The sequence below is a fragment of the Phyllobates terribilis genome, unplaced genomic scaffold (assembly GCF_046119375.1).
Source record: "Phyllobates terribilis strain yellow unplaced genomic scaffold, ASM4611937v1 Scaffold_1__5_contigs__length_1240528914, whole genome shotgun sequence".
Taxonomy (NCBI): Eukaryota; Metazoa; Chordata; class Amphibia; order Anura; family Dendrobatidae; genus Phyllobates; species Phyllobates terribilis.
The window spans coordinates 512701650-512990007 of record NW_027362761.1 but is presented as its reverse complement, the minus strand read 5'-3'; the positions used below and the strand labels follow the sequence as shown (position 1 = coordinate 512990007).

The following is a 288358-nucleotide window of genomic DNA, read 5'->3' as shown; positions in this document are numbered from 1 at the left end:
CTTTTATAACAAGGAACGCAGTACATTATAATACTGTATATGATAATGTGTACAGTATCTTGGTCACCTTATCATGCGAACACGGACCTTAAGGATAACTAAATGCGAATAGATCCATAGCTACACTGGATAAGAGGAAATAGATTTTCTGCATAAAATCAAGTATTATGTTGGATTACGTATTTCTTTACATTAATATTTATGTCTATTTGTCCAGTAAGACCTTGGGAGACTGTTTATATCCTCCCTCTGTCTGTCTGTGCTCCACTGTGAAACGCATGATATACATGTGTGCCATTGCCTCCATGTGCGGCTTTGCTACCGCACCATTGCGCCCCGGACTGGAGCGCACATATTGTCAAACCGGCGGAAGGATCCCCTCCTCCGGCTTACCACATTCTTTATCATCTGCGCAGCCTCACTGGCGTGCTCTTCACACTGGAACGCACGCTATATGGGAGGGCGGTAGCCTCCTGCGCTCCAGCGTGGAGCGCATTCATCACTTCCGGCAAGGCACGCCGGCTTCCACGCAGTGAAAGCAGAACCTCTAGTGCTCACACACAGGACATGCGCACTTCACCTCCTGGGGACAGGGGAGCCCATTGATATATAGATAGGCTCTCCCTGAGGGGTGTAGGGAAATGCTTAACCTATTATCAAGGGGGATATTTAAACCTGGCCTTTGACATAGCTCTTAGAGCCAGCCATCCTGCAGCAGCTTTCATCATGCAGCTCCATTTTTTATAAATCTATAACAACTACAGTACAGACCAAAAGTTTGGACACACCTTCTCATTTAAAGATTTTTCTGTATTTTCATGACTATGAAAATTGTACATTCACACTGAAGGCATCAAAACTATGAATTAACACATGTGGAATCATATACTTAACAAAAAAGTGTGAAACAACTGAAAACATGTCTTATATTCTAGGTTCTTCATAGTAGACACCTTTTGCTTTGATGACTGCTTTGCACACTCTTGGCATTCTCTTGATGAGCTTCAAGAGGTAGTCACCGGAAATGGTCTTCCAACAATCTTGAAGGAGTTCCCAGAGATGCTTAGCACTTGTTGGCCCTTTTGCCGTCACTCTGCGGTCCAGCTCACCCCAAGCCATCTCGATTGGGTTCAGGTCTGATGACTGTGGAGGCCAGGTCATCTGGCGTAGCACCCCATCACTCTCCTTCTTGGTCAAATAGCCCTTACACAGCCTGGAGGTGTGTTTGGGGTCATTGTCCTGATGAAAAATAAATGATGGTCCAACTAAACGCAAACCGGATGGAATAGCATGCCGCTGCGAGATGCTGTGGTAGCCATGCTGGTTCAGTATGCCTTCAATTTTGAATAAATCCCCAACAGTGTCACCAGCAAAGCACCCCCACACCATCACACCTCCTCCTCCATGCTTCACGGTGGGAACCAGGCATGTAGAGTCCATCCGTTCACCTTTTCTGTGTTGCACAAAGACATGGTGGTTGGAACCAAAGATCTCAAATTTGGACTCATCAGACCAAAGCACAGATTTCCACTGGTCTAATGTCCATTTCTTGTGTTCTTTAGCCCAAACAAGTCTCTTCTGCTAGTTGCCTGTCCTTAGCATAGGTTTCCTAGCAGCTATTTTACCATGAAGGCCTGCTGCACAAAGTCTCCTCTTAACAGTTGTTGAAGAGATGTGTCTGCTGCTAGAACTCTGTGTGGCATTGACCTGGTCTCTAATCTGAGCTGCTGTTAACCTGCGATTTCTGAGGCTGGTGACTCGGATAAACTTATCCTCAGAAGCAGAGGTGACTCTTGGTCATCCTTTCCTCATGTGAGTCAGTTTCTTTGTAGCACTTGATGGTTTTTGCAACTGCACTTGGGGACACTTTCAAAGTTTGCCCGATTTTTCGGACTGACTGACCTTCATTTCTTAAAGTAATGATGGCCACTCGTTTTTCTTTACTTAGCTGCTTTTTTCTTGCCATAATACAAATTCTAACAGTCTATTCAGTAGGACTATCAGCTGTGTATCCACCTGACTTCTGCACAACACAACTGATGGTCCCAACCCCATTTATAAGGCAAGAAATCCCACTTATTAAACCTGACAGGGCACACCTGTGAAGTGAAAACCATTTCCGGTGAGTACCTCTTGAAGCTCATCAAGAGAATGCCAAGAGTGTGCAAAGCAGTCATCAAAGCAAAAGGTGGCTACTTTGAAGAACCTAGACTATAAGACTTATTTTCAGTTGTTTCACACTTTTTTGTTAAGTATATAATTCCATATGTGTTAATTCATAGTTTTGATGCCTTCAGTGTGAATGTACAATTTTCAAAGTCATGAAAATACAGAAAAATCTTTAAATGAGAAGGTGTGTCCAAACTTTTGGTCTGTACTGTACATCTGCCTCCTGATGAACCAGATACAGTTGGGGAAACGCGTTGAGGTGCAAATATGATATAAGATAAGTCTATCAACTTTCTTTTTGTAAAAATGTTTATCAGTATCTCCTGTATACTTTGATTAGAGATAGGAGCTATTTGTATTAGATTAGGCAGTCACCTTTATACCTTGTTTAGATCACCTGATAGGGACTAACAGGGAGAGATAGGGACAGCCGCTGCTGAGTGGGGGCGCCAAATACGCAATATTAGGGTGCCAACCTCCACGCTAGGCAGGATTTAATTAGTGGCATATTAGGGCTTGTTAATGCCATCATATCCTTTTTTTGGGAGCTTTTCTGTCGTCTGATAAGACAACACTGTACTTTAATACACGGGATTTTTGGTGTGTTTTTTAATCAACTAAATAAAATCTATTGTTTTAGAGGGAATATATGTTCACGAATTAGCAATCTCCTCATATACATTGAATACTTTTCTTCAGCCCTATCATCACTTCCAAGAATCCTTGTTCTTCTTTATGCTGAAGATAATTCTTAATGACATTGGCTGGAGCCTGTATGTTTGGGTCATTGTCCTGCTGCGGAATAAATTTGGAGCTAATCAGATGCCCTTTGATGGTATTACATGATAGATAAGTATCTGCCCGTATTGAATGTTGAGGACACCAATAAATTGACAACATTGAGGTCCATAGCTGCAGTGGTTGGCCAAGGGATATTGGTGCAGCAGATGAAAGACACATTATGCTTACTTGCTTTTGAAATCGGAAGATGCCCAGCAGTGCCATCAGCTCAGAACTGAGAACATCAGTGGGACCCAGCTACACCCATCTACTGTTTAGAGAAATCTGGGCAAAAATGGTCTTCATGGAAGAATTACAGGCAAAAATATAACTTCAATATAAAAAACATCCAAAGTAGCCTGTAGGAAAATAGACTGCTACCAGACCTACCTCTCCCCGCAAAAATCCTATCTAGGGGTTCAGTAAACATATGAGTGGTAGTAATAAAGCTGAGATATTTGGGGTCGTTTGTTGATGCTCAATCCACTGTACAGATTGCCAGGTGTGGACATAACTTTAACCATAAATAAGGTTCAGTTTGCACTTGTAGGTTAGTTTAGTGAATTGAGCCCCGACCAACAATTCGCTACCCTCATGGAAGCAATGATTTGGCCCCCACTGAGCCCTGATCTCAACATCATCAAGTCTGTGTGGGATACCTTGAAGAGACAGGAAGACAGGAGTTTAAAAAACCAACATCCACAGAAGATCTGTGGTTAGTTCTCCAAGATGTTTAGAATAACCTTCCTGCTGAGTTTCTTCAAAGACTGTGTGCAAGTGTACCTAGAAGAAGTGATGCTGTTTTGAAGGCGAAGGGCGGTCACATAAAATATTGATTTTGTACTTTCACTTTGCATTTTGGTAAATGCTTTCAAAAATAGAAACATTAGTAGTTTATTTTTATCATTCTTACTTTGCAGCATTTTTTCCACTCCTGTCTAAAACCTTTGCACAGTACTGTGTATACTACATACACATATTAGATATTAGAGATGAGCAAAAAAGATTTGCAGGACCTTAGTCCAGTGGCCAGGAATTACTGTTAGTAGCCCTGCAAACCTCATAATAACAACAGCATCCCTGATGCCTCCCCTGATAAGTAGGCTCCCACGACATCATTAAATTGTGGCACAAACTCACTTGGTTGGAGGTTACTTTTGCAGCTCAGACGTAAGACTGTTTCCTGCTCCAGGTAAAAAATCTGCCTGGAGCTGGAAACCTTCTTATGTCTGATTTGCCTCTTTTGCAAATTTTGTGGGGACAGCTATTGTTCCTGTCCTGTCAAATTATATAAAACTTGACCGGAGCTGAATACACTCCGCTACAAGTCACTGGTGGTCTATAGACATAGCTTGTGCCCGGTGTATGACAGATCTGTCAGCTTTACTACTGTTTCTGTAACTCCCATAGAAGTAAATGTAGAGAGTTAGGAGCCATGCACACACACAGCCACCTCTCCATTCATTGTCTATGGATCTGGTGGTTGCCTCACAGATCAGGTCATGGACAACAGCCTTTAAAGGGCAGAACAACTACTGTTTTGGTTCACCTGATGTTGATTCACTAATCAGTAGGTCAGGGTGAGTAGCACGGACTGGAGGCATTGATGCAGAGAAATATGGTGAGGTTGGATGACACATTGAACATCATAGCTGAATATACTGTGAAGTGACCGCGGGCAAGGCCGCGCATTGGTATCTATGATCTGGCCCAGCAAGATCCCCACACACAGACTCTATCTTGATAACCGTATCTTTACTCGTATACATTTTTAACACAGCAAAGAAAAACAATAAATGACAACCGTAAATATGCACAGTAATAACGTGTACTGATAAGCTGACCCTCACTGTCCCTACTCACACGTTACCAGTCCTTTACTCCAGAAGGATGTGTCCCCCGTCGCAGGCCTGTCTGTCTTTGCAGGAGGGCATCCCAGCCGGAAAAAAAAACAGGAACAGCAGAATTCGCGGAAAGAAAGGAAGGGATACTTCGGCCTCTCGCCAGAGGTCCCGCTTACAGTCTCTCTGATCCGGATAGAAGCTCTGGTGGGTCCCCTTATGTAGTCCACACTCCAGTAGCAGGGAGTGTAATAGCTGTATCCTTCAGCAGTGCAGAAGCTGGGGAAGGCTCCGAGGATATGGTGTTAGATAGAAGAAATCACGTTGAGAGTCTCTCCTGCGCCACACACGAGGGCCTGCACACCGTCCTGGCTCTTTTCACAGACCACAGCAGACTCTTCGCGCGCTTTTTCCTGCTTCCCACTTTGGTCACGTGACTCTCTAGGGCGGGACACAGGAGGCTCAGTCTTTTTCTCTGTCATCACACCCTGCGCAGGTGCAACCTCTGGCCACAAGGTGGCAACATCATCCTGTGTAATCACTTCTGTAACAGGCTCTATATCAATTATCACAGAACAGCCAGAGCCGGCCAGCTCACTACATACTGGATGAGCCATGGGTCACTGAAGCAGAAGATGTGGACAGGTACCTTGGTATACCAAAGCTGAGTGTGGGGACAGCACCTTGGGATAGGATGGCAATGTATGTGTAGCACCCCGAGGGTTCGGTTGCTACAGAGGTATTGCACCTCACCCAGAGGTGTGATATCCCACTTCCAGGTAAGGATGGAGTGTGGATCAGGACCCCGATACCTGCATGCATTACACCACATTTCCGGGGGGCAGGGCGACCGATATGCTTCAGGTAGAGCACGACAGTCCCTGTCCCTGGCTGGAATGGGGGGAGGGAACACCTAGGAAGGGGGAACCCTGTAGTGCATGGTAGGGAGAGAGTAGTTCCTGGGTGCACAGTTAGGAAGTATAAAAGGGAGGAGCCATCTTGGGTTCAAGGCTCAGTCTGAGGAGAAGTGACAGGGAGCAGAGGCTCTGCACGAGCTCTGCTCCAGAGGCGGGCCTAGTCTAGAGGCCAGAGCCTGGAGAGGAGAGGGAAGGAAGAGGAGCAGAGGAGGCTCCAGGAACAGGAAAGAAGGGACCCCTGGGGTGCAGACCGGCCAGTCGCCACTAAACGTTCGAATCTACCGGAGTGGAGGGGTCAGGCCAAGAGAGGGTACCAGATCCATTACTAGTGGAGGCGCGAAACTACCCTCAGCTAGGAACCGGAGGCTGCGACATTTTAAGTGGTGCAGCCCCTTGCTACACCCGCTAGAAAGGCACCACATAGGGTCGGGGAAACGGAGGCCAACGTTTGCCCGCCAAGGCCCGAGGCAGCTGGACAGAAGCGTGGTCACTGGTGGGGTATGAAAGGCCAGAGAAAGGACACACAAAGGGGGTCCTGTGAAGCGCTCCAAAGAGACCTGGGAGTTGGCCGAGCCCCTCACCTGGAGAGCACGGCACGACGTGGGCAGCCATTACCTTTACAGAAGTGGCTTGGAGTATACGAACTGTGAGTAAAGAACCTGGACTGCAACACTTTGTCTCCGTGTTTCTTACCGCGCCAGCACTAACGGTACTGGGACATCCTGCACCACAACCCCCATCACCCCCCATCCTATCTACACACTGACCTGAGGCCACACTCCTCCCGTGGGGAGTTATACTATTCTCTGCTGCACCCACAACACCTGCCTCAGCGGTCTGTCCTGCAGTGGCGGTTCACTCTGACCGCGATCCACGGGTGGCGTAGTCGGACATTTAACTGCCACTGGTTTGAATGCCCTGAGCCACGGACCGGGTCACCGCCACGCGGAGACTACTACCCCCCTCGGCACCGTACACCAGAAGACCCGGTTTTGAGTACCCCACGGCCCAGGGGGCGAGTCATATGTAGTTATGCACCATGGAACAGCAGAGCTGAGTGTGTAGACAGCACCTAAGAACAGTAGAGTTGTGTAGACAGTCTGGTACCTTGAGTCAGCAGAGCTAAGTGTGCTGACAAGTGTAATTGGAACAGTGCAGCAGAGATGGTATACCGGCACCTTGATGTAGCAGAGCTAAATGTATGGATAGTGACGCGCCCCTGGGCCTGTGTCGCGCTGTGTTGCGCACACGGGAGCTTACCCGGAGCCGGATCTCTTGAGGGTTGTAGTCTCGTGGCGGCGACCCGGTCCGTGCCCAGGGAGTCAAACTGAGCGGCGATGTACTAGCAGTAGATGGTTGGTGACTACGCCACCCGTTGAATGCAGCTCTGGAGCTGCCGCTGCAGGGCAGACCGCTGAGGCCGGTGGAAGGATGGTGCAGCGTGGATGGTATAACCCCCAACGGGAGGGGTATGGCCTCAGGGCAGCCGACGTGGATGATGGGGGTAGCAGGAACCACTCAGAGACGGTGCGGTGTAGTTCAGGGTCTTTACTGGTGACAAAGATAGACCCTCCCGGAGTACTTGCTAGTGATAGGGGCCTGGTCAGTCCTTGAGCAGATGGGATCTCCCCTGGCCAGGCGGAGTTGTAGGCCTTCCCAACTAACTGTACTCTTCTGGCTACCTTGCTAGAGGCGGGAATAAGTAGCCCACGTCCCTGAGTGTACCGTGTGGTGCTCACCCGTATGGCCGGTGACTCGGGGCCTTCTAATGGCTTCCGCTCCACGATGGCGGTGCTGGTCCCACGCGTGTGACCGTGCCTTCGGGCTTCTGGGCCAGAGGACCTGAAATCCTCTGCCGGACGGTTTCTGCTGCTGGGTAGGAGTTAGTCCCCACAGCCTCGGACTCCGGGTCCGGTAAGAAATCCTCTCAGTCAGGGCGAGCTCTGCAGCTGCCAGCCCCTGACTCGTTGTAACACTGCTCCCCACAGAGCTCCTGATGTTTCTTGCTATGCTGCTTCTCTTCTCTACTCTTGTTCTGTCTTCTTTCTCACTCACCCTGCCTCAGCCCCGGGTTTATATAGGGGAAGTCCTTCCCCTCCCAAGACTGGGCAGGAGGTGTGGCATGCACAGGATCCCTGACCAAAGGACCTCCCACCTGCTCTCAGACGTAATATCTCTATCACTGTGGCAACCAGACCCCTGGGGTGTCACAATAGCACCTTAGAACTGCAGAACTGAGACGGCCTACAGGCAACTTGATGAAATAGAGCCAAGAGTATGGATGGCAATGGATTTATGAGCCAGACAATAGTAGAGCTAGGTTATGCAAGTGGTTCTGCTCCAAGAATCCACGTAGAATCAGCATGTACCACTACCTTAATAGTAGCTGCCTGATTGGACCTTAAAAGGTCCAGGGAGATGACATCAGATGTGCGCTTCGGATTACCATGGTAACCTGACGCACAAGAGCAGAGAGAGACGGCCATCAGAGAGAGGAGATGCGCGGACCGGTGCTGGAGTCATACAGGCATGTAGCAGTATAGCATAGACCTATAGATTTCTGTAGTGCTGTATTATAAGATTTATTAAAGTGAATTCCCCTTATGGATAAGCCGTGTATATGTGCCCTATTGCAGCATAATGATGTCACCAAAGTGAAGTCCTTGGGACACCCTCCATGAGCCCAGGTGGAGAGATGCTGCTTGTCCTGCTCCTGTGCACCAGAACATGAGCAGCAATCAGGTGATCGTAGAAGGGGCTTTAAGAATAAAGGGGTTGTCTGAAAGGAGACAAGCCATTTAGGAAAAGATTAAAAAGACGGAGTATCAGATAGTTTAACTCGTTCAATTACATGAAAAGAATATATCTGATAACAGATCTACTGGGTGTTTTCCTGAATCTCTCTCCTTGGATGAATTTTCCTTGTAAAACACACTAGCCGTTCTTAGATGGGTCCATCTATCTAAATATTTGCATAGTTTTGACAGAGACAGATAATATTTTATCGTCGCATTGCCAAGTTCTCCTCCCCTTGCCGGCTTCTTTGTCTTAGAAACCATGGAGATATTTCTAGTTAAAGGCTCTTATTTGTGACTAAATTATTCATACCCACATAGCTGTGGAAGGAACGAGGACGTACCCAGCATTGAGTCCTCCAGTTTGGAAATATTCTTGCTATTTTAGACACAGATGTAGAATGTGACTCATGGCAGCCATGTCCTCAAAAGACTTGGCCTCTGGCCCTATTTCTTCGCAATGCACTCACTATAGAACGACCCCTCCTTCTGTCCTAATCCTTAATTATACCTATATATCTTCTTCCCGTTTACATATGCACTCAGGGTATAATTACTAAATGACAAACCCTACCAAAGGTGAGCTACAAAGAATAATTAACTGGTATCTTACAAACACTGGGCACAGGATGATTGCTGTCCCCCAGCAAGCTTGCCATTTTCTTGGATATTTAACGTGGATTACTTAAAGGTCATACTTTATTACTTAGTCATGTTTTCATTTGGAAGAAAAGAACTTTTAATTATATCTACTGGGTAGATAGTACAGTGCATTTATAAAGATAGATATTATATAATAAGTCATGCCTATGCCTGTTACTTGGATTTACCAGTATAACTGATTTTACTTTGGATAAGTGGTTGGAATAGCCTCTCCGAGGAGCGTCAATCTTCACCCTTGCATGGAGAATCGGGAACAGCTTTGCAATATCCCCTTCTGACCGGGTTAGGACGTAGATGAAGGAACATCTGGTTCTAAATGTCAGAATTTTATGAAGAACCTACAGAGACCTCTCTTAGATATTTGTGCTGAGGTTTATTCCATACTTTTCCCCAACTATTTTTTTTATATTTTATATTTTTTATATTTCTTTATGAAATATATGTTTTAGAATGCAAATAAAATCCCACTTATATAACCTGAAGATTGTGCTACATGACTGGCTTTTATCATACTGCATATGTGTGTAAGAGAACTATCTGAAAATAGTGGACTACTTGGGCTGCAACAGACAAGACTTTGAGTAAATTGAGTTTTGGGGTACCCTGGAATCCGTGGTATTCAATATTTAACCCCTGTACAGAGATCTGGTATTTTCTGCAGGGTTTCACAGGAGACTACATTAGGGTATGTGCACATTGGGAGGTGGGGGGCGATTCATCAAAGCTTTTTCGTCAGATGTCTATCTGGCTAAAAAAGCTTTAAAAAAAATGCTACTTCTGGCATTTTCATACTATTCTTGCCCCAGCTCCGACAAAGTGGGGAGTGCTGGGATGGGGCGTGGTGACCCCCGCTCATCAAATTCTTGACGAGCGGCGACTATCACTATGCCACAAATCTTATTCCAGAGGCTGGAGTAAGATTTGTGGTGAGGGGCCTTATTCATTAAGAGGCACGAGCATCTTAATGAATCAGGGGTGTCCACTGCAAAAATCACCGGTCTTGATGAATCGCACCCCTGAGTCAATTTGCTGAGTTTTTAGAGAGTAAAATTAGTAGAAACTAAGTTTTTGAAGGTGTTTTGAGTTTCTGAGAAGGATTTGGAGAGTTTACGCTCAGTTTCTCCTCTAAAAGAACGTAAATAAACTGGGCATATACATACTTTTTGAAAGTTTCCGCTAGCAATATCTGAGAGGTAGTTAAATCTAAAATATAAGGCCAAGACGAGTTCCATCAAGCATATTCAGACAAGCCAAGGTCAGGGCAGGCGGAATTCTAAAAATATGGTGGTCAAGGAGAAGGTCGGGAAGTTCACTCAGTAGAGAAGACTAGCTGATGGTCGGGACAGGCAGAATAGATTCGACATTGAAGGAAGGGACATGCGCGGACAAGAGTCTGTACAATCCAGATCAGTAACTAGAAGACAACACTGAAGAACATCTTTTGCACAGACATAAACTACTGAACCTTATTGCCCAGGCAAGTAACGTAGATGGAAATTCCCTTGAGTATCCCAGGTCACCTGGGAATTGATTGGGGAAGATAGACCAGGGTGCAGACTGGCAATAATTAGGAAACAGCAAAGATCTAAGCCAGAGAAAGATGTCAGTGGCCTTGTGACCACAACAGAAACGCAGGAGGAGAGTGGGAAGCAGGAGTCCACCGGCTGACTGGGTACAAGTGGCAGTAAGCCAGCATGACAATGGGAAACTTTAGAGCCTTTCAAATTGTTGAATGCTGCACCCAATACAGCCCAGCTCTTGTGTTTGTGGCTATGGGAAGTGCAGAGTTTTACCCACGCCAATCAGATGCTGAAAAGCTATTACGCTGCATCCAATTAAACACCCTTTGAATAATCTGTGTTATGTATAATGGAGTCAGACCAAGTCATCAAAGATGCAGAGGATAGAAATTTAAGCATGAAATAAAGCAAGGAATAGACATTAACCACTATAACCAGCAGCAGAAAGGTTTCAGGATTTGATTTAAATATTATTTTCTGAGGTTTGATTGTCCTATTGTATCCCTACTCTTTGAACTTGGAGGCCAGAGACGACAGCCAGTCCTATAAAATAGCACTGGTAAGTTACGTGATGAGGAGCATGCAGGAATAGGATGCCGCATATTCATTAAGAGGTGCGAGCCATTTAATGAATTTGGGGCATCTCATCTCATCAGTGGTGTGCACCTCGCTGGAAATGTTACTCCAGTCAATGTCAGGATTTCTGTTGCTCTTCTACAGTTTGTCCACTTGTGGCCGTTATTGTTCACTTTAATATTGTGTTGCAGTTAGCCTAGTTTCAGTCTCCAGCTCTTGAACATTCTTACCCAGACTGTTCTATTCATCTACGGATTATTTCCTACAAGTCCTTGCTATCTCCAAGAACTTTTACTACCGCTTGCTGTTCCTGCTTGTGCTCCTTCGGCCACTGGTTTACAACAGTACTGCGCCAGTATCGTAACAGGTACTCAAGCCTTCATCATGGACACTGCCGAGGGAGGAAAATTGGAGGTGCCTGTAACTAAGATGAACTGTTTGCTTACCAACATCTATGCAGATATGCAAACGTTCAAATTTTTGGACAAGCTATACAGAATCTACAGAATATTGTGTGAGATCAAAGCAATAAGATTACACTGCAGACTGAACAGATACTTCAGTTACAAAATCAACATATTGCTACGGCCCCTCCACCCACCCTTCCACTGCCACCTTTCCGGTTTGGTGGAGACCGTGACAAATTTAGTGAATTCATCAATCAGTGCACATTGTACTTTGGTGCTCACCATGCTCACTTCCATACTCACAAATCAAAAGTACTGTGTATAATTATGCTACTGACACATAAAACTTTGGCTTGGGCCAGCCCCCTCATTGAAACTCATGATGATCGACTTAATGATCTGGAGGTTTTCCTAGCAGCCATGAGCCAGGTGTTTGATGACCCTAACCGTTGTGCAACAGCTTCAGCTACACTGATGGCGCTATGTCTGGGTAAATGCTCTATGGCAAAGTACGCCACAGAATTCTGATGGTGGGTTATTGATACCAAATGGAATAATGCTGCAAAACTATATTTTTTTTTAAGAATGGACAGATGAACTAGCCCAGGAAGATGCTCCCACAAATTTTGATGACTTCATTCACCATTGTAGTTAATAGACAACCGATTGTCAGAGAGAAGATTGGAAAAGTGGAATTTAAACTGGTCCCGCAACAATAATCGTTATCCACCTGCTTCAACCACCAGTCCCAGAGACTTTGAAATAAAGAGTCCTCACATATCTGAGTCTGAATCCATGTACGTTGACAGCCTGTAAAAACATGAAAGTGCTGAGAGAAAAGAAAGGAGACTTCGGGAAAATCAGTGTTTTTATTGTGGCAAGACTGACCACTTTCTCATTAATTGTCCTTCTCGACTACATAAAACAGTGGCAGTAGTAGCGGATCCCAACTTTTCCAATGAAGAATCAGTCTAGTCTGAAACAGTGCCTCCAGTGAATGCTGTCATCCATTCAATTTCTTCTATTGCACCCAACATTAAAAAAGAAAACAAGGACTCTCATTATTTCCTTTCTATCAAGTTTCAAGTTGATTCTCAATGGATTTCCACATCTGCCATGGTTGATTCAGGAGCAAACAGAAATTTTATGGACATCTCTTTCGCAAAGGAACATGGGGTAAAAATTCAAAACAGACTTTCATCTATTATCATGGAAACTGTTGACGGATCGCCACTAAATTCGGGACCAGTGAATCAAGAGACTGATCCCTTAGAGATAGTTATGGAACCTAATCACCATGAGGTTTTATCCTTCCTACTAATCTCATGTCCACATTTTCCAATAATCCCGGGGTTGCCATGGCTATAGGCTCAAAATCCCACAATCAATTGGGGAACCAAAGAAGTGTCTTTTCCATTTACTGTACACTTCCCACAGGCTTCACCAAATGAAGAGGTTGTAGAGGATTCTAAACAATCTTCTAAACTATCATCTATGTATAAGGAATTTGCTGATGTATGTGACAAGAAAAATGCCGACAATCTCCCTCCTCATTGGCCGTATGATTGTCCAATTGATCTATTGCCTGGAGCAGCAATACCCTTTGGAAGCATTTGCCAACTGGCAGAGCAGGAATTAAAAACACTCAAGGAATACATCGATGAAAATGCAGCTAAAGGGTTTATTTGTCTATCTTCATCACCAGCAGGTGTACCTATATTTTTTGTCAAAAAGAAAGATGGTCCTTAAGACCCTGCGTTGATTACAGAAAATTGAATAAAATTACTGTAAAGAATCGTTACCCTCTGCCTTTGATCCCTGAATTGCTGGACAGTGTTTGTGATGTAAAGTTGTTCATAAAACTGGATCTTCTTGGGGCATACAACTTTGTTCGTGTTAGACCAGGTGATGAATGGAAAACGGCATTCAGTTCACGTTATGGACACTATACACTATGAGTACTTAGTCATGTCGTTTGGATTGTGCAATGCTCCTGTCACGTTTCAGTATTTCGTTAATGACATTTTCAGAGACTTGCTTGATCAATTTGTAGTCATTTATCTGGATGATATACTAATCTTTTCTAATTCTGCAGAAGAGCATCAGAATTATGTGAAAACTGTGCTAGAGCGTATAAGAACCCAAAATCTTTATATTAAGCTGGAAAAATGTGAGTTTCATCAAACAGATCCAGTTCTTGGCCTATAAAATCTCTACTCAAGGATTGAAAATGGACTCTAGCAAGATTCAAGCTATCACTGAGTGGCCAACGCCAAAAAACGTGAAAGAAGTCCAACAATTTGTGGGCTTTGCCAATTTTTACAGACGTTTCATTAAGAATTTTTCAGGTATAATTGTACCAATCACCGAATTAACAAAGAAAGGCATATCGTTTGTTTGGTGTCCTCAAGCACAAAATGCTTTTTCTTGCCTGAAGACGAAGTTCACCACAGCTCCTATACTAATTCATCCCAATCCTGAACATGCCTTTATTGTAGAAGTGGATACTTTAGACGGTGCAATAGGGGCTATTCTATTACAAAGAACAGGAACAAAAGATTTGCTACATCCTGGTGCTTATTTCTCCACAAGTTTGACCATGTCAGAAAAGAAATATGATGCGGGGAACAAAGAGCTCTTAGCTATCATTGCTCTTTTCAAGAAATGGAGACATCATCTAGAAGGAGCAGCTCAACAAATTGTTGTTCTAACTGAGCATCGTAATCTTGAATTTATCAGTACTGCCAAATGTTCCTGGGGGTGATCCATAACTTCCTGGGGGTGATCCATAACAAAGTCTTGCTGGAAGATATACGGGAAGCATACGAGACAGACCCAATTCTTTTGCATCCACCAGATGATCTATCTCTTACCTTTCAAAATAAAGTATGGACTCATAATCATCTCATCTATGTTCCAAAACTGTGAGACTTAAAGTATTAAAACTAAACCATGACTCCAAGTTAGCAGGACACAAAGGAATTAAAAAAACACAAACATTTCTGTATCATTTCTTTTGGTGGTCCAATTGCCAAAAGTATGTCAATGTCAAACAATATGTATCTTCCTGTAGCACCTGTGCCATGTATAAAACTCCCCGCACATCACCAATGGGATTACTGCAGCCTCTGAAAATTCCATCTCGTCCTTGGGACTCTATATCTACGGACTTTCTTGTGGAACTGCCAGTTTCAAAGGGAAAGAGTTCAATCCTAGTAGTGGTGGACCGACTCACCAAAGCAGCACATTTTGTCCCTTGCACTGGTTTACCATCTGCTAAAGAGACTGCAAATCTTATAATTCAAAATGTGTTTAGTCTTCATGGGGTTCCAGATGAAGTTGTCTCTGATTGTGGAACACAATTTACATCTAGATTCTGGAAAAAAAATTGTGCAGCATTGGACATTGATGTCAGATTATCTTCTGAATTCCATCCCTAATCTAATGGTCAGACTGAAAGCACAAACCAAACCTTAGAGCAATATCTCAGATGCTCCTTTTGTCATCTCCAGGATGACTGGGTTGATTTGCTTCCTATGGCAGTATTTGCATACAACAATTTTCAAAATGCTTCGACCAAACAAACACCATTCTTCGCAAATTCTGGGTACCATCCAAGTATCTTTCCCAATTTTCCAAGAGAAACGCCTATCCCTGCTGTCACCAACAGAATACAATCCTGCAACAGAATCTGGAAATACTAAAAGACACTTTAAGAATTTTCCAGGATAAATATAAGGAAGCAGCAGATAAATCTCGCAGACCTTCTCCAAGCTTCCAAGAGGGTGATGAAGTATGGCTTTCCACCAACAATTTGAAACTCTATATACCCTCGCCAAAACTGGGCCAAAAATGTATTGGTCCATTTAAAACAATTGGACAATTTAGCTCAGTAGCTTTTCGCGCTCAACTTCCCAGAACAATGAAGATACATCCAGTGTTCCATGTCTACTTACTAAAGCCATTTATTCCAAGTCCTTTTCCAGGGCGTCGTCTACCTCCTCCTGATCCTATTAAAGTGGATGGGCAAGAACATTACACAGTTGAAAAGGTCCTGAATTCCAGAATATTCAGAAACAAGTTGCAGTACTTAATAAAGTGGCAAGGGTACGGCCCTGAAGATAACTCCTGGGAATCTGTAAAAAATCTCAGTGCTCCTCAAGTGCTTAAAAAGTGTCACCAAAAGTACCCACATAAACTAAGCTAAGCATCGTCCGGAGGCCGCTGTTGAAATGGGGAGTAACGCCAGGATTTCTGTTGCCGTTCTACAGTTTTACCACTAGTGGCTGCTATTGTTCTCTTTAATATTGTGCTGCAATTTCTCTTTACCAAGATGGCGGATTCTGAATTTATGGAATCCATCTTGTTTCCTGTTTGGGCCTACTTAAAGCCGCATAGATCTGTCACTTATTGCTTGAATATTGTGTCTAGCTGTTAGCCTAGTTTCAGTCTCCAGCTCTTGAACATTCATAGCCAGCCTGTTCTATTCATCTATGGATTGTTTCCTACAAGTACTTGCTATCTCCAAGAACTTTTACTACCGCTGCTGTTCCTGCTTGCGCTCCTTCAGCCACTGGCTTCCAGCAGTACTACGCCAGTATCGTAACAGTCAATGAGTGGAGTAACATTTCTGGCATAAGAAACGTCGCCATTTTCTATGAATTTGTCGGGTGAGCATAACCAAGCCCCGTCCCACTCTGGATCCTCCCCAGAACCACCCCTTTTGGTGGCTCTGCTTAAAAAATATAGTGAAATCGCCAAAAGTTGCTAAATTTTTCTGCAACTCTGAATTAAGTAAAAAATATCCACAATTCAAAGTGTTACACCAGTTTTCTGATGCAAACACTTTGATATATCGGCCCCAGAGTTTTTATCTTGTCTTTTGACTAATTAACATTGTGAGGACCTGGCCACTTACTAAATACTTTTCCAGCAATGAGCACCCATTTTCATCGATCTTATTTTTGTATTTTGTTAGAAATTTGCTTGCTGTGTTTTGTTAGTGATTTGTTTGCTCATCAGTTCAATCTCAGGTATCCATTCCATTCACTGACCATATCTCCGAGACCTTGGGCCATTGTTCTCCCCGTCACCACAGGTAGTCTCACATGCAAACCCAGGGGATGGGTTCCACCTGAGAAAATATCCCCACTAAGGCACAATTAGCTGGGGGAGGGAGGGGTGAGCTCTTCTGCCGATTCAGGGGGCTGAACCCTGTGCAGGAGAAAGAGAAGATTCATTGCTAGTCGGACGGAGAGCTGGGTGAAATCACGGGCTGCGGTCGTGATATCCATCATCCGAAGGAGCATATGCTGTGACTGCCAAAATACTGGCGGGAGATACAAAAAGCTGTGGGCCAACCAAAAGTTGGGGGACAGTGGGTATCACCTGGTACGGGACAGTGGGTATCACCTGGTATGGGGCAGTGGAACTACTGATCCCAGGTTGGAAACTCAAGGACTAAGAGAATTACCTGTTGGACATTTACCTGGAATTGCTGTTCACCGTGGTCGGAAGGAATAAAAATAAATTGCATCGATAACCTACCTAGGTGATTATTAAAATCCACAACCGCACATCTTTACAAGTGGTGGCAGCGGAGGGATCACCTATCTCTGGACAGCATACCAGGGAAGGTTACTGAGCGGTGACTTGGCAGAAGAGATGACAGACTCCATCTACAAAAGGCTCAAAAAGGAGGAGCTGAGAACTCTTTGCTCTGGGAGAGAGCTAGAGTGGTTGCCAGAGGATAACCGTGTGACCCTAATACAACGCTTGGATGATTGGGACCGTGAACAGCCACAGGAAGAGGTCAGTTCAGACGTGGAGGAGGGCATCTCCCTGGAGGGACCACAGCCCAGGACTGTCATCCAGATGGCAGTGGATCAACCAACTGAGTTGAGGTGGCTGCTAGGAGAGCAGTCCACGGAGACAGAGCGGGCGGCAGTGCTAAGCAAATATCTGGGTGTGCATGTAGCGATACCCCCACCTGCCCCAGTGCAGAGGACAATGGATAACAGGAGAGAGGGGTCTACATATTTAAGGTACCAAGATATACCACAGTTTAATGATGACACCTCAGATATTGATGAACATCTCCGGTTATTTGAGAACCTCTGCCTGCTGCATGAGGTGTCAGTCCGTGACTGGCCCAGATTTTTAACCTGACAGGAAAAGCAAGAGAAGCTTTTAATAACTTGTCTTCGGTGGATCAGAGATGTTACTCTACCATTCGCAGTGCATTGCTAGAGAGGTATGCCGTCACGCCGGAAACCTACCGGAGGAAGTTTCGGGAGACTGACAAGCCCACTGCACACACACATCGGGAGTTTGCCAACACGCTACGGACGGCATGCACTCGGTGGATGGAAGGACTGAGGGCTCGGGAAACAGAACATGTAATGGACAAAATCATGCTGGAACAATTTATGTCAAAGCTCCCAGGTAATTTAAAAGAATGGGTGGCAGATAGAAAACCACTCAGCCTGGATGAGGCTGCCAGATTGGCTGATGATTGGTCTGCCAATCGACCCAGGCAACGTGGAAGTACAGCCCCAGTGAGTCGAGAACCAGGGCTTACACGGAGGCCAGTGAGACCCATGGACCACCGAGAGGAGGCACTGCGGGGATTTTGTACTTCACAAAGAGGGGGAGGTTTCCCAAGCCCCCAAGTACTGCCCACGTCAGGGCGACGAGGGTTAAGTTGCCATAACTGTGGACGCATGGGACACTTTGCCAGGGAATGCCGGGAACGTTCTAGCTCACATCATCCACGTCCCCAACAAGTGAACACTGTGCTGCAATAGGGCTGGAATGCTGAGAGAGAGAGGATCCCACTACCCCGACCGGAAGAAGAAGAGGCATATGTGGTACAAGGAGAAGTGTCCCGGACTAGATGGGACACCTCAGAGTCTATTAACCAGCATCTGCAGCCGGTCTGGATAGAGGGCGTGGAGGCTGTGGGACTCTGTGACTCCGGAGCCTCTGTCACATTGATAAAAGACCATTTAGTACCGGACCAATGTATTGTCCCCAGCAGCCGTATGTTAGTCAATATAGCTGGAGGAGAAACTTTGAACATTCGGAGGGCCCGACTACATTTAGACTGGGGTCACAGTCATGGAATGGTGGCTGTAGGAGTAGTGCGGCACCTACCAGTTGATATGTTGCTGGGAACCAATCTGGGAGCAGGATTGGTGTGCCACTGAGCCAATGTCGTAACCGGAAGCCAAGGACCGGTTCACACTGCATCAGTCAATAGGGAAAGGAGCAATATCAACATGTCAGCGGTGAGTGATACACAAAATGCAATGACTGTCACAATGAAGGAACGTATTCTGGGGGAGGTAAATTACATCAGGGAGGAGGCCCAGGGACTTCGGGACACTGGATCTACCATCACCCTCTTCAGCCCAGATACTGTCCTCCCAGAGCTCCCTTTACCAGGCCGCCAAGTGACCATCCTCCTAACTGGGTGTCAGCACTCTGGGGTTGGTCGCAATGGATCCAAGTTTGGTTCTCAGTGGGCACGTGGGGAGTTTCCCAGGACAAACCGGGGATCAGGGGGGGGATATGGAGGATCCCCAGAAGGGCCAGACCCCTGAACCAGCTAACTAAATACAGAGTTCTCGTCTCAGGGCTTCCCCCATCGGGAAGTTGGCAGGATCTGAAAGACCATATGAGAAAAGCTGGAGATGTCTATTATACTGATGTATACCAGAGTGGAATGGGGACTGTGGAGTATATTCACAAGGGCGACATGGAATATGCTTTGGGGAAACTGGATGATACAAAATTTTGTTCTCATAAAGGCGAGACCTCTTACATTCGTGTCTGTGCTGAAAAAGTGGGGGAGGAGTGTGAGGACCTGGCCACTTACTAAACACTTTTCCAGCACTGAGCACCCATTTTCATCGATCTTATTTTTGTATTTTGTTAGAAATTTGCTTGCTGTGTTTTGTTAGTGATTTGTTTGCTCATCAGTTCAACCTCTGGTATCTATTCCATTCGCTGACCATATCTCCGAGACCTTGGGCTATTGTTCTCTCCGTCACTACAGGTAGTCTCCCATGCAAACCCAGTGGATGGGTTCAAATATCTCCACTAAGGCACAATTAGCTGGGGGAGGGAGGGGTGAGCTCTTCTGCCGATTCAGGGGGCTGAACCCTGTGCAGGAGAAAGAGAAGATTCATTGCTAGTCGGACGGAGAGCTGGGTGAAATCACGGGCTGCGGTCGTGATATCCATCATCCGAAGGACATATGCTGTGACTGCCAATATACTGGCGGGAGATACAAAAAGCGGTGGGCCAACCAAAAGTTGGGGGACAGTGGGTATCACCTGGTACGGGACAGTGGGTATCACCTGGTACGGGGCAGTGGGTATCACCTGGTACGGGGCACTACTGATCCCAGGTTGGAAACTCAAGGACTAAGAGAATTGCCTGTTGGACATTTACCTGGTATTGCTGTTCACCGTGGTCGGAAGGAATAAATATAAATTGCATCGATAACCTGCCTAGGTGATTATTAAAATCCACAACTGCACATCTTTACAAACATATTTAGAGAAAGCATTCTTCAGGCGAAAACACAGCTTATGAAAAATAAAAATCATTGTTGCCTGTCCGGCCCAGTGGCAGAGTGTGAAGGAGGAGCGAGGAGGCAGTTACCCTGGGTGCCAAGTCATAGATGTGCAACATTTCAGGCCCCCCTCCCATGGTCATTATCATCTGGGATGGCAGGATATCACTAGGGAAACTTCACTGAGTGGCCAGCAAGCACCACATCTACTAGCAGCGCACGGCGGCCGTGAGTGCCCGGAACCAGCAAGCACTAGCTTTAATCAGAATAAGGCAGTCTGCCCCCTACACAGGGCAGGACCTATTCAGAGCACAGCAATACGGATGACAAAGCAATCAGTATAATAATAATGTATATACTAGCATAAGGCTAATTTCACATTTCCATGCATTCTGTTTCTCTGCTCCATTTAAAAGAACAGACAAATATATTTTATGTGCAAAAGGATGCATTGCATTAATAATGCAAATAGAAGCAGAGGGGCCTCACTTAATTATTATGGGGTTCATCTAGGTTCTGTTTTCTGTCAGTTCTTAGAACAGAAAAGTCTTTCAAATAGAACTTCCGGTTGCATAAATGATGGAAATGGAGACTTTTGCGCATAAATTTCATTGGTTGCTTTAAACAGAGCAGACAAACGAAATATACAGAAATGTGTACGTAGCCTTATTATAATTACAGGAGTATTTTTTTTAAATGTGATATATATGTTTGGGGAATAAAGGGCTCAATACTGGACTAGTGGGAGAGAATCAGGGAGTGTTGATGGTCTACGAGTTAGGGGACACAAAAGTCATGCTTTGCTCAAGCTGCTGGCAACTTACACTATGCCACTAGTCCTGCTCCATATATCACGCTGGTGGTTGTGGAACCACTGCGCTACGGACCCGGGAGAGCCTGGAGGGGCATATCTAAGTGACCGCCTGGTTCTTCACTAGAGCCCCTGATGGTGTGGTTAGACTTGGCCGCAGGTGGATGCCATGTACCACTCCAGGACAGACCCCGGAGCCACAGCCGCTGACCCCCAAAGGGCCAGGAAAGCAGCCATGGCCTCGGAGAGTCGGACCGGCCAGGAACTGGTTAGCAGGAGGAATGGATGCTGTACGGCTGGTTACTAGAGCAGGTTCAGAATAGGACTTCCCTGCTGGTAGACAGAATGGATACTGGATCAGACACGGACAGGATTGGTTCAGGAACACAGAGCGGACTCAGGTGCAGGATCACAGGTGCTGGTTCAGACTGGCCAGGGGATGGTACCGGTAAGGGTGTGGACTTGGCGAATCAGGAGTAGGTATAGGCAGAATGGGTACAGGAATAGGTTCAGCAGGATGGACAGGACCAAGTTTAGACAGGATGGACAGGATCAGATTTAGGGAGCACAGATACAGGGACCTTACAACGAAGTAGCAATGTTTCTCAGGCACCTCCCAAAAGGGAAGGGTGCCCTAAATACCTGATGTCTCCCAGCAATTGGCTGGGGACATTTTCAGAAATGTGTGCGTTGCCCCTTTAAGAAGCGGGGAGCGCGCATGCCCTAAGTACACTCCCAGAAGACCTGCTTGCTGTGCGCAGGTCCTGAGAGGAAACAGAATCAGCGGGGACCGGAGTAGCACGGGTGCGTGGGTGAGCGTGTCGGTGTCCCTGCCGGGAGGAGGCGGTGGGATCGTGCAGGGACGCTGGTGCTGTTATACACTATTCTTTTTTCGTAAGTCTCTGTTAATATTGGCATCATCATTTCCATTGCCTCTGGCGGGCAGAATATAACTTCTGTTCTGCTGATAGACTTATTATAAGTCAATATAGTTCCTTTACAATACAGATCCATTGTATTCATAATGGATCCATTAAAAAGAGAACCTATGAAATCAAAAAGAACAAAGTATAGTAACCCAGCCAGCCCAACTCATATGTTTTCTATTATTTTTAGTACTATATCCCAAGGTATCTAGCACATTTCCTTTTTTTTGACACTATCTACTGTATCTGATTTGGTGATACTGTATAGGCAAAAGTTTGTATCAGGATTCAGAATATTAAAGGGGTTGTCCACTACTATTTAAAATATGCCAAAGCGTTTTTATGATGAAAAGCAGCTTCTTTGTAATTACCTCCCTCTGCCTTTTCTGCCTGTGAGCGGCGCTATCACTGGCCGCTCACAGGCATCACATGACCCCCGGCTGCAACCAGCTCTGACATCTGCTGATGTCACGAAAAGTCCAGGCTGCAGCCGGGGGTCTCTCTCTTCCGCGTTCCACGGTGGCTTCTGGGTTGTGGGCGGTGTTATCCCCGCGCGTCATACCCAGCATCCACCCCGCGCTCTGCCTCTCCCCATTCATTGGGAAAGCGTGCCGTGGATGCTGGGTGTGACGTGGTGGGATAACCCCGCCCACAACCCAGCAGCCACCGCAGGGACCCCAGCACTGTGTTACGCCTCAATAAACGGGACGTTAGCGGCGTGTCACGTGCTGCCTGTGAGCGGCCCGCAATAGCGCCGCTCACAGGCAGAAAAGGCAGAGGGAGGTAATTATAAAGAAGTTGCTTTTCATCATAAGAACGCTTTGGCATATTTTAAATAGTAGTGTACAACCCCTTTAAGCTAATTATTAGGAGGCTGATAGTTTGAAGCCTTGACCCCATAATCAGAAGGGGTGACAGGGATTTCTTTGTTTCTCCATTCCAGTTCTGTAATCATAAGAACTGTTATGATGCTCCTGATAAAGTGGATGTTCAAAGCCCTTAGACCTGGTGAGATATGTTAAATACCATTGTAGGGTGTTTGCCAGTCAATCTTGGGGAATGAGCTGTGGATGTTCGAACCCTGCACCTTTACTTCTTACCTGTGCCTGATGACCTCACACAGATGTAAATATAAACAGGGATGTCTGTAGTGCTAGAGATAGAGTCAGACTTGGGACAGAGATTCAGAAGGACTTTGGAAGGAGAATGAAGGAGAATGAGAGACATCCTTCATGGATTGCATGGCATTATCCAAAGAGACAACGGATTTGTATTCTACATTCTAGCCTAAGGGTACCTGGCCCTGACTGGAAAGATTCGGATCTGCTCCATCCATTGACCATCAGAGAGACATGGATACATTTTGGGGAGTCCAGGAGAGGACGAAGAAGTCACTTGGCCCCATGGATATGTTGTTTTGGGGTTGCTAGGAGGAACCCACCGGTCGCCTAGAACCCATGGAGGCATTTGGAGTTGCCAGGAGGGACCCACCTGGCCCCATGGAAACTGGCGGTCGTCTGGCCCCATGGAAACTCTCGGAGAGGCCAGATTTGGACCCTCGAGTCTCCTGGTCTTGTACCTCAATGGAAAGCTAGCTTCCTAAGCTTGCCACTACCTCCTCTCTGTGGGGGCTTGCCAGAAGCGCGGGGCCACTGGTTGAGATAGTTGGCCCTGGAAGTCTCCAAAGTCGCAGCTGTTCTATCCCAGGCGGGCCAACGGAAGGGTGAGACTGTGCAATGTTGTACCATCTTGGGTATTTGCTGGGACTGTTCTACGTGTTTATTGTCCACTTTGTGGTTCAATTAAGTATTGCCACACTGTTTTACCCTCACCCTGTGTCATCTGAGTAGCGTTACGCCCACGGAAGACCCCGGGTCTTCACACTCCCCTATCCTCTTTATGAGCACATGCATGATCGACTGAACCAAGCATGCATGTGTATGGTGTGGTCAAGAGGAGTAGCTGTCCAGCATTTGTCCTACTGCTTGTTAATGTGTATTGGCAGTTATAGGATGCTCAATAAGTGTGACATCTGCATAGAAATACATGAAGATGTCACTCTCAGGTCGGGAGAGCCGCCATCCAGTCCAAGCATTGCAGTCCGATCTCCGTCCAATTTATACAGTCATCTGACTGCGCCCTAAGGCAGGGCCATATTTGGAGTTCCTGCTGCCCTAGACACTGTCAGCGGTGGCGCCCCCCCCCGTCGCAGCCCTCCCCCGTCGCGGCCCCGTTGCGTACAATCCCCTCCCCCTCTGAACCCCCCAATCGCAGACAATCTTCCCCCCTGTCGCGGCCCAAGTTTCATGTAGCTTCTCCCCCATCCTTGCAGCTTCTCCCCCCACATTCCAGGTAGCACATATAAAAGGTTTGTAGGGGTAAAATCCTGCAGACAGGCTACCTTGAGATAAATAGAAAAAATAATAATCTTTTAATGATTTTAATTGGTTTATGTGCAAGTTTATTCTCCAAGTGTTTGCATGGGTTTCCAACCACACTACAGAGACATACTGATAGGATGTTTACATTGTGAACCCCAATGGGAACAGTGTTGATTATGTCGGTAAAGTGCTGTAGAGTTCATAGGGTAATATAAATGCAAAAAATATTATTCCTAATATTATGTCACAATACCAGGGAACACTGTAAAATGTTCCTGTAAATGATTATACAGTAATAGCTGCTGACAAAAAAACAGATTGAACACGGACAGCACTCGGATGTGATCTGAGAAAAATGTCGGACACTTGCATAGCAGTTGCATGCCAAACAGACCAAAAAACCGATGACACTCATCCGACTCTCCTGGATGAGAAACGGACCGATTTTAAGGCGGCGGGAGACTGTGTACCACCATGTCCTCAGCTCTATGCTGTGCACAGTGTACCGCCATGTACCACCATGACCAGGAGCGTACATAGGAATCATGGGGCCCCATAGCAGAAGTTCTAATTGGGCCCCCCCACCCAAAAGAAAAATGTAAATAATTGTTGGGGGCACAGAAGAGCAGATCTCACAACTTTCCAGCCTTTGCACAGCAATTAATAAATTGGGTACAGTAGTTCAATGCAGTTTGTGGGGAATATTTTTTTCATAAGAATTTGGGAAAGTTATGAAATGTCCTATAAATGTCTGTCCTATTCCTGATCTAAGAGTCTAGACTTTTAGCGGAGATGAATCTGTGCTACAGTAAATTTATCACTTAAACATGAGCCATGTATGAGGGAGTCGCACTTGGAGTCTGTGTCATGGAAATTGTGGAGTCGGAGGTTTGGCTTACTGACTCCACAGCCCTGCCTACTGTACCCCACCTCAACTCCCAGGGCAAAGTATGGTGACCCCAACACAGTATAATCCCCCAACTGTGACCCCCTTCCATGCAGTATAGTGGGCCTACATACAGTATAGTGGGCCTACATACAGTATAATGGCCCCCACACCTCTCCACACTCCACTGAGTATAATGCACTCGCCATGTTCATCCACGCAGTATAATGCACTCGCCATGGTCCTCCACGCAGTATAATGCACTCGCCATGGTCCTCCACGCAGTATAATGCACTCGCCATGGTCCTCCACGCAGTATAATGCACTCGCCATGGTCCTCCACGCAGTATAATGCACTCGCCATGGTCCTCCACGCAGTATAATACACTCGCCATGGTCCTCCACGCAGTATAACGCACTCGCCATGGTCCTCCACGCAGTATAACGCACTCGCCATGGTCCTCCACGCAGTATAACGCACTTGCCATGGTCCTCCATGCAGTATAATGCACTCGCCATGGTCCTCAACGCAGTATAACGCACTCGCCATGGTCCTCCACGCAGTATAACGCACTCGCCATGGTCCTCCACGCAGTATAACGCACTTGCCATGGTCCTCCATGCAGTATAATGCACTCGCCATGGTCCTCCACGCAGTATAACGCACTCGCCATGGTCCTCCACGCAGTATAATGCACTCGCCATGGTCCTGCACACAGTATAATACACTCCCCATGGTCCTACACACAGTATAATGAACTCCTCATGGTCCTCCACACAGTATAATGCAGTCCCTATGGTCCTCCACACAGTATAATGCAATCCCTATGGTCCTGCACACAGTATAATGCAGTCCCTATGGTCCTGCACACAGTATAATGCACTCCCCATGGTCCTCCACGTAGTATAATGCATTCCCCATGGTCCTCCACACAGTATAATGCACTCCCCATGGTCCTGCACACAGTATAATGCACTCCATGGGCCTCCACACAGTATAATGCACTCCCCATGGTCCTGCACACAGTATAATGCACTCCCCATGGTCTTCCACACAGTATAATGAACTCCACATGGTCCTCCACACAGTATAATGAACTCCCCATGGTTCTGCATGCAGTATAATGCAGCCCCCCATAGGGAAAAAGGCAGCCCCCACCATAGGGTAAAATGCAGCCCCAGTCCTGAAGTATTATCAGTACTCACTGATTTACAAAAATAAATAAATAAATACATACTTACCGCTCCTCGTTCCCGGCTGCTTCAGTCTCTGCAGCGCGTCTCTGTCATCACCTCAGCAGCTGCCAGCTCCACTGTCTGACAGAGCGTGGAGCATCATCACCCCACTGCGTCAGAAGCAGAGGAGGAATGATGGGAGCTGGAGTGTCACATGACGTTCCCTCCTCCATCATTGCTTTCAACCAGGGCCGGGTCCAGGTTTTCGTGGGCCCCGGGCGAAAGAATCTCAGTGGCCCCTTTAATACATACAGCATTCATGATGCACAAATACAGCGGAGAAATGTAGGTATACAACACAGGGCAAAGGCTGCCCCCTCACCCTTCACATATGCAAACATGGACGTACACAGCACGCAGACATGCAGATGGTACACAGATATGCACACATACGTACATATTAGAACACATTCTTAAAAACACATAAAACAGACATAAATATAAATATATATATATATGTATATATATATATATATACATATACAGTACAGACCAAAAGTTTGGACACACCTTCTCATTTAAACATTTTTCTGTATTTTCATGACTATGAAAATGGTACATTCACACTGAAGGCATCAAAACTTTGAATTAACACATGTGGAATTATATACTTAACAAAAAAGTGTGAAACAACTGAAAATATGTCTTATATTCTAGGTTCTTCAAAGTAGCCACCTTTTGCTTTGATGACTGCTTTGCACACTCTTGGCATTCTCTTGATGAGCTTCAAGAGGTAGTCACCGAAAATGGTCTTCCAACAATCTTGAAGGAGTTCCCAGAGATGCTTAGCACTTGTTGGCCCTTTTGCCTTCACTCTGCGGTCCAGCTCACCCCAAACCATCTCGATTGGGTTCAGGTCTGGTGACTGTGGAGGCCAGGTCATCTGGCGTAGCACCCCATCACTCTTCTTCTTGGTCAAATACCCCTTACACAGCCTGGAGGTGTGTTTGGGGTCATTGTCCTGTTGAAAAATAAATGATGGTCCAACTAAACGCAAACCGGATGGAATAACATACCGCTTCAAGATGCTGTGGTAGCCATGCTGGTTCAGTATGCCTTCAATTTTGAATAAATGCCCAACAGTGTCACCAGCAAAGCACCCCCACACCATCACACCTCCTCCTCCATGCTTCACGGTGGGAACCAGGCATGTAGAGTCCATCCGTTCACCTTTTCTGCGTCGCACAAAGACACGGTGGTTGGAACCAAAGATCTCAAATTTGGACTCATCAGACCAAAGCACAGATTTCCACTGGTCTAATGTCCATTCCTTGTGTTCTTTAGCCCAAACAAGTCTCTTCTGCTTGTTGCCTGTCCTTAGCAGTGGTTTCCTAGCAGCTATTTTACCATGAAGGCCTGCTGCACAAAGTCTCTTCTTAACAGTTGTTGTAGAGATGTGTCTGCTGCTAGAACTCTGTGTGGCATTGACCTGGTCTCTAATCTGAGCTGCTGTTAACCTGCAATTTCTGAGGCTGGTGACTCGGATAAACTTATCCTCAGAAGCAGAGGTGACTCTTGGTCTTCCTTTCCTGGTGCGGTCCTCATGTGAGCCAGTTTCTTTGTAGCGCTTGATGGTTTTTGCAACTGCACTTGGGGACACTTTCAAAGTTTTCCCAATTTTTTGGACTGACTGACCTTCATTTCTTAAAGTAATGATGGCCACTCCTTTTTCTTTACTTAGCTGTTTTTTTCTTTCCATAATACAAATTCTAACAGTCTATTCAGTAGGACTATCAGCTGTGTATCCACCAGACTTCTGCACAACACAACTGATGGTCCCAACCCCATTTATAAGGCAAGAAATCCCACTTATTAAACCTGACAGGGCACACCTGTGAAGTGAAAACCATTTCTGGTGACTACCTCTTGAAGCTCATCAAGAGAATGCCAAGAGTGTGCAAAGCAGTCATCAAAGCAAAAGGTGGCTACTTTGAAGAACCTAGAATATAAGACATATTTTCAGTTGTTTCACACTTTTTTGTTAAGTGTATAATTCCACATATGTTAATTCATAGTTTTGATGCCTTCAGTGTGAATGTACAATTTTCATAGTCATGAAAATACAGAAAAATGTTTAAATGAGAAGGTGTGTCCAAACTTTTGCTCTGTACTGTATATATATACATACACAGTCATACACACTGACATACACACAATACACATTAGAAATATATTTAATATGGGGACTGGGGAATCTGGTGGCAAGCCTCACTTACCTGCCCCTTGTCCTGTGTCCGGTCCAGCTGTGCAGGGCCGCCGGCATGTCTGATGGCCATCACAGGCAGGCTCTGGACCATCAGAGGGGCCCACTCGCCGTCGGGGCCCACACCGCTCCCCCAGCATGTCCACAGGGATGACCTCCGGTGGTGTTTGATTGCCGGCTCTTAATCGGGGCCCCCCTCCTGCACCCTCTGCTCTGCCGGTGCTGCTTAATTGCCAACACTTCATCAGGGCCCCCCCCTCGAGGCCTCCTTTCATCAAGGCCCCCCACGGGATCTTCCTTGAACAGGGACCCCATGGGGCCTCCCTTCATCAAGGGCCCCCCGGGGCCCCCCTTCATCAAGGACCCCCGCCCCCCGGGCCTCCCTTCATCAAGGACCCCCGCCCCCCGGGCTTCCCTTCATCAAGGAACCCCCCCAGGCCTTTCATCAAGGACCCCCACGGGGTCTCCTTTCATCAAGGACCCTACACAGGGTCTCCCTTCAACAGGGACCCCACAGGGTCTCTCTTCAACAGGGACCCCCCCTCCATCGGTGCCTCCCTTCAACAGGGCCCCCCCTCCATCGGGGCCTCCCTTCAACAGGGCCCCCCCTCCATCGGGGCCTCCCTTCAACAGGGCCCCCCCTCCATCAGGGCCTCCCTTCAACAGGGCCCCCCTTAAACAGGGCCCCCCCTCCATCGGGGCCTCCCTTAAACAGGGCCTCCCCTCCATCGGGGCCTCCCTTAAACAGGGCCCCCCCTCCATCTGGGTCCCCCTCCTGCACCCCCCGCTCCGCTGTTTGATTGACGCCGCCCGCCGACACTGTTTTCAGACATGGCCGCGTGCTGTGCGGCTGTGTCTGGTAGTAATGACGCGGCAGGGGCGACACAAGCGCAATTAAAGGCGCTGTCTCCCCTGCCGTCATTACTACCAGACACAGCCGCACAGAGCATGGCCATGTCTGAGCACAGTGGCGGTGGCAATCAAACAGCGGAGCAGGGGTTGCAGAAGGGGGGCGACTGCTATCGGGCCCCCCCGGCTTACGGGCCCCATAGCAGTCGCGTGGCCTGCGGTACGCCACTGACCATGACAGCTCGCACACCAGGGCGAGCGGCGGCAGCTCGGTGCCGGGCAGGCAGGAGAAGATCTCCACCAGGATCTCCGGCGGCAGCTGCAGCAGAGTGCGGGGGCGCCGGTTGCACCTCCACCCACTGCACCTCCGCCAGCTCCCTGTCCTCCGGATCCGTCTCACCGCCGCCACCACCGCAGCAGCAGCACTTGGGAGCCACCGCGGGACAGGAAGGAACAGGGCTGTACGGAACCCGGAAGTGCGGGTTCCGTACAGCTCCCAGCAGCTTCCTGTCTGACCCGGCGACAGGAGCGCTCTCAGCGTCGAGGCACATGCGGGCGGCAATGCAATGCCTGCACCGCGCTCTGCTCCGGCGACACTCCCCCTACCCCACAAAGACTCCGGTTTTCATATGGAGTCTGGGGGAGGGAAGTAAAAAAAATAATAATAATAAAAAATAAAAAAAAACTCTCCCCTGGCGCCGCCCCCTGCGATCTGCCGCCCTAGGCAACGGACCACGAGTGCCTAAATGTAAATACGGCCCTGCCCTAAGGAGGATGGTGTCGTTGGAACCAGATTGCCCCTTTAGATACTTCTTGTTGATCCAACGCTATGGATAAAAATGCAGAAGGAAATATGTTTTGCTGCATCATGCTACATTACATTCCCAAATGTGCATACATATGGCTGCATCGGGGGATTTTCATTAGTCCGGCTATTTTACCTGATTTAATAGATGCTACATTGTTACATTCCCTGTAGAAATAATGTAATTTTAGTTCTGCACACACAAAGTTGCATTTGTGGGGTTCTGGGCCACAGTAATGGCTCCTGCGGTGATAATCAAGTTTGGTAAAGAACAGTCCACTCTTTCTTGTTGATTTAACGTTATTTTCAAGCAGTTGTGTTATTAGGCTAGAAAATCAATGCTGGAAAGAGCGAGGCCTTTCCTCAAGTTAATTGCAAATGTGAAGGCTTATTTTGAGGACTTAACAAAACCTTGTGAAGTGTATTCCTCACGCTGGGTTTCAGGAATGAATGTATTGTATTTAACGCTAATTGATATTGACAGCAGGATATGCTTGTAAAAAACATAACATTTAACCTCACCGTGTTTACATTGCAAGAAGGAATAAAAAAACGCTCGGCAATTAGCAAGCGCTAGAGTGTATAGATTAGTGTATTACTGCGGTAGGAGGGAAAGGAGACGGTGTGACTGTAGGGGGTGTCAGAAGGCAAAGGTTAAAGAATCATTACCGGGTAATCTATTTGTGAATTATCAACACTGAAAAACGTGATTATAGCTGAGCTTGTGGAAATGCAACAAAACTAATAAGTGCCAAGTGGCTGCAAACTATTGGGTATAGTATATGAGTGATATTTCATATGTATATCATTGTGAAAGGGGTATTCCTGCTTTCTAATGTTATGCCATGCAGCTATCATAATGATTGCTGGGGGTCCTGATGTCTGCAACCCCCTCTTTTTTTTTAAAAATGAAGGTTCCTTGATATTTTCCTGCAAATCTGTGCACTTAGCCGTCCGCCATGCAGGAAATGGCAGCATAGCTCTATTCCTATCAAAGGGAATTTGTCACTAGGATCAACCCTTGCAAGTCGTCTATATGGACATGTAAGTTATTGGAAGCTGAATAAAATTACACCTTGATATCTGCAATCCATTGCTTTATTCCACAGAAATCCAGGTTTTTCTTGTTTGTAAATGAGCTGTTAAGATCCATGGACCGGACACATATCTCGCCGAGAATCTGCCTCCAGAGCTTATTATAAATAAAAGGGGCCATTACCAGTGTTAGAGATGTAATTACTGGCAGTCTGCTCTCCTGGTCTCACTGCAGAGCTGTGTGTGGTTATAGCTAACATAGTACAGCAGAGTTGAACTTTGTCTCATTACAAACACATTTTCAGCTGCAGTTGTCCTCTCATAATGCTTCAGCTTCCATCTCACAGGCAGCCAGTGTGGGGGAAGGACAGTACAGCGGGGCTGACAGCACTGTGAGAGAAGAGCTGCAGCTGCAAATGTGTTTGTAATAAGACAAAGCTCAGCTCTACTGTACTATGTTAGTTATAATCACACACAGCTCTGCAGTGAGATCAGATTTATATTCAGCTGCCATAAAAGCTGCAAACAGCTGATCGTTGAGGGTGCTGGGTGTGCACAACGATCTGATATTGATAACCTCGATATTGATAATCAATATCATAAGGCTGGAATACACCTCTAATTATGAGAAAGAACTCTATTGCTTTTGTTGAGATCCTCTCTCTCGTGAAAATAAAGCATAGATTGCCACAACCTCACCTCACTTATTGATTTTACAAGATGATCTTGTTTAAAGTTTTGAATGATGTTTGTATACATTGTAGGGAATCGGAGATTTCACAGTCAGCAGCATTCACACAGACACGCTGTTTCTTGTGCAAACAGGAAGGTTTATTGAGTCCATAAACTTCCAACACAAAGTAAAAGTCTTTTCTCCAGCAAAAAGGTATAAAATAGCAATAAACAGTCCCATAGAAGCTACGGGCTTGGGTCTTTTCACCTTCACTCTCAGACACAAGTATCAAAGGTGTTTCCACCTCTGCTCCCGGGCAGTTATGAGGAGCTTTGCTGCCCTTTTTATATGGGTGGGAATGACTAGTCCCGCCCATCTTATCTAGTCATTCCCATACTGGCCCTATTATCCGTCTCAGCACCTATTAGTCGTGGAGCCTGCTTACCAGGTCTCATATAGTCAAAGTATTGTCTGATCTCATCAGACAGTACTCACAAAGGTGAACACCACCAAATTACAAGTAAGCAATTAGGAAAGCAATTTTCCCTTTCCTAATTGCTTACCAGGTCTCATATCCTTGAGGCTTGCCACCATGGTGATACACCCCTCCAATCCAGGATTCTGCCAGCTGCTTGCCTACAACATATATAGACTATAGGGGTTAAGGTATTGGGACACAAGTCTTAATCATTGGATTCAGGTTTTTCTTTCAGTCCCATTGCCCCTAGTGTATAATGCCCACCCTTCGCTGTGCCGTCTGCCTTTACTAACATTAGTAAAAGAATGAAGAATGGCTCGTTCTAGAAAGCTTACTGATACCAGTGCGGTTTTCTTATAGGTTCCCAATGTTATAACACATCAGTTTTTGAAATTTCTTCACTCCGAAATATACTGCAATCAACTCTGAGTGGGATTATTGAAAAGTGGAAGGAACTGCAACAACTCAGCCACAAAGTGGAGACCACGTAATGATACAGAGCAGGGTCACCGAGTGCTTAGAGGCAGAGGGCAGAAAAGTCAGTAACGCTCTTCTAACTCCATAACTCCAAACTCCTCTGGTATTAATGTGGCACCCCAGAGGGTCTGGTTGCCACAGTGGTAGTAATACCATGTCTGGGAGCAAAACAGGAGTTTCCTGGTCAGGAACACATTACATGCAACACCTCCTGCCCCACACCAGAAAGGGGAGGATCCTGCCCTATATAACTGGATCTGCAGGCGGGGTTAGTTGGTCTGAGTCACAGTCTGAGTCTAGAGTACAGTGTGTGGAGTCAAGTAGGACACGAAGGAGAAAAGAGCCAGGGACTGGAGCTGGAGTTAGCTCGTCCTGGATAGTATCCACAGAGGACCGGACACCGGAGTCCGAGGCTGTGGGGATTGCATACCCAGCAGCAGATACCGCAGGGCAGGAGATTGCAGGTCTCCTGGCCCAACAGAAGCCTGGAGGCTCAGCCACACGAAAGGACCAGAACCGCCACAGAGGAGCGAGGAATACACAAGGTCCGAGTCGCCAGCCATATGGGTGAGTTCAGCACGTTACACTCAGGGACGTGGGCTACAACACGACTATAAGCGGGATAGCCAAAGAGTCTAGTCAGAATGGCAGGCCTACAACTTCACCTGGCCAGGAGGACTCTAGGATTGTTCCCAGACTGATCAGGCCCTCATCACTAGCCTGTACTCCCGTTGGGGCCCATATAATTGCCAACAGTAAAGACCCTGGGACTGCACTGCAAAGACTCCGTGTTGTCATTTCTGATATCTTGCACTACCACCACCATCATCCATACACGCTGCCCTGAAGCTCCACTCTTCCTGTGGGGAGTTACATCACCTTGCTGCACATACCACCAGCTTCAGCGGACTGCTCCACAGCGGCGGTTCCCAATAACCGCATTCCACAGGTGGCGTAGTCGGACTATACATAACAGATATACATAAACTATCCTTAGATTGACCACCTGGGTCACGGACCGGGTCACCGCCACGGTGACTACAACCCCCAGCATCTACAGGTCCGGCTCCGGGTACCCCACGGCCCAGGGGGTGCGTCATTAACATCAGCACAAAACTGTGCCCAATGAGCTTCACTTCATGTCAAGGGTTTCTATGGCCCAGCAGCTGCATGCAAGCCTTACATCATCAAAAATTGAATGGGGTAGGGTCTGGGTCAGTGGAAAAGATATTTTGGACAATTGCAACTTTCAACTTTGTGGGAGCAGTTTGGGGAGTTTCTTTTCTGTTTCCCATGAGGCTATGTGCCCACGATGCAAAAATGCTCCGGATTTTTTCCTGAGCGTTTCTGCATCTCCCTGACAGAAAAAACGCATGCGGATTGTACATGCGGATTGTACATGCGGATTTTACATGCGTTTTTCCTGCCAGGGACATGCGGAAATGAAGCGTTCTTCACATGCATTTCCACATGCGGGTTTTCAAGCGCTTTCCAAGCGATTTTAGCATCACTTGGAAAGTGCTTGACAACTTGGTCACACTATATAAATCCATGCAACTGGCATGGATTTATATAGTGTGACCGAAAGAATGGTAAAAAATAAAAAAATAAATATATACTTACCTTCTGATGGCACCCGATGTCTTTATCCGATGCGTCCTGGCTTGCCGGCAGCTCGCGGTAGACTAAAGGACCTGCCGACGTCAGCGGTCGCGTGACCCATCACATGATTAAATGACATCATGGCAGGTCCTTATCAGACCATCACGAGCTGCCGGCAAGCTGAGATGCATTGCTAAGGACACCGGGGGCCATCAGAAGGTAAGTGTAATGTATATTTTTTATTTTATTCTTTTTTTTACAGGTACTATGATACCCGGGTCCGGAGGAGAGTCTCCTCTTCTCCAAACCTGGGTACCATCCGCACATTGAAACGCATGGATTCCGCATGTGCACATGTAGTCATGCGGATATTATGCGTTCTAATGCTAGTCAATGGCGGTGAAAACGCCGCACTTCCGCAAAATAATTGGTAGTGCTGCGGATTTTTCAGCAATGATAATCCGCAGCGGAAATTTCCGCAGCATGTGCACAGCACATGCGGATTATCATTGGGGAACATGGCAGGCCTTCTACCAAGCGTTTTTTAAGTGTTTCTGCAGCAGAATTGCTGCTGCGGAAACGCTTAAAAACCCGCATAGTGGGCACACAGCCTGACTGTACCCAGTGCTCAAAGCAAGGTCCATAAAGGCATGGTTGGGGAAGACTGGTGTGAAAGAACATAACCTGCCACACAGTGCTCTGACCTCAACCTTATTGAACACCTTTGGGATGAACTAGAACGGAGATTGTGAGCCCGGTCTTCTCCTCCCACATCAATGTCTGACCTCACAAATGTTCGGAATAAATGGGCTGGAATTCACACAGACACTTCCAAAATCTTGGAAAAACCTTTAGAGAATAGTTGGAGCTCCTCTAGTGGGAATGTTGACGTGTCCCAATACTTATGTACAGGTATAACTATACACAAACTATTTTTTTATTCTTATTATTTTTTTGTAGATATTGCAAACAACAAAGCATAATAATTAATCACCCGGCTTACGGGGCCTATGTGTCTCCTGGCTCTGTTACGTATCAGCACTTTAGCGATCCTGGGACTTGTAGTTCTCCAGGGATTCCAGTTATGCCTTACTGGGTCATAGAGATCCCGGTAAGCTTCGGACCCGGTGTTCGGTAAATTCTTCGGGGTGAGCTGGTTGAGCTCCTCTGCCCCCTATGTACTAACTCTCCACTCGCCTTCGGTCTACTCGGACCCTCACTAGGCTATACACACCAACGGCAGCTTGCCGCGCTTCACCGATCTTATGGCGCCGGCACACCTAAAGCTCACTATTCTGAGCTACAACTGAGTCTGGACTCTACTCCACTGCAGACTGACCTCTCTCAGGCTTCTCTACTGCAGGAACTCTCTCAACAGACTTGGCTCTCTTTCGACTCCAGACTGCACTGCCTGGCTCCACCTTTCCTCTTTATATCCCTAACGGGCTCCCTCTGGTGGTCAGAGGTGGAAGGTGGAGATGTGTGAATGTTTATGGGGGCCTCTTGTGGAGGAATCCATCAATGCACTCTTCCAAGATCTGTGATACCAAGCTCAGCTGGGCGTCACATTCCCCCCTAGCAAAGCTCAGCACACCTGGGCTGAAGTACATTTTAAAACAACAACAATAGGAAACAGGAACAATCTTCCCTTTATGGGAGGCACCAAGCTTAAACGTTGCATAACAGTATAAACAAATACATAGCGTCCTCAGAATTAAAGTCTCTTATGGTGAGGTTCCCAGACAGGATGTCCATCTCACAGGGTAGAGTACTTGGTGGTTTGAGGGACCTGCACCAAACCCTCAACGTAGGCCCTGGGGTGGCTGCAGGGCATGAAGATCCCGAGTTGGACCTCCAAGAGAGCCACTCCAGACAGGTTTTTCTTCTGAGGTCACCTAAAGGGGCACTCCAGGGAGCGCAAATATATACAAAAAGCAGTTTTTGGGCTGCACATAGTCCTCAGCCACGAAGTTCTTAGGTAAATAATAAAGGAATTAATAAGGTAAAGCACAATTTAATATACATATGCATGAAAATACACAATTAATACTGTACATTACAATCTTAATACCCCAGGGGTAACTATCTACACTTGTCAGAAGTTTAGCTATTTTACTGCTTATATCTGGCAGGGGGTTGGCCTCGCGTGCTACGTGTTGATCTGTGTAGTGCGGTGGTTTGTGTGGTAACAGAGTCTGTATTGTCAGTTACCCTACCAGTTCTACGTGTGACCAAGTTGTAAAACTGCCTTAGCCTCTCTCTTGGACTGGCAAGTTCACCATTGGCTGGGCCTTCTTGCTCTGCTCCTACCGGGGATCCTTCGTCCGGGGATACTTCTTGAGCTGGCTCTTCTGCAGCACTTACAGGTTCAACTTGCTGTGGTGGGTTTTCTGGCTGTTCATAGAATTGGAGTGCTGGAATGATTACTGCACCTCCTATTTGAGGCCAATCTGCCGGGAAATCTCCTAGGTCAGTGTGTATCACTGCTTCTTCAGGTTCTTCCGGGATTGTGAGAGGCACTTCTTCTTGTGGTTTTAGTAGGTCTGGGCACAACTTTAGGTGGTCCCTAGACACTGTTGTAGACGTTCTTCCTCCATCTCGACTAATTATGCAGGTCTTCTTATTATCAAATCTTGACGGTAACACAGTGTAGTGTTCTTTTTCCCACTGGTCATCAAGTTTGTGGTTTCGTCTTTTCCTTTTCAATACTGTTTCACCAGGCATGAAGGGTTCTGCAGGCGCGTTTTTGTTGTAGTGCGCCTCCTGCTTTTCTTTCACCCGAGTGAGACTGTCCTCGACACAGGCTTGTACTCTTCTGTACTGCTCTTGTCTGGTCGTGTCCCAGTCCTCAGTGGTCATATCAGCTTCAGGCTCAACAACACCAAGCTCCAGATCCATGGGCAGCTTTCCTGGCTTTGCCCGCTTGAGATATGCCGGAGTGCAATTGGTGGAACTTACTGGTATATGATTATACAGATCTACTAGATCAGGCAGTAGGTCTGGCCACTGGTTTCTCTCCTCAAGTGGTATGGTCTTTAGCAGGTCGATGATGATGTTATTTATCTTTTTGCAGAGACCGTTGGTTTAAGGGTGGTAAGGTGTAGTTCTTATCTTCTTACACCTGTAGAGATGGCAGAACTAATTGAACAACTCAGCCTCAAAGGCCGGGCCTTGGTCCGTCAGCACCTGCTCAGGATAACCATGGGGTCTACAGAAATACGCTTGGAACGTCTTTGCTGCTGCCTCTGCCGTCAGATCTTTGACGGGGGCGACCACCAGGAAACGCGAGTAGTGATCCACCATGGTCAGAGCATAAGAGCATCCTGACCTGCTGGGGGACAGCTTGACATGGTCCAGGGCCACGATCTCCAGGGGTCGAGTCATCTTGATGGGTTGCAGGGGTGCCTTCTGGCTGCTGTAGTCTTTTCTTCTTAGGCCACAGGGTCCACAGTCCCGGCACCACCTCTCAATGGAGCTGCGCATTCCTACCCAGTAGAATCGACACTTCAGCAGGGTCTCTAGCTTTTTCCAGCCAAAGTGCCCCGTCTGATCGTGGTACGCTTCTAATACCATTTGGATGTCTGTCTTAGGGACCACTATCTGCCATACCATCTCATGGGTTTTTGGATTGACGTTCCTCCGGCACAGCTTCTCACCGTAAATAAACAGCCGGCTTCTCTCGTTCCTCAGCTGCTTTGCTTGGAGAGATGCTTCCTTCTCCAGGGAGGCACCTTCTTGGGTTATCAGCTCCTTGATGCGACTGACAACCGGGTCACTGTCCTGGGTCTCTTTCCAGCTGTGGTGAGGCAGGGGGTTTAACGTCTTTCCACGCTGCCTCCTGGAGGCTCGTTGATTGTGGATCATCCCATTCCGGTGAAAGGCTGGTAGCTCAATCTCTTCCAGGTCATCCACTTCTTCTTCTGTGTCTGACTGGTGAGGCATCCTAGACAGGGCATCGGCGTTAGCATTCTTGTGGCCCGCCCGGTATTTAATTGTGAATTGGTAATTCGACAGCCGCGCCATCCATCGTTGTTCCAGTGCTCCTAGCTTAGCTGTTTCAAGATGGGTCAAGGGGTTGTTATCAGTGAAGGCTGTGAACTTACTGAAGGCTAGATAGTGCTTGAACCTTTCAGTGATGTCCCAGACCAGGGCCAGGAACTCCAACTTAAAGCTGCTATAGTTCTCTGGGTTCCTCTCAGTCGGGCGGAGCTTCCTGCTTGCATATGCGATCACTTTCTCTTGGCCATTCTGCTTCTGACTTAAGACAGCTCCCAGTCCCTCGTTGCTGGCATCAGTATACAGCAGGAACGGTTGGCTGTAGTCAGGGTAGGCTAGGATCTCATCACCTGTCCGGATCTCCTTCATCTCCTGAAACGACTCGGCTTGCTCCTTACCCCAGTGGAATGCGGGATTTCTGCCTTTGGGGGACTGTCCTACCAGGAGGTCTTGCAGAGGAGCTGCTTTCTTGGTGTAGTCTTTTACAAACCTCCGGTAGTATCCTACTAGTCCCAAGAACTGACGCACCTCCTTCTTCGGCTCCGGCCACTTCTGGATGTCAGTGACCTTCTCCGGATCTGGTGCTACCCGTTCCGGACTGACAATGTGCCCCAGGTACTGTACCTTTCTCTTGAGCAGGTGGCACTTTGAGGGCTTCAACTTCATCCCGTACCGGGACAGTGACTCAAATACCTCTGCTAGGTGTTTCAAGTGGTCCTTGTACGTTCTGGAGTACACTATTACATCGTCCAGGTAAAGTAACACAGTCTCAAAGTTGCGGTGTCCCAGGCAGCACTCCATCAATCTCTGGAACGTTCCGGGGCCATTGCAGAGTCCAAGCGGCATACTGTTGAACTCGCAGAGTCCCATCAGGGTAGTAAAGGCCGTCTTCTCCCGATTCTCCTCAGCCACAGCTACTTGCCAGTACCCACTAGTGAGGTCGAGGGTGGAAAAGTAATTTGCAGACTTTAAGGCAGCTAGGGACTCCTCTATGCATGGTAAAGGGTATGCATCCTTATGTGTAATGCGATTTACTTGTCGGTAATCTACACACATTCTCATGCTCCCGTCCTTTTTCCTAACTAGCACTAGGGGAGCTGCCCAGGGACTACAACTATCCCTTATTACCCCTGCCTTTCTCATGTCGTGCAACATTTCCTTAGCCTTCTGGTAGTGTGCTGGTGGTATAGGCCTGTAACGTTCTTTGATTGGGGGATGGTCACCTGTGGCGATATGATGTTGAACCCCCTTAACCCTCCCGAAGTCAAGTGGATGTTTACTTAACACCTGCGAGTATTCTTCAACCACCCGGTGTGCTCCCTGTTTCTGATGGGTAGGAGTGGTGTCTGTCCCAACATGGAGCTGTTGACACCAATCCTCCACCTGGGTTGCAGGGTCATTATCCTCCACTTCGTCTGGTGAAGTTAAGGACTCCGCCTTGTGAATGCAGTTGTTATTTACAGCATGCAATTTGGCAACAGTGGCATAACGTGGCAATCTGACCTCATCTTCCCCACAGTCGAGAAGACGGACGGGCACCCTCCCATTGCATACATCTACCACTCCTCTGGCGGATAAGAGCGTGGGTCTGTGCTCGGAGCAAAGGGGTTCTACTACCGCCTGGTAGCTCTGTCCTCTAATACCTATGGCGGCTCTACACCAGATAAGCATTTCACTCATTGGGGGGATGACAATGGGTATGGGGTCTGTCACCCGCACGTTACCGATTTCACCGTCTGTTAACCTTACTTGCTGTTGGTACATCAGGACCCGGATGTCCTTCTGCAGTGTCCTCCTTTGTCTTGGTCTGGCAGTGTCAGCTATCTGTTGGAGCAAGAACACAACTTCTCCCAAACAGTTACCAACAATGTTAGTGCCTAGTACCATATACGGATTGGTGTCATCAGGATTAGTCTCTACTACAATTAGCCCCTGGTCCTTCAGCTTCACTCTCCCCACCTTTACAGTCACATTCTTAACCCCGATTAGGCTAAGGGGGAGTCCATTTGAGGCATAAACAGAAAGATTTGGAGCTGGCGGACGTAGATCGTCCATGGACCAGAACCTCTTGTAGAGGACATCAGGCATGATGGTTACCTGAGATCCTGTGTCCAGCAGAGTGTGCGTCGGGATCCAGCACAATGGACAGGAAAGGTGTTCCTCCGACGAACCTGTTGTACCAGTCTGATGGGCCTGGGGAGGTTACTCCTGGGTGTCGGCCCTCAGACCCAGGGTTTTCTCGTTTAAAGGACAATTCTGGGCGGTGTGTCCGGTCTTGCGGCAGCGGTAGCAGGTAGGGTCCTTCTGTGGACGGCGCTGGTCACTGGTCCTCGTAGAGGATGGTGTTGGCCTCCTCCTCCTTCGCATCCAGGGGACATCCTCAGGGCTATCAGCTAACAGGATCTTCCCTCCTTCCTCGGGCTCCGTCCGCAGCTGCAGAGCACTCAGCACAGTGGTCAGGGTTTTGCTTAACTGGCGCACCTCTGAGCGCAGACTGTTCAGCTCTCTAGGGGACGTTGCTGGAACCTTAGCTTCAGCAGCCACTGGGGAAAAGGTGGGTGTAGCAGGCACTGGGGTAGACCCACCCTGGTAACATTGGATGGCATTTGTCTCCAGTGGCTGCAGTCCTTTTATAGCCATGTCCTTAAGATTGTCAAAGGTGGTATCTGGATGATCCAGGGACCACCAACGCACAGTCCTGCTCTCCTTTGGAGACCTCAGTCCCCGGACAAACTGGTCCTTCAGCATTTTATTCTCATTTTCTATGCTGGTTGGACTAACCTGTTTCAGAGCCCGCAGGGCCCCCTGTAGACGCCAGGCATAGTCCCGAACATTGTCCTCCGGCTGTTGAGAACAGTTGTAGAACCTCATTCGGAGGTCCGCCTCAGTAAGATCCTCAAAGACAGTCTGTAGCTTTTGAAATATTTTGGACACTGACTCCTGGTCTGCGGCCGACCATGTTTCCACTTCCCGTTCCGCAGCACCAGTCAGTTGCCCTAATACAACGGCGGCTCTTTGTTTGTCTGTCATAGAGTACATGTCTAAGATACCGCATATCTTCCGTTTGAATCCAGACAGGGTATCTGGTTTGCCGTTGTACTGGGAGAGCCACTTTGCTCCAGGAATATACGGTAGAGTTATGGGAATGACAGGGGTTACAGGCGCTGTTTGTGGAGCGGCCCCTTCGGCCTGCTCATCGTCGGGTGCGGGTTGAACTTCAGGGACGTTGGCCGGTATTCCGGCGTTGTGCTGTTCATCGGACATTCTGGCGCCCCCCTAGCTAACCGTGGCCTACCTTCTAGTTTTTCTTCTAGTAGGCCGCAACTCTGCAGGTGACGGTCATCTTCAGGACCTTGCGTTGCTTGAATCCTACGTCAAAGTGCTCAGCGACGCTGCTTACAGGACCTGGCGCTTCCCGGTTTGACGTCGAGGCGTGGGGCGTGTCCGGGGCTTTGCGCTCTTTTACAGGTACGCCCCTCAGTTTCCCGCGATTATGCCCTTCTTCTCGCTCGGCGGCCCAGCAATGGCGGCAATCTTCACCACATTCAAATATACAGTTCACTTCAATAAAGGCGCACAGTACCCGGTGGCAACGGGCATAACACTCCGTCGTTGCAGCGGGCACGCTATCCTGTTCGTGACGCCAGGAGAGATGACTAGCCCAGGGGATGGGGGATGACTCGGTACCTGGGCCTTTGCCTGGCCTTTGCCTGGCCTTGGGGATGTCGCGGTGGTCGGCTCCCGGGCCCGTACCCTGGGGTCACTCTTTAAAAGGGTGGATATTTGTTAATTTTATAAAAATTCGTGATGCCACCTGTGGCTTCTGGTGAGAATTACCAGCGCTGCGCAGTCCACTGAGGCCAGTGATAAGGCAGCTTGATGGTATAGCTCCCCACAGGTGGTGCTGGGCCTCAGGGCAGCGTACGGAAAGGGGATGCAGGACAGGCGAGACCCAGCCGGGTCAGAGCAAGAACGGGGACGGACACGATAGTCACTTCAATACCTTTTACTGATGGAACGTCCCGGAGCACTGTAGGGTGAAGGGTGCATATCAGGATCCTCCCCAATGAGCGGCTGTAGGGCCTCCTGTTACTTGCCTCTGCGTAGTAAGTTTCTGACCTGCCTGGAGCTAGGCCAACTTTGTCTCTGTCCTGCGCTGGCTGACGTTGTGGTTGGGCCTTCACTTGGAGTGCACGCTCCAGGCTTACGGGGCCTATGTGTCTCCTGGCTCTGTTACGTATCAGCACTTTAGCGATCCTGGGACTTGTAGTTCTCCAGGGATTCCGGTTATGCCTTACTGGGTCATAGAGATCCCGGTAAGCTTCGGACCCGGTGTCCGGTAAATTCTTTGGGGTGAGCTGGTTGAGCTCCTCTGCCCCCTATGTACTAACTCTCCACTCGCCTTCGGCCTACTCGGGCCCTCACTAGGCTATACACACTAACGGCAGACTTGGCTCTCTGTTGACTCCAGACTGCACTGCCTGGCTCCACCTTCCCTCTTTATATCCCTAACGGGCTCCCTCTGGTGGTTTGAGGTGGAAGTTTGGAGATGTGTGAATGTTTATGGAGGCCTCTTGTGGAGGAATCCATCAATGCACTCTTCCAGGATCTGTGATACCAAGCTCAGCTGGGCGTCACACTTTCCTGGCTCCAGACCAGCAAGGGGAGCTCCTCCCCTTAGCAGCTGGAATCTGGAGGCGGGGTTAGTAAGAGTTAATGAGAGGAGTTGAATACAGGACAGCGACGAGGAAAGACCTGGGGACTGGAGCTGCACGGCAGCTCACCCCAGAAACGAGCGCAGAAGAACCGGACATCGGAGTCTGAGGTTGTGGGGCACTGAAGGCCCAGCAGCAGAAACCGGAGGGCAGAAGACTGCAGGTCTCCTGGCCCCATCAGACGCCTGGAGGCTCAGCAGCACATAGGGCCCAGCACCGCCACGTGGGAGCAACACTCCAGGAAGGCCCGAGCTGCTTTCCATATGGGTGAGCACAAAGACGTTTTACTCAGGGACGGGGGCCACAGCACAGCTATAAGCAGGAGGGCCAAAGAGATTAGCACAAGGGAAGGCCTCCAACTTCACCTGGCGAGGTGGATTCCCAACTTGCTTCCAGGCCGCCCGGACCTCTACAACCAGCTAGTACCCGTGCCCCGGTCCGCCTAACCACCGCAAGTAAAGATAAGAGGAAACCGACATTAAGTTGTGGACTGGTCATTATCTGCACTACACTGCACAGCAACATCTATCACATCACCACTTCCTGCCCTGGAGCTAAGCTCTGCCTGTGGAGCGCTGAACCAACTCTGCTGCGTTATCATCAGCTCCAGAGGATCTGCACCGCAGCGGCGGCTCCATATAGCCGCATAGCACAGATGGCGTCATGAATATTATATATATAAAAACTATATTCCTTTTTCTTTATTCCCCTTTTATTGACCACCCTGGGTCACGGACAGGGTCACCGCCACTGTGACATCCCCCAGAATCGACCGGCCCGGCTACCTCGTACCCCACGGCCCAGGGGGCGCGTCAACTTGGCATCACGAACAGGATTCACGAAGCCCGGTATAACCGGGTCCTGTGTGCCGTAGACTTTGCTGAACTGTGTCATCACGTCATTTGCCATCAGCCGAGGGGAAGCAGGAGGCCCCGATCCGAAACTGCCGGGTAAGCGATCCCTCCCGCCTGCAGAGCAGCATACTGGTACATCAGCAGAAACCCAGGACCTGGCTGAGGTTCACTAGGGGGGGCGGAAGATGCCCAATCTGCCATATTTACCCGGGGCGGCGCGGTTGCCGCAGTACTTAGGGGAGTCGCACACCCTGAGCGACTTTGAGGAGAGACTGTGCAGTTTGTTTAAAGTATACCCCCTGTCTGAGGAGCAAAAAGTCAGCATCCTCATAGGTCAGCTAGTCGGTGCAGCCCAGAGAGAGGTGACGTCCTGGCCGGGCAGGGACAAAGGCACTGTTAAGGAAATACTGGCCTGATTAAAGGATACCTTTGACACCCGCACAGCAGCAGAGATTAAAATGAAGTTGCACAGGTGCAAACAAGGGGTGCAGGACAGTGTACGGGACTATGCTCTAAACCTGCAGGAGGCGCCATTAAACAGGTAGACCCCGACAGTGTGCGAGACGAGGACAGATTGCTAACTGAGCAGTTTATTGAGGGGCTCCTGTCTAACGCTCACCGGACACAGCTGCGCATTATGGCTCTGCAAAACCCTGATCTGTACTTTGCGCAATTTAAAGACCGACCCATCCGGGTGCTACGAGAACCAACCTCAGGTGGCACTGCATCCCTCCGGCGTCCAGCTATCACATACCACCAGGAGGTGGCGTCCTATTTCCCAGCACCTGTGGAGGCTGATGTGCAGACCTGTCTGCAGATCTACACCTTCAGGTCCAGGAGCTGACCAAAACTATGGCTACACTAACCAAAACCGTGCAGGCCATGCAAGTGTCTCCAAAGGAAAGGATCCAGCTGGCTTCCAGTCCAGATGACGTCCCGTGGTGGCTACAGAGAAGAATTCCACCGACCAGAGGGAGGAACAGCGATCGCTACGACCAGGACGGACAACCCATCTGCCGCCGCTGTCAAAAGGCGGGGCACTTCGCAAGATTCTGTAATTTAAACAAGCAACCCCTGGAGTAAGACGACCAGGCCCACAAAGCTGGCGAGATAAGTACGTGGGAGGACGACCGGTCCTACCTGTCGTGCTTGATGGCATCTTGATGAACGCACTGCTGGACACTGGGTCCCAGGTGACAGCGATGCCATATATCCTTTATAAACAATACTGGACTGATTCAGACATTACCCGCCATACAGATGAACATCTTAGCATCTATGCCAGCAATGGTCAGCTCTTGCCTCAGGTGGGGTATAAAGAGGTGACCATAAAAGTTGGCCGAGTAGAATTGCCATCACAAGGAATGATTATTGTTGGTATTGATCGCCGAGAAAGGCATCCTATGATAACTATAGGCACCAATGTGATAGAGAATTGTCTTGGGAAAATTATTATTTTGTTGCAACAGGTCGCAGAGACTGCCAGTTCCAGTCAGCAGCGAGTTCTGCAGAAGGAAATCAGAGCCCTGATGAAAAGACAACAGGTAGAGCTGTCTGGAGGAGAAGTTGGCAGTGTCAGAATGAGTGATCCATTCCACATTGCAATACCCCCTAGGAGTGAAATGTTAATATGGTGTCGGGCAGCAATCGGTCTCAGAGGTCAAGATTATCAGGCCCTAGTAGAACCCATGTACTCTGATAGTAGGCCCACCATCTTGACAGCCAGAGAGGTAGTCTATGTCCGCAAAGGGAGAATACCAATACGCATCCTGAATTGTGGGGAGAAAGAGGTCCATTTACCCCTGTATTCTACCCTTGCTAAGCTATTCACTGTCAGTAACAACTCAATAAAGATAGTGGAACCCTTGCCTCCATCCAAACCGGCAGAGGCTAATGGCTCCAAGGGGCAGATGGAGGATTGGTGTCAGAAGCTACAAGTAGGCACTGACTCCACCCCATTGCACCAAAAGCATGGAGTATACTGGGTGGTCCAAGAATATGAGCGAGTCTTCAGTAAACACCCACTAGGCTTTGGGCAGGTAAAAGGGGTCCAACATCATATCCCCATGGGAGATAATCACTACCAATGTGCCAAAGGAATGTTACGGGAGATGAAGGAGGCTAGGGTGATCAGAGATAGTTGTAGCCTCTGGGCAGCTCCATTAGTTCTCGTTAGAAAGAAGGATGGTACAATAAGGATGTGTGTTGATTACAGGCAGATTAACCACATTACACATAAGGACTCCTGCCCATTACCCAGAATTGAGGAATCATTAGCAGCATTGAGATCAGCTAACTATTTCTCCACTTTGGATCTCACCAGTGGGTACTGGCAGGTTCCTGTGGCAAAGGCTGACAGAGAAAAGACCGCGTTTACAACACCAATGGGCCTCTACGAGTTCAACTGCATGCCATTCGGGCTCTGCAACGCCCCAGGAACCTTCCAGCGATTAATGGAGTGTTGCCTAGGTCAGAAAAACTTCGAAATCGTCCTGCTGTACCTAGACGGCGTAATTATCTACTCAAAGACATATGAAGACCACCTGGAGCACCTGGCCGAGGTGTTCGAAGCCCTATCTGGTTTTGGCCTGAAGGTAAAGCCGTCCAAGTGCCACCTGTTGAAGCCCAAGGTGCAGTACCTAGGTCATGTGGTAAGCGCCGAAGGTGTAGCACCAGACCCAGAAAAAGTCACTGTGATTAAGGACTGGCCAAGACCCTCCACTATCAAGGAAGTGCGGCAGTTCCTCGGGCTAGTAGGCTAATACAGGAGATCCATCAAGGGTTTCACCAAGATAGCGGCACCCATGCAGGACCTCTTAGTGGGCCAGTCCAAGAAGGCCAAGAACCCGAAACCTCCGTTCAAATGGGGTAAACCAGAAGACGAATCTTTCACTCGACTGAAAATGGCTCTTAGTGGAGACGAAGTCCTGGCCTACCCCGACTATGGCCAACCCTTTATATTCATACGGATGTTAGCAATGTGGGATTGGGAGCTTTACAGCAGGGCAGAGAGAGAGTGATTGCCTATGCCAGCAGGAAGCTCCGGCCCACGGAAAGGAACCCGGACAAGTATAGTTCCTTCAAGTTGGAGTTTTTAGCCATAGTCTGGGCTGTAACAGAGCGCTTAAAACTCTACCTCGCCTCCTCCAGATTTACAGTCTTCACGGACAACAACCCGCTGACGCAACTGGAGACTGCGAAGCTTGGTGCCCTAGAACAACGATGGATGGCCCGACTATCTAACTACGAGTTTACCATCAAGTATCAGGTGGGGCATAAAAACACAAATGCTGATGCGCTGTCCAGGATTCCCAACTTGCCAGATGGGGGAGAAGACCCGGAAGAGCAGGAGGAGATAGAGCTACCTGCTTTACATCGTCACGGGGTGACCCACTGCTCCCACTGTGTGAGGGACAAGCGCTCCGCCAACAGAGAGGCCACATTCAACCCATTGTTCCACCATGGATGGGAAGAGACGCAGGATAGTGACCCGGCTGTCCGCCTGTAAACGAGTTGCTGACACAAGCTGACTCACACCCTGATCCTGATGCTTCACTGGAGACCCAACAGTTGTGGAAGGAGAAGGGCAAACTGTTCATCTACGAGGGAAAGCTGTGTCGAAGAAGTATCAACTCCCGGACACACGAACTGGTCTGGCAGGTGGTAGTCCCGAGGCAGGATGCGCCAATGGTCTTAGAAGGGTACCGCTATAGAGCAGGACACTTCGGGTGGAAGAAGTTGGAAGCCCTGCTACGTGAGCGATTCTACTGGGCTGGCATGAGGAAAGCAATGGAGAGATGGTGTTGAGAATGTGGTCCATGTGTGGCGCCCCTGAGGGTTCGGTCGCCACAGAGGTACTGCATCTCACCCAGAGGTGTGGTATCTCACTCTCAGGTAAGGAAGGAGTACAGCTCGGGATCTTAACACCTGCATCCAACACTTTCCACTTCAGTGGGGGCAGGGCGAGATTGCTCCTAAGGGATAGGACAGTCCCTGGTCCCTAGCTGAAGGGTGGAACCATATAGTGGGTGTGGGTGGAGGATGTAGTTTAGGGGAGCACTTCAGTAGGTGTATAAAAAGGGGAGCCATCTTGATAGAGAGGGTCCAGTCAGAGAGATCAGTCAGAGGAGAAGTGGTGGGAGCAGGAGCTCTGAAGGAGCTCTGTCCAGGAGGAGCGCCTAGCAGAGAGGCCCTAGACTGAGAAGGAGAGGAGCAGAAGAAAGGCTCCAGGAACTAGGAAGGGTCCCCAGGGGTATGGGCAGTGCTGGAGGCCACCCGTATGCCCGAATCTACCAGGAGGTGGAGGGGTCATGCCGCACAAAGGGGACCAGTCCCTCAACTAGCAGAGTACTTTATGTCTCAACTAGAAACCCGAGGCTGCAGTAAGTCCTGCAGCCAACAGTCCATATCAGTCTCACCAAGAAGGTAGCCATAGAGGACCCAGGGGGCGGAACAGATGTCGCCCGACAAGGCCCGCGGTTACTGGATTGAGACACTAGGTGTGAGTTACAGGGAGACTGCCAGAGAGAAAACACACAGAAGGGGGTCCCGCTAAGTACTACGGATATACCTGAGGGTTGGCTGAACCCCTCCCTGAGTAAGCGCAGCACGACGAGGGAAGTTACACTGGTACCTGTAACTTGGATTGCAACAACCGTGAGTTAAAAAAACCTGAAGACTGCACCCCACTGCCTCTGTCCGTTATTGCTGCTGCGCCATCACCCCTGCACTACAATGCCCAGCATCACCATTCCCTGCCCTGGAGCTAAGCTCTGCCTGTGGAGAGCTGAACCAACTGTGCTGCGTCATCATCAGCTCCAGAGGATCTGCACCGCAGCGGCGGCTCCATATAGCCGCATAACACAGGTGGCGTCACGAACTATAAATATAAAACTTTAATTCCCCTGTAAAATATATCCCCCTTGGATTGACCGCCCTGGGTCACGGACCGGGTCACCGCCACTGTGACATCTCCCCTAGCAACGATCGGCCCGGCACCGAGTACCCCACGGCCCATGGGGCGCGTCACATGCAACCTGAGACGGAAAGACCGTGATAGCTAGAGGGCTCCCCTGCAGCCCATAATCACCAAACAACCACTTGAACTGGTAGCCTTGGACCACGTGAAGCTAGCTTCAAGCCGGTTAGGCTATGTCTACGCTCTCACCATAGTAGACCACTACTCCTGATTCCTGGTAGTTGTGCCAGTGAAAGATCAGACGGCAGCCAAAGCGTTTCAACAACACTTTTGTCGCCCCCACGGTTACCCTGAACGAGTGCTCACCGACCAAGGTCCAGCCTTTGAAGCAGAAGTGTTTCAAGAATTCTGTAACTTGTAAGGCTGCAAGAAAATAAGGACGACGCCGTATCATCCCCAGACCAACGGGTTGTGTGAGAAGATGAACCAGGTGGTAATAGACCTGTTGAAGACGTTGCCCCTTGAAGAACGTAGCCTGTAGCCAGAGAAGTTACCAGATTTGGTGGACCTATATAACCACATCCCGGTGAACTCCACCAACTGTACACCCGCTTACCTGATAAGAGCAAGACCTGGTAAGCTACCCATCAACTTAGACATGGGAGTTTTAACACTAGAGACTACATCACCAGATGCGGATTGGGATACCGAGAGGCAGCAACAATACCGCAAGGTGCAAGAATGTGTTGAGAGAAGTTTGTCCCAGGCGAGACAAAAGCAGGAGAAAACTTACAATCAGCACGCACCTGCAGTTCCCTTATCACCTGGAGAACAGATACTTAAGAGGAAGAGACGAGTCCATAAATTAGATGACCAGTGGGAAGTTGAGCCATACACTGTCTTACCTTCAAATTTCGATAACACCAAGGTGTGCCTCATCAGTAAAGATGGAGGAGAAACTTCAGCGGCAGTCTCAAGAGACCACCTGAAGATATGCCCTAAGCAGTTGAAACACAAAGAAGAAGACCAAGACAGCCCTCAGCAAAAGTGGAGGAAACGGTCCAGACAGTCCTTGGAGCATTTCCCCGGTCTTGGACGCAGGTGAACAGAGCAATTGTGGTACCGGTCCTGACCTTTCTCCAAGCGGCCTCACCAGAAGCTGCAGAGGCTCCAGAACAGCAGAGAGACCAATCGGCCCCAGAGACAGATGCTTCATCAGCAGCAGATCAGGAGACTCTACCCTAGCAGTGAACCTGTCGTACCCAGGGTGAGTCAAAGAATTCGTAGGAGATTACCCAGCCTACCGGTGTTACCTCAGACTAACCATAGTGTAGTTCACACTGAACACACCACACCAGGGGTAGACACTAGGGACCAGGGTAGGTCAGTGACAACAAATGTACTACGTAGATCGACCAGGAGTACTAAAGGTCAGCTCCCTGCTCGCTGGAGGAACTAAAGTGTATATTATATATAGTTGTAGCCGTTAAATAATCTTGGATATGAATAGTTGTTACATTTATGGACAATCGGACCACAGGACTAGGTGTGGTTAGGACAACGATGAAAATAGTTAATAATTGGCCTTGAAAATAGACCGCAAGTGTGGCCGAAGACCAAGCCCAACGACAGAGTGCCCTGAAGCCACGCCCAGGGATGATACACAAAGTGGGTTGATGCGGTTCCCACCAGCCAAATTTCAATTATCCGGATTGTGGCGTAAAGACTAAGCGCCGCAGTAACTACTATACATTTTTGGCTGGGTTTTTTATAATTTTTGACTTTGTAAACTATTTGTAATGTGAATTGTTATTGTTAATTGTTAATTCAAAAAGGTATCCTCAGTCCGGGAGTACTGAATTTAACTAGGGGGGAATGTGGCACCCCAGGGGTCCGGTTGCCACAGTGGCATTGCCTCCCTGACAAGAGGTGATGCCATGCCTGGAAGCAAGCAGGGGTCCCCTAGTCAGGTATACTATCATGCAACACTTTCCTGGCTCCAGACCAGCAAAGGGAGCTCCTCCCCTTAGCAACTGGAATCTGGAGGCGGGGTTAGTTAGAGTTGGTGAGAGGAGTTGAATACAGGACTGTGAAGAGGAAAGACTTGGGGAGTGGAGCTGCACGGCAGCTCACCCCAGATATCAGCGTAGAAGAACCGGACAGCGCAAAGGGAAGGCCTCCAACTTCACCTGGCAAGTTGGATTCCCAACTTGCTTCCAAGCCGCCCGGACCTCTACAACCAGCTAGTACCCGTGCCCCGATCTGCCTAACCACCACAAGTAAAGATAAGAGGAAACCGCCATTAAGTTGTGGACTGGTCATTATCTGCGTCATCCCCTGCACTACACTGCACAGCAACATCTACTGTATTACATAACCACTTCCTGCCCTGGAGCTAAGCTCTGCCTGTGGAGAGCTGAACCAACTCTGCTGCGTCATCATTAGCTCCAGAGGATCTGCACTGCAGCGGCGGCCCCATATAGCAGCATACCACAGGTGGCTTCACGAATATTATATATATAAAAACCATATTCCCTTTTATTTATTTATTTATTCCCCTTTTATTGACCGCCCTGGGTCACGGACCGGGTCATCGCCACTGTGACATCCCCCAGCATCGACCGGCTCAGCTACCTCGTACCCCACGGCCCAGGGGGCGCGTCAGATATATATGATACATCACATAAAATCCATTTCATTGCTTCTATCCCTATTCAAATTATGATAGAAATGGATTGTTGGCGATTCTTTTATCTCCCCCTCTGTCTCCTCCCTTCTGACCTCAGAGCATCATAATAACATTTTGGAGAATGGCCAGGCTATTTTATTTCTTTGTGGGAGGTAGAGGATACTTATCCCTTCTGCTCACACAGCGACTGAAACCAAGAAAAACTAACCCTTAACTTTTTAATAAAACTCTGCCCCTTTCCAACACGGCAGCCAAACGTGGAGAAAACCAAGATGTGGAAGATATTTAGCATTCGTGCACATTCCTAACCCATAATAACGCTCTTTAAAGCCTTAAGCAAAAGCTATTTTCACTCTTAATTACTGCAATTATAATCTATCTGACCAAAGGGGAAAAACTGAGCAGACACCTGACCAGGAACATTAGTACCGGACGACAACAGCAATCGGACAGTTTGCATGTGGCTGTTACTTGTGCTGTCTATGGCACCATAGCCTATAGGAGTCCCTCTATGACGCAGAACCTTCACTCCAACATGACCAGATAGGATGCAATGTTTTCAAGATCATCACCTTAATGTAATAACCCAGTACTACATGTGCAATATAGTTATTTTATTTTACACTGCAATATAATTTTAATGTGGAGCCTATAAGTAGCAGAATCTAAATTATATTATGCCTGGGCAAATAAGGATTTGAACTAACGCTTCAAAGAGGACCTGTTACCAGGTCAAAATTAGGTAATTTTTACTGTTATTTTATTCTCACCGCTCCCCTGAGGTTTCCAGGTTTTGCTGTTTTTAAATTTGCTGTATGGTTCCAGAGATATGGACATTTCTATTTAATTATTACTACTTTTTATGGTTTTTCCAAAGAAGGCTTATTTCACAAGGTAATTTTACAGAGCAGCATAAAGACTATCCCCTGAGGATCCTTTGAGCCACCTACACCCCATTTATAAAGATCATAAAAATTAGCACTAAATAAAAAGGCCCATGTCCCTGAAACCGTATGGCGGATTTAAAAAAAAATAAAAAAAACGTAATACTCAAAGGAGCAGCCGGAATAGAAGTAGAGCAAAAACCGGTCACTTTTGACTTGGTTACAAGTCGACTTTTAAAGTGTAAGTCAAGGTTTGTAAAACCTTCAAGAGACTTTGAAAAGGTTTTTATTGGTGGTGAGTTGGGGCTGAGATGAGAAGGGGAACTATGAGCTGGAGGCCAAGAATAGTAAAATGAGAGGAGGTGCTTTCTTGAGCAAAACGGACAGTCTATTTCTGAAGATCTTCAAACCAAAAAGTTGAACAGTTTACCTATACAACAACCTGATATACAAAAAGATATAGGTTTAGTACGACATGAAAGAGCAAAACAAGGAGTAAGATGTAGGCCCTACATGGGGTGAGTATGTGTAAGGGCTCATCGTATTAAGTTGTGCTAAATAGGCCCAACTCTATGTTGTAGCAAAAATCAAAGGAAGAATGGTGCCGGTACTCTGATCCCTCTCAACTACTGGTGTTACCTTCACCTAGGACGTAGAGATTACAGTAGTAGCCAAGTAATGGTCACCAATAGAAACAGCTGGTACCATGTGTGGTTGGTGCCGAACTTCCAATGCAGAAGTGTTACTACATTCAGTTTATTGGTATCGTCTTAAAAGTAACGCGTTTCAGGGATCTGGGTCCCCTTTGTCAAGTGTTCTGTAAATAGCTCCCCAAAACGCGTTGTTTTTAAGAAGATACCAATAGATAGAATCTATTAATACTACTATATTGGAAGTTCTGTGTTGACCACAGATGACACCCACTGTTTCTATTGGTGATGATTGCTTGGCTACCACTGCAATCGGTACAAATAGATATGGCCAACTGCCACCAATGGGTAACAATGAATATATCATTATTTATAGAAATCAGAGTTGATCATCACAAATAAAAACACATACACAAACATGACATAATTAAAAAGCACATAGCAGCGCAAAGGAGCAGTGACTAAGTAACCAAAGTAAGTGTAATAGCGCAATATGTTCATCAGAGTATTACAAGTATCATGAACCAGCACTCCGCTGCCCCCAATCGTCACGACAATCACACAACTGACTGACGAGTGACGATTGATGAACAAGGCAACATCTGCTTTTGCTACTAGGCAGGTTATTCTGCATTTCCCAGTGGAAGTATAGTATATACACATCTGATTCCAACTTACGTAATATATATATATATATATATATATATATATATATATATATATATATACAGTACTTTGGCACAGTCACCTCCGGGTTCCACATTAACCCAAGAAAAATTAACTGCCATTACCAATCGTTGATACAGGCTGATTGGACACCAGTTTCTGGTAACGTATGGCCACACAAGGCTTCAGGGGTGCAGTTTATAGAGCAAGAGGAACGAAGCTATTAAATTTTATATATTTAATCCAAAAATTAGGCAGTGTTTCTAAAAAATATACATAAGATATTACAAAAGGGAAAAAAACAATACAGTATATACAATCACACAGAATAAAGGGGAATAACAAAAGAAAGTTACTAGACCTGATATCACAGAAATGGCGCTGGATCTTTATGCAGGGGAGCGCTGTGCTTGGAATATGGTACAGTCCTACAGTAAGCTGTATCTCCCAGCACTGAACAATGACAATAATTCAGAATCTGCTTTTATCAGATAAGAGTCACTCCCACATACAGTACCTCCCCTTGGTGACCTCAGCTTAAGGCAGTTAAATGGGATGCGACTAGGTCACAAAAAATTAGGAGATACCCAACCTTCAGGATATCTGCCCCCCTGGATATCCAAAGAGGGAGATACTGATGCCATTTTTCCTATCATTATTTTAAACTTTGATACATAGGAAACATGGCATATATAACGCTATCCATGTGGCCTATATTAATTTGGGCTGATTCATAGACATGATGTAAGTAAATGTCTTACGTTGTTACGTTCACCACTTTGTCACAACGCCGAAAATATGTCTCCAATAACTATAGGATCTATGCCGGTCACAAAAAAAATAATATTAATAACAGGACACCAGTGCCAGAGCGTCTGCCTGTATTCTTTTGAAGACAGGAAGAGTTATCTCTGCAGGCGAGAAATTTGTCACCTTACATCCTGTTGTACACACCATGTCGGAACTTCATGTCTGCTCTCCATCAGATAACCTACTTCACTTACCTGTTCACAGCAGGACAACCAGGGTCATGTGCATTGTGTAGATTGCTAGCTCTTTTTCCCTTCAATTTATGATGAAGCCCTGCTTCAATGTGAGGGTGACACGTCCCCTCTCATTGATGGCTTTATAGATTGGTCCTGTTTTACCATTACATTATGACAGCAAGTGGTACAGACCTGTGTTCTTGCTGCCAGAAATTTCACTACCACGCTGCCTCACACTTCAATGTGCGTTTCGCGTATGCTTCTGATGATCAACTGTGATTTCTATACATAAAGATATATTTTTGTATTACCAATTTGTGGTAATATCTATTTGCATATCAGGATATTTTCGCTACACTGTCATATCTGGTATCTTGACTTGTTTTTTTGTGGTTTTGTGTCAAAAAGTTGAACTGGCCTACAGAAGTGCGAGTTCTGACACAGTAAGACTGGGGCTATGTAGTAACTTTGGACACACAACATTATAGGGGTATTACAGCCTCAGCAAGCTATAGCCTATCCGTTGTCGGTCCCAGAAGAATAGGGAATGTTCCCTATTCTCTCCTGATTCTCCCTTGGCAGCAAAACTGTGGGCAGAAAGAGAGAAATAGTGTATCAGGTCCATGCACCCTTTTCCCCACTCCATTCAAGCCTATGACCCTGAAGATACCTAAAAAAAAGGCCAAGTCATACATGCAGTCATACTGCATTCGACTATCTGTGTCAGTGTCATAGATTTCAATGAAGTGGCAGAAACTTTCGTCCAGGGGTAAACCAGGAAAGAAGGTGGTATACAAGTCGCCTGTTCTGGGCAGTGGGACCCACATGGATCTAAGAATCACCAGCTATCCCACGGGTGCCTGAAAACTTATTTAGGATCCTAATATTCGGCTTCTAAAATCGTAACTAATGATAGTGAATGTGAATTACTAACGGGGTGTGTAACTTTTGAAGTTATTCCCCTATACAAACTTATTCTGTGTAAAATGACAATGGGGCCCTCTGACTAATTTAATCTGATGGGTTCAGCTTACTTTAGTCCACACTAAGAGCCTGATTCCTTATTGTGACTTATTACATTTGTGACTGTTTTTTGTCAAGTTTTTTTGTTTGCGCTAATTTCATCCTTCCATTTGCGCCTTTTTGAAGTCTACAATACATATGTTCAACTGTTGTTGTTTTTTTTTCAGTTCTTTACGGTGGTCGAGGTTTAGAGTATATTTTTGCCTGATTCATTACTTGTGAATTTTCAAAAAGTCACTAAATTTGTCTCAAACGTCCTCCAGTCCCACCCCCCCCTGTAGTGATTTTCTGCACACCAAAATTATTTTTAGCAATTTTTTGCGACATTTTGTAAAATGCGCTTTTTTTGCTCTAAAAAGTCGCAACAATGGTTAAATACAGAATATAAGACCATTTTTCACCTTGCAGAAAATTCATGAACCGCGTTCGCCACTTTGATGAATTTGGAGCAAAAAAGGTCAGCCAATACCAAAAAAGAAAAGTGACTTTAAAAAAAAAAAGAAGATGAATGGGGACCTAAATGTTGACGGTTTCACGTTGCATTGATGACGAACCTGGTTCATCTTTTTAGATACAATTTTCCTCCTTTCTTTTTTATAATTATGGAGAGTCCTCCATCCACAACACATTATTATTTATTTCTTTAGATGTCGCCCACAGGATGACTTTTATTAGGATTTGTTCAGTCCTATGAAATGATTACACGCGATCGTTTCTTCATTTAATCGGATATGTCATGTTGTTTACCAAGCAGTGTGATTTCTCCTGTAAAAGAACAGGTGCAGGATGTATTTTGCACAGCCTGATCTGAAAAGATTCGGTTTTAATGTAGCATATCTTTGAACATAAGAGCTAGTGTTCCTGGTATTTAGAGAAGCTAATCCCGGCAAATGTTTATTCCAGCAAACAGCGGGACGACAGCATTCATCTGTGCAGGAAAACACACCAGTGAATTTCAACCTATTTGCCTATAAATACTTTTTGTCTCTTTGAATGCCCCTTTCCTTCCTTGCTGTGAGCTGATTCTGAACGTAATAACATTTATATTAAATCTACCTTGTTTATTCCTTAATTATACAGTACATTGAGTATTGCGGATAGAAAATTAGCCTCGGCTTGTCTGTGTCACGGTGTCTCTTTACCCACAATGATCAAATAATATCACTGGACATCGCTCGAAATTCATACTTAACGCGTGCCAGGGACTCAGTAAGACGTTCCCTTATTGTTTAGATATCATCGGGGCTGCTCAGGGTTTGCAATGTACTAGAATCTGCATGTTGGTTGCAGGCCACAGACAGACTTCAATGAAAATAAGGCTTGAAATGACTTTTTTCTTGCATATTCTTATTTTAGTACTTAATTAAAAGGGGATTTCTGCAACTTTCTAATATGGTGTTGGCTAGTGAGAGTACAGTGAAGTAGAATACAGCAAAATGAAAAACAGCCAAAAATTGAGGTCTCAATAGAGAATATCCTGCATTGTTTTATTCCAAAATTACCCCCTTCCATATGTAGGATTGGCCTAAATTCTCTACCCTTCTTCGTTCAGCAAAACCTGTAAAACATGCATAATGTGTGAAGATGGACCCAAACAGCCTTCAAAGACCAAGATTCTAAATTTGGCACTTGGGTAAGTATATACAGTACAGACCAAAAGTTTGGACACACCTTCTCATTTAAAGATTTTTCTGTATTTTCTAGACTATGAAAATTGTACATTCACACTGAAGGCATCAAAACTATGAATTAACACATATGGAATTATATACTTAACAAAAAAGTGTGAAACAACTGAAAATATGTCTTATATTTTAGGTTCTTCAAAGAAGCCACCTTTTGCTTTGATGACTGCTTTGCACACTCTTGGCATTCTCTTGATGAGCCTCAACAGAGAAAGCTGGCATCGCCTGGACAGCAACACGCACCTTAAAAAACCCATTGGCGAGCCTCATGAGGCTTGCAGAACTGTACCCAATCTAAACTTAATTCTCGCGTTTTGATTTTTTTCTCGTTACGCTGTTTACCGATTGCATTGATTCTTTTTATATTTTGATAGATCGGGCGTTTCTGAAAGTGGTAATGCCAAATATGAGTATTTTTATTTTATTATTGTTCTATTTTGACTGGGCGGCCCTCATAGCAGTTCGGCAATGACAACCACAGGGGTCTCCTGCAGACTCCGGGTTGTCATGCCAACCCATCGGCGTCCTACGATCATGTGATAGGGGCACCGATGGGCGGAGCTAATTACGCATGTTACGGGTCTGGGGGGGGTGGAACCTCTGTGCTACGGTGCAAGGAGGGACCCAGAGGGGCGTAACTAAGTATCAACCCGGACCGACCCTGGTCGTACGGCGGCTAACGACTCCGTGACCAGGGAGGGACCGAGCCGAGGGACCAGGTGCTACTCTGGGGACGACCTTGTAAGGGAGCAGGTGACCCCCACGGTACAGATGGCAGGGACTGACCGGAATAGCAGGTAGGCACAGCAGGCAGGCTGGCAAGCAGAAGCCTCCAGGTAGGCTAACAGGTAGACACGGCAAGTGATGGCAGGAGTCTCTAGGTGGGCTGGCAGGTGGTCACGGCAAGTGACGGCAGGAGTCTCTAGGTGGGCTGGCAGGTGGTCATGGCAAGTGACAGGCAGGTAACAGGCAGGTCACAGGCAAGTGCTCCCAGGTGAGCGGGATGGCTGGCATGGCAGGTAACAGGCAGGCAACAGGCAAGTGCTCCCAGGTGAGCGGACTGGCAGGCACGGCAGGTAACAGGCAGGCAACAGGCAAGTGCTCCCAGGTGAGCGGACTGGCAGGCACGGCAGGTAACAGGCAGGCAACAGGCAAGTGCTCCCAGGTGAGCGGGCTGGCAGGCACGGCAGGTAACAGGCAGGTAACAGGCTGGCGGGCAAGACTGGAAGTCAAGCTAGCAGCGGGACCTGAGGGCTGAAGCAGAGGTAAGAAACACTGTGCAACAACTATTGCTCGGGCACCTCCATTTTGGAGGAGGTGCCTTATATATGGGAGGATCCTCGGCTATTGGCCGGGGACTCCTTAGGACGGCGCGCGCGGCCCCTTTAAGAGGGAGGGAGCGCGCGCCTGCAGCAGGAAGAGGAGCACTGGAGAACGCAGAGCGGGGAGCGCGGGGAGCGAGGAGGTGAGTGGGACGGCGTCTCTGCCTGGCAGGGGGCAGAGACGCCGATGCTACAGTACCCCATCCTTTACACCCCCTCTTTTTTAGGCCAGAAAGAAATTTTTCAAGGAGAAGCGTGGCATGAATGTTCTCCCTGGGTTCCCAAGTTCTCTCCTCTGGGCCAAACCCCTTCCAATCCACTAGAAAAAGGGTCTTTCCTCTTACCCTCTTAGTGGCCAGAATGTTCTCTACCTCAAAAACGTCGTCAGCAGAAACCGGAGCAGGGGGAGTACCTGGATTGTTGGAAAATGAGTTAAACACAACTGGTTTGAGGAGAGATACATGGAAGGAGTTGGGAATCCGTAAGGTGGCCGGGAGTTTTAACTTGTAGGCCACTGGGTTGATTTGTTTGAGAACTTCAAATGGACCAATGAACCGAGGACCCAACTTGTAGGAGGGTATTTTGAGTCGGACATGCTTGGAAGAGAGCCAGACTTTATCTCCCGGGCGGAATTGAGGCGGATCCAGACGTCTCTTGTCAGCATGTTTCTTCATCCGCTCGGAGGACTGAAGAAGTGCGGACCTAGTATTTTCCCAAATGGTGGAGAATTCGCTGACAAAAGCCTCCGCAGCAGGGTTGTCCACCGAGGCGGAGATGGGAAACGGAATCCGAGGAAGTTGACCATAGACCACGAAGAACTGGGATTTAGAAGTAGATTCCCTCTCATGGTTGTTGTAGGAGAATTCGGCCCATGGTAGGAGCTCCACCCAATAGGTATCGTGAGCGTTAACAAAGTGCCGGAGGTAGCTGGTGAGGATTTGGTTGATACGCTCCACTTGGCCATTGGACTGTGGATGGTAGGAGGAGGAGAAATCCAGGGTGACATCCAGTAGCTTACAGGTAGCTCTCCAGAAACGTGAGGTGAACTGAACCCCTCGATCCGACACAATGTGGAGGGGTAGGCCATGGAGAACATATGACGGAAGAAATCCTTGGCCAGCTCCGATGCAGACGGGAGACCAAGCAGAGGGATGAAGTGGGCCATCTTAGAGAAGCAGTCGGCGACCACCCAAATGACTGTACAACTGGCAGAAACGGTGAGATCAGTAATAAAGTCCATGGCAATGTGCTGCCATGGGGCAGCAGGTACGGGAAGAGGCAGGAGGCTGGAAGATGTCTAGGAACTTTGTTGCTGGCACAGGACGAACAGGCCGAGACGAAGTCTACCACATCCTTGTGCAGGGTAGGCCACCAGTAATGCCGGGTAAGGAGTAGGAAGGTCTTCTTTTGGCCAGCATGACCGGCTAGTTTAGATGAATGACCCCAATGAAGAACCCTCTCACGATCTGGTACCGCTACAAACGTCTTACCGGGTAGAAGACGAGTCAGATCCAAGGGGGCCACATTCATCACCTTGGAGGGGTCGATGATGTGCATAGGCTCCTCCTCTTGATCGGAGGACAGGAAGGATCGGGACAAGGCGTCGGCTTTGACATTCTTGTCCACCGGACGGAAATGTAGGACGAAGTCGAAGCGGGCGAAGAACAAAGACCACCGAGCCTGACGCGGATTGAGTCTTTGGGCATTCTGGAGATATGCCAGGTTTTTGTGATCCGTATAGATGATCACCGGGTATAGAGCCCCTTCAAGCAAGGTAACGCCACTCCTCCAGCGCCAATTTAACGGCTAACAGTTCTCGGTCTCCTATGGAGTAGTTGCGCTCAGACGAGGAGAAGAGTTTGGAGAAGAAGCCGCAGGTTACCATTCTCCCGGATGAAGACTTTTGGGTGAGCACCGCTCCGGCTCCGGAGGAGGAAGCATCAACCTCCAGGTAGAACTGTTTGTTGCAGTCCGGACGGTGCAGCACTGGGGCAGAGGATAAGGCTTGCTTTAAGGAAAGGAAGGCCTCCTCAGCTTCGGGCGACCATTTCTTGGGATTTGCTCCCTTACGGGTGAGCACAGATATGGGAGCAGTCCGGGAAGAGAAGTGCGGGATGAAGAGACGATAGTAGTTGGCGAAGCCCAGGAATCGCTGAATCACCTTCAACCTCTCTGTACGGGGCCACTTTAGGACAGCAGAGAGCTTCTCGGGATCCATCCGTAGGCCTGTCTGGGAGATAGCATAGCCCAGGAATGGAAGAGAGGTCTGCTCAAAGAGGCACTTCTCAAATTTTGCATAGAGGTGATTCTGCCTGAGCCTAAGCAGGACCTGACGAACATCCCTCCTTGTGTTGGAAGATCCGGAGAGAAGACCAAGATATCGTCCAGGTACACCACCACGCAAGAGTAAAGAAGATCACGGAAGATGTCGTTGACCAATTCTTGGAAGACGGCAGGAGCATTGCAGAGACCGAAGGGCATCACACGGTATTCATAGTGACCATCCCGGGTATTGAATGCCGTCTTCCACTCGTCTCCTTGACGGATTCGGACCAGATTTTACGCCCCACGTAGATCTAGCTTGGTAAAGATCCTAGCTCCCTTAAGACGGTCAAACAACTCAGAGATGAGCGGCAGGGGGTATTTGTTTTTTACCGTGATTTCGTTGAGACCTCTATAGTCAATACAGGGGCGTAATGAACCATATTTCTTCTTAACGAAGAAGAATCCGGCTCCAGTCGGGGAGGTAGATTTCCAGATGAATCCCCTGGCCAGATTCTCCTCGATGTACTCCGACATGGCCCGGGTTTCGGCCGACGACAATGGGTAAATACGCCCTCGGGGTGGAGTGGCGCCGGGTACCAGGTCGATCGGACAGTCATAAGGCCTATGAAGTGGCAGTGTCTCTGCTTCCTTTTTACCGAAGACATCTGCATAGGACCAGTAAGGTGCCGGTAGACCGGGTAAATTAGCCAGGGTAGGTGGAGGACGAGCCGGGCGAACTGGAACTAGGCAGGTCCTATGGCAATCCTGCCCCCACCGGAGTACTTCACCAGATTGCCTGTTCAGCACGGGTTCATGTGTCTGGAGCCAGGGTAGACCTAGCAATAGGGAGTGAGAGAGTCCGGACAGCACATGGAAGGAGATCTTCTCAGAGTGCAGCATTCCCACCTGCAGGGTTATGGGTTCGGTGACGAGCAGGATGGTCACCGGAAGGAGTCTTCCATCCATGGAGGCTACTGACATTGGTTCAGCCAGAGGTTTGGTGGGAATCTGATATCTCTCTACCAGGGACTGGGAAATGAGGTTTCCAGCAGCACCAGAATCCAGATGAGCAATTTCAAAGTGACGGTCCTCTCCCCAGGAGATAGAGACAGACAAAGTCAGGGACGGAGAGGGCTTACTTTTGCCTAGGACGACCTCTCCGAGCGGTCCTAGACACTGGAGTTTCCCGGCTTCTCCGGGCAGGAACGGATGAAGTGCTCCTTACTGCCACAATAGAAACAGCTCCCCTCTCCTCGGCGTGACTCTTGGCGAGATTTGACCATCTTGGTCTGGTCGATCTGCATAGGTTCGGGCGAGTGCGCCCGAGGAGTGACTGGTTGAGGGGCAGGTCTCTGGAAAGTAGGAGCAAGGCGAGGAAACTTTCTCTCCCGGGTAGTCTCTTTGGTACGTTCGTGGAAACGGATGTCAATCCGGGTAGCTAGTGACACCAGGTCATCCAGGGAGGTAGGAATGTCCCGACCGGCTAACTCGTCCTTAATCCGACCGGAAAGACCCTCCCAGAAGACGGACACCAGAGCCTCGTTGTCCCAGGCAAGCTCAGAAGCGAGGGTACGGAACCGTATGGCATATTGGCCCACAGTGAGACTCTCTTGGCGGAGACGTAGCAGAGAGGAGGCTGAAGAGGATTTTTGTCCTGGTTCATTGAAGACTCTCCGGAAAGCAGCGAGGAAAGATGATAGGTCGGACACCAGGGGATCCCCTCTCTCTCACAGGGGATTTAGCCATGCCAGTGCTTCCCCAGTGAGATGGGACATGACGAATGCCACCTTGGCCCGGACGGAGATGAACTGATGTGCCAAGAGTTCAAAGTGCAGCATACACTGGTTCAGAAAGCCGCGACATGAGACGTGGTCACCTCCAAAACGAGGAGGCGCAGAAAGCCGGGGACCTGGGCTGGATGCCGTGCTATTGGTGGGCAGCGGTGCTGCTGGAGCGGAAGTCACACGACTCGAGGTGGATACAGGTGGGACAGGCAGCGTTTCCAGATGGGAGTTGACATTCCGCAGGTAGTTCAGAATGGTTTCCTGTTGGGATCTCTGACGAGAAACCTCCTGGTACAGGTCCGTAAGCGAGGGGGCTTGGGGGCCACCGGGTTCCATGGCCTGAGCAAACTGTTACGGGTCCTGAGGGGTGGAACCTCTGTGCTACGGTGCAAGGAGGGACCCAGAGGGGCGTAACTAAGTATCAACCCGGACTGACCCTGGTCGTGCGGCGGCTAACGACTCCGTGACCAGGGAGGGACCGAGCCGCGGGACCAGGTGCTACTCTGGGGACGACCTTGTAAGGGAGCAGGTGACCCCCACGGTACAGATGGCAGGGACTGACCGGAATAGCAGGTAGGCACAGCAGGCAGGCTGGCGAGCAGAAGCCTCCAGGTAGGCTAACAGGTAGACACGGCAAGTGACGGCAGGAGTCTCTAGGTGGGCTGGCAGGTGGTCACGGCAAGTGACGGCAGGAGTCTCTAGGTGGGCTGGCAGGTGGTCACGGCAAGTGACAGGCAGGTAACAGGCAGGTCACAGGCAAGTGCTCCCAGGTGAGCGGGCTGGCTGGCATGGCAGGTAACAGGCAGGCAACAGGCAAGTGCTCTCAGGTGAGCGGACTGGCAGGCACGGCAGGTAACAGGCAGGCAACAGGCAAGTGCTCCCAGGTGAGTGGACTGGCAGGCACGGCAGGTAACAGGCAGGCAACAGGCAAGTGCTCCCAGGTGAGCGGGCTGGCAGGCACGGCAGGTAAAAGGCAGGTAACAGGCTGGCGGGCAAGACTGGAAGTCAAGCTAGCAGCGGGACCTGAGGGCTGAAGCAGAGGTAAGAAACACTGTGCAACAACTATTGCTCGGGCACCTCCATTTTGGAGGAGGTGCCTTATATGGGAGGATCCTCGGCTATTGGCCGGGGACTCCTTAGGACGGACCGCGCGGCCCCTTTAAGAGGGAAGGAGCGCGCACGCGCCCTAAGCACAGTGCCCGGGGAGCTGCGCGCGCCGGCAGCAGGAAGCGGAGCGCTGGAGAACGCAGAGCGGGGAGTGCGGGGAGCGAGGAGGTGAGTGGGACGCCGCCTCTGCCTGGCAGGGGGCAGAGATGCCGATGCTACAACGTGCTTCCGGCGCAATTATGTTATATGCCGCTGTCAGAGATTGGCAGTGGCATTGAACATGTTAACAGCCGCGGATGGATCGCAATTCCCCATGCAGCTGTTAGGGGCACATTTCACCTGATGAAATTAACTGTCATGTGCCTGAAAAGGTGCGGGTGTAACATCCCTGGCGGCGTGCTGGCATGGCTTACCACCTCCCACCATGCAAGACCGCCATCTTGCCTATCAGTCCAGGCTGCACACTTTGCTTCAGTTCCTGCTGTGTGCATGTCTCTTGTCTGATTGCTTAGGGCGGCGGCGCGGTTACTGCCTGATTCTTATAGTTACTGTGTTCGCACACCTAATGCGTCCCCAGCCTATTGTTGTGAGTCACTGGATACTTAAACCCCTCCACCCAGTAGGAGGGGCCTGAGCAACACTTTCTTTCAGTGTGTTCTGTGCAACTGAGTTGCCAGGTCCTGTCCTGTATCTTGTCTGTTTCCGCCACCTTGGGGGCTGAGTACCCAGGCTTGTTACCTGGATCTGTGACTTCTAGTCTGTTCCGCCACCCTGGGGGCTGTATACCCAGGCCCGTTACCTGTATCTGTGACTTCTAGTCTGTTTCCGCCACCCTGGGGGCTGAGGACCCAGGCTCGTTCCTGTATCTTGTTCCTGGTTCAATTCCTGTCTGAACAGTGTCCTAGCCCGCTACTTGTTTGTCTCTATGTTCGTATCTTCCCTTTTCCTGCAGTGTTTGAACCTGCACCTAACTCCAACTCGTTGTCTCTGTACTTCTGTTTGTGAGTTTAGTGTCCACTTCATTGTAAGTACCTTGTGTGTATCTGCTCTGCTTGTCTACTGCACCTGCGGTTTTGCTCTGCTCTGCTTGTCTACCGCACCTGCGGGTTTTTCTCTGCTCTGCTTGTCTACCGCACCTGCGGGTTTTGCTCTGCTCTGCTTGTCTACCGCACCTGCGGGTTTTGCTCTGCTCTGCTTGTCTACCGCACCTGCGGGTTTTGCTCTGCTCTGCTTGTCTTCCGCACCTGCTGGTTTTGCTCTGCTCTGCTTGTCTACCGCACCTGCGGGTTTTGCTCTGCTCTGCTTGTCTACCGCACCTGCGGGTTTTGCTCTGCTCTGCTTGTCTACTGCACCTGCGGGTTTTGCTCTGCTCTGCTTGTCTACAGCACCTGCGGGTTTTGCTCTGCTCTGCTTGTCTATCGCACCTGCGGGTTTTGCTCTGCTCTGCTTGTCTACCGCATCTGCGGGTTTTGCTCTGCTTGTCTACCGCACCTGCGGGTTTTGCTCTGCTCTGCTTGTCTGCCACACCTGCGGCTTTGTTCCTGTATTCCAGGCTGTACTGGTCCCTATCCTGCCTGCGTTTCTACCTGCTAGTATCCACCTGTCTGTATACCAGCCTTGACTGCCAGTACCCACCTGTTTGCATACCAGCCGTGCCTGCCAGTACCCACCTGTCTGTATACCAGCTGTGCCTGCCAGTACCCACCTGTCAGTATGCCAGCCTAACCTGCCTGTTCCTGCATTCCCCGGTGTGGGTCAACAGCTGTGACCGGGGTCTGACCTGGAGCAGCACCTGGTTCCTCTGCTCGGTTCCTCCCTGGTTTACGGAGTCGACTGAGCCGCCGTGCGACCTTGGTCGGACCGAGTTTATACTTAGTCACGCCCCTCCAGGCACTCCTCGGTTCATGGTCCAGTGGGATCACTAACCACGCTCACGCCAGTCAGTCCGGGCGTGTGCGTAACAGCGGGCACATTGCCGGAGCCCGCACCAAAAAGGGGAAGGCGACCTATGATGTACAGTACAGACCAAAAGTTTGGACACACCTTCTCATTTAAAGATTTTTCTGTATTATGACTATGAAAATTGTACATTCACACTGAAGGCATCAAAACTATGAATTGACACATGTAGAATTATATACTTAAAAAAAAAGTGTGAAACAATTGAAAATATGTCTTATATTCTAGGTTCTTCAAAGTAGCCACCTTTTGCTTTGATGACTGCTTTGCACACTCTTGGCATTCTCTTGATGAGCTTCAAGAGGTAGTCACCGGAAATGGTTTTCACTTCACATGTATGCTCTGTCAGGTTTAATAAGTGGGATTCCTTGCCTTATAAATGGGGTTGGGACCATCAGTTGTGTTGTGCAGAAGTCTGGTGGATACACAGCTGATAGTCCTTAAGTATATAATTCCACATGTGTTAATTCATAGTTTTGATGCCTTCAGTGTGAATGTACAATTTTCATAGTCATGAAAATACAGAAAAATCTTTAAATGAGAAGGTGTGTCCAAACTTTTGGTCTGTACTGTATATATATCATAGGTCGTAAAGGAGTTAAGCACACATTCATTTATGATAAGCGCGTCTGACCTGCAATATGGATCAAAGTAGTGTATGTGTGACACCCCAGGGGTCTGGTTGCCACAGTGATAGAGATATTACGTCTGAGAGCAGGTGGGAGGTCTCTTGGTCAGGGATCCTATGCATGCCACACCTCCTGCCCAGTCCTGGGAGGGGAAGAACTTCCCCTATATAAACCTAGGGCTGAGGCAGGGTTAGTGAGTAGAGAAGAAGTAGAGACAGAGAAAAGAAGCAAATATAGGAACAGAACATCAGGAGCTCTGTGGGAGCAGTGTTACAAGGAGTCAGGGGCTGGCAGCTGCAGAGCTCGCCCTGACTGAGAAGTATCACTGGACCCGGAGTCCGAGGCTGTGGGGACTAATCTCTACCCAGCAGCAGAAACCGACCGGCAGGGGATTGCAGGTCCTCTGGCCCAGAAACCCGAAGGCACGGTCACTAGCGTGGGACCAGCACCGCCATCGTGGAGCGGAAGCCATTAGAAGGCCCCGAGTCACCGGCCATACGGGTGAGCACCACACGGTACACTCAGGGACGTGGGCTACTTTTACCTGCCTCTAGCAAGGTAGCCAGAAGAGTACAGTTAGTTGGGAAGGCCTACAACTCCGCCTGGCCAGGGGAGATCCCATCTGCTCAAGGACTGACCAGGCCCCGATTGCTAGCAAGTACTCCGGGAGGGTCTATCTTTGTCACCAGTAAAGACCCTGAACTACACCGCATCGTCTCTGAGTGGTCCCTGCTATCCCCATCATCCACGTCGGCTGCCCTGAGGCCATACCCCTCCCGTTGGGGGTTATACCATCCACCATCTACTGCTAATAGACTGCCACTTAGTCTGACTCCCTGGGCACGGACCGGGTCACCGCCACGAGACTACTACCCCCATCTGATCCGGCTCCGGGTAGGCTCCCGCGTGCGCAACGCTGCGCGACTCAGGCCCAGGGGCGCGTCAACTTTTGGCGTAGTCGGCAGGATTTCGTGCCCGCAACCACCGGGTACTGCGTGCCTGAAAAAGAGACTTTTAAAACTTACCATCCGTGAAGTTTTCCCGCCATCCGGCGCCATCTTCAGCCTTCTTCCCGCCATCCGTGAAGATTCCCGCCATCCGGCGCCATCTTCAGCCTTCTTCCCGCCATCCGTGAGGTTTTCCCGCCATCCGGCGCCATCTTCAGCCTTCTTCCCGCCATCCGTGGAGTTTTCCCGCCGTTGGCCGCCATCTTGAAGACGCCGCGCGGGAAGAAGAGGGGCGTGGACTCCGAAAGCGCGTGAGAACTGAAGCCCCGCCTCACGTCCGGACGTTGCGTAAGGTCCTGGAAGGAGCCCAGCAGACGCCGACGTCACAGGAGCGCGACGGAAGGTCCTCAACCCTGACGATCCACTGCGGAGCCGCGGCCTACGGAAGAGGATCATCGCAAGGTAGGCCACGGTCCACTAGGGGGGAGAAGGATGTCGGATACGAAGGAGAGCTTCACCGCTCCAACCCCCGCCAGCGCCACCGCTGTGGCGGTCATGCCTTTCACCATGCCCTATATCCCGGGGGCAGCCTGGCTACCCCAGTACTCAGGGGAGTCACATACCCTGCAGGACTTTAGAGAAAAACTGGATAGCCTCTTCCAGGTGTACCCCCTCACAGAAGAGCAAAAAGTGAGCATCCTGGTGGCCCAATTAACCGGGGCAGCCCAAAGGGAGGTAAAGTCCTGGCCACCTGGGGGGAGGACTGTCGCAGGGATACTAACCCGGCTGAGGGACACCTTTGATACCCGCACCTCAGCCGAGATCAAGCTTAGATTCTACGGGTGCAAACAGCGGGCACATGAGAGTATTAGGGACTATGCCCTGAACCTACAAGAGGCCCTGAGGGCCATTAAGCAGACCGACCCTGACGGCGTGGGAGACGAGGACAGGCTGTTAACTGAACAATTTATAGAGGGTTTATATTGCAATGCCCACCGAACCCAGTTGCGGGCAATGGCCTTACAGGACCCTCATCTGGGATTTGCACAGTTCAAGGACAGAGCCATCCGGGTGCTCCGAGAACCGGCACCAGGTGGCGTTGTGACCCACAGACGCCCCACTACCACTTACCACCAGGAGGCGGCGCCCTTGTCGGTAGGGCCTGTGGGAGCTGATGCGCAGGCTTTGAACAATGACTCGGCTCCAGACCTGCACCATCAGGTCCAAGAGCTAGCTAAAAGCGTTGCTGCGCTAACCCGAACTGTGCAGTCTTTACAGGTTTCCACTCCAGGGAAGATCCAGCTGGCATCCGGACCGGAGGACATCCCGTGGCGTCGACCAAGGAGGACCCCACCGGCCAGAGGAAGACCCAGCGACCGATACAACGAGGACGGACAACCCATCTGCCGCCGCTGCAATCAACCCGGACATATGGCAAGGTACTGTCCTTTAAACGGGCACAACCTAGGGTAGAGGGCCAACCCCTAGGAAAAAGATCATCAGGCCCATCGAACTGGCGCGACAAATATGTGGGCGGACGTCCAGTCTTGCCTGTGGTACTGGATGGCATTCCTATGAGTGCCCTACTGGACACCGGATCACAGGTCACCGCCATCCCGTACGTGCTCTTCAAGCAGTATTGGAATGACTCGGATATTACCCGCTACCCTGACGACGATTTGAGTATCATCGCCAGCAATGGTCAGCCCGTGCCACAGATCGGATTTAAGGAGGTGACCATTAAAATTGGTAGAGTTGAACTGGCAGCACAGGGACTGATCATTGTAGACATTGACAAACACGAGAGTCACCCAAAGATAACTCTAGGAACTAATGTAATTGAAAATTGTCTTGCAGAGGTGATTTTCCTTTTACAGCAGGTTGCCAAGAACGCCAGCTCCGGCGAGCAGCGAGTGCTCCAAAAAGAGATCCGGGCACTGATGCGACGGCAACAGGTGGAACTCTCCGGCGGTGAGATTGGTAGCGTGAGAATGTGTGACCCTTTCCCTATTGCCATGCCCCCAAAAAGTGAAATGATGATTTGGTGCCGGGCAGCTATTGGTCTGAGAGGTAGAGATTACCAGGCAATGGTAGAGCCAGTTTACTCAGACAGTAGGCCCACCATCTTGACAGCACGGGGGGTGGTTAATGTACGCCATGGGAGGGTGCCCGTTCGCATAATCAATATCGGGAAGAGGGAAGTGTACCTGCCCCGGTATGCCACGCTAGCCAAATTATATACCATCAACCAAAATGCTATACAATCTGTGGAACCCTTGCCTCCATCTCACCCGGAGGAAGGTAACGGCTCTAAGAAAACAATGGAGGACTGGTGTCAGCAACTACATTTGGGTACTGACTCCACTCCCTCACACCAGAAACAGGGAGTCTATCGGGTGGTTCAAGAGTACGAGAGAGTGTTTAGTAAACACCCGTTAGACTTCGGGCGAGTCAAGGGGGTAGAACACCGCATCCCCATGGGAGACCATCCTCCCATAAAAGAGAGGTATCGACCCGTACCCCCTGCACACTACCAACACGCCAAGGGGATGCTTAGAGACATGAAGGAGGCTGGGGTGATCAGGGATAGCTGTAGCCCCTGGGCAGCTCCACTAGTCTTAGTCAAAAAGAAAGACAACACCATGAGGATGTGTGTAGATTACCGGAAAATCAACCGTATCACACACAAGGATGCGTACCCCTTACCAAGGATAGAGGAGTCTTTGGCTGCTTTAAGATCTGCTAACTTCTTCTCTACCTTGGATCTCACTAGTGGGTACTGGCAGGTTCCTGTAGCAGAGGCGGACCGGGAGAAGACCGCATTCACCACCCCGATGGGACTTAGCGAGTTTACCTGTATGCCGTTCGGACTCTGCAACGCACCAGGAACCTTCCAACGATTAATGGAGTGCTGTCTGGGCCACAGAAACTTCGAGACGGTCCTGTTGTACCTGGACGATGTCATCGTATATTCTAAGACTTATGAGGACCACCTGAAACACCTGGCGGAAGTGTTCGAAGCTCTGGCAAGCTACAGCCTAAAGGTGAAACCCTCCAAGTGTCACCTCCTGAAACCAAAGGTGCAGTACCTGGGACACGTGGTGAGCGCTGACGGAGTGGCTCCCGACCCTGATAAGATCACCGCAATTAAGGAATGGCCAAGTCCCTCCAGTGTAAAGGAAGTGCGGCAGTTCCTCGGGTTGGTAGGCTACTACCGCAGGTTCATCCCCGGTTTCACCAAAAAGGCAGCGCCTATGCAAGACCTCCTGATAGGCCAGTCCCGGAAGGCCAAGAACCAGAAGCCGCCCTTCAGATGGGAGAAGTTGGAAGAAGAGTCCTTCCGCCAGCTGAAGATGGCCCTCACGGGGGATGAAATCCTGGCGTACCCGGATTACAGCCAGCCCTTTATCCTCTACACCGACGCAAGTAACATCGGGCTAGGAGCCGTGCTGTCCCAGATCCAGCAGGGGAAAGAGCGAGTAATCGCTTACGCCAGCCGAAAACTGCGACCCACCGAAAGAAACCCTGAGAATTACAGCTCATTTAAGCTAGAGTTCCTGGCAGTGGTGTGGGCAGTCACCGAACGCTTTAAGCACTACCTTGCTTCTTCCCGGTTCGTCGTGTACACGGATAACAACCCGTTGACACACCTGGACACGGCAAGACTCGGTGCCCTAGAGCAGAGATGGATGGCCCGCCTGTCCAACTACGAGTTCACCATCAAATACCGGGCAGGACGCTCCAATACCAACGCGGACGCCCTGTCCAGGATGCCAAACCTACCGGACGTAGGAGAAGATCCAGAGGGACTGGAAGAAGTCGAACTCCCCGCGTTTCACCGTCATGGGACTATCCAGTATTCCCATCGGGTAAGGAGTAAGCAAGGCGCTACGCTTAACCCCTTACCTCACTACAACTGGGCGGAAACGCAGGACAGTGACCCTGCCGTCCGGCTGGTGAAGGAGATGCTGACTCGGCCAGAGGCTCGCCTTGACCTAGACGCTCCGGAGGAAGCCAAGCAACTGTGGGCAGAAAAGAGTAGACTGTTCCTTTACAAGGGGAAGTTGTGCCGCAGAATGGTTAACTCCCGGACGCATGAACTAATCTGGCAAGTAGTGGTGCCACGAAGAGACGCAGCCATGGTGATGGAGGCATACCACGACGGGGCTGGACACTTCGGATGGAAGAAGCTGGAGTTCCTGCTGCGCGAGCGGTTCCACTGGGTAGGCATGAGGGGAACCATCGAGAGGTGGTGCAGAGACTGTGGCCCGTGCAACCTAAGAAGGAAGGACCGTGCCAGCCAGAAGACTCCCCTGCAGTCCATCGTCACCCGGCAGCCGTTGGAACTGGTAGCCTTGGATCATGTAAAACTGACCCCAAGCAGAAGTGGCTACGTCTACGCACTAACCATCGTGGATCACTACTCCCGGTTCTTGGTTGTCGTCCCCGTCAAGGACTTAACAGCTCGAACAGCAGCTAGAGCCTTCCAGCAGCATTTCTGCCGTCCACACGGGTACCCAGACCAAGTGTTGACAGACCAGGGACCTGCCTTTGAAGCGGAGGTCTTCCAAGAATTCTGCACTCTGTATGGCTGCCGGAAGATAAGGACGACACCCTATCATCCGCAAACTAATGGACTTTGTGAGAAAATGAACCAGGTGGTAATGGATCTTCTGAAAACGTTGCCCCTGGAAGAACGCGGTCTGTGGCCTGAGAAGCTGCCCGATCTGGTGGACCTATACAACCACATCCCGGTAGGTTCCACCAACTGTACCCCGGCTTACCTAATGAGGGCGAGACCTGGTAAGTTACCTGTTGACCTGGAAATGGGAGTCCTGACACCCGAGGACACTTCACCAGAAGCAGACTGGGACACAGAGAGGCAGCAGCAGTACCGGAGAGTACAGGAGAGCGTGGAGCGAAGTCTCTGTCAGGCTAGGGAAAGACAAGAGAAAACTTACAACCAGTATGCTCCCGCTGTTCCCCTGGTACCCGGAGAGCAGGTCTTGAAGAGAAAAAGACGGCTCCACAAGTTGGACGACCAGTGGGAGAAGGACCCGTACATCGTACTGCCCTCAAGCCACGACAACCCAAAGGTCTGTACCATCAGTAAAGACGGAGGGGAAACCACAACCATTGTATCCCGGGATCACCTGAAGAAGTGTCCCGAACAGCTACGGAACCCTGAAGAGGAACAAGAAGACCCTCGACCCGTAGAGGAAAGGGAAGACATGGTTAGTACTGTGCTCGGAGACTTCCCTCGGTCTTGGACTCAAGTCAATGGCGCAGTTGTGGTACCCGTACTCACCTTCCTCCAACCAGCATCCCAAGCACCTACGGAGCGACAGGTAGAGCTGGAAGAGCAGCTGGTCCAGGAGGCAGAAGACTCCACACAAGCAGAAAAGGAGGATCAACCCTCTGCTTATAGTGAGCCTGCCGTACCCCTAGTGAGCCAAGGAGCCGGTAGACAGCTGCCCAGTTTACCCTTGACAGCTCCTACACCCTGTAGTTCAGGGCTAGACAGTCAGCTCCGTAGGTCCACTAGGGCCACTAGAGGCCAGTTACCCGCACGTTGGAGGATTTGAAATGTATAAATTGTTTTATTTGTGGTTACCTGTTTTTCTTGTTGCTTGTGTATAATTATGTGTTTCTAGTTGTTTATAGGAGTCTTTGGTGGATTTACCGGGAATCCTGTGTACATAGTTGGAGCGTAACCCAGGACGGACTAAAGACTGTTAAGGACTCGGGGCAGGACAGACCCCTACCTGGTTACGTCTCCCTGTTTTGGTGAAATGGACACCTTGCTTTCTTCAAAGACTGCACCCGGTTACGGACATGCCGTGACCACCTTTATGTGTTTCTTTATTGTATTGTTATTGTTATATCTTGTTATGTTTTTCTAAAATATGTTTAGTCCCGGAGTACTAAATTTCACTAGGGGGGAATGTGACACCCCAGGGGTCTGGTTGCCACAGTGATAGAGATATTACATCTGAGAGCAGGTGGGAGGTCTATTGGTCAGGGATCCTATGCATGCCACACCTCCTGCCCAGTCCTGCGAGGGGAAGAACTTCCCCTATATAAACCTAGGGCTGAGGCAGGGTTAGTGAGTAGAGAAGAAGTAGAGACAGAGAAAAGAAGCAAATATAGGAACAGAACATCAGGAGCTCTGTGGGAGCAGTGTTACAAGGAGTCAGGGGCTGGCAGCTGCAGAGCTCGCCCTGACTGAGAAGTATCACCGGACCCGGAGTCCGAGGCTGTGGGGACTAATCTCTACCCAGCAGCAGAAACCGACCGGCAGGGGATTGCAGGTCCTCTGGCCCAGAAACCCGAAGGCACGGTCACACGCGTGGGACCAGCACCGCCATCGTGGAGCGGAAGCCATTAGAAGGCCTCGAGTCACCGGCCATACGGGTGAGCACCACACGGTACACTCAGGGACGTGGGCTACTTTTACCTGCCTCTAGCAAGGTAGCCAGAAGAGTACAGTTAGTTGGGAAGGCCTACAACTCCGCCTGGCCAGGGGAGATCCCATCTGCTCAAGGACTGACCAGGCCCCGATTGCTAGCAAGTACTCCGGGAGGGTCTATCTTTGTCACCAGTAAAGACCCTGAACTACACCGCATCGTCTCTGAGTGGTCCCTGCTATCCCCATCATCCACGTCGGCTGCCCTGAGGCCATACCCCTCCCGTTGGGGGTTATACCATCCACCATCTACTGCTAATAGACTGCCACTTAGTCTGACTCCCTGGGCACGGACCGGGTCACCGCCACGAGACTACTACCCCCATCTGATCCGGCTCCGGGTAGGCTCCCGCGTGCGCAACGCTGCGCGACTCAGGCCCAGGGGCGCGTCATATGCTGGGATTTTTTTTTTACACACAGACTATCTGTCCGTGTGTAAAAACATTCATGTGGTCTAGCACATTGACTTGCATCGATCAGTGTGCTGCCAATATGCTATCAGTTTTGCATACGGACATTTAATACTTTCGTCTGAACCCTTATACTGATATAGCAATCATTGAAAATAAATGCTTGGTAGTTTGCTTAGACGTGCTACAATAATAATTGAATTCATGCAACCTCTTTTTTTGCCCTCCCATAATGTTGCTGGTTGATGACCATTGCTAAATATATGTACAGTGGTGTTCAAAATTGTTTGCTCCCTTCCTGATTTCTTATTCTTTTGCATTTTTGTCACACTTGCGTTTCAGATCACAAAACAAATTTAAATATTAGACAAAGATAACACAAGTAAACACCAGGAATTCTGCTGTCTACCAGAAAATCCTGAAGGGGAAAGTTCAGCCATCTGTTCGTGACCTCAACCTGAAGCGCACTTGGGTTATGCAGCAGGAGAATGATCCAAAACACACCAGCAAGTCCACCTCTGAATTGCTTAAGAAAAACAAAATTAAGACTTTGGGGTGGCCTGGTCAAAATCCTGACCTTAATCCGATTGGAATGCTGTTGCATGACTTTAAAAAGACAGTTCTTGCTCGGAAACCCTCTAATGTGGCTGAATTACAACAATTCTGCAAAGGTGAGTGGGCCAAAATTCCTCCTGAGCATTGTAAAAGACTCATTGCCTGTTATCGCTAACGCTTGATTGAGGTTGTTGCTGCTAAGGGCGGCCCAACCAGCTATTAGATTTAGGGAGCAATCACTTTTTTCACACAGGGCCCTGTAGGTTTGGATTTCTTTTTCCTTTAATAATAAAGACCTTCATTTAAAAACTGCATTTTCTGTTTACTTGTGTTATCTTTGTCTAATATTTACATTTGTTTTGTGATCTGAAACATTTAAGTGTGACAAACATGCAAAAGAATAAGAAATCAGGAAGGGGGCAAGCACTTTTTTCACACCACTGTATATAGATATTTATATTTAGCTTTTTAGAAATGTTTCCACGTCTAGATTTGAGTGTATGAACAGTACTGTTTCCACATGTATGGCAAGAAAGCAGAAACATATAACTTTTACATTAATTTAAACACAATAATATCATTAACCAAGGTTCTCCAAGTGCAATAGGTTATATTAAGAGGATTGAAAGCTGACTCCTGGTGCCCCGGGCACATATACAATGTAATCTCTATTAGGGAGCTGAATACACACGGACACTATAAATTGGCCCAAAAATAACCAAACATCTAGAAAGCAGAGACTATTCCACAATGTCAATGTGTAATTTCAAACTCTGACCTGCAAGTTCATTGCGATTATTACCTTCACAGTTACATGCGGCTCCTGTCATTTATCCACAAATACATAGTTGACTGAAAACATATTGGACTCCATTCATTCTCAGCGACTGCCCTTCAAATCGTATTTTATTTCTGCTGCAAAGAGAGAGCAAGAGGACATGAACTTGAAGCAGGTAAAACATTTTAGGGACAAATCTAACTAAATTGGGATTCGTAATAGTCAATAGCGATGTAAGCAAAATTAATGTAAAATTTTTAACAAAATAAAAAAAGAAAAAAAAAGGAACAAATATTGCTGGTGGATGACTCTGATGAAATGATATGAAAACTAAAGATAATATAGTAAACCACAGAATGTTATAGTGTCTGGTGTCATCGCTAAGGCAGAAGGTTATGATTGTCCTTATTCCGTCGTCTCCTATTCTTCACACCCTTGCTGTAAACTATGCCTATCGAAACGAAGCAGCTAATTAATCATGGATTACAAATATTGTCAAAGAAGGTGGCAAATGACAGTGAACTTTTTCTTCCTGGTACAATGTGCCAAACCCTAAGGCAGAGCCAGTAACAGTGGATGTCTAGCATTGTAAGGGAGTGGATGGTTTATTTTAAATGGATTATCTGGGACTTTTATTATTTTTACTATGGGGCTAAAAGTGAAGAGTTCTGCCCGACCCCAATCTCTGCCAGTTCAGAGTGGTCAGGGACCGCTCCTGCAGGCGATTCTGCGGGTTCCGGTGACTTCACGTTGACAGAGCCGCGTCTTCTCTTCCGCTCTGCTATGTTGACAAGGCATCAATGCTGGTTGACAGCCTGCTCACCTTTGACTAAATGCTGGGAGCTAGCTGTCAAAAAACATGACAACTGTAGTGATGCCCCAGAGCAGACCGGAAGAGGAAGAGCTGCTCTGGGACGAGAGGTGAAATGAAGCAAGGGACTCACTGGCTGAGCCGGTAGAGAATTTCCCCTGCACAGAACATTAGTTAGTTCTTAGCCCCATACACAAAAATATTAAAAGTCCTGGATAACCCCTTTAAAGGGCATTTTTACACAAGACTAAATAAAAAAAATTCTGTAAAAATAAGCCATTGCTATTGGTCACAAAACGCCACTGAATTCCCGAATGACCATCTTATCACCTATACCCTTTTAATGAAGAATAGGTTAAATTGACACACTTTGCCACTTTTCCTATATGGACAGAGACTCGTCATATTCATTCTCTGGTTGGACCCACAATAGTTGAACCTGAAACATTTACACTATTTTTTTGTTTTCTTTTTCACAAGTTTCAATGAAATGAATGCTGTTTTTATAGGTTATTCATTATATATAAATTGTAGACTGTGCCTGATCAATACTACCCATCTTTTTGAAATTGCATCAGGATACCAGATCAGAATTTAGTTATCATACAGATGTATATTTATTTGCAATTAATGTTATTATTATTTAATTTATACACTGTAGTTCCAACATATTCCACATATAAAGATTTTCATCATTCACAGTCACTGTTCCTGTCCTATAGGATGCTCACAATCCAATAAAGGTTAGGATAAAATTTGCCTATAATATACAGTGCTGTGCAAAAGTTTTAGGCATATGTGGAAAAACATGCTACATAGTAAGAATGCTTCAAAAATAGAAGTCTTTTTTTCCTCATTTTTATGAACAAAGGAAAAATTTAAATCAAATCAATATTAGGTGTGTCCAGCCTTTGCCTTATGAACAGCATCAAAGCAAAAATTCTTCTAGGTACACTTGCACACGGTTTAAGAAGCAATTCCGCAGGGAGGTTGTCCCAAACATCTTGGAAAACTAACCACAGATCTTCTGTGGATGTAGACAGGCTTGTGAAAATCTTTGATTTGATGATATTGAGATCAGTGCTTCCTAAGGGCGAAAAATTATAGCTTCCAGGACTCCTGTTGAAGATAGTTCTTAATGAGATTGGCTGTATGTTTGGGGTAATTGTCCTGCTGCAAAATAATTGTGGATGCTTCTTTGATGGTATTGTGTCATGGTTAAGTACCTGCCTGTATTTTTTAGCATTGAGGACACCAAAAAATGGGCAACATTGAGGACTGTTGACATAGAGATTTTTCAAGGAAACTTTGTGCAGCAGATGACTGACACCTTGCAAATAAGATGTCCAGCAGTGTCATCAGCTCATTACTGGCAGCAACCAGTGAGACCCAGCTACATGATCTACTGAAATCAGGTCAAAAGTGGTCTTCATGGTAAAAGTGTGACAAAAAAAACGTAGCTTTTACATGGAAACAACACTAAGTCACTCAACTGTGCATGAAAACTTAAGAACTTGCATTCCCGAAAACGGCAGCAGGTGCTTTACAATGATGAGTTAACATTTTAGATATTTGGTTTTAACAGAAGGCAGTTTGCTTGCTGAAGTACTGTTCAGCAGTACAGTAATGGGTGTCTGCAGGCAACAGTGAAGCATGGTGGAAGGTCCTTGTAAGATTGGGGCTGCATTTCAACAAATGGAGTTGGGAATTTGGTCAGGATTAATGGTGTCTTCAGTGCTGAGAAATACCGGATAATACTTATCCATCATGTAATGCCATCAGGGAAAAGTCTGATTGGCTCCTAATTTATTCTGTAGCAGGACAGCAACCCCAAACATACAACCAAAGTCATTAAGAATTATCTTAAAGCACCACTCCATCATTTTTTTTATTGCACCGCTGGAGTGGTGCTTTAAATGTCAGTTCTGTCTCATACTCACCTACCGCCGCCTTCATCCTTTTCCAGCATCGCTTTCGATGTTGTCCAGTGATCTGCCGGCAGCTCCAGGCTCTCATAGACTTGCATTGAGCTCTTGTGACATAATTTATGACTTCCAGACAGCAGTAAAGAGCACAAAATGGCGCTGTGGAGCCGGACCGGCGTCGGTAAAAAGTATAGGTGCGGGGGCAGGGGGCTTACATTTAGAGAACCACTCCAGCACTGAAAAAAACAAACGCTGGAGTGGAACTTTATACGTAAATTAGAACAAGGAGTTCTGTAAATGGTGATAAGGCCCCACAGAGCCCTGATCGCAGCCTCATTTGGTCTGTCTGGGATTACACAAGGAGACAGAAGGATTTTTACAAGCCTATATCCACGAAAGATCTGTGGTTAAATCTCAAAGATGTTGGGAGCAACCTTCCAGCCGAGTTCCTTCAAAAACTGTTTGCAGATGTACCTAGAAGAGTTGATACTCTTTTGAAGGAGAAAGTCACAGCAAATATTGATTTGATGTAGATTTTATCTGTTTTTTTTTTCATTCACTTTGCATTTTGTTAATTGATAAAAAATAAACTATTAACCCTTCTATTTTTTAAACATTCTTACTTTGTAGCATTTCTTTCAAACATACCTAAAACTCTTACATAGCACTGATACATGCATACATTTTTTTTGGAATCTTTGGAAGACCTTGTAGACCAAGTGCACGTATTCTGGTTATATCTCTCATTTCCTCATTTGACCTATTCATCTCATTATGGGTGGAATGCAATCATAATCTTTTGGCATTTGCAAGGGAAAATGTGTCCAGCTTTTTGTTGTATTTGGGTAGGTGCAGCCTAGTAATGCTACAATAACTACTGCTTGTTCTACAATAAAGAATAAAATACAAAAAAAAGTACCGTAAATGCTTGGTATTTTTATTGAGTGTTTTTTCAACATAACACAACATTTTAATTTACGTTGTATATACAAAATTAGGAAAAAGGTTTCTTATGCAAATCATCATATACTTCAGTGTTATATGAAGGTTTTTAGACATGTATTTGTTTAAAATGACAGAAATTATTTACAAAATCAGTATAAAAAAGCCGTCACCTCTATTTTTTCCCAATCCCTCTTAATTATGCATTTCATTTAGTTTAAATGTATTAAAAATACTTACCAATCATCAGCTTCCCCGGTTTCAGCACACATTGACATTTTTCTGGCTCAGACTAGTTAGATCACACAGGAGTTTATGTGCAGACTGGAAGTTGTTTTCTTAAAGGGATTCTCCAGGAATAGAAAAAAAATAAGATCTAAGAGATACCTGCACCATGTGTTGTCAATAAAAAAAACAGGGTGGACATCAGTGTGAGAAGCTTCTTCTTACCTCAGCACACCTGTTATCTCCAGCATTAGATCAGAAAGACAAGGTAAACAGCAGTGGGAGCAGCCTCTTTTTACTTCAGTACATCTGGTATGTCCAGTGAGATACAAGATTAACAGCAGTGTGTGCAGTCTCTTCTTACCTCAGCACCCCTTTCAGCCGTAGAATAAGACAAGATAGACAGGATGGACAGCAGAATGAAAAGCCTCTTCTTACCTCAGCACACCTGATATCTCTGGAATTAGATCAGAGAGACAGGGTGAACAGCAGTGTGAGCAGCAGCTTCTTACCTCAGCACTCCTGGTGTCTCCAGTGTTAGATCAGCAAGACAGGGGGACAGCAGTGTGAGCAGCCTCTTCTTACCTCAGCACTCCTGGTGTCTCCAGTGTTAGATCAGCAAGACAGGGTGGACAGCAGTGTGAGCAGTCTTTTATTAACTCAGCACCCCTGCTACCGCTAGTATTAGATTAGACTGACACGGTGAACAGCAGTGTGAGCTGCCTCTTCTACCTCAGCACTCCTGATATCTCCAGTGTTAGATCAGAAAGACGGACAGCAGTGTGAGCAGCCTCTTCTTACCTCAGCACTCCTGGTGTCTCCAGTGTTAGATCAGCAAGACAGGGTGGACAGCAGTGTGAGCAGTCTTTTATTAACTCAGCACCCCTGCTACCGCTAGTATTAGATTAGACTGACACGGTGAACAGCAGTGTGAGCTGCCTCTTCTACCTCAGCACTCCTGATATCTCCAGTGTTAGATAAGAAAGACGGACAGCAGTGTGAGCAGCCTCTTCTACCTCAGCACTCCTGATATCTCCAGTGTTAGATCAGCAAGACAGACAGCAGTGTGAGCTGCCTCTTCTACCTCAGCACTCCTGGTATCTCCAGTGTTAGATCAGAAAGACGGATAACAGTGTGAGCAGCCTCTTCTTAACTCAGAAATCACTGATATCTCCAATATTAGATCAGAATATCCCCTAAGACAACCTCTTCATACACATGAAGGGAGTAAGAAAAAGCTTCCTACTGCACAATATCAGAGGCACCTGTCCAGTTTACAGCCAGTGTAATAAGGTGGCAGCTATTTTAATTCTGTAGTGATTAAATCCTTAGACAAAGCTAGTGATTTGTTTAAAAAAAAGGTATTTATACATTTATTTCTAATTACATTTTCCTTTAATTATTTAATTATTTTTGCTCCTGGAGAACCTCTTTGATGTATGTCTATGGATCCTTCACATTGGAATAAAGCACCACCCTACACAGTGTAAGCCAGCAGAGAGATCACGTGGGGCAGAAGACTACAGCTGTGTTGGATACCGGGGAAGACAGCAATCAGTAAGTATTTTAAGACACCTATACTACATTACGTATATAATTAGAATAAATTAAGGAAAAAAAAGATCATGGGGCATCTTCTTTAAGTTTTGTATATTGATGCTGAGTTGTTGGTTTGGAGAAGGGAGAATTAATAGTAAGGTATATAGTTTTGTGTTCAGTAAACATGTCAAATTTTTATTTTTTATTTCATTCCTTTGTGCCCAGATGTGATACATTTTGTGTTTCATATCCACAGAATGTCCACCTAAAATTCTGTCAACTAAAATAGTATTGCATGAAGAGTTGTACTTGATCTGGACAATGTTTAGTAGGGGGTACAGGTCAAATTTACATCCATACAGATGCCAGTTTCCCAGCAGAATATGTGCCAGAGTATCACACTGCCGTTGGCTTTGCAAGACACTGGTCCATCGGCCAGATAAGTATTCTGTGTCTGCTGGCCGGGAACTCTGTGAACTGCCTATTACCTTCACGACATCATCTGTGTGTCCTGCTGTAAGAGTGACGTCATGCCAGACTGTCTAATTAAGAAACTAGCTGGGGATGCCGTCAGGTAGGAGGTGGTTCGCAGGTCTCCCATCCAGCAACCGCGGAATATTGACCTGGCTGCTGGACCAGGATCCTGCAAATCAATTCTCTCATCATTACTGGCTTGTCTTCTCTCCATACAGTGACCTGGTGCCTGGTGAGGCACACAAACTTCACATGATGTAAAAGAAAATGTGATTCATTCGACCAAGTCACCTTCTTTCATTGTCAAGTCCATAGTCCAATGCGGATGTTTATTCAGTATGCCCATTGTAAACGTTGTCAGTAGTGGACAGGGGTCGGCATGGATAATCTGATTAATCTTTGGTTACACAATCACATACACAGCAAATTGTGACACTAAGTATGTTCAGACACTTTTCCATCATACCGGCATTCATTTTTATGTAATTTGTGCTCGTCGGTGGGATTGAATTAGACGGGCTAGTTTTCTCTCCCTGTGTAATACTGAGACTTGAGTGTCCATTACTGTCACTCTCTCACAGGTTGTACTTCCCATCGCTTTTAGTAGCCACTAAACAATGCTTATTGGGAATGCCCCACAAAACTTTCTGTTTTGGAGATAATCTGTCCAAGTTGTCTAGCTATCGCAATTTGGTAATTGTCACTCATTTTAGACAGCCCTTTAAAGGGGTTGTCTACTACTCAGATATCTCCTTCTCAATCCTCGTGTTTTCCTCATGTAAAGTAGTAACACTTATGCTCACCTTCGGTGCCGGCATTGTTCCAGAGGTGCTCAGATGATATTGTTATGTCACGCAATCCCTGTGGCCAATCCGCATTGGCTTCACTCTCCGTGCCTTTGGACGTATTAAATACTTCTGGAGAAAATGAGAGAGCAGCAGCTCTGGCTTTCTCCAGGTGTAAGCGATTTTTCCGAAGGTGAGAAGTGTGAAGCCAGCGCTGATTGGCAGCAGGGATTGCGTGACATAACAATGTTACATGATCCCCAGGAGAGACAGTGTCGAAACTGCTGACCGGTTTGGAAATGCACATCATGTCTTACTCTAATAAAATATTTTTATTTATTTTTTTGCAACCCTTTGGTTATTCCTAATGGCAGCACCCCTTCTATTCTTGTTTCTTTATTTTTTCTCACTTCCCAGGAAATATGGCAAATAGAAGGTTTTTAAATGGATTTTCTGGCTTACATGTATATCCTTGCATAAGGCATATCGATAAGGGTTGTTTAATCTTAATAACTCCGAATCTAACATACATTACTAAGAAACTAGTGAATGACATATAAATGTATATATATTTGTAGCACAGAACGAATAAATGTCGAGACGCCACCAGTAGGACCAAAATCTCAAGTAAGGATAGTAGCAATAACCAGGCATTAGTGAGATACAAAATGATATTCTGGCACAGAAAGGGTGTCAATATCTTCATCCTGGCTGAACATCTCTCTTGAGACTTTTACATAGACCTATTAATTACTGTACAAAACATGATAAAACTGGATTTGTCGTGAACGTCGCCATCTGTTCATTTTGATACCATCTATTAACGATCCTCATTAAAAGAGGTTTTTTTAACCTTTGTTACCGTGATCAAACATAAAAAGATGATTAGTGCTCCGGCAGAAATATTCCAGCGATTGCACGCAGCAATTTATTGAATTGTTTGAATAAACAAACAACATATAATTATATCAATTATCACTTTGCTATTCAAAATTAACCTATGGAACAATAAGAGGTATCTGATACTGTGACGTTCTTTATGCCGCATGTTTTCTTTAATTGTTATTGTCACATTGTATGATTGCTTCCATTATAATAAGAGTTTCCATAGTTTTTAATATAGTCTCCAAAAAAATTAAGAATTTGGCCCCACTCTCATTTTATTGACACCCAGGAAAGGACACCAGTTTTGGTTTTGAATATTACGTGATAATCTGGACCATTGAGAGAGGAATATGTGCTTTATTCAAGTTTTCCAGCTGAACTTCATTGTGAATCTCAATGCAATGGAATAATGCACCTTAAAAAATAATTAGCTGCAAGTTTTGTTTGCTACATAGAATAATATGTTAAGTGTTGCAATGCTCAGAGCGTATAATAAAAAGTTATTATATTATTGGAGAAACTTTTCTCCATGCAGCTCTCCATGGCCTGTCATACCTCCCATCTTTTGAAAACAAGAGCGTTCCACAGCAATTTTTATATGCCCCCACAGTACATTTCCTCACATGATATGATGTCTCCATGGTGCACATCCATACACACAGCTCTGCTACATCAACATCAATACACATCCCATATACACAGCTCTGCTACATCAACACACATCCCATATACACAGCTTTGCTACATCAATATACATCCCATACACACAGCTCTGCTACATCAATACACATCCCATACATACAGCTCTGCTACATAAATACACATCCCATACATACAGCTCTGCTACATCAATAAACATCCCATACACACAGCTCTGCTACATTAATATACATTCCATATACACAGCTCTGCTACATCAATACACATCCCATACATACAGCTCTGCTACATCAATAAACATCCCATACACACAGCTCTGCTACATTAATAAACATTCCATATACACAGCTCTGCTACATCAACACATATCCCATATACACAGCTCTGCTACATGAATATACATCCCATACACACAGCTCTGTTATATCAATACAAACACATACACACAGCTCTGCTACATTAACATATATATATATCTAATATATATAAGTGTCTTATCCCGTCTGTCTGTCTGTCCTTCTGTCCAGGAAATCCCGCGTCGCTGATTGGCCCAGCCGTGGCCAATCAGCAACGCAGCATTTCAGAAAAAGATGGCGGCCGTTAGCGGCTCATCTGCCGCACGGAGGTCAGCGGCGATGAAGCCTGGGAGATGCAGCCGGCTGCTCGCAGCATAAGTCCCCTGACCGGAGGCGCCGCTGACTTCCCTGACTTATAAGGCAGGTAGATGCTCCCCGGTCCTCAGTAACACGGTTCGCTGATTAGTCGCAGCCACCGACTGCGACCAATCAGCGATATCGGCGCCAAATTTAAGCACGTTCTCCGGCCAATTGGCGGCAGATTTAAAATAAGTACGCCACCGTCGGGAGACATATTCTAGAGTACCTGATGCGTTAGAATCGGGCCACCATCTAGTATATACGTACAGACCAAAAGTTTGGACACACCTTCTCATTTAAAGATTTTTCTGTATTTACATGACTATGAAAATTGTACATTCACACTGAAGGCATCAAAACTATGAATTAACATATGTGGAATTATATACGTAACAAAAAAGTGTGAAACAACTGAAAATATGTCTTAAATTCTAGGTTCTTCAAAGTAGCCACCGTTTGCTTTGATGACTGCTTTGCATACTCTTGGCATTCTCTTGATGAGCTTCAAGAGGTAGTCACCGGAAATGGTTTTCACTTCACAGGTGTGCCCTGTCAGGTTTAGTAAGTGGGATTTCTTGCCTTATAAATAGGGTTGGGACCATCAGTTGTGTTGTGCAGAAGTCTGGTGGATACACAGCTGATAGTCCTACTGAATAGACTGTTAGAATTTGTATTATGGCTAGAAAAAAGCAGCTAAGTAAAGAAAAACGAGTGGCCATCATTACTTTAAGAAATGAAGGTCAGTCTGTCCGAAAAATTGGGAAAACTTTGAAAGTGTCCCCAAGTGCAGTTGCAAAAACCATCAAGTGCTACAAAGAAACTGGCTCACATGAATACCGCCCCAGGAAAGGAAGACCAAGAGTCACCTCTGCTTCTGAGGATAAGTTTATCTGAGTCACTAGCCTCAGAAATCGCAGGTTAACAACAGCTCAGATTAGAAACCAGGTCAATGCCACACAGAGTTCTAGCAGCAGACACATCTCTACAACAACTGTTAAGAGGAGACTTTGTGCAGCAGGCCTTCATGGTAAAATAGCTGCTAGGAAACCACCACTAAGGACAGGCAACAAGCAGAAGAGACTTGTTTTGGCTAAAGAACACAAGGAATGGACATTAGACCAGTGGAAATCTGTGCTTTGGTCTGATGAGTCCAAATTTGAGATCTTTGGTTCCAACCACCGTGTCTTTGTGCGACGCAAAAAAGGTGAACGGATGGACTCTACATGCCTGGTTCCCACCGTGAAGCATGGAGAAGGAGGTTTGATGGTGTGGGGGTGCTTTGCTGGTGACACTGTTGGGGATTTATTCAAAACTGAAGGCATACTGAACCAGCATGGCTATCACAGCATCTTGCAGAGGCATGCTATGCCATCCGGTTTGCATTTAGTTGGACTATCATTTATTTTTCAACAGGACAATGACCCCAAACACACCTCCAGGCTGTGTAAGGGCTATATGATCAAGAAGGAGAGTGATGGGGTGCTACGCCAGATGACCTGGCCTCCACAGTCACCAGACCTGAACCCAATCGAGATGGTTTTGGGTGAGCTGGACCACAGAGTGAAGGCAAAAGGGCCAACAAATGCTAAGCATCTCTGGGAACTCCTTCAAGATTGTTGGAAGACCATTTCTGGTGACTACCTCTTGAAGCTCATCAAGAGAATGCCAAGAGTGTGCAAAGCAGTCATCAAAGCAAAAGGTGGCTACTTTGAAGAACCTAGAATATAAGACATATTTTCAGTTGTTTCACACTTGTTTGTTAAGTATATAATTCCACATGTGTTAATTCATAGTTTTGATGCCTTCAGTGTGAATGTACAATTTTCATAGTCAAGAAAATACAGAAAAATCTTTAAATGAGAAGGTGTGTCCAAACTTTTGGTCTGTACTGTATGTCTCCAAGAAGAGAACTTTACAAAAGGCCAAATGTATAAAAATAAAATTATAAAGCAGAACATAAGCAATCAATGAAGTCTAAATGGACATAAACACAAGTGTATCCTGCATTACCTCACTTATTGTATCCGGAGTCCCACCACACCCGACTCGCGTTTCGCATTGAAATTCTTCATCCAGGGTGGGAATGCTCACCTATGCACTATACCAATCTGTGCTCCGGCTCAATTTTTTTGTTTCAGAAAAGTCAGCTACATCTTTTAAAGTACCATAATTGAACATGGACCCTTCAGCTGTCATTAGTACCACTTACTTTTCCGGTCTTTTGTTAACCCCTGTCCCAACTGAGATGTGTAGCTGCCATCAATTCCTAAATTAGTTAATATTCTCAAATGAAATACAAAACTGTCTAACATTCACCTTTTGATCTGCTGTGAATAAAACATGGCTATAAGAGATTTCCAAAGCATTGCATTCTTGCTTTCTTTACATTTTACACTGCGTCCTGACTTTTTTGGAATTGGGGTCGTACAATGGAATGTGGAAATGTTTTTTTCCGCCCAAGGAAATATTGGCTCAATAAAAAAATCTATTTGCACCCCACAATAGAAGAAATCAGATTTTTTTCTTTAAGCTGTTAATACATATAAACCTTTCTTTTATATAAAGTCTCACCTCCTCCATAATAGAATGATACATTCCAGTGATATCACTGACAAGTAGTACAGTCATTATTACAGAGCCGGGGAGTTTGAGTTGAACGGATCGTGCTGCGTTCTTTTTATGCTACATTTTGCTTACTACATTATCTTTATGATTAGTTGAGAAATAAAGAGCTGTTGTTTTATATTAGCAGTGACATGCATTCTCGTTGCTTTGTTCAATGTTCCCTCTCTCTGTACACTCATTAAAAAATACAATTATAGTCAACTCACTTATGCATTTGCAGGAATTTGTGACAAAAATGATAATGCAGTGGTCTCATTAAATACTCTGTCAGAAGCCTGAGAGTTAGCCATTAGGGGCTACCTTATCTCCATGGCAAAAGATAAAATCTAATAATTTAAGAAAAATAACTGATGCAGCAAATTGGCATATTATAAGCATGGAATAAAATGACTTGCTCAGGAAAGATTAAGGGAAAACTTTCTGATCTCCTGGGCATCTCATGAACAAGAGAAGACTTTGAAGAGAAGGGAAAAATTAGCTTTTTTTTTCTTTTAAATTCAATGAAAGAAGAATATTCAGCAAGCGGGTTAGTTCATGCTTCCAAAATGAGATGGATAAAGAAAGGAATAACCTTAATTTTTACAGCTATAAATTGGGGCATAATTCAGATGATATATATCGGGTATATATATAGATACCTTCAGGAGAGTAGCACGTAGTAGCAGAGAGTAGCAGGTAAGTAAAATTACAGTGATACCAAACTTACAAGTTTTTTTTTATATTTTAGTGATAAAAAAATGAACAGTCTTGTAGAAAATATTTGTTTCACCATTTTCATAGACGTGTAACTTTTTTTATTTCTCTGTCAATGGAGCTGTGTAAGGACGTGCTTTTTGTGCCCTAAGATTATGTTTTGTTTGATATCATTGTGAGGTACATATGACATTTTGGGTGTTTTTTATTATATTTTTTGGGGGGAGGGGGCTGCCTGGAAGTGCAGCAACTGAAAAATGTCATTCTTCATTAGTCACCAATGTTCCCCTCTGCAGGCTCTAGCTCTAATTTTCAATTATTTGCTAGCTGCGATCATGTCTCCAATACAAAGCACAACACAAACATTCATGGGGCGTAATGACCGCGGACGCAGAGGTCGCGACCGAGCCCATGCGGGTGGGTGCCCACTGCCCACTGACGCCAGCACAAACTTTAACTGGATGTGCATCCTCATACCCACATTCAGCTGAAGTGTATTACGGCACAGAAACCCTGCGGGGTCAGCATCTGTCGTTAGTGTACACGTGTCTGGTGGCGCATGGCAGTGACTTCATGCGCTCCCGTAGTTTGCAAGCTGAAGTCAGCTGCCGGATTCAGAAGAGGATACCGCGGGGAATGGGAGCGCATGGGAGGTAAGTATAATTGTTTATTTTTTATATGCATTAAAGAACAGCTTAGTTTTTCTTTCTCATTCGCACTTAAACCTTCACTATTCTTACATATGCCCTTACTGTCTTTACACCACTAATCCTCACTCTCCTTCGCTATCCCCAAACCCCAGCACCCTCTAACCAAATAATCATCTATCCTTCCCTCTTACCTCCCCACCTGACCTCATCTGCAGGCCTGGTCCTCAACCTCAGATCTATCCTACAAAAACATAAAACAAGCAGGACACTCTCCTTCTCCCACCTGTTCTCCTTCTCTCTGCTTCTCCTCACTGCTGGCGACATATCTCCCAATCCTGGACCCCCAAAACTTACACCTCCCACTAATTCCCCCTCCTATCGCTTCCAACCAGCTGCAAAGTATCGCAACCTCTCCTACATAAAATCCGTGCCCCAGACACCCACCCCCCTGCTCCCTCTCTCGGGAGCACTCTGGAACGCCTGCTCTGTCTGCAACAAGCTCCATTTTGTCCACGACCTCTTTACCTCTCTTCATCTTTCCTTCCTGGGCACCACAGAGACATGGCTGACACCCTTCGACACTGCCTCCCCTGCTGCGCTGTGTTACGGTGGCCTCCATTTCACCCACACTCCTCGCCCTGGTAACAGACATGGTGGAGCAGTGGTTCTTCTCCTTTCTACAAACTGCACCTTTAGCCCTATCCCACCTGTACCCTCCCTTATTTTCCCTTCTTTTGAAGTCCACTCTGTCCGCATCTACTCTCCCTCCAACCTCCAAGTGGCTGTTATATACCGACCTCCGGCCCAGTCACTGCCTTTATTGACCAATTCTCCACCTGGCTTCTCTACTTTCTCTCTGCTGACATTCCCACAATCATCATAGGCGATTTCAACATCGCCACTGACACTCGCCAGTCAACAGCATCCAAACTCCTGTCGCTTACTTCATCTTTTGGATTTACTCAGTGGTCCCCCTCGACCACCCACACAGGCGGACACACACTAGACCTCATCTTCACCCGACTCTGCTCCCTATCTAACCTTACAAGCTCCCCCCTGCCCCTATCTGACCACCATGTTCTCATCCCTGTCCTCCTCAACTGTCACCCATGTCCAGCAACTAGCACGCCCCCACAGAAACCTTGCACATCTAGACACTCACACACTCTCTGACTCTATTTTACCACTGACATCCATATCCTCACTCCACGACACAGACAGCGCCACTGATTTCTACAATGTCACTCTCACATCAGCTATTGACTCGGTCGCCCCTGTTGTGCATGGCAGAGCACGATGAGTCAACAGGCAACCCTGGCACAACAACCTCACTAAACAGCTTCAACAAGCATCCAGGGTTGCGGAGCGGCATTGGAAGAAAACACATTCGCATGATGACTTCACTGCATTCAAACAAGCAACACTCGCATTCAAATCAGTCCTCACCTCTGTTAAACAGGCATACTTCACAACCCTCATATCTTCCTTATCCTACAACCCCAAACAGTTATTCAACACTTTTAACTCTCTCCTCGGCCCTCCACTGCCCCCTCCAACCTCGGTCATCTCTGCTGAGGAGTTTGCCACACACTTCAAAAACAAGATTGACCAAACACGGCAAGTCTTTACTGTCCGACCACCACAACCCCTTTGTTTCCCAGACCATTGCCCTTCCCCCATAACCTCCCTTTCCAACATCACGGAAGGAGACCTCACTCGTCTCCTCTCCAAATCACACCTAACCACTTGTGCACTCGACCCCATCCCATCCCACCTCCTCCCCAACCTCACCCCCGCACTCATCCCATCCCTAACCCATCTCTTCAACCTATCACTAACTTCTGGTACCTTCCCCACTGCCTTCAAACATGCCACAATCATGCCCATCCTCAAAAAGCCATCCCTCAACCCAACCGCCTTTTCCAGCTACCGCCCCATATCGCTGCTCCTATTTGCCTCCAAACTCCTTGAGCAACATGTTCACGCTCAACTTTCCTCTCACTTCTCATCTAACTCTCTCTTCGACAATCGACAATCTGGATTCCGTCTCCACCATTCTACCAAAACTGCCTTTACCAAAATTACTAATGACTTACTTACAGCCAAAGCTAACAGACAATTCTCTGTACTACTTCTTGACCTGTCCTCTGCCTTCGGCACAGTTGACCACTGCCTCCTACAACAGATCCTCTCTTCCTTTGCCGTCAAAGACCTTGCCCTATCTTGGATCTCCTCATACCTTTCGTACCGCACATTTAGTGTCTCCCACTCCCACACTACCTCCTCATCCTGCCCCATCTCTGTTGGAGTCCCTCAAGGCTCTGTCGTAGGACCCCTACTCTTTTCAATCTATACCCTTGGCCTATGACAGCTCATAAAATCGCATGGCTTCAAGTACCATCAGTACGCTGATAACACCCAGATCTACCTCTCTGCCCAGATGTCACCTCTCTGCTGTCCAGAATCCCAGCATGTCTATCAGCCATATCCTCCTTCTTCTCCTCTCGCTTCCTCAAGCTCAATGTGGACAAAACTGAACTCATCATCTTTCCCCCATCTCGCATATCTTCCCCACCTGATCTTTCTATCACAATAAATGACATCACACTTTCCCCTGTACCAGCAATCCGATGCCTCGGAGTAACCCTTGATTCTGCCCTGTCCTTCAAACCCCACATCCAAGCTCTTGCCACCTCCTGTCACCTCCCACTCAAAAATATTTCCAGAATCTGTCCTTTCCTCAACCCTCAATCTATTAAACTGCTTGTGCATGCCCTCATCATCTCCCGCCTCGACTACTGCAACATCCTCCTCTGTGGCCTACCTGCTAACACTGTCGCACCCCTCCAGTCCATCCTCAACTCTGCTGCGCGACTAGTTAATCTCTCGCCTCGCTACTCCTCTGCTACCCCCTTTTGGATATCCCTTCACTGGCTCCCAATTGCCCAGCGTATCCAGTTCAAACTACTAACATTGACCTACAAAGCCATCCATAACCTTTCTCCTCCTTACATCTCTGAACTAAACTCCCGATATATTCCCTTACGTAATCTCCGGTCCTCTCAAGACCTCCTTCTCTCCTCCTCACTTATTCATTCCTCACCCAATTGCCTCCAAGATTTCTCCTGAATATCCCCCATCCTATGGAATTCTGTGTCTCAGCACGTCCGATTAGCCTCCACATTTGGATCCTTCAGACGGAAACCGAAAACCCATCTCTTCAAACAAGCTTACAGCCTGCCATGACCTTGCTTGCTGCCACCTCAACAACAGCGGTGCTACTGCAACCCCCCCAACCTACTGTCTCTTTCCCCGTTCCTGTAGAATGTAAGCCCGCAAGAGCAGGGTATTCTTCCCTCTGTACCAGTCTATCATTGTTAGTTTTGTTTACTGTAAGTGATATTTGTATTTCGTATGTAACCCTTTCTTATGTACAGCACCATGGAATCAATGGCGCTTTATAAATAAATAATAATAACAGCGGTAGAACCAACCAGCATATACCAGGATCGGGATATATGCCAGGATGGGGCCCAGGATGTATATATGCAATGATGGGGGCCAGGCAGGATAAGGGACATATATACCAGTATGGGGGATATATATACAAGGATGGGGGCCAGCATAAGAGACATATACGACGATTGTGCTCAGTATAAGGGACATATATATCAGGATGGGGCCCAGGATAAAGGACATATATACCAGGATGAGGGATATATATACCAGGAAGTGGCCCAGGATATGGGACATATACAGTATACCAGGATTGGGCCCAGGATACGGAATATATATTCCAGGATGGGGGATATATATACCAAGATGGGGTCCAGGAAAAGGGACATATATACCAGGATGGGGGATATATATTCCCAGATGGGGCCAGGAAGGGGAACATATATACCAGGATAGAGGACATATACAGTACAGATCAAAAGTTTGGACACACCTTCTCATTTAAAGATTTTTCTGTATTTTCATGACTTTGAAAATTGTATATTTACACGTTGAAGAACCTAGAATATAAGACATATTTTCAGTTGTTTCACACTTTTTTGTTAAGTATATAATTCCACATGTGTTAATTCATAGTTTGATGCCTTCAGTGTGAATGTACAATTTTTAAAGTAATGAAAATACAGAAAAATCTTTAAATGAGAAGGTGTGTCCAAACTTTTGGTCTGTACTGTATATACCAGGATGGGGCCAGGATGGGGCCAGGATGGGGCCAGGATGAGGGACATATATACCAGGATGGAGGACATAAATATATACCAGGATCGGACTTTAGTTACACCACTGCAAACATTTATTCCGTTTCTTCCTTCATTGGATAATACACCGACAGAAGCAGCATTATAGAGGAAATAGGAAATAAGACAGCAGTACTGAGCATTGTAGCTGTAAATCCTGCTCGGGTTTAAGCTAATATACTTGCTAGGAAGCTGTTGCATGATATCTTTCTGAGCTTCTGTGTGAATCTCTCTCCTCCAGTTCCCTTTTCAATATACTTCATTAGGCTGCTGTAACCTGACACCTTACTGTGCTGGCTGTAAGACAGATAAGACCCAGGCAAAATTGAGCTGTTTTTTTTCATCGTGATTGATGAGCTCTGGAGGCAGTGGAAAGGGAAAGAAGTTGCCCGTCAGTAGATAAAGAAGCATATTTCTCTAATAAAATATATTCCAAATTTACCTGTATTTACTTGTACTATTGATTTATGAAAAGTTTGTTGAGACTATAGGGATTATTAAAGATTTTATGCTGTATGTGTTCATTATGTTACTTGCATCGGCTCTGGAACTGTGCTTGTGCAATCACCTCAAAAGCCCATCAATCGTTGGCATCTGGCCTCTCACTTGTAAAGTTTAGGTTATAATTTATGTAAAGTTTAACTGTGCATTACCAAAGATTTGTCTCTGGGGGTGTGTACTTCTTCCCCTGCACGTGGTTGACCAATCAATAGCAGGCAGCGTCATACAGGGGGAAAAAGAATGTGTCCCCCCACTCAGTGTAGTAATACAGCAGAGCTGAGTTATGAATCATTACAAACACTTCCAGATCTCATGGTGAAGAAGAGAGCTGCAAGTACCAGGAAATATCAGAAACAAAAAAACTTTATTATGCTGCAAAAAATCTGAAACATCAAAAAATCACCAAATACTCATCAAATACTTATGATAAAGAATTGTGGCATGAACTATTGTTTCTGGGGCTTCACAGTGGCTCACAGAGTGTCACAGGTGTGTCAGGTGTAATAGACAGTCGCTCTGGATCAAACTGTAGAAGGTCACTGCATTTGGCATTGCAGACACCATCTTAATCCTTCTTCCTTTAAGACCCAGTGGCGACCTCCCTCCTGCTGCTGATTGACACACCCTTGCATGGGAGTTAAAAACCCTCAGTTTGCTCCAGGCAATTGCCGGTGATACTTCTATGTACCTGCTCGGTGATAGGTGTGGAACCCATATAGGGACGGTAGGGTAGGCAGGGGGTTATTAGATCTTCCTAGGGGTCTCCTCTCCCCCTTTCCTTAGTGTTTGGGCTTCCTCCCACTCTTCCCTTCATGTTGCACGTAGTCTTTCCCACACCTTGCGTGACACAGAGTTCCTATTAGTGAATCCTTTATAACCATAAGGTCCCCTTCACACGTCCGTTTTGTATGTCCGTATGTGGCCCATTTTTAAAGGGCCGCAAATACGGACATACACACACCCATTGTATTTATTGGGTGTGCGGACATGTCAGTTTTTTTTGCACAGTTTTTTTCACACTGATGACACATGGATGACGTCGTAGAGGCTACCGCTGGTAGCTGAAGGTACGTTCACAGGCTCACTTCACCTCTATGATGTCACCGCTTGTCACTGAAGCTGCGCTAGCAGCACCTCATTGTGTCCTGGCTTACAGCCTGGAGAGTCATATCTTGGCACCGTTCAGGTTGTAAACCAGTTATCTGTTACGGATCCGGGTGGTGGAACCTCTGTGCTGCGGTGCAAGGAGGGACCAGAGGGGCTTAACGTCCATTCCTTAGGATTTGCTCCCTTCCGGGTGAGCGCAGAGATGGGTGCAGTCCGGGAAGAGAAATGTGGGATGAAGAGGCGGTAATAGTTAGCGAAGCCCAGGAATCGCTGAATCGCCTTCAACCCTTCCGGTCGGGGCCACCTTAAGATGGCAGAGACCTTTTCGGCATCCATCCGTAGACCAGTCTTAGAGATAATATAGCCCAGGAACGGAAGAGAGGTCTGCTCGAAGAGGCATTTCTTCAATTTTGCGTATAGGTGATTCTGCCTGAGCCTGATGAACCTGATGAACATCCCTCCGGTGTGTGGGTAGATCCAGAGAGAAGACCAAGATGTCGTCCAGGTACACCACCACGCATGAATATAAGAGGTCACGGAAGATGTCGTTAACTAGTTCTTGGAAGATGGCTGGAGCATTACAGAGGCCGAAGGGCATCACACGGTATGCATAGTGGCCGTCCTGGGTATTGAATGCCGTCTTCCACTCGTCTCCTTGGCGGATCCGGACCAAGTTATACTCCCCACGAAGATCGAGCTTAGTGAAGATCTTCACGCCTTTAAGGTGGTCGAACAGCTCTGAGATGAGTGGCAGGGGGTATTTGTTTTTGATAGCAATCTGGTTGAGTCCCCTATAATCGATACAGGGGCATAGTGAACCGTCTTTTTTTTTATGAAGAAGAATCCTGCTCCAGCCGGGGAGGTAGATTTCTGGATGAATCCCCTAGCCAGATTTTCTTCGATATACTCAGACATGGCCCGAGTTTTGGCCATCAACAAAGGGTAGATACGCCCACGGGGTGGAGAGGCACCGTGTACCAGGTCGATAGGGCAATCATGGCCTTGTCGAAGACATCTGCATAGGACCAGTAAGGTGCCGGTAGACCAGGTAAATTAGCCGGAGTAGACGGAGGTCGAGCCGGGCGAACCGGAACCAGGCAGGTCTCATGGCAATCCTGCCCCCAACGGAGCACCTCACCGGATTGCCAATTCAGAACGGGTTCATGTCTCTGTAGCCAGGGTAGGCCTAGCAAAAGGGAGTGAGAGAGTCCGGATAGCACATGGAAGGAGATCCTCTCCGAGTGCAGCATTCCCACCTGAAGGGTTACAGGCTCTGTGACGAGCAAGATGGTCACCGGAAGGAGTTTTCCATCCATGGAAGCGACTGCCAATGGTTCAGCCAGAGGTTTGGTGGGAATCTGATACTTCTCTACAAGGGACTGAGAAATGAGATTCCCAGCGGCTCCAGAATACAGGTGGGCGGTTTCAAAGAAATGGGTCTCTCCACAGGAAATAGAAACGGATAGAGTCAAGGACGAAGAGGATTTACTCTTGCCTAGGACGACCTCTCCGAGCGGTCCTTAGACACTGGAGTTTCCCGGCTTCACCGGGCAGGAACAGATCAGATGCTCCTAACTACCACAGTAGAAACAGCTCCCCTCGGCTCGGCGTGTTTCTTAGCGAGACTTGACCATCTTGGTCTGGTGGATCTGCATGGGTTCGGGCGAGCGTGCCCGGGGAGTTGCTGGTTGGGAGGCAGGTTTCTGGAAAACAGGAGCAAGACAAGGAAATCTTCTCTCCCGGGTAGTCTCCATAGCTCGTTTCAGGAAACGGATGTCAATCCGGGTAGCTAGTGACACCAGGTCATCCAGGGTGGTAGGAATGTCCCGGCCGGCTAGCTCGTCCTTAATCCGTCCAGAAAGACCCTCCCAGAAGGTGGACACCAGGGCCTCGTTGTTCCATGCAAGCTCAGATGCGAGGCTATGGAACTGTATGGAATACTGGCCCACGGTGAGACTCCCCTGGCGGAGACGGAGCATTGAGGAGGCAGTAGAAGTCCTTCGTCCGGGCTCATCAAAGACCTTCCGAAAGGCAGTGAGGAAAGCCAGAAGATCAGACACCAGGGGATCCCCTCTCTCCCATAGAGGGTTTAGCCATGCCAATGCTTCCCCGGTGAGGTGAGACATGATGAACGTCCGTTTGGCCTGGTCGGAGGGAAACTGATGTGCCAGTAGTTCAAAGTGCAGCATGCACTGGTTCAGAAAATCCCGACATAAGACGGGGTCACCCCCAAAGCAAGGAGGCGCAGAGAGCCGGGGTCCAGAGCTGGATTCTGTGGCACTGGTAGGCAGAGGTGCCGCGGGAGTGGGTGCCACTCGGCTCAAGGCAGACACAAGTGGGACAGACAGCGTGCCCAGGCGAGAGTTGACAGACCGCAGGTAGGTCAGGATGGTTTCCTGTTGGGATCTCTGATGAGAAACCTCCTGGTACAGGTCAGCAAGGGAAGGAGCCTGGGGGCCACCGGGTTCCATGGCCCGTGCAAACTGTTACGGATCCGGGTGGTGGAACCTCTGTGCTGCGGTGCAAGGAGGGACCAGAGGGGCGTAACTAGGTATCAACTCGGACTGACCAAGGTCGCACGGCGGCTCAATCGACTCCGTGAACCAGGGAAGGACCGAGCAGAGGGACCAGGTGCTACTCTGGGCCAGTCCTTGTATGAGAGCAGGTGACTCCCACGGGTCAGAAGGCAGGGACTGACCGGTACAGCAGATGAGCATGGCAGGCAGGTAGATGGACTGGCAGACACCACGGGTAACTGGCAGAAGCCTCCAGATAGGCAAGCTGGTAGGCATGGCAGGTAACAAGCAGGAGCCTCCTGGTAGGCTGGCTGGTAGGCACGGCAGGTAAAGGCTCCAGATAATCAGACTGGCCAAGCCCATAGACAGACTGGCGGGCTGGGATGTGAGCAGACTGTCGGGCTGGACTGGTAGTCAGGCTGGCGGACAGGACTGGTAGTCAGGCTGGCGGACTGGACAGGTAGTCAGGCTGGCGGGCTGGACTGGTAGTCAGGCTGGCGGACTGGACTGGTAGTCAGGCTGGCAGCGGGACCTGAGGGCTGAAGCAGAGTAAGTACACAGAGCTACAACCTTGCACGGGCAACTCCATTTTGGAGGAGGTGCCTTTTATACGAGAAATCCTCCGGCCATTGGCCGGGGACTCCTTAGGACGGCGCGCACGGCCCCTTTAAGAGGGAGGGAGAGCGCGCGCGCACCCTAAGCGCAGTGCCCGGGAAGCTGCGCGTGCCGGCAGCAGCAGCAGCAGGAGAGCCGGAAGATGCTGGGCCAGGAGCATGGCAGTAAGGGGGATGGCGTCTCTGCCTGTCAGGGGGCAGAGATGCCGATGCTACATTATCATAGACATGGATTATTGCGTGGGGCAGTATGTTGGACAGGTGAGTATTATGGGTGTTATTTTATTTATTTATTTATTTTTACAGGGGATAATGGCTTCAGGAAAATAGGTGTAAGGGGAGTATAAGGCTGTGTGCCCACGATGCGTTATTAATGCATTTCTGCAGCGTTTTTGCATCTGCGGGAACGCTGCGGAAGCGCATTAAAAACGCAATGTTCCCCAATGATAATCCGCATGTGCTGTGCACATGCTGCGGAAATTTCCGCTGCGGATTATCATTGCGGAAAAAAACGCAGCACTACCAATTATTTTGCGGAAATGCTGCGTTTTCGCCGCCATTGACTTGCATTAGAACGCGCCAATACCACAAGACTACATCTGTAATTGGCGCGTTCTAATGTGCGGATGGTACCCGGGTGTAGAGGAGAGGAGAGTCTCTTCCACACCCAGGTACCATTAAAAAATCTGTAAAAAAAGAATAAAATAAAAAATAAATGTATATTTACCTTCTGGCGGCCCGCGCTGCGCTCCTACTTGCTTCCCGGCACTTTGCAGTGGATTGAAGGACCTGCGCTGACGTCAGAGTCATGTGACGGGTCACGTGACGCTGACGTCGGCAGGTCTTTTAATTCACCGCTGCTGGCAGCCGGGACCGAGCGAAACAAGCCAGCGCTGGCCAACGGAGGGTAAGTATATATTTATTTTTTTATTTTTAACCACTCTCTCGGTCACAGTATATAAATCCATGCCGTTTACAATAACACATGCAAAGCACTGATAATATAGATATCAACTACATTTTTGTAGCTATCTACCTTCTATCTATCTATATCTATCTATCCACATCTATCTATCCAAATCTATCGATCTGTCTATCTATCTTATATCTATCTATCATCTGTTCTCCCTCCTGCAAGTCCTGTGTTGTCAAATTTCTTACAATTAAACTTTATAAATACATTGTTTAAATATCATCCGTTTTTCTCCTGGACAAAACACAGATGCTGCATACGGACACACAGATGACAGATGGACATATGGACATACGGATAGCACATGGATGCCACACAGATGTCACATATGGACATACTGATGGCATACGGATCTCACCAGTACTGTTTTTTCCTGTAGAGGAATCACCAGGATGTGTGAAGGAGTCCTAAGGCTGAGACTACACAGCGACATTTGTCGCACAACATAATTTCTCAGAAAAGTTGCATGACAAAAATATTCGTGCGACTTGCTGTCATGTGACTATTTTAGAGCTCTGATTTTGTTGTAATTAATACAGCCAAGTCACACATAAGTCACATGTTGTGCACAACTAGCACTGAAGTCTATGGCAAGTGTGTCGCTAGTGACTTGCGACCAGCAACAGAAATTCCAACACATTTGTAAACATTTGTGACTCTGTGTCGCAGTCACAGTATATCGCAGGTCGCAATGCAACACCATAGAATATCATTACAATGTTGCAATGTGTCGCTGCGATTTCAGTGTACTGCAACACTTCGCTGTATAGCCCTAGCCTAAGGACTGCACACAGTCTATTCATATGGTTTTGCCATAAGCATATCTATACTTTTTGAATTGTGACATATTCTGATCAAAACAGCTTTGAAGTTCGTTTTGCTGGTTAACTTCTTGCTTTTGATTGGCAGCTCCTGTTTTCTGATTTTCCGCTGATTTCATGCCATTACTAGAATAAATACCAATTAAGCTCTCGCTAATTAGCTCAGATCTTTGCCAATTGCAGAAAGTGATGAAATGACAGCTAGCCTTAGCAATGTCAAGACCACGTTTAGTCCAAACATTCTGAATGTGTTTTTCGTAAGTATTTCAGCGGTGTCTTTAAGTATAAAACTATCGGAACTAAAAAGCTGAGCTAGATAGTAGCGCGGCTTTATTATATAGTAGGTGTCAAATTAATTAAAATGTCCTACACATTAAAAATGTAAAAACCAATAAAGCTGCTGAGCTGGAGTCTAACAAACAAATTGCTGAGTGATAGAAAACCTAATAACCTCTTTCGTATGAAGTCAGAAAAACAGGGATTTATGAACCTTATTTAAGCACTTATATAAACATTAACACATTAGCATGAAACTATGCAAAAATCAGTAATCAATCATAAGGTGAATCTGTCAGCTGATACATACTGCCCATACAACTGTATGAACTCAGCCAGGTATGTTTAACTATGTGGTGGTTCAGAAAAAACCCCGGGGAACGAGACCATGCTATAGACTAGTCAGACAGGCGGGTCCCTGCGGCTTCTCCCCACCCGCTGCCCTGGATTGAAAGGTTTCTGTCTACGTGAGCGCATATGCACAGACCTGTCAATCCAGGGCAGCGGGTGGGGAAAAGCTGCCGGGGACCCGCCTGTCCGACTAGTGGCTTTTAAAGTATGTTTTTCTCTGAAACGCCGCAGTGTTTCAAAGTAAAATATACCTGATTGAAATCATACAGCCTATGCCTGATAAATGGTGCCCAAAGATTGGGCAGCATGTGTCAGCTGACAGGTTCACTTTAAAGACTCTATTTTAGACATTTATGGTACAGTCATGGCCGAAAGTGTTGGCACCCTTGAAATTGTTCCAGAAAATGAAGTATTTCTCCCAGAAAATTATTGAAATTACACACGTTTATTTCCTTTGTGTGTATTGGAACAACTAAAAAAAAACAGAGAAAAAAGGCAAATTGGACATCATTTCACACAAAACCCGAAAATGGGCTGGACAAAATTGTTGGCACCTTTTTAAAATAGTGGGTAAACAATTTTGTTTTAAACATGTGATGCTCATTCAAACTCACCTGTGGCAAGTAACAGGTGTGGGCGATATGAAAATCACACCTGAAACCAGATTAAAAGGGGAAAAGTTGACTCAATCTTTGCATTGTGTGTATATGTGTGCGACACTAAGCATGGAGAACAGAAAGAGGAGAAGAGAACTGTCTGAAGACTTGGGAGACAAAATCGTTGAACAATATCAACAATCTCAAGGTTACAAGTCCATCTCCAGAGATCTTGATGTTCCTTTCCCCATGGTGCGCAACAAAATAAAGACGTTTGCAACCCATGGCACTGTAGCTAATCTCCCTGGACGTGGATGACAGAGAAAAATTGATGAAAGGTTGCAACAAAGGATAGTCCTCATGGTGCATAAGCAGCCCCAATCAAGTTCCAAAGAAATTCAAGTTGCCCTGCAGTCCCAGGGTACATCAGTGTCTACGCAAACTATCCGTCGACACTTGAATGAAATTAAATGCTATGGCAGGAGACCCAGGAGGATCCCACTGCTGACACAGAGACCAAAAAGCTGCACTACAGTTTGGCAAAATGTACGTGAGTAAGCCAAAATCCTTCTGGGAAAGTGTCTTGTGGACAGATGAGACCAAGATAGAGCTTTTTGGTAAAGCATATCATTCTACTGTTTACTGAAAACAGAATGAGGCCTACAAAAAACACAGTACCTACCGTCAAATATGGTGGCGGTTAAAAGATGTTTTTTTTTTTTCATCATGAAATCTGTAGATCACCAAAGGATTTTTGGTTGCAATGTAGTGCTCAGTGTCAGAAAACTGGGTTTGCGTCCTAGGTCTTGGTCTTCTAGCAGGACAATGACCCCAAACATTTCAAGAATCACTCATGGAAATAAAGCTCTGGAGAGTTCTGAAGTGGCCAGCAATGAGTCCAGATCTAAATCCCATTGAACACCTGTGGAGAGATCTTAAAATTACAGTTGGGAGAAGGAACCCTTCAAATATGAGAGAACTGGAGCAGTTTGCAAAAGAAGACTAGTTCAAAATTCCAGTTGAGAGCTGTAAGAAGCGATTGATTTCAGTTATTTATTCCAATGGGTGTGCAACCAAATATTACGTTGAAGGTGCCAACAATTTAGTCTGGCCTATTTTTGAAGTTTTTGTGTGAAATGATGTCCAATATGTCTTTTTTTTCTCTGTTTTTGGAGTTTTTCCAATATACAAAAGAAATAAACGTGTATAACAAAACGTGTAATTGCAATATTTTTCTGGTAGAAATACTTCATTTTCTAAAACAATGTCAAGGATGCCAACACTTTTAGCCATGACTGTACAGTGGCTTGCAAAAGTATTCACCCCCTTGGCTTTTTACCTATTTTGTTACATTACAACTTCTGTTTAAATATTGTTGTAATCCAATTTGTATGTGATGCATCAGCACTAAATAGTCTAAATTGGTGAAGTGAAGTGAGAAAAAAGTATACGCATACATTACGTTTTTGGGATCAAATAACTAAAAATTGACATGTGCATATGAATTCACCCCTTTTGCTATGAAGCCTCTAAAAGGTTCTCGTGCAAGCAATTACCTTAATAAGTCACATGCTTAATGAAAGGAAGTCCACCTGTGTGCAATCTAAGTGTCACATGGTCTGTCAATATATACACACCTTTTCTGAAAGGCCACAGAGGCTGCAACACCATTAAGCAAGAGGTACCATTAACCAAACAACACCATGAAGACAAAGGAGGTCTCCAAACAAGTCAGAGACAAAGTTGTTAAAAAGTACAAGTCAGGGTTGGGTTACAAAAAATATCCCAATCTATGATAATCCCCCGGAGCACCATCAAATCCAGTATTATTATTATTATTTATTATTATAGTGCCATTTATTCCATGGCGATTTACATGTGAAGAAGGGGTATACATAGCAAAAACAATTACAATAATCTTGAACACAATGTGAAGGCGACTGGTACAGGAGGAGCGAGGACCCTGCCCTCAAGGGCTCACAGTCTACAAGGAATGGGTGAGGATACAGTAGGTGAGGGTAGGGCTGGTCGTGGCGCGGTATGGTGGAATGATGGTTAATACAGGTTGTAGGCTTGTCGGAAGAGGTGGGTCTTCAGGTTCCTTTTGAAGGTTTCCATGGTCGGCGAGAGTCTGATGTGTTGGGGTACAGAGTTCCAGAGTAGGGGGGAAGCACGGGAGAAATCTTGTATGCGATTGTGGAAGGAGGAGATAAGAGGGGAGTAGAGAAGGAGATCTTGTCAGGATTGGAGGTTGCGTGCGGGTATGTACCGGGAGTCTAGGTCAGAGATATATGGAGGAGACAGGTTGTGAATGGCTATGTATGCCAGGGTTAGGGTATTGAACTGGAGTCTCAGAGCAATGGGGAGCCAGTGAAGAGATTGACAGAGAGGAGAGGCCGGGGAATAGCGGGGGGACAGGTGGATTTGTTGGGCAGCAGAGTTTAGGATGGATTGGATGGGTGCGAGAGTGTTGGAAGGGAGGCCACAGAGCAGGAGGTTGCAGTAGTCGAGGTGGGAGATGATGAGGGCGTGCACTAGTGTTTTTGCAGATTCAAGGTTGAGGAATGTGCGGATCCGGGAGATATTTTTGAGTTGGAGATGGCAGGAAGTGGAAAGGGCTTGGATATGTGATTTGAAGGAGAGTTCAGAGTCCAGGGTTGCCCCAAGGCAGCGAGCTTGTGGGACTGGGGAGAGTGGGCAGCTATTGACGTTGATAGATAGGTCAGTTGGGGGGGGTTGAATGAGATGGCGGAAAGATGATGAATTCTGTTTTGTCCATGTTAAGTTTTAGAAATCTAGCAGAGAAGAAGTATCATCAAAATGGAAAGAACATGGTACCACAACAAACCTGATTGAACTTTTTGGCCACCAAGGTAAATATCTGGTGCCAAACCAACACAGCTCATCAGCCCAAGAACACCATTCCCACAGTGCGACATGGTTGTGGCAGCATCATGTTTTGGGGATGTTTTGAGTGTATCAAATACTTTTTTTCCCCACTGTATTTGTCTGATAGATATGTACTTTAAAGGGGTTGTCTCAACTTCTGAAACAGTTAAAAAAAAATTCAAAGTGATTGTAAAAACAAGCAAATTTGCAATTTACTTATTAAAGATCCTCCCAGTTCTTAAGAATGGAGGGTTTTTTAATTCTGTAGTTTACTGCTTGTTGCATAGGTTACTGGCCACCTCTGTAGTCTGTCTGCTGTCTATCAGCAGATGTCGGTCTCCTAGGCAAGAGAACATCCTTACAACGTCTTTGCTACACAGTTTGCAGGCACTGCTTTGAAACTGGCCCGATTGCTGGATACGGTCAGCTTTAGAGCCCTTGTGCTTCTCCAGTGGTGCAGACAGTGGCGTACCACTAATGGCCAAGTTCCTGTATGCCGATACAGTTGAAAGCTGATGCTCCCTCTCTCATCAGTCTTCGTTGGCGTCTGACGTCTCGGTGCAGCTGACGTGAGGATGTCACTACATGGCGCTCACTGCGCTGAGATGTGTGGCGCTTCAGAATGCTCGCTGCAGAGACCGGAGTAGCGAGGGAACGAGGAGTAGAGGTGATTATTATTTTATTTTTTTAAATCAGTGACAACATTGAGGTGGCTAGAATACTGTACGGAGGACCATGGAGTGCATTATACTGTATGGAGGACTATGGGGAGTACAGTATACTGTATGGAGGACTATGGATAGTGCAGTATAATTAGAAAAAATATTGGACTATAGCAGTAGTGATATGTCAATACAGTATAGGGGAGATTAATGCCAATCACACATTAATTAAACTGACATATATCTGCCCAGACTATGAATGGCTGACCATTCGGAAGAATTACACAATACCTACAAAGAAGAACCGAACTAAAAGGTCATATAGAGACAGGACTAAATGTGTTCAAATAAAAAAACTTTATTTAATGCAACCATGGTTATGGAATGGCACTGCATAGAGGAGTGCACATACACAAATACATAAAATTACTAAAAACCGGAAGTAGGCCATAGCATATAAAGACTAGTGATGAGCGAACGTGCTTGCCAATGCTCGGTACTCGCCCGAGCATCACGGTGCTCGACAAGCTCGGGTTCCCTCCCTTCATGTTTGGCGCTCTTTAGAGAGCCAATGAACATGCAGGGATTGCCTGCCACGCACTGTAATGCCGTAGCCATGTTGGTTGTGGGATTACAATGATTGGCTTGCCGCACATCGTCATCAGGACTATATAAGACCTGGTGCCGCTATGCTCATCACAGTCTACCACGGAATCAGGAAGAGTAGGGAGAGCTGCTGCTTAGTCAGGGAGAGATTTGCTTGTTTATAGTTAGTAGAAGTATTCCACAACATATATATACAGTACAGACCCAAAGTTTGGACACACCTTCTCATTTAAAGATTTTTCTGTATTTTCATGACTATGAAAATTGTACATTCACACTGAAGGCATCAAAACTATGAATTAACACATGTGGAATTATATACTTAACAAAAAAGTGAGAAACAACTGAAAATATGTCTTATATTCTAGGTTCTTCAAAGTAGCCACCTTTTGCTTTGATGACTACTTTGCACACTCTTGGCATTCTCTTGATGAGCTTCAAGAGGTAGTCACTGGAAATGGTCTTCCAACAATCTTGAAGGAGTTCCCAGAGATGCTTAGCACTTGTTGGCCCTTTTGCCTTCACTCTGCGGTCCAGCTCACCCCAAACCACCTCGATTGGGTTTAGGTCTGGTGACTGTGGAGGCCAGGTCATCTGGCGTAGCACCCCATCACTCTCCTTCTTGGTCAAATAGCCCTTACTCAGCCTGGAGGTGTGTTTGGGGTCATTGTCCTGTTGAAAAATAAATAGAATGCCGCTGCAAGATGCTGTAGTAGCCATGCTGGTTCAGTATGCCTTCAATTTTGAATAAATCCCCAACAGTGTCACCAGCAAAGCACCCCCACACCATCACACCTCCTCCTCCATGCTTCACGGTGGGAAGCAGGCATGTAGAGTCCATCCGTTCACCTTTTCTGTGTTGCACAAAGACAGGGTGGTTGGAACCAAAGATCTCAAATTTGGACTCATCAAACAAAAGCACATATTTCCACTGGTCTAATGTCCATTCCTTGTGTTCTTTAGCCCAAACAAGTCTCTTCTGCTTGTTGCCTGTCCTTAGCAGTGGTTTCCTAGCAGCTATTTTACCATGAAGGCCTGCTGCACAAAGTCTCCTCTTAACAGTTGTTGTAGAGATGTGTCTGCTGCTAGAACTCTGTGTGGCATTGACCTGGTCTCTAATCTGAGCTGCTGTTAACCTGCCATAATACAAATTCTAACAGTCTATTCAGTAGGACTATCAGCTGTGTATCCACCAGACTAATGCACAACACAACTGATGGTCCCAACCCCATTTAGAAGGCAAGAAATCCCACTTATTAAACCTGACAGGGCACACCTGTGAAGTGAAAACCATTTCCGGTGACTACCTCTTGAAGCTCATCAAGAGAATGCCAAGAGTGTGCAAAGCAGTCATCAAAGCAAATAGTCATGAAAATACAGAAATTTCTTTAAATGAGAAAGTGTGTCCAAACTTTTGGTCTGTACTGTATATATATATATATATATATATATATATATATATACACTGTGTGCAGAATTATTAGGCAAGTTGTATTTTAGAGGATTATTTTTATTATTGATCAACAACTATGTTCTCAATCAATCCAAAAGACTCATAAATATCCAAGCTTAATATTTTTGGAAGTTGGAGTGAGGTTTTTTTAGATTTGGCTATCTTAGGAGGATTTCTGTTTGTGCAGGTAACTATTACTGTGCAGAATTATTAGGCAACTTAATAAAAACCAAATATAATCCCATCTCACTTGTTTATTTTCACCAGGTAAACCAATATCAGTGCACAAAATTTAGAAATAAACATTTCTGACATGCAAAAACAAAAACCAAAAAAATTAGTGATCAGTATAGCCACCTTTCTTTATGATGACACTCAACAGCCTTCCATCCATAGATTCTGTCAGTTGCTTGATCTGTTTTCGATCAACATTGCATGCAGCAGCCACCACAACCTCCCAGACACTGTTCCGAGAGGTGTACTGTTTTCCCTCCCTGTAGATCTCACATTTTATGATGGACCACAGGTTCTCTATGGGGTTCAGATCAGGTGAACAAGGAGGCCATGTCATTATTTTTTCTTCTTTTAGACCTTTACTGGCCAGCCACGCTGTGGAGTAGTTGGATGCATGTGATGGAGCATTGTCCTGTATGAAAATCATGTTTTTCTTGAACGATACCGACTTCTTCCTGTACCACTGCTTGAAGAAGTTGTCTTCCAGAAACTGGCAGTAGGTCTGGGAGTTGAGCTTCACTCCATCCTCAACCCGAAAAGGTCCCACAAGTTCATCTTTGATGATACCAGCCTATACCAGTACCCCACCTCCACCTTGCTGGCGTCTGAGTCTGAGTGGAGCTCTCTGCCCTTTACTGATCCAGCCTCTGGCCCATCCATCTGGCCCATCATGAGTCACTCTCATTTCATCAGTCCATAAAACCTTTGAAAAATCAGTCTTAAGATATTTCTTGGCCCATTCTTGACATTTTATCTTATGTTTCTTGTTCAAAGGTGGTCGTTTTTCAGCCTTCCTTACCTTGGCCATGTCCCTGAGTATCGCACACCTTGTGCTTTTTGATACTCCAGTAACGTTGCAGCTCTGAAATATGGCAAAACTGGTGGCGAATGGCATCTTGGCAGCTTCACGCTTGATTTCCATCAATTCATGGGCAGTTATTTTGCACCTTTTTTGGCCAACATGCTTCTTGCGACACTGTTGGCTATTTGCCATGAAACGCTTGATTGTTCGGTGATCATGCTTCAAAAGTTTGGACATTTAAAGACTGCTGCATCCCTCTGCAAGACATCTCACAATTTTGGACTTTTCAGAGCCCGTCAAATCTCTCTTCTGACCCATTTTGCCAAAGGAAAGGAAATTGCCTAATAATTAAGCACACCTTATATAGGGTGTTGATGTCATTAGTCAACACCCCTCCTCATTACAGAGATGCACATCACCAGGTTTACTTAATTGGTAGTTGGCTCTCAAGCCTATGCAGCTTGGAGTAGGACAACATGTATAAAAAGTATCATGTTATCAAAATACTCATTTGCCTAATAATTCAGCACACAGTGTATATATATATATGTATATATATATATATATATATATATATATATATATATATATACAGGTGCATCTCACTAAATTAGAATATCATCAAAAAGTTAATTTATTTCAGTTGTTCAATACAAAAAGTGAAAGGTTGTTGGTTGGATAGCAGATAATGCTTCCAGTCACTTTGCCACCACCACCACCACCCTGTCTTCCACATGGTCAAGTTTCAGTAGCCATGAGTCTGAACTGCATATTCCTCACTCTGATCCTCCTTCCTCCCACCATGCCGAGTACTAGGAGACAACTGATCCCACACTTGGACACTCAGAAGCTGTTCACTTTTCCATTTGTAGATTCAGGCCTCTTGCCTGGCCAGCTTCAAGTGAGTCAAGAGGAGAACGTGTGTAGCGATGCCCAAATATTGGAGCAGCCACATGAAGGCAACGGTGGGAAAGTACAATTACTGTCGCAAGAGGTGGATGATGATGATGAGACACAATTGCCAGAAAGTCAGGAGGAGGACCAAGGTGAGGAAGTGGAAGACGGGGTGGTGAATGATATAGTAACTGACCCAACCTGGCAAGGGGACATACTGAGCGAGGACAGGAGCACACAGTGGGAGGGAGGCATTGCACCACAACAGGCAGGAAGAAGCAGTGTTGTGGCCGCAGACACAAAGCGGGAAAGCGTTCCTCGTAACGCCAACAGGATGGAAGTTGGCAGTACAACTGTTAGGTCTTCCTGAGATGGGTTGATTTTTAAAGACTGTGCAGACAACCCCAAAAAGGCCATTTGCACCACCTGCCAGGCCAGCATCAGCAGGGGTAGCAAAACTAGCAGCCTGACCACCACCAGCATGTAGCGCCGGCGTCCCTGCCCTCTGCTAGGCAGGGACGCTGTTCCCCTCACCTCTCTGCTCCGTGCCCGGCGTCCTCCTCCCGCTCTGCTGGCAGCGCGCGCTCCTTCCCGGCCACTGTGCTTAGGGCGCGCGCGCGCGCTCTCCCTCCCTCTTAAAGGGGCCGCGCGCGCCGTCCTAAGGAGTCCCCGGCCAATGGCCGGAGGACTTCACCATATATAAGGCACCTCCTCCAAAATGGAGGTACCCGAGCAATGTTGTTGCACTGTTCACTACTCTGCTTCAGCCCTCAGGTCCCGTTGCCAGTTACCTGCCAGATACCTGCCAGATTCCTGCCAGCTTGCTGTCTTATTCCTGCCTGATATTCTGCTACCTGCCTGCTAGCCTGAGGTCCGACGGTCTGCCTTACTACTCCTGTCAGTCTGTCTAAGGACCAGCTTGCCCGCTCACCTGGGAGCGCACATCTGCTACCTGCCTGCTAGCCTACCTGGAGGCTCTGCCGTCACGTGCTGTGACCACCTGCCTGTCCAGTGACTCCTGCCCGCTCACCTGGGAGTGCTCATCTGCTGCCTGTCTGCTAGCCTACCTGGAGGCTCTGCCGTCACGTGCTGTGACCACCTGCCTGTCCAGTGACTCCTGCCCGCTCACCTGGGAGCGCTCATCTGCTGCCTGTCTGCTAGCCTACCTGGAGGCTCTGCCGTCACGTGCTGTGACCACCCGCCTGTCCAGAGGCTTCTGCCCGCTCACCTGGGAGCGCTCATCTGCCGCCTGTCTGTTGGTCTTCCTGGAGGCTCCGCCGTCACATGCTGTGACCACCCGTTTATCCAGAGACTCTCGCCTGCTCACCTGGGAGCTCACGTCTACCATCAGCCGCCACAGGTCGTACCAACCCTTTACCCAGAGACTGCCCCGGTCACTTGCCGTGACCATCTGCCCGTTCACCCAGAGACTGCCCCGGTTACTTGCCGTGACCATCTGCCCGTTCACCCAGAGACTGCCCCGGTCACTTGCCGTGACCATCTGCCCGTTCATCCAGAGACTGCCCCGGTCACTTGCCGTGACCTCCTGCCCGTTCTTCTAGAGACTGTCCCGGTCACCTGCTGTGACTGCCTGCCTGGTCGCCACCCGCTCCCTTACAAGGACCGCCCCCTTGTATAGTAGCTCAGAGGTTCCGCCTCCCAGACCCGTTACAGTTTGCTCGTGCCATGGAACCCGGTGGCACCCAAGCTCCCTCGCTCTCGGACCTGTGTCATGAACTGTCCCGTCAGAGGTCCCAACAGGAGTCCATCTTGGGTCACCTGCGGAATGTCAATTCTCGCCTGGACACTCTGACTGCTCCGCCAGCAACCTCCGCCAGTGCCATGACTCGCAATCCGGCAGCTCCGCTGTCCACTAATACCATGGTATCCTACCCCGGACCCCGGCTTTCTGCACCTCCTCGCTTCGGAGGCGACTCCGCCCAGGCTCGGGGCTTCATAAATCAGTGCACCCTGCACTTTGAACTCCTGTCCCACCAGTTTAACTCCGACCGGGCCAAAATTGCCTTCATCATGTCCCATCTCACCGGGGAGGCCCTGGCCTGGCTAAATCCTCTATGGGAGAGAGGAGACCCCCTGGTGTCCGACTTGCCTGCCTTTCTCATGGCTTTCCGGAAAGTCTTCGACGAACCCGGACGGAAGACCTCATCCGCATCATCACTGCTACGCCTCCGTCAGGGAAGTCTCACCGTGGGCCAATATGCCATACGGTTCCGTACCCTTGCCTCGGAGCTGGCCTGGGATAATGACGCTCTGGTATCCGTCTTCTGGGAGGGTCTTTCCGGCCGTATTAAAGATGAACTTGCCGGTCGGGACATTCCTACCACTCTCGATGACCTAATAACTCTTGCCACCCGGATTGACCTACGGTTCCAGGAGCGTGCCAAAGAGGTCACCCGTGAGAGGAGGTTTCCACGTCTAGCTCCTACTTTTCAGAAATCCGTCTCTCCCCAGGTACACTCTCCTGAGCCTATGCAGGTCGACCAGACCAAGATGGTCAAAACCCGTCAGGACTTACGCCGTGCCGAGGGGAGCTGCTTCTACTGTGGCAGTAAGGAGCACCGGATCCGTGCCTGCCTGGAGAGGTCGGGAAACGCCTGTGTCTAGGTTCGCTCAGAGAGGTCGACCTAGACAAGAATAAATCCTCTCCATCTCTGCTGCTGTCAGTCTCAATTGTCTGCGGGGAGAACCGTTATTTCGAACTAGCCCAACTTGACTCTGGAGCAGCCGGGAATCTTATTTCACAGTCCCTGGTAGAGAAATACCGCATCCCCACCAAACCTCTGGCTGTACCCTTGTCTGTTGCTGCCGTGGATGGGGGTCTCTTACCACGCCCCATCCAACTCATCACCGAATCCATTACTCTGCAGGTGGGAATGCTGCATTCTGAGAGTATCTCCTTTCATATTCTGCCTCGACTCTCCCACGCCCTCTTGCTAGGCCTACCTTGGCTCCAGAGACATGCACCCGTGCTTGACTGGCAGACCGGAGAAGTCCTTCGCTGGGGACAGGACTGCCATAAGACCTGTCTGGTTCCCGTCCATCCCGTCCGTCCTTCTCCTACCCCAGCTAATCTACCTGGACTTCCGATTCCTTATTGGTCTTATGCTGATGTCTTTAATAAAAAGGAGGCAGAGACACTACCCCCTCACAGACCATACGACTGCCCTATCGACCTGTTACCTGGTACTACTCCTCCCCGTGGACGTATTTATCCATTATCCGCTGCTGAGACCCGGTCGATGTCCGAATATATTGAGGAGAATCTGGCCAGGGGATTCATCCGGAAATCTACCTCCCCGGCGGGAGCAGGCTTCTTTTTCGTCAAAAAGAAGGACGGCTCTCTCCGTCCCTGTATAGACTATAGAGGCCTTAACCAGATCACGGTGAAGAATAAGTACCCCCTTCCGCTCATTCCGGAGTTATTTGATCGTCTGAGGGGGGCTAGAATCTTCACCAAACTGGACCTCCGTGGGGCGTACAACCTGGTTCGTATCCGTCAGGGGGATGAATGGAAGACGGCATTCAACACCCGGGACGGCCACTATGAATATCTGGTAATGCCCTTTGGTCTCTGTAACGCTCCTGCCGTCTTTCAAGAGTTGGTCAATGACATCTTCCGGGACCTTCTCTACTCCTGCGTAGTGGTGTACCTGGACGACATCTTGGTCTTCTCTCCGGATCTCCAGACTCACCGGAGGGACGTTCGTCAGGTCCTGCTCAGGCTCAGGCAGAATCACCTCTTCGCTAAATACGAGAAGTGCCTCTTTGAGCAGACCTCGCTTCCGTTTTTGGGCTACATTATTTCTCAGACCGGCCTACGAATGGATCCAGAGAAACTGTCTGCCATCGAGAAATGGCCTCGACCGGAGGGGTTGAAGGCCATTCAGCGGTTCCTGGGCTTCGCCAACTACTACCGCCTCTTCATACCGCACTTCTCTTCCTGGACTGCCCCAATTTCCGCGCTCACCCGTAAGGGTACTAATCCCAAAGAGTGGCCGCCCGAAGCAGAGGAGGCCTTTCTTTCCTTAAAACAGGCCTTCTCTTCCGCCCCGGTGCTGCATCGCCCGGACGGCAACAAGCAGTTCTTCCTGGAAGTTGACGCCTCCTCCTCTGGAGCCGGAGCGGTACTTACTCAAAAATCATCTTCCGGGAGGATGGTAACTTGCGGCTTCTTCTCTAAACTCTTCTCCTCCTCAGAGCGCAATTATTCCATAGGAGACCGAGAGTTATTGGCCATCAAACTGGCATTGGAGGAGTGGCGTTACCTGCTCGAGGGGGCTCTTCACCCGGTAATAATTTACACTGACCACAAGAACTTGGCTTACCTCCAGCATGCCCAGAGACTTAACCCGCGCCAAGCCCGGTGGTCCTTGTTTTTTGCTCGCTTTGATTTTGTTCTTCATTTTCGCCCGGCTGACAAAAACGTCAAGGCGGACGCCTTGTCTCGATCCTTTCTGGTGTCTGATCTCGAGGAAGATCCGAAACACATCATCGATCCCGCCAGAGTAATGCAGGTGGCTCCCGTGAGTCTAAATCGTCTCCCTCCCGGAAAGACGTTCGTATCAGTACCTGATCGGGAGAAGATCCTTCACTGGGGTCACTCGTCTAAACTGGCTGGCCACGCCGGTCAGAAAAAGACCCTCCAGCTTATTACCCGGCACTACTGGTGGCCTACCCTGCACAAGGACGTAATAGACTTTGTTTCTGCCTGTGTGTCCTGCGCCCGCAACAAGGTTCCGAGACATCTGCCAGCCGGTCGCCTCCTTCCGCTTTCTGTACCTGCTGCCCCCTGGCAGCATATAGCAATGGACTTTATAACTGACCTCCCAGTCTCTGCCGGTTGTACGGTCATTTGGGTGGTCGCTGACCGCTTCTCCAAGATGGCTCATTTCGTTCCCCTGCCAGGCCTCCCGTCTGCACCCGAGCTAGCGAAAGACTTTATTCGTCACATCTTTCGTCTTCATGGCCTGCCCCTCCACATCGTGTCGGATCGTGGGGTACAGTTCACCTCACGCTTCTGGAGAGCCACTTGTAAACTGCTAGACGTCACCCTGGACTTCTCTTCCGCTTACCACCCACAGTCCAATGGTCAAGTGGAGCGGATCAATCAGAACCTGACCAGTTACCTCCGGCACTTCGTTAATGCCGATCATTCAGACTGGGTGGATCTCCTACCATGGGCCGAGTTCTCTTATAACAATCACGAGAGCGAATCCTCCTCCAAATCCCCGTTTTTTGTAGTCTTCGGTCAGCATCCTCGGATTCCTTTTCCTGTCTCCACCTCTGTGGACAACCCGGCTGCGGAATCTCTCGTTAGCAAATTTTCCTCCATTTGGGAGAGTACCCGATCCGCACTCCTTCAGTCGTCCGAACGGATGAAAAGACACGCTGACAAAAAACGCCTGGATCCTCCACAATTTCGTCCTGGAGATAAAGTCTGGCTCTCATCTAAATATGTCCGACTCAAGATACCTTCTTACAAGTTAGGGCCTCGGTTCATCGGTCCTCTGGAGGTCATCAGTCAGATCAACCCGGTGGCCTATAAATTGAAACTCCCGGCCAACTTACGGATCCCTAACTCCTTCCATGTATCTCTCCTCAAACCTGTGGTACTTAACTCTTTTTCCAAGTCTACAGGTACGCCTCCTGCTCCGGTTTCTGCTGAGGACGAGTTTGAGGTAGAGAACATTCTTGCCACCAAAAGGGTAAGAGGAAAGACCTTTTTTCTAGTAGATTGGAAGGGGTTTGGTCCTGAGGAGAGAACGTGGGAGCCCCGGGAGAACATCCATGCCCCGCTCATCCTTGCTAAATTTCTGTCTGGCCTAAAAAAGGGGGGGCCTAAAGGGGGGGGTACTGTAGCGCCGGCGTCCCTGCCCTCTGCTAGGCAGGGACGCTGTTCCCCTCACCTCTCTGCTCCGTGCCCGGCGTCCTCCTCCCGCTCTGCTGGCAGCGCGCGCTCCTTCCCGGCCACGGTGCTTAGGGCGCGCGCGCTCTCCCTCCCTCTTAAAGGGGCCGCGCGCGCCGTCCTAAGGAGTCCCCGGCCAATGGCCGGAGGACTTCACCATATATAAGGCACCTCCTCCAAAATGGAGGTGCCCGAGCAATGTTGTTGCACTGTTCACTACTCTGCTTCAGCCCTCAGGTCCCGTTGCCAGTTACCTGCCAGATACCTGCCAGATTCCTGCCAGCTTGCTGTCTTATTCCTGCCTGATATTCTGCTACCTGCCTGCTAGCCTGAGGTCCGACGGTCTGCCTTACTACTCCTGTCAGTCTGTCTAAGGAGCAGCTTGCCCGCTCACCTGGGAGCGCACATCTGCTACCTGCCTGCTAGCCTACCTGGAGGCTCTGCCGTCACGTGCTGTGACCACCTGCCTGTCCAGTGACTCCTGCCTGCTCACCTGGGAGCACTCATCTGCTGCCTGTCTGCTAGCCTACCTGGAGGCTCTGCCGTCACGTGCTGTGACCACCTGCCTGTCCAGTGACTCCTGCCCGCTCACCTGGGAGCGCTCATCTGCTGCCTGTCTGCTAGCCTACCTGGAGGCTCTGCCGTCACGTGCTGTGACCACCCGCCTGTCCAGAGGCTTCTGCCTGCTCACCTGGGAGCGCTCATCTGCCGCCTGTCTGTTGGTCTTCCTGGAGGCTCCGCCGTCACATGCTGTGACCACCCGTTTATCCAGAGACTCTCGCCTGCTCACCTGGGAGCTCACGTCTACCATCAGCCGCCACAGGTCGTACCAACTCTTTACCCAGAGACTGCCCCGGTCACTTGCCGTGACCATCTGCCCGTTCACCCAGAGACTGCCCCGGTTACTTGCCGTGACCATCTGCCCGTTCACCCAGAGACTGCCCCGGTCACTTGCCGTGACCATCTGCTCGTTCATCAAGAGACTGCCCCGGTCACTTGCCGTGACCTCCTGCCCGTTCTTCTAGAGACTGTCCCGGTCACCTGCTGTGACTGCCTGCCTGGTCGCCACCCGCTCCCTTACAAGGACCGCCCCCTTGTATAGTAGCTCAGAGGTTCCGCCTCCCAGACCCGTTACACAGCATGACCAGGCACATGGCAGCAAAGCACCTGACTAAGTGGGCCGAACCCCAGGGTCCAAAAGCAGTGTCTGAGGGTGACACCACTGCTTCTTCCGCTGTTGTGCGTGCACGCCAATCCCCTGTCCATGGCGCATGCCAAGATGCCTCCCGCCCTTCACCTGTCATTGCACACTCTCAAATAGCACCATCAGCAAGCACATCCATGTCCTTGTCCCAGTGCAGCATTCAGTTGTCCTTACCCCAGTCCATGGAACGTAAGCGCAAATACTCAGCCAACGCCTCACAGGCCACACTACTAAATTCACACATTTCGTAAATGCTTGAGCTCGAAATGTTGCTTTTTAGGCTCGTGGAAACAGAAGCTTTCCGCCACCTGATGGCGGCGGCCGTCTCTCGGTACTTGGTCCCCAGCCGCCACTATTTCTCCTGGTGTGCCGTCACTGCATTACACGAGCATGTGTCCCACAACATTAGCCGTGCCCTCAACAACGCAGTTACTGGGAAAGTCCACCTAACCACAGACACGAGGACAAGTGCTTGTGGGCGGGGACGGTACATCTCGCTGATGGCACACTGGGTTAATATAGTGGAAGCCAGGACCCAACGCGTGGACAAGTGCTTGTGGGCGGGGACGGTACATCTCGCCGATGGCACACTGGGTTAATATAGCGGAAGCCGGGACCCAACGCCGAGGATTGCGGGCCCTGGGTCAATCAGCGTTGCCCCTACATTCTAAAGCTCCTGCACCTCCTCTTCCTGCTCTTCATCCTCCATCTTCGAAATGACCACATCAGTCGCAAGCTGGAAGCACTGCTGCACTGCCTCGGCCAAGCGGCATCAAGCTGTGCTGAAGCTAATACGCTTAGGTGACAAACCGCACAACACTGAAGAGTTGTGGACAGCCCTGAAAAAACAGGCAGATCTGTGGCTGACACCGCTGACCCTACAGCCAGGCATGGTCGTGTGTGACAAAGGCCGGAACCTGGTGGCGGCTCTGAGGCAAGCTCACACACGTACCATGCCTGGCCAATGTACTTAACCTCGTGGTTCAGCGGTTTCTCAAAACCTACCCGGATCTGACCGATCTCCTTGTCAAAGTATGCCGCCTGTGTGTCCATTTTAGAAAGTCAGCTACAGCTTCCGCCGCCCTTGCAGTGCTTCAGCAGTGTTTGCAGCTTCCAGCTCACCGACTGATCTGCGATGTCCACACGCATTGGAACTCTACATTGCAGATGTTGGGAAGAATTTGTGAACAGAAGAGGGCACTTGTTGACTACCAGCATCAACAAGGCCGTCGGTATTCAGGTCAGACTCCACACATAAGACCTCAGGAGTGGACATGGATGTCAGACATATGTACCATCCTCCAAAACTTTGAGGACTCCACCAAGATGGTGAGCGGCGATGGCGCCATAATTAGCATCACCATCCCGCTTCTCTGTCTTCTGAAACGCTCTCTGCTCACAATGAGATGGAGCAAGGAACCACACAGGGTGATTCTACACAGTCCAGCCTCATCTCATCCAAATGTGGATTGGGTGACAATGAGGAAGAGGAAGAACAGGAGCTAGTTTCCTGCGCTATAGACGGTACTAACTGCACAACTGTCACACCGTCTGTTCAGCGTGGATGACCTGAGGACAGGGAGGAGGAGGAAGAGGATGAGGAGGAGAGCATGGTCAGTCATCCTCTTGGTGAGGACACGAAAGTCTTGCCTCTTTGCAGTCTGGCACACATGGCTGAGTTTATGTTATGCTGTCTTTCTCATGACCCTCGCGTTCTCCAAATTTTGAGTGACAGTCATAACTGGTTGGTGACACTTCTAGACCCACGCTACAAGGAGAACTTTCTGTATCTTATTCCCTTGCAGGACAGGCCTAATAAAATGGAGCAGTTTGAGAAGGCTCTTGTTGCCGAATTATTGAAAAAATTCCCATCTGAAAATGCTGGCAGCAGAGGTCATAGTTTGTTGGACAACCAAGGAGTACAGGTGAGAGAGAGACACAAATGCAATCAAGCAGAGGCAGGGGAACACTGTCAAAGTTATGGGACAGTTTTTTCAGACCCTTCCATCGCACAGGTCCTGAGACGCGGCGTACTCTCACAAAGAGGTTAAAGTTTTGGAAGATGGTGAGGGAGTACCTTGCAGACCTTACCAACGTCCTCCGTGATTCCTGTGTGCCTTATAATTATTGGGTATCCAAGCTGGACATGTGGCATGAACTCGCTCTCTACTCCTTGGAGGTCCTGGCCTGCCCTGCCGCTAGCGTTTTGTCAGAGCGGGTTTTTAGTGCCGCCGGTGGAATTATAACCGAAAGGCGTATCCGTCTGTAAACTGAAAATGCTGACAGGCTGACTCTTATCAAAATGAACAAGGGCTGGATTGGGCCAGACTTCTCAACACCACCGAATGCGTAACATAAACTCAAATACAGTGTCTTTTTTTTTGGGAGGTCTAACTCTATTCCCATGCACCTCTGTCTTCACACCCAGACATGGGTATATGCTTCCTGATTTTGTCTATTTACTCTTGTCCTCCTCCTCATCCTCTACATCCTCCTCCATATCACCACCATATCTACCATATCACCATATCTACGTCTCTTGCAAGGGGCATTGGAGTTCCTCCAAATTTTTGGCAGCTGTTGCATTCACTGCATAGGCAAACAGTATGGGAGACCCACTTCCTAAGACTGGGAACATTGTTTTCAAGAGGCCCTCCGACCTCTACGTCTCTTGCAAGGGGCATTGGAGTTCCTCCAAATTTTTGGCAGCCGTTGCATTCACTCCATAGGCAAACAGTATGGGAGACCCACTCCTTTTTAATGGGAACATGTTGTACTCATTACTGTACCCCAGCTTCATGTGTCTTTAAATTGTTAGTAGGGTTTTTCCTAAATACTGGCAGCCGTTGGACTCACTGCATACCCTATAACTGTATAGCAGACTCTCTCCTTTCTAATGGGAACATGTTGTTACTGTGGCCCAGCTCTATGTGTCTTTAAATTGTTAGTGGGGTTTTTCCCAAATTTTGGCAGCCCTTGCAGTCACAGCATGGGCATTACCACTATAGGAGACACACTCCTTTATAATGGGAAAATTTTTTTTGCTGAGACCCTCCTCTATGTCTCTTCAAAGGGGTATTGGGGTGTGTCCAAATTTTTGGCAGCCCTTGCAGTCACTGCATATGCAATAACAGTATAGGAGACCCACTCTTTAATAATGGGAACAACAAAGCATAGCCGACTGCTTGCTCTTTAAGAACAGTAAGGCTGTAAAAATAGTGTTTGTGACTTTCACAATCCCTCCTTCATAAATGAAACAGGATGTATCTGATGATGTTTCACACACCACATGGCCAGATATGGTTGTAAAATATTAAAATGACATTTCCCCGTGAATGCATTTGTCTTGGTTGAAAGCAATGCAAAAGTGCAAAAATGCATCAAAAAACGCTACGTGTGAACATAGCCCTAGGTGTGGAGGAGCATTTTTGTTTTTGGTTATTTATTTTGCCTTATATACAAATCATTACCCTGGAAAGGATGTTCCTTAACATTTTTCCCAGGAAAATCCATTTTGGTTTCGTTTTTGTATATTTTATTGCGAGTCAGTAAAAGTGGTGTAATACCTCTGACAACGTTGTTGACAGCAGGGACCTGGGAGTCAGAAATGCTTCCAAGGGTCTTCGCCATGCTGTTCCCATGTCATTTGAGCACTGTTCCCATCGATTTGGGCAATTTTTAGGCCCTCTGCAGACTGCCGAGGGGGGAGCCGCAGGAAAAATGCTCGAGTTTCCCATAGACTTACATTGGGCTCGTTACTCGGACCGAGCACTCGAGTATTCCAATTTGCTCGACCCGAGCAACGAGTACCCGAGCATTTTAGTGCTTACTCATCACTAGTAAAGACCAATGACTTTAAAGTAAATCAAGTGTAGTATTGAATCATATATAGGGGATAAATCTACATAATCGTACAAAAAACGCTCTGTGAACATGTCATAATATATAGTGACCATCATTCCCAAATGCTCAAAATATTGCTGCCCCACAGACACAATAACTAAATATAATTATATCCCAAGAAAAATTGTTTGATACACTAATAATCAATGATACAAGATCAATTATGCCCTATGTCAAGTAATAGATAAGTATACAACACTTCTAATGGCAAAGGTAAATGCAGCAATGTAACTATATGAGGCACTGGGGAATAAATGAAAATTAGCATGATTTACTTTGAATTTGACAAATCACAGGCAAAATTTTGAACAATTTGTATAATCCCTATTCTAATTGAGGACTTGCTGGAGATCAGGTTTTCACTAAAGTTCATTTGAATTCCTCCAGTGCACTGTGCGCTGTGAGGACTCACCGGCTCCCGAGCCAGGAACGGCGGCGACGCACATGACATGCACACTCCCAGGCAGAAGCCGTCCAGCCGTACAAGTGTACGGAGCAAGGGCATGGATGTCTAGTGGGTGTGGCCATCCAGCGGGCGTGGCCTCGCTCCATTCAATTTCATGGAGCGAGGCCCGCCCACTAGACGGCCCCTGCCCGGGTGCATGCACACACTAACGCCGCTTCCGGTGGTGTATACTGTATGGAGGACTATGGGAAGTGCATTATACTATATGGAGGACTATGGGGAGTGCATTATACTGTATGGAGGACTATGGGACTATGGGAAGTGCATTATACTATATGGAGGACTATGGGGAGTGCGTTATACTGTATGGAGGACTATGTGAAATGCATTATACTATATGGAGGACTATGGGGAGTGCATTATACTGTATGGAGGACTATGGGACTATGGGAAGTGCATTATACTATATGGAGGACTATGGGGAGTGCATTATACTGTATGGAGGACTATGGGACAAGGGGGTGCATTATATTATATGGAGGACTATGGGGAGTGCGTTAGACTGTATGGAGAACTATGGGGAGTGCATTATACTGTATGGAGGACTATGAGGAGGGCATTATACTATATGGAGGACTATGAGGAGTGGATTATACTATATGGAGGACTGTGAGGAGTGCATTATACTATATGGAGGACTATGAGGAGTGCATTATACTTTATGGAGGACTGTGAGGAGTGCATTATACTATATGGAGGACTATGAGGAGTGCATTATACTATATGGAGAACTATGGAAAGTGCATTATACTATATGGAGGACTATGGAGAGTGCATGGAGAGTGCATTATACTATATGTGTTATGATAATATAGCTATTCACTCAGGAAAATAGGTAACACACTAAAAACTAAAAACTGAAACTTACCCTGCCAGTTCTTGTACAAACTAGAGATTCTTACCCCGCAGTCCCTAGTGATTCCTGCGTGAGCTGAGATAGTCCTCACTATAGACTAGATGATGGCAACTCAGACCTATGCTGCCTAAAAGGTATTCAGGCGCTTCACGTTCCTCCTAAAGAGCCGGAGGGCAGAGCAGAGTGAAAATTACCTTCCGAACAGAAAGTGTGCTGAAATAGAAAGAGATCCCAGAGTGAGTAAAACAAACCATGAAAAACAAAATAAAGGATTAAGTACATACTGTTAGAGAATATGGCGCCTACTTGCTTAAAAGAAAAAGAAGATAGGTGCAGGGTAAAAGAACATAAACAGCAGAGAGATAAACCCTAGATGGTCTTTCACTGACTGGCTTAAACTACAGCAGTAGGGCTGGACATCCAAATGAGACAATCACCAGCAGGAAATACCAGCAGGGGGAAAGTATGTAAAGCCCCACCCGATAGGTGATAGGGTAGACAAATGAATAAATGAAAACACCTTTTATCCTTGCTTCAGTCTTTTTAGGGTAACAGAAACTAAACACCCAGAGAAAAGGTGTAACTGCTGTGGCTCGGGGGCAGAGAAGCCAACCACAAAGCACAGGCTCAAGGGTTCGAACCCAGACAAATGACAATATGGAGAACTATGGAGAGTGCATTATATTATATAGAGGACTATGGCGCATGCATTATACTATATGGAGGACTATGGGGAGTGCATTATACTATATGGAGGACTATGGGAAGTGCAGTATACTATATTGAGGACTATGGGGAGTGCAGTATACTATATGAAGGAATATGGGGTGCATTATACTATATGGAATAATATGTGGGGGCTATTATAATATTTGAAGGGCTATGTGGGAGCCTTTATACTGAATGCAAGGAATTATGCAGTTTGAATGTTTGTGTGGGGTCAATCATTATGTGCGGGGGCCATTATACAGTGTGAAGCCATTATACTGTATGTACAGTGGGTACGGAAAGTATTCAGGCCCCTTTAAATTTTTCACTCTTTGTTTCATTGCAACCATTTGGTAAATTCTGAAAAGTAATTTTTTTTTTCTCCTTAAAGTACACTCTGCACCTCATCTTGACTGAAAAATACTGAAATGTAGAAATTTTTGAAATGTATTAAAAAAGAAAAACTGAAATATCACATGGTCATAAGTATTCAGACCCTTTGCTCAGTATTGAGTAGAAGCACCCTTTTGAGCTAGTACAACCATGAGTCTTCTTGGGAATGATGCAACAAGTTTTTCATACCTGGATTTGGGGATCCTCTGCCATTCTTCCTTGCAGATCCTCTGCAGTTCCGTCAGGTTGGATGGTGAACGTTGGTGTACTGCCATTTTCAGGTCTCTCCAGAGATGCTCAATTGGATTTAGGTCAGGGCTATGGCTGGGCCAGTCAAGAATGGTCACAGAGTTGTTCTGAAGCCACTCCTTTGTTATTTTAGCTGTGTGCTTAGGGTCATTGTCTTGTTGGAAGGTGATCCTTCGGCCAAGTCTGAGGTCCAGAGCAGTCTGGAAGAGGTTTTCATCCAGGATATCTCGGTACTTGGCCGCATTCATGTTTCCTTCAATTGCAGCCAGTTGTCCTGTCCCTGCAGCTGAAAACACCCCATAGCATGATGCTGCCACCACCATGTTTCACTGTTGGGATTGTATTGGGCAGGTGATGAGCAGTGCCTGGTTTTCTCCACACATACCGCTTAGAATTATCACCAAAAAGTTCTATCTTCGTCTCATCAGACCAGAGAATCTTATTTCTCATAGTCTGGGAGTCCTTCATGTGTTTTTGAGCAAACTCTATGCTGGCTTTCATATGTCTTGCATTGAGGAGAGGCTTCCGTTGGGCCACTCTGCCATGAAGGCCCAACTGGTGGAGGGCTGCAGTAATAGTTGACTTTGTGGAACTTTCTCCCATCTCCCAACTGCATCTCTGGATCTCAGCCACAGTGATCTTGGGGTTCTTCTTTACCGCTCTCACCAAGGCTCTTTCCCACGATTGCTCAGTTTGGCTGTATGGCCAAGACTAGGAAGACTTCTGGTGGTCCCAAACTTCTTCCATTTAAGCATTATGGAGGCCACTGTGCTCTTAGGAACCTTGAGTAATGCAGAAATTCTTTTGTAACCTTGGCCAGATCTGTGCCCTGCCACAATTCTGTTTCTGAGCTCCTTGGGCAGTTCCTTTGAGCTCATGATTCTCATTTGGTCTGACATGCACTGTGACCAATGAGGTTTTATATAAACAAGTGTGTGCCTTTCCAAATCAAGTCCTATCAATTTAATTAAACACAGCTGGACACCAATGAAGGAGTAGAACCATCTCAGGTTCTCAGGAAGATCACAAGGAAATGGACAGCACGTGACTTAAATATGAGTGTCTGAGCAAAGGGTCTGAATACTTATGACCATGTGATATTTCAGTTTTTCTTTTTTAATAAATTTGCAAAAATTTCAACGTTTCTGTTTTTTTTCCAGTCAAGATGGGGTGCAGAGTGTACTGTAATGAGAAAAAAAATGAACTTTTTAGAATTTACAAAATGGCTGCAATGAAACAAAGAGTGAAAAATTTAAAGGGGTCTGAATACTTTCCGTACCCACTGTAGGCCTATTATACTGCATGGAGGGCTGTGTGGGGGTCATGTTGTGTTGGGGTCACCAAACTTTTCTGGGGGAGTTGAGGGGTGGAGTACAGTAGAGTCATCATATTGTGCGTTTGGAGAGTACTGTGGAGGAGTTCACTGTGGGAGTATCTTATCTTACAGTGTTTGTTGGGCATTTTTGTTGACATCAAACTTTATGAGTGCAATGAAAGGGGAATTTAGGGCTCCGGTAGGAGGAAAATTACTTTGGAAAGGCTGTAAAGTTGGGAGATATGCTCTTTTATGACCCCTCTGAATATTTTTTTTTTCTGTAAGGGGGAGGGCCCAATTAGGACATCTGCTTTGGGGCCCCATAATTTTGATGTACACCCCTAGGTGCAGAGGTAAAGCTGCCTCTGCAAGCAACATCAGAAACACTTTGGGCCAGCAGTGCAGTGATGCCACTGGTCTTAACTGTCAAACACGAGGAGTGCACCTTCCAAGCAGGGGAGCATTATACTCCTAAAAGTAGAAAAAGTGAATAAATTTAAGTGAAAAAACTTTTTTTTTCACTTTATAACATTTTGGTTATAATTAAAGCTTGCTAAAAGTAAAAAAAAACAACCTTGTTATCATTAGCAATAACTTCTTAACATGCTGTGGAAAAATAAGAGCAGTATTGTGCTGCAACAGTTTTCTAATAGACAGTATTTTAATTAATTTAACCAATGAATATTGGGTAACAATCCCAATTTTCATGGGTCAAGTGAAGCATGATTAGAAAACTCTAAGGGCACATTCAAAATGCAATTCTGCTGCATTTTTGTTGCGAGTTTCCAAAATTGATAAAACTGTTTTTTTACGGCAAAATCAGAAAATTGTAAGAAAAAAGCAGCCTTTTCTCACTGTGTGAACATGCATTAAGATTTCTAACAGATGGAGAATAATACACTGCGCATTGCAGTACCAATGCCATAGATGAGATTTTACATTTTTTTATCTATGCGCTGAGATAAAAACCTTCAGTGTAAATTGACTGGCGATGTAGACATCTCCAGCCTGTCAATTAATGCTGCAGATATTCAGCACTGGCGTCATGGTTTATCCGTAGCATTTTCAATGTATATATCGCATAACTGGGTGCCTGCGGAGTTGTGTAAATTTGTGTGGATGTAACCTTATTCAAAGATATTATTTGCACAAGTAAAGCACTCAATGCTTTTAGCATAATTACATTTTTTCTCTGTATTTTAGATCTAAGGTGTAAGGGGGTGAACAAAGGTTTGACCTAAAAGGTAAATATACAAAATTAATGGTCTTGATTAGTGATGAGCAAACGTGCTCGCCACTACTTGGTACTTGCCTGAGCATCATGGTGCTCGACAAGCTCGGTGAGTATTTCCGGGTTGCTCGGGCGGGAACTCGGGTGCCCGCCCTACATGTTTGGCGCTCTTTAGAGCATGCAGGGATTGCTTGCCATGCACTGTAATTCCGTAGCCATTTTAGTTGTGGCATTACAATGATTGGCTGGCCACACAGCGTCATCAGGTCTATAAAAGACCTGGCGCCGCTATGATCGTCACAGTCTACCCCGGAAACAGGCAGATTAGGGTGAGCTGCTGCTGAGTCAGGGAGAGATTTGCTTGTTGATAGTTAGTATAGGTATTCCACAACATATATATATATATATATATATATATATATATATATATATATATATATATATACAGTACAGACCAAAAGTTTGGACACACCTTCTCATTTAAAGATTTTTCTGTATTTTCATGACTATGACAATTGTACATTCACACTGAAGGTATCAAAACTATGAATTAACACAACAACTGAAAATATGTCTTATATTCTAGGTTCTTCAAAGTAGCCACCTTTTGCTTTGATGACTGATTTGCACACTCTTGGCATTCTCTTGATGAGCTTCAAGAGGTAGTCACCGGAAATGGTCTTCCAACAATCTTGAAGGAGTTCCCAGAGATGCTTAGCACTTGTTGGCCCTTTTGGCTTCATTCTGCGGTCCAGCTCACCCCAAACCATCTCGATTGGGTTCAGGTCTGGTGACTGTGGAGGCCAGGTCATCTGCCGTAGCACCCCATCATTCTCCTTCTTGGTCAAATAGCACTTACACAGCCTGGAGGTGTGTTTGGGGTCATTGTCCTGTTGAAAAATAAATGATGGTCCAACTAAACGCAAACCGGATGGAATAGCATGCCGCTGCGAGATGCTGTCGTAGCCATGCTGGTTCATTATGCCTTCAATTTTGAATAAATCTCCAACAGTGTCACCAGCAAAGCACCCCCACACCATCACACCTCCGACTCCATGCTTCACGGTGGGAACCAGGCATGTAGAGTCCATCCGTTCACCTTTTCAGCGTCGCACAAAGACACGGTGGTTGGAACCAAAGATCTCAAATTTGGACTCATCAGACCAAAGCACAGATTTCCACTGGTCTAATGTCCATTCCTTGTGTTCTTTAGCCCAAACAAGTCTCTTCCGCTTGTTGCCTGTCCTTAGCAGTGGTTTCCTAGCAGCTATTTTACCATGAAGGCCTGCTGCACAAAGTCTCCTCTCAACAGTTGTTGAACAGATGTGTCTGCTGCTAGAACTCTGTGTGGCATTGACCTGGTCTCTAATCTGAGCTGCTGTTAACCTGTGATTTCTGAGGCTGGTGACTCAGATAAACTATCCTCAGAAGCAGAGGTGACTCTTGGTCTTCCTTTCCTGGGGTGGTCCTCATGTGAGCCAGTTCTTTGTAGCGCTTGATAGTTTTTGCAACTGGCACTTGGGGACACATTCAAAGTTTGCCCAATTTTTCGGACTGACTGACCTTCATTTCTTAAAGTAATGATGGCCACTCGTTTTTCTTTACTTAGCTGCTTTTTTCTTGCCATAATACAAATTCTAGCAGTCTATTCAGTAGGACTATCAGCTGTGTATCCACCAGACTTCTGCACAACACAACTGATGGTCCCAACCCCATTTATAAGGCAAGAAATCCCACTTACTAAACTTGACAGGGCACACCATAGGCAAATAAACCCTAAACTAAAGACTCATAAAATTTAACTTTTATTAATTACTATTAAATTATTAGAGGAACATATTAAAACCAGCATCTGAACTAACAGTCCTTCCAGCTGAATATTTTAAGTGGTGAAGGTGATAGCAGGAGTTAGGCAGGCAGGGTATGTGACAGACTGCAGTGCATGATACAGGACAAGAGGGTCCATTGCATGTTCAACTTCTGACTGATCCTGCTGTGACAAATATTTGTAGACATAGCCCCACGTATCAGGGGCCAGAGCTAATTTTTTTTTATCTTAATCCTTGTTATTTGCTTAAAAAGCAATCCAGAGTACACAATTTTTGTGCTCCATTTGCTTGTTAGCACTGCAGAATACAGCCATATCTTTTCTGTTATGATCCGCTACAAGCACTAAGGAAAGACAGGAGATCTGTCCCTACAATAGAACTAAGCTAGATCCCTACGATGTAACGGGGAACCTGATCCTGCGATCAGACCCACTAAAGTCCTCAGCTAGTCTGAACGAAGACCTATAGATGTGAGGGAGGGATCCCTACAAGAACTAGGGACTGGGAGAAAGATGGACACCTCCTAGCAGAAATTGTAGCAGTAAAAAGACAAACAAACAACATAGAACATAGAGGTCAAAAGACCTAGCTAAACTGACTGAGAAAGGTAACAAAGCACCTGGCTAGTTTAAGAGTAGAAATTACAATGAAGTCCAGCAAGGCCAGAAGGGCGGAGCAGGATTAAATAGGCAAAAACGGTCATGTGACCAGCATAATAGAAAAAACCTAACAGGAGAGTTCTAACAGTTCCCCCTCTTCTATGAGGATCCTCCGGATCCCGTAGGCCCAGGCTTATCAGGAAACCTCTTGTGAAACGCTCTGACAAGTCTGGAAGCAGAAACATCATCTGCCCTCACCCATGAGTTATCCTCGGGACCGAAACCTTTCCAAGCGACGAGATACTGCAAACTCCCTCTATACCGTCTCGAATTAAGAATGCGGGAAATTTCATAATCCCCGTCCTCCACCACCGGAGGAACAGTGGCAGTGGCGTCTCTATCTGATACATAAGCTTTTTTCAATAGAGAAACATGAAACACCGGATTAATCTTCCAGGAGGTAAGAACCTCCAACCTAACAGCAGATTGGTTAACTACCTGAAACACCTTAAAGGGCCCTACAAACTTGGGACCCAATTTTTTAGAAGGAATCCTCAACCGCAGATTCTTAGAGGACAACCAAACCATGTCACCAACCGTAAACAAAACCTCTTGACGTTTCCTGTCAAAGTACCTCTTAGATTTTTTGTTAGCCTTCTGAAGATTACCACGCACATCCGTCCAAACTCTTTCCAAATCACCGGAAAAACTCTCCTCCTCAGGCACAGCCGATACCAATTTGGAGAATGACTCAAAAGAAGGATGTCTCCCAGAACAACAAAAAAAAGGCGAACACCCAGCAGAAGAGGATGTATGGTTGTTAAGAGCAAACTCAGCAAGCGGCAGAAACTCAGACCACCCCTCTTGATTGTCTGCCACAAAACAACGCAAGAACTGCTCAACATCCTGGTTCTTCCTTTCTGTCTGGCCATTAGACTCAGGATGATATCCAGATGAAAATGACAAATGAACTCCCAACCTGTCACAAAAGGCACGCCAAAAACGAGCCACGAACTGAGGTCCCCTATCAGAAACAATGTCAGTAGGAACACCATGGAGTCTGACAATCTCCTTGACAAAGGCCTTAGCGAGTGTCTTAGTGCAGGGCAGTTTGATGAAAGGAACCAAGTGACACATCTTGCTAAAACGGTCCACGACCACCCAGATGACCGTGAAACCCTCAGAGGGGGGAAGGTGAGTAATAAAGTCCATAGACAGATGTGTCCAAGGTGCACTAGGAACCTCCAGAGGGCAAAGCAACCCCGCAGCAGGAGTATGTGAAGACTTAGATCTAGCACACACAGTACATTGACGCACCCACTTAATGACCTCCTTCTGCCATCCAGGCCACCAAAAACTGCGACCCACAAGTCTCTTGGTCTCAGAAATTCCAGGATGACCTGCCAACCGAGACTCATGACACTCAACAAACAAATCTCTCCTAAAGGTCCTAGGCACAAACAACCACCCATGGGGAGTGTTAGATGGGGCATTCTCCTGTGCTTTAAGAATCTCATCTTCCAAAACGGAGTCCAATGCAGCAATCACAACACCTTCTTGTAAAATGCTCTCCTCCTCCTCAGTACCGACCATGGGAGAAAAGCTGCGAGACAAAGCATCAGCTTTAACATTCTTGGTACCCGGGATGTAAGTAACGGAAAAATTAAACCGCGAAAAAAAAAGTGCCCACCTAGTCTGACGGGCATTCAAGCGCTTGGCAGCATCAAGATAGATCAGATTTTTATGATCAGTGAAAACCTGAATGGGAAAATCAGCACCTTCCAAAAGATGACGCCAGTGTTCAAATGCGAGTTTAATAGCCAGCAATTCCCGATTACCAATATCGTAATTAAGTTCAGTCTCAGAAATTTTTTTTTGAAAAAAAGGCACAGGGATGTACTCCATCCTTGTTTTCCTGAGACAACACCGCACCGAGCCCCACAGAAGAAGCATCAACCTCAACCAAAAACGGCTTAGTCACATCAGGCTGCATAAGGATGGGGGCAGAGCTGAACCTCTCCTTTAGAAACACAAAAGCTTCAATGGCCTCAGTAGTCCACTGAACCGTATTAGCACCTTTCCTGGTGAGATCGGTCAGTGGTTTAACAATAATAGAAATTTTTTTTATGAATTTTCTGTAATAATTGGCGAAACCCAAAAACCTCTGTATCGATTTCAAACCAATAGGCCTAGGCCATTCCTGCACAGCTTGAACTTTCACCGGGTCCATCTCAAAGCCCTCGCTGGAGATAATGTAGCCCAAAAAACAAAATCTCTGTACAGCGAACTCACATTTCTCCAGCTTAGCAAAAAGCGAATTGTCAATCAATAACTGCAATACCTCACGTACGCTCTGCCAATGAGACTCCAGGTCAGGCGAATAAATCAAAATGTCATCCAAATACACAACCACATTTTTGCCGATCAAAGGTCTAAGGACGTCATTAATAAGATTCTGAAAAAATGCTGGTGCATTCGTAAGACCAAAAGGCATAACCAAATTCTCAAAATGACCCACAGGAGTGTTAAAAGCAGTCTTCCATTCATCACCCTCCTTCATGCGCAACAAATTGTATGCCCCCCGGAGATCAATTTTAGAGAACCACTTGGCCCCCACTAACTGGTTAAACAAATCAGGAATCAATGGCAGTGGGTAGGGATTGCGTACAGTAATTTTATTAATCTCGCGAAAGTCCAAACAAGGACGTAAACCGCCGTCCTTTTTTTTAACAAAAAAAAATCCAACAGCCACAGGTGACTTAGAGGGTCTGATATGACCGGCGGCCAAGCTCGTCTGTATGTATTCCTCCAAAGCCTTTCTCTCAGGAATAGTCAGATTAAATAAACGACTTTTAGGAAGAGTCGCTCCAGGGACAAATTCAATGGTACAATCGCAGACTCTATGGGGAGGCAAAATTTGCGACTCCTCCTCAGAAAAAACTTTCCAAAAATCCTGAATAGGTACAGGTAGTTCCCCTTTATCCACAGCAGCAATGCGCCCGTTACAACACTTGTCATAACACTTAGGGCTCCAGGACTTAATTTCATTGGTAGACCAATCCAGTACAGGATTGTGCAATTTTAACCAGGGCAACCCCAAAACTACTGGAGAAGGCAAATTATTTAATACCACCAAATCCAAATTTTCTTGGTGAATACCATTAATAGTGAGGGGAAATTCATAAACCTTGTGAGTAACACATTTCAAGGGAGAGCCATCGACAGAAACCACGGCAATAGGGGATGACAAAGGTTTGGGTTTTAAATTAAGTTTTTCCAAGAATCCCCCATCAATCACATTCAGAGTTGAACCACAATCACAAATACCCGAAATTCAATTAATTGTTCCTGAACTGCGGTAGTAGCAGAAAGAAATACACCCTTAGTGTTTAAACAGGCTATACGGGCGTAACTGACTTTTTGTTTTCTTTGTTCATACGAAGCACACAGTTCTTAATGAAATGGTCAGACTTGCCGCAATAAAAGTACAAACCTTCAGAAAACCTGCGGTCTTTTTCCTGAGAGCGGGGTGACATCGCCCCAATCTCCATCGGCTCTCCAGTGTCAGTACAGACCCTCTCAAGACTCGGAGCTGACATGGCAGAGGATTTACTCTCATTAACCCTTGCACGCAGTCTCCTGTCCACCCGTATAGCTAATTGCATTGCCTCCTGCAAGTTTCCAGGTGTAGGATAAGCAATCAGCAGATCCTTAACCCTTTCACCTAGCCCAGCAAGAAACAAACTTTTCAGAGCTGAATCATTCCACCCCACCTGAGCAGACCACCGACGGAAGTGAGTACAATAATTTTCCACATTACCTGATCCCTGCCTCAAATGTCTCCATTCCGTTTCAGCTGATGAGACACGATAAGGATCATCATACAACAACCCCAAAGCAGAAGAAAAAACTATCCACTGATCTAAAGCATGGATCACTAGGTTGAAAAGAAAAGGCCCATCCCTGAGGTTCTTTGCGCAAAAGTGACATTATGAACCCTATGCACTGTGATTCATCACCAGAGGATCTAGGTCTCAAATGAAAATACAATAAACATTTTTAAAGGAAAAAAAATCTTGTTGTTCACCAAAAAATAAATCAGGCAATCGTACCTTTGGCTCCACAAAATGCGCTCCAGAACAGCTACTCACGTGTTGTTGGAGCTCGGCCACCTCCAGAGAGAGTCCCTGCAGGCGTTGAGCCAAATCCTGAACCGACACCATGATGGAAACTGGAGGTCTTTCCTTAGAGAAATTTTTTGGGCTGGACTTACTGTTATGATCTGCTACAAGCACTAAGGAAAGACAGGAGATCTGTCCCTACAATAGAACTAAGCTAGATCCCTACGATGTAACGGGGAACCTGATCCTGCGATCAGACCTGCTAAAGTCCTCAGCTAGTCTGAACGAAGACCTATAGATGTGAGGGAGGGATCCCTACAAGAACTAGGGACTGGGAGAAAGATGGACACCTCCTAGCAGAAATTGTAGCAGTAAAAAGACAAACAAACAACATAGAACATAGAGGTCAAAAGACCTAGCTAAACTGACTGAGAAAGGTAACAAAGCACCTGGCTAGCTTAAGAGTAGAAATTACAATGAAGTCCAGCAAGGCCAGAAGGGTGGAGCAGGATTAAATAGGCAAAAACGGTCATGTGACCAGCATAATAGAAAAAACCTAACAGGAGAGTTCTAACATTTTCCATATTACAGCGATAAAAATCCAGAAATTTGAACTGAACGTGTTTGTCGGTCAAGCTATTCACACTAGGTCTCTGTGAAGAAGAGTATTAGTAAACTACAGGCCTGCTATTTAAAACCGTGGTTCTCTGTCAGACGTATCACATATAGCTGCATTCCAAAATCAGCCATTTCTAGTGAACGTGGAAAATGTTGTCCTCCATTTAAAATGGGCAAGGTGCGTGGCAAGTGACAGGGAAGTGGACGTGATGGTGATGGTGCATGCAGAGACTGAGGCTGTGGCCGTGGGCAAGCTGAAATTGTGCCACAACAAACAACCACATCTTGTTGCTCGACCTTCCTGTCCCTATTACTAGGGGACCGCACAACACCACTATTGAACACAGAGCAGTGTCAAAAGGTTGTTGGTTGGATGGCAGATAATGCTTCCAGTCACTTTGCCACCACCACCACCCTGTCTTCCACATGGTCAAGTCTCAGTAGCCGTGAGTCTGGACCACATATTCTTCTTCCTCCCTCCATGCCGAGTGCTAGGAGACAACTGATCCCACCTTTGGACACTCAGAAGAGCTGTTCACTTTTCAATTTGTAGATTCGGGCCTCTTACCCGGCCAGCTTCAAGCAAGTCAAGAGGAAAACGCGGTGTAGCGATGCCTAAATACTGGAACAGCCATGGTCACACGAAGGCAAAGGTGGGAAATTGCAATTACTGTCACAAGAGGTGCATGATGATGAGACACAATTGCCAGAAAGTCAGGAGGAGGACCAGGGTGTGGAAGTGGAAGACGAGGTGGTGGATGATATAGTAACTGACCCAACCAGGCAGGGTGACATACAGAGCGAGGACAGCAGCAAACAGGTGGGAGGAGGCATTGCACCACAACAGGCAGGAAGAAGCAGTGTGGTGGTCACAGACACAAGGCGGGAAAGCGTTTCCTGTAACGCCAGCACAACGGACGTTGCCAGTCCAACTCTTAGGTCTTCCTGAGTCTGGTTGTTTTTTAAAGACTCTGCAGATAACCCAAAAAAGCCCATTTGCACCACCTGCCAGGCCAGTATCAGCAGAGGTAGCAAAACTAGCAGCCTGACCACCACCAGCATGATTAGGCACATGGCAGCAAAGCACCCGACTAAGTGGGCCGAACCCCAGGGTCTAAAAACAGTGTGTGCGGGTGACACCACTACTTTTTCCACTGTTGTGCATGCATGCCAATCCCCTGTCCATGGCGCATGCCAAGATGCCTCCTGCCCTGCACGTGTCATTGCACACTCTCAGCTAGCACCATCAGCAAGCACATCCACATCCTTGTCCCAGCGCAACATTCAGTTGTCCCTACTCCAGTCCTTGGAATGCAAGCAAAAATACGCAGCCACATTTTGCGAATGTTTGCGCTCAAAATGTTGCCTTTTAGACTTGTGGAGACTGAAGCTTTCCGCAACCCGATGGCGACAGCCGTCACTCGGTACTCGGTCCCAAGCCACCACTATTTCTCCCGGTGTGCAGTCCCCACATTACACAAGCATGTGTCCCATAACATTAGCTGTGCCCTCAACAATGCAGTTACTGGGAAAGTCCACCTAACCACGGACACGTGGACAAGTGCTTGTGGGCAGGGACGGTATATCTCACTGACAGCATACTGGGTTAATATACTGGAAGCCGGGACCCAATCGGACCTTGGGACGGAACACGTCCTCCCGACGCCAAGGATTACGGGCCCTGAGTCAATAAGGGGTGCCCCCACATTTTACAGCTCCTGCACCTCCTCCTCCTCTTCAGCCTCCATCTCCGAAATGACCACATCAGTTAGAAGCTGGAAGCTCTGCAGCACTGCCTTGGCCAAGAGGCAGCAGGCTGTGCTGAAGCTAATACGCTTAGGTGACAAACCGCACAATGCTGAAGAGTTGTGGACAGCTCTGAAAATGCAGGCAGATCTGTGGCTGACACTGCTGACCCTACAGCCAGGCACGGTTATGTGTGACAATGGCCAGAACCTGGTGGCGGCGCTGAGGTGAGTCGAGCTCACACGCGTACCATGCCTGGCCCATGTGCTCAACCTCGTGGTTCAGCGGTTTCTCAAAACCTACCCGGATCTGACTGATCTGCTTGTCAAAGTACGCCGCCTGTGTGTCCATTTTAGAAAATCAGCTACAGCTTCCGCCACCCTTGCCATGCTTCAGCAGCGTTTGCAGCTTCCAGCTCACCGACTGATCTGTGATGTCCCCACGTGTTGGAACTCTACACTGCAGATGTTGGGAAGGATTTGTGAGCAGAAGAGGGCACTTGTTGACTACCAGCATCAACAAGGCGGTCGGTATTCAGGTCAGACTCCACACATAAGACCTCAGGAGTGGACATGGATGTCAGATATCTGTACCATACTCCAAAACTTTGAGGAGTCCACTAAGATGGTGAGTGGCGATGACGCCATAATTAGTGTCACCATCCCACTTCTCTGTCTTCTGAAATGCTCTCTGCTCACAATTAAAAGAGGATGCATTGCAGGTGGAGCACGATGAGATGGAGCAAGGAACCATACAGGGTGATTACACACAACCCAGCCTCATCTCATCCCAACGTGGATTGGGTGACAATGAGGTAGAGGAGGAAGAGGAAGAACAGGAGCTAGTTTCCTGCGCTATAGACGGTACTACCTGCACAACTGTCATACCGTCTGTTCAGCATGGATGGCCTGAGGACAGGGAGGAAGAGGAGGAGGAGGATGAGGAGGAGAGCATGGTCAGTCGTCCTCTTGATGAGGACACAGAAGTCTTGCCTGTTAGCAGTCTGGCACACATGGCTGAGTTTATGTTACTCTGCTTTTCCCGTGACTCTCGCGTTGTCCAAATTTTGGGTGACAGTCATTACTGGTTGGTGACACTTCTAGACCCACGCTACAAGGAGAACTTTCTGTCTCTTATTCCCACACCGAACAGGCCTAATAAAATGGAGCAGTACCAGATTGCCCTTGTTGCGGAATTATTGAAAAAATTCCCATCTGAAAACGCTGGTGGCAGAGGTAACAGTTCGTTGGACAACTAAGGAGTACAGGCGAGAGAGAGACACAAATGCAATCCAGCAGAGGCAGGGGAACACTGTCAAAGTTATGGGACAGTTTTCTCAGACCCTCCCATCGCAGATGCCCTGAGGTGCGGGCTACTCTCACAAGGAGGGAAAAGTTTTGGAAGATGCTGAGGGAGTACCTTGCTGACCGTACCAACGTCCTCCATGATGCCTCTGTGCCTTATAATTATTGGGTATCCAAGCTGGACACGTGGCATGAACTGGCTCTCTATGCTTTGGAGATACTGGCCTGCCCTGGCACTAGCGTTTTGTCAGCTGGTGGAATTATAACTGATAACCGCATCCGCCTGTCAACTGAAAATGCTGACAGGCTGACTCTTATAAAAATGAACAAGGGCTGGATTGGGCCAGACTTCTCAATACCACTGAATGATAGCAGCATAACATAAACACAAATACAGTGTTGTTTTTGGGGAGGTCTATCTCTATTCCCATGCACCTCTGTCTTCACACCCAGACATATATATGCTTCCTGATTTTGTCTTTTTGCTCTTGTCCTCCTCCTTCTCCTCATCCTCATCTTCCACCACCATCACTTCCTGGGGTTCTTGCAGAGGTACTCACCTGGTCTTCTACTAGGCACCAGCCACGTCACCAGACGCCAGCTGTCCGGTGACAGTGGGTCTGGGAAGGGCTGTGCCAAAGTTCCCCTTCCATAAACTCGGAGCTTGGTGAAGAGTATTCCTGGCCCTCAAGAACTCGTCTAGCTGGGCAGCTTGTGCCAAGTACGTCTATGGTGCGCCTTTGCTGGCTTGGTGCCAGTCTTGCTGGGTCCCTCTGCAAAGAGCATAACAGAGGTCACCCTTTTACATTAAAAGATACCAATTTTATAACTGTTGCCATGGTAAGTACGAGCCCCGTTACATATTTTTCATTAGGGCCAAGCTTTAAGTTTCTTTATAATTATATTATATAAACATGCATATACGGTGCCTAGAAAAAGTATTCATACCCATGAACTTGTCCACATTTTTTCACGTTATACCCACAAATATTTATGAAGTATAAAGAAAATTATACATGTTTTTCCAAATATTTTATAACTATAAATCTGAAAATTGTGATGTACATTGGTATTCAGTCCCCTGAGCCAATACTTTACAAGACCACATTTTGCTTCAATTACTGCTGCAAGTATTTTTTGGGGGTCTGTCTCTACCAGCTTTGCACATCTAGGGGCTGAAACTTTTTTTCCATTCTTCTTGCACACTAGGTCTAGACCAGTGAGATTGGATTGAGGCATCTGTGATTCTCAATGGGATTTAGTTCTGGACTGTGACGGGGCCATTCACACACATGGATATGCTTTGATGTAAACCATTACATTGTAGCTTTGGCGGTTGTTTAGGGTTCTATTCATGTTTAGGGCTGTTGTCCTGCTGGAAGGTGAACCTACGACCCAGTCTCAAGTCATAACGAGAAAAAAAATGTGCCTGGTCAGGAATGGGAGTAAGTGCACTGGTCCTGGACTGGCTGAATTAAAGCTTACTGATATTGAGGGCAGGTAGTGGAATAACAATGTGCACATCAAGAAATTACCACAGAAAATTAAGACTGAGAGTCTCAGGCTAAGTTTACATCATGAGTATTTGATGCTGTAGATTTTCTCCAGCATTTCTGCACCAATTAGCAACACTACATTACTTGTGTTTTTTTTATTGCATTTTTACAGCTTTTTTATATTTGTTTTTAGAGCATTTTTTCAGCTGCGTTTTTATCTTTTTCGTATGTCATGTTTTAAATAAATAATGTTTAAACTAAAATAAAAAAGGTGTGATAAAAATGTTGCCGAGTATGACAGACAGACAAGTAATATCTTCATAAAAATGTATTAAGTGCTTAAATAATAATAATATTTAGATAATTAAATGCTTTAAATAAAACTGCAATGTTTTGGAAACATCCTGTTATTTTGCTTGGGTAAAACGTTATTGATAAAGTCATGCATGGATTACATGCATTTTTATTGCATTTCTGCTGCAAAAAAGCATATGCATTTTTTATCTGCTAATTTTCTTCACCTCGTCCTAGTCTATGTGAAAAAATCAACAACTAAAACGCATATTTACATCACAAGAAATCGAAATGTTGTAGATTTCAAAAACGCACCTCAAATCAGTTTACACAAAATAAAAAAAAAACACAGTGGTAAGAGATTTCGATCAATCCCATACACTTTGCTGGAACTATAATATACTGCATTTTTTGCACAGGAAAAATAGTCAGCATTAAAAACGCATCAAATACTCATTGTGGAAAGTTAGCCGCAAGGAATATTTCATTGATTTTTTCTACACGAAGCTGGTAACAAATAGGGCACACAGTTTGCCTAAACAACTCTCCCACCTCTCCAAGAGATATAACAAAGATTCATTTCATTCACAGACAAGAAAAAAAAAAAAAAAATTATAATGAAGGGCCAATGAGGTAATATTCCGAGAGTGATTTTAAAAAAAGATGACTTGTATTTGCACCAAATAGCAGAAGAGCCAAATAAAACTATCCATGTGTCATGTGGTGTCATTTATTTTACTGATCATAGAATCATAGAATGGTAGAGTTGGAAGGGACCTCCTGGGTCATCTGGTCCAACCCCCTGCTCAAAGCAGGATTCACTAGATCATCTCAGACAGATGTCTGTCCAGCCTCTGTTTGAAGACGTCCATTGAAGGGGAACTCACCACCTCTCGTGGCAGCCTGTTCCACTCATTAATCACCCTAACTGTCAAAAAGTTTTTTCTAATATCTAATCTGTGTCTCCTCCCATTTAGTTTCATCCCATTATATATATATATAGCGCCATTAATTCCACAGATATCATCTTCACTGTAACCATTGGGGCTCAGAATCTAAATTCCCCATCAGAATGTCATTGAAGTGTGGGAGGAAACTGGGGAACCGGGAGGAAACCCACGCAAACCATACAAGCTCCTTGTAGATATAGTCCTTGGAGGGATTTGAACCCAGGACCCCAGTGCTGCAAGGCTATAGTGCTAACCTCTGAGCCACAGGGCTGCTCTGTCATAACTCTAACTTTAATTTCCATCTAACTTTAATTTCCACCAATTAGAAAATGACACCACCCAGAGGAACCCCAACTACAACCACCAACCATGAGTCATGGTGACAGTGATGTCATAAAGTTGACCTGGATTTCCACCAAAACCACCCATGAGTCATGGTGACTGTGATGTCATAAAGCTAGCATGGATTTACACCAATCAGAGAGCAGAAGTGAGCATAAATAGCAGCAGCCGCTGTCTGTTCCCTTCAGTTTGGCTTCTTGTCTTGTGTTGTAACCATTCTGTTCCTTGTGAACGTGTCACAAAGAGAACGCAGAGCCACAGCTAGGAGCAGCAGAACACCCAGAGCTGGCCTGAAGTTTCCAGTTGGCCATATTCACTGCTACCTGAGGAGAGGGAATTATGGCAAACGCGTCAGTGCCAATGCTTCAGTGTTCCTGGCCGCTGCCTTATGATGAAGGAGATCTTGTTCATTGTTGGGTATGAAGCTCTGTCCCAGAACCGTCTCAGTATTAAACCCCATAACCTACAGAAGGCAATGCATGCAGATGTGGAGCTTGATAAATTGCTGAAAAATGACATCGTACCACAGGGAGGTGCTGTGTGATTTGCTTCACTCAGTGTCGTGTGCACTGCTTTCGTAGCGTTCCTAACACCTGGAGACCGCTAAGCGTCTCTTATTGACCCATCTGACCTCAAGGGCCACCATATCTTCTTGAAAAGAGCAAATACCATTGATTTTTCCATATCGTGTACTGGAAAACTGGAAAAAAATTCCAAGTGCGGTGAAATTGCAAAAAAAAAGCAATTTCACAATAGTTTTTTTTTTTGTTACCATGCTCACTAAATGCTAAAACTGACTTGCCAGTAGTATTCTCCAGGTCAATACGAGTTTTCAGATATCAAACATGCATAGGTTTTTTATTTAAAATGGTGAAAAAAAATACAAAGTATGTAAGAAAAAAAAATGTCTCCATTTTCCGAGACCCGTAGCATCTCCATTTTTGGGATCTGGGGATGGGTGAGGGCTTAGTTTTTGCGCGCCGAGCTGACGTTTTTATTGATACAATTTTGGGGTAGATCTGATGTTTTGATCGCTCATTATTGCATTTTATTTCAATGTTGAGGCAGCCAAAAAAGCTTAATTCTGACATTTAATTTTTTTTTCTCGTTACGCCGTTTACTGATCGGATTAATTTACTTTATGTTTTGATAGATTGGATATTTCTGAATGCAGCAATATAAAATATGTGTATTTTTTCTTATTGTTTTATTTTGAATGGGACAAAAGGGTGGGAGGATTGGAACTTGTATTTTTTTAATATTTTTAAAAGCCTTTTTTTTTACGTGCTTCAGCTGCCATGTGCAAGGAAAGATGCGGGCTCCGGCGCTGAGCCCGCATCAAAGGCAGGGCACGACCGATGACGTACCTATACGTCGTTGTTCATGAAGGGGTTAGGGTGCGTTTACATTACCCTTCCTGCATTATTCTACGACTATCAGTAATCTACTTGTTTGCTGGTGAGCGGTCATTTAATAGCCTGCTTACACAGGCAAACCCCACTGCAGAAGAGCACTGACCGATAAGGAATATATTTTTCTGAGCGCATAGGTGGCACCCCAGGGGTCTGGTTACCACAGTAATAGAAATATTACGTCTGAGAGCAAGTGGGAGGTTTCCTGGTCAGGAGCCCTTAAACATGCAACACCTCCTGTCCCAGACCAAATAGGGGAGGAACCTGCCCTATATAAACTGGTTCTGGGGCGGGGTTAGTAGAGTGAGAGCCTGGAGTTTGTTCCAGACACAGGGAAAGTAACAGCAAGGAGCTCTGTAGGAGCAGGAGCTGAAGACCAGGGGCTGGAGCTAAGCAGAGCTCACCCTGGCAGAAGAATCTAAGAACCGGACACCGGAGTCCGAGGCTGCAAGGATCTTTAAGTCCAGCAGCAGAAACCAGCCGGCAGGGGATTCCAGGTCCTCTGGCCATAGAAGCCCGGAGGCTCAGTCACGAGCAAGGGACCAGCACCGCCATCGAGGAGCGGAAGCTATCAGAAGGCCCCAAGTCACCAGCCATACGGGTGAGCACTACACGGTACACTCAGGGACGTGGGCTACTTCCACTCGCTTACAGCAAGGTAGCCAGGAAGAGTGCAGTCAGACGGGGAGGCCTACAACTCCACCTGGTCAGGGGAACTCCTGTTTGCTCACAGACTGACCAGGCCCCTTATGCTAGCCAGTACTCCCGGGAGGGTCAGCCTTATTATCACCAGTAAAGACCGTGAACTGCACTGCAAAGACTCTGAGTCGTTCCTGCTGCGCCCGTGCACCATCACTCCCATCATCCACATTCCCTGCCCTGAGGCTATACTCGTGGGGAGTTATCCCATCCTTTGCTGCGCACACCACACCAGCCTCAGCGGTCTGCCTCGCAGCGGCGGTACACCCTGACCGCAATCCACGGGTGGCGTAGTCGGACATTAAACCACAAAAACCCTATAAAGACTGCCACTGGTTTGACCACCCTGAGCCACGGGACCGGGTCGCCGCCACAGAGACTACAACCCCCAGAGACCCGGTTCCGGGTAACCCACACACGTGCACACAATGCCCAGGGGGCGCGTTACATAGGCTGCTGGTTCTTGACAGCACAGATCCTGTTTATACAAGATGATGATCTGCCGACAACGATGATCTTTTGTGTAAGCTAAGAGATCTTTCACCCAATGTACAAGTGTCTAGCTTGGTTGTTGGGTGATCGACAGTCTGTTTAGACGGTACTATTGTCATGAAATGAATATTCCTTGGGATCCTCGTTCACATTAATTGTGCTGTGTACAGTACATGGATCTTTACACATGACATGTTGCAGATTTGTTGTGTGGTGGCACCCCAGGGGTCTGGTTGCCACAGTAATAGAAATATTACGTCTAAGAGCAAGTGGGAGGTTTCTCTGGTTAGGAGCCCTAAGCATGCAACACTTCCTGCCCAGACCTGGGAGGGGAGGAATCTGCCCTTATAAACTGGGTCTGGGGCGGGATTAGAGTTCAGTCAGAGCCTGGAGACAGTTCCAGACACAGGGAGAGTTACAGCAGGAGCTCTGTAGGAGCTAGGAGCAGAAGACCAGGGGCTGGAAGCTAAGCAGAGATATAGCTCGCCCTGGCAGAAGAATCTAGGAACCGGACACAGGAGTCCGAGGCTGTGGGGACTGATATTCACCCAGCAGCAGAAACCAGCCGGCAGGGGATTCCAGGTCCTCTGGCCATAGAAGCCCGGAGGCTCAGTCACAAGGAAGGGACCAGCACCGTCATCCAGGAGCGGAGGCTAACAGAAGGCCCCAAGTCACCAGCCATTCGGGTGAGCACCACACGGTATACTCAGGGACGTGGGCTACTTCTACCTGCTTACAGCAAGGTAGCCAGAAAGAGTGCAGATAGACGGGGAGGCCTACAACTCCACCTGGCCAGGGGAACTCCTGTTTGCTCGCAGACTGACCAGGCCCCTTATGCTAGCCAGTACTCCTGGGAGAGTCTGCTATAATATCACCAGTAAAGACCCTGAACTGCACTGCAAAGACTCTGAGTCGTTACTGCTTCATCGCCGCACCAGCACTACTAGTGCTGAGACTCCTGTGCACTATCACCCTCGCCATCAACTACACTGCCCTGGGGCTCCACTCTTCCCGTGGGGAGTCACACTACCTCAGCTGCAAACATCATCAGCCCCAGCGGTCTGCCTTGCAGCGGCGGTCCGCGCTGACCGCAATCCACGGGTGGCGTAGTCGGACAATTAACCTAAAACCCCCACAAAATACCGCCATCGGCCTGACCACCCTGAGCCACGGGAGCGGGTCACCGCCACGGATTCTACAACCCCCAGAGACCCGGCTCCAGGTATCCCACACACGTCCACACTAGGCCCAGGGGGCGAGTCAGCTTTAATTAGCAAAGTACTGAATTGTTTTAATATCGGCTCTAGGTAAAATGTGACAAAACTGAAACTAGAAGTCCTGCAGAAACTTTCCTGTTGTCACATTACTAAGATCCTGCACCCGACATCAGAGCGGAGAAGGACGATGAGAAGTGTGAGGGTGGAGTATGTAGCCTCTGGGGGACTGCTGGATAATTCTGCTAGAAGAGATGTAAATTGAGCACTGATGGGGTCTTTCATTAACTAAAAAAGGTACCCTGACCAATCAAAACTTTGGATAATTACTATATTTACTCTTAAAATGGAAGTTGTCCTTTACACACAGATCTATGAACCAGACTCAAGAAAAAGATAATTGGCTCTTTTTCGGTACATGTGGGTGACCCTTAAGAGTGTTTTTGGGTCAATGATAGAGGCTTTTAGAGGTGTGTGGTTGGCAGTGTATTAATGAAATGGGTACACAACAAAAAGGGGTGAATATTACACAGAGTCCCCCTGTGGTACAATGATATTTGAGGAATTCATCCAGCTTCACATCTGCATACATGAGGTGAAGTGGTTTAATGCTGGCTTCATACCCACACAAGAACATGATCTTGTTAGTCTTAACAGGAACACTGGAGCATTGGCACTGAAGAATTTCCCATTATTCTCTCTTCTCAGAAAGTGGTGTATACAGCCAGCAAGAAACTTTGGCCAGCCGTGGATGTTCTGCTGCTCCTGGCTGGGGCTCTAGATTTGCTTCTGCGATCTCTTCTCGACATGTTCACAAGAAACATAAGAAAATAACCCAGAATGAGAAGAACAGGTGGAGGCTGCTGCTATTTATACCGACTGCAGCTCTGTGACTGGTGGAAATATCACGGTCAGCAGTTACGATATCACATTCAGCATAACTCATGGGTGTTTCAGGGCAGTGCTACTTTTTGATTGGTGCATATTCAAGTCAGCTTTATGACATCACTGTAAGCTTACTCACTCACCGGCTCTTCAATTCAAATTTAGATGTATGCAATTGAAGTGAGCTGCAAAGCCGTTGTAGTATCGGCGTCTCTGCCCCCTGACAGGCAGAGACACCGTCCCTCTTACCACCGCACTCCTCGTCCGGCGTCCTCCGGCGCTCCTGCTTCTGCTGCTGCTGGCGAGCGCAGCTTCCCAGGCACTGTGCATAGGGCGCACGCGGCCCCTTTAAGAGGGAGGGAGCGCGTCCTAAGGAGTCCCCGGCCAATGGCCGGAGGACCTCTCATATAACAGGCACCTCCTCCAAAATGGAGGTGCCCGTGCAAGGTTCTAGCTTTGTGTGTTATACTCTGCTTCAGCCCTCAGGTCCCGCTGCTAGCCTGACTACCAGTCCAGCCCGCCAGCCTGACTACCAGTCCAGACCGCCAGCCTGACTACAAGTCCAGCCCGCCAGCCTGACTACCAGTCCAGTCCGCCGGCCTGACTACAAGTCCAGTCCGCCAGCCTGACTACAAGTCCAGTCCGCCAGCTTGCCTACTCTTCAGCCCGACAGTCTGTCTACAGTCCAGGCCACCAGTCTGCCTATGGGCCCTGCCCGCCTGCTTACCTGGAAGCACCTGCCCGTTACCTGCCATGCCTGCCAGCCCGCTTACCTGGAAGCACCTGCCTGTTACCTGCCATGCTTGCAAGCCCACTTACCTAGAAGCACCTGCCCGTTACCTGCCGTGCCTGCCAGCCTGCTTACCTGGAAGCACCAGCCTGTTACCTGCCGTGCCTGCCAGCCTGCTTACCTAGAAGCACCTGCCTGTTACCTGCCGTGCTTGCCAGCCCGCTTACCTAGAAGCACCTGCCTGTTACCTGCCGTGCCTACCAGCCAGCCTACCTGGAGGCTTCTGCTTGTTACCTGCCATGTCTGCCAGTCCGTCTGCCCGGATAACCCGTCAGCCTGCCTGCCGTGCTCATCTGCTGTACCGGTCAGTCCCTGCCTTCTGACCCGTGGGAGTCACCTGCTCTCATACAAGGTCGGTCCCAGAGTAGCACCTGGTCCCTCTGCTCAGTCCTTCCCTGGTCACGGAGTCGATTGAGCCGCCGTACGACTTTGGTCGGTCCGAGTTGATACCTAGTTACGCCCCTCTGGTCTCTCCTTGCACCGCAGCACAGAGGTTCCACCACCTGGATCCGTAACAGCCGTCCTCTGATTGGTGGAAATGCAAATCACTTCCATGACATCACAATCTTCATGGCTTCTAATACAGATGTTGAGTCCCATCGCCCCCCCCCATGCACCCTGACATTCGGTATACTACTGTTCTGTAACCTGTAGTCATTGTGTGACAGTGTAGAAAATATTATATCACAGTCAACAAACCTCATGGATAATCTACTTGTTTTTTTCTGTAAGGTGCAAGTTTCTGATGGGCACGAATTCAAGTCAGCATCATGACATCACAGAATATTAGTTCAGTGGCGTCACAATCAGCCTGGCTAATACTGCAGAGGTTCAGTTTGCACACTGACATTCAATATATTCGCCGCCATTCTATAAATTGTAGATATCACATAATACTTTATGAGGTCGAAAAAAATATGTGACATTTAAGGCAACTTACTTGTGCACTTACCTGACTGAGGAGGGCAGCAAACTAAGATAAAGATGCCGCCTCTGTAATTTTTCACAAGACAATTTTGTTTTGGGTGTCTGTATGTGTAGGGTAGTGTGGTTTATGCGTGTTATAGTGTAATTTATGTGACGCGCCCCTGGGCCTGTGTCGCGCTGCGTTGCGCACGAGGGAGCCTACCCGGAGCCGGATCAGTGGAGGGTCGTAGTCTCGTGGCGGTGACCCGGTCCGTGCCCAGGGAGTCAAACTAGACGGCAGTCTATTAGTAGTAAATAGTTGATGACTACGCCACCCGTTGAGTGCAGCCAGGAAGCTGCTGCTGCAGGGCAGACCGCTGAGGCCGGTGGTAGGATTGTGCAGCGTGATAGTATAACCCCCAACGGGAGGGGTATGGCCTCAGGGCAGCCGACGTGGATGATGGGGGTAGCAGGAACCACTCAGAGACGGTATGGTGTAGTTCAGGGTCTTTACTGGTAACAACGACAGACCCTCCCGGAGTACTTGCTAGCAAACGGGGCCTGGTCAGTCTTTGAGCAGATGGGATCTCCCCTGACCAGGCGTAGTTGTAGGCCTCCCAAACTGACTGTACTCTTCTGGCTACCTTGCTAGAAGCTGATGTAAGTAGCCCACGTCCCTGAGTGTACCGTGTGGTGCTCACCCGTATGGCCGGTGACTCGGGGCCTTCTAATGGCTTCCGCTCCACGATGGCAGTGCTGGTCCCACGCGTGTGACCGTGCCTTCGGGCTTCTGGGCCAGAGGACCTGAAATCCCCTGCCTGAAGGATTCTGCTGCTGGGTAGGAGTTAGTCCCCACAGCCTCGGACTCCGGGTCCGGTAAAGAATCTTCTTAGTCAGGGCGAGCGCTGCAGCTGCCAGCCCCTGACTCCTTGGAACTCTGCTGTTTCCTATGCTGCTTCTTGTCTCCACTCTCCTTGTCTGACTCACCCTGCCTCAGCCCCGGGTTTATACAGGGGAAGTTCTTCCCCTCCCAAGACTGGGCAGGAGGTGTGGCATGCACAGGATCCCTGACCAAAGGACCTCCCACCTGCTCTCAGACATAACATTACATTACTGTGGAAAACCAGACCCCTGGGGTGCCACATTCCCCCCTAGTGAAATTTAGTACTCCGGGACTAAACACATTTAGAAAAACTTAACAAAGTATAACAATAACAACACAATAAGAAAAACACATAAGATGGTTGCGGCGTGTCCGCAACCGGGTGCAGTCTTTGAAGAAAAGCAAAGGTGTCCATTTCACCAACACAGGGAGACGTAACCAGGTAGGGGTCTGTCCTACCCCGAGTCCTTAACAGTCTCTAGTCCATCCTGGGTTACGCTCCAACTATATACAAGGATTCCCGGTAAATTCACCAAGGTTTCCTAAAAACAACTGGAAACACAAAATTATTCACAAGCAACAATACACAGAAAAAAAAACATAAATAAAACAATTTATACACTTTAAATTCTCCAGCGTGCGGGTAACTGGCCTCTAGTGGCCCGAGTGGACCTACGGAGCTGACTGTCTGGCCCTGAACTACAGGGTGTAGGAGCTGTCAAGGGTAAACTGGGCAGCTGTCTACCGGCTCTTTGTCTCACTAGGGGTACGGCAGGCTCACTATAAGCAGAGGGTTGATTCTCCTGTTCTGCTTGTGTGGAGTCTTCTGCCTCCTGGACCGGCTGTTCTTCCAGCTCTACCCGTTGCTCCGTAGGTTCTTGGGATGATGGTTGGAGGAAGGTGAGTACGGGTACCACAACTGCACCAATGACTTGAGTCCAAGACTGAGGGAAGTCCCCGAGCACGGTACTAACCATATCTTCCCTTTCTTCCACGGGTCGATGGTCTTCTTGTTCCTCTTCAGGGTTCCTCAGTTGTTCGGGACACTTCTTCAGGTGGTCCCGGGATACAATGGCTGTGGTTTCCCCTCCGTCTTTACTGATGGTACAGACCTTCGGGTTCTCGTGGCTTGAGGGCAGTACGGTGTACGGGTCCTCCTCCCACTGGTCATCCAACTTGTGGAGCCGTCTTTTCCTCTTCAAGACCTGCTCTCCGGGTACCAGGGGAACAGCGGGAGCATACTGGTTGTAAGTCTTCTCTTGTCTTTCCCTAGCCTGACAGAGACTTCGCTCCACGCTCTCTTGTACTCTCCGGTACTGCTGCTGCCTCTCTGTGTCCCAGTCTGTTTCTGGTGAAGTGTCCTCAGGTGTCAGGACTCCCATTTCCAGGTCAACAGGTAACTTACCAGGTCTCGCCCTCATTAGGTAAGCCGGGGTACAGTTGGTGGAACCTACCGGGATGTGGTTGTATAGGTCCACCAGATCGGGCAACTTCTCAGGCCACAGACTGCGTTCTTCCAGGGGCAATGTTTTTAGCAGATCCATTACCACCTGGTTCATTTTTTCACAAAGTCCATTAGTTTGCGGATGGTAGGGTGTCGTCCTTATCTTCCGGCAGCCATACAGATTGCAGAATTCCTGGAAGACCTCCGCTTCAAAGGCAGGTCCCTGGTCCGTCAGCACTTGGTCCGGGTACCCGTGTGGACGGCAGAAGTGCTGCTGGAAGGCTCTAGCTGCTGTTTGAGCCGTTAAGTCCTTGACGGGGACGACAACCAAGAACCGGGAGTAATGATCCACGATGGTTAACGCGTAGACGTAGCCACTTCTGCTTGGGGTCAGTTTTACATGATCCAAGGCTACCAGTTCCAACGGTTGCCGGGTGACGATGGATTGCAGGGGAGTCTTCTGGCTGGCCCGGTCCTTCCTTCTCAGATTGCACGGGCCACAGTCTCTGCACCACTTCTCGATGGTTCCCCTCATGCCTACCCAGTGGAACCGCTCGCGCAGCAGGAACTCCAGCTTTTTCCACCCGAAGTGTCCAGCTCCGTCGTGGTATGCCTCCATCACCATGGCTGCGTCTCTTCGTGGCACCACTACTTGCCAGAGTAGTTCATGCGTCCGGGAGTTGACCATTCTGCGGCACAACTTCCCCTTGTAAAGGAATAGTCGACTCTTCTCCGCCCATAGTTGTTTGGCTTCCTCCGGAGCGTCTGGTTCAAGTCGAGCCTCCGGCCGAGTCAGCATCTCCTTCACCAGTCGGACGGCAGGGTCGCTGTCTTGCGTTTCCGCCCAGTTGTAGTGGGGTAAGGGGTTCAACGTAGCAGCCTGTTTACCCCTTACCCGGTGGGAATACTGGATAGTCCCATGACGGTGGAACGCAGGGAGTTCAACTTCTTCCAGTCCCTCCGGATCTTCTCCTTCGTCCGGCAGGTTGGGCATCCTGGACAGGGCATCCGCGTTAGTATTGGAGCGTCCTGCCCGGTATTTGATTGTGAACTCATAGTTGGACAGACGGGCCATCCACCTCTGCTCCAGGGCACCGAGTCTTGCCGTGTCCAGGTGTATCAACGGGTTGTTATCCGTGTATACGGTGAACCGGGAAGAAGCGAGGTAATGCCTAAAGCGCTCGGTGACTGCCCATACCACGGCCAGGAACTCTAGCTTAAATGAGCTGTAATTCTCGGGGTTCCTTTCGGTGGGTCGCAGTTTTCGGCTGGCATAGGAGATCACTCGTTCTCTCCCCTGCTGAATCTGGGATAGTACGGCTCCTAGCCCGATGTTACTGGCGTCGGTGTAGAGGATGAAGGGCTGGCTATAGTCTGGGTACGCCAAGATTTCATCCCCCGTGAGGGCCATCTTCAGCTGGCGGAAGGACTCTTCTTCTGGCTCTTCCCATTTGAAGGGCGGCTTCTGGTTCTTGGCCTTCCGGGACTGGCCTATCAGGAGGTCCTGCATAGGCGCTGCCTTTTTGGTGAAACCGGGAATAAACCTTCGGTAGTAGCCTACCAACCCTAGGAACTGCCGCACTTCTTTTACGCTGGAGGGGCTTGGCCATCCCTTAATTGCGGTGATCTTATCGGGGTCGGGAGCCACTCCGTCAGCGCTCACCACGTGTCCCAGGTATTGCACCTTTGGTTTCAGGAGGTGACACTTGGAGGGTTTCACCTTTAGGCCGTAACTCGCCAGAGCTTCGAACACCTCCGCCAGGTGTTTCAGGTGGTCCTCATAAGTTTTGGAGTATACGATGACATCGTCCAGGTACAACAGGACCGTCTCGAAGTTTCTGTGGCCCAGACAGCACTCCATTAATCGTTGGAAGGTTCCTGGGGCGTTGCAGAGTCCGAACGGCATGCAGGTGAACTCGCTAAGTCCCATCGGGGTGGTGAATGCGGTCTTCTCCCGATCCGCCTCTGCTACAGGAACCTGCCAGTACCCGCTAGTGAGATCCAAGGTAGAGAAGAAGTTAGCAGATCTTAAAGCAGCCAATGACTCCTCTATCCTTGGTAAGGGGTACGCATCCTTGTGTGTGATACGGTTGATTTTCCGGTAATCTACACACATCCTCATGGTGTTGTCTTTCTTTTTGACTAAAACTAGTGGGGCTGCCCAGGGGCTACAGCTATCCCGGATTACCCCAGCCTCCTTTATGTCTCTAAGCATCCCCTTGGCGTGTTGGTAATGTGCAGGGGGTACGGTTCGATACCTCTCTTTTATGGGAGGATGATCTCCCGTGGGGATGCGGTGTTCTACCCCCTTGACTCGCCCGAAGTCTAACGGGTGTTTACTAAACACTCTCTCATACTCTTGAACCACCCGATAGACTCCTTGTTTCTGATGTGAGGGAGTGGAATCAGTACCCAAATGTAGTTGCTGACACCAGTCCTCCATGTCTTTCTTAGAGCCGTTACCTTCCTCCGGGTGAGATGGAGGCAAGGGTTCCACAGATTGTATAGAATTTTGATTAGTGGTATATAATTTGGCTAGCGTGGCATACCGGGGCAGGTACACTTCCCTCTCCCCGATATTTATTATGCGAATGGGCACCCTCCCATGGCGTACATTGACCACCCCCCGTGCTGTCAAAATGGTGGGCCTACTGTCTGAGTAAACTGGTTCTACCATTGCCTGGTAATCTCTTCCTCTCAGACCAATAGCTGCCCGGCACCAAATCATCATTTCACTTTTTGGGGGCATGGCAATAGGAAAAGGGTCACACATTCTTACGCTACCAATCTCACCGCCGGAGAGTTCCACTTGTTGCCGTTGCATCAGTGCCCGGATCTCTTTCTGGAGCACCCGCTGCTCGCCGGAGCTGGCGTTCTTGGCAACCTGCTGTAAAAGGAAAATCACCTCTGCAAGACAATTTTCAATTACGTTAGTTCCTAGAGTTATTTTTGGGTGACTCTCATGTTTATCAATATCTACAATGATCAGTCCCTGTGCGGCCAGTTCGACTCTACCGATTTTGAGGGCCACCTCCTTAAATCCGATCTGTGGCACGGGCTGGCCATTGCTGGCGATGATACTCAAGTCGTCGTCAGGGTAGTGGGTAATATCCGAGTCATTCCAGTACTGCTTGAAGAGCACGTACGGGATGGTGGTGACCTGTGACCCGGTATCCAGTAGGGCACTCATGGGAATGCCATCCAGTACCACAGGCAAGACTGGACGTCCTCCCACATATCTGTCGCGCCAGTTCGATGGGCCTGGTGATCTTTTTCCTGGGGGTTGGCCCTCTACCCCAGGTTGTGCCCGTTTAAAGAACAGTACCTTTCCATATGTCCGGGTTGATTGCAGCGGCGGCAGATGGGTCGTCCGTCCTCGCTGTATCGGTCACTGGGTCTTCCTCTGGCCGGTGGGGTCCTCCTTGGTCGACGCCACGGGATGTCCTCCGGTCCGGATGCCAGCTGGATCTTCCCTGGGGTGGAAACCTGTAAAGACTGCACAGTTCGGGTTAGCGCAGCAACGCTCTTAACTAGCTCTTGGACCTGATGGTGTAGGTCTGGAGCCGGGTCATTGTCCAAAGCCTGCGCATCAGCTCCCACAGGCCCTGCTGACAAGGGCGCCGCCTCCTGGTAGTAAGTGGTAGTGGGGCGTCTGTGGGTCACAACGCCACCTGGTGCCGGTTCTCGGAGCACCCGGATGGCTCTGTCCTTGAACTGTGCAAAGTCCAGATGGGGATCCTGTAAGGCCATTGCCCGCAACTGGGTTCGGTGGGCATTGCAATATAAACCCTCTATAAATTGTTCAGTCAACAGCCTGTCCTCGTTTCCCACCCCATCAGGGTCGGTCTGCTTTATGGCCCTCAGGGCCTCTTGTAGGTTTAGTGCATAGTCCCTTATACTCTCATGCGCTCGCTGCTTGCACCCGTAGAATCTAAGCTTAATCTCGGCTGAGGTGCGGGTATCAAAGGTGTCCTTCAGCCGGGTTAGTATCCCTGCGACAGTCTTCCTCCCAGGTGGCCAGCATTTTACTTCCCTTTTGGCTGCCCCGGTTAGTTGGGCCACCAGGATACTCACTTTTTGCTCTTCTGTGAGGGGGTACACCTGGAAGAGGCTATCCAGCTTTTCTCTAAAGTCATGCAGGGTATGTGACTCCCCTGAATACTGGGGTAGCCAAGCTGCTCCCGGGATATAGGGCATGGTGAAGGGCATAACTGCAGCAGCGGTAGCGCTGGCGGGGGTTGGGGCAGTGAAGCTCTCCTCCGTATCCGACATCTTCCTCCCCCCTAGTGGACCGTGGCCTACCTTGCGATGATCCTCTTCCGTAGGCCGCGGCTCCGCAGTGGATCGTCAGGGTTGAGGACCTTCCGTCGCGCTCCTGTGACGTCGGCGTCTGCTGGGCTCCTTCCAGGACCTTACGCAACGTCCGGACGTGAGGCGGGGTTTCAGTTCTCGCGCGCTTTCGGAGTCCACGCCCCTCTTCTTCCCGCGCGGCGTCCCCAAGATGGCGTCCAACGGCGGGAAAACTCCACGGATGGCGGGAAGAAGGCCGAAGATGGCGCCGGATGGCGGGAAACTTCACCGATAGCGGGAAGAAGGTAGAAGATGGCACCGGATGGCGGGAAACCTCCACGGATAGCGGGAATCTTCACCACTGGTAAGTTTGAACAGTCTTTGCTTTTCAGGCACGCAGTACCCGGTGGTTGCGGGCACGAAATCCTGCCGACTACGCCAAAGTTGACGCGCCCCTGGGCCTGTGTCGCGCTGCGTTGCGCACGCGGGAGCCTACCCGGAGCCGGATCAGTGGAGGGTCGTAGTCTCGTGGCGGTGACCCGGTCCGTGCCCAGGGAGTCAAACTAGACGGCAGTCTATTAGTAGTAAATAGTTGATGACTACGCCACCCGTTGAGTGCAGCCAGGAAGCTGCTGCTGCAGGGCAGACCGCTGAGGCCGGTGGTAGGATTGTGCAGCGTGATAGTATAACCCCCAACGGGAGGGGTATGGCCTCAGGGCAGCCGACGTGGATGATGGGGGTAGCAGGAACCACTCAGAGACGGTATGGTGTAGTTCAGGGTCTTTACTGGTAACAACGACAGACCCTCCCGGAGTACTTGCTAGCAAACGGGGCCTGGTCAGTCTTTGAGCAGATGGGATCTCCCCTGGCCAGGCGTAGTTGTAGGCCTCCCAAACTGACTGTACTCTTCTGGCTACCTTGCTAGAAGCTGATGTAAGTAGCCCACGTCCCTGAGTGTACCGTGTGGTGCTCACCCGTATGGCCGGTGACTCGGGGCCTTCTAATGGCTTCCGCTCCACGATGGCAGTGCTGGTCCCACGCGTGTGACCGTGCCTTCGGGCTTCTGGGCCAGAGGACCTGAAATCCCCTGCCTGAAGGATTCTGCTGCTGGGTAGGAGTTAGTCCCCACAGCCTCGGACTCCGGGTCCGGTAAAGAATCTTCTTAGTCAGGGCGAGCGCTGCAGCTGCCAGCCCCTGACTCCTTGGAACTCTGCTGTTTCCTATGCTGCTTCTTGTCTCCACTCTCCTTGTCTGACTCACCCTGCCTCAGCCCCGGGTTTATACAGGGGAAGTTCTTCCCCTCCCAAGACTGGGCAGGAGGTGTGGCATGCACAGGATCCCTGACCAAAGGACCTCCCACCTGCTCTCAGACATAACATTACATTACTGTGGAAAACCAGACCCCTGGGGTGCCACATATGTATGTGAGGTGTAAAGTAGCGTGGTGTGATCGACTCTGCTTGGCTCTTGTCATGTATACATGGTAAGCGGTGTATGAAATAGATAAAGTCCATACATGGTTAACCTCATCTCTCCCAGGAGCACAGTCCATGGGGTGCAGTGGTCAACTGAGCACTTCTCTTCTCAGTAACTGCTGGTGGCCTCAGCATCCGGGCCTCCACTGATAAAAACTTCGGAAATGTCATTATGTAATGTCTTATGTAATGGCTGGAACTTCACAAACAGATCCATAAACTGGGCACGATAAAAGGTTTAATATCTCTTTTCCAATACACTTAAGAGTGCCCTAAACAGGCCTTTGGGTTAATCAGAGAAGGGTTTAGAGGTCTGTGGGTGGTAGTACCTCATTGAAAGGGGTACACAACTCTGAGATGTAAATGGCATGCAGTGTCTTTCTGGGCGTTTCACCCTGCTTCCTCAGGGGGTGTGAAGAAGCAGGGTGAAACGTCCATTGGGGCTCTGGATGTGCACTGGGTAAGCTAGGTTTATTCCTCTTTAGTTTCATATGGATCCCTGGATTTTGTGAACATATGACATGACTATAATATGATGTTATGAACATATAATGTGACTATTCACAAGTATATAGAGACTAACATGATGAACTGTGATACTCGTAGATAAGGTGACTGAACTTAATATAATAATGGTCCCCTATGTTTAGGATAACCATATTGTATATTGTATAGGGATACATTACCTTTTGATTCTTTACTCTGAAATTTTAAGGCTGCTCACTGTGATACAGGGACATATATCCCAATGTAGTCTGCATTTGAAAGATATAGAGAGGAATATTATATACACAGCTCTGGTGACATACACCTGGGGACACCATTACAGACACATACTCTGTACTACTACCATTACTGAATTAAGTCTAAATATGGTAAAATCCCAGTTATATGACACTAGATCTGTGGCATATTGGTAGTTAAAGCACTGTGTGCACTTATTACAGAACTGAAACAAAAAAATACTAATAATTATAACCATACATGATTGAGGTATATTTGTCTGTTTATGTGGTATTGCGCTACAAAAAAATAATATATATATATATATATATTTATATTTAGCAATCTTGCTAAAATTGACCCATTGCTCAGTATCCTTGAGGCACTCTTGCTTTTTATACATGTATGCCATTTTTTGATTTTAGAAAATATCTAAATAAAAAGTGGTTTTATTTATTAATTGTGGCATAGTATTTTCATCGGTGTCCTCCCCTTTGTTTAAGATCTAAGGGGTTGGTTTATAATATAAATGAAGCATGTAAATATAGGGCTGTGGACTGTCTTACCTTGTTGCTGCCCCTGAAGACAACAGACGCGCTATGTGATACTGTCGTGCGGTTTTATATGTAAAAGTAACGTGTGTTTAATGTAATGTAATGTGTCATGGTGATGTACAGTATATAAGGTGCTATTGCATAATGTGAGTATAGCATGAGGATAAGCTTAGGGCAGCATAAGATATAGAATATGGATAAGTAGGTTTAGCATATAAGATAGGAAATGGTTAAGGTTAGAACTAGGTGTCAGCTAGTGAAGTGTACAGTGGAGTTCAAGTTTAGGTGGGGTGGGTTGAAATGTTGGCCCATGCGGCCCCTAACAAGGCAATGGGAGGCCAAATGGAGTTTCCTGATGGACGTTCCAACAGGATCTGGAGCCTAGGGCTTCTGCCAGGTGCCACGGAGTGGGCCTGGTCTTCTGACATCACGAGGTCAGTAGACGTGAAATTATGTCAGGGCAGGTGGTCGGACCCGGGTGCACAACGAATCCCTGAGGCTGATGGAGTCAGCGGACTTGGGGGTAGTCCAGAATGAAGAGGTGGTGACGCGCCCCCTGGGCCGTGTGTGTAGGGGAATACCCGGAGCCGGGTCTCTCTGTGTCGTGCTAGGGGTTGTAGTCTCCGTGGCGGCGACCCGGTCCCATGGCTCAGGGTGGTCAAACCAGTGGCGGATCTGTTTCTTTGGGTTTTAATGTTTAAATGTCCGACTACGCCACCCGTGGATTGCGGTCACTGAGAACCGCCGCTGCCGGCAGACCGCTGAGGCTGATGTCGTGTGCGCAGCAGGGGGTAGTATAACTCCCCACGGGAGGAGTTTAGCCTCAGGGCAGTGAGTGCAGATGATGGGGGTGATGGTGCGCGGGAGCAGCAGTAATGACTCAGAGTCCAGTGATGCAGTCCAGGGTCTTTACTCACAGTTTTACACTCCAAGCCACTTCTGCAGATTATGGCTGCCCACGTCGTGCTGTGCTCACCAGGTGAGGGGCTCGGCCAACTCCCAGGTACCTTTGGAGTGCTTTTCAGGACCCCCTTCGTGTGTCCTTTCTCTGGCCTGTCGTACCCCACAATTGACCACGTTTCTGTCCAGCTGCCTCGGACCTTGGCGGGCAAACGAATGTTCCGTTTCCTTGGGTCCTATATGGTGCCTTCCTAACGGGTGTAGTGAGGGGCCGTGCACGTACAATGCCACGACCTCCGGTTACTAGCTGAGGGTAGTTGCTCTCCTCCACTAGATGAGGGATCCGGTTCCCTTTTCTTGGCCTGACCCCCCTACTCTGGTAGCTGCGGGCGTGCGGTGGCAACTGGCTGGTCCGCACCCCTGGGGTCCCTTCAGTCTTCTCCTAGAGCTTCCTCCATTCTTCTCCCTTCCTTCCTTCTCCTCCAGGCCCAGGCCTTAAGACTTGGCCTGCCTGCAGAGCAGAGCCTGTGCAGAACCTCTGCTCCCCGCCTCCTTCTCTCTCTGCTCTCCCTTCTCTTCTACTACTTTCTACCCTGACTCTAAGATGGTGCCCACCTTATATACTCCTACTTTACAGTGCACCTGGGATCTACTCTCCCCACCCACACACTACCGGGTTCCCCCTTTCTAGGTGTTCCCTCCCCCCACTCCAGCCAGGGACAGGGACAGTTGTGCTCACACTTGGGAGCATTGTCGCCCTGTCCCCCGGAAATGTGGTGTAGTGCATGTGGGTGTTAGGGTGCCACACTCCATCCTTACCTGGAAGTGAGATATCACACCTCTGGGTGAGATGCAATACCTCTGTAGCAATCGAACCTTCGGGGCGCTACAGTGGCAAGACAGAAGAGGAGTTGTACTAAGGAGGAATGAAGTGCGAATTGCTGTGGCCTATCCCACTTGTGCCCACTTGATGAACTTGGACTGTTCAGTAAAGGTTTGACTGTTACAAAGAACTTGGTGTCCTGACGACGGAAACCTGGAGACAGCGGAGGTCTGTGGCCTACAATTGAGTGTGATGCACCCCACACCCTACAGCACACAGGGACTGGGACACCCCTTTTTCTGTACAGGACCAGAGCGCAACCCGGATAGAATCCCTTCACTCCAAGATATGTTATAGCAAAAATCCATTTCTTCCGCTCAAAATAATTAAATAAATGTAAATTTAAAATGAAGAACCACTGAGATGGTTCTGAAAGTGATATCAAAAAGCTGATTTGACTTTGCACCACTCAAAAGCAGCAAGTGAATCCCAAGGAGGGTCCATTAACTGCTTAACAACCTATTAATTTTTGCCATAAGGAAAGTATGAAGTTGGCTCAGGAATTGATCTGCTTCTTACCAGCCAGATGACCCAAAAATTAAGTATAAACATTAAAAATATAAATCCTCCACCTTTTTACCCTTCAAAAATAAAAACAATTTTTTTTTTTGAATAAACATTTTTGGTATCGTTAGGAAAAAGAATGTAATCTCATATTAAATAATTACTTGAACCGAATATTAAATGCTTAAAAGAAAAACAAATTGGAATGCCATCATTTCCAAAATTACAATAAAAGGAAATCTAAATTACATAAGTACCCCAAAATTGTACTAATTAAAATGTGAGCTCAGCGCCAAAAAACAAGCTCTCACACAGCTACATTGGTGGATAAGGAGAATGGATTTCATAAAATGGCTACACAAACATTTTTTTTTACAAATTTCTGAATTTTTTTCACCACTAAAATAATAAATAAACAAGGCACAATTAGTAGTGAGAAAATTGTACTGTCATGGATAATCATGTTGTCAGCAGGTCATTTTGTACTATAAAAGCAAAATTCAAAAATCTATGTTGACATTGTTTTTTTCGTTCTTTTTCCATTTCACTGTACTTTTTTTGGACCAATTTTTTTTTCTAATTTTCCAAAACATTCCATGGTTAAATGAATGGTGTAATTCGAAACTACAACTAATCCTGAAAAAAAAGAAAAAAAGCCCTTTTTGTCAATGGAAAAAAAAGTTATTGCTTTTGGAAGAAAGGAAGAAAAATCAAAAGAGCAAAAAAAAACAAAAATTCAGGTTTATAGATTGGTGGGGGTTCAAATACTTGGGGCACCATCGATTGGCAGAACGGGGCACATTAATCTGTGTTAGAAAGGACGGGCGGTGCAGATGCTCAACTGCTGCTCTTTTCACTCTCAGTGGGACAGCCAAATATAGTGGCAACGTGCATGGAAGGATGTTCTGGCAGACATTTTCTAAGAACAGGGTCAACTTGGAGAACGCTCCAGTGTTTCTCTATAATTTTCCTTAGACCAGTCCACTGGACATTAAAAGTTGTTGTTTTTTTTTTAGACTGGGGGTCTGATGAAGATCTCTTTAGGAGGTATATGGAGTTCATTGGTACTGTATTTTCTTTATCTGTCCTATCATGTTTAATACACATGTTTAAAAATTTAGATATTATGAGTTCTTTGCACCCAGCACTTTAATTCACTATGAAGCCCATTGTGGCTTTCTTAGTACTGTTTCCTATCATCATGCAAAAATCACTTTTGTTAATCTTTATTCCTCACCATATGATATTCATATTTCATTACACTGTTCTCTATCATTATGCAAAATGCACTTCTGTCAATTTTCATTTCTCACCATGTATAATTCATATATTATTACACATTATAGTCTGTGTCACAAAACTAAACTCATATTAGGTATACAATGCAATACACAACTCTGTATACCTTATGATTATTTTTATGGGTATACTTTATTATTTCACTAGTTTAGACACGCATTTGTCGCGCCCCCGGGGCCGTGGGGTACTCGGCAGCCGGGCCCTCAGATGCTTGGGGGATATCACGGTGGCTGGCCCGGTCCGTGGCCCAGGGCGGACAACTGAAAAGAGGGGAATGTATATTGGGATAATAGGTTTGTAAATGTTCGTGATGCCACCTGTGGTGTCTGGTGAGGAAAACCAGCGCTGCAGCAGTCCACTGAGGCCGGTGTTGTGGCAGCTTAGATGGTATCGCTCCCCACAGGTGGAGCAGAGCCTCAGGACAGCGTAGGGGGGGGGGGGGTGCAGAATAGAGGGGACCCAGCCGGGTCAGGGCAAGAATGGGAGCACACACGAAAGTCACTTCAGTACCTTTTACTGATGGAAATTCAGGCACGTCCCGGAGCACTGTAGGGTGAGGGGTGCATGTCCGGATTCTCCCCAGTGAGAGGGTGTAGGGCCTCCTGTTTCTTGCCTCTCTGTAGTAAGTTTCTGACCTGCCTGGAGCTAGGCCTAACTTGGTTTCTGTTCTGCACCTGCTGACCTGGTGATAGGGCCTTCTGTTGGAGATCACTCTCCCTATTCTCTGGGGTCTCCGTGATTCCTGACCCTGGTACGTATCAGCTTTTGGTGATCCTGGGACATGTAGTTCGCCAGGGGTTCCGGTTGTTTTCTACTGGTCATGAAGATCCACGTGTCCGGTATATGCTTCAGGGTGAGCTGGTTAAGCTCCTCTGCCCCCTATGTTACTCATTTTCCACTCGCCTTCGGCCCCGCTAGGGCCCTCACTAGGCTACACACACTGCAGCCGGGACGCTGCTCTTCTTCGCCGCTCTCAGAGTGTCGGCACACTCCTAGCTCTCTATCCTGAGCTCTGTGAGTTCTAGTCTGGACTCACTCTACAGACTGTACTAAACTCTTTCTGCAGGAACTGCTAGACTCTGGCTCGACTGCACTGACTCCTTCTGTGTCTGAGCAGGAATTGCTGAATCACTCAGCTGCCTAGCTCCACCTTCCCTATTTATATCCCTATCGGGCTCCCTCTGGTGGTCCGAGGTGGAAGGTGGAGGTGTGTGTATGCTGTGGGGGCCTTTTGTGGAGAAATCCGGTAATGCACCCCTCTAGGATCTGAGGTACCAAGCGCAGCTGGGCGCCAAACATTTATATTATCACATCCCTCTACCTGCACCATATTTGCACATGATTCTATCTCATACAATACCATACTCGTTCAGCTCACTGAATACAACTTTAATCCATCTGTCAGTGCGCATGCGCCCTTTGTCTGCACTCCTGACTTCGGGGAATCCGACCACAGCAGGAGCGTACGTGCAACGCGTCTCATGTTGTCATGGGAGCACTGACAGGGTGCGTTCCATGGGCCAGAAACCGGAAGTCATGTGGTTAGGAGATGCGGATGGGGTAATCATGCGGCACTAACGTCAGATGCTGATTAAGTCACATGACAGCTCTTTTTTCCCACATTGGTCCATGCCACACATAAAATTAGCATGCTCCCAGGCCACCACCACGCCCCCTGAGGAAGTCAAACGATGAAACGTGCGTAGGGGTTTAGGAACTCTGCATCATGCCGGTGTTGATATTGGACCTCTGCTGCGTTATGTTACCACTGTATAATATATGATTACCAGTACTGGCATTTGCCTGAGAATTAAACACACAGGGTAACATACAGTACAGACCAAAAGTTTGGACACACCTTCTCATTTAAAGATTTTTCTGTATTTTCATGACTTTGAAAATTGTACATTCACACTGAAGGCATCGAAACTATGAATTAACACATGTGGAATTATATACTTAACAAAAAAGTGTGAAACAACTGAAAATATGTCTTATATTATAGGTTCTTCAAAGTAGCCACCTTTTGCTTTGATGACTGCTTTGCACACTCTTGGCATTCTCTTGATGAGCTTCAAGAGGCAGTCACCGGAAATGGTTTTCACTTCACAGGTGTGCCCTGTCAGGTTTAATAAGTGGGATTTTTTGCCTTATAAATGGGGTTGGGACCATCAGTTGTGTTGTGCAGAAGTCTGGTGGATACACAGCTGATAGTCCTACTGAATAGACTGTTATAATTTGTATTATGGCAAGAAAAAAGCAGCTAAGTAAAGAAAAACGAGTGGCCATCATTACTTTAAGAAATGAAGGTCAGTCAGTGCGAAAAATTGGGCAAACTTTGAAAGTGTCCCCAAGTGCAGTTGCAAAAACCATCAAGCGCTACAAAGAAACTGGCTCACATGAGGACCACCCCAGGAAAGGAAGACCAAGAGTCACCTCTGCTTCTGAGGATAAGTTTATCCGAGTCACCAGCCTCAGAAATCGCAGGTTAACAGCAGCTCAGATTAGAGACCAGGTTAATGCCACACAGAGTTCTAGCAGCAGACACATCTCTTCAACAACTGTTAAGAGGAGACTTTGTACAGCCGGCCTTCATGATAAAATAGCTGCTAGGAAACCACTGCTAAGGACAGGCAACAAGCAGAAGAGACTTGTTTGGGCTAAAGAACACAAGGAATAGACATCAGACCAGTGGAAATCTGTGCTTTTGTCTGATGAGTCCAAATTTTAGATCTTTGGTTCCAACCACCGTGTCTTTGTGCGACGCAGAAAAGGTGAACGGATGGACTCTACATGCCTGTTTCCCACCGTGAAGCATGGAGGAGGAGGTGTGATGGTGTGGGGGTGATTTGCTGGTGACACTGTTGGGGATTTATTCAAAATTGAAGGCACACTGAACCAGCATGGCTACCACAGCATCTTGCAGCGGCATGCTATTCCATCCGGTTTGCGTTTAGTTGGACCATCATTTATTTTTCAACAGGACAATGAGCCCAAACACAACTCCAGGCTGTGTAAGGGCTATTTGACAAAGAAGGAGAGTGATGGGGTGCTACGCCAGATGACCTGGCCTCCACAGTCACCAGACCTGAACCCAATCGAGATGGTTTGGGGTGAGCTGGACCGCAGAGTGAAAGCAAAAGGGCCAACAAGTGCTAAGCATCTCTGGGAACTCCTTCAAGATTGTTGGAAGACCATTTCCGGTGACTACCTCTTGAAGCTCATCAAGAGAATGCCAAGAGTGTGCAAAGCAGTCATCAAAGCAAAAGGTGGCTACTTTGAAGAACCTAGAATATAAGACATATTTTCAGTTGTTTCACACTTTTTTGTTAAGTATATAATTCCACATGTGTTAATTCCTATTTTGATGCCTTCAGAGTGAATGTACAATTTTCATAGTCATGAAAATACAGAAAAATCTTTAAATGAGAAGGTGTGTCCAAACTTTTGGTCTGTACTGTATGTATTTCAGTATATTTAATAGAAGCAGTATATCCAATATACACTGTGTGCCGAATTATTAGGCAAATGAGTATTTTGATCACATGATATTTTTTATACATGTTGTCCTACTCCAAGCTGCATAGGCTTGAGAGCCAACTACCAATTAAGTAAATCTGGTGATGTGCATCTCTGTAATGAGGAGGGGTGTTGACTAATGACATCAACACCCTATATGAGGTGTGCTTAATTATTAGGCAACTTCCTTTCCTTTGGCAAAATGGGTCAGAAGAGAGATTTGACGGGCTCTGAAAAGTCCAAAATTGTGAGATGTCTTGCAGAGGGATGCAGCAGTCTTGAAATTTCCAAACTTTTGAAGCATGATCACTGAACAATCAAGCGTTTCATGGCAAATAGCCAACAGGGTCGCAAGAAGCGTGTTGGCCAAAAAAGGCGCAAAATAACTGCCCATGAATTGAGGAAAATCAAGCGTGAAGCGGCCAAGATGCCATTCGCCACCAGTTTTGCCATATTTCAGAGCTGCAACGTTACTGGAGTATCAAAAAGCACAAGGTGTGCGATACTCAGGGACATGGCCACGGTAAGGAAGGCTGAAAAACGACCACTTTTGAACAAGAAACATAAGATAAAATGTCAAGAATGGGCCAAGAAATATCTTAAGACTGATCTTTCAAAGGTTTTATGGACTGATGAAATTAGAGTGACTCTTGATGGGCCAGATGGATGCGCCAGAGGCTGGATCAGTAAAGGGCAGAGAACTCCTCTCCGACTCAGACGCCAGCAAGGTGTAGGTGGGGTACTGGTATGGGCTGGTATCATCAAAGATGAACTTGTGGGACCTTTTCAGGTTGAGGATGGAGTGAAGCTCAACTCCCAGACCTACTGCCAGTTTCTGGAAGGCAACTTCTTCAAGCAGTGGTACAGGAAAAAGTCGGTATCGTTCAAGAAAAACATGATTTTCATGCAGGACAATGCTCCATCACATGCATCCAACTACTCCACGGCGTGGCTGGCCAGTAAAGGTCTAAAAGAAGAAAAAATAATGACATGACCCCCTTGTTCACCTGATCTGAACCCCATAGAGAACCTGTGGTCCATCATAAAATGTGAGATCTACAGGGAGGAAAAACAGTACACCTCTCGGAACAGTGTCTGGGAGGCTGTGGTGGCTGCTGCACGCAATGTTGATCGAAAACAGATCAAGCAACTGACAGAATCTATGGATGGAAGGCTGTTGAGTGTCATCATAAAGAAAGGTGGCTATATTGATCACTAATTTTTGGGGTTTTTGTTTTTGCATGTCAGAAATGGTTGTTTCTAAATTTTGTGCACTGATATTGGTTTTCCTGGTGAAAATAAACAAGTGAGATGGGATTATATTTGGTTTTTATTAAGTTGCCTAATAATTCTGCACAGTAATAGTTACCTGCACAAACAGATATCCTCCTAAGATAGCCAAATCTAAAAAAAACCCACTCCAACTTCCAAAAATATTAAGTTTGGATATTTATGAGTCTTTTGGGTTGATTGAGAACATAGTTGTTGATCAATAATAAAAATAATCCTCTAAAATACAACTTGCCTAATAATTCGTCACACAGTGTATATATGCACCTTGGATTAGATGCAATCTACAGTCCCTCACAGTTTGGAGGTGCTTTTTTATCATTTGTATGTTTATATGTATATTTAAACCATAATAAATTCTGTTTTTGCTGAGTTAAATTTCGTCTTCAGTTGTATTTTAAGTTGGATAGAGACCAAATTACATAACATCAACACATTTATATACGTGTTTGCAGGGGTTTCTCACAGTAGCTCACCCACCCACCAAATTTTAGACCATTTTTCTTGTATCCGGGGTCTTTATGTGCCCATGTGTGTTTTTTAACTATGTTCTAATAAACTTGATTTTTAACATATTTAATTGTCCATTATTTTGTTCCTGGCACTTTTTGTTTTTTTGGTTATTAATTGTTAAAATATATTAAAAAACTTTTATTCCCAAAAGAGTTGATAAAAATTAACAATATCAGTATATCCAAGCAATATGCGAGCTTTCTTTTTGTACATTGCTTGGATGTACTGATATTGACAATTTTTGTCAAGTTTTTTGGAATAAAGTTTTTGATATATTATAACATAAGAAATGGCTGGATCATCTTCCTCTGTTGTTTAGTCTTTGGCCACATCAGCCAGGGGTGGTTGCGTTTCCGTGCCAAATCTACCTAGAAGCCTCCATTTGGGTGAGCTGGACATGCATGCACCTATCTTCTTCATAGACCCATCTTTTATTGCAGACTCAATGTTCTGAACTTCTGATTTCCATTAATTTCTAGCCGTGAGAGATACGCCATATACGTTTACCTCATTACACAAACTGCTCAAGGTCATTGCCCCTCTAAGCAGATTGTGCCTGATTTACAAAACCTTAATCTATTAAACGGAACGGGCTCCATGTAATCAGTCTCACTTGTACAGAGCCTATCCCTGGTGAGATATGTATACTAATGAGGTATTTATCAGTGTCAGACCGAGATATCTGTAAGTCTTTGCCATCTGAACCTGCAGTTTGATTAAACAATTATAAAGGTTATATCTGGAAGCAAAGTAATACACGTCATTGTAACTGTTCTCTCCATCCTATCCTATATGACAATGTGCTGCTATTTTTGTATGATCCCTGGGTATATACAGTATATATATGGTTGAGAAAGGCTCATCGCTGTTTTTTACAGAGCTGAAAAGTCACATTTGGGATGGGTCAATAAAGTACCCCCAGTTTTTTGTACACTTTATTTGGAGTACTGCCTACCTTCTTCATATTTTATTTCGGTGTACTGTGACTTGCACCCTATATCGCATAGTGCAGCTGTTACTATTTTTTATTTACAGTACTGTAAGAAAAACCCAGAAAAATCAGCCAAAGTCTAAGGCTATGTGCCCACAATGCAGAAATGCTCTGGATTTTTCCTGAGCGTTTCTGCATCTCCCTGGCAGAAAAAATGCATGCGGATTGTACATGCGGATTGTACATGCGGATTGTACATGCGGATTGTACATGCGTTTTTCCTGCCAGGGACATGTGGATGTGAAGCGTTCTTCACTTGCATTTCCGCATGCTGGTTGTCAAGCGCTTTCCAAGCGATTTTAGCATCACTTGGAAAGTGCTTGACAACTTGGTCACACTATATAAATCCATGCAAACGGCATGGATTTATATAGTGTGACCGTAAAAGAATGGTAAAAAATAAAAAATAAATATTAGACTTACCTTCTGATGGCTCCCGGTCTCCTTATCCGTTATCCGATCCGTCTTGGCTTGCCGGCAGCTCGCGGTGGACGAAAAGGACCTGCCATGACGTCATTTAGTCATGTGACGGGTCATGCGACCGCCGACGTCAGTGGTCGCCTGAACCGTCACATGACTAAATGACGTCATGGAAGGTCCTTTATAGACCATCGCGAGCTGCTGGCAAGCCATGACGGATCGCTATGGAAACCGGGGGCCATCAGAAGGTAAGTATAATGTATATTTTTTATTTTATTCTTTTTTTTACAGGTACTATGGTACCTGTGTCCGAAGGAGAGTCTCCTCTTCTCCAGACTCGGGTACCATCCGCACATTGAAACGCATGGATTCCGCATCTGCAGATGCAGTGATGCAGATTCCATGCGGTCCAATGCAAGTCAATGGCGGCGAAAACACCGCGATTCCGCAAAATAATTGGTAGTGCTGTGGATTTTTCCACAATGATAATCCGCAGCAGAAATTTCCGCAGCATGTGCACAGCACATGCGGATTATCATTGGGGAACATGGCAGACCTTCTACCAAGCATTTTTTAAGCGTTTCTGCAGCGGAATTGCCGCTGCGAAAATGCTTAAAAAACGTATAGTGGGCACATAGCCTAAGTTGGCATGCATGCAATGTACAGGAGCATGTTCACACTGGCCACTAAACAGACAAAACCTAAGATGGAAACAAAATGAGAAAATACCGTATTTTGCAGAATATAAAACCCACCGGGCCATAAGACGCCCACCAAATTTTTGGGTGGAAAATTGGAAAAAAAATTGAAAATAAAATGGTGGTGCATCTTATAGTCTATTTTAATGGTAGCTACCGGGGGGGATGCCGGTGGTGGAGCGGGGTCACAGAAGGCAGGGACACTGCTGCATGAGGCGGCTGCAGAAGGAGTGGTGCGATGCTGCGGGCCCCGGGCTGGGAGGAGGGGTTGTCCAGGTGGTGCGAGGCTGTGGGCCCTAGGCTCTCATAAGATGTCGGTGCTGGTGAGCAGAGACCCCTTTCCCAATGATTTCCTTGCGGTGGGCCTCGGGAAAATGGCCGCCGGAGGCGGCGCTTGCCCAGATTGAAATCTCGGAAATGAGGAATGCTCTGCTGCACTGAATGCACTTGGGCAAATCATCAAGATCCGCTGCTGGCAGCTCCCTTTGTAAATGAGGACCAATAACGTGGCCAAATCATGCTTCCATGTCTTGCATTGTCTCCAGACTTGTCTCCCTTCGAGCACATCTTGGATGTCATTGACTGGTAATTGCAAAGGGAGCCGCCTGAAGTGGATCTTAATTATTTGAGCAAGTGCATTCAGAGTGGCTGAACAATCCTCAGACAATCATTAATAACCTCACTCATAGCAGGCAATGCCTGTAAGTGCGGGGATTTCTGCAAGTGGCGCTTATGCTCAATACTGAATAAATTGAAATGTTTTCAATATTTTGCCTCCATATTTCATTACATCAGTAACATGTCTATCCATCCTGTGATTTTTATAATTCCAAGACTTTTTCTTCTCAGTGTTGCAATTTCACCATTGAGAAGTGTGCATTCTGCAGGCTCCTCTTTCGCAGGGTGTGACGCTGAGTCACTTCTCACGCACAAGCCATGATACAAGGAAGTCAGGAAATCCGGGGTCAGTACCAGGAGAGCATGTCAAAGGCAAAAGGGTAAGGTAACATCATGGTCAAAAGCAAAGTCCGAGATCAGACAGCAAAGTCCGAGTATGTCAAAGGCAAAGGGGCAATACAAAAGAATGGTCAAAAGGCAAAGTCTGAGGTCAGGCAACAATCTGAATAGCTGAACACAGAGCACAAGGCACACACACCACCGAGCAAAGCTACGATTGGCAATTGTCTGACCATTGTCAGCCAGCTAAATAGCCAGGTAATCACCTAGAATGGTTGACACCTGGAGAAAACCCAGCAGGCCTGGACAGATTGGATAGCTGGGTTGTCACTCAAAATACTGACAGACCAGCACGCCCCTGATTCTATAGGAGGCTGACCTGTCACTCACTGCGTCCCTAGGACACCCTGAATGGTGGAATCATGACACTGTTTTCACACGTAGCATATTTTTTGTTGAATTTTCATTCTGGAAACAAAGCACACTGCAATACAATTAAATAAGGTTAACAAAAAACTAATTCAGAAATGCTTTGGTTTTTTGAAAGCAATGCCCTAAATTTTGCATTTTTGCCATTGAGTTCATCCATTGCAGTGCAATGAAACCTGCCACTAAAGGTTTACCAAAATCTGTAAATCTGCATATAACATATGTAAACCATGTTCCTGCTTTTGTCAAAGTGCATATGTGGCACCCCAGGGATCCGGTTGCCACAGTGGTATTGCCTCCCTAACAAGAGGTGATGCCATGCCTGGAAGCAAGCAGGAGTTCCCTAGTCAGGTATACAACACTTTCCTGGCTCCAGACCAGCAAGGGGAGCTCCTCCCCTTAGAAACTGGAATCTGGAGGCGGGGTTAGTTAGAGTTAGTGAGAGGAGTTGAAGTCAGGACAGCGAAGAGGAAAGACCTGGGGAGTGGAGCTGCACGGCAGCTCAGCCCAGAGAGGAGCGTAGAAGAACTGGACACCGGAGTCCGAGGTTGTGGGGCACTGAAGGCCCAGCAGCAGAAACCGGAGGGCAGGAGACTGCAGGTCTCCTGGCCCCACCAGACGCCCGGAGGCTCAGCAGCACATAGGGCCCAGCACCGCCACATGGGAGCGACACCCCAGGAAGGCCCGAGCTGTCTGCCATACGGATGAGCACAAAGACGATTTACTCAGGGACGAGGGCCACAGCACAGCTATAAGCAGCGGGGCCAAAGAGATTAGCGCAAAGGGAAGGCCTCCAACTTCACCTGGCGAGGTGGATTCCCAACTTGCTTCCAGGCCGCTCGGACCTCTACTACCAGCTAGTACCCGTGCCCCGGTCTGCCTAACCACCGCAAGTAAAGATAAGAGGAAACCGCCATTAAGTTGTGGACTGGTGATTATCTGCGCCATCCCCTGCACTACACTGCACAGCAACATCTATCACATCACCACTTCCTGCCCTGGAGCTAAGCTCATCCTGTGGAGAGCTGAACCAATTCTGCTGCGTCATCATCAGCTCCAGAGGATCTGCACAGCAGGGGCGGCCCCATATAGCCGCATACCACAGGTGGCGTCACGAATATTATATATATAAAAACTTTATTTCCTTTTCACTTAACCCCCTTTTATTGACCGCCCTGGGTCACGGATCGGGTCAGCGCCACTGTGACACCACACAGTACCAACCGGCCTGGCTACCGAGTACCCCACGGCCCAGGGGGCGTGTCACATATATAAACTATGTGCAATTCCTTTATTACCTTTGATTTGTAATTAAAGGGATAATCTAATAGATAAAAATATCTTTGAAAGAGTCCAGATCAGTTTAAAATAGGAGCGGAATCACGAGGCACCGATCCCCTGCTGCCCTCATTCTGATGCTTACCCTGTCCCTGCTGGCTTCTGTTTCCTAATCCCATCTCAACTCTCTGGAAATGGCAGGGACTGGCAATAATTGGTTGCAATGGTGACCTTCCTCGGCCATAAATTCACTGAATGGGCATTTTCTGCCAATTTGGGTGAGTCAAGACAGGACCAGGTGACCAGCAAGAACTGGGTAAGCATCAAAACTGGAGATGCTGGGGATCAGGATTGGTGATGGTGAGTTTTGATCCTTGAAATATTTTATACTAGTCTGAGCCTTATAAAAATGTTTTTATCAACTGGAATATCCCTTTAATATTCTTATTCAGTTAATTGACTAATGAACAACAGTATACTAGTGAAAAGTAGTTAAAAGCAAGACTGCACAATGCTTTATTTTCCCAGTGGTGGCTCTCCAGGAGAACTGAACATTTGCAGATTTCCCCCTACAGCTTACAGCTAATAGCAGGATTTTCCACTACTAGGAACCACAGTATAGTTTATCATCAAAGATATTTTAACAAAAAAGTGATAGTCCAAAGTGAAAAATCCAGAATATTATATATAGTCTCATTTATAGCGGCAATTGTTAAAAGTGTACATTATTCAGACCCATGAGATAAAAGGGCTGAGATCTCACAGTTGGAGGTGCTCTTGTTTTAATGTCTATGTATGATTTGGGGGAAATAGGATAACAGCAAAAGACTAAAGTAATTAATAGCAATAATAAAGTAAAATATCACAAGGCCCGTAAGATGTAGAACTGCCAGTGTTGGGCTGAAGAACCCTGGATCCACCATTTACATGTTCACATTCAATGTCATATAGGTTATTTGTGGATCACCCTTATGATGGTTTAACGCATTTGAAATTCACGGTCCTAAAACGATCCGCGATGTCCGGCCGCAGGTCACCTGACCTGAATGGTCCTGAACCTATGATATACACAAAACCCATATCATACTCATGGGCCTATAGCACCACAGTTAGGCACCAAGGTCCATTTAAAAATCATTCCGCTTTATATAGTGAAGTGGAGAAAAAAGGAGGAATATATGATGTGTGGAAAAAACATATACAATTTTATTGAAAAACTGACATAACATAAAGTATAAATTTAAAAGATCAGGACAATAGTAGGGGAATTATATACCATTTAGTAAAGTGCCAAGAGTGCATAGAAGTAAAAGGTAACCCGTAAGTTCCTATTTGGATTGTATGGGAAAATAGCACTAAGGCACATAATACTGTTAGTAATAACCCTTGGTAACAGAGAGCTCAGAACGACAAAAGCACTGTATCTGTACAGAAGTAACACCAAGTAATAATAATGGCGTCCCGAACGGATCTTGATCTTACCAGGGCAGGGGAGAGAAAAGCCAGGTGGGGAGCGATCCTGAACCTATAAGGTTGTTGAGTTCAGGTCAGGACATTGCAATCTATATTTAGATGAATGTTGGAGAAAAAACCTCTAGTAGCGAGTGATTGATCTCCAAATACTGTTATCTTCTGTGGGACATTTTGGGCCCGTTATTGTTTCAGAGTTTAGGAAAAAAAATCCTCTAATATTCTGCTGGATAAATCCAATCCGAAAAAGTGCAGAATATAAGCAGAAAGAGAAATAAGAGGGAGCATGAGTTTAATTATGAATTAAGTTTTCAGATTGTTCTAAGCTTTAAAATCTAAAGAAAAACAAAGCAGAAAGGCACTCGTTCACCTAGTGTAAATCTATCATTCTTTTTAATGTTGGCCATAAAAATTCTAAGCATGTATGGGGCACTGGCTGTATAATTTCAGCCATGTATGTTTGACTCTGAAATATCTGGCTGAAATCTTACAGCCAGTGCCTGATACATGCTGTACGTGGATCGGGTGTTATGTATCAGCTGTCAGGTTCCCTTTAATCTGTGTGTTTCTTGTGTGTTTACATGGCTGTTTGTACAGCTAGAATGCAGAAAAATGCCAGGGATTTTGCAACCCTTAAATGTTACTTTAAATAGACTTCCTGCCCTTCTGGCCTATTTTCACATATAACAGTTCACTGATTCGACTGACACATCCCACACACCAAACCCTAACACAGATTTATGTCATTCCTGTTCCACAGAATGTGAAAATGCCAGCAGATGCAGCAAGAACTCATCTTATTCACCTGAAATAAGAAACTAAAATCCCAAAACTCTTTAATATGTAAAAATAAATGACTTATACTCTTTCAGGCATTACATAGTACACTGATGAGACCAGGCTTGGACTGTCCCACAGCAGAACAGGAGAATCCTCCGGTGGGCCCCTGTGCAGGACTGGGCCACCACACTCTCTTATGAGCAGTACTTGGCACAATATACTTGATTTACTATGTACAGACAAAGGTAGCATATTATTCATTTAACAATCTACCCAGGTCATTGTTATATAAATTTGTGATTGAGTATAATGTCACATTTGCATGTAGCTGAAAAGTGGGGGCCTGCAGCTGATTACTAGTGGGCCCTTGGCAACCCAGTCCAACACTGGATGAGACTCACAATGATTCTATACTTCTGATAGCACAAGTCAGACCAATGTCCAGAATGTTGGATATTTTGTATAATATATTAGATATCAACGAGATCCACCTCTTGTATCACAAATGCCCACATGTATGTGACTCGCCCAGGGTGATGGGGACGACTCGGTACCCGGGCCTTTTTGCCTGACCTTGGGGATGTCGCAGTGGTCGGCTCCCGGGCCCGTACTCTGGGGTCAGCTTTTAAAAAGGGATTGGTTTGTTTATTAGTTTTATTTAAGTTCGTGACGCCACCTGTGGTTTCTGGTGAGATTCACCAGCGCTGCGGCAGTCCACTGAGGCCGGTGATAAAGCAGCTTAGATGGTATCGCTCCCCACAGGTGGAGCTAGGCCTCAGGGCAGCGTACGGAAAGGGGGATGCAGGACAGAGGGGACCCAGCCGGGTCAGAGCAAGAACAGGGACGGACACAATAGTCACTTCAGTACCTTTAACTGGTGGAAATTCAGGCATGTCTCAGAGTACTGTAGGGTGAAGGGTGCATATCAGGATCCTCCCCAATGAGCGGGTGTAGGGCCTCCTGTTTCTTGCCTCTGCGTAGTAAGTTTCTGACCTGCCTGGAGCTAGGCCTAACTTTGTCTCTGTCCTGCGCTGGCTGACGACCTTGTGATAGGGCCTTTCCTTGGAGTGCACGCTCCCAGCTTCGGGGCCTATGTGTCTCCCGGCTCTGTTACGTATCAGCACTTTAGCGATCCTGGGACCTGTAGTTCTCCAGGGATTCCGGTTATGCCATACTGGGTCATAGAGATCCCGTAAGCTTCGGACCCGGTGTCCGGTAAATGCTTCGGGGTGAGCTAGTTAAGCTCCTCTGCCCCCTATGTACTAACTCTCCACTCGCCTTCGGCCTACTCGGGGCCCTCACTAGGCTATACACACTAACGGCAGCTTGCCGTGCTTCACCGATCTTATGGCGCCGGCACACCTAAAGCTCACTATTCTGAGCTACTGGAATCTAGCTAGCAGGAGCCTCGTGCTCCACTGATGAACTATTAGCTGAGTTCTCTAAACTAGACTGAGCTCCACTGCAGACAGACCTGTTTCTGTGTCTCACTCTGCAGGAACTGCTGAATCACTGAGCTCCACTGCAGACTGATCTCTCTCAGGCTTCTCTACTGCAGGAACTCTTCAGAGGAACTCAACTGCCTGGCTCCACCTTCCCTATTTATATCCCTAACGGGCTCCCTCTGCTGGTCTGAGGTGGAAGGTGGAGATGTGTGAATGGTTATGGGGGCCTCATGTGGAGGAATCCATCAATGCACTCTTCTAGGATCTGTGATACCAAGCGCAGCTGGGCATCACATATGTAGCATAGAGGAGACAACCTACAGTATGCTTCGAGTACGACGTATCTCTCCGGTGTATGGAAAAAGACTGAGCTTAGTTTATCTTCTTTTTTTTAAGAAAATCAGATACAAACTCACACTGTTTAAATATTTCTTACTTTGTTATCATAAGAAATGGATCAAAATGGATGGAGAATAGAGATTAGCAAACTTGTTCGGAAAACGTTTGCCAATCTCAAAGTCGGCACGAACATTGCACATTCAGATTCGTGTTCAGACCCCCAAGCATTTTTACTCAAAATCAGCAAAATTCGGCTAAAGTTCGGTAAATGATTGCATTTCCACTAATGCTTTTGTTAGGACTTTGGCTAGGATAGTGGTGCCTGTATAATGAGCGGGGTGGGGGGGGGCATGTTTAACAAGGGGAGGGGGTGAAAAAATGATAAAAGATCCTGCTGGCTCTCCCGTGTATGTTATGGGAATCCTCGTGATTCTAAAAGGAACCACCTTGTAACCCACTTTTTCTTTAAAAAATTTAAATGGTTTTATTTTCTTAAAAAATAATATTTAAGAACAGGATATCATGATAAATAGATCACATATACAGGATATCTTAATAGACAAATCACACAACGCGTTTCTGCTTAAAAAAGCCTTCATCAGGTGGGGAGAGGTCAGAGGAGCGGCGAACCGTTATTCTTAATTTTTTTTTTCTTAACTTAATGTGTGGAGATTCTGGCAGCCAAGTAAAGGAGCATAAACCATCCAGAATGTCCAGACACAAGGGCTTATGTCATTCGTTGTCAAAGTCACATGTCCCTCTCCATATAAAGAGCGGACATGTTGTTTTGGCGCCATTTTGTCAGTGTATCAGCACAGAGAGGCTGCTTGTGCTGATGCTACTGGATAGTGAGATAGTTATTTAGGCGGCTGATTGTCAGTCAGCTAGTTCAGATAGATAGGATCCTGTGTGGCTGTAAAATCTACCTTCTAGCAGATCAATCCTTTTTGCTAATTGTGTGGTCCAGAGACACCAGGCCACATTTCAGCATATAACTCTTTTGTGCTTCTAATTGTTATGATCTGCAACAAGTACTAAAGAAAGATAGGGGAAAGCTGTCCCTACAGCAAGACTAAGCTGAATCCCTACGATGTAGCGGGATGACTGTTCCTAGCTAACAGACCCGCCTTAGTGCTCGGCTAGACTGAACGAAGACCTATAGCATAAGGGGAGGGGTCCCTAAAAGAACTAAGGACTGGGAGAAAAAATGGGACACCTCCTAAACAGAGAAGTTGTTGCAGAACACAAAAAGACAAACTGACAAAAAGGTACTAGAGGTCCCAGAAGGACCAAGCGAACTGACAGAGAAAGGCACCGAAGCACCTGGCTAGAGAAACAGTGAAACACTGAAGTCCAGCACAGCCAAAAGGGCAGAGCTGCAATATAAAGGCAGATGGTCACGTGAACGCAAAACAAGATGGAAAAAACAAACAGGAGGGTTCTAACAGTACCCCCTCTTTTATGAGGATCCTCCAGATCATCCAGGCCCAGGCCTATCCGGAAATATCTTGTGGAAAGCTTTAACAAGCCTAGGAACAGAGACATCATCCGTCCTTACCCAGGAGTTGTCTTCAGGACCGAAACCCTTCCAGGAGACAAGATACTGTAATCTCCCTCTATGCCATCTAGAATTCAAGATACGAGAAATTTCATATTCGCCGTCTTCCACCACAGGAGGAACTGTGACAGTGGCGTCCCTATCTGATACATCAGCCTTTTTCAACAAGGAAACATGAAACACAGGATTAATCTTCCAGGAAGTAGGGACATCCAACCTAACAGCAGACGGGTTAACAACCTGAAGCACTTTAAATGGACCCACAAACTTAGGACCAAGTTTTTTAGAGGGAATCCTCAACCGCAGGTTCTTTGAGGACAACCAAACCATGTCACCCACAGTAAACGTTTCCTGTCAAAATACTTCTTGGACTTCTTGTTGCAACGTACATTAGTCCAAACTCTCTCCAAATCACCGGAAAAATTCTCCTCCTCCGGCACCGCTGACCCCAATTTGGAGAACGAACCAAAAGACGGATGTCTCCCAGTACAACAAAAAAAAGGAGAACACCCAGCAGAGGAGGATGTATGATTGTTAAGAGCAAATTCTGCGAGAGGCAGAAACTCAGACCACACCTCTTGATTGTCCGCCACAAAACAACGGAAAAACTGTTCAACATCCTGGTTCTTTCTTTCAGTCTGACCATTAGACTCAGGATGATAACCAGACGAAAATGACAAATGGACTCCCAACCTGTCACAAATGCCTTAGCGAGTGTCTTGGCTCAGGGCAACTTAATGAATGGAACCAAATGATACATCTTACTAAAACGGTCCATGACCACCCAGATGACAGTAAAACCCTCGGACACAGGAAGATCAGTAACAAAATCCATTGTGAGATGTGTCCAAGGCGCACTAGGAACCTCCAGAGGGCAAAGCAACCCCGCAGCAGGAGTATGTGAAGCCTTTGACCTAGCACACACAGTACATTGACGCACCCACTTGATGACTTCCTTCTGCCATCCAGGCCACCAAAAACTGCGACTGATAAGTCTCTTAATCTCCGAAATTCCTGGATGACCTTCTAACCGAGACTCATGACACTCCACAAACAAATCTCTCCTAAAGGCTCTAGGCACGAACAACCTCCCATGGGGAGTGTTAGATGGAGCATCATCCTGAGCTTTCAGAATCCCATTCTCCAAAACGGAGTCAAATGACGCCACCACAACTCCTTTCTGTAAAATGCTCTCCTCCTCCCCGGCACCGACCGTAGGAGAGAAGCTGCGAGATAATGCATCAGCTTTAACATTCTTAGTACCAGGGATATAGGTAACAGAAAAATGAAACCGAGATAAAAAAAGTGCCCACCTAGCTTGACGGGCATTCAAGCGCTTGGCAGCATCCAGATAGATCAAATTCTTATGATCTGTGAAAATCTGAATAGGAAATCTAGCGCCTTCCAAAAAATGACGCCAATGTTCAAACACGAGTTTAATAGCCAGCAATTCCCGATTTCCAACATCATAATTCAGTTCGGTTTCCGAAATTTTTTTCGAAAAGAAGGCACAAGGATGTACTCCATCCTTGTTCTCCTGAGACAAAACTGCTCCGACCCCCACCGATGAAGCATCGACCTCGACCAAAAAACGCTTGGTCTCATCAGGCTGCATAAGGATAGGGGCAGAACTGAACCTCTCTTTGAGATACCAACTAACACAAAAAACCCTTTTATCTATTTATTATGAAAGATAATCTTTAATAGTCAAATATGACAAATATAACATACATAAAGTGCCCGTAAAGTGCCCATAAAAAGTGACCTAGTGCAGACCTTAGAGCATGCGTAGTAGAGAGAGGAGACAGAGGAGTACAATGATTATGAATGAGGCTCTGTCTCTGGATTGTGGAAGTGGTTTCAATCAGATTTCACGTGGTGTACACATATAAGGAAGGGGATAGAGTGGCACAATGTAGCTCTCTGCAGGATGATCTTCTCCTGATGAACCACTAAACAACGGGGAAACGCGTCGAGGAGTTTGGAGGAATGATGGGGGCAACCTAAATACATATTTCAGATAAGTCCTATCTTTGATCATGTTATGGTCTAGAAAAAGTATTTTGGAATGGAGTATTAGCTTATCATATAAACCCAAACTGTGAGGGGGATTAGCACTGTTAACCCTGTGAATATCATACTGTAATTTGTGTAAAGCATCTGATTAAGGACTCCATATATAGGGTTGAGCCCTTGACATGTATGTGGTATATTGATTCAGTTTGGGAAATAATAGATATGTATTCATAAGTCCCACCTACAATAACCTTCTCCTGCTGTTTTTAAGACTAGTGACCTATTATGTATAGGCTGTTTTTGTTCAAGTTCACACCTACACATTATGTATCAAGTAGTGAAAGATTATCGTCTTCAGTAAGAAGGTGTGAAAATAGGAAAAATCAATTATGATGAATGTATATTTCTGCCTGCACTAGGTCACTTTTTATGGGCACTTTACGGGCACTTTATGTATGTTATATTTGTCATATTTGACTATTAAAGATTATCTTTCATAATAAATAGATAAAAGGGTTTTTTGTGTTAGTTGGTAAAAGATATTCCCTTTATATATGGAATCAAGACTTTGCTCTCTTTGAGATACTCAAACGCTTCAATGGCCTCAGTAGTCCACTGGACCGTATTCGCACCTTTCCTGGTGAGATCGGTCAGAGGCTTAACAATTATAGAAAAATTCTTAATGAATTTCCTGTAATAATTGGCAAAACCCAAAAGTCTCTGTATAGATTTCAAACCAATAGGCCTAGGCCATTCCTGCACAGCCTGAACCTTCACCGGGTCCATCTCAAAGCCCTCGCTGAAGACAATGTAGCCCAAAAACTAATTTTCTGCACAGTGAACTCACATTTCTCCAGCTTAGCAAAGAGTGAATTATCACTCAATAACTGCAAAACTTCACGTACACTCTGCCAATGGGACTCTAAATCTGGTGAATAAATCAAAATGTCATCCAAATGCACAACCACATTCTTACCAATCAAAGGTCTCAGGATGTCATTAATAAGGTTCTGAAAAAATGCAGGTGCATTGGTAAGACCAAAAGGCATCACCAGATTCTCAAAATGACCTACCGGAGTGTTAAAAGCAGTTTTCCATTCATCACCCTCCTTCACTTGTAACAAATTGTATGCCCCCCGAAGATCAATTTTAGAGAACCACTTGGCCCCCACCAACTAGTTAAACAAGTCAGGAATTAACGGCAATGGGTAGGAATTGCGTACGGTAATCTTATTAATTTCACGAAAATCCAGACATGGACGTAAACCCCTGTCCTTTTTTTTAACAAAGAAAAATCCAATTGCCACAGGCGACTTAGAAGGTCTAATGTGACCAGCAGCCAGGCTAGTCTGTATGTACTCCTCCAAGGCCTTTCTTTCAGGAATAGTCAGATTAAACAAGCGACTCTTGGGAAGAGTAGCTCCAGGAGCAAACTCAATGGTGCAATCATAATCCCTATGAGGAGGTAAAACTTGCGACTCCTCTGAAAAAACCCTCCAAAAGTCTTGAATAGGTACAGGTAATTCCCTTTTTTCCACAGCCGCAATGCGACCATTACAACATTTATCATAGCACTTCGGACTCCAAGACTTAATCACATTAGTAGACCAGTCCAGCAAAGGATTGTGCAGTTTTAACCAAGGCAAACCTAAAACGACTGGAGAGGGTAAATTATCTAATACAACCAAGTCCAAAATTTCTTGGTGAAGACCATTGATAGTGAGGGGAAATGCAGCAACCTTGTGAGTAATACATTTCAAGGGAGTGTTATTAATTGCAGTCACAGAAATAGGTGATGACAAAGGTTTGTATTTCAATTTAAGGTTTTCCTAAAACCCTTTATCAATCACATTAAGTGTTGAACCACAATCCACAAATACCTGAAATTCAATCAAATTTTCCTGCAAAGTAGTACTCCCAGAAAGAAATACTCCTGCAGAGCGTAAACAAGCTATACTGGTGTAACTGACTTTTTTTTTTCTTTACTTAACCAAAGCTCACAATACTTAATCAAATGGTCAGCTTTACCACAATAAAGACACAATCCCTCGGCGAACCTCCGGTCTCTTTCCTGAGAGCGGAGTGACATCGCCCGACCTCCATCGGTTCCCCGCCATCAGAGCAGATTTTCTGGGGACTAGGACCTGACATTACAGGAGTCTTTACCTCATTCACCCTGGACCTCAGTCTCCTGTCCACACGAACAGCTAACTGCATGGCATCCTGCAGAGTCTCAGGTGCGGGGAATGCAATTAGCAGATCCTTAACCCTTTCACTTAGACCAGCAAGAAATAAACATTTCAGCGCAGGATCATTTCATTTGACTTCTGAAGCCCATCTCCTGAAGTGTGTACAATAATTTTCAACATCACCTGACCCCTGATTCAAACGCCTGAGTTCTGCCTCAGCATACGAGATTCTATCAGGATCGTCATATAATAGCCCCATAGCAGAAAAAAAATTATTCTACAGACCTTAAACACGTATCATTAGGTTGGAGAGAAAAGGCCCACCCCCGTGGTTCATTGCGCAAAAGTGACATAATAAAACCAATGCGCTGTGATTCATTCCCAGAGGACCTTGGTCTCAAACGAAAATATAACAAACAAGCATTTTTAAAGGAAAAAAAACTTGCTGTTTACCATAAAAAACATCAGGCAGTCCTACCTTGGGTTTCACAGAATGCGCTCCAGAACAGCTACTCACGTGTTGCTGTAGCTCGGCCACCTCCAGAGACAATCCCTGCAAGCATTGAGCCAAATCCTGGACGGAAACCATACTGATCCCCGAATTTCTTTCCTTTTAGTTTTTTGGGCTGGACTTACTGTTATGATCTGCAACAAGTACTAAGGAAAGATAAGGGAAAGCTGTCTCTACAGTAAGACTAAGCTGAATCCCTACGATGTAGCAGGCTGACTGTTCCTAGCGAACAGACCTGCCTTAGTCCTCGGCTAGTCTGAACGAAGACCTATAGCATAAGGGGAGGGGTCCCTAAAAGAACTAAGGACTGGGACAAAAAATGGGACACCTCCTAAACAGAGAAGTTGTTGCAGAACACAAAAAGACAAACTGACAAAAAGGTACTAGAGGTCCCAGAGGACCAAGCAAACTGACAGAGAAAGGCACCGAAGCACCTGGCTAGAGAAACAGTCCAACACTGAAGTCCAGCACAGCCAAAAGGGCAGAGCTGGAATATAAAGGCAGATGGTCACGTGACCGGAAAACACAAGATGGAAAAAACAAACAGGAGGGTTCTAACACTAATTTTGTGCTCCAGGCAGGAGTCACATTTGAAATTATAAATTCTTTGTGCTAATAACGTGGTCCTGAAACAAGGCCATATTTGCGCATAAAAATATTTTGTGCTGGTAATATTTTTGACCAGTCAGGAGTGCACATTTATGAATCTAAATTCTTTGTGCTAATAGCGTACTCCAAAAAGCATGTCACAATTCTGCATAAAAATATTTTGTGCTACTAGTTTTGCTTCAGCCAGGAGTGCACATTTCTGATTCTAAATTCTTTGTGCTAATAGCGTACTGCAGAAAGCAGGCCACAATTCTGCATATAAATATTTTGTGCTACTAGTTTTGGTTCAGCCAGGAGTCCACATTTCTGAATCTAAATTCTTTGTGCTAATAGCGTGCTCCAGAAAGCAGGACACAATTCTGCATATAAATATTTTGTGATACTAGTTTTGCTTCAGCCAGGAGTCCACATTTTTTAATCTAAATTGTTTGTGATAATAATGTGCTATAGAAAGCAGGCCACATTTCTGCATATAAATATTTTGTGATACTAGTTTTGCTTCAGCCCAGAGTCCACATTTCTGAATCATAATTGTTTGTGCTAATAACATCCTACAGAAAGCAGGCGGCCACATTTCTGCATATAAATATTTTGTGCTGCTAGTTTTGCTTCAGCCAGGAGCCCACATTTCTGAATTTAAATTGTTTGTGCTAATAGCGTGCTACAGAAAGCAGACCACATTTCTGCATATAAATATTTTGTGCTACTAGTTTTGCTTCAGCCAGGAGTCCACATTTCTGAATCTAATTTTTTTGTGCTAATAGCATGGTCCTGAAACAAGGCCACATTTCTGCATATAAATATTTTGTGTTGCTAATATTTTTGGCCAACCAGCAGTCCACTTTTCAAAATATCAATTCCTTGTGCTAATAGCATGCTCCAGCCACACTATCTCAACAAATAAATACTGATTTTTAATTTAGTGACAGGTGACTGACAGGTCTGGGCCTAGGGTTGTGAAACATCTGGCTAAAAGAGGGGAAGGGTACATCCAGCATGAGTGGGAAAGAGCAGGGTCGTGGTGGAAGGGGGAATAGGCTTGGTGTTCAAGGTGTATGTGGGGTAAGTGGTAATGTTGCTGAAAGCTCTACTGATCAAACACCATCTCGTCCTATCCAAAGACAACTGACAACTTCTTTTCCTGGATGGGCTACTCCACTCCCTTTCTTTGGCAGCCGCACAGCGGTATGCCTTGTAGATAAGGGCCAGAAAGAGCATGTACTCCAGTAGATGGCAAGCGCTGCATCAAGTGGCCTGTCCTCCTCTTCCTACACCTCATCATCACACACAGTACAGTCCTTAGAGGTGGCACCCCAATTACCCTTGTTCCCCCCCGCATCACAACTCTCCAATCACCCAATTGACTGTGTGGAATCACAGATGGGTGAGTCTGCAAAGCTGTTCACACATTCTATTCTATGGGCATCAGGGGGTGGCTACAACAATTTACAGACTCAAGAGGAGGAAAGCATCAGCACCGATGCCCAAAAATGTTATCAGTTGGATCCGGTGCCGAACGAAATAGGTTTCAAGCATAATCCAGACCCTCATCAGCAGACATTAACCCCCGGCGGTGGAGGTGATCCTGATGAGACTCAGATATCGGCGCACGTGGACTGTACTGTGCAGTCAGGGCAGGAAGAGGAGGGGGGTGACTCTCAGGGCAAAGAGTGGGAGAACAGAGAGAATGACTATGAAGTTGGAGATCCCACTTGTTGTGAACCAAGAGGCACGCAGCTGTGTAGCTCAGGAGAGGAGGTGGAGGAGGAGGAAGACGAGTGTTACGCTCGCGCCCGGACTGACTAGCGTGAGCGTGTTTAGTGATCCCACTGTACCATGAACCGAGGAGTGCCTGGAGGGGCGTAACTAAATATCAACCCGATCCGTCCAAGGTCGCACGGCGGCTCAGTCGACTCCGTGAACCAGGGAGGAACCGAGCAGAGGGACCAGGTGCTACTCCAGGTCAGACTCCGGTCACAGCTGTTGACCCACACTGGGGAATGCAGAAACAGGCAGGTTAAACTGGCATATTGACTGGTGGGTACTGGCAGGCACGGCTGGTATGCAGACAGGTGGATATTGACAGGCACGGCTGGTATGCAGACAGGTGGGCACTGGCAGGCACAGCTGGCATGCAGACAGGTGGGCACAGGCAGACACGGCTGACATGCAGACAGGCGGGTACTGGCAAGTAGGAACGTAGGCAGGATAGGGACCAATACAGACTGGGATACAGGAACAGAGCCGCAGGTGTGGTAGACAAGCAGAGCGAAGCAAAACCCGCAGATGCGGTGAACAAGCAAAGCAGAGTAAAAACCCGCAGATGTGGTGAACAAGCAAAGCTGAGAAAAAACGCAGATGCGGTGAACAAGCAAAGCAGAGCAAAACCCGCAGATGCAGTGAACAAGCATACCAAAACCCGCAGATGCGGTGAACAAGCAAAGCAGAGCAAAACCGAAGATGCGGTGAACAGGCAAAGCAGAGGAAAACCGCACATGCAGTAAACCAGCAAAGCAGAGCAAAACCCGCAGATGCGGTGAACAAGCAAAACAGAGCAAAACCCGCAGATGCGGTGAACAAGCAAAGCAGAGCAAAACCCGCAGATGCGGTGAACAAGCAAAGCATAGCAAAACCCGCAGATGCGGTGAACAAGTGTGTCACCCAGGGGGATATAGGGGACTCGGTACCCGGGCCTTTTACTTTGTTAAGGATGTCACGGCAGTTGGCTCCCGGGCCCGTACTCTGGGGTCTCTCTTGAAAAAGGGGGTTCTTTAGTGTAAAGTTTGTTTTGTGACGCCACCTGTGGCTTCCGGTAATAGATACCAGCGCTGCTTCAGACCTCTGGGGCGGTTGGTAGGGCAACTGAGTTGGAACGGCTCCCCACAGGTGGAGCAGGCCCCAGGGCAGTGTAGTATAGATGATAGTGATGCTGGGGCTTGTGGTGCAGGAGAGATGGCGCAGCGGAAATAACTGACGGAGGCAGTGGAGTGCAGTCATCCGAGTTTACTCACAGTTCTGTTCAAGTTCCTCAGGTACACTGTACGGGTGTCAGCCTCCCGCGTCGCACTGCGTCTACCAGATAAGGGGTCCAAGCACTTTCTCAAGTATATCAGGAGCGCTTGACGGAACCCCGCTTTCTTTATGTTCCTTACTAGACCGACTTCTCGCGCCGGGTCTTGTTCCTCCTGCCCTGCGCTTTCCCACACACAGTCCCGATCGGGTGCTCTGAAGTCCCTCTGGGCAACCTGGAGTTCCCGGACCTACTTGATGCCCTTCACGGTGACTATAGTGAGACTGTGGCAACTGCACCATGGAAGTGCAGAAGCCTCCGGTTTTCCAGCCGAGATCTGGAGTAACACGGCTGATCCAGGGACCGGTTCCCTTCTTGCGGCCTGATCCCTCTGACACCTGGCAGATTCGGGCGTACGGGTGCCGTCCTGCACTCACCGTACCCCCTGGGATCCCTTCTGTCGACGGAGCCTTCCTCCTCTGCTCCCCTCCTGGGCCTCTATTACTAGGCCCCTTATGGAGCAGAGCTCCTAAAGAGACTCTGCTCCCCTCCTCTCCTTGCTACTCACTCTCTGTCCTCTGCACTACTCTGCCACCCTAAGATGGCTTCCCTTTTATATACCTCCTATTATGGTGCTCCCCTACTCTACATCCTCCACCCTCACCCACTACTGGTTCCCCCTCTCTTTGGCTCCCCCCACTCCAGCCAGGGACAGGGCTCAGCAGAAACACAGTGCATCTTGCCCTTCCAGCCGGCCTGGAGTAGTGTAGTGTTGAATGCGGGTGTTGGGGTTCCGGGCAGCACTCCCTCCTTACCTGAGAGAAGGAGACACCACACCTCTGGGTGAGGTGCAGTACCTCTGTGGCGACTGAACCCTCAGGGGCGCCACACTCCCCCCTGGTAAAACACAGCACGTCCGCGGGCTGTAACTGAGCAAAAACACGGTATTTTAGACATACAAAATTTTCAGATGCATCACTTATAAGATTATAAAACTTTTTCTTCCCTTTATGGGAGGCACATTACTTGAACGTTACAGGTTAACATTATCAAGAACAATATAAAACTTTTCACTTGCATATACATTTTTTCTCATGTAAAACACTTTCAACATTTTTCAAGCATATTGTAGTGAGATCCCAAACAGGGTGTCCATCTCACTGGTAAAGGTGCAGATCGAGCAGCATGAGGGACCCGTCCGAAAACCCTCAACGTAGGCCCTGGGCGTGGCTGCAGGGCTTAAGTGATCCTGGTGCTGGACCACGTCTTCGGCCACGCCAAACGGGTTTTTGTTCTGAGGTCACTTGGTTGCAAATATAAAACCAATAGAGGGCACTTTAATAAGTGCAAACTATATACAAGAACAGTTCTTGGCTGCTCACAGTCCTCAGCCTGAAGTCTGTATACCCTTACCGGGTAATTATGCACACAAAACTTTTTTTTAGCTCACTCAAACAAAGATGTACCCTTACGGGTGATTATATAAAGTTTGTCCATTCACTCTCACTTAGTGATGGTATCCCCGCCAGGGGTACTCCTGATTTTTGCTGGCTGACCCAGCCGGGTCATCAGCCTCAGGCTGCAGGGGCATGTCCTCGTCCTCTTTAAACACGCGATGGACTTGGAGGGCGTACCACTCGCGTTCCCCATGGTGCCTGGTGTAGGAGACATAGTCACCAGGATAAAAGTTCCGATCAGGGTGTCCTTGCTCTAGGTGGGACTCGACATCTCGCCTGTTCACAAAAATGTCCCGATCAAATTCTGGGTCACATATAATGCCCCATCCGGTTTCTTGGTTAAATTTGACTATCAGTCCCTCCTCCCGGGGACTAGGCCGGATGGTCTCGTTTTGGCGTTCCTGCGCCTTGGTTGCCTTGTTGCTGGCCTCTAATTGCTCCGTGCAAACCCGCCGGGTGCGCCGCTCTTTTGCTAGCTGTTGGAGCTCCCTTCTGCAGAACTCCTCTCTCTGCAGGGCTTGGGCCTGGGTCTCCTGCGGAAACCCCATCAGGTCGCCCCCCTGGTTGTCCCACCTATACTCCTCTCCTTCATGGCGGGCAGCCGGGGGCGCTGGTACTGGGAGTAGAGGGCGCTACTGCTGGTCCTCGAACTTGGCGGACCAGTCGAACGAGGGCGCTCCGTACACCCACTCGGGTGCCGGGGCTGGCGGTTCGGGAAGGGAGCCGAGCAGAAGGTCCGCGGAGTCAGCGCCCGGGGTGGAGGTTCTGGGCTTAGCAGCTGCTCCAGGGTGTACGTGGCTGGGGACAGAGGGTGCTGTAGGAGGCCCAGGAGCAGGTCGGCACTTGCAGCGCCCGGGACAGGGGAACTTCTCCTACCTGCTCCTGTGCTGGACGCGGCCTCCTGGCGCTCGTCATGCTCCGCCGGGGCTGGAGTGCTGCAGGTGGCACGCAGTGCTGACTGCCACCGGGCAGTGATTTTCGCCAGCAGCCCCGTCTTCCACCTGGCGATCGTTGCTTGCTGGGCTTTTTCCAGCTGCTGGCTCAGCTCCATTACTACGCCCTGGAGGAATTCGGTCTTCTCCGGGGACAGCTTCACTACTGCCTCCTCCAGGGTGAGAAGGATTGCCAGCTCCTGCAGGCCAGAGGCAGAGGGTTGTTCCTGACCTCCTTCCATTCTGGCTGCCGGGTGCAGTCTGTCTAGACTGGTTAAGACCACACCCTGTCTCCATTCCTTCTCTCCTCCTCCCCTCCCTTTTAGGGGGCGGTTCCATGGCAGCCTGCTGTCGGTCACTCCCTGGGACGTCCTCCCCGCCTTGACGGACACATCTATGTGGACAGTCACAGTTGCAAGGGGCGGGTTGTGCTTTTGGCGCCATTCTGGGACCCGGCCCACGATGGGAGGTTCCATATTGTTGTCTTTGATCACACACATAATGGCGCCCGTTCTTCCGGGGCGGGCGCCACATTCAGTGAAGATATACAGTTCAAATAAGGCACACAGTACCCGGTGGCAATGGGCACGAAATCCTGTTCGTGATGCCAGGAAGAGAGATGTGTCACCCAGGGGGATATAGGGGACTCGGTACCCGGGCCTTTTACTTTGTTAAGGTTGTCACGGCAGTCGGCTCCCGGGCCCGTACTCTGGCTTCTCTCTTGAAAAAGGGGGTTCTTTAGTGTAAAGTTTGTTTCGTGACGCCACCTGTGGCTTCCGGTAATAGATACCAGCGCTGCTTCAGACCTCTGGGGCGGTTGGTAGGGCAGCTGAGTTGGAACGGCTCCCCACAGGTGAAGTGGGCCCCAGGGCAGTGTAGTATAGATGATGGTGATGCTGGGGCTTGTGGTGCAGGAGAGAAGGCGTAGCGGAAATAACTGACGGAGGCAGTGGAGTGCAGTCATCCGAGTTTACTCACAGTTCTGTTCAAGTTCCTCAGGTACACTGTACGGGTGTCAGCCTCCCGCGTCGCACTGCGTCTACCAGATAAGGGGTCCAAGCACTTTCTCAAGTATATCAGGAGCGCTTGATGGAATCCTGCTTTCTTTATGTTCCTTACTAGACCGACTTCTCGCGCCGGGTCTTCTCCCTCCTGCCCTGCGCTTTCCCACACACAGTCCCGATCGGGTGCTCTGAAGTCCCTCTGGGCAACCTGGAGTTCCCGGACCTACTTGATGCCCTTCACGGTGACTATAGTGAGACTGTGGCAACTGCACCATGGAAGTGCAGAAGCCTCCGGTTTTCCAGCCGAGATCTGGAGTAACACGGCTGGTCCAGGGACCGGTTCCCTTCTTGCGGCCTGATCCCTCTGACACCTGGCAGATTTGGGTGTACGGGTGCCGTCCTGCACTCACCGTACCCCCTGGGATCCCTTCTGTCGACGGAGCCTTCCTCCTCTGCTCCCCTCCTGGGCCTCTATTACTAGGCCCCTTATGGAGCAGAGCCCCTAAAGAGACTCTGCTCCCCTCCTCTCCTTGCTACTTACTCTCTGTCCTCTGCACTACTCTGCCACCCTAAGATGGCTTCCCTTTTATATACCTCCTATTATGGTGCTCCCCTACTCTACATCCTCCACCCTCACCCACTACTGGTTCCCCCTCTCTTTGGTTCCCCCCACTCCAGCCAGGGAGAGGGCTCAGCAGAAACACAGTGCATCTTGCCCTTCCAGCCGGCCTGGAGTAGTGTAGTGTTGAATGCGGGTGTTGGGGTTCCGGGCAGCACTCCCTCCTTACCTGAGAGAAGGAGACACCACACCTCTGTGGCGACTGAACCCTCAGGGGCGCCACACAAGCAAAGCAGAGCAAAAGCCGCAGATGCGGTGAACAAGCAAAGCAGAGCAAAACCTGCAGATGCGGTGAACAAGCAAAGCAGAGCAAAACCGCAGGTGGGGTGAGCAAGCAAAGCAGAGCAAAACCCGCAGATGCGGTGAACAAGCAAAGCAGAGCGAAACCCGCAGATGCGGTGAACAAGCAAAGCAGAGCAAAACCGCAGGTGGGGTGAGCAAGCAGAGCAAAGCAAAACCGCAGATGCGGTGAACAAGCAAAGTAGAGCAAAACCCGCAGATGTGGTGAACAAGCAAAGCAGAGCAAAACCCGCAGATGCGGTGAACAAGCAAAGCAGAGCAAAACCGCAGGTGTGGTGAGCAAGCAGAGCAAAGCAAAACCCGCAGATGCGGTAGACAGGACAGGGATATGTTCACATGGAACAGACTGGAGAACACAAGAAGATAGCTGGAACACAGGAGTTAGATACAGGGGCAGAGAAACAGAACGAGCAGAACCAGATACACACTAGGTACTTGCAATGAAGTAGCGAGTGGACACAAAACTCACAAACAGAAGTGCAGAGACAACGAGTTGGAGTTAGGTGCAGGTTCAGATACTGCAGGAAAAAGGGAAGATACAAACATAGAGACAAACAAGTAATGGACTAGGACACGGTTCAGACAGGGCCTGAACCAGGAACAAGATACAGGAACGAGCCTGGGAACTGAGCCCCCAGGGTGGCAGAAACTGACTAGAAGTCACAGGTACAGGTAGTGGCCCTGGGTACTCAGCCCCCAGGGTGGCAGAAACAGACTACAGTCAGGACAGGACCTGGCAACTCAGTTGCAAAAGACAAACTGAGTGAAAGTGTAGCTCAGGCACCTCCTACTGGGTGGAGGGGGTTTAAGTATCCAGTGACTCACAGCAATAGGCTGGGGACACATTAGGACTGTGCACACAGTAGCTATAAGAAACAAGCAGAAAGCCGCGCCGACGCCCTAAGCAATCAGACAAGAGACACGGACACAGCAGGTACTGGAGCAAAGAGTGCAGCATGGACTGACAGGTAAGATTGCGGTCTTGCATGGTGGGAGGTGGTGCACCATGCAAGCACGCCGCCAGGGATGTTACAACGAGGAGGTTACGTTGTGGCCTCCCGCACAGACACAGAGTGATGCAACCACGACAAGCACTGCATCCTCAGCCACAACTGTGGCAGTGGCCAGCAGCGGTGGCGAGTCTGCAGTTCGCAGGGGCAGCAAGGGTTGCCTAACCTGGGCCTTTTTTGAGACAGCCAAGGATGACCCAACTCACGTTATCTGCCAACTTTGTAAAAAACAACTCAGTAGAGGTAAAAATTGCAATAATTTGACTACTACATGCAGGAACTGGCATATGCACGATCAACATGCGTTAGTCTGGGAATCTCACTGCGCTAAAATGCGGATAAGTGGGCCTCGCCAACCACTGGCCACCCCATCAACCACATCTGCTGCTTCTTCCTCCTCCGTCACCATGGCAAGAGTTCTCACACAGGTCTCCGGCCGCAAAACCTCCACCGCTACAGTCGGGGTGAGTGAGAGCCCGTCAGCTGTTACAGAAGTGGACATGCCTGCTGAGCACACCACATCTATCTCAATCCACCATAACATCTCCGCCTGCACCTCACTCACAGTCCAGCAGTTTGTCGTATTCACCCTACTCCACCCTCTCTCAGCACAGCAGCCAGCCCTCGGTCCCACAGTTGTGGTCACATAAAAGATTGTTTTCTCCAACACATTCCAAAGCTAAGAGTCATCTCCAATCTGTTGGCCACTGAAATGCTGCCTGGTGGATACAGATGGTTTCCGAAAGCTGTTGGCCATCGCAGTCCCCAGTACCAGTTGCCCAGTTGCCATTACTTCTCTAAGAAAGCAGTGCCTGCGCTACATCAGCATGTCGCAGACAACATCACCCATTCCTTGAAACAATCTACAGTGATGAGCAAAAGGGTAACAATGTTTTGAACTTTTCACTTTCAGGCTCCATATCTCACCATCCACTGCTGCTTCGAACGTGAGACTACCATCATTTTATAGACAATCATCTTGGCCATCTCATACATAAATTTGACTTGCAACTATTTAGCATATGATTAGTTATGCAGAATCATGTCATGTCATTGCATTGTTATTGTTTTGTTCTTAAAAATCTAAATTTTAATCTGTATTGTTTTATTAGAATTTTGTAAATCCACCTTTGGCTTTCAACATTGCCAGAATACTTCTGGGCATACTCTCGACCAGATTCAAGCATGTCTCGACTGAAATCTGATCCCAGGTCTCTTCTACACGTTCCCAAAGTTGGTGCATACTGGTCGACTCACTTGGGTTATGTATACAGCTTTTCCTTCAACTCTACCCACAAATGTTTGATTGGGTTGAAGTCTGGGGATTGTGAGGGCCAATCCAGCACCTCTACTTCATTGTCATTGAACTATTTATTTGCCAATTTCGACGAATGCTTCGGGTCGTTGTCCTGCTGGAACACTATGTCGTCCTTTTCATACCCATAGTACTCGAGTGTATGAAGTAACTCGCCTTGTAGGATACTCACATACAACTCAGCATTGAGACCACAATCGATCCTGGTCAAGTATTCAATGCCTTTGGCTGTGAAACAACCCCATAACATCAGGCTTCCTCTAATGAACTTGAGAGTTCCTTCAATTTCTTGATCTGTTAGTCCCTTTTTCCCTTGTTTCTTCCAGACCCATTTGCACCATCAGAGCTTAGTATATTAACTTTCATCTCATCGCTCCAAATAACCTGTTTCCATTCTTCTTCTGTCCACTTCTCGTACTTTTCTTCAAACTCGTGCCAATGCTTCTTATGATGATATTGAAGTCAAGGCTTCTTCACCTTTTTTCGAGACACCATTCCAGACTTGTGTAACGTGCGTCACACGTTGCATGAACGTCTGTCATCTCACTATTACGAAGCATACGAGACACCCTCACTGCTGTGTTTGTCGTGCCAGAACAGATAGACCTTGTGATGAGCCGATTATTGACTCTGATATTTTGCTTGGAGGTCTACTCCTTGACTTCTGTATGGATGGACAGACTTCTTTTCATATTCTTCCAACTGTCATGGATCTCACATGATGCAGTTTGGCAATTTCAATAGCTGAGAGACCGCTATCGATGATGCTGTTTCTCTTTTCTTGGGAAATCCTCTTCATGGCTGTTCCTTGATTCAAACCAGTGACCTTTCGCTGGGGAATCAACCTAATTACACACTGAGCTATTAGGGAATGTCAGAACAAGATGCATTTTGTATTAGATTTTGTATTATACAGGAAGAAAAGGATTTTATCACCACCAAGAGCAAAACAGTAACAATGCAGTGACATGACATGAATCTGCATAACTAATCATATGCTAAATATTTGCAAGTCAAATTTATGAGATAGCCAAGATGATTGTCTATAAAATGATGGTAGTCTTGTTAAAAGGCTCGGATACCGCACACAGCACGCAGAGAGTATGGCAGAGATTTAATTCAAGATTTGGTTTCTCCACGCAGGGAGTGTAAATTTAAGTAACACAACAATAAAACAGTAAAATCGGACAATAAACGATTGTGGTTTAACTATAACACGGAAAGGATGAACAATACGGCGAAGTCCAAAAAGTTCAGGCTGAATAAGAGAAGGTAGATTACTGGAGGCTTGCACTTATCTGTCCTTTAGCGATAACTACGTCCGTCTTCAGACACTCACTCCGGAGGGTGTCCGTCTTCTGGCGGTAGTGGGCGGTCTCGGGTCTCACCCACTGGGCCCCCAGACCTTTGACCACACGACAGCGGTCACGACTCCTTTAATAGCCGTAGCAAGCTCCTCCGGAGTACAACAAACTGCGTTGGGATCACTAATCCCGGGTGCGTCCTCACCCATAGGTCACCGTCAGATGTCTGGAAAACTGTGGTGATGCAGGTAACTGAACGATCACTTTCTGTAGGCCCGGTACAGACCGCACGTCCTTTGTTTTTTTGCGGAAAGCTGTGCCACCCGTTTGTCCGTCACCGCAGACAGGTCAGCACGTCTCTATTTCACCGAGGACAGGGCAGCACGTCTCTCTCTCGTTGTTGGCAGGTCCGTCTGTTTCTCCCCAACTGCCGGTCTGCTCTCCACAACCAACTGTCTCTTTCGCGCGAGTCCAGACACCTGACTTCCTCTCTTCCGTCCCTCTCCTCTGTCCCCCAGCACTGTCCAGGAAGTCCCCCGTGCACTCTTAATCCCATTCCCTGGCACACTGGGCAGGACCCTGGCAGTTCTGGCGCTGGAGCTCCGCACCTGGCCCTAGGCAAGTCTTCCTTCTCACACTCCCGCCCCCTTTGAGCTCGCCATTCCACGGGCGAGAGTTTTTTCACCAGGCGCTCACACTCACTGACCTCTTGGATGATACTTTGCCAGATGAACTGATCCTGATTGTAGCGCATTGGCGGCACACCAGCCATGGATCGTTCGGACAGGCGTAACACAGTTGGAGCGCAGGGTACTTGAGAGTCGCTGGGTTTCCCAACTTCGCCCAGCCCAGCCTGACGGAGCGGTGGGCCTTCCTCTCTCGTGAGGGAAGCTGTGGGCGATGTGAGACTGGGAATCGCAGCCACTATCGTCTCTTCCTCCTCATTATCGTAGATGGGCGCATTGGGTGTGGGATCTCTCGTCCTTGTGCTGAGTTCTTCCTTCTTTTCCTCATCGCTAGACAAACAGGGCTGTAACACGCTTCGATGAACGATTCTAGTTGAAGCCGCTTCTTCCCCCTCAGGCTGAACCTCATACACCAGTCCTTCAGGACTAACTCTGTTTCACTCGATACGGGGTCGACTCGCACCATCTACTCAGCTTGCCCCGGGGTCTCTTGTCCCGTACAAACACCCGTTCTCAGGACTTAAGGGCTGTCCCCCGAAGAGGTGGCGTTTCATGGTGCCTATGTTCCTTAAGCTTCTGCTGCACCAACCTCCGAAGAGTCTGCAACCGGTGCCGATGCTCCCGGACCCAGGTAGATGGGCCCATCCGGGGCCAGTCCTCCACGGGATCTAGTTTGAGCTCGGTGATCTCCCTACTCTTTTGTCCGAACAGCAGGGTGTAGGGGTTGAACCCTGTGGCACTATGTACCTGGTTATTATAGACCCACACCAGCTCGACCACAAACTCCGGCCAGCGTACCTTCTGATCTTCTTCCAAGGTTCGAAGCATCTGGATCAAAGTTCTGTTGAAGCGTTCACAGGACCCATTCCCTTGCGGATGGTAAGGGGTGGTCCTAGACTTTTCGATCTTGTATAGCCGGTGCAGCTCCTCCATCACCCGTCCTTGGAAACAAGCTCCTTGATCGGAGTGAATTCTCTTCGGACAGCCATAGACCCTGATGAAGTCCCGACAGATAGCCTGGGCAGCAGATTCAGCTGTCTGATCCCTGGTCGGAGTTACCACCGCGAATTTCGTAAAGTGGTCGGTCATGACCAGGCAATGTCCATACCCGAGATGCGCCGGCCCGATGGTCAGGTAGTCGATCATCAACACCTCTAAGGGCGCAGCCGTCACAATGGTCTGGACGGGGGCCCACTGCTCTGGGGTTTTCACCAACTCACAACTCCGGCACTTCTGGCAGACGTTCTCCACTGCAACTCTTAGCTGGGGGTGGTACACCAGTCTCTGCAGCCACTGGAAGGTCTTTTTGGGTCCAAAGTGTGCTCCCCGCTCGTGTGCTTCCTTGGCCAGTGTCCCGATCACACTCTCTGGAACCACTACTTGCCAAGTGGGGCCAAACTCCCTTACCAACTGGACCCGTCTGTACAACAAGCCGTCCTGCAGGCTCAGTCTCTCCCACTGCCGAAGCATCTTCAGCCCCTCTGGCGTCAGGGTCCCCCTTTCTTCGCGGTTAGGGACTTGTTTCAAAGCCACCCACTGTCGCAACCGCGCAATCTCTCCTTCCATTGGCTGTATCCGTACCCACTCGTCCCTGGGCCGCCCCAACACGTGTCCTTCTTTGTAACTAACAAGTCATGTCAGACTAACTTAATTTCCTTCTATGACAGAATCACTGACTGGGTGGATCAGGGAAATGCTGTAGATATAGTATATCTTGACTTCAGCAAAGCATTTGACAAAGTATCTCACACCATCCTTATTGAAAAAATGACCAAGTATGCAATGGACCAGGCAACTGTTAGGTGGATTCATAACTGGCTTAGTGATCGGACTCAAAGGGTGGTTGTAAATGGCTTCACATCCAGCTGGATGAATGTCTCAAGTGGGGTACCACAGGGCTCCGTCCTGGGACCTGTATTGTTCAACATCTTTATCAATGATTTAGATGAAGGAATTGAGGGTAAACTGATTAAATTTGCTGATGACACAAAGCTAGGAGAGATAGCTAATACTAGAGAAGAGAGAGAGAGGATTCAAAAAGACCTAAATAAACTGGAGCAGTGGGCAGCAACCAACAGAATGGTTTTTAACAGGGAAAAATGCAAAGTACTACATCTGGGCAATAAAAATGAAAAAAGCATATACAGAATGGGAAGAATAGAGCTAAGCAACAGTACATGTGAAAAAGACTTAGGTATACTAATAGATCATAGACTGAACATGAGTCAACAGTGTGATGCAGCAGCAAAAAAGGCAAATACAATTCTGGGATGTATTAACAGAAGCATACAGTCTAGATCACGTGAAGTCATTATCGGTCTTTACTCCTCTTTGGTCAGACCTCATCTGGAATACTGTGTACAGTTTTGGGCACCACATTTTAAAAAAGACATAGACAAACTGGAGCAAGTTCAGAGAAGAGCGACCAGAATGGTGACTGGTTTGCAAACCATGTCCTATGAGGAATGGTTGCAGGATTTGGGAATGTTTAGCTTGCAAAAAAGAAGACTGAGAGGAGACTTAATAGCTGCCTACAAATATGTCAAGGGCTGTCACATTGTAGAAGGATCATCTTTATTCTCATTTGCACAAGGAAAGACTAGAAGCAATGGGATGAAACTAAATGGGAGGAGACACAGATTAGATATTAGAAAAAACTTTTTGACAGTTAGGGTGATTAATGAGTGGAACAGGCTGCCACGAGAGGTGGTGAGTTCCCCTTCAATGGACGTCTTCAAACAGAGGCTGGACAGACATCTGTCTGAGATGATCTAGTGAATCCTGCTTTGAGCAGGGGGTTGGACCAGATGACCCAGGAGGTCCCTTCCAACTCTACCATTCTATGATTCTATGATTCATTTCCCCTATCTGTCCCTGCGTAGCGGACAACGGGCTGCCAACCCTCCGGAAGCTGGGCACCTCTTCGGCCTCCAGTTCTTCGTCTCGGTCACAGTCGGGGTGCTCATGGGTCACCCTGGGGAGGGCATCAGCATGCGTGTTTTCAGCCCTAGGCCAGTAGGTGATCTTATACCGGTACCGAGCCATGCGAGCCACCCATCGTTGTTCCAGGGCTCCCAACTTCGCGTTCTCCAGATGAGCCAACGAGTTGTTGTCTGCCTTCACCAACACTTCAGACCCCAACAAGTACTCCGCGAACTTTTCTGTCATTGCCCACACTAGGGCCAACAATTCCAGTTTAAAGGAGCTGTAATTGTCTGGGTTCTTCTCCGAGTCTCGGAGGGAGCGACTTGCATATCCTATCACCCGCTCTCTCCCCTCCTGCTCCTGCGACAGCATGGTCCCTAGACCAAGGAAACTTCCATCGGTGTGAAGAACAAAGGGCTGAGAAAAGTCCGCGTAGGCCAGTATGGGAGCTTCCGTCAGGGCCATCTTCAAGGCCCTAAAGGCCTCCTCCTGTTCTCTTTCCCATTTCACTGTTCGATTTTTCGAGCCCGCAGGTATCCCTTGAAGGAGCTCCAGTAGCGGATTAGCGATGCGCGTGAAATTTTTCACGAATCTGCGGTAATACCCTGCGAGTCCTAGGAAGGCCCGCACGTCCTTTGCAGTCTTCGGGGTGGGCCACTCTTGCATGGCGGCCACTTTCTCCCGAGTGGGCCTGACTCCTTCACCAGACACCGTGTGCCCGAGGTACTCAACCTACTTGCGGAATACATGACATTTTTGTGGCTTCACCTTCAGGCCGTGATTTCGAAGGCGACTCAAGACTTGCTCCAGTCGTCGTAGATGTTCCTGGAAGGTAGACGCATAGACGATGATGTCATCGAGGTAGATCAGTGTGGCCTCAAAGTTCAGATCGCCTAAACATCTCTCCATCAAGCGTTGAAAGGTCCCGGAAGCGTTGGTTAGGCCAAAAGGCATCCGATTAAACTCGAAGAGTCCCATGGGCAACACGAATGCTGTCTTGGCGGGGTTGTGTTCAGCCACTGGCACTTGCCAGTATCCGCTGGCCAGATCCAGGGAGGAGAAGTACTTTGCCTTGCCTAGGGCGGATAGAGACTCCTTGATCCTGGGTAAAGGGTACGAGTCTCTTATGGTGCAAGCATTTAGCCGCCTGTTATCCACACAGAATCGTAGGGTTCCATCCTTCTTCCTGACCAGGACGATTGGAGCAGCCCATGGGCTCTGGCTTTCCCGAATCACCCCGTTCTGTATCATATGGGCCAGCATTTCCTTCACCTCCTGGTACATTTGCGGGGGTATCTGTCTATACCGTTCCCGTATCGGAGCAGCATTTCCCGTAGGGATCTCATGGGTGATGGCCTCGGTACATCCAAAGTCGTCCTCATGTCGGGAAAAGACGTCCTGGTACCGTCCCAGCATCTCTTCGACCTGGTACACCTGTTCTGTCGTGAGCCCTGTCAAATCAGCACGCATCTGTTCTAGGATCCTTCGACCGTCCTAAGTCTGAGACCCCAATCGTACGGTGATCGCCAGGGTCCAGGCATCCCCCCTTATGGCTGACAATTGTATCGCATCTGGCGGTTCCAGCTGTTCTGGCATCCCCAGGATCTGGGCCATTTCGGTCCTGGCGGGAAGAATGAGCTCACTCGGATTCAGGTTCATGCATCGTACCACCACGTTTCCCTTATGGACGGTAGCCAAGGTCCGCGCTACCAATAGACCCGGAGGCACCTTGTCCACGGTGGTTGACTCGATCTGAATCTTTACCCCTTCTAGTGGGGTGCAGGCTCGGACGGGCAAAGTGAGGACTGTCTGTCCTGGTGGTAAGGTGAGGGTGTTGGTGGCGGGTATTATCACCTTTCCCAGAACTTTTCCCCCACTCGAGGTCTCTTGCGCCTGGGCAACCCTGATCAGCTGCTGGAGGGCCTTCCTTTGAGGGGCTCTAGAGTTCCACCGCCCTAGCGTGAGCTCTCGTGGTTCTCTAATCAGGATCTGCCCGATTTCCTTCAGCACGTTCATACCGAGGGTCACTAGTGGTCCTGGGCCGGCATCTCCGCCTGTCAGGACGACTCCTTTTCTTCCCACATCTTGTCCGCACACCCGGATGCGTAACCACACTACTCCTGTGACCGGAATGGGCAGTTGGTTAGCGGCTGTGAGCTTTATCAAGGGACCCCCTTCATTTCATGCCATCTCTGGGTACCGCTGACGGAAATAAGTTTCTCCCATGGTGGTCACTAGAGATCCGTGTCGATCAAGCAGTGAACCGCCCGTCCGCCAAGCTCGGCCCACACTGTCGGGCTCATGGATATTAAGTCTTTGGGACTCACTGCCTTCCTCCGCTCCGGGTTACGTCCCTCACACCCGGAGCCCGTCAGTTTAACGGCTGCCGGGACAGAGGCCTTCCTCGACTGGCACAGCTCCTGGTGTAATGCCCCATGCCCCCACAATTCCAACACGTTGGTCCCCTGTCTGCAGGGGGTCGTCGGGCCACCCGATTGGGCTCTGTTCCAACCCGGGGTCTGGGCTCGTCCTTTACTTCGCCCGGGGGTCTTGGGTCAACTGTTCCGGCTCTCACTGATTGAGCCACTCGAATATTGCACCACTCTTCTCGCATTTCTTGGATCTCCCGCCGCATCTCTCGGGCCCATTCTGGTTCGGCCATGGGCGACGGGGGCACTGCATTGCCCCGGACCATCCCTGCCAGAGTCACTACCCCCATCTCCTGTTCCCTCACGCGGGCCTCTGCCCCTGCCTCCAGAAATGTCATACGCGGGTTGGTGCGCAAGCGCTCTCGCAAGGCCTGTCTCAGCTGCGCATCTCTGAGGCCGGCTACGAACTGGTCCCTAAGTACTAGGTCCGGGGGCCCCACTCCCACGTCTTCTAGGTTCGTTTTCCTACTGATGTAAGTGTACACACTATGTAGGGCGTTGACATATTGGGTCACAGTCTCCCCCTCCCTTTGTACCTGTTGGAACAGTCTCATCCTTAACTCTGCCACATTGGTAGGGTCCCCATGCATTTCTTCTAGGATCCGTACCACCTTTTCCACCGTATTTCGGTCAGTGGGGGAACGAAACATTACTGACTGTCAAGCTTCTCCTTCTAAAGCCAGCAAAGCTATCTCTGCTTGCATATCGGGGGTCATTGGGTGCATCCGTAACATGCTCTTAACCCGTTCTACCCAATCCCACACCATCATGTTGTCTCCGGTAAACTTTGGGAGATTATTCAACATGGCGCCCAGGGGTAGGCTAGCTGTAGGGGCTCTCGCGCTGGCCTGGTCTGCCATGCCTGCAACTGTGTCTGGGGACGACATCCTGCCGACTACGCCAAATGTTAAAAGGCTCGGATGTTGCACACAGCACGCAGAGAGTATGGCTGAGGTTTAATTCAAGATTTAGTTTCTCCACGCAGGGAGTGTAAATTTAAGTAACACAACAATAAAACAGTAAAATCGGACAATAAACGATTGTGGTTTAACTATAACACGGAAAGGATGAACAATACGGAGCAGTCCCAAAAGTTCAGGCTGAATAAGAGAAGGTAGATTACTGGAGGCTTGCACTTATCTGTCCTTTAGTGATAACTACGTCCGTCTTCAGACACTCACTCCGGAGGGTGTCCATCTTCTGGCGGTAGTGGGCGGTCTCGGGTCTCACCCACTGGGCCCCCAGTTCTTTGACCACACGACAGCGGTCACGACTCCTTTAATATCCGTAGCAAGCTCCTCCGGCGTACAACAAACAGTAATGGGATCACTAATCCCGGGTGCGTCCTCACCCGTAGGTCACTTTCAGATGTCTGAAAAACTGTGGTGATGCAGGTAACTGAACGATCTCATTCTGTAGGCCCGGTACAGACTGCACGTCCTTTGTTTTTTTGCGGAAAGCTGTGCCACCCGTTCGTCCGTCACTGCAGACAGGTCAGCACGTCTCTATTTCACCGAGGACAGGGCAGCACGTCTCTATCTCGTTGTCGGCAGGTCCGACTGTTTCTCCCCAACTGCCGGTCTGCTCTCCACAACCAACTGTCTCTTTCGCGCGAGCCCAGACACCTGACTTCCTCTCTTCCGTCCCTCTCCTCTGTCCCCCAGCACTGTCCAGGAAGTCCCCCGTGCACTCTTAATCCCCTCCCCTGGCACACTGGGCAGGACCCTGGCAGTTCCAGCGCTGGAGCTCCGCACCTGGCCCTAGGCAAGTCTTCCTTCTTACAGTCTCACATTCAAAGCAGTAGTAGATGGTGAGATATGAAGCCTGAATGTCAAAAGTTCAAAACATTGTTACCCTTTTGCTCATCACTGTATGTCTGCCAGGGTGCATTTCAACACAGACACCTGGATGAGCAAGCATGACCAGGGGCTCGCTGACTGGGCACAGGGTGACTCTGGTGGCTGTGGGGACAGGTGGTGAAGGGGCTGCTCCACAAGTCTTGGCATCACCAAGACTTGCGGGATAAACCTCTGTATTGAACACTTCCTCCACTGCTTTTGCCTCCTCCACCTCTTTTAGGGCCTCCACCTGCTCTCTCTTCCTCTGCCTTAATGAGACACGTTTTCCAACAGTGCAGAGATAATGCACCCACCTCCGTACTGCGCAGCCAGGGTTCACCGCAATTAGGCAGTGTTAAAATTAATATGCCTAAGAGATCGCAAGTCACACAGCTCAAAAGTTGTGGACAGCTATCCAGGTCAATTTTGAGCAATGGCTGTCTCCACTGAACCTGGAGCCAGGGAAGGCCATGTGCGATAATGGTGCGAACCTGGTGGCGGCCCTATGCCGGGGCAACCTCACACACGTGCCTTGCATGGCTCACGTCCTCAACCTGGTGGTACAGCAATTTCTCCAAAACTATTCTGGCACTGCTGCAGAACGCACAGTCGCTTTGTGCTCACTTCCGCCGTTCGCACACTTGCATCACTACAGAGGTCTTTGGGCTAACCGGTTCATATGCGACGTGCCAACATGGTGGAATTCCACTCTGCACATGTTGCAGTGACTGTGGCAGCAGCGATGAGCCCTGGCGCAGTATCTCATTTTGAACAGCCTGGGCCAACGCAGTACAGACGTGGTGAAAATCACGTTTGTGGAGTGGGCACAGATTAAGGACCTCTGCACCCTTCTGTACTTTTTCAAAATGGCTACTAAAATGGTTAGTGCTGATGATACCGTCATCAACATCACTATTCCGGTCATCTACATGCTGGAGCACACTTTGAATAGTCTGCAGGAAGAGGTGGTGGTCCCAGAGGAAGCAGAGGAGGATGCAGAAGGGATAACAATATCTCTAAGTTACAGACTGTAGTCTCACAAGCAGGTGCCAAAGGAGGGTGGATTACAGCAATCAAGGGGGGCTCATGATAACAGACAAACTGTTAGTGAAGGTGCAGGAGCCGAGGAACAAATGGAGGAGGACAAGGAGGAAGAGGTGATGTCTCTCAGCATCACAGACTTGGCCCTATCCTGGATCTCCTCATACCTAACAGACCGGATATTCAGTTTCCTACTCACACACCACCTCCTCATCTCGCCCCCTATCTGTCAGTGTTCCCCAAGGTTCAGTTCTAGGACCCCTACTCTTCTCCATCCACACCTTAGGCCTGGGACAGCTCATAGAGTCTCATGGCTTTCAGTATCACCTCTATGCCGATGACACAGAGATCTACCTCTCTGAACCCGATATCTCCTCCCTATTAACCAAAATCCCACTATGTCTGTCCACTATCTCATCCTTTTTCTCTGCTAGATTTCTAAAACTTAACATGGATAAAACAGAATTCATCATCTTTCCGCCATCTCACTCAACCCCCCAACTGACCTATCTATCAACGTCAATGGCTGTCCACTCTTCCTAGTCCCGCAAGCTCGCTGCCTTGGGGTAACCCTGGACTCTGATCTCTCCTTCAAACCACATAGCCAAGCCCTTTCCACTTCCTGCCAACTCCAACTCAAAAATATCTCCCGGATCCGCACATTCCTCAACCATGAATCTGCAAAAGCACTAGTGCATGCCCTCATCATCTCCCGCCTCGACTACTGCAACCTCCTGCTCTGTGGCCTCCCTTCCAACACTGTCGCACCCCTCCAATCTATCCTAAACTCTGCTGCGCGACTAATCCACCTGTCCCCCCGCTATTCCCCGGCCTCTCCTCTCTGTCAATCTCTTCACTGGCTCCCCATTACCCAGAGACTCCAGTTCAAAACCCTAACTATGGCATACAAAGCCATTCACAAGCTGTCTCCTCCATATATCTCTGACCTAGTCTCCCGGTACATACCAGCACGCAACCTCCGATCCTCACAAGATCTTCTCTTCTCCCCTCTTATCTCCTCTTCCCACAATCGCATACAAGATTTCTACCGTGCATCCCCCCTACTCTGGAATGCTCTACCCCAACATATCAGACTCTCTCCTACCGTGGAAAGCTTCAAAAGGAACCTGAAGACCCACCTCTTCCGACAAGCCTACAACCTGCAGTAACCACCGCTTCACCATACAGCTGCGATACGAGGCCTAACCTCATCTACTGTATCCTCACCCATCCCTTGCAGACTGTGAGCCTTTGCGGGCAGGGTCCTCGCTCCTCCTGTACCAGTCACCATCACATTTGTTCAAGATTATTGTAATTGTTTTCGCTATGTATACCCCTTTCTCACATGTAAAGCGTCATGGAATAAATGGAGCTATAATAATAAATAATAGTAATAATAATGTGCGCACAACAGTCAGGAGAGGAAGAGGATAATGATCCCCTCTCTGTTGTCCTTGGTTGGCGGGAGGGGACGGAGGAAGCAAGCTTCAGTGTTACCCCGCCACCAGCATACCATGGACTTGGACCTTACGGAAGAGCCCGACACATGAGCGCCTTCTTGCTGCACTATCTACAACATAAAGCCTATATTGTTAGGATTAGAAATAGTACAGACTAGTGGGTTGCCACTCTGTTAGATCCACGGTACAAGAGTACATTTTGCCAGATGCTTCCCTCCCGGAAAGGGATGCACGCATGCTGGAGTATCGAAACACGCTTGTAGACAACCTTAAGAGTGGTTTTCCCCAAGACAGCAGTGAGGCACGCAGTGTGCATCGCAGTTGTAGACTTGCAAAGTCAAGTTGTCAATGCAAATACATTAGCAGCAGCAGTATAAGTGGCAGAAGCAATTTCGTTTCGCACATTTTTTAGACCAGCCTGTGAACCAGCAGAACAGAGTTCAAGTTTGACACGTGGTGAACGACTGAATAGGATGGTGCTGGAGTTTCTTGAGCTCAATATCAATGCCATCAGGGAAGCTTTGGACCCTTTTGAATTTTGGTCTTCAAAAATGGAAGAGTGGCCTGAGCTCGCCTGTCATGCCTTGGAGTTTTTGTCATGCCCGGCAGCCAGCGTTCTCTCAGAATGTGTCTTCAGCACTGCTGGTGGTGTCCTAATGGATAAGCGCATCCGGCTGTCCCCTGAAATTGTAGACCACCTAACTTTCATCAAGGTGAACATGTCATGGATCTCCAATGACTTTTGCACCCCAGTCGAAGACTGTGCAGACTAGGCAATGGTGTAGTTTTTAGTGTGCTGCATTGATCTCGCTTTATTGCAGTCTGTGACATCTTTGTCTTGGCTTCTGTGCCTGCTGTTGCTACTGCTGCTGATGTTATCAATAATTTGTTTTTTTGCCTGTAGTGGAAGGGATATCAGAGCCCCATTATACTATTTCTACTCTGGTGAAAATGATGCCACTTAGGTGGTGTGTGGTAATATTTTTTTGAAATGTGGAGACTCCAAGTTGGGTCTCCATCTGGTGTGTTTCCCGTAGTGGGAGGGTTTTCAGAGCCCCATTATACTATTTCTACTCTGGTGAAATTTATGCCACTTTAGTGGTGTCTGCCCCTAATTTTTTGAAATGTGGAGACTCCAAGTTGGGTCTCCATCTGTTGGGTTGTCTATAGCAGTAGGGCTCCCAGACCGGCAGGTCTGCACTTACTTTCAGTCAACTACCTGTGTTACTATCCCTAAATTTTTCTACCAATAGCACTCTATGAAACTGATGTTTGTGCCAACTCAGTGCGGCTGAGCAGAAAACCAGCTTGAGCTGTTGCATGTGGTATCCGGGCTCCCAGGACAGCAGACCTACACCGATCTCTTATCCACCTCGCCTTAATTTGAAATTAAATTTAAGGCTGGAAATGCTGGCCCAGACCCTGATACCTCATGCATAGCCGATGCCTGACTGCTGCTGTGCCATTATAAAATTTGTACTGTGGGTCAATTGATGCCACTTTTCTTGGTGTCTGCCCCTAATGTGAGCTGTTTTGGCAGCTTTTGGCCCCCCTTGAAGGTGTTGTCTATGCGTTTGGTTTTGCCTCCCATTGAATTCAATGGGGTTCGGATATGTTCGATGAACCGTTTGGCGAATTGTTCGGCGAACATCTGTACGTTCGCCGACAGAACCAAACCTTAAAAGGTTTGCTCATCTCTAATGGAGATACCTGAATTATTCCTATCAGCTTTCTACTCTTAATTATTTCATGTTCTATTTAATTCTATTCTGTAAAAAATGCTAAAATTTGATGGTAAAATGGCCATTCAATTTATTATTGTAAAAACTAAAAAAAAATAGACCACAATAGAAAAAAAGCAAACCTATTATAAATGTAATGCTGACTTTGGAATTATAGAGGACCTTTCACCAAATTTTCATGCTGAACTGGACACACAATGTAATAGTGTCTGCAGAGCCGAAAACATATGTATTTTTTCATTCAAAGTATTTGGCACATAATGAGACCAGGAGATCAGTGCTGTATCATTAGATCTCACACACTGAAAACTGTGCTCTAAACTACAGTGTTCTTATTCCCATTGAGTGGTGCTGCCTGCTTATGATAGGTCGGCATCATACAGGGGGAAAAAGTACACGCTCTTAGGGAAAACTGCCTGATAACTTATTTAAGTATTTTTAAAGTGAGTATTAACTGAATAGGTGCCAAATACTTTGATTACTAAGATCTCTCCAATTGACTGCCATGCTTCTGCAAGAAGCAAGATGGCGCACGGCGAGACGGATGGGAAGGCGAGCTCTGCCACTAGTGAAAGATTATAGAGGGACACCCCTGACACTTGCCCTCCGCAACCCTAAGCTTGCCCTGCGCAACATGTTCCTATCGCTGTCATACCCTCAGAACGACCCTGACTAGTGCGTAGGGCAGGAGGAACGCTAGTCCTGCTCTGACTTAAAAACACAAAAGTAAACAGACAAGGATAAAAGAAGCAGCAATCACTCAACGTGCTCCCAGACTAGATAAAAGGGAAAGGCAAAGGTGAGCCAAACTATATAGGAGAAAAGATAATGGAAGACACTCAAACAAATTTCCAAACAGATATCTTCAGAGACGACTCCTAGATGACCTCTCTTCACACAGCTCACAACTACAACTCCAAACCAGACTATAGCAAGCTATCACTGGTAACTACTGAAGCTAAGAGGTCAATATTTATACCAGAGGGGAGTGGAGAATTCAGAACAGCTGAGATAACTCAGGACGGAGAGCCCCATGAGACAAACAGAACTGTTTATCCCTTTCAACAACTGAGCAAAAGAAATCTGCACAGCTAACTGGAAGGCAAAGCGGATCCAACTAGTGCAAGTGTACGTGTTGCCAGACTCCACGATCTTCTGACTCCTTTCTGTCGCGGTGTCCCTGTGACATAGATGAGCAAAATGAAACAAAAAATGTTTCATTCCACTCTGCAGCCACTATTACATCATGTGTCTAGTTCAACATAAAAAATGAAATGAAAGGTCCTCTTTAATTGGAAGATTATGGTCTGTTAAATATCCAAATATCCTGACCATTCATTTAAGTACCACTAGATTTTTTGGGGGGTTGGTGAACATTTATTTTCTTTTCTTTTGAAATAAGTAACACAGGAGATTTATGCAAATAGACAAAACCAACAGCACTCTTGCTCTTGACCATGAAACCTATAAAAAAAATCAAAATAAAAAGGAATTCCATATTGTATGTATTATCACCTTGTATGTTTGTGCAACTACCAGTTACACCAAAGCTCTGGTCAGACGATACATAAAAAATATAAACAGTTGAAAAATGTGGGGAATTTAAAAAGTGCTGCTGAAATGGTCCAGGGTGAAAAAAAAGAAAGAAAAGCTACATGTTTCTGCATTATAGCTATTCTTTTCTCTGGCTAGAATATCTTCAATACGATGAATAATAATACTTTGCCTAAACTGTTTCAGCAGCATTTTTTAATTCAAGATAATTTTAGTTTTTTATAATTTTTACTTTGGCTCATGGGTTGGGTTATGATATTCCAGTTCAGTTTTAAGTTCAAGATAATAGGGTTGAGCTACAAAACCAGATGCATCACAAAGACAAGAGCTTTTGAAAAAGAGTAGATACTTTTCATTTTTGCAAAAATGTCATTAAATAGAATCTGTCACAAGGTTTTTGCAGTATGATGTATGGTCAGAGACCCTGATTACAGTGTATTACTTATTGGGTTTCTTGCTGCGGTTTTGATAAAATCGCTGTTTTATTTACTGCAAATCTATATTTTTTATGAATGCTGAGCTTTGTAAAACCCGCCTACACCACTGATTGGCAGCTTCCTATGTACACTGTACAGAGCTGCCAATCAGTGGTGGGGGCATAGTGATAATCTCCTGCAGATAAAACAGTGACTTTATCAAACCTACAGCAAGCAGCCCAGTAATGACACATTGATACATTAGGCTGCTCTCAGATTAGGTGAAAAAAGTCTGGTGACAGATTCCCTTTAAATTAAGGTAACTAAAATACCCCTGACTCAAGCCATCCTTGTAATACTACGTTTCCTTTACATATGTTATGGGGATACACTGATATCTTTTACAAAAGTTGTGTTGGGTGTACATTTATGTATGCACATCATTTAATTGCAGGCTATTAATTTGCCTGTGATTCCTAGACATTTATTTTGAGAAAAGCAAGGACATAGCTGGCTGGCCTAGCTACTGTGACATTTGTGTCAAAGCCCACCCTCTCTGTTTCAGCTTCTGTTACCAGGCAATTCCTTGCAGGTGACACAGGGCAACAACGTAAATCCTTTGTTCTCTTGGTCTTGTTAGTTGATAGTAAAGTTCTGTTAATCTTAGCTGACTGATGTTCAGCCTGGGTAGAGCTGCAAACTAATTAAGCTCCTGAAATCCTGCTATCCACTGCCGGTTATAGTTATACCAGCACTGGTGAAATTCTGTGTGTCTTAGCTCCTGTGATTCTGGTGGATATTCCTGAGTCTATTATCGGCTTGTTGATATTGTCCCTATCCGTATCTACTGTTCCTGACATAGATACCTGACCATTCAGTAGGCTCCACAATCATGGGGAAGACTGCTGACTTGACAGATGTCCAAAAGGCAGTCACTGACACACTCCACAAGGTACCAGGGTTCCATTTTCATTTGGAAATCAAGATCCCAGAGCCTTGAGGAAGAGTGGAGAGGCCACAATCCAAGCTGGTTGAGGTCTAGTGTAAAGTTTCCACAATCAGTGATGGTTTGGGGAGCCATGTCATCTGCTGGTGTAGGTCCACTGTGTTTTATCAAGACCAAAGTCAGCGCAGTCGTCTACCAGGAAATTTTAGAGCCTTCATGCTTCCCTCTGCTGACAAGCTTTTTGGAGAAGGAAATTTCATTCTCTAGCAGGACTTGGCCCCTGTCCACACTGCCAAAAGTACCAATACCTGTTTAAAAACAACAGTATCACTGTGCTTGATTGGCCATCAAACTCGCCTGACCTTAACCCCATAGAGAATCTATGGGGTATTGTCAAGAGGAAGATGAGAGACACCAGAACCAACAATGCAGACGAGCTGAAGGCTGCTATCAAAGCAACCTGGGCTTCCATAACACCTCAGCAGTGCCACAGGCTGATCCCCCTCCATGCCACATTGCCGCATTGATGCAGTAATTGATGCAAAAGGAACCCCGACCAAGTATTGAGGGCATTTACTGAACATACATTTCAGTAGGCCAACATTTTGGATTTTAAAAACATTTTTCAAGCTGTTGTTATAAAGTATTCTAATTTACTGAGATAATGACTTTTCTGCTTTCATTGGCTGTAAGCCATAATTATCAACATTAGCAGAAATAAACACTTGAAATAGATCACTCTGTCTGCAATGATTCTATATAATATATGAGTTTCACTTTTTGTATTGAAGAACTGAAATAAATTAACTTTTTGATGATATTCTAATTTAGTGAGATGCACCTGTACTTACAGAATCCATATAGAAATCAATGGGACTGTAATGTGCATGAATAATCTGAATCTCATTCTACATTGCCAGATAATCAGACTTTTCTGTGTGTAGTTTTAAGGTGGAGGACATTGACATCAATAGTCATATTTTGCAGCTGAAAGTACACAAACAGGATAATGAAAAAGAAGGGAAATCTCTTCAGTGAATGAAAGTGAATGTCTCAATGTCCCAATGTCATCAGTTCTAAAAAAAAAAAACTACACAAAATCATTCCCATTGACTCCCACAGCAAGAAGTGCAACATAAGCATCCACTCGTGCCATGTACGGCTGTGGTTCACCCAACAGCGGAAAGACATTTGTTGTGTTTACCCAATAAATGACATAAATGAAGATGCAGTAATGATATGTTCATATTCCCTGCGGCTATTTCATCAATAGATCTTGTCCAGCCACAGCCTCATAAATATATCTTCATTTTACCGAGTGGGAAAATGGACAAAAACAAGGCAAGGGGAAATGTAGGTTTTATAAAATTGCTGGTGACATGCAATAAATGATACGCTACTAATGGCATTCAGAAAAGAAGAGAAGGAGGAGGATTGTTCTAAGTATGAAAAATGATTATATTCTGTCGTGTGCTGGGGAATTTTATTATAGATTATTATTATTTTAAGAAATTGTGAAATGACAAAAATAGCCGAGAAAGTTCGACATAACCAGCAATTATCTCTTTATCAGTTGTGCTAGAAAAGCAATGAGAGTAAATGCTTGGCTGCTTTCATAATTCCACAGATACATTTTTTTTTACATCTTTTATGTGGAAAGTTCATATGTAAGATTTTTAATAAACCTATCTTGCTGCATAGACTTTACATAAAAGGATATGTAAGAAGAAACTAGATGAAAGGAGAACCTATGGCAAAGTAACAATCAAACTGGGTACAACCTGTGACAGGTGGTCCCGCTGCCCCCATCCCATTGTTATGACTTAGAAATATTTTAATTTGCAGCAGCAATAGAGACCACATCCCTGTGCATCATCCCATCACCTATCTAAATGGTCATGTTGCGGGAGTACTGTATGTGGTCACTTGGCAGCTCTAAAGAGTGCTACCACGAACAGGCTTAGCACAAGGTACTCCATTTTTCAGATTCCAGAGGTTGTCCTGGACTTCACCCGTCAACCCATATATTGGGATCTGGACTTAACACAGACCCCTAAACTGAGTTCGCAGAGTTAGCTGCCATTTGGTGGTGCGAGCTAGCAAGTAGATTAGTCCAGTAGTGGGGTCAAAACCTGAGGTCAGAGCAGGGACAAAATCACAATGTAGGAGAGTAGTCAATAAACGAGCTGCGGTCTAAAATCAGGAATAACAACAGGGAATCAAAGCAAGATGCTGACAAGTTCTCTAGGAGCACGTCAAATTATAACTGGTAGTGAACTGCAGGCTTTCAGGAGCTTAAATAGCTTGCAACTGCGTCCACACAGAAGGAAACAAATACAGAAAAATTAACTTCTGACCTTCTAGTACCGACAGAACTACAAGTCCATGAGAATGCAGAACTAGAATAGTCATCTCGCGTCGTTCACAACAAGAGTGTGGCGCCGCCTGGCAACAAGAGTAGTGACAGGAAGGGCAGGCACCAACACAGATGTCAAAGGTCACAAAGTCAACCCCAGAAACCAAAGTGGTATAAAGTGCCTTTATGATATACCCTTGTGTCTATGTTTCCATTTGATAATATATTGGAACTCTACTGTATAAGAATAGATGGATACAAAAAACGTTTTCCACTATTGTCATATTGTTGGCCTATTATCAGGATAGGTCATCAATATCAGTGTGATGTCTGCACTGTGTAAGGCCGATTTCACACATCCGGATATTTCTGGTACTGGAAAAACCCGTACCGGAGATATCCGTGTCCTTGTGCACCTGTGTAGCATACGTGTGGCACACGTGTGCCGCATCCGGATCACACATACCGGCGCCTGGGAATCAGTGTACAGTTAGCACTGTTCCCAAGCGCCGGGTGCTGAACGTTGCCCTCATCATTGTCCCTTGTTCGCGCTGTGATCAGCACAAGCAAGGGACAATGTTGGGAGTAGTAGTCTGCTCCTGCAGTTTCTATGTGTGAAAATAAGAATAAAATCCTTATACTCACCTGTCCGGAGATGTCCCCCTCTATAATCCTCTGACTGCTGATGCTGAGGAGCCAGGGAGAATGACTCGCTCCAGTGAGAGGGCCCCAGAGCTGTGCTGAACTCTGGAGCAGTGTCCTGTCACTCAGTGAGCTCCACTCAGTGTGGGGCCCTGCTAGCTTGAGCGGCTCATTCTGCCCGGCTCCTCGGCAATAGCGGTCAGAGAATTACAGTGGTCCGTGTCTCCGGTACGTGTGGAAACTGTTACCACACATATCGGACACACTGACGTGTGAAAGAGCCCTTACGCGGTGGTCACGTGACATGGCTGCTGCAGCCAATCTGATCAGCTGCTGCAGCCACATAACATCGCTGGAATGGTGCCACACTAGAAATGAGTTTTTTTTTTTTTTATTTACCTGGGGAATTAATTAGTTAGACTCAGTGATCAAAGTGAAAACTGCAATATTTCAGGACATTTTTAACACAACTATACAAATCAGCAGCAAAATTCTGTACAAAATAGGTTTATCATAACAATCTTGTTTTTCATTATCATTCAATTAGTTTCTAATAGTGAATTCCCTTCAAGGAGCCTCTCAGAAATGCATGGTATAGTTGCATTTACACATAACAATCTGATCAGTGCTGATGCAAACCTAATGTGGACAAACTACTTAATACTTTTATTCTGTCTCTATAAAATTTACATATTGTCGGCAGCACATCGCCTGTTTAAATGGAGGCATATGCGGCCCAAAACTACTTGTTAAGTCACATAAAAGATATGATTAGTCTTGTTATGACGCGCCCCCTGGGGCCGTGGGGTACTTGGTAGCCGGGCTGGTCGGTGCTGGGGATGTCATGGTGGTAGTGACCCGGTCCGTGACCCAGGGCGGTCAATTAAAGGAAAAGTAAAAGGGGAATAAAGTTTTTGGAGATAATGTTCGTGACACCACCCATGGTATGTGGCTATATGGGGCCGCAGCTGCGGTGCAGATCCACTGGAGCTGATGGTGACGCAGCAGAGTTGGTTCAGCTCTCTACAGGCAGAGCTAGACTCCAGGGCAGTATATGAAGAATTGTGGAGGTATATGTTGTTGGTGCGGTGTAATGCAGGGCTGAGAGCGCAGATAATGTCCAGACAACTAATTAATGTCAGTTTCCTCTATCTTTACTTGTGGTTTGTTAGAGCAGACCGGGGCACGGGTACTAGCTGGTAGTGGAGGTCCGGGTGGCCTGGAAGCAAGTTGATGATCCACCTCGCCAGGTAGAGTTGTAGGCCTTCCCTCTGTGCTATTCTCTTTGGCCCTGCTGCTTGAAGCTATGCTGCGGCCCTCGTCCCTGAGTAAAACGTCTCTTCCTCACCCGTATGGCAGGCAGCTCGGGCCTTCCTCAAGTGTCGCTCCCTCATGGTAGTGCTGGGCCCTATGATGCTGCGTCTGGTGGGGCCAGGAGACCTGCAGTCTCCTGCCCTTCGGATTTAGCTGCTGAGCTTTCAGTGCCCACACAACCACCGACTCCGGTGTCCGGTTCCTTTGCGCTTTTCTATTGGGGGAGCTTGTCCACAGCTCCCTTCTCCAGGCCCTTCCTCGTCGTTCTCCTGTTTCCAACTCCCTCTCAACTAAATCTTACTAACCCCGCCTCCAGATTCCAGTTTGAAGGGGAGGAGCTCCCCTTCCTGGTCTGGAGCCAGGAAAGTGTTAGATGCTGGTATAACTGATTAGGGGACCCCTCCTTGCTTCCAGGCATGGCATCACCCCCTGTGAGGGAGGCAATGCCACTGTGGCAACCGGACCCGTGGGGTGCCACAGTTTTGTTTTATAAAGGACTGTGATCAGGAATGAGAGTGTGAAAGTTGATGAATATCTGACCATGTAAGACCTGCTGTAGTGCTGCTGTAGACTATATAGGACCTGCTATACCATACCTTTATGGCTCACTCACATGTGCGATGATTCTCTCATGGGAGAGAATCAGGCCGATTATGCTAATGGCACTCAGCTCAAACTCTGATCAGAGTTTGATCCGAGTGTCAGTATACTGTGATACGATTCTCTCGCATGACAGAATCGTATTACAGGTACGGAGAAGACGGAGAACTTAATTTCTCCATCTTCTCCATTATCTGTGTCCACGTAAATCAGACTGCACTCGGATGACATTTGAGTGCAGTCCAATGTTTCACACGCACCCATAGACTTGAATGGGTGAGCGTGATCCAATTTGTGGAGCCACTCGCAGCATGCTACAATGTTTTTCTCATGTTGCAACTGCATGAGGAAAAAGTTGCAAATCTGCACTTCCTCATAGTATAACATTGGGCAGAGTGCTATCTGATAAAAAAATTGGATAGCACTCATCCAAGTTATACGCTCGTGTGAGCGAGTCCTTAGACCTATATCTGGGAGGTTGCTTTTTTATTTTGTTTATTTTTTCATAATAATGTTTTGCCAATAACAACAGTATCATTGTAATTGTTGTCATTATCACAAGACATCCGGGACAGAGCAGCTGCTGCTTTGGATTAAGTAAGGGTTACCCACAATTAACGTATCTAAGGCTTAATAAATACACATTTGCAATGTAGAGAAGTGTTATAGCCAATATGAAGACTGGATTTTAAACAATTTAAAAATAAAGTGTCAGGTATTGACCAGTGCTATAGTACTAGATGCTCTCGTGACTGTAAAAGTTGCTGGTGAATATATTGTCTATCTTATATGCAATTTAAAGGGAACTTGTATCCATAAATGCTATTTACCTGCAGGGGTTAAAACCCTGTTAATCCTGATCCTTTACTGAATCAGTGACTACAGGGAAAAAAAGAAGTAATATCCTCCCTGCAGCCGATCGCTTCAAGTTATTGGGGAGGTGCAGAGAGCGGTTACAGTCATGGCTCACTACACAGTGAGTGTGGCTACAATCTCCGGCATCCCCGATTCATCAAGTCTGGCGTTGTTCACAAGGCGGCATATTGGAGTTAGAGGCATTTGATTCATTAAGACACGAATGCCTCTTAATGAATCAGGTGCATCTTAAAAAGTGGCGTGCACCTCCGTGCTCCTCACTAAAGCTCTTCATGAATTAGACGGCCTGTGGCGCCTCACCCCCTTTCCTCCCCAGCTTTGCAGAGGGTTACACAAAAATTTTGCAACTTGTCACAGTATTTTTTGCCAGAGTCCAAAGTGGCTAACAGAATACAAAGATTGTTTAAACAAGCAATCAAAGGAGTTGTCCAAGACTTTAACATTGATGGCGCATCCTTAGGATGGGTCATCAATGTCTGATTGGTGGGAGTGTGACACCCGAAACCCCCTCCGATCTGCCGTTCCCAGTGTTGGTGGCGGACAGGATTGCTCAGTTGCGGAGATCTGTCGACTGTATAGTGGCTGCGGACAGTTTCTGCATATTCGCCACCTATTCAAATCAATAGGGGGTGGATATACAGTACCAGGCCGTGGCCACTATTCCATCGACAGAGCTGTGCAGCTCCACAACTGAGCAGTTCCGGCCGCCGCCAACAACAGATAATCGACACGGGTGCCAGGTGTCGCACCCCCACCGATCAGACATTCATGACCTAGCCTAAGGATATTGCATCAACGTTAAAGTCCTAGAAGACCCCTTTAAAACTAAAGCCATAGTACCATAATACAAGACTCTGCTCCAAATCTTGGATTGTATGACAATCAACGGTATGATTTAGTTTTTTTTTTTTTATATAGTAGCAGCTTTGTACATGTGCATGATAATTACTTTTAATACACATTGCATTTCACATAGCAGCTGTGTGAGGAAAGTAACATTCTCTGCACCTGATCTCCACTAGAGGCGTCGCTGTCATTTGTAAATGGTAAGTGATAACAAAATAATGAACAATGCATTGCAAAATCCAACTGTGAAAATCCAAAGTGAAGGAGGGGGAGGTTACTTGAAAAACAGTCATTCAATATTATTAACAATGCAAAAAATTGTAGGGAAGCCTAAATTTACTGACTACATATATGTCAGGAGGAATCAGTGCTATGGGTGTGTTGCAGGTTATAAATCAACAATAAAATAATACTGTACCTGTCTTGTAGCAATCCGATGTGGCGACGCTTAGAAATCAAGCTTTGAACCCACATGCAAATTAGCCTGGAAGTGCATTGGGGGCGTGTCTAATTGCTACTCATATCTGTTCTCTTCATGTATGCCAAGGTCATCATTCACTTTTATCATGGTGTGACTTATTCATGATGCAGCCTGTGCTTGTTGTAGCTGAATATTTGCGGTGTGTCTTTCTTGCTTGCATTGATATGGATGTGACGCGCCCCCTGGGCCATATTCTTTATGGGGAATATCCGGAGCCGGATCAGATGGGGGTTGTAGTCTTCCGAGTGGCTGTGACCCGGTCCGTGCCCAGGGTGTCAAACTCAGTTGTATGCCCAGGGTGTCAAACTCAGTTGTATGTGGCAGTCCTACAGATGTTATTAAGTTCTTTATTGTCGACTACGCCACCCGTCGTATTGCGGTCACTATGGCCGCCGCTGCAGCAGGGTCCGCTGAGGCTGATGGTGTAGGTGCAGCTTGTGATGGTATAACCCCCAACGGGTGGGGTATAGCCTCAGGGGGTCAGGTGCAGAGGATGGGGGTTGTGGTGGTGCAGCATAGGTGTTAAAGGAAGACAGAGTCGGGTTATGCAGTTTAGGGTATTTACTCACTGCTGATGTTCCGGTCACTCCAGCTTCAAGTGACCTCCCGAGCCGTGCTGCATCCACCAGGTCCTGGATCCAGCCAACCCCCAAGCAAGTCCGGAGCGTGACCCTGAGCTCTCCTTCTGTCCTTTCTCTGGCCGTCCCCACTATTGATCCACCCAGGTCCAGCTCCCTCGGGCCTTCTGTTGGGAGACCCTTGGCCTTGGGTTCCCTGACCCTCCACGTGGTATGCCTTCGTGGTGGATGTGGTGGGTGGCCGTGGCAGACGCTGCCCACGGCCTCCGGTCTCTGGCTGGGGTGTGTTTTTGCCCCCACCAGCTTGGGTTCCGGTACCCTGATGCCGACTCTTCACCCGTGGATTGGATTTGGGGTCTCAGAGTCCTCTCTACTGTTTCCCCCTCTGGGTCTCTCTTGCTTTCTCCTCTCTCTCTCTCTGGGGCTGTTCTGCTCCTCTTCCTCTGACTTCTCTGCAAAGACTCACAGACTGACCCTGATCTTTGATGGTGCCCACCTTATATACACCCTCTATGTGTGAGCTCAGGTGACCAGCACCCAATGAGCTCCTATCTTTACCCAGGCTGCTCCCCCTATCTGCCCCTACACTACTTGGGATGTACCACCCCCCTCCCACTCCAGCCAGGAACAGACTCGGTCGTACCTGCACATTTCTAAGTGGGAGTACCGTTGGTCTGTTCCTCGGAAATGGGATGTGTGTAGTGCATGCAGCCTACCGAGCTCAGATCCATACTCCATCCTTACCCGGGAGTGGAATATCACACCTCTGGGTTGAGGTGCAATACCCCTGTAGCAGCCGAATCCTCAGGGTGCTACAGATGTCACTAGGTAGTCTATTTGTATGCTGGCAGTTTACCTTTCCTGTGCTTATGAATCTTTCTAGCTTTTGTAAACTTCCTCTTGGACACTGTGAATAATAAGTCCAAATATTTAAAGTCCATTCAGCATTAGACTCGTGTCATAAGTAAACTGCAATGTCTATTTATTTTATGCTGGCCGAGTCTCAGCACAAAATTATTGGAGGTCAAATCTAGTGCAGACGTGGAGTCCTCATTTTCAGCAAACGTGATCTGAGTAATATCAATAATATTTAAGTATCATTTGGGAAAAGGTTACATGCAGTCAATAAAACAAGCTAAGAAACCAGAGAGAAACAAAGTTCTAAAATAAAGTTCTGAAAGGCAACTTTCTTCTGGATGCAGGAAGAATTGACCACTCCATGGACTCGTGCAGATGACCGTATGACAAATTATCGGATCGCACTTGGATGAATGCTGTTCTATGGGGGCACGCACGTCTGATTTTGTTGTTTGGACAGTGTCTGTCCGAGGAAAAATCGCAGCATGCCCAAGTTGGATCCGATTATCGGATCGCACTCAGCTATGCAAGTCAATGAGTCCGTGGAAAAAAAATCAAACTGTACACGGGTGACATCTTAGTGCAGTCTGATTTTCACTGATTAACAGAATGGAGAAGATGGAGACATTATTTTTTCCATCTTCTCCACATACAAGAAAATCAGATCGCACTATGATCACACTCTGATCAGAATTTGATCACAGTGTCATTTGCATAATCGGTCCTACTCTCTCAGATGAGAGAAAATATGGAGGTGTAAGCCTTGTGTATGGCTAATACTGGGAGAAGGTTGGCTGATACAGGCGGCATGTTGGATGTCCCTCTTTTGTCATTGATTTTGACTGCTGGTGAAACCCCAGTATCACCATGTTTTAACCGGTGAGGTCCTGACAGAACAAATTTGAGAAGGCATGGTCTTTTTAGTGAGAAAGCAATCAGAGAGATGTCTCCAATCTCCTACAACTTGTTTGGAAAGTTTAGTGAAAGATCGATCAGTAATGACCTACAGAAGTCCAACTATAAAAAGAGAGTGGATTCTTGAGATATTTTTGAGTTGTAAGCATGCAAGTGATTGACTACAGAGGTTTGGAAAAGATCAATCAAATATGACCCCAAGACAGTGGCTGTGTTGCCCAGTAGTTACAGTAGTTTGTCACAGTTAAATGGAAACATCTAATTTATGGTAATGGCACGGAAAACCAAAATTGCTCATAGTTTATCCAATAGGGGCTAAGTGGGGAATAAAGATGTGAGAATCTATGACTGGACTTTGAGGAACCCCAATAACAAGGAGAAAGGATAACAAGTAGGGCCAGCAAATAAGAATAAGCAAATAAGCCAGGTCTGAAATGCCCTTCAGAGTAGTAGCCATGCACACCCAATATCACTCCACTACAGCTTAATGGGACTGCTAGAGATAGTCAAGAGCTGTACTAGGCTACCTAAGATATTACCATAGGCAATGAATAGATGGTGTACGTCGATGTTGTATTCTAAGTAGGCATTTAAACAAATAATAATTTTTTAGGATCAGTGGAGAGAACCGTGATCAGCAAGTTATTATCACCTGTCCCCCAAATAGATGATAACCCGCCGAGATGGGACAACCCTGTAAGGGTAAGAGAGCTGAACATATTGAGTAGAAGTTTGGTGATCCACAGTGTAAAATGCTGCAGAGAGTATGTATCAACAGACTGTAGCTGCAATTAGTTTTAATCGTAAGAAGATCATTTTAAAGTTGAAACTTTTCCAGGGGTAGCAGTCAGATTGTAAGGGGTCGAAAAGAGAGTTAGCAGAGAGACAGTTGATTAGGCGAGAATAGATCTAGCGATCCAGGAGATTAGAGGCAAATCAGTCGCCAGCAGTACAGGATGGGTCAAAACAGTTTTTTCTTTAGTAATGGGGTAATAACGGCATGTTTACAACAGTAGGGAAATAATGTATATCTTCATTTCCCCAGTGATGGCGCTGCCAGGGAACTGAGCATTTGCTGCCAGCTTTCAGCACAGATAACATCTGATAGCTTGGAATACCATCAATCAGTTGATTTTCGGTGGATCTTTCCAAAAAATAAGAAGACAAGACCTTTAGTCACATAACAGTATAGATATTCCAGAGGAGCACATCAGCTAAGAATCAACTGTAGTAAATTGTTTTGTAAATGGTAAAAACTAAATAGTGTAGTATTCTACAAGTTGCCTAACTCTAGAAAGTCTCTACCGATGTTGAGGCTTTTTTGGGAATTAGACGGGAAAGAAAACAAAATGCAGGAATGGACAAGTGACATAGCCGTCCGCTCACAGCCTATACACCATTGTTGTATTCCCCTTGAGGAGTAGATTGTTTGCAAAGTGGGACAACCCTTGGGAATTTGCTGAAGATGAAGCCTCCTCCAATTGCTCTAATTGGTTACAGTGAAGAGGTCTCTATTTCTGTGCTGAATACATTGAAAACTATGCGATTAAAAATGATAATGTAAGATATATTATTAGAAGACTATTTTATGCTTTTTATGTTTAGGTGGGAAAAAAAAGAAGAAAGAGAACAAAACTCTGCCCTGGAAAGCGCACATTCCTTTGTTGGTAGCTATGGAGACACATTAATCACTATTTGACTGTAGTGTCTGAACTCCGTTAACAATGAATATAAAAGGCTTTCCTAGCTGCAGCAAACAGGATGTCCTGCTTATATCTCAGCTATTAGAGGAAGTCTGCTGAAATCAGCTTTCCTGGACTCCACCAGTTCATCACCCAGTTCATGGTTTACACAGGGCTAAGGTTACAGGAGCACCGGCTCAGAGCTGCCATCAATTGCAGTAGTTTCCTTTCCAGCTACTCTCCATCCAGAACCTGTGATTGAGGCTAATAAGGTCATTGATCTCTGGTAAACTACAGTCATATTTTAGCTTGTTTATTCCGTTTTGTGATAGAAGAACGTCTTGGCTTTAGTTATTTTTAAGTTTGGAGAGAGATTAACATTTAAAGAAACACTCACCTTAAGAACGAACGTTTTGGTGGTCTGAAACTAAAATGTATTTTGATTCAAAATCTCTAAATATTTAATGTCATAATTTAACTTTTTTTTCTAACATACTTTAATTAAAAAGTCCCTATTGTTCCGTCACTAAGCTATTTTTTTTTTTTTTTACTACTTCCTTTGTGATGACGCTTTGTTGCTGGGGTACTCAAACAAGTTGTCATCGAGGGTCACTGGCACAGCCTTTGCCCCCACCCAGAAGCAAAGCATCATCAGTGCCGTCCGTTTCAAGGGTGGGCTAGTCCCTGCTCTACTGAGAGTAGTCAATTCCGACGTATGCTCAGTAGATCTTGTCACTGCACACTATTCTTCTCAGAGACCGTCGACTGATCTCTGCTCGTTCTCTCCTTACAATTTGCACTGACAGTGTAATCTCTTGCCGGCTAGTCCCTTCTCATCACAGCTGGGAGAGAGCACACTGTCACTGTGCACTGAGAAGAGTAGTGCACAGTGACAAGATCCTACTGAGAATCCATAGGAATTGACAACCGGTGAATGCTCAGTAGAGCAGGGACTAGCTCAGACACTAAAACAGATGTCACTCTTGATGCTTCATATCATGGTGGGGGCAGAAGCAGCAACTGCAGTCTCTGCTCCCTGATGACGACTCTTTTAGTATTCCAGAATGCACTGGGATTCTCGAACGAAATGTCATCATGCAGGAAGTAGTAAAAAAAAAATCATAATAAAGAGCTTACATAGAGTAGTGAGGGAACGATAGGGACTTTTTAATTAAAGTATATTAGAAAAGAGATTAGATCATGATATTAAATAAATAGACATTTAGGATTAAAATACATTTTAGTTTCAGACCACCCCTTTAAATTAATCAAGAAATATAGTTGTCCTGTCTGTTTGATAGTCTGCAGAGTCATCCTAAAACAATTCACTAAAAAAAGGACTAAAAGTCAATAAAAACATCCCCGAAAGAGAGAAAAAGCAGCCATATTTGCAATCACATGTCCAGACACAAACGCACAAACAGGATGCATCAGGTTCCCCATGATAAAGGCGGGGGCAAATGACTGAAAACAACCACTTACTAACCCACCAAACATCTGTGGGGTGACTGCCTAGTATTCTAATTGCACACAGGTCTGCATAGGATGTCATTCACACCATTACGTGAGATGCGCCTTTATCCGTATAACAGGCTATTATCAATGCACTTACTATTAAATCAGGTGGGCTGCCAATACCATATATGCACCCACAGGCCAGACACCACATATTACCCAGTCACCACTAGAAAAACCCGGCCTGCACCCTGCAAAAATGATACAATACGCAGACCTGGGTGCAATTAGAATACTAGGCAGCCACCCCACGGATGCTTGGTGGGTTAGTAAGTAGTTGCTTTCAGTATTTTGCATCTGTGCTGCCCCCGCCTGTGTAATCCTAAATCAGCCTGGTAGAAATTCCTGCAGAGAACACAGCAGTTCCATCCCTGGTTACTGATTGGCTAAAGGTTTGCCGGTGGGTTTGAACAATCTTTTGTACTACTGCAGACAGGGCAGAAGGGGAGGTGGAGGCTCCTGCTGCAGCCAATTGTCTTACCACAAGAGATAGGACGGTGAAGAAGAGGACATGGCTGAGCTCTTTAGACACATAGATACGATTTCTTTACATATTTCAAATTTTTAACTGTAATATGAGGATTAAAATAGGATTAAAGAAATAAAGGAGATTAAGAGATGCTTGCTGGGATATTTTTTTATAGACCATTTATCTGCACCAGCAGTTCTACGGATAGGGCACAATAAATTAATAAATTCTTTATAATTATAGGTGACATTCATCCTCTGCAATCCCATGATTATGACTTTTATTGAAAATTTCCACCACTTTGGTTTGATTCTTAGAAGGTGGCTTATTTTACACTTTGAAGCTGTTACGTACCTGTCCCAGATCTGTGTTTTGCTTCCCTCACCATGGTCTGCTAAACTCTGTTGTGCTCCACGTCAACCTTCGCAGATGGCCTGACGTGATCCCATGTTATCATTTGTCTGGGCCTATAAAAGCCTCACCAAGACACACACTTGTGTCTTGGTATTAAGACATCAGTGTTCCCAAGTCCTGTCTGCCTCCGACTTCCAGTACCTCAGCTACCTGTCTTCCACGTGCCTCACCTGCCTGCTGCACCAATGCCCGTAGCCTGTGTGCCCACCCGGACCTTGGACTTGGAGGATCCAAATCGCTAGGTGAGCCTAAGAGAAGAAACTTTATTCAGCCTCTCGTTAAGGGATGGAATTGTGGCTCTAATAAAGGATGACTTGGAAAAATTATTTCTACCACCACAATGTGGAATTCCATTTCTTCTCATCAAGACTGGAAAGATGCAACACTCACCATTAAAGAATGCACCGTGTCATTCCTTATGGAAATTTTTTTTAAAAATCCCACATCATATCCCTACAGTCTTAGGTCCTACGAAATCTACCCCCACACTCCCACTTAGCTTTTACCAGAAAACTTGTATCTTGCACTAATTAGCTCCCATATGTGGGTGTAGTTTACAGTCATATGCGGTTGCCACATCATGGGTTCCTCTTTCCAGGCACTTTCCAATCAGTTTTGACAGTGCAAGACTGTGTACACACACCATGTTGATAAGTGGAATGATAATGGTTAGGGATACGTGGACCCGTAGAAGTTCAGGTTCTGGCACATGACCCGAACTTTATTCCTAAGTTTGGTTCGGGTACCAGAACTGTACCCGAACTGGAACCAGAACCTGAACCTCATTGAAGTTTGGGGACCCAAATTTTTGAGCTGGAAAATCTCTCTCTCTGCAATGGACTTCCCCTGGAACTCTGAACATTGCAACAGACTTCTGGGAGAAGTCCAAGTTAAGCATTTAGCACCAGACTCTAACTATCCAATACAAACCCCGAACTTTTAAATTCGGGTTTGCTCATCTCTAATAATGATCATTTGTACATTTCCAGGTGGAATACAGAAGAATGGAAAAGTGTTTTTGTAAGGAGATGGACATATTGCCCACGTTTCCTTTTGAACAACAAGTGTAATGTTGTATTGTGTAATGTGAATAGTGATATGCATTAATGATGTTTGTATGTGTAATAATCTGTATTGTTAGTGTCGAAGCTGTATTCTACCCGGCAAAAGGTAAAGGGAATCTGTCAGCAGGTTTTTACCATGTAATCTGAAGACAGCAGGAGACAGATTCTGAAACACAAAATTCAGACATGTGTCACTTGTCGAAAGTGCGTGCTGTTGTTTACTATCTCAGAAAGATTTATCACTAAGCACCTTACTGTCTATGGAATTTGTAAATGCAGAGCCTGTTGTGGGCGGGGTAAGCTCTCTTAACTCTGTTTCATTCTAAATCTAAAAGCTTGGATTGTATCAAAACAGCTGTACCCAGTAAACTAAGTGATACATCGCTGGATTCAGCTTCTCTTTGCCTACATCATGCTGCTCTTGGATGAGGTAGCAAAAAAATTGCTGATAGATTCCCTTTAACTAGGACAGATAGAGTTAAGTTTGGGACTAGCCCAGAGTGGGAGGGCTTAACCTGAAGTAACAGAGACAGTTTCATGTCAGGACGGCAGATAGGCCCCAGTATGCATCTGAAGTAGACCTACGGTCTAGACCAGTGCTGGCGAATCTATGTCACGTGTGCCAGAGGGGGCATGCAGAGCCCTCCCTAAGGGCACGAGCGCCATCGCCACAGGACTTGCGCTCCTGTATCGGGCCCGGCGGTTGAGTACTCTGAACCCGCCAAGTGCCAACGCCAGTCCCTACTTCAGCTAGATGTGTGTTCTCTGACACACACCTAGCTGAAGTGTATTGCAGCACACGAAATGCCAGGCAGGTGCGCCGCTATACACGCTGCTGGCCAATCAGAGGCCAGCAGCTGAGGTCAGAGTACACGCGACTGGGCGCATAACAGTGACATCATGCGCCCCCGTCGCTAGGACGCTGAAATCAGCTGCCGGCTACAAGAGAGGATGCAGCGCGGGAGAGGAAGGAAGGTGAGGTTTTTTTTTTCTATATGCGATGAATAGCGGTGCCGGCAGGGGGGGGAGCATATACAGTACATGGATGGGGGGCAGCATACATACAAGGATTGGGGGAGGCAGACATATATACAAGGATTGGGGCAGCATACATACATACATACATGGATTGGGGGAGGCAGACATACATACAAGGATTGGGGGCAGCATACATACAAGGATTGGGGGAGGCAGACATACATACAAGGATTGGGGGCAGCATACATACATACATGGATTGGGGGAGGCAGACATACATACAAGGATTGGGGGCAGCATGCATACATGGATTGGGGGAGGTAGACATACATACAAGGATTGGGGGCAGCATACATACAAAGATTGGGGGAGGCAGATATACATACTAGGATTGGGGGCAGCATGCATACATACATGGATTGGGGGAGGCAGACATACATACATGGATTGGGGCAGCATACATACAAGGATTGGGGGCAGGCATATATACACATGGATCGGGGACAGCATATATACATGGATTGGGGGCAGGCATACATACAAGGATTGGGGGCAGGCATACATACAAGGATTGGGGGCAGCATGCATACAGGGATTGGTGCCAGGCATATATAAATGGATCGGGGCAGCATACATACATGGATTGGGGGCAGGCATACATACAAGGATTGGGGGCAGCATACATACATGGATTGGGGCAGGCATATATACATGGATTGGGGGCAGCATACATATATACATAGATTGGGGGCAGCATACATATATACATGGATTGGGGCAGCATACATATATACATGGATTGGGGGCAGGCATATATACATGGATTGGGGGCAGCATACATATATACATGGATTAGGGGCAGGCATACATACAAGTATTGGAGGCAGGCATACATACAAGGATTGGGGGCAGGCATACATACAAGGATTGGGGGCAGCATATATACATGGATTGGGGACAGCAAACATATATACATGGATTGGGGGCAGCATACATACACGGATTGGTGGCAGCATATATACATGGATTGGGGGCAGTATACATACAAGGATTGGGAGTGAGCACATTCTTTATTTCAGCAGTCTCATGCCCCTGCTCCTTTCTGTGGCTACTTTATGCTGCCCTCGCCTGCTCTCTGTATGAGTTGTTTTTTCTAAACTAAAACCTCAGTATTCAGGTTAATTTACCATGTTGGCACTTGGCGAAAAATAAGTGGGTTTGAGATTGCAGTTTGAGCACTCGGTGTGTAAAAGGTTCGCCATCACTGGTCTAGACAGTAGTAGTGCTGCATGACGTGGGTGTCCTGAAGTGAGGGGAACCGGAGCCAAGAGGAAAGGAGAACCAACGGAAGGACAGAGTGGTTAATTGGAGACGGGTCCCAGGAGAGGACACATAGCAGTACAGCCCAGAGTTTATAACTCCAAGACGTAATGAGAAGGAATTGAAACTGTGTGTGGAAAATGCTGCGTATTGTGAAGGAATGAGATGTGTACCTGTAGTAGTGGAGAAGTAAGTAGTTTCCCTCTGGCATCAAAAGGGTTAAAGAGTATGTTCCCAACGTTTAGATCTATCTGGGCTGCAGTTAGGTCCAGTTAAGGGGTTAGCTGTGATAATCCAGCCCAGTAGAGTAAAGGGGAACCCAGTGCTATGGTTGGCCACAGGATGTGAATAAGTGCTCTGCCCCTGATGTGTTTCCTTGTGGGCTGTAGTATTGGTAACCAGCCACAAGATGCCACTGTCCTAGGTGCAGATGACAGGTTAAGTCTGCCAGTAGTATTGCAGACAGGAAGGACAATGAAGGGGTTAATTGTGTGATGACAGCCCATAGAAGGTGGGCACATTAGGAAAATCTCTGATTAGGTTCCAGTACCAGGAAGTGAGAGTTCAGTGTTGTGTAGTACCTGGGACAGGCCAGACAAGCTCCGTATGCTGGCTGCAAGGGCAGACGTGGGCCCCGTATCTCGGACAGCAAATCACAAGAGAGAAGAATCCCTCCACAAGAGTCCCCTTAGATGGTCTGGGAAACTCAAGAGAGTCATTGAGGACCCGGGGGCACATTCTGTCTGCAGGCTGCAGAAGCAGTCAGGACTCAAACATAAGATGTGGGGAGAACTAGGATCCGGATATACTGTCATTGGTGAGGAAGATTCTCTAGGGCTAGAGAATAAGGCAATAGAGATGCTTCACTTAAAGAGGGAACCAGGGATGAAGTTGTATCAAGTGCCTGTGGGAAAGATGACAACCCGTTGGGCCTTATCCATTATATCTGCCTGTAAATATTGTACATATTCTTCTTCCCCAAGTAAAGTCCCAGTTATGGTTATGAACCTCATGTCCTCTGATTTATTGCTGCCCTGGTTCCAGAAGAGAAATGTCTGGAGACAGAAGAAACTGGCTGGTCTGAAGTAAGTGGAAAGTACCACATACACTGCAGCACATCAGAGGCAGGACACACCTTGTCTGTGGGGTGCCAGAGCGAGCAGGGGCCACAGCTCACCCACGACTACCTTGCTGGGGGACCTTACATACCCACGGCTACCACCCCACGCCACGTTACACTCCTTGCTCCTCAGCACGTTACAGGAAGGTGGGGGCCCTGGCTCGGTGTGCAAACTTGTGCTATGGGGGTGCTATGCCTTTGCAGGCTGCATGTTACCATTGACTTTGTTTGGCAAGGACCAGATGTTTTACAGTTCAAGGAGAGAGACCACCAGTCAAAGATAAACTTTTTGCTGAACGATAACTTGGTGTGGATTATATACAAAAACCTAAAGAAATCTGTACAAATAAGGACATGGCCTCCCTTTTACTTGAGCTGGGCATTACATTTATATAGCTCCCCATTGCTGGGTGTCCATTACTAAGTTGGGGTCTCGGTCCTAGTCAGCCCTTATTCACATTTATGTAATTTCACATATGGTAAGGTTTTAATACTAGAGGTTAGCTTCCCGCTTACCGTCCCGAATAGGGTCACCGTGACATGGTGGGATGGCTTTTACATTTTTTTGATAACAAGAGTTAACCAAGCACCCTATGTTATTTTCAGGCACTATAGCTATTTATTTATTTACTGCAGGGTATTTGCTCACTTTGATTTTATCTTAGGTTTTGGGGATTATATACAATAGATAGTGGGTACATTTCTTGAAGAACGTTTCCTTCACAATACGTAGCATTTTCCACACACAATTTCAATTTCCTCCTATTTACTCGCTTGTCCTTTATCATCATTGTTCCTCTCTACTTCATCACAACCCTGCTCAGTACTACAGTCCAATTAGCAAGAGTCCAATTCTCAACCTGTGGATCCGCATCTTCTTTCCCCTCTAGGGAAGTATATTGCCAGTATGGCCAGTACTTAGCTTCTCTGTCACTGACGCTCTGGAACTCCCGCCCAGGGCACACTCTTTTCTTCTCGCTTTCTCTCTCCTGGGACCCAACGCCAATTAGCCTCTTTGTCGTTCCGTTGGGTCTCCTTTCCTCTTGGTTCTGGTTCACACTAACTACCGTGTTGGTCTCCCCTCACATCAGGATACCCATGTCCTGTGGCACTACTACTGTCTAGACCTTAGGTCTACTTCAGACGCATACTGGGCTCCATCTGATGCTCTGACATGAAACTGTCTTTGTTCCTTCAGCTTATCCCCTCCCACTCTGGGCTAGTCCCAAACTTAACTCTAACTGTCCCTGTTAACTACCTGTTGCTGGGCGGAACACAGCTTTGTCACTAACAATACAGATTATTCCACATATAAATATCATTAACGCTTATCACTATTCATATTACACAATATAACATTACACTTGTTCTTCAAGGGGAGACGTGGGCAATATGTCCATTTCCTTACATATTCGAAAGCTGGCTGTACATATTATATAGTTTTTAGCCAATTTTTTGTTGGCTAGCAGCTATCTCTCTCGACTCCCCCATACACAGGAATGCTTTGCTCAGCCTTTGTTCTCTATGAGAGATCAGCCAGAATCATGACAGGTCCTCTTTAACTAAATTTCATAAAATAAAGACTCCGTCCTAAGCCCCCACACTGCGCTCTTGGCTGCTTATTCCAAATGGCACCTGAACATTGTAATCTGCAGTTTAGGGCATCAGTTTTTTTGCTGGCCCAAGCAGTTGATCACACGATGGAGACTGGCATCAAATCATCCATTTCATAAACATACATCTTATACCGCTCATAATATTCAATTAGTGTGAAACTAATTACTAATGTGGGTTCCCTATTTCTCAAGTAAACATGTCAAATGCTTCAAATGCTTATTTTTAGATAAAATCATTATTTGGTCAGAGACAGTTCTGGTTTTAAGTCTAATGGCTTCCATGTTGTGAATATAGCAAGGGTACAAGTGTAATTAAATCAGTTATGGATTTTTATAGAGAAATGTGAACAAACAATTCACTGATCATTGAAACAAATAATCATGATCATGGTAGGAGGATGCAGTCAGCTACACACAGTCATGGCCGAAAGTGTTGACATCCTTGAACTTGTTCCAGAAAATTAAGTATTTCACCCAGAAAATTATTGCAATTACAAATGTTTTGTTATGCACATGTTTATTTCCTTTGCGTGTATTGGAACAACACAAAAAAAATAGGAAAAAAAGGCAACACAATTTCACACAAAACCCCCAAAATGGGCCGGACAAAACTATTGGCACCCTCAACTTAATAATTGGTTGCACACCCCTTGGAATAAATAACTGCAATCAATCAGACGAGGAGCGGGTCTGAGTTAACAAGTGTCTCTGCCCGGTCAGGGTCCTGTTCTAAGAAGGCCTTGGAGGGGAGCAGAGGAGTTAGGCTCCACAGGCGAAAAGATCCCAGGAGGGTACGGACGGAGCGGAGTCGCCAACTGTATTCTTCACTCTGGCCTAGCCAGAGGGACTCCTGCCGCAAGAGGGGTAACCGGCCCCCGATATCTGACTTTGTCACTTCACGTCTCAGTCAGAAAAGCCCGGAGGCTTAGTGGATCCCAGGGGGATACGGACGGAGCGGAGTCGCCACCTGTATCTCTCAATCCGCGTTTACCCAGTGGGACCCAGCTGTTATGATCTGCTATAGGGACTAAGGAAAGACAGGAGAACTATCCCTACAATAGAACTAAACTAGATCCCTACGATGTAACGGGGAACCTGATCCTGCGATCAGACCCGCTAAAGTCCTCGGCTAGTCTGAACGAAGACCTATAGATGTGAGGGAGGTATCCCTACAAGAACTAGGGACTGGGATAAGTTGGACACCTCCTAGCAGAAATAGTAGCAGTCAAAGACAAACACACAACAAAAAGCATAGAGGTCAGAAGACCTAGCAAAACTAACAGAGAACGGCAACAGAGCACCAAGCTAGCTCAAGAGTAGTAAATACAATGAAGTCCAGCAAGACCAGGAGGGTGGAGCCGGATTAAATAGGCAAAAATGGTCATGTGACCAGCAAACTAAAAAAACCTAACAGGAGAGTTCTAACAGTACCCCCTCTTCTAAGAGGATCCTCCGGATCCCCTAGGCCCAGGCTTACCAGGAAACCTCCTGTGAAACGCTCTGACAAGTCTGGAAGCAGAAACATCATCCGCCCTCACCCATGAGTTATCCTCAGGTCCGAAACCCTTCCAAGCGACGAGATACTGCAAACTCCCTCTATACCGTCTAGAATTTAGGATGCGGGAAATTTCATATTCCCCGTCCTCCACCACCGGAGGAACAGTGGCAGAGGCGTCACCATCCGACACATCAGCCTTTTTCAACAGAGAAACATGAAACACCGGGTTAATCATCCAGGACGTAGGAACCTCCAACCTAACAGCAGATTGGTTAACTATCTGAAGCACCTTAAAGGGCCCTACGAACTTGGGACCCAATTTTTTAGAAGGAATCCTCAATCGCAGATTCTTAGAGGACAACCAAACCATGTCACCAACAGCAAACAAAACCTCTTGCCGTTTCCTATCAAAGTACCTCTTAGATTTTTTGTTAGCCTCCTGAAGATTACCACGCACATCCATCCAAACTCTCTCCAAATCACCGGAAAAACTCTCCTCCTCAGGCACAGCCGAAACCAATTTGGAGAATGACCCAAAAGACGGATGTCTCCCAGAACAACAAAAAAAAGGCGAACACCCAGCAGAAGAGGATGTATGGTTGTTAAGAGCAAATTCAGCAAGTGGCAGAAACTCAGACCACCCCTCTTGATTGTCTGCCACAAAACAACGCAAGAACTGCTCAACATCCTGGTTCTTCCTTTCTGTCTGGCCATTAGACTCAGGATGATATCCAGATGAAAACGACAAATGAACTCCCAACCTGTCACAAAAGGCACGCCAAAAACGAGCCACGAACTGAGGTCCCCTATCAGAAACAATGTCAGTAGGAACACCATGTAGTCTGCCAATTTCCTTGACAAAGGCCTTAGCGAGTGTCTTAGCGCAAGGCAGTTTGATGAAGGGAACCAAGTGACACATCTTGCTAAAACGGTCCACGACCACCCAGATGACCGTGAAACCTTCAGAGGGGGGAAGGTCAGTAATAAAGTCCATAGCCAGATGTGTCCAAGGTGCACTAGGAACCTCCAGAGGGCAAAGCAACCCCGCAGCAGGAGCATGCGAAGACTTGGATCTAGCACACAAAGTACATTGGCGCACCCACTTAATGACTTCCTTCTGCCATCCAGGCCACCAAAAACTGCGACCCACAAGTCTCTTGGTCTCAGAAATTCCTGGATGACCTGCCAACCGAGACTCATGACACTCAACAAACAAATCTCTCCTAAAGGTCCTAGGCACAAACAACCTCCCATGGGGAGTGTTAGATGGGGCATTCTCCTGAGCTTTAAGAATCTCATCCTCCAAAACGGAGTCCAAAGCAGCAATCACAACACCTTCTTGTAAAATGCTCTCCTCTTCCTCCTCAACACCGACCATGGGAGAAAAGCTGCGAGACAAAGCATCCGCTTTAACATTCTTGGTACCCGGGATGTAAGTAACGGAAAAATTAAACCGCGAGAAAAAAAGTGCCCACCTAGCCTGACGGGCATTCAAGCGCTTGGCAGCATCAAGATAGATCAGATTTTTATGATCAGTGAAAACCTGAATGGGAAATTCAGCACCTTCCAAGAGGTGACGCCAGTGTTCAAATGCGAGTTTAATCGCCAGCAATTCCCGATTACCAATATCGTAATTAAGTTCAGTCTCAGAAAATTTTTTTGAAAAAAAGGCACAGGGATGTACTCCATCCTTGTTTTCCTGAGACAACACCGCACCGACCCCCACCGAACAAGCATCAACCTCAACCAAAAACGGCTTAGTCACATCAGGCTGCATAAGGATGGGGGCAGAGCTGAACCTCTCCTTTAGAAACACAAAAGCTTCAATGGCCTCAGAAGTCCACTGAACCGCATTAGCACCTTTCCTGGTGAGATCGGTCAGCGGTTTGACAATAATAGAAAGATTTTTTATGAATTTTCTGTAATAATTGGCGAAACCCAAAAACCTCTGTATCGATTTCAAACCAATAGGCCTAGGCCATTCCTGCACAGCTTGAACTTTAACCGGGTCCATCTCAAAACCTTCACTGGAGATAATGTAGCCCAAAAAACTAATTCTCTGTACAGCGAACTCACATTTCTCCAGCTTAGCAAAAAGCGAATTGTCCATTAATAACTGTAATACCTCACGTACGCTCCGCCAATGAGACTCCAGATCAGGCGAATAAATCAGAATGTCATCTAAATACACAACCACATTTTTGCCGATTAAAGGTCTAAGGATGTCATTAATAAGATTCTGAAAAAATGCTGGAGCATTGGTAAGACCAAAAGGCATAACCAGATTCTCAAAATGACCCACAGGAGTGTTAAAAGCAGTCTTCCATTCATCACCCTCCTTCATGCGCAACAAATTGTATGCCCCCCGGGGATCAATTTTAGAGAACCACTTGGCCCCCACTAACTGGTTAAATAAATCAGGAATCAATGGCAGTGGGTAAGGATTGCGTACAGTAATTTTATTAATCTCACGAAAGTCCAGACAAGGACGTAAACCGCCATCTTTTTTTTTTACAAAAAAAAATCCAACAGCCACAGGAGACTTGGAAGGCCTAATATGACCGGCGGCCAAGCTTGTCTGTATGTATTCCTCCAAAGCCTTTCTCTCAGGAATAGTAAGATTAAATAAACGACTTTTAGGAAGAGTCGCTCCAGGGACAAATTCAATGGTACAATCATAGTCTCTATGGGGAGGTAAAATTTGTGACTCCTCCTCAGAAAAAACTCTCCAAAAATCCTGAATAGGTACAGGCAATTCCCCTTTATCCACAGCAGCAATACGTCCGTTACAACACTTGTCATAACACTTAGGGCTCCAGGACTTAATTTCATTGGTAGACCAATCCAGTACAGGATTGTGCAATTTTAACCAGGGTAACCCCAATATTACTGGAGAAGGCAAATTATCCAATACCACCAAATCCAAATTTTCTTGGTGAATACCATTAATAGTGAGGGGAAATTCACAGACCTTATGAGTAACACTCTTCAAGGGAGAGCCATCAACAGAAACCACAGCAATAGGGGATGACAAAGTTTTAGGTTCTAATCTAAGTTTTTCCCCCATCAATCACATTCAGAGTAGAACCACAATCCACAAATACCCGAAATTCAATTAATTCATCCTGAGCAGCAGTAGTGGCAGATAGGAATACTCCCTTAGAATTTAAACAGGCAATACGGGCATAACTGACCATTTTTTTTTCTTTCTTCAAACGAAGCACACAGTTCTTAATAAAATGACCAGAATTTCCGCAATAGAAGCACAAGCCTTCAGAAAGCCTGCGATCTTTTTCCTGAGAGCAGGGTGGCATCGCCCCAATCTCCATCGGCTCTCCATTGTCAGCACAGACCCTCTCAAGACTCGGAGCTGACATAGCAGAGGATTTGCTCTCATTAACCCTTGCACGCAGTCTCCTGTCCACCCGTATAGCTAATTGCATAGCCTCCTGCAAGTTTCCAGGTGTGGGATAAGCAATCAGTAAATCCTTAACCCTTTCACCTAGCCCTGCAAGAAACAAGCTTTTCAAAGCTGAATCGTTCCACCCCACCTGGGCAGACCACCGACGGAAGTGAGAACAATATTTTTCCACATTATCTGATCCCTGCCTCAAACGTCTTAATTCAGACTCAGCAGATGAGACACGATCAGGATCATCATACAACAAACCCAAAGCAGAAAAAAAACTATCCACTGATCTAAAGCATGGATCACTAGGTTGGAGAGAGAAGGCCCATCCCTGAGGATCTTTGCGCAAAAGTGACATTATGAACCCTATGCGCTGTGATTCATCACCAGAGGATCCGGGTCTCAAACGAAAATACAATAAACAAGCATTTTTAAAAGAAAAAAAATCTTGTTGTTCGCCAAAAAATAAATCAGCCAGACGTACCTTTGGTTCCACAAAATGTGCTCCAGAACAGCTACTCACGTGTTGTTGGAGCTTGGCCACCTCCAGAGAGAGTCCCTGCAAGCGTTGAGCCAAATCTTGAACCGAGACCATGATGGAAAACTGGAGGTCTTTCCTTAGAGAAAATTTTTTTTTTTTCTTTTTCTGGCTGGACTTACTGTTATGATCTGCTACAGGGACTAAGGAAAGACAGGAGAACTATCCCTACAATAGAACTAAACTAGATCCCTACGATGTAACGGGGAACCTGATCCTGCGATCAGACCCGCTAAAGTCCTCGGCTAGTCTGAACGAAGACCTATAGATGTGTGGGAGGGATCCCTACAAGAACTAGGGACTGGGATAAGTTGGACACCTCCTAGCAGAAATAGTAGCAGTCAAAAGACAAACACACAACAAAAAGCATAGAGGTCAGAAGACCTAGCAAAACTAACAGAGAACGGCAACAGAGCACCAAGCTAGCTCAAGAGTAGTAAATACAATGAAGTCCAGCAAGACCAGGAGGGCGGAGCCGGATTAAATAGGCAAAAATGGTCATGTGACCAGCAAACTAAAAAAAACCTAACAGGAGAGTTCTAACACCAGCCTTACACCACGTTCATACCACGCACAGTCAGGAAAGGACCCAGTGGGAGAACTTACTAAGGAGAGGAACACACCAGTGGGGTCTTGACAGGTGCTCCTGATCTACCTGGGAAGTGCTGAACCCCCTTCCTGGTGCCCGCAGTACGCAGCGAGAAGCAGAGAGAAGCTTTGCAGCTGCTACTTCACCAAAGTGAGTAAAGCTTGGATGACTTCACCTACTGCCTCCGCTTGTTCATTCCTGCCCGGCACTGCACCCTCTCCAACTCTCCAGATCTTCCACACTGCCCTGAGGCCTACTCCGCCTGTGGGGAGTAGTACCAACCAAGCTGCCAGAACATCAGCCTCAGAGGACTGTTGCAGCGCTGGTGGCCTTCACCGGAAACCACAGGTGGCGTAGTTGAACAACCACTCATCCAAAGCCCATTTTTCATGTGACAGCCCTGGGCACGGACCGGGTCACGGCCACGACAACATCCCACACAACCACCATACATTGGCCCGGCACTGAGTAAAACCCCAACGCTCAGGGAGGGCGTCACACACTCTTCTCTTGCAAACTACTCCAGGTTTCTCATATTTGAAGGAGCTTTCTCCCAAAGCAATTTTAAGATCTCTCCACAGGTGTTTAATGGGATGTTCAGTCTAATAAACAACTGTTCAGTCTAATAAACAATTCTGGGTTTGCGAATGTCAGGAGAACGTTCCTGCCTGACTGCATAGTGCCAACTGGAAACGTTTTTTGAAGGGGGATATTGCTATGGTGTTTTTTCTAGGCTCCTTAGTTTCATAATGGGAAATCTTAATGTTTTTGCTTTCCAAGACATTTGGGACAATTGTAGCTTTCAACTTTATGCGAACAGTTTGGGAAGGCCCTTCCCTGTTCCAGCATGACTATACCCCAGTGCACAAAGCAAGGTTCATAAAGACATAGTTGGGGGAGTTTGGTGTGAAGGAACTTGACTGACCGCAAAGAGACCTGACGTCAGCCCCATCAAACACCTTTTCGATGAACTAGAATGGAGACTGTGAGCCAGGTTATCTTGTCTAACATCAGTATCTGACCTCACAAATGCTCTTCTGAATGAATGTACACAAATTCCCACAGGCACCTCCAAAATCTTGCAGAAATCCTTTGCAGAAGAGTGGTAGCTGTTTTAGCAGCAAAGGAGGTGGGGGACTCCATATTAATGTCTATGGATTTATAATGGGATGTCAAATGCTCCTGGAGGTGTAATGTGTAGGTGTTCTTTTACCTTTCTCCATATAGAGTAGGTAAGTTTTTCCTGCTATAGAGCTGTATTAATCATCACATTATTTACTTCTGGGTGGCACGCTGTTCTGCTGGTACCATGCTAAGTACATTACCCGGTTCCTGCTCATTGTCTGATTTCTTCTCACACCATAACATTGCATCTGTAATATACAGCGCATTCTTTATTAAACTATAACTTGAATGGACAGACAGGTCACTAACCATCTCTGAAGGTTGGCAGCACATTTATCTGCTGCTATGATGTATGACTGTGCGTATATTTTCTCTTTTACGATGAACAGAACATGGAAAGCAAAGCATATACTACATGAAATTTTTCTATGGCTTCGTATAGTTTTATTTAAGTATTAGTGAAATCAACTTACTTATTTCTTCTATATCTATATATCTTGAAATTTCAAAATAACATATGAGAGTACAAGCTCGAGCCTCCAGCTTTTTTGTCATCCCTCCTATTTTTACATGGAAAGATGTAGTTGACTATTACTCCTGACATTCTTTTGTTTTGACAGTACCTTGGTAACGTGGGTGATTTCTCACGTAAAATCACCCACACTATTTAAAGGGAGTTTATCAGCAGGTTTTTGTTACCCCATCTTAGAGCAGCAGGATCTATGTGTCACTTACTGGTCTGCAAGCTGCAACTTTGATAAAATACCTGTTTCATCTAAGGCTACAGTTATATGAAAAAGTTTGGGCACCCCTATTAATCTTAAGCTTAATGTTTTATAAAAATTGGTGTTTTTGCAACAGCTATTTCAGTTTGATATATGTAATAACTGTTGGACACAGTAATGTTTCTGCCTTGAAATGAGGTTTATTGTACTAACAGAAAATGTGCAATCTGCATTCAAACAAAATTTGACAGGTGCATAAGTATGGGCACCTCACCAGAAAAGTGACATTAATATTTAGTAGATCCTCCTTTTGCAAAAATAACAGCCTCTAGTCGCTTCCTGTAGCTTTTAATGAGTTCCTGGATCCTGGATGAAGGTATTTTTGACCATTCCTCTTTACAAAACAATTCCAGTTCACTTACGTTTGATGGTCGCTGAGCATGGACAACCCTCTTCAAATGATCCCACAGATGTTCAATGATATTCAGGTCTGGGGACTGGGATGGCCATTCCAGAACATTGTAATTGTTCCTCTGCATAACAAGATTCCCGATGCCGGCATTGGCCACACAGCCCCAAAGCATGATGGAACCTCCACCAAATTTTACTGTGGGTAACAAGTGTTTTTCTTGTAATGCTGTGTTTTTTTGCCACCATGCATAACACCTTTTTGTATGACCAAACAACTCAATCTTGGTTTCATCAGTCCACAGGACCTTCTTCCAAAAAAAAATTGGCTTCTCCAAATGTGCTTTTGCATATCTCAGCCGACTCTGTTTGTGGCGTGCTTGCAGGAACGGCTTCTTTCGCATCACTCTCCCATACAGCTTCTCCTTGTGCAAAGTGCATTGTATAGTTGACCGATGCACAGTGACACCATCTGCAGCAAGTTGATGCTGCAGCTCTCTGGAGGTGGTCTGAGGATTGTCCTTGACTGATCTCACCATTCTTCTTCTCTGCCTTTCTGATGTTCTTCTTGGCCTGCCACTTCTGGCCTTAACAAGAACTGTCCCTGTGTTCTTCCATTTCCTTACTATGTTCCTCACAGTGGAAACTGACAGGTTAAATCTCTGAGACAGCTTTTTGTATCCTTCCCCTGAACAACTATGTTGAATAATCTTTGTTTTCAGATCATTTGACAGTTGTTTTGAGGAGCCCATGATGCACTCTCCAGAGGAGATTCAAACAGGAGAGCAACTTGCAAGTGGCCACTTTAAGTAGCTTTTCTCATGATTGCATACACCTGGCTATGAAGTTCAAAGCTCAATGAGGTTACAAAACCAAAAAAAGTGCTTTAGTAAGTCAGTAAAAAGTAGGTAGGAGTATTTAAAACAAGAAAATGATAAGTGTGCCCTTACTTATGCACCTGTCAAATTTTGTTTGAATGCAGATTGCACATTTTCTGTTACTACAATAAACCTCATTTCAAGGCAGAAACATTACTGTGTCCAACAGTTATTACATATATCAAACTGAAATAGCTGTTGCAAAAACACCAATTTTTATAAAACATTAAGCTTAAGTTTAATAGGGGTGCCCAAACTTTTTCATATAACTGTATGTGCCCACGATGCAGAAATGCTCCCGATTTTTCCTGAGCGTTTCTGCATCTCCCTGGCAGAAAAAACGCATGCGGATTGTACATGCGGATTGTACATGTGTTTTTCCTGCCAGGGACATGCGGATGTGAAGCGTTCTTCACATGCATTTCTGCATGCGGGTTGTCAAGAGCTTTCCAAGCGATTTCAGCAACATTTGGAAAGTGCTTGTCAACTTGGTCACACTATATAAATCCATGCAAACGGCATGGATTTATATACTGTGACCGAAAGAATGGTAAAAAAAAAAATAAATAAATCTATACTTACCTTCTGATGGCCCCCGCAGTCTTGCTTCCCTCCGTCCTGGTTGCCGGCATCTCGCTGTGCACTACACTGAAGGACCTGCCGTCACATGACTAAATGACGTCAGCGCAGGTCCTTCAGTCCACCGCGAGTTGCCGGCAAGTGAAGACGAGCGCACCGCGGGCCATCAGAAGGTAAATATAATATTTATTTTTTATTTTATTCTTTTTTTTACAGGTTCTATGGTACCCGGGTCTGGAGGAGAGTCTCCTGTCCTCCACACCCGGGTACCATCCGAACATTGAAACGCATGGATTCCGCATGTACAGATCCAGTGATGCGGAATCCAAGTGTCCCAATGCAAGTCAATGGCGGCGAAAACGCAGCGCTTCCGCAAAATAATTGGTAGTGCTGCGTTTTTTTCCGCAATGATAACCCGCAGCGGAAATTTCCGCAGCATGTGCACTGCACATGCGGATTATCACTTGGGAACATGGCAGGCCCTTTACCTTGCGTTTTTTAAGCGTTTCTACAGCGTTTTTGCCGCTGTGGAAAAGCTTAAAAAATGCATCGTGGGCACACAGCCTAACAGTTCTCAGAATGGTGATCCAGTAGTGTAACTAAAGTCTGATGGGCCCCAGTGCAAATTTTTGACCTGAGCCCTCACCTGCATGTTGGTCAGATGTATAGGCCCTTGTAAAGTTCTACATCCTAAAAAAAATATGTGTTTACCCCCCGCATATAATGATGTCTCCCACCCTGGCGCCTTTCTGTAATAATGTCGTCCATCCTGGCACCTTCCTCTAATAATGTCCCCCATCCCAGGACTCCTTCCTAGTATAATGTCCCCCATCCTGGACTCCTTCCTGGTATAATGTCCCCCATCCCGAGCCCCTTTCTGGTATAATGTCCCCCATCTTGAGCCACTGATTAGCAGCTTTCTGTGTACACTGTGCATAGGCACAAAGCTGCCAATCAGTGGTGGGGGCGGGGTTATACAAAACTCATGAATATGGAGGACTACATGGCAGGAAGTTTACTAGTCCTCTAGTGATGATAATCTCTTGCTAACAAGACTACGATTTAAAAAAAAAAAATCTTGATCTCCGCCTACTTTACACTACTCTCAGATTAGAGATTATGTTTCAACCCAATAGATTTTAATAGCTCATTTATATATTAAGAAAAACTTGGATTTCTTGTGAATAAGGCATTGGATCACAAGTATCAAGGTGTCATTTTATTAATCTTCCTGTGATCTACATGCCCAGATAGACAGTTTAGGAGGGTTGATCCTACTGACATATTCCCTTTAAGAACATTGTGGTCTAGGCGTTGATAAAATTTGTGGTCAGATAGGATGCGATTGGCATTAGACAGGTAGTCACATTTGGTTTAGATCATAATTCCTCCTGCTTTGTCTGCTGCTCTTATAATTATATTTGGGTTCTTGGATAGAGATGAAATTGCAGATAATTCCATATGAGTTAGATTTGAGTGATATTTGATGGGTTTCTGTAGCTCATACAGGTCATTTTTAACTGGAGAGAAGAATGTTTCTACTGCTGGGCGCTTGTGTTGGAGAGAATAGAAATTGGACTTCCCTAGCAATAGGTACTGAGAGTTTTGAGTATTTGTTTAGGAGATTGCTGTGACTTTGCTTTGCTTGTGATAACAAAATGTTGTGTTAAAGCTATTTTGCGAATAAAAGAATTTAAGTAGAATGAAATAAAAGGGAATCTGTCACCAGGTTTTTGCTACCTCATCTGAGAGCATGTAGGAATGTAGGAAAAGAGACCATGATTTCAGTGATGTATCACCTAGTTTACTGGGTGCAGCAGTTATGAGACAATCAGAGTTTTTAGATTACATAGATATTCATATAGCATATATATCTTTCAGCTGGGAACATAATGGTATAAGTCCTCCATCAATATAGAAAGAAACTTGTGAACTGGATTAACTTAATCTTTCAATCTACAAATGAGTGCCTTAGGTGCTCACAAACCACCTACACATGTATTTGTGGCACCCCAGGGGTCCGGTTGCCACAGTGGCATTGCCTCCCTCACAAGGGGTGATGCCATGCCTGGAATCAAGCGGGGGTCCCCTAGTCAGGTATACTAGCATGCAACACTTTCCTGGCTCCAAACCAGCAAGGGGAGCTCCTCCCCTTAGCAACTGGAATCTGGAGGCGGGGTTAGTTAGAGTTAGTGAGAGGAGTTGAAGTCAAGACAGCGAAGAGGAAAGACCTGGGGAGTGGAGCTGCACGGCAGCTCACCCCAGAGAGGAATGCAGAAGAACTGGACACCGGAGTCCAAGGTTGTGGGGCACTGAAGGCCCAGCAGCAGAAAACAGAGGGCAGGAGACTGCAGGTTTCCTGACCCCATCAGACGCCCGGAGGCTCAGCAGCACCGCAGGGCCCAGCACCGCCACGTGGGAGCGACACTCCAGGAAGGCCCGAGCTGCCTGCCATACGGGTGAGCACAAAGACGTTTTACTCAGGGACGAGGGCCACAGCACAGCTATAAGCAGCAGGGCCAAAGAGATTAGCGCAAAGGCAAGGCCTCCAACTTCACCTGGCGAGGTGGATACCCAACTTGCTTCCAGGCCGCCCGGACCCCTACTACCATCTAGTACCCGTTCCCCGGTCTGCCTAACCACCGCAAGTAAAGATAAGAGGAAACCGCCATTAAGTTGTGGATTGGTCATTATCTGCGCCATCCCCTGCACTACACTGCACAGCAACATCTATAACATTACCACTTCCTGCCCTGGAGATAAGCTCTGCCTGTGGAGAGCTGAACCAACTCTGCTGCGTCATCATCAGCTCGAGAGGATCTGCACCACAGCGGCGGCTCCATATAGCCGCATACCACAGGTGGTGTCACGAACATTATATAAAAAATATATTCCCTTTTCTTTATTCCCCTTTTATTGACCGCCCTGGGTCACGGACCGGGTCACCTCCACTGTGACATCCCCCAGCATCGACCGGCCCGGCTACCGAGTACCCCACGGACCAGGTGGAGCGTCATATCTTGGGTCACGAACAGGATTCATGAAGCCCAGTATAACCGGGTCCTGTGTGCCATAGACTTTACTGAACTGTGTCATCACGTCATTTGCCGTCCGCCGAGGGGAAGGAAGAGGCCCCAATCCAGAACCGCCGGGTAAGTGTGGCGCCCCTGAGGGTTCGACCGCCACAGGAATGCTGCACTTCTTTAATGGAGTGTGGTGTTCCTCCTCTGAGGTAAGGCCAGTGTGATGGTAGTGACCTAGCCTTTTGCATCCAACACCACATTTCCACCAGAGGGAGCTAGTATGCACTAGGTGCTGCTCCCCTGGTTACAGGGAGACTGGGGAACACAAAGTGGTAGGAACCAGTTAGTGGGTGTGGGTGGAGGAACACTAGTTAGTTACACTTAAAATTTCATATTTAATAGAATGCCATCTTTGATCTGGGTCTTCGGTTGGTGTTCTGTTTGGTTCTTCTGTGGTCCATCAGTCTAGCCTTTGCTAGTCTGTCGGCTGTAACTGTGCAGTCAAAATACTGTGTGTAATGTGACTTCCCTCCGGGAGCGCAGATCCTGTGTGGGCCTGCACCAGCATGGGACACAGCCCTCGTACCCCGATCTTTGGGACGAGAGGTAGGTTGCAGACAAGGAATGTGTCAACCCGGCCGAGGACCAGGATCAAGAAGGCCCGGGAGCTTTAGAGTGTGGTTCCCTAGCAAATGGGTCCCGGGGAGGATGCAGACGGAGCGGAGCACGCCACCTGTCCTCGCCTACCTGATCTATTCAGAGGGATTCCGGCTGCAAGAGGGGTACCGGCCCCCGACACCCGACCTCGTACTCTACGTCCAGGACGGGAAAGCCCGGTTAGGCCCTGAGGATCCCACCGGGTGTCGGATGGAGAGGAATTGCCACCCGACCCCTACACCTGAGAGGAGCTCAGAGGGAGACCCGGCCTATCTACACACGCACAGACGGGAAAGGGTGAAGTCTGTAGTGCAGGAACACTCTGGTGTAGGGTCGCTACCGAACACTGGACTTCCTCGGAGGTAGTCGGACCCCGGTCCCTGGTGGGCGCAGGACTCCGCGGGGAGCAGGGAGTCGCCTTCCCGCTAACATCTCTGAGTGAGTAAAGCCTTGGAAGTTCACTTCTATGGCCTCCGGACTGTTCATTACGCGCCATACCACGCGACGCGGTGCCCGTACTCCCCGCGCTACTGCTACCCCCCTTCATCCTGCCTTGCCTGCCATGAGGCCCGGCTCCACCAGTGGGGAGCAGCGAGAACTTTAGCCGCCATGACACCGGGCCTCAGCGGACTGTAGCGGCGCTGGTGGCTCTTCACGAGACACCACAGGTGGCGTAGTCATTAATCAGCCACTCAACCCGGAATAGCCCACACCATCTCTTTCTAATGTGACGGCCCTGAGCACGGGTCGGGCCCAGGCCACGGCTGCATCCCATCTCTTCAATGCAGGGCCCGACACCGAGTCCCCCAACACCCAGGGTAAAACACGGGCTTTCTGAGTAGAGGCGTCACATAAGCGATCCCTCCCGCCGGCAGAGCAGCATATTGGTACGTCAGCAGACACCCAGGACCTGGCTGAGGTTCACTAGGGGGGAGGAAGATGCCCAACCTGGGAGAGGATTCGGCCGCGGCCGTCACCACTGTAATGCCATTATCAATGCCATTTATACCAGGGGCGGCGTGGTTGCCCCAGTACTCAGGGGAGTCGCACACCCTGAGCGACTTTGAGGAGAGACTGCGCAGTTTGTTTAAAGTGTACCCCCTGTCTGAGGAGCAAAAAGTCAGCATCCTTCATAGGCCAGCTAATCGGTGCAGCCCAGAGAAAGGTGATCTCCTGGCCGGGCAGGGACAAAGGCACTGTTAAGGAAATATTGGCCAGGTTGCAGGATACCTTTGACACCTGCACAGCAGCAGAGATTAAAACGAATTTCTATGGATGCAAACAAAGAGTGCAGGACAGTGTACGGGACTATACTCTAAACCTGCAGGAGGCGCTGCGGGCCATTAAACAGGTAGACCCCAACAGTGTGCGAGACAAGGACAGATTGCTAACTGAGCAGTTTATTGAGGGGCTCCTGTCTAACACCCAACGGACACAGCTGCACATTATGGCTCTGCAAAACCCTGATCTGGACTTTGTGCAATTTAAAGACCGAGCCATCCGGGTGCTAAGAGAACCAACCCCAGATGGCACTGCATCTCTCCGGCGCCCAGCTATCACATACCACCAGGAGGTGTCGTCCTCTCGCCGGCAGAGCAGCATGCTGGTACTTCAGCAGAAACCCAGGACCTGGCTGAGGTTCACTAGGGGGGGAGGAAGACGCCCAACCTGGGAGAGGATGCAGCCGCGGGTGCGGCCGCCGCCACTGTAATGCTGTTATCAATGCCATATATACTGGGGGCGGCGTGGTTGCACCAGTACTCAGGGGAGTTGCACACCCTGAGCGACTTTGAGGAGAGACTGCGCAGTTTGTTTAAAGTATACCCCCTGTCTGAGGAGCAAAAAGTCAGCATCCTCATAGGCCAGCTAATCGGTGCAGCCTAGAGAGAGGTGAAGTCCTGGCCGGGCAGGGACAAAGGCACTGTTAAGGAAATACTGGCCCAGTTGAAAGACAGATTGCTAACTGAGCAGTTTATTGAGGGGCTCCTGTCTAACACTCATCGGACACAGCTGCGCATTATCGCTCTGCAAAACCCTAATCTGGACTTTGCGCAATTTAAAGACCAAGCCATACGGGTGCTACGAGAACCAACCCCAGGTGGCACTGCATCCCTCCGGCGCCCAGCTATCACATACCACCAGGAGGTGGCGTCCTTTTCCCCAGCACATGTGGAGACTGACGCGCAGACCCTAGATAATGATCCGGCTGCGGACCTACTCCTTCAGGTCCAGGAGTTGACCAAAAGTGTGGCTGCGCTAACCAAAACCATGCAGGCCATGAAAGTGTCTCCAAAGGAAAGGATCCAGCTGGCTTCCAGTCCAGATGACGTCCCGTGGAGACGACAGAAGAATTCCACCGACCAGAGGGAGGAACAGCGATCGCTACGACCAGGACGGACAACCCATCTGCCGCCGCTGTCAAAAGGCGGGGCACTACGCAAGATTCTGTAATTTAAACAAGCAACCCCTGGGGCAGAGGGCCAACCCTCAGGAGTAAGACGACCAGGCACACAAAGCTGGCGAGACAAGTATGTGGGTGGATGACCAGTCCTACCTGTCGTGCTTGATGGCATCCCGATGAATGCACTGCTGGACACTGGGTCCCAGGTGACAACGATGCCATATATTCTTTATAAACAATATTGGACTGATTCAGACATTACCCGCAGTCCAGGTGAACATCTTAGCATCTATGCCAGCAAAGATCAGCCCTTGCCTCAGGTGGGGTATAAAGAGGTGACCATAAAAGTTGGCCGAGTAGAATTGCCATCACAAGGAATGATTATTGCTGATATTGATCGCCGAAAAAGTCATCCTATGATAACTATAGGCATCAATGTGATAGAGAATTGTCTTGGGGAAATTATTATTTTGTTGCAACAGGTCGCAGAGACTGCCAGTTCCAGTCAGCAGCGAGTTCTGCAGAAGGAAATCAGAGCCCTGATGAAAAGACAACAGGTAGAGCTGTCTGGAGGAGAAGTTGGCAGTGTCAGAATTAGTGATCCATTCCCCATTGTAATGCCCCCTAGGAGTGAAATGTTAATATGGTGTCGGGCAGCAATCGGTCTCAGGGGTCAAGATTATCAGGCCCTGGTAGAACCCATGTACTCTGATAGTGGGCCCACCATCTTGACAGCCAGGGGGGTAGTCGATGTCCGCAAGGGGAGAGTACCGATACGTATCCTGAATTGTGGGGAGAAAGAGGTCCATTTACCCCCGTATGCTACCCTATCTAAGCTATTCACTGTCAGTAACAGAGCAATAAAGACAGTGGAACCCTTACCTCCATCCAAACCGGCAGAGGATAATGGCTTCAAGGGGCAGATGGAGGATTGGTGTCAGAAGCTACAAGTGGGCACTGACTCCACCCCTTTGCACCAAAAGCATGGAGTATACCGGGTGGTCCAAGAATATGAGCGAGTCTTCAGCAAACACCCACTAGACTTTGGGTAGGTAAAAGGGGTTCAACATCATATCCCCAAGGGAGATTATCCGCCCATCAAAGAGAGATACCGGCGTGTACCCCCAGCTCACTATCAATGTGCCAAAGGATGTTACGGGAGATGAAGGAGGCTGGGGTGATCAGAAATAGTTGTAGCCCCTGGGCAGCTCCATTAGTTCTCGTTAGAAAGAAGGATGGTACAATGAGGATGTGTGTTGATTACAGGCAGATTAACCGCATTACACATAAGGGCGCCTACCCATTACCCAGAATTGAGGAATCATTAGCAGCATTGAGATCAGCTAACTATTTCTCCACTTTGGATCTCACCAGTGGCTACTGGCAGATTCCTGTGGCAGAGGCGGACAGAGAAAAGACCGCGTTTACAACACCAATGGGCCTCAGCGAGTTCAACTGCATCCCATTCGGGCTCTGCAACACCCCAGGAACCTTCCAGCGGTTAATGGAGTGCTGCCTAGGACACAAAAACTTCAAAACCATCCTGCTGTACCTAGACGACGTAATTGTCTACTGGAAGACATATGAAGACCACCTGGAGCACCTGGCCGAGGTGTTCGAAGCCCTATCTGGTTATGGCCTGAAAGTACAGCCGTCCAAGTGCCACCTGTTGAAGCCCAAGGTGCAGTACCTAGGTCATGTGGTAAGTGCCGAAGGTGTAGCACCAGACCCTGAAAAAGTCACTGTGATCAAGGACTGGCCAAGACCCTCCACTATCAAGGAAGTGCGGCAGTTGCTCGGGCTGGTAGGTTACTACAGGAGATTCATTAAGGGTTTCACCAAGATAGCGGCACCCATGCAGGACCTCTAAGTGGGCCAGTCCAAGAAGGCCAAGAACCCGAAACCTCCTTTCAAATGGGGTAAACCAGAAGACGAATCTTTCAAGTGGAGTAAAACAAAAGAAGAATCCTTCACTTGACTGAAAATGGCTCTTACTGGAGAAGAAGTCCTGGCCTACCCCGACTATGGCCAACCCTTTATACTTCATACGGATGCCAGCAACGTGGGATTGGGAGCGGTGCTGTCCCAGGTACAGCAGGGCAGAGAGAGAGTGATTGCCTACGCCAGCAGGAAGCTCCGGCCCACGGAAAGGAACCCCAACAACTATAGTTCCTTCAAGTTGGAGTTTTTGTCCATAGTCTGGGCTGTAACAGAGCACTTCAAACACTACCTCGCCTCCTCCAGATTTACAGTCTTAACGGACAACAACCCGCTGACGCACCTGGAGACTACGAAGCTTGGTGCCCTAGAGCAACGATGGATGGCCCGACTGTCTAACTACGAGATTACCATCAAGTATCGGGTGGGGCATAAAAACACAAATGCTGATGCACTGTCCCGGATGCCCAACTTGCCAGATGGGGGAGAAGACCCGGAAGAGCTGGGAGGAGATAGAGTTAGCCGCTTTCCATCGTCACGGGGTGACCTAGTGCTCCCACTGTGTGAGGGACAAGCGCTCCGCCAACAGAGAGGCCACATTCAACCCATTTCCCCACCATGGATGGGCAGAGATGCAGGATAGCGACCCGGCTGTCCGCCTGGTAAAGGAGTTGCAGACACAAGCTGACTCGCAGCCTGATCCAGATGCTCCACAGGAGACCCAACAGTTGTGGAAGGAGAAGAGCAAGCTGTTCATATACGAGGGAAAGCTGTGTCAAAGAAGCATCAACTCCCAGACACACGAACTGGTCTGGCAGGTGGTAGTCCCGTGGCGGGATGCGCTAATGGTCTTAGAAGCGTACCACGATGGAGCAGTACACTTCGGGTGGAAGAAGTTGGAAGTCCTGCTACGTGAGCGATTCTACTGGGTTGGCATGAGGAAAGCAATCGAGAGATGGTGTCGAGAATGTGGTCCATGCAACCCGAGGCGGAAATACCGCGATAGCCAGAGGGCTCCCCTGCAGCCCATAATCACCAAACAACCACTTGAACTGGTAGCCTTGGACCATGTGAAGCTAGCCCCAAGCCGGTCAGGCTATGTCTACGCTCTCACCATAGTAGACCACTACTCCCGATTCCTGGTAGTAGTGCCAGTGAAAGATCAGACGGCTCAGACGGCAGCCAATACATTTCAACAACACTTTTGTCGCCCGCACGGTTACCCTGAACAAGTGCTTACCGACCAAGGTTCAGCCTTTGAAGCGGAAGTGTTCCAAGAATTCTGTAACTTGTACGGCTGTAAGAAAGTAAGGATGACACCGTATCATCCCCAGACCAACGGGTTGTGCGAGAAGATGAACCAGGTGGTAATAGACCAGTTGAAGACCTTGCCCCTTGAAGAACGTAACCTGTGGCCAAACAAGTTACCAGATTTGGTGGACCTATATAACCACATCCCGGTGAACTCCACCAACTGTACACCCGCTTACCTGATGAGAGCAAGACCTGGTAAGCTACCCATTGACTTAGACATGGGAGTTTTAACACCAGAGACGACATCACCAGATGCAGATTGGGATACAGAGCGGCAGCAAAAATACTGCAAGGTGCAAGAATGTGTAGAGAGAAGTTTGTCCCAGGCGAGACAGAAGCAGGAGAAAACTTACAATCAGCACGCACCTGCAGTTCTCTTATCACCTGGAGAACAGATACTTAAGAGGAAGAGACGAGTCAATAAATTAGATGACCAGTGGGAGGTTGAGCCATACACTGTCTTACCTTCAAATTTCGATAACACCAAGGTGTGCCTCATCAGTAAAGATGGAGGAGAAACTTCAGCGGCAGTCTCAAGAGACCACCTGAAGATATGCCCTGAACAGTTGAAACACAAAGAAGACGACCAAGACAGCCCTCAGCCCACAGGAAAAGTGGAGGAAACGGTCCAGACAGTCCTTGGAGCATTTCCCTGGTCTTGGACGCAGGTGAACAGAGCGATTGTGGTCCCGGTCCTGACCCTTCTCCAAGCGCCTCACCGGAAGCTGCAGAGGCTCAAGAACATCTAAAAGACCTGTCGGCCCCCGAGACAGATGCTTCATCAGCAACAGATCAGGAGAATCTACCCTCTGCTAGCAGTGAACCTGTCGTACCCAGGGTGAGTCAAAGAATTCGTAGGAGATTACCCAGCCTACCGGTGTTACCTCAGACTACCTGTAGTGTATTTCACACTGAACCCACCACATCAGGGGTAGACACTAGAGACCAGGGTATGTCAGTGACAACAAATGTACTACGTAGATCGACCCGGAGTACGAAAGGTCAGCTCCCTGCCCGCTGGAGGAACTAAAGAGTATGTTATATATAGTTTTAACTGTTAAATAATCTTGGATATATATAGTTGTTAAATTTATGGACAATTGGACCACAGGACTAGGTGTGGTCAGGACAATATTGAAAATAGTTGGTAAGTGGCCTTGAAAATAAACCGCAGGCGTGGCCGAAGACCAGGCCCAACGACAACGTGCCCTGAAGCCACGCCCAGGGACGATACATAAATTGGGTTGATGTGGTTCCCACCAGCCAAATTTCAATTATCCGGATTGTGGCATAAAGAATAAGCGCCGCTGTGACTGCTATCAACTTTTGTTGGGTTTTTGTGATTTTTGCTTTTTGAGATTTTGTAAACTATTTGTAATGTGAATTGTTTTTGTTAATTGTTAATTCAAAAAGGTATCCTCTGTCCGGGAGTACTGAAGTTAACTAGGGGGGAATGTGGCACCCCAGGAGTCCGGCTGCCGCAGTGACATTGCCTCCCTCACAAGGGGTGATGCCATGCCTGGAAGCAAGCAGGGGTCCCCTAGTCAGGTATACTAGAATGCAACACTTTCCTGGCTCCATAACAGCAAGGGAAGCTCCTCCCCATAGCAACTGGAATCTGGAGGCGGGGTTAGTTAGAGTTAGTGAGAGGAGTTGAAGTCAAGACAGCGAAGATGAAAGACCTGGGAAAGGGAATCTGTCACAAGGTTTTTGCTACCTCATCTGAGAGCATGTAGGAATGTAGGAAAAGAGACCATGATTTCAGTGATGTATCACTTAGTTTACTGGGTGCAGCAGTTATGAGACAATCAGAGTTTTTAGATTACATAGATATTCATATAGCATATATATCTTTCAGCTGGGAACATAATGGTATAAGTCCCCCATCAATATAGAAAGAAACTTGTGAACTGGATTAACTTAATCTTTCAGTCTACAAATGAGTGCCTTAGGTGCTCACAAACCACCTACACATGTATTTGTGGCACCCCAGGGGTCCGGTTGTCACAGTGGCATTGCCTCCCTCACAAGGGGTGATGTCATGCCTGGAATCAAGCGGGGGTCCCCTAGTCAGGTATACTAGCATGCAACACTTTCCTGGCTCCAGACCAGCAAGGGGAGCTCCTCCCCTTAGCAACTTGAATCTGGAGGCGGAGTTAGTTAGAGTTAGTGAGAGGAGTTGAAGTTAAGACAGCGAAGAGGAAAGACCTGGGGAGTGGAGCTGCACGGCAGCTCACCCCAGAGAGGAGCGCAGAAGAACCGGACACCGGAGTCCAAGGTTGTGGGGCACTGAAGGCCCAGAAACAGAAACCGGAGGGCAGGAGACTGCAGGTCTCCTGGCCCAATCAGACGCCCGGAGGCTAAGCAGCACATAGGGCCCAGCACCGCCACGTGGGAGCGACACTCCAGTAAGGCCCGAGCTGCCTGCCATACGGGTGAGCACAAAGATGTTTTACTCAGGGACGAGGGCCACAGCACAGCTGTAAGCAGCAGGGCCAAAGAGATTAGCGCAAAGGCAAGGCCTCCAACTTCACTTGGTGAGGTGGATCCCCAACTTGCTTCCAGGCCGCCCGGACCTCTACTACCAGCTAGTACCCGTGCCCCGATCTGCCTAACCACCGCAAGTAAAGATAAGAGGAAACCGCCATTAAGTTGTGGACTGGTCATTATCTGCGCCATCCCCTGCACTACACTGCACAGCAACATCTATAACATCACCACTTCCTGACCTGGAGCTAAGCTCTGCCTGTGGAGAGCTGAACCAACTCTGCTGCATCATCTTCAGCTCGAGAGGATCTGCACCGCAGCGGCGGCTCCATATAGCCGCATACCACAGGTGGCATCACGAACATTATATAAAAACTATATTCCCTTTTCTTTATTCCCCTTTTATTGACCGCCCTGGGTCACGGACCGGGTCACCGCCACTGTGACATCCCCCAGCATCGACCGGCCCGGCTACCGAGTACCCCACGGCCCAGGGGGCGCGTCATATTAACATCAATAGTTGTTTTATTGGACAAATACAACAAGACATACACATGTTTTAGCATAGCTGGGCAGTACAGGGTTAAATCCAAGCACCTGTACGGTTTCTCTAAGAAGCAGAAAGTAAACTCATTGTGTGGCAGTTTCCTGAGGGAGTGTCAGTCTGCTTGATGAAGCAGAGTGTGCTGCTGGTGGAACCAACCAAGATGTGAGCTGTAGCTTAGAGAGAGACTTGCCGGAGTCTTTCTTTGAATAGAGTAACTGAGAAGTCAGTCAGTCTGCTGGATGTAGCAGAGGCAAGAATCCCTCTCTGAGAAGAGTCTGCACAGTCTGTGTGCAGAGAACCGCAAGTATCACTGGCTGCTATGGACAATAACTGGTTTGTTTGACCGAGCTGGGGCTAACTCAGCCGTGTATGAGTAGCCAGGGTCTGTTCTGTTTAGTTAGCACCTGGACAAGGCTAGAAATTTGTTTATGAGTTTGTTTTGGTGCTGTGCAACTTGTCGAAAAAAATAAAAACTGCATGTGTTTGGAATAAAACTGTATTGCCTTTGTGAACGATACCTAAGGCCTAATGCGTACAAGAGAGTGAATCCCTACAGTGTATTAAAAAAATACATGAATAAGGTCTTCAAAAAGGATCAGGAAAAAGGAAATTGAACCACATAACAGGTATTATCTTTAATTAGAAATGTGTATCAATACAATAATTTTGCTACTTATAATGAAGTCAAATTCCAATACATTTAAAAATAAAGTGCAAGTGCAACCAAAAAAGTAGGTAATTGTAGAGCAATCATTGACAACAATCATGATGTTATTGTTCACTAGATCTACAGTTTATATCATGGAACATGATATTATTTCCTTATACTACAACCAAATGCCAGTGTTATACAAAAATAAAGTGCTAGTGCAGTTAAAGAGGTAGATAATTGTAGAGAGATGTCTGTCAAAGATCTAGATACTGCTTACCTATGTTGTATGTAATGTGGAGTCAATTAGGGAGAAGGTGGGAAAAAAACTGGGCAATTTCTCAGGGCCTGCACTCTCTTAGGGGCCCTCAGTATTTCTATTCTGAGGTTAAAACTGCTTAAGGACATTTGATGACATCACGGTCATGTGACCATGATGTCAACAAAAGGTCCTTTAACCCCTTAAGGACGGAGCCAATTATATACTTAATGACCAAGCCAAATTTTACAATTCTGACCACTGTCAATTTATGAGGTAATAACCCTGGAACGCTTCAATGGATCCCACTGATTCCGAGAATGCTTTTTCGTGACATATTGTACTTCATGATAGTGGTAAAATTTCTTCGATATGACTTGCGTTTATTTGTGAAAAAAACAGAAATTTGACAAATATTTTGAAAATTTTGTAATTTTGAATTTTTATGCCCTTAAATTAGAGAGATACAGTGCAGACCAAAAGTTTGGACACACCTTCTCATTTAAAGATTTTTCTGTATTTTCATGAAAATTGTACATTCACACTGAAGGCATCAAAATTATGAATTAACACTTGTGGAATTATATACTTAACAAAAAAGTGTGAAACAACTGAAAATATGTCTTATATTCTAGGTTCTTCAAAGTAGCCACCTTTTGCTTTGATGACTGCTTTGCACACTCTGGGCATTCTCTTGATGAGCTTCAAGAGGTAGTCACCGGAAATGGTTTTCACTTCACAGGTGTGCCCTGTTAGGTTTAATAAGTGGGATTTCTTGCCTTATAAATAGGGTTTGGACCATCAGTTGTGTTGTGCAGAAGTCAGGTGGAAAGAAATGAAGGTCAGTCAGTGCGAAAAATTGGGCAAACTTTGAAAGCGTCCCCAAGTGCAGTTGCAAAAACCATCAAACGCTACAAAGAAACTGGCTCATATGAGGACCGCCCGAGGAAAGGAAGACCAAGAGTCACCTCTGCTTCTGAGGATAAGTTTATCCAAGTCACCAGCCTCAGAAATCGCAGGTTAACAGCAGCTCAGATTATGAGACCAGGTCAATGCCACACAGAGTTCTAGCAGCAGACACATCTCTACAACAACTGTTAAGAGGAGACTTTGTGTAGCAGGCCTTCATGATAAAATAGCTGCTAGGAAACCACTGCTAAGGACAGGCAACAAGCAGAAGAGGCTTGTTTGGGCTAAAGAACACAAGGAATGGACATTAGACCAGTGGAAATCTGTGCTTTGGTCTGATGAGTCCAAATTTGAGATCTTTGGTTCCAACCACCGTGTCTTTGTGCGATGCAGAGAAGGTGAACGTATGGACTCTACATGCCTTGTTCCCACCGTGAAGCATGGAGGAGGAGGTGTGATGGTGTGGGGGTGCTTTGCTGGTGACACTGTTGGGGATTTATTCAAAATTGAAGGCATACTGAACCAGCATGGCTACCAGAGCATCTTGCAGTGGCATGCTATTCCATCCGGTTTGCGTTTAGGTGGACCATCATTTATTTTTCAACAGGACAATGACCCCAAACACACCTCCAGGCTGTGTAAGGGCTATATGACCAAGAGGGAGAGTGATGGGGTGCTACGCCAGATGACCTGGCCTCCACAGTCACCAGACCGGAACCCAATCAAGATGGTTTGGGGTGAGCTGGACCGCAGAGTGAAGGCAAAAGGGCCAACAAGTGCTAAGCATCTCTGGGAACTCCTTCAAGATTGTTGGAAGACCATTTCCGGTGACTACCTCTTGAAGCTCATCAAGAGAATGCCAAGAGTGTGCAAAGTAGTCATCAAAGCAAAAGGTGGCTACTTTGAAGAACCTAGAATATAAGACATATTTTCAGTTGTTTCACACTTTTTTGTTAAGTATATAATTCCACATGTGTTAATTCATAGTTTTGATGCCTTCAGTGTGAATGTACAATTGTCATAGTCATGAAAATACAGAAAAATCTTTAAATGAGAAGGTGTGTCCAAACTTTTGGTCTGTACTGTATGTCACACAAAATAGTTAATAAATAACATTTTCCACATGTCTACTTTACATCAGCACAATTTTGGAACCAACATTTTTTTTGTTAGGAAGTTATAAGGGTTAAAAGTTGACCAGCGATTTCTCATTTTTCCAACAAAATTTACAAAACCATTTTTTTAGGGACCACATCACATTTGAAGTGACTTTGAGGAGCCTTTATGACAGAAAATACCCAAAAATGACACCATTCTAAAAACTGCACCCCTCAAGGTGCTCAAAACCACATTCAAGACGTTTATTCACGTGCTTCACAGGAACTGAAGCAATGTGGAAGGAAAAAATGAACATTTAACTTTTTTTCACACAAATTTTATTTCAGGCCCCAAATTTTTAATTTTCTCAAGGGTAACAAGAGAAAATGGGCCACAAAATTTGTTGTGCAATTTCTCCTGAGTAAGCCGATACTTCATATGTGGGGGAAAACCACTTTTTGGGTGCATGGCAGGGTTCGGAAGGGAAGAAGCACCATTTGACTTTTTGAATGTAAAATTTGCTTGAATAATTAACGGATGTCATGTCACATTTGGGGAGCCCTTGATGCGCCTAAACAGTGGAAGCCCCCCACAAGTGACCCCATTTTGGAAACTTGACCCCTCTAGGATTTTATCAAGGGGTATGGTGAACATTTTGAACCCAGAGGTACGACACAGAATTTGATAACATTACTTCATCATATTGAATAAGTTGTCAAAAAATATATACGGGGATGGCTCGTGTATGGCAGGCAATCCCCGCGTGTTTTTTTTGGCTGTGTAACAACCGCAAAATATGCGGGGCGAGGACTCGAGCATGTCACTCGAGCACCCGAGGTACTCAGTGCATACCCGAGCACCCGATGCAAACTCAAGTAGTGAGCACTTGTGCTCAACACTAGTCACAATATCGTCATCATTTTTTTTTCTTTACTATTGAAAACATCCCAACCCTAACCCTAGCACAACCCTAACCCTATCGTTAATCATAACCGTAATCCTAACCCTGGGCTAACCCTAACTCTAACCCTAACCCTGGGCTAACCCTAACCCTGGGATAACCCTAAACCTAAAGCTGGGCTAACCCTAACTCTGGGATAACCCTAACCCTAACCCTGGGCTAACCCTAACCCTGGGCTAACCTTAACCTTAACCCTGGGCTAACCCCAACCCTAACCCTGGGCTAAGCCTAACCCTTGGCTAACCCTAATCTTGGGCTAACCCTAAAACTGTGCTAACCCTAACCCTGGGTTAACTCTAACCATAACTCTGTGCTAACCCTAACCCTAACTCTGGGATAACCCTAACCCTAACTCTGGGATAACCCTAACCCTGGGCTAACCCTAACCCTGAGCTAACCCTAACCCTAACCCTGGGCTAACCCTAACCCTGGGCTAACCCTAACCCTGACAAAAAAAAAAAAATATATTATAATTTTTATTTACCTAAGGGGGTTACAAGGGGGGTTTGATTTATTTATTTTTTATTCTTTTTGATCACTGTGATATGGTTTATCGGAGGATGGCGGAGCTACCGGGAGGTTCGGTGGGGGGCTTCATTTCTCCCTCCTCTGACATGTATATCATGTCAGAGAAGAGAGAAATGATTGCAAACTAGGGACCGGAAAAAACGGCCCTGATCATATTCTCCAGGGTCTCAGCTACCTCCAGTAGCTGAGACCCCGGAGAATTTCCGACTCTGGGGGGCACTGCAGCCTTATTCCTCAGCGTCGCATTTTCACGTCCCTGAGGAATAAGTACCCTTAACTGCCGCCGTGAAAATGCGTTACGGTGGTCGTTAAGGGGTTAACTGCGGGAGTCTAGAGTAACTAGGCTGGTATGTAACGTATGTGCAGTGTGTGTATGTGCATATGTATGTATGTGCAGTGTGTGTATATGCATGTGTATGTGCAGTGTGTGTGTGATGACATGATTATATTTGAATAAATGTTGATTTTTTTGTTCAAGAATAAGTGTGGATTGGAAGTAAAATAAGACATCCTCTGAAAATATCCTCTGAAAATAAGCCCTAACCCATCTTTCGAAGCAAAAAATAATATAAGCCCCTGTCTTATTTTCGGGGTAAAGGCCCCGTCACACTTAGCGACGCTGCAACGATCCCGACAACGATACGACCTGTCAGGGATCGTTGCAGCGTCGCTATGTGGTCGCTGGTGAGCTGTCAAACAGGCAGGCTCACCAACGATCAGGGGAGCAGCGACATCGTGGAAAGAATCTTTCCACGATGTCCTGCTCCTGGTTGCCAGCCTGCTGCTGAAGCAGGAGCAGGCTGGTAACCATGGTAAACATCGGGTTACTAGGGGCACACGCGTACCTAGTAACCCGTTGTTTATCATGGTTACCACTCTGCTACAGTGAGCGGGAGGTTACCGCTCACTTTAGCAGGCTCGTAACCATGATAAACAGCGGGTTACTAAGTGCGCGTGTGCCCCTAGTAACCCGATGTTTACCATGGATACCAGCCTGATCGTTGGTCCCGCTAGTCACACACAGCGATGTGTGCTGACCAGCGGGAGGGCAACGACCAAAAAATGGTCCAGGACACTTTGCAGCGATCAGCGACCTCACAGCAGGGGCCTGATCGCTGCAAAGTGTCACACATAGCGACATCGCTGGTGAGGTCGCTGTTGCGTCACCAAAACCGTGACACAGCAGCGATCTCGCTAGCGATCTCGCTATGTTAGACGGGGGCTTAACGCAGTAGTTGCTTGGAGGTAGGCCTTGATATCCTTCCTTGTCTTCATAGCCTATATACTTTAGATAGCAGTCAGCAGTCATGTTTTCAATGGGGAGAGTAAAGTAAACAACTAAGAAAACACCTCTGGTGGTACTTTTATCCCAAGGAAAAAATGAATGGGCCATTAAAATTGAACAAGTCTGATAATCTCTGATCCTTCAACATTATTTATGGGTGAAGCAACAAGTATCAAATATGTATAGGAACCTTAAAAGACAAAAGATTCTGGGTTTTTATGAAACTTACACCCAGAAGTCACAATATTTTTACTTATAGTTCAATTTTGACCTGCTTTGTATTAATCAATGTATGCATCGCTTAATGCTACATATATAACCTTGCTTTATATTGGTTTTAGCCAGTCATCCTGACAATATGCATGGTATATAAATCATACATTCGTGTATCCTCAAGTCTTTTTACTTTAAATAATGTATTACCATATCTCACAGTTACTCATCTGTCCTTCTTCTGTCTGATTCTAGATTGGTTGCAGTCCATCATCCCAGTTTGAATTATAATTCCATTTCCATACACGACAAAGTTCAGTCTTCTCTTATTAGACAATGACTTTGGATTTGCAAAAACAAGGTCATCCAAATGTTTGATTGTCTGACAATATAAACAACAATGAACCTTATCAGCTCTAGCATGTGTGGGATAAGAACTAAGTTTGATGAAAGGCTAAAGGCTGTTTTGTGTCTGGCACTATGGCATATGTTCAAATGAATGTTCTGTCTTCATCTTGCTGATGCCATTATGTTAATATTGTTTATCTCCATCATACCCATGAGGGCTTACATTCAAGACAAAGTATTTTCCACAGACCAAACACTGCAGCACCTACAATAGCAACACACTTGGGATTGAAAGGAGTGAGGGTTGAGTTCCTGGTACCCAAATTACTTTTTTTTCCCAAGCAAAAGGCTATTTACAGCTTTACACTGTTTGCATTTTTGTATTTTCTATTTACTTACTTAGTGCAAAATTAAGCAACTTTCCAAATAGTCTTCACTTAAAATTTCCTTCCAGTTGTTTGTTGTAGAGTCTCTGTAACACCTGCACATAACTTTCTTTCCCGCTGCTTTAGAAATAGATCGACCAACCAACTTCTCCGGTCTGTGTCAACTCTCCACACTTCACCACTCTTCCATTAAGTGGCATTTAAACTGGTATTCGTGAGCGAGCACTGGGAAAAACCTTGTTTCACTTTTATCTTGCCCTGTAAACAGGATGCCGATCACCCGATGAATCAGCAAAATGCTAATTCATAGGGTGAAATACTCTTTTGTGCGACATAAAAGATCATTGTTCTCGGTGGAGCATAATCCTATGTAAACTGCAGAGAATAATGCAGTCTATGCACAAGAATGATCTAATATAGATTGCTCAGTGTGCATCATTTACTTTTATCAGTCAGTGTAAACTTTGTTACATACCTGTCCCAGGTCCGGGCTCTGCTCCCTTCACCTCAGTCCACTGCACACTGTTGTGCTCCACGTTAGGCTTTGTAGGTTGTCCGGCATGTGACATCATCTCCCTAGACATTTCAAAGCCCAATAAGACACACACCTGTGTCTTAGTATTAGCACTCTGGTGTTTGGTGTGCTTCACCATTTGTGCTCCAACTCTGATCCTGCATACCTACAGCTCAGCAGATTGACCCTCGCTTTACCATCTCTGCATTCACCCTTGCTTCATTCCATTGCACCTGTACTTCTGGTCCTGCATGTGCTGAGTCCTTTTTTTCCTGTGTGCCTTCAGTTCCTGCTGCACCAACGCCCCAGGCCCATGTGCCCACCCGGACCTTGGGCTTGGTGGATCCATCTCATCAGGTGAGCCGAAACAAACATGAATTCAAATGACCCCCAATTGGTAAAAGTCCTTACTCTTCTCTTCCCCAAATCCCTCTTATGATTTCCTACATAATTCACTATGCTGGCCTTTAATAGGGCATACATTAAAGACATCTGCAATTATAAGAATGATTTTTTTTAATGCATAGGCAATCAAGGACAAATCCAAGGACACTAACCCATTAACTGAATGAAGGGGCGGCTAGCATGCGTCAGATCCTTCATTCACCTGATTAATGGGGTTCACTGGTTGGATGCTCATGATCAAACATTGAAGCGTTATCCTAAGGATAGCTCATCCATGTTTAGGTCATGGAAAACCCCAAATAGAATTGGAAAGACATTTTCTTATGTTGATGGCCAATATAACTTGCTTTTAATAAATCAACAGATCACTATGGCAATTGATTAGTCATTGTAGGCATTAAAGAGGTTGTTTCATGTTGGCTTTTTAGGACTCTTGGCTTTCTCCTTGCTCGGGGTCGGTGTTCATCTGATTGGCGCACAAGTCAAATCAGCAGCATCATCACACAGCTGGTTCAAACTGCGCTCTTTTTGATGCTGCAAGCAGAAGTAATTTTACCTCTGCAGCATTGGAGAAGTGCAATGGCAGTAAAGCTGGCCAATTCCTGCAATCTGACCAGCTTCAGAGAAGCACTTACAAGGTCTATAGAAAAAAGCTGTGGCCACTGCTGATAGAATGCCGGCAGGGCCGGCGTCAGTGACTCGCCCCCTGGGCCGTGGGGCACTCGGATCCGGGCAATAGGGGAACGATGGGAGTAGTAGTGGCAACCCGGTTCCGTGGCTCAGGGTGGTCAGGCCAGTGGTAGTCCGTTATGTGCTGTTGATTATGTCCGACTACGCCACCCGTGGATTTGCGGTCATTAGGAACCGCCGCTGCATGCAGACCGCTGAGGCTGATGAGGTGTGCAGCTAGGGTAGTATGACTCCTCACGGGAAGAGTGCGGCCCCAGGGCAGTATAATGGATGGTGGGAGTGATGGTGGTGAGAGTCCCAGTACCGGTAGTGCTGGAGGCGCGAAGGAGCACACAGACAATAGGTTGCAGTCCAGGGTCTTTACTGAAACAGGTAAACTGACCCATAAACAGTCCCAGCTAGGAGGGGACCTGGATGTCTGAGAGCAACGGGGAAATTGGCCCTGGTCAGGGTGAGGGTGTAGGCCTACCGTGCTTTCTGTTCTCCTTCTGGCTATCTCCTCGTTATAGGGTAACAGCCCACGTTTCCGAGCTTTCCGTGTATTCTCGCCTGTATGGCCTGCGACGTGGGTTCCTTTCTGCTCCCAGCCTTGTACGGCTTTACTGGTCCCTTCGGTTGTGGCAGGGCCTCCAGGCTTCTTAGGCCAAGGAATATACAGTCCCTTGCGAACTGGTTATCTGCTGGAGGATGTGGAATCCTCCCAGCCTCAGACACCAAAGTCTGGTAAAGTAAGTCTTTTATCTGCCAAGACAGGCTCTCGCCGCCTCTTGTCTCTGGCTTGTGGCTCTCCTCCTCCCACACTTCCTCTTAGGTGCAATACAACTTTCTGTCCCTGCTCTGCTCCGGGACACGTCTCAGTGCTGAGACAGGCCGTCAAGTTCTCTCTAACCCTGCCCCCAGCACCAGCTTTTATAGGGGCAGCCAGCTCCCCCTACTGGCCTGAGACAGGAGGCATTGCATGCTAATATTCCCCTGACTAGAGAACCTCCCCCTTGCTCTCAGACACAGCTTTAATTACACTTGTGGCATCCAGGCCAGGGTGACACATTCCCCCCTAGTGAAATTTAGTACTCCGGGACTAAACAGTAAACAAAGACAATGTGCATAACCATAAAACATTATCAGGAAAGTGACGCACAAATTGAGTTCTTAAGGTCACAGTGTGGCCTGTGACCGGGTGTCCATATCACCAATACAACGGGGAGCCTTAACCAGGTGGGGGTCTGTCCTACCCCAAGTCCTTCACAGTCTTAGTTCATTCCTTGGTTAGGCTCCGAACACAGTCCATACAAAGTCCCGGTTATAAAAAGTCCATAACCTTTGAGTCCTCACAGTAGCTGCAAGAAACTGAAACACACTATTAATAAACATGCAGGTAACTTGGCAAACATTTCAACATTTGGCAACAGGGTTATTTACAATTTTAGTGCGCTCTATATTCTCCAGCGAGCGGGTATCTGCCCCTTTGTGCTCCTGGTTGACCTACGTAGCCCACTGTTTGGTGGTGGACCAACCTGGCTTTCCCCACTAGCATTAGGGGTACAGCTACCAGCTGGGTGTACAGGTAGGGCAGGCAGCTGTCTGCGGGTCCTTTGGCTTACCGCAGGCATGGCAGGCTCACTGTCAGCAGAGGGTTGACTCTCCTGGGCTGCTGGTACAGGCTCTTCTGCCTCTGGAACCGCTTGCTCCTCTTCACCTTCCGGCTCTGGTGTTGGTTGTTGCTGTGCCGGTTGCAGGAAATGCAGGACGGGTACCACTATGGCATCATTTATGCGAGTCCAGGACTGAGGGAACTCTCCGAGAACGGTGCTGATCATTTCTTCCTTGTCCTCTGTGGGTTCAAGGTCACTCTGATCTTCTTCTGCACTACGGAGTTGCTCGGGGCATCTTTTGAGGTGGTCTCTGGAGACGGTGCTAGTGGTTTCTCCTCCGTCCTTGGTGATTACGCACACCTTTGGGTTGTCGTGGTCAGACTGCAGTACGGTGTAGGGTTCCCTTTCCCACTGGTCGTCCAACTTATGTAGCCTTCTCTTCCGCTTCAGGACTTGCTCACCAGGTTCTAGGGGACCAGCAGGGGCGTGTTGGTTGAAGAGTTTTTCTTGCCTCTCTCTCACCTGGGCCAGGCTCTTCTCCACACTCTCCTGTACCTTATTGTACTGCAGTTGCCTTTCCGTATCCCAGTCCGCACCCGGGGAGGTGTCCTCAGGTATTAGGACTCCCATCTCCAGGTCTACGGGCAGCTTACCTGGTCTGGCTCGCATCAGGTAAGCCGGGGTGCAGTTTGTAGCATTCACCGGGATATTGTTGTATAGGTCTATCAGGTCCGGCAGTTTTTCTGGCCACAGGCTGCGTTCCTCCAGGGGCAACGTCTTCAGGAGATCAATGACTATATTGTTCATCTTCTCACACATCCCGTTGGTTTGGGGGTGGTAAGGCGTTGTACGAATCTTCTTACAGCCATAGAGGTTGCAGAACTCCTGGAAGATTTCAGCCTCGAACGCTGGACCCTGGTCTGTCAGGACCTGTTCCGGATACCCGTGTGGACGGCAGAAATATTGCTGGAAGGCTCTGGCCGCTGTTTGGGCTGTCAAGTCCTTTACCGGGACCACCACTAGAAAACGGGAATAGTGGTCCACGATTGTCAGGGCATAGATGTATCCAGACCGGCTTGGAGCCAATTTGACGTGGTCCAGAGCTACCAGCTCAAGAGGCTGCGTGGTGACGATGGGCCTCAAGGGTGTCTTCTGGCTGGTGCGGTCCTTCCTCCTCAGGTGACAAGGGCCACAGTCTCTGCACCACTTTTCTACAGCTCCTCTCATGCCGACCCAAAAGAACCTTCCTCTTAGCAGGAACTCCAGTTTCTTCCAACCGAAGTGCCCCGCTCTGTCATGGTAAGCCCCCAGGACCATAGCTGCATCCCGCCTTGCGACCATGACTTGCCAGGTCAGCTCGTGCGTCCGGTGGTTGACAATCCTTCTGCACAACTTGCCTTCGTAGAGGAACAGCTTGCTCTTCTCTTTCCATAGCTGCTTGGCTTCCTCTGGGGCATCCGGATCCATGCAGGCGTCTTCCTGGGTCAGCAGATCTTTCACCAGGCGGATGGCAGGGTCACTATCTTGGGTCTCGGCCCAGCTGTGGTGAGGTAGGGGATTGATCATCACGGTTGTTAGATCCTCCTCCTTCACGCGGTGGGAGTATTGAGCGGCTACATACCGGTGAAACGCGGGGAGCTCTATCTCCTCCAGCTCTTCTGGGTCTTCGTCACCTTCAGGTAAGTGAGGCATCCTCGATAGGGCGTCAGCGTTGGCATTGGTTTTGACGGCCCGGTACTTGATCACGAAGTCATAGTTGGAGAGACGGGCCATCCACCGCTGTTCTAGGGCACCCAGTCTTGCATTGTCCAGGTGTGTCAACGGGTTGTTGTCCGTGTACACGGTGAACTTTGCGGAGGCCAGGTAATGCTTGAAGCGTTCCGTCACGGCCCACACCACCGCCAAGAATTCTAGCTTGAAGGAGCTGTAATTCTCCGGGTTCCTCTCGGTGGGCCTCAGCTTCCGGCTGGCGTACGCCATCACCCTTTCTCTGCCTTGTTGGTTATGGGACAGTACGGCTCCCAGTCCCACATTACTGGCATCTGTGTGGAGAATGAAAGGCTGGCCATAATCAGGGTAGGCCAGGATCTCGTCCCCTGTGAGGGCCATCTTTAGCTGGCGGAAGGACTCCTCTTCCGGTTTATCCCACTTGAAGGGCGGCTTTTGGCTCCTGGACTTAGACTGTCCGATCAGGAGGTCCTGCATAGGAGCTGCCATCTTAGTGAACCCGGGGATGAACCTTCGGTAGTAGCCTACCAACCCGAGAAACTGTCTCACCTCTTTGATGTTCGAGGGGCTTGGCCAGCTCTTGATTGCCGTGACCTTGTCAGGGTCGGGGGCCACTCCTTCCGCGCTTACCACGTGCCCTAGGTACTGGACCTTTGGTTTCAGCAGGTGACACTTCGATGGTTTCACCTTCAGGCCGTAGCCTGCCAGGGCTTCGAACACCTCGGCCAGGTGCTTTAGATGGTCCTCGTAGGTTTTCGAATAGACGTTCACGTCGTCCAGGTAATGGAGGACCGTCTCGAAGTTTCGGTGCCCTAGACAGCATTCCATCAACCGCTGGAAGGTCCCTGGTGCGTTGCAGAGCCCGAAAGGCATACAGTTGAACTCACTCAGTCCCATCGGGGTGGTGAAGGCGGTCTTCATCTTGTCAGCCTCTGCCACAGGAACCTGCCAGTACCCGCTAGTAAGGTCCAAAGTAGAAAAGAAGTTAGCTGATTTTAGTGCGGCTAAAGACTCCTCTATTCTAGGCAGCGGATATGCTTCTTTGTGAGTGATACGGTTGATTTGTCTATAGTCCACGCACATTCTCATGGTGCCGTCTTTCTTTTTCACCAGAACCAAGGGGGCTGCCCAGGGGCTACAGCTGTCTCTAATGACCCCAGCTTCTTTCATTTCTCTTAGCATGCCCTTGGCGTTCTGATAATGTGCAGGGGGTACAGGCCAGTGTCTCTCTTTTATTGGTGGGTGGCTCCCTGTGGGGAAGGGGGGGGTTCTATCCCCTTTACTCTGCCGAAGTCTAGCGGGTGCTTACTAAAGACTCTCTCGTACTCCTGTACCACCCGGTAGACTCCTTGTTTTTGGTGCAGGGGAGTGTCAGCACCCACATGGAGTTTCTGGCACCAGTCCTCCTTTTGTTTCTGGGAGCCATTACCCTCCGCCTGAGGAGATGGAGGCAAGGGTTCCACGGCCCTGATAGCTTTGTGTTCGACAACAAACAGTTTGGCGAGTGTAGCGTACCTAGGTAAGTGTACTTCCCTCTCCCCAATGTTGAGGATGCGGACGGGCACCCTCCCATGACGGACATCAACCACCCCCCGGGCTGTCAAAATGGTGGGCCTGCTGTCTGAGTACACGGGTTCTACCATGGCTTGGTAGTCTCTACCTCTCAACCCGATTGCAGTCCGACACCAAATCATCATTTCACTTTTGGGAGGCATGGAAATGGGGAATGGGTCACTCAGTCTTACGCTACCGATCTCACCACCAGACACTTCTACCTGCTGCCGTCTCATCAGGGCTTTTATCTCCTTGTTGAGGACTCTCTGTTGGCTGGAACTAGCATTCATCGCCACCTGTTGTAAGATTACAATTACCTCTGAAAGACAATTTTCAATTACGTTAGTACCCACAGTTATTTTAGGGTGACTTTCACGACGGTCAATGTCCACAATAATCACTCCCTGTGCCAGCAGTTCAACTTTACCAATTTTAATGGTCATCTCCTTGAACCCCATCTGCGGCACGGGTAAGCCATTACTGGCGATGATGCTCAAGTTACTGTCTGGATACCGTGTGATATCAGCATCAGTCCAATACTGCTTAAAAAGTACATAAGGGATAGTGGCTCATGGGGATACCGTCCAGCACCACGGGTAAAACCGGGCGCCCCCCAACGTACTTATCACGCCAATTATAAGGGCCTGGTGATCTTATGCCTGGGGGTTGGCCCTCTGCCCCAGGTTGGACCCGTTTAAATTACAGTACCTGGAAATGTGTCCGGGCTGGTTGCATCGACGGCAAATGGGCTGTTCATCCTCTGCGTAGCGGTCTGTGGGCCTCCCTCGGAACGACGGGATCCTCCTCTGTCGACGCCACGGGACATCCTCCGGACTTGAAGCCGGCTCGATGGGTCTTGATGGGTCCACTTGCAACGCCTGGACGGTCCTGGTCAATGCCGCGACGCTCCTGGTCAGCTCCTGGACTTGGTGGTGCAGGTCTTTCGATGGGGCTTGGTTCAGGACCTGTGCATCAGCCCCCATGGAGTCCATAGAGGAGGGCGCCGCCTCCTGGTGGTAGGTGAAAGCAGGGCGCCGGGGGGTTATAGCGCCACTTGTTGCGGATTCACGGAGCACCCTTATGGCCCTGTCCTTGAATTGGGCAAAGGTCAGATCAGGGTTCTGAAAGAACATGAGGCGCAGCTGGGTTCTGTGGGCGCTAGACAGCAGACCTTCTATGAACTGTTCTGTTAGGAGCTTATCCGTATCCTGCACGCTGCCTGGGTCAGCTTGTTGGATGGCCCTCAGGGCTTCCTGCAAATTTAGGGCATAGTCTCTGATGCTGTCCTGTGCCCGCTGCTTACAACCATAGAACCTCATTTTAATCTCAGCGGAGGTACGTGTGTCAAAGGTACCCCGCAGCCGGGCCAGAATACCCTTCACAGTCCTTTTCTCCTCAGTGGGCCATGATTTTACCTCCCTTTGGGCTGCGCCAGTTAACTGCCCTGTCAATATGCTGACCTTCTGTTCCTCTGTCAGGGGGTAAACCTGGAACAAACTGTATAGCCTTTCCTTAAAGTCAGTTAGGGCATGGGGCTCCCCTGAGTACTTGGGCAGCCAGGCCGCTCCAGGGATGTAGGGCAGGGAAAATGGCATCACCGCTGCTGCAGCTGCGTTGGTGGTAGTGGGCGCTTCTGTATCCGACATCTTCCACCCCCCTAGTTAAGCGTGGCCTACCTTCCGACGATCCTCTTCTGTAGGCCGCGACTCCGCTGCTGCTGCTATGGACGAGGACCTGGCGTCGCGTCCTGATGACGTCAGCGTAGCTCTCTCTCCCTTCCAGGACCTTGCGCAGCGTCGGTGCGTGGGGCGGAGCTTCAGATCTCGCGCGGTTTAGATGTCCACGCCCCTCTTCTTCCCGCGCGGCGTCCTGAAGATGACGTCCGATGGCGGGAAGCAGCTGCGGATGGCGGGAAGACGGCAGAAGACGGCAGGAAACGGTCCAAGATGGCGTCTGATGGCGGGAATCGGCTCCGGATGGCGGGAAACGACTCCGGACGGCGGGAAACTTCGCCACAGGTAAGTTACAAAAGTCTTTTTCAGGCACGCAGTACCCGGTGGTTGCGGGCACGAAATCCTGCCGACTACGCCAAAGCTGACTCGCCCCCTGGGCCGTGGGGCACTCGGATCCGGGCAGTAGGGGAACGATGGGAGTAGTAGTGGCAACCCGGTTCCGTGGCTCAGGGTGGTCAGGCCAGTGGTAGTCCGTTATGTGTTGTTGATTATGTCCGACTATGCCACCCGTGGATTTGCGGTCATTAGGAACCGCCGCTGCAAGGCAGACCGCTGGGGCTGATGATGTGTGCAGCTGGGATGGTGTGACTCCCCACGGGAAGAGTGCGGCCCCAGGGCAGTGTAGTGGATGGTGGGAGTGATGGTGGTGAGAGTCCCAGTACCGGTAGTGCTGGAGGCGCGAAGGAGCACACAGACAATAGGTTGCAGTCCAGGGTCTTTACTGAAACAGGTAAACTGACCCATAAACAGTCCCAGCTAGGAGGGGACCTGGATGTCTGAGAGCAACGGGGAAATTGGCCCTGGTCAGGGTGAGGGTGTAGGCCTACCGTGCTTTCTGTGCTCCTTCTGGCTATCTCCTCGTTATAGGGTAACAGCCCACGTTTCCGAGCTTTCCGTGTATTCTCGCCTGTATGGCCTGCGACGTGGGTTCCTTTCTGCTCCCAGCCTTGTACGGCTTTACTGGTCCCTTCGGTTGTGGCAGGGCCTCCAGGCTTCTTAGGCCAAGGAATATACAGTCCCTTGCGGACTGGTTATCTGCTGGGGGATGTGGAATCCTTCCAGCCTCAGACACCAAAGTCTGGTAAATTAAGTCCGTGATCTGCCAAGACAGGCTCTCTTCGCCTCTTGTCTCTGGCTTGTGGCTCTCCTACTGCCACACTTCCTCTTAGGTGCAGTGCAACTGTCTGTCCCTGCTCTGCTCTGGGACAAGTCTCAGTGCTGAGACAGGCCATCAAGTTCTCTCTAACCCTGCCCCCAGCACCAGCTTTTATAGGGGCAGCCAGCTCCCCCTACTGGCCTGAGACAGGAGGCATTGCATGCTAATGTTCCCCTGACTAGAGAACCTCCCCCTTGCTCTCAGACACAGCTTTAATTACACTTGTGGCATCCAGGCCAGGGTGACACACAGTCATCAAAGCAAAAGGTGGTTACTTTGAAGAACCTAGAATATAAGACATATTTTCAGTTGTTTCACACTTTTTGATAAGTATATAATTCCACATGTGTTAATTCATAGTTTTGATGCCTTCAGTGTGAATGTACAATTTTCATAGTCAAGAAAATACAGAAAAATCTTTAAATGAGAAGGTGTGTCCAAACTTTTGGTCTGTACTCTATAATATTCTATCAGAAACACTCCTGGGCCCTGATGCAAAATATGCCTCCAATTATCATGTGCCATTTGGATATTTGTGCCTATTTACATGGCAGCAGGGTCTGTGGACCTTCTCAGGTCTGGGTCTTGGCATAACTTTTTTGCATCTAAATTTTGGCAAAAAATGTAAACTTATCTTCTATTTCTAAAAAACATACTAAACAGGTCGAAAGCTAGATGTGAAAATATGCTCTAACAATTGCCAAAATTTGGTATATTTACATCCAAAGTTGGGATGCAAACATAATAATAAATCTGAAAATTAGTAATGCGCATAGATAACACATGAGTGGTGATGCATAGTTTCATAGTTTTTAAGGTAGAAGGTAGACTCTTTGTGACTGCAGACTTGTGAATCTTCACATTGCGCACTCTGCATGCTATGAGGATTCTCTGATGCCGGCGCTGTGAATGGCGGGTACGTGACTGTAAGTATGTTTTTTGCATACATGTTATTACGTGGCAACTAGATGGGTGCAGCCTCGCTCAAAGCAATTGTATTAAGGTGGGCAGGGCACAGTGTAGTTGGAATGTGTCTGGAAGTATGCAGATCACATATTTGAGGCCACATGATCGCCCATTTCCGACACCGGCACCGGAGAGTCCTCACAGCGCGCAGTGCACACAATGTGAGGATTCACAAGTCTGCAGTCCCATAGAGTACAAGTCTGCAGTCACTCTGAGGCCGGACAACCACTGTAAGTCCTTTATTGGGTAGAGGTAAGCAACTTTGCAATTTTCTCAAGAATGAAGGGATTTTTAATTTTATTGTTTACTGCTTGTTCCCTACTGTATGTTATTGTCGACTCCGGCAGTCAGGGCCGGCTCCAGGTTTTTCTGGGCCCCGGGCGAAAGAGTCTCAGTGGGCCCCTTTAACACATACCACGATTCATGATGCAGAGATATGGCGGAGAAATATATATATATATATATATATATATATATATATATATATATATAGTACAATGCAAAGATTTCACTTCTTACATTACATGAGTGATATCTATTGTAAATTCCACAATAGCTCAGAAACCGGTGAATCGCTCCACACAGAATACTGGCCTCCATATAAGGCTCCATACGGAATACTGGCCCCATATAACGCTTCATACGGAATACTGGCCCCCATATAAGGCCCCATACGGAATACTGGCCCCCATATAAGGCCCCATACGGAATACTGGCCCCCATATAAGGCCCCATATGGAATACTGGCCCCCATATAAGGCTCCATGCGGAATACTGACCCCCATATAAGGCTCCATGCGGAATACTGACCCCCATATAAGGCTCCATGCGGAATACTGGCCCCCATATAAGGCTCCATACAGAATACTGGCCCCCATATAAGGCTCCATACGGAATACTGGCCCCCATATAAGGCTCCATACGGAATACTGGCCCCCATATAAGGCTCCATACGGAATACTGGCCCCCATATAAGGCTCCATACGGAATACTGGCCCCCATATAAGGCCCCATACGGAAAACTGGCCCCCATATAAGGCCCCATACGGAAAACTGGCCCCCATATAAGGCCCCATACGGAATACTGGCCCCCATATAAGGCCCCATATGGAATACTGGCCCCCATATAAGGCCCCATACGGAATACTGGCCCCCATATAAGGCCCCATACGGAATACTGGCCCCCATATAAGGCTCCATACAGGATACTGGTCCCCTTATAAAGCTCCATACAGGATACTGGCCCCCATATAATGCTCCATACAGGATACTGGTCCCCTTATAAAACTCCATACAGGATACTGACCCCCATATAACGCTCCATAAAGGATACCGGTCTCCTTATAACGCTCCATACAGGATACCGGTCCCCTTATAACGCTCCATACAGGATACTGGCCCCCATATAATGCTGCATGCAGGCTGTTACCCCCCAGATAATGCCCCATACAGGCTGTCCCCCCCTTATAATGCTCCATGCAGGCTGTTACCCCCCACATAATGCCCCATACAGGCTGCCCCCCCCCCCCTTATAATGCTCCATGCAGGCTGTCCCCCCCCACATAATGCACTATGCTGGCTGCCCCCCCCTTTATAATGCACTATGCAGGCTGCCCCCCCCCTTTATAATGCCCCATGCAGGCAGTCCCCCCCTCTCTTTATAATGCTCCATGGAGGATGCCACCCCCCCCTTCTCTTTATACTGCCCCATGCCTCCATACATTAAAAAAAAATAATCAAATACTCACCTCCCTTCTCCTCACCAGCTACCTGCTGCCTGCTGCCCGCTGCTCGGGTCCGAACTCCAGCGTTGTCGGCGTCTTCCCGCTCTGCGCTGCTTGTGACGGCATAGGGGAGGGCGCGTTGTAAAGATGTCACTGCACCCTCTGACCTGAGACGTCACAGGGAGCGCAGAGCAGGAAGACAGCTGATCTGCGGAGGCACGGGGAGAGGTAAGTATCCGGCTGCCGGGGCCCTGAGCAAGCGGCGGAGAAGGGCGGGCGCTGACACCGCTCTCCTCCGCCCATAGCCCAGCGGGGTGCGCGACCGCCAGTGGGCCCCTCTGCCTGCTCAGGGCCCCGGCATTTGCCCGGGTGCGCCGGGTGCTGATGTGTCACCCTGGCCTGGATGCCACAAGTGTAATTAAAGCTGTGTCTGAGAGCAAGGGGGAGGTTCTCTATTCAGGGGAACATTAGCATGCAATGCCTCCTGTCTCAGGCCAGTAGGGGGAGCTGGCTGCCCCTATAAAAGCTGGTGCTGGGGGCAGGGTTAGAGAGAACTTGACGGCCTGTCTCAGCACTGAGACGTGTCCCGGAGCAGAGCAGGGACAGAAAGTTGTATTGCACCTAAGAGGAAGTGTGGGAGGAGGAGAGCCACAAGCCAGAGACAAGAGGCGACGAGAGCCTGTCTTGGCAGATAAAAGACTTACTTTACCAGACTTTGGTGTCTGAGGCTGGGAGGATTCCACATCCTCCAGCAGATAACCAGTTCGCAAGGGACTGTATATTCCTTGGCCTAAGAAGCCTGGAGGCCCTGCCACAACCGAAGGGACCAGTAAAGCCGTACAAGGCTGGGAGCAGAAAGGAACCCACGTCGCAGGCCATACAGGCGAGAATACACGGAAAGCTCGGAAACGTGGGCTGTTACCCTATAATGAGGAGATAGCCAGAAGGAGCACAGAAAGCACGGTAGGCCTACACCCTCACCCTGACCAGGGCCAATTTCCCCGTTGCTCTCAGACATCCAGGTCCCCTCCTAGCTGGGACTGTTTATGGGTCAGTTTACCTGTTTCAGTAAAGACCCTGGACTGCAACCTATTGTCTGTGTGCTCCTTCACGCCTCCAGCACTACCGGTACTGGGACTCTCACCACCATCACTCCCACCATCCATTATACTGCCCTGGGGCCGCACTCTTCCCGTGGGGAGTCATACTACCCTAGCTGCACACCTCATCAGCCCCAGCGGTCTGCATGCAGCGGCGGTTCCTAATGACCGCAAATCCACGGGTGGCGTAGTCGGACATAATCAACAGCACATAACGGACTACCACTGGCCTGACCACCCTGAGCCACGGAACCGGGTTGCCACTACTACTCCCATCGTTCCCCTATTGCCCGGATCCGAGTGCCCCACGGCCCAGGGGGCGAGTCAGCTTTGGCGTAGTCGGCAGGATTTCGTGCCCGCAACCACCGGGTACTGCGTGCCTGAAAAAGACTTTTGTAACTTACCTGTGGCGAAGTTTCCCGCCGTCCGGAGTCGTGTCCCGCCATCAGACGCCATCTTGGACCGTTTCCCGCCGTCTTCTGCCGTCTTCCCGCCATCCGCAGCTGCTTCCCGCCATCGGACGCCATCTTCAGGACGCCGCGCGGGAAGAAGAGGGGCGTGGACGTCAAAACCACGCGAGATCCGAAGCTCCGCCCCACGCACCGACGCTGCGCAAGGTCCTGGAAGGGAGAGAGATCGACGCTGACGTCATCAGGACGCGACGCCAGGTCCTCGTCCAGAGCAGCAGCAGCGGAGCCACGGCCTACAGAAGAGGATCGTCGGAAGGTAGGCCACGCTTAACTAGGGGGGAGGAAGATGTCGAACACAGAGGCGCCCACTACCACCAACGCAGCTGCAGCAGCGGTGATGCCCTTTTCCCTGCCCTACATCCCCGGAGCGGCCTGGCTGCCCAAGTACTCAGGGGAGCCCCATGCCCTAACTGACTTTAAGGAAAGGCTGTACAGTTTGTTCCAGGTTTACCCCCTGACAGAGGAACAGAAGGTCAGCATATTGACAGGGCAGTTAACTGGCGCAGCCCAAAGGGAGGTAAAATCATGGCCCACTGAGGAGAAAAGGACTGTGAAGGGTATTCTGGCCCGGCTGCGGGGTACCTTTGACACACGTACCTCCGCTGAGATTAAAATGAGGTTCTATGGATGTAAGCAGCGGGCACAGGACAGCATCAGAGACTATGCCCTAAATCTGCAGGAAGCCTTGAGGGCTATTCAACAAACTGACCCTGGCAGTGTGCAGGAAACGGATAAGCTGCTAACAGAACAATTCATAGAAGGTCTGCTGTCTAGCGCCCACAGGGCCCAACTGCGCCTCATGTTCTTTCAGAACCCCGACCTGACCTTTGCCCAATTTAAGGACAGGGCCATAAGGGTGCTCCGTGAATCTGCAACCAGTGGCGCTATAAACCCCCGGTGCCCTGCTCTCACCTACCACCAGGAGGCGGCGCCCTCCTCTATGGATCCCGTGGGGGCTGATGCACAGGCCCTGAACCAAGCCCCGTCGAAAGACCTGCACCACCAAGTCCAGGACCTGACCAGGAGCGTCGCGGCGTTGACCAGGACCGTCCAGGCATTGCAAGTGAACCCGTCAAGACCCATCGACCTGGCTTCAAGTCCGGAGGATGTCCCGTGGCGTCGACAGAGGAGGATCCCGTCGTTCCGAGGGAGGCCCACAGACCGCTACGCAGAGGATGGACAGTCCATTTGCCGTCGATGCAACCAGCCCGGACACATTTCCAGGTACTGTAATTTAAACGGGTCCAACCTGGGGCAGAGGGCCAACCCCCAGGCATAAGATCACCAGGCCCTTACAATTGGCGTAATAAGTACGTTGGGGTGCGCCCGGTTTTACCCGTGGTGCTGGACGGTATCCCCATGAGCGCCTTGCTGGATACTGGGTCGCAAGTAACCACTATCCCTTATGTACTTTTTAAGCAGTATTGGACTGATGCTGATATCACACGGTATCCAGACAGTAACTTGAGCATCATCGCCAGTAATGGCTTACCCGTGCCGCAGATGGGGTTCAAGGAGATGACCATTAAAATTGGTAAAGTTGAAGTGCCGGCACAGGGAGTAATTATTGTGGACATTGACCGTCGTGAAAGTCACCCTAAAATAACTGTGGGTACTAATGTAATTGAAAATTGTCTTTCAGAGGTAATTGTAATTCTACAACAGGTGGCGGTGAATGCCAGTTCCAGCCAACAGAGAGTCCTCAACAAGGAGATAAAAGCCCTGATGAGACGGCAGCAGGTAGAACTGTCTGGTGGTGAGATCGGTAGCGTAAGAATGAGTGACCCATTCCCCATTTCCATGCCTCCCAAAAGTGAAATGATGATCTGGTGTCGGACTGCAATCGGGTTGAGAGGTAGAGACTACCAAGCCATGGTAGAACCCGTGTACTCAGACAGCAGGCCCACCATTTTGACAGCCCGGGGGGTGGTTGATGTCCATCATGGGAGGGTGCCCGTCCGCATCCTCAACATTGGGGAGAGGGAAGTACACTTACCCAGGTACGCTACACTCGCCAAACTGTTTGTTGTCGAACACAAAGCTATCAGGGCCGTGGAACCCTTGCCTCCATCTCCACAGGCGGAGGGTAATGGTTCCCAGAAACAAAAGGAGGACTGGTGCCAGAAACTCCATGTGGGTGCTGACTCCACTCCCCTGCACCAAAAACAAGGAGTCTACCGGGTGGTACATGAGTACGAGAGAGTCTTTAGTAAGCACCCGCTAGACTTCGGCAGAGTAAAGGGGATAGAACACCACATCCCCACAGGGAGCCACCCACCGATAAAAGAAAGACACAGACCTGTACCCCCTGCACACTACCAGAACGCAAAGGGCATGCTAAGAGAAATGAAAGAAGCTGGGGTCATTAGAGACAGCTGTAGCCCCTGGGCAGCCCCCTTGGTTCTGGTGAAAAAGAAAGATGGCACCATGAGAATGTGCGTCGACTATAGACAAATCAACCGTATCACCCACAAAGACGCATATCCGCTGCCTAGAATAGAGAAGTCTTTAGCCGCACTAAAATCAGCTAACTTCTTTTCTACTTTGGAGCTTACTAGCGGGTACTGGCAGGTTCCTGTGGCAGAGGCTGACAAGGAGAAGACCGCCTTCACCACCCCGATGGGACTGAGCGAGTTCAACGGTATGCCTTTCGGGCTCTGCAACGCACCAGGGACCTTCCAGCGGCTGATGGAATGCTGTCTAGGGCACCGAAACTTCGAGACGGTCCTCCTTTACCTGGACGACGTGATCGTCTATTTGAAGACCTACGAGGACCATCTAAAGCACCTGGCCGAGGTGTTCGAAGCCCTGGCAGGCTATGGCCTGAAGGTGAAACCATCGAAGTGTCACCTGCTGAAACCAAAGGTCCAGTACCTCGAAGCACGTGGTAAGCGCGGAAGGAGTGGCCCCCGACCCTGACAAGGTCACGGCAATCAAGAGCTGGCCAAGCCCCTCGAACATCAAAGAGGTGAGACAGTTTCTCGGGTTGGTAGGCTACTACCGAAGGTTCATCCCCGGGTTCACTAAGATGGCAGCTCCTATGCAGGACCTCCTGATAGGACAGTCTAAGTCCAGGAGTCAAAAGCCACCCTTCAAGTGGGATAAACCGGAAGAGGAGTCCTTCCGCCAGTTGAAGATGGCCCTCACAGGGGATGAGATCCTGGCCTACCCTGATTACGGCCAGCCTTTCATTCTCCACACAGACGCCAGTAATGTGGGACTGGGAGCCGTACTGTCCCAAAACCAACAGGGCAGAGAACGGGTGATCGCATACGCCAGCCGGTAGCTGAGGCCCACCGAGAGGAACCCGGAAAATTACAGCTCCTTCAAGCTAGAATTCTTGGCGGTGGTGTGGGCCGTGACGGACCGCTTCAAGCATTAGCTGGCCTCCGCAAAGTTCACCGTGTACACGGACAACAACCCGTTGACACACCTGGACAATGCAAGACTGGGTGCCCTGGAACAGCGGTGGATGGCCCGTCTCTCCAACTATGACTTCGTGATCAAGTACCGGGCAGGCAAAACCAATGCCAATGCGGACGCCCTATCAAGAATGCCTCACTTACCTGAAGGTGACGAAGACCCAGAAGAGCTGGAGGAGGTAGAACTCCCCGCGTTTCACCGGTATGGAGCCGCTCAATACTCCCACCGCGTGAAGGAGGAGGATCTAACAACCGTGATGATCAATCCCCTACCTCACCACAGCTGGGCCGAGACCCAAGATAGTGACCCTGCAATCCGCCTGGTGAAAGATCTGCTGACCTGGGAAGACGCCCGCTTAGATCCAGATGCCCCAGAGGAAGCCAAGCAGCTTTGGAAAGAGAAGAGCAAGCTGTTCCTCTACGAAGGCAAGTTGTGCAGAAGGATTGTCAACCACCGGACGCACGAGCTGACCTGGCAAGTCGTGGTCCCAAGGCGAGATGCAGCTATGGTCCTGGGGGCTTACCATGACAGAGCGGGGCACTTCGGTTGGAAGAAACTGAAGTTCCTGCTAAGAGGAAGATTCTCTTGGGTCGGCATGAGAGGAGCTGTAGAAAAATGGTGCAGAGACTGTGGCCCTTGTCACCTCAGGAGGAAGGACCGCACCAGCCAGAAGACACCCTTGAGGCCCATCGTCACCACGCAGCCTCTTGAGCTGGTAGCTCTGGACCATGTCAAATTGGCTCCCAGCCGGTCAGGATACATCTATGCCCTGACAATCGTGGACCACTATTCCCGTTTTCTAGTGGTGGTCCCGGTAAAAGACTTGACAGCCCAAACAGCGGCCAGAGCCTTCCAGCAATATTTCTGCCGTCCACACGGGTATCCGGAACAGGTCCTGACAGACCAGGGTCCAGCGTTCGAGGCTGAAATCTTCCAATAGTTCTGCAACCTCTATGGCTGTAAGAAGATTCGGACAACGCCTTACCATCCACAAACCAACGGGATGTGTGAGAAGATGAACAATATAGTTATCAATCTCCTGAAGACGTTGCCCCTGGAGGAACGCAGCCTGTGGCCAGAAAAACTGCCGGACCTGATAGACTTATACAATCATATCCCGGTGAACGCTACCAACTGCACCCCGGCTTACCTGATGCGAGCCAGACCGGGTAAGCTGCCCGTAGACCTGGAGATGGGAGTCCTGACGCCTGAGGACACCTCCCCGGATGCAGACTGGGATACGGAAAGGCAATTGCAGTACAATAAGGTACAGGAGAGTGTGGAGAAGAGCCTGGCCCAGGTGAGAGAGAGGCAAGAAAAACTCTTCAACCAACACGCCCCTGCTGGTCTCCTAGAACCTGGTGAGCAAGTCCTGAAGCGGAAGAGAAGGCTACATAAGTTGGACGACCAGTGGGAAAGGGAACCCTACACCGTACTGCAGTCTGACCACGACAACCCAAAGGTGTGCGTAATCACCAAGGACGGAGGAGAAACCACTAGTACCGTCTCCAGAGACCATCTCAAAAGGTGCCCCGAGCAACTCCGTAGTGCAGAAGAAGATCAGAGTGACCTTGAACCCGCAGAGGACAAGGAAGAAATGATCAGAACCGTTCTCAGAGAGTTCCCTCAGTCCTGGACTCGCATAAATGATGCCATAGTGGTACCTGTCCTGCATTTCCTGCAACCGGCACAGCAACAACCAACACCAGAGCCAGAAGGTGAAGAGGAGCAAGCGGTTCCAGAGGCAGAAGAGCCTGTACCAGCAGCCCAGGAGAGTCAACCCTCTGCTGACAGTGAGCCTGCCATGCCTGCGGTAAGCCAAAGGACCCGCAGACAGCTGCCTGCCCTACCTGTACACCCAGCTGGTAGCTGTACCCCTAACGCTAGTGGGGAAAGCCAGGTTGGTCCACCACCAGACAGTGGGCTATGTAGGTCAACCAGGAGCACAAAGGGGCAGATACCCGCTCGCTGGAAAATATAGAGTGTACTAAAATTGTAAATAACCCTGTTGCCAAAAGTTGAATTGTTTGCCAAGTTACATGCTTGTTTGGTAATTCTGTGTTTCAGTTTCTTGCAGCTACCGTAAGGACTCAAAGGTTATGGACTTTTTATAACCGGGACCTTGTATGGACTGCGTTCGGAGCCTAACCCAGGAATGAACTAAGACTGTAAAGGACTTGGGGTAGGACAGACCCCCACCTGGTTAAGGCTCCCCGTTGAGCTGGTGATATGGACACCCGGTCACAGACCACACTGTGACCTAAAGAACTCAATTTGTGCGTCACTTTCCTGATAATGTTTTATGGTTATGCATGTTATTCTTTATTTACTGTTTAGTCCCGGAGTACTAAATTTTACTAGGGGGGAATGTGTCACCCTGGCCTGGATGCCACAAGTGTAATTAAAGCTGTGTCTGAGAGCAAGGGGGAGGTTCTCTAGTCAGGGGAACATTAGCATGCAATGCCTCCTGTCTCAGGTCAGTAGGGGGAGCTGGCTGCCCCTATAAAAGCTGGTGCTGGGGGCAGGGTTAGAGAGAACTTGATGGCCTGTCTCAGCACTGAGACTTGTCCCAGAGCAGAGCAGGGACAGACAGTTGCACTGCACCTAAGAGGAAGTGTGGCAGTAGGAGAGCCACAAGCCAGAGACAAGAGGCGAAGAGAGCCTGTCTTGGCAGATCACGGACTTAATTTACCAGACTTTGGTGTCTGAGGCTGGAAGGATTCCACATCCCCCAGCAGATAACCAGTCCGCAAGGGACTGTATATTTCTTGGCCTAAGAAGCCTGGAGGCCCTGCCACAACCGAAGGGACCAGTAAAGCCGTACAAGGCTGGGAGCAGAAAGGAATCCACGTCGCAGGCCATACAGGCGAGAATACACGGAAAGCTCGGAAACGTGGGCTGTTACCCTATAACGAGGAGATAGCCAGAAGGAGCACAGAAAGCACGGTAGGCCTACACCCTCACCCTGACCAGGGCCAATTTCCCCGTTGCTCTCAGACATCCAGGTCCCCTCCTAGCTGGGACTGTTTATGGGTCAGTTTACCTGTTTCAGTAAAGACCCTGGACTGCAACATATTGTCTGTGTGCTCCTTCGCGCCTCCAGCACTACCGGTACTGGGACTCTCACCACCATCACTCCCACCATCCACTACACTGCCCTGGGGCCGCACTCTTCCCGTGCGGAGTCACACCATCCCAGCTGCACACATCATCAGCCCCAGCGGTCTGCCTTGCAGCGGCAGTTCCTAATGACCGCAAATCCACGGGTGGTATAGTCAGACATAATCAACAACACATAACGGACTACCACTGGCCTGACCACCCTGAGCCACGGAACCGGGTTGCCACTACTACTCCCATCGTTCCCCTACTGCCCGGATCCGAGTGCCCCACGGCCCAGGGGGCGAGTCAACTGCTTTGCACACTCTTGGCATTCTCTTGATGAGCTTCAAGAGGTAGTCACCGGAAATGGTCTTCTAACAATCTTGAAGGAGTTCCCAGAGATGCTTAGCACTTGTTGGCCCTTTTGCCTTCACTCTGCGGTCCAGCTCACCCCAAACCATCTCGATTGGGTTCAGGTCTGGTGACTGTGGAGGCCAGGTCATCTGACGTAGCACCCCATCACTCTCCTTCTTGGTCAAATAGCCCTTACACCTCCTGGAGGGGTGTTTGGGGTCATTGTCCTGTTGAAAAATAAATGATGGTCCAACTAAACGCAAACCGTATGGAATAGCATGCCGCTGCAAGATGCTGTGGTAGCCATGCTGGTTCAGTATGCCTTCAATTTTGAATAAATCTCCAACAGTGTCACCAGCAAAGCACGTCCACACCATCACACCTTCTCCTCCATGCTTCACGGTGGGAATCAGGCATGTAGAGTCCATCCGTTCACCGTTTCTGTGTCGCACAAAGACACGGTGGTTGGACCCAAAGATCTCAAATTTGGACTCATTAGACCAAAGCACAGATTTCCACTGGTCTAATGTCCATTCCTTGTGTTCTTTAGCCCAAACAAGTCTCTTCTGCTTGTTGCCTGTCCTTAGCAGTGGTTTCCTAGCAGCTATTTTACCATGAAGGCCTGCTGCACAAAGTCTCCTCTTAACAGTTGTTGAAGAGATGTGTCTGCTGATAGAACTCTGTGTGGCACTGACCTGGTCTCTAATCTGAGTTGCTGTTAACCTGCGATTTCTGAGGCTGGTGACTCGGATAAACTTATCCTCAGAAGCAGAGGTGACTGTTGGTCTTCCTTTCCTGGGGCAGTCATCATGTGAGCCAGTTTCTTTGTGGCACTTGATTGTTTTTGCAACTGCACTTGGGGATACTTTCAAAGTTTGCCCAATTTTTCGGACTGACTGACCTTCATTTCTTAAAGTAATGATGGCTACTCGTTTTTCTTTACTTAGCTGCTTTTTTCTTGCCATAATACAAATTCTAACAGTCTATTCAGTAGGACTATCAGCTGTGTATCCACCTGACTTCTGCACAACACAACTGATGGTCCCAACCCCATTTATAAGCCAAGAAATCCCACTTATTAAACCTGACAGGGCACACCTGTGAAGTGAAAACCATTTCCGGTGACTACCTGTTGAAGCTCATCAAGAGAATGCTAAGAGTGTGCAAAGCAGTCATCAAAGCAAAAGATGGCTACTTTGAAGAACCTAGAATATAAGACATATTTTCAGTTGTTTCACACTTTTTTGTTAAGTATATAATTCCACATGTGTTAATTCATAGTTTTGATGCCTTCAATGTGAATGTACAATTTTCTAAATCATGAAAATACAGAAAAATCTTTAAATGAGAAGGTGTGACCAAAGTTTTGGTCTGTACTGTACATATATAGCATGAGACCCACATAATTCCCTTTATACAGTCGGAGCCCCCACATAGCCTCCTATATACAGTATGAGCCCAACATAGCCACCTATATACAGTATGAGACCCACGTAGCTCCCTATATACAGTCAGAGCCCCCACATAGCCTCCTACATACAGTATGGGCTCCACATAGCCCCCTATATACAGTATGAGACTGCACATAGCCTCCTGTATACAGTTTGAGCCCCACATAGCCCATGTACAGAATGAGCCCTCCCATAGCCTCCTATATATAGTATAAGACCCACATAGTTCCCTATATACAGTCGGAGCCCCCACATAGCCTCCTATATACAGTATGAGCTCCACATAGCCCCCTATATACAGTATGAGACCGCACATAGCCTCCTGCATACAGTATGAGCCCCATTTAGTCTCCCATATACAGTTTGAGCCCCCACATAGTCTCCTATATACAGTATGAGCACCACATAGCCTCCAATATACATTATGAGCCCCCACATAGCCCCCTGCATAGAGTCAGAGCCCACACAGAGCCTTCTATATACAGTATGAGCCTCACATAGCCCCCTATATACAGTCAGAGCACCCACATATCCTCCTATATACAACCACACCTCCCATACACATATTTAAAAAAACCTCCCTGATCCTCACCTCAGTCCCGTTCCCCCGGTGTTCCACTTCGTCCTGTGGCCAGTGTGTACATTCTGGCGTGATGACATCATCGTGCTGGCGCCGGCTGATTAGGTCATAGTGACGCGCCCCCTGGGCCGTGGGGTACTCGGTGCCGGGCCGGTCGTTGCTAGGGGAGATGTCACAGTGGCGGTGACCCGGTCCGTGACCCAGGGCGGTCAATCAAAAGGGGAATATTTACAGGGGATTTATAGTTTTTATATAATGTTCGTGACGCCACCTGTGGTATGCGGCTAAAGGGAGCCGCCGCTGCGGAGCAGGTCCTCTGGAGCTGTTGTTACTGCAGCGGAGTTGGTTTATCTCTCCACAGGTAGAGCTTAGCTCCAGGGCTGTGCTGAGATGTTATGGATGTTGCGGTGTAGTGCAGGGGGTGATGGCGCAGCAATAACTTCACAGAAACAGTGGGGTGAAGTCTTCAGCATTTCCTCACAGTTGTTAAGTTCCTCAGGTTGCACTGTCCGGATTACAGCCTCCCACGTCGCGCTGCGTTCACCAGGCAGGGGTTCAGCAAACTCCCAGGTGTTTCAAGAGTGCCTGACAGGACCCCGTTCTGTGTGTTCCTTCTGGCCATCTTCCTACACCTCACACCTAGTGTCCCAATCCAGTGACCGCGGACCTTGTCTTCTCTGTCCCCTGGGTCCTCTATGGCTACCTTCTTGGTGAGACTGATGTGGATTGTGGCTGCAGTACCAAAAATACTACAGCCTCCGGTTTCCTAGTTGAGACTTGAAGTGCTCTGCTAGTTTAGAGACCTGTCCCCTCTGTGCGACCAGACCCCTCCACCGCCTGGCAGATTCGGGCGTACGGGTGGCCTCCAGCACTGCCCGTACCCCTGGGATCCCTTTCACTTTCCAGGAGCCTTTCTCCTCCTCCTCTCTCCTTCCTCTTCTCCTTCTCAGTCTTGGGCCTCTCTCCTAGGCCCTGCTCCTTCTCTGAGCAGAGCTTCTGCAGAGCTCTTGCAGAGCTCCTGCTCCCACTACTTCTCCTCTCAAACTGATCTGAACTCTCAAGATGGCTTCTCTATTTATATCACTTCCTTTCCTGTGCTCCCCTGAACTCCTTCCTCCACCCACACCCATACAGGTATTAGTGTCCCGGGCAGCACTCTATCCTTACCTGAGAGTGGGATACCACACCTCTTGGTGAGATGCAGTACCTCTGTGGCGACTGAACCCGCAGGGGCACCACAATAGCATCGGCACGTCACAAAAGAGGCTACGCGAGGTCGCCTGGAGCTGCGCTGCCATTCTGGAAGTAGAGCTCCATGAAAGCTCCCTGCCCGGCCATTAGTGCCGACAATGTCAGCGCACAACGCATTATAAAGGTGGCTATCTGGCCATGGACCGGGTGGTAGCTCAGATTGCACTCATTATAATCCACCTATGTTCTTCAATACAAGCTGCAGCTGTCAGGCACAACACACATGGGCTCATGAGCTCTTTGTCTGTTTAGCTGTACTAAAATGCTCATATTAATATCAGGATTATACAGCCATTCTGACATGGATTTTCAGAGTGAATACAGCAGTTTTATCAGTTCCAAGATATTCTATTTGCTAATCTATACAGTTTCTATTGTGAAATCTGTTGACAAATGCACTTTAAAGTTTGTGTTTTCTTAGTTGACCATCGCCAGATAATCTGTATAAACAGACTCTTCACTTCTTTCTTCCTTTCTCCCTCTTTTTTATCTCATTGTCTGTTTGTATTGTGATTACTACTCCTACAAGTCTGGCATATTACACAAGTGAAAGAATGTCCCCATGTGGTAAGAATGTCCCCATGACAGCCCACATGTGGGCCCTGGGAGCATGGAAAGCATCCAGCCTCCTTATTAGTGTTTCTACTCCATCCAAAAGAGGGACAGCGTAGGGGAAAACCAGCTATGAAGTAGGACAACTCCATGAAATATTATAGTGCAAAATCTCACCTAAAATAGTATTAATGAGAAAAATCATCTCTATATACAGTATGTGTTAAATAAATTGTCCAATCTAAGAAACAAATTCTGCACACTTTCACGGGGAGTTGGAATCGTGACAGTATGCGCATCACTCACTGTCACGATCGTGCGGTCACATAGAGTGACTATAGACTTTACTTCTTAGACTGGACAACCCCTTTAACATGCATTTATTTTAACATAGAGATGTGTTATACCTCTTTTTTTTGCTAGTTTAATATTCTTTTATAATGTAGCTCTCTCTTATGACATAATCACACTGCTGCACCATGTCAGAATTTACATTTGTACATTTTCTGCAGCTTTTTTGCCCTTCTTAGTGTATGAGGCTGATCAGACGCCTATACTTTCCCTTCAAGACTTATCTGGAGCAGATTTCACCTCTATTTTCTTTGCTCTGCTAAAAAATGTGCTCCTGGCAGAGACGAATCCTGACCTGGATTACGCTTCCTCTGTGATGTTTCCTCCTGTTTTATCTCATCGCATTTCATCAGCTAGCTCGGCATTTGCACAACAAAAATAGAATTGGGAAAAAACTTGCTGCCTGGTACATTTTACTGCTCTATTCTGCAAACTCACTGTGGCTGCATTATGTAATATATAGTACTGGAAGCTATAAAGAAGGGAATGTAATTTATAAACTCGGGCATGGACATACTGTACCTTGTTAGAGAATTATATAAATGCAGTATTCGCTGTTCAGGATCCTCTGTTTTGACCAGTATGGAGAGCAGTTACCAAGAGTGTCTCTTGCTCAGGAGAACCTCTCCTGTATATGGCTAAGTGCACACTGCATCTGAGCACTTAGCCTAAATTATACATTGGGAGCTCTTGTGAGCATATTCTGGAATGTTCCTATGGACCCTCATTCACCAGACGAAGGCCAAAATTATGTTGCTTTGGCCATCGTCTGTCTGGTACGTATCTGACTACCTTTTGTCTAAGAGTATAGGAAATCACAGCAGTCTGCCACTGCAAAAAAAGTATACCATGCGGTATACATTTTTGCAAAGGAACCCTATGGTGGATGGAGGCATCAACGTTGACGGCGGCCACTGTTGGCCATTTACCTTCTATGCACAGTGTAGTGTTTAGGCACACTGTGATGCTTATTTTTTCTCTGGAGAAACAGGACACTTAGGCCCCGAATCATTATTGTTGTTTTTTTTTTCTTTTTTTTGTTGCTTTTCTATTTGTGTTGCTGGATTTTGTGCCACATACTTTATAATGGGCACGCAATGTTTAATGGATTTATGCAAATTCAAAGATGCTTTTTTGGGCCCCTTTTATTTTTTGCACCTTTTTAGAGTAAAAACTTACACGATCCATTCAATGGATTCCATTCGTGCATTCCGGTCCCGCGCCGCCAACTTGTGATCACAACTTCTGACTGACTGGAAGTCAGAGGTATCTGTCACAAGTGCTCAGTGTAAGTCTATGAGACCCTCGTTCTGGCCTCATTCTGGCTCTCATAGACTTAAATTGAGTTGTGACTTCCAGATCATCCAGCAAATACTGGAACGATCTGGCAGGTCACAAACTGCTGGAGACCGAAACGTGTCTGCGATTTCTAATTTTTGGATTTCAATGGATTGACAATAAAAGCTGGATTTTAATTACCCCTTTCTGGACATTTTGCACATTTTTTCCTGCTTGACTCTTTGCCATACCAATGGATTTATCCGTGCATTGGGGATTCCTCTGTTCCGTGGTGAGCTGATTGTTTCTTTCTGTTTGACTTAGTGTAGGGAACTTACATTAGTAGCTCCACTCCAGCGCTGCAATTAAAAAAACAGCTGGAGTATGCTTTAAGCATGTGACATATAATTAAGAATGTGTGATATCCCCGATCATTTTATCTGTCATGGGATTTTTCTTGTGTTAATACTGTAGAAAAGAAGACAGTTAGTAGATTGGCCTTTTCGCCACCCCTCTCCACCATTTCACACAGATTATTATTTTCTTAGTGTCATGGAGATACCGTGACAGAGAGGGGCCAGAAGACCGCGTTATCTGGTTTCACAAACTCCTGCACTGGTTAGAAGTACTTCACTATAATATTAAACGGTGCAGGTTTTTTCCTTGCTAGAAGTGCAAGGGTTAATCTGTTCAGTTGAAGCTCCTGGAGCTTTCCTACCTGGATTGCCTTAAGTGTTCAGTGTTGTTCTCGCCTCTGGCACTTAGGGGTTGCCAGTGTAAGTTTGTACTGCCTGGTTCTGGAGTTGGAGGTGTAGTTCGTGGTTGGAGTTGGCGCTTTGAGATTGTTCAGGAGATTGTTGCTTGAAGTTTTGTCTGTGTGCGCATCCTCATCCTCTTCTATTTGGTTTCTCCTTCCTTTAACTCCCTTGTGTCCAGTCTGTTGTTTGGTGAGTGTATTTTGTATGGCTGGTATTTTCATTCATCCCTGTCCGTCTTCCCTTGTTTGTCTGGTTAGTGTGTTCCTATACACTTCAGCTTCCCACCTCCCTGTGTGGGGGAGTGGACAGATAAGGGTTGCTATAGGAGTATAGCAAGGGACGTGAACCCGGTGTCCCCACCTTCAGGAGTAATCTGGGGGACAGGGATAGACTAGGGTGCCCCTAGTTCTAGGGACCTCATTAGCGCCCATAGTCCCAACATGTGACACTGAGTCTCTCTGTCTCAATCTTTGCTGTTTTGATTTGTTTTTGTTTTTTTTGTTTTTTTAATTTAATACATTGTCACTACCCTCTTGCTTTAATTCCCTAAATGCTCTAACTGACTTATTCCCATAGGGTAAATATTGTGTGCGGGACCTATTCAGGATGCTTATACAAGTTTCTCATTTCCTGTATGTGCTTTTATTTTTAAAGTGAATATGTCAGCACAGGTTTTTGCTGGATAATCTGATAGCAGCATACATAGGGAAAGAAAGTATGATTCCAGGCATGTATCACTTACAGGGCTGCCTGGTGTGGTTTTCATAGAATACCTGTTTTGTCTGATGGAGATGTAGCAGAACATTTAAACTACAACACACAGCCTAATAAGTGACGAATCCCTAAAATCAGGGTCTTGTGCCCTACATTACGCTGCTCTCCGATTAAATAGCAACAACCTATTGACAGATTCCTTGTAAGGACATTAGAACCACTTTTACTCCTAAAAAGGAGGAATGCTCCGTACTGTCCTTACTGTCTTAGCTTCTCCAAAGATTACAACTGCTAAGGGTCCCAGCAAAGAGGCCATCTTGAGACCAGGCTATTGTCACAGGCTGCGCAAAGGGATTTCCGAAGCAGAGACCCCCTTTAATGTATGCATCTAGCAATCAGATGAAATATTCATTAGCCGACCTTCAGAGTTTATTTCAGCTGAGATTTGTTTAGTATAACCCATGTCAGTTTTTCTACATATAACTGACGTATTAATCCTCTGGTGGAGTTATGTTTGGAAGCAGAGACTTATTTTCTGGAAATGTATGAGTGGTTTGTGTATGTTACAGGTATGTGTATTCTCAGGTGAGCAGAGGACAGCAGCTGGTTGGAGAGTTGGACAAGGTGGCAGGTGACATTGCTGATGAGATCGGAGATACCCAGTGCAGGGCTCTGCATATATAATAAGTGGTTGTCATTTTTCTGTCTCTAAATGATTTATAGCTCAATTTCATTAATATTGAGTGAATAAAACATTGGTGTCTTATTCAATATTCATCTATATTTTACAGTAATGAGATTAAAACCAGTTTATCCTGTGGGGACCTTCTAAAACTGTACGTTTGCATTCTAAATTTGCCATAAAACTCCCCTTTATAAGTTGTATAGAAATAATGTACATAAAAGTTAAGCTTTATGAATATATTAATGCAGTCACAAAGGTTGTATCCTGAATTGCAATCCAGGGAGGTACACAGACTTATCCCTAAAACCTTAGTGAGCCTCTCTAATGCAGATTATTGCAAAGTGCCTGATATAAAGTCTATACTTCCTAACTCTGTTCAGACATTAGCCAGCAAGGAATGCTGGGAGATTTCGGCTCCAAAACCAGTAGAATTGTGAATACAGATGGAGTCTATAATATAGGCTCCATCTTGGCATCAGTTGTTGAAGTGTGGGTGAAGCTATAAGTGAGCAGCAACGTTATATTAATGGGTGGCAAGTAGAGAAGATTGAATCTTTTGAAAGTCAAAATCCCCCAAGTTTGAAAAATTTTGCCCCAAAATTAGATTTTGCAATGAATCAATTTGCCAAAAATTGCAAAACCTTAGTAATGTCAAAGTTATCTCACCATAGCAACGGATGGTGACCCATAATAACCAGCCGCCCATTTAATAATATAGTGCACTAGCACGTTTTCATTTTTTTTAATTAAAGGAGTCCAAAAATTATCCCTTTTAATCATTTGTGATCAGACAGACTGTTCTATGCAGAACACTGACTCAAACGGACAGTGTCATGATCAGAGGTAACATCATCCTCCTGTGACTGAGACGAGTGATGTGCCAAACAATATATTCCATAACGTCCTCAGTTTGCTCCCCGTTTATGCCCTTGCCAATCTTTTCAACTCAAGTTATTTAACCCTTGCCAAAAATAACATGACAAGAAATACTAGGAGGGTGGTTACACATACAGAAAACAAAATGTTGCAGCAGGCCATAGTATAAGTGATTTGTGTGTAGTTACCAAACTTGACTAATAAAATTGGTATTCAAAAATAGATTTGCACAGTTAAATGTCTACATTTTTTTCTATTTTTGGAACAAAATTCAACCTCCTCCGAAATGATGTTATTTGAATTGCTAGGTAGGTAAATGACCAAACAGCCAACAGGGCGCTATGTTGTTGTGGCATGTACAGATGTAAAATCTGTCTTCTAAAACATGTACAAAAATAAAATTGTTTGTGACACACACACTTTGTGAGGGACAAAGTCTCAGTTATATGTCTGGATTTTGTGGAATTTTCTTTTGCATCTTGTAGGGATTGTACTCACTCAGTTGCAGTGTGAGGCAAACAGGAGGCATGTGCCTTTAAATGTTCATAGCAGTTTATTGGCTTCATAAACCGGTCAGAAAGTAAAATGCAAAAAAACAGCCTTTAGGGCAGGCAAAAACAAAGAAAACAGTCTTTTAAGCAAAGTCTTTGGTAAACCGGACCTGTGGTCTCACAGGCTGGTACGTATCCAGCACACAGCTCAGTGTGGAGACAACACACACAGGAGGCCTTCTCCCTCCAAACACAGATCATGTGCCAAACAACAGCCTCCATTATATAGGCTGTTAACCACACCCAGTGGTGAGGTATGTGGGTAGCTGGACCCGCCCATTCTTTCCTAGCTACCCATAACCCGTCTCCCAGGTACACCAAACCATCCTCTTAGTGCTTATGTGCACTAGAGAAACACTCCGGGTTACATCACAGAGGACAGCCATCTCTGTGACACATACCTCCCATCGACTATGCGACCATTAGCCACCTTACAATCTTTAAATAAAAATGATTCCCCCTTCACGAAAAGGATTGTTCAAGAAATGCAAAAACTCACTACAGTGGCTTGTGACAAGTAAACACACCATCTCTGCCTAACATGCTGCTTTGTGGAGAATCAAGAATGAAGACGGCCAAGTCAAGGAAGACTTCTGGTGGTCCCAAACTTCTTCCATTTAAGCATTATGGAGGCCTCTGTGCTCTTAGGAATCTTGAGTACTGCAGAAATTCTTTTGTGACCTTGGCCAGATCTGTGCCTTGCCACAATTCTGTTTCTGAGCTCCTGGGGCAGTTCCTTTGAGCTCATGATTCTCATTTGGTCTGACATACCCTGTGAGGTCTTATATAGACAGGTGTGTGCCTTTCCAAATCAAGTCCTATCAGTTTTATTAAACACAACTGGACTCCAATGAAGGAGTAGAACCATCTCAAGGAGGATCACAAGGAAATGGACAGCATGTGAGTTAAATATGAGTGTCTGAGCAAAGGGTCTGAATACTTATGACCATGTGATATTTAAGTTTTTCTTTTTTAATAAATTTGCAAAAATTTCTACATTTCTGTTTTTTTTCAGTCAAGATGGGGTGCAGAGTGTACATTAATGAGAAAAAATAAACTTTTTAGAATTTACCAAATGGCTGCAATGAAAGAAAGAATGAAAAATTTAAAGGGGTCGGAATACTTTCCGTACCCACTGTATATCATCACTGCATTGGATAATGCATTATATTTGGCAGACTGGGTTATTCTTTTCTTAAATGCAAGTGAAAGGTGGCAGGGGTGTTACTATAATGGGAGCAGGGGTTGCATGTGCACTCTAGCCTTGGAGGCAAGGAGGTCTAAAAGGTCCTTTTGGCCTTTGTGAGAAGACCGTCGCTATTAAACGTCTGTGATAGTAATGGGCCCTGTTGGAGATTTTACATTGGGTCCCACTAGCTTCAAATTGTGCCACTGAGAGGTGTCATGTTAGAGGTGGCATAAGGGAAATGGAAGAACACGTGGGCTAGGTTATGGAATATTATATTTCAAATGAGTTATTATGTCTGTCAGAGTTTGTCCTCATTTCCTGAAAGAGATTGTAGAATATTTATTGATAGGGCATCACCTCAACATATATATTGAATAATAATGTAGTGAAACCTCCCTTAAAGAGCGCCTCTGTAAGATGACCACCCAATCAGGACCAAATATTTAATTGCCTGAAAACCATATTTTCTGTACATCTTGACCTCTTTAATCGGACTACCCCTGAGAGGACCATTTCTCAATACAGTTTTGGTTGGTTGTTTTAAACAGGTTTCACTGTTATTATAAGAGATCACACTTTATGTCCTACCATTATTCATATAGCACCTATATATTCTACAATTCAGTACACAGAATAAATACACTAAAATTGGTTTTCTGGGCTTAAAAATAACTCACTTAAAGAGGACCTGACACTTTCCATAAATATGTATTTTTTTTTATTTGGTGTAAATGCCGTTGTTTTCCTCAATCTGGCTTTGTCTTTGTTTTATTCCTGTGCCTCCCCATTTCTTAGATATACAGTTAGGTCCATATATATTTGAACAGAGACAACATTTTTCTAATTTTGGTTCTAGACATTACCACAATGAATTTTAAACAAAACAATTCAGATGCAGTTGAAGTTCAGATTTTCAGCTTTCATTTGAGGGTATCCACATTAAAATTGGATGAAGGGTTTAGGAGTTTCAGCTCCTTAACATGTGCCACCCTGTTTTTAAAGGGACCAAAAGTAATTGGACAATTGACTCCAAGGCTATTTCATGGACAGGTGTGGGCAATCCCTTTGTTATGTCATTCTCAATTAAGCAGATAAAAGGCCTGGAGTTGATTTGAGGTGTGGTGCTTGCATTTGGAAGGTTTTGCTGTGAAGCAAACATGCGGTCAAAGGAGCTCTCCATGCAGGTGAAACAAACCATCCTTAAGCTGCGAAAACAGAAAAAACCCATCCGAGAAATTGCTACAATATTAGGAGTGGCAAAATCTACAGTTTGGTACATCCTGAGAAAGAAAGAAAGCACTGGTGAACTCATCAATGCAAAAAGACCTGGGCGCCCAAGGAAGACAACAGTGGTGGATGATCGCAGAATAATCTCCATGGTGAAGAGAAACCCCTTCACAACAGCCAACCAAGTGAACAACACTCTCCAGGAGGTAGACGTATCAATATCCAAATCTACCATAAAGAGAAGACTGCATGAAAGTAAATACAGAGGGTTCACTGCACGGTACAAGACACTCATAAGCATCAAGAATAAAAAGGCTAGACTGGACTTTGCTAAAAAACATCTAAAAAAGCCAGCACAGTTCTGGAAGAACATTATTTGGACAGATGAAACCAAGATCAACCTCTACCAGAATGATGGAAAGAGAAAAGTATGGCGAAGGCGTGGTACAGCTCATGATCCAAAGCATACCACATCATCTGTAAAACATGGTGGAGGCAGTGTGATGGCTTGGGCATGCATGGCTGCCAGTGGCACTGGGTCACTAGTGTTTATTGATGATGTGACACAGGACAGAAGCAGCCGAATGAATTCTGATGTATTCAGAGCCGTACTGTGTGCTCAGATCCAGCCAAATGCAGCCAAACTGATTGGTCGTCGTTTCATACTACAGATGGACAATGACCCAAAACATAAAGCCAAAGCAACCCAGGAGTTTATTAAAGCAAAGAAGTGGAATATTCTTGAATGGCCAAGTCAGTCACCTAATCTCAACCCTATTGAGCATGCATTTCACTTGTTAAAGACTAAACTTCAGACAGAAAGGTCCACAAACAAACAGTAACTGAAAACCACCGCAGTGAAGGCCTGGCAGAGCATCAAAAAGGAGGAAAACAGCGTCTGGTGATGTCCATGAGTTCAAGACTTCAGGCAGTCATTGCCAACAATGGGTTTTCAACCAAGTACTAGAAATGAACATTTTATTTACAATTATTTAATCTGTCCAATTACTGTTGGTCCCTTTAAAAACAGGGTGGCACATGTTAAGGAGCTGAAACTCCTAAACCCTTCATCCAATTTTAATGTGGATACCCTCAAATGAAAGCTGAAAGTCTGAACTTCAACTGCATCTGAATTGTTTTGTTTAAAATTCATTGTGGTAATGTCTAGAACCAAAATTAGAAAAATGTTGTCTCTGTCCAAATATATATGGACCTAACTGTAGCCTTCTATTCCTTATATATAAATGTAGTCTTATTAGCCAGTTGGGCGTGGTCCTCAACTCTTCTCTATTGGAGTGTTATGGAGGTCCACACTCAGTTGGCTAAAAAGACTAAATTTGCATATAGGAGGGAAGAGAGGCCATATCTCACGAATGGAGAGAAGAAGGAACAAGAGAAAAAGCCAGATTCAAGAGAACTTCCGCATTTACACAAGGTAAAAAAAAAATACATATTTATCACAATCAACAAGTCCTCTTTAAGGCAGCAAATGTGCTAAAGTTAAAAAAAAAATAAGAAAAGTTATGCTCACCACCAGCGTATTTCCCTGCTTATCCCTATTGGTCTTTCCATTGTAGTTATGATGAGCCAACCACATGGATATGACTGCTGCAGCCAATCAGTGACCTCAGAGATCTCATGCCAACTGTGCAACCATGTTGACTGAGGCTAGTGTTTGGCAGCAGTGGTCATCATGTGCACATGGTGAATATGAGTATTTTTTCATTTTAGCATATGAATCCCAGACAACTCTTTAAGTGACTCCCTTGCATTTTCCCTTTTACAGACACACACATACAGTATATACACTGCTCAAAAAATAAAGGGAACACTTCAACAACAGAATATAACTCCAAGTAAATCAAACTTCTGTGAAATCAAACTGTCCACTTAGGAAGCACCACTGATTGACAATCAATTTCACATGCTGTTGTGCAAAATGGAATAGACAATAGATGAAAATTATTGGCAATTATCAAGACAACCTCAATAAAGCAGTGGTTCTGCAAGTGGGGAACACAGACCACATCTCAGTACCAATGCTTTCTGGCTGATGTTTTGGTCACTTTTGAATGTTGGTTGTGCTTTTACACTCGTGGTGGCATGAGACGGACTCTACAACCCACAGAAGTTGCTCAGGTAGTGCAGCTCATCCAGGATGGCACATCAATGCGAGCTGTGGCAAGAAGGTTTGCTGTGTCTGTCAGCGTAGTGTCCAGAGGCTGGAGGCGCTACCAGGAGACAGGTCAGCACACCAGGAGACATGGAGGGGGCCGTAGGAGGGCAACAACCCAGCAGCAGGACCGCTACCTCCGCCTTTGTGCAAGGAGGAACAGGAGGACCACTGCCAGAGCCCTGCAAAATGACCTCCAGCAGGCCACAAATGTGCATGTGTCTGCACAAATGGTTAGAAACTGACTCCATGAGAGTGGTATGAGGTCCCGACGTCCAGAGATGGAGGTTGTGCTCACAGCCCAACACCGTGCAGGACATTTGCCACAGAGCACCAGGATTGGCAAAGTCGCCACGGGCGCTCTGTGTTCTTCACATATGAAAGCAGGTTCACACTGAGCACATGTGACAGACGGGACAGTCTGGAGACGCCGTGGAGAGTGATCTGCTGCCTGCAACATCCTTCAGCATGACCCGTTTGGCAGTGGGTCAGTAATGGTGTGGGGTGGCATTTCTTTGGAGAGCCGCACAGCCCTCCATGTGCTCGCCAGAGGTAGCCTGACTGCCATTAATGACCGAGATGAGATCCTCAGACCCCTTGTGAGACCATATGCTGGTGCGGTTGGCTCTGGGTTCCACCTAATGCAGGACAATGCCAGACCTCATGTGGCTGGAGTGTGTCAGCAGTTCCTGCAAGATGAAGGCATTGAAGCTATGGACTCGCCCGCCCGTTCCCCAGACCTGAATCCGATTGAGCACATCTGAGACATCATGTCTTGCTCCATCCACCAACGTCACGTTGCACCACAGACTGTCCAGGAGTTGGCGGATGCTTTAGTCCAGGTCTGGGAGGAGATCCCACAGGAGACCATCCGCAACCTCATCAGAAGCATGTCCAGGGGTTGTAGGGAGGTGATACAGGCACGTGGAGGCCACAAACAATACTGAGCCTCATTTTGACTTGTTTTAAGAACATTATATCAAAGTTGGATCAGCCTGTGGTGTGTTTTTCCACTTTAATTTTGGGGGTGACTCCAAATCCAGGCCTCCATTGGTTAATACATTTGATTTCCATTGATGACTTTTGTGTGATTTTGTTGTCAGCACATTCAACTTTGTACAGAAGAAAGTATTCAATGAGAATATTTAATTCATTCAGATCTAGGATGTGTTATTTGAGTGTTCCCTTTATTTTTTTGAGCAGTGTATATAATAGGACTATGTTTTTAAAGATGCACTTTCAGGAAATTACTTATTCGCTAAATTTGTCTAATAACATGTGCAGTACAGTGTAAGTGCTGTAATATACTTACTGATCGCCACCTTCCCAGTTTCCAGTGCCACTCTGGTCCTCTTCTCATTCACGTGACTAAAATTCCAATTCGCTGGATCACACGGGGCTCTATGTGTGAGCCAGAAATCACTCTTACACTGCAAGTCCATGGAGCATCAGAACGAGTCTCCAAAGACTTTCATTGTAAAAGTGACTTCAGTTTCATAGATAAACCCCAATGTGATCCAACAAGTTGGAATTTCAGTCACATGAGGGAGAAGAGGACCAGAGTGGCACTGGAAACTGGGAAGATGGTGATTGGT

At 47.3% G+C, this 288358-nt stretch overlaps 1 long non-coding RNA gene across 2 annotated transcripts; it reads right to left on the bottom strand.

Annotated features, from left to right (window-relative positions):
• Positions 1-75923: 75923 nt before the first annotated feature.
• On the bottom strand, positions 75924-252847 carry LOC141168449 (uncharacterized). 2 transcript variants are annotated; one of them, XR_012252190.1, is made up of 4 exons: positions 252630-252847; positions 80028-80259; positions 79818-79927; positions 75924-76036 (listed from the first exon to the last, which is right to left on the bottom strand). It is a non-coding gene; the product is annotated as an uncharacterized lncRNA (long non-coding RNA). The 2 variants fall into 2 exon arrangements; XR_012252196.1 differs by lacking the exon at positions 252630-252847 and adding an exon at positions 120685-120879.
• Positions 252848-288358: the final 35511 nt, after the last annotated feature.